This window comes from Mirounga angustirostris, unplaced genomic scaffold, assembly GCF_029215605.1.
Source record: "Mirounga angustirostris isolate CCGP_5_RB_7025 unplaced genomic scaffold, mMirAng1.0.hap1 SCAF_16, whole genome shotgun sequence".
In the NCBI taxonomy this organism is placed as follows: Eukaryota; Metazoa; Chordata; class Mammalia; order Carnivora; family Phocidae; genus Mirounga; species Mirounga angustirostris.
The window spans coordinates 18,750,565-19,007,856 of record NW_026991724.1 but is presented as its reverse complement, the minus strand read 5'-3'; the positions used below and the strand labels follow the sequence as shown (position 1 = coordinate 19,007,856).

Sequence of the window (257,292 nt, the reverse complement as noted above, 5' to 3'; positions counted from 1 at the left end):
TATCTCCTTGGATGCCAAATAATATGAAAGCAAAAAAAATTTTTTTTAATTCAATAAAAGAATTAGAGAAAAGGAAATCTTATGGGAAGTAGAGCCAAAAGGCAAAGAAATGGGAAATGAGAGAAAAGAAAATTAGAATAGTCCAAAAGAATAATAGAATAATAAGACTTCCATAAAGTTAAAACCAAGAAAATGGAGGGAAGAAACCATAAAATAATAATTCAATAACATTTTCCAGAACCAAACATGAGTTTTGGACAGTGCCCAGGACAGTGAATGAACAGGGACTTGCACGCAGGCCCATGGGACTGGCAAAGAGAAGATTCTCAAGGTTACAGAGAGGAACACAGCAGGTTTCACTTTTATAAAGGATCAGGAATCAGAAAGGCATCAGACTTTTCTACAGCAACTTTGGGAGCTACAAGGAAATGAAGCAAACCCTTCCACATCCTGAGGAAAAATGATCCTCACCTCGAAATCTGGTTCTGTCTGGAGTATCAATCAGGTATGAGAGTTGATGTCTCTTTCAGACATGTAGAGATTCCCTTTGTCCTTTTCTCAGGCGGCTGCTGGAGGACTCACCAAAACAAGGATTTAAACCAAGGAAACAAAAGACACGGGATCCAGGAAAGGGTGGATGCAGCGTAGAGAGAGGTGGTGAAAATCCAAGGGTGAGGGGACAGAGGCCCCAGTGCAGCAGGGCTAGGAGTCACCCAGCCCAGACTGGAGCAGCCAGAGGCTCTGAGACTTCTTCAAGACGAAATTAATGTGTTGAATATACAGAAAGAGAAATACATAGTTTTGGGAAAGTTTTGACATAAGTTAGGGATAAATGCCTAGAGAACTAAGCAAAAATTCATATATATTTATTAACTACAGGGAAAATAAAATGATTCATAGACAATAAGTATGGTAAATCTCAAGGCTCAGCTGTCAGTAATATTTGCATAATGATAATAATGTAAACAATGAATGCTGATCTAACCAGAAGTAACTATAGCAGAAAGGATAGAGGGACAGGATGTGTGCAGGTGTGATAGGGAGAAGGGGAGGGTATGCAAGAGATCTAAATACTCATCATCTATCATGAGAGATCAGTAGATGCTTAAAACTGAAAAATCAAGAGGTAGCAGTATACGCATGTTAATTAAATATATAAAGATAAGTACAAAACATTCAGTTAAAAGTTTCAAAGTGTTGCCTCTGGGGAACAGGAAATTTAAGGAGGGTTATAGGCCTTGTAGAAGTATCTGATACTCTCAACTATGTGCACATATAACTTTAACAAAAATAAAAGCTAATGGGGCGCCTGGGTGGTTCAGTCGTTAAGCGTCTGCCTTCGGCTCAGGTCATGATCCCAGAGTCCTGGGATCGAGCCCCGCATCGGGCTCTCTGCTCAGCAGGAGGCCTGCTTCTCCCTCTCCCACTCCCCCTGCTTGTGTTCCCTCTCTCGCTGTGTCTCTCTGTCAAATAAATAAAATCTTTTAAAAAAATTGCTAAGGGGGGCTCCCGGCTGGCTTAGTCAGTGGAGCGCATGACTCTTGATCTTGGGGTCATGAGTTTGAGCCCCATGTTGGGTATAGAGATTACTTAAAAAAAAATTTTTTTTTTTAAATTTTAAGTATCTAAGAGCTAAGTTAAATACAATTTTTAAAAAAGGAACTTGAGAGTCCGTGGTGAGCAAGGCAGATACAGGCCCTGTCAGCATGGACGTGGAGAGCAAGTATTGAAACCTGTAAGCATGTGCTCTGGGAATTTCCAGCCAAGGATTTAATTGAGTCTCTGGATCAGAATTTCGGCTGAGATTTGAAAAGTGAACAGCAGTTAGCTAAGCAAAGAGATGATAAGGGTTGATGGAAGTGTGTTCCAGGCAGAAGGAGCGAGATGTGCAAAAGCCCAGAGACAGGAAAAGCAGGGCACTGTGAAGAGGCTCAATTGCAGAATTTAAGGGGAGGAGGATGGCAGACAAGACCTGAAGCTGGAAGGAGGATGGCAGACAAGACCTGAAGCTGGAAGGAGGATGGCAGACAAGACCTGAAGCTGGAAGGAGGATGGCAGACAAGACCTGAAGCTGGAAGCAAGCCTCCGGCCGGTCCCTCCAAAACTCTTGTGGGCCGTGTGACAGGGTGGACTCTGAACAGTGTTAAGCAGGAGAGTGGCCCCGGGGAGGCCTGACTTTAAGAACTCTGACTTCATTGAGGGAGAAGGATTGAGCGGAAGCGAGATTAGAGGCTTCCTCCGGTACTTATTAACTGTTCCCTGTTCCTGGACACTAGCCTAGGTTTATTTTTAGTTCTAGGGACAGACTCAAAATTTTTACTTCTGGTTTTTAACAGCAGTTAAACAGACTTCCAAAGGCTGTTGTTAGGCATCCCACATGGTAATGGTAGGTACAACCTGGTATTACGGTGCCTTCCTCAGTTTTAAATTGTAATGTATCACAAGTCTGTGGCTGTAGCTGTGCTCCAGGTGTCCGTGAGTGCTGAGATCAAACTGAGGATGACCCAGGGTAGAAAAGTGGGTCGCCTTCCGATAGGTGCCTTGGTTTCAGGGTCTGGTCCACATATCCAGGGCTGACTCAAGGCAACCCGACTCAGAAGAGCCTGATGGACAAACCAGATGTTACTTTATTAATTGCTGCCAGTGGATAGACTCTACCAACAATCCTAATGCTAATTCGTATCTCAATCCCTGAACTCGTCCTGAAAGAGTTTCTTGGAGCCATAGCACCCTTAAATAGGGGCTATTCCCCAGGATACCCCGGCTCACCTGATCAGGCCTGGCCTGGCCCAAGTTCCTCAACCTCTCACTTAGCCCTGAGCTTAGTTCCCTCCAAGGGCAACCATCTCCAAGTCTGCGGGCCTCCTCACTCTAGCCCCACACCACAAACACAATGATTCCATGGACTCATGGAAAGTTCTAACCTCAAGAGCATTGGTCCTCCAAGGACTTTAGATTCTTAATTCCATGAAGGACTGGGAGCAAAACACCTTCTTGAATGGTGTGGTCCCAGGTGGTCTTTACCTGGAGGCAGTGCCTGGCGTTGTTGAGGCAAAAGGGGGTTCACATCCTGAGGCCGCTCCCTAGCGCATCTCTGTGGGTGCTGAAAGTGGGGGTAGCTTTTCCTGTAACTTCAATTAAGCAACAGATCTAATCTACTTTTAATAAGCTCAGTAATTAGCAGGATCCCTAGAGACTTCTTCAAACAAAAATATAGACGGTGGTGAGGAACTAGAACATTTCAAGTATGAAGTATATAGTGGGAAGATGAATTAAGTTTAGCATTAAAAATGATCGGTGTTAATATCAAAATGAACCAAATGCCCAAGAAAATCTGATGTTTAATGTCACAAGACTAACAAGTTTGAAACGATTTCACTTGTAAATGGCCTTTCAAGGAAAAGTCCCCATACAAATTCCTTATGTCTGAAGGATTAGACTCAAAGATGTAAAAATAAACAACCCATTTTTGTGTTTGAAAGAAGCAGATGCCCCTGTCCTCCATGGGGGGACTGACCGAACCCCTCCAGCCCCGTTCCCACACGCCTGGAGGGAGGGGCTGGGCCTGGGCGAATTCCAGGAGGGAGCAGTTCGGGGGTTGGAGTTAACTGCTGCTTCTGAAAAAACTTGTTCTCTTCAGCCAGAAAAATGCTCTCCAAGTCTTCTCTAAAAATAGTACTTGCTGGGATTTTCCAGTTTGACATTCCTTCAGTTCCTATGACCAAGGACAACTCGAGCCAATCCATCTGCACCCCTTCCCAGAGACGCCAGTGGAACCCCACCCTCCGTGGGAGGCCAGTTTGAAGGTCCTGCTGCCACCAAACTTTGTGGGCACTCGACGATTCAGATTCAGGCAAAGATTCGCCCGCTCAGCAGCTGCCTTGCTTCTCCCTGGCGGCCCTCCACCTTCTCTTCTCGTGGCAGAGAAGAGGGAATGATTTTCTAGGGAAAGTAGAAGGTGTGACCATAAGGAAATGTGGGTGCTGGGGTGCCTGGGTGGCTCAGTCGTTAAGCGTCTGCCTTCGGCTCAGGTCATGATCCCGGGGTCCTGGAATCTAGCCCCCCATCGGGCTCTCTGCTCGGCGGGAAGCCTGCTTCTCCCTCTCCCACCCCCACCCCCCGCTTGTGTTCCCTCTCTCGCTGTCTCTCTGTGTGAAATAAATAAATAAAATCTTAAAAAAAAAAATGTGGGTGCTGCCTTCACTTACCTCCAGTCCCCGTGGCCATGCCAGGCCGGATGCTGACTACATTAGCCTGGGAAACTCAGGGAGCTGCTGCGGTAGCCAGGGGGCGACATACATAAACCCACCCTTTGCCGATGGCCCACTTCCATGTGCCAGCCACCGGGCCACACGCTGCAGCCTCAAGGCTCTAATAGCAGAACTGTAGGCGTACTCATTGTGTGGCCAGAGTGCGCATGCTTGCTTCTGTCTGCCTAGCATCCATCCCCCTGCTTCTAATGACAGCACCCCACCTTGTTATGGACTGCTCCTTTTCAACTCCGATTTGCACCTCTCACCTCCCAGGTGATGCCCACCCAGGAAGGGTCTGCCCCTGACCCAAGAATGACCCGTCCTGGTCCCCTTCTACCCTAGATTGGCTAGGGGGGGATTGGGACATGAGTTGAGCCAATGAGAATCCTACCCTGGGCTTTTTCTCTCTAGAACGCAGGGGTATACAGACTTCAGTGTGCATGGGCATCATTCAAGGGGTGGATTTTCAGGACCTCCTCCAAGAGTCGGATGCTTAGGCCTAAGGTGGGGCCAGGAATCTCCTGCTGCAAATATCTGTAGCACTTCCAGACCGGTACAACTGCCTGGGGGAGGAGAGGCAGGGAAAGCTTCAAGGAGCTAACCCGCGTCTTGAAGGCTACATAGGAATTCACTCAGCAGCCTGTGATCCCGCCAACTGTTCTGCCTTCTTGAAGCAGTTTCCTTGCCTGGTATATATGGCCCAGGCTCTCCTGATTTTTCTCCTACCTCTCTGGTTGCTCCTTTCAGTCCGCTTTATAGGTTCGGTCCCTGGAGTTCAGTATTTCTCGGGGTACTAGCTTCATCACCCTTCTTAACTCCACACCATTCTCCTGAGCTCCAGCTACTTACATCCACTTGCCCATTAGACGTTACCCTTGGGTGTCCTGAATTCCATGAGGCTAAACGTAATTCATAATCCCACCTGCTGGCGCCCCAACCTTGCAACCCTGCCCATTCCTTTATGAGGCCAATAGGAGAAGGAGGAGAAGGCATTTTTTTTAAAGATTTTATTTCTTTATTTGAGAGAGAGAGAAAGAGAGAGAGCACATGAGACGGGGGAGGGTCAGAGGGAGAAGCAGGCTCCCCGCCGAGCAGGGAGCCCGATGCGGGACTCGATCCTGGGACTCCAGGATCATGACCTGAGCCGAAGGCAGTCGCTTAACCAACTGAGCCACCCAGGCGCCCAGGAGAAGGCATTTTTAAAGTACATTCCATGTGCCCGACACTGCTCTACTCGGTTTTCATATATTACCTCATTTAATCTTCAAAATAGACCAGTGAAGAGGGCTAACTCCTAGGTCTCCTGTAGGGCTCAAGCTAGATGTCACCTCACCCAGGAACACCTTCCTGAGTCCCCAGGCTGGATCAGCTGCTCCTTCCCTGGGTTTCCCAGCCTCTGGCATCAAAGTATCTACCCATCCATCTGCAGCCCTTCCAGACCATGATCTCTGTTGTGTCCTCTGGGTCTGGCCCAGGGCCAGACATGGGGTAAGCACGCAAGGAACCATTTGTGGAACATAAGACCATATTCACTGGCTACGTCACCCCAGACAAGATGTTAACATCTGTGGGCCTCAGTTTCCTCGCCTGTAAATTGAAAAGGGTTTAGAATCATGTCTGAGACAAAGCAGACACTCAGCAAATGTTCACTCATTGTTGTCATTATTCTGAACAAGCAGTGCAAGACATTCTGGAAAGAGGAGATAGCCTAAGCAAAGGCCTGACAGAAAGGCCTGAGGGGTTCAGAAAGAGGTGAGCAGTCTCAGTGTGTGTTCAGACGGGGAGGGTTAAAGGGTCTGTGAGGGACAGAGGCAGGGACGGATAGGCAGAGAAGGTTGGGAACACATTCTGAAGGCCCCTGCACTCAGGAGAGCCATCAGAGTTGCAGTGGGCTCTTTAAGCAGGGGACTGACATGATCAGATTGGGGTGAAAACAAAAAGTAGAGATAAATAATTCAAAGTCTTATCGTCTCTATCAAATGGGTAGCAGACTCTGTTACCTTAAATAATGTATAGAGCCCTTTATTTATTTTTATTTATTTATTTATTTGACAGAGAGACAGTGAGAGAGGGAACACAAGCAGGGGGAGTGGGAGAGGGAGAAGCAGGCCTCCCGCAGAGCAGGGAGCCTGATGCGGGGCTCGATCCCAGGACCCTGGGATCATGACCTGAGCCGAAGGCAGATGCTTAACAACTGAGCCACCCAGGCGTCCCTGAAAGTTTTAATTAAATGTATTTACTTGGGGTTGCCTGGGTGGCTCAGTTGGTTTGGCATCTTACTCTTGATTTCGGCTCAGGTCATGATCTTGGGGTCATGGGATCAAGCCCTGCATCAGGCTCCACGCTCAGCGAGGAGTCTACTGGAGAGTCTCTCTCTCCCTCTGCCCCTCCCCCTGTTCACGTGCATTCTCTCTCAAATAAATAAATAAATAAATCTTTTCAAAAAGTGTATACTTGGGGGCACCTGGGTGGCTGAGTCATTAAGCGTCTGCCTTCAGCTCAGGTCATGATCCCAGGGTCCTGGAATCGAGCCCCGCATTGGGCTCCCTGCTCAGCGGGAAGCCTGCTTCTCCCTCTCCCACTCCCCCTGCTTGTGTTCCCTCTCTCGCTGTGTCTCTGTCAAAAAAATAAAATCTTTTTTAAAAAATGTATACTTGGAAACAATCTCAAAATTACAAAAAAAAAAAAACCTCCAAAAAACCAAAAACCTGTAAGTACAGTACAAAGAACTTTTTTCCCCCTTGACTATTTGAAAATAAGTTGCCAACCTAATATCCCATCACACCCAAATACCTTAGTAGTGCGTATGTCCTACAAACAGGGACATTGTCCTCCTTTACCAGAATACAACCATCAAAGCCAGGAAATTATTGATAGGTTACTACCATGTAATCCTTGGATCCCATTCAAATTTTGCCAAATGTCCCTATGTCTTCGTAGCAAAGTGATCCCATTAAGGATCAAGTGTTGCCTTAGCTGTCCTCTCTCTTTAGTCTCCTTCAGACTAGAACAGTTCCTCAGACTTGTCTTGACTTTCACGACATTCACACTTTTGAAGATTACAGCCAATATTTTGTAGGAATGTCCTGTAATTTGGGTTTCTCTGATGTTTCCTCAGGATTAGATTCAGGTCATACATTTTTGGCAGAAACACCCTAGAAGCGATGTTGTGTTCTTCTCAGTACGGCCTATCAGGAGGCATATGATTCCTGCTTGTCCTATTATTGTTCACTTTGATCAGTAGATGAGGCTTGTCTACCAGCCTGCTCCATTGTAAGTTACTCTTTTTACCCCTTGTAATGAACAAACCTGAGTCACACTGAGCACAAAAATAAGTATTAATCATATGGATAACCCATTGAATAAATCATATAAATTGAAATGAGGAATGAGAATTGGAATGCTGTTTCTGCTTAAACTTCCAATTTATTTATATCAAATATAGACTTATGATTTCCTATGTTTTTAATGGGTTATAATCCTTTTAGAATCTTTTTTTCCCCCTCAAATTGTGTCTGATTTGATTTTGGGCTCCTGTGGGGTTTTTTTGTTTTTGTTTTTCCATGTCTCCCTATTCTTTGAGCCCTTTCTTACTTTCTGGCACACATCTCCCAAGCTCACTTACACTTTCTCTGTCCCAGCCCTAGAATCAGCCATTTCTCCAAGGAGCCCCAATTTATTTTATTGGAGAACAGTATTTAGAAACCAAAATCTAGGCATGAGCTGCACTCACTCAGGCTGATGCTGCTCCTAGGCCCTCTTGGTGCAAAGAGCTAGGGAATATACATATGTATATAAACACACACATATACATGCATATATATATATTTATATCTGTGTGTATTGAAAACCATGAGTTCACACTAATATCTCTAACTCCATTATTCTAGTTTTCTTTTTTTTAAAGATTTTATTTATTAGAGAGAGAGAGAGAGAGAAAACATGAGCGGGGGGAGGGGCAGAAGGAGAGGGACAAGCAGACTCCCCACTGAGCAGGGAGCTCAACGGGGAACTCAATCCCAGGACCCTGAGATCATGACCTGAGCCAAAGTCAGATGCTTAGCCAACTGAGCCACCAGGCACCCCTCTCATTTTCTCTTTCCAGTATTTGTTACTCCCTTCTCTGGTGGTGAGAAATCTGGCTATTATCTTTCATACATTAATTTACAAGATCAATGCCCCTGTATGTAACCACTTTCCAAATCTCCATCACCCCAGGCCCTGCACAGATGCTCTCCTACCACATGACCCCACATTGGGCCCCTCCTCTCACGTGGAGACTCACTTCATCCGACTCAGGTCCTGACACTCCATGTGGATGCCCTCCTTCCCCACTCTGGACTGATAACCTGGAGTTAGGCCAGCCCTCCCATGGGTTTGCCGTTTTCACCCCACTTGGGCTCTGATGCCCTATGCCCCTCTCCTCCTGAAGATGTCATCTTCACCCCCTTGAGAAGAGTGAGGAGGGTTTTTTAATGCCAGGCCATTCCCCCATCCCCACCCATAGGGACATTCTCTTCACTCTGCTCAGTTTCCAGAACCTGGCTTTGGGTCACCATAGCTTCTCACCCCAGCCCCAGCCACCTACTGTGCTCTGCCCACCTCAAAGCTTTAGGGCCAAATCAGTGGGGAAGAGGAAAAGCATCAATGATTTGAGGTTTTATTTTGAGCAGAGAAGCTGACTGGTGTTAACTCACTGCTTGCCTTGTCTGTTGCTCCCAGAAGACTATTAGTCCTGGAGAGGCCGAGCCTACCTTGTTTACCTCCTCCTCATCAGTATCTCAAGCGTCACCCACTCATGCCCACTGTTCCTTGGAAGATGGCAATGGTTGCTGAGGAGAGGCAGGGGGAGGCCCCAAGAGGCCACATACCCCAAGCACGTATTTGAAAGCCCACACATGCAGATGGCGGGGAGCGGCCTTGCCCAAGAATCAGGCAGTTGCCCAGGTGATGGAATTTATAGTGTGCTGAAAGCTTGTTTGCCCTAAAATAGCTCTCTTGCTCACTGTCTAAACTAGCAATTTCTTTCTTTGTATTTAAGGCCTGGTGTTTAGCACTGCTCCTGGGGGCTGGGAGACAGTGTACAGATTAGGTACAGGAAGGCAGCCAAGCAGGAGCAATGACACCTGGATTCTCAGTTCCCTTCTGTAGGACAGTGACAAGTAACTTCCCTCCCTGGCCTTCCTCCCCAACCTTGAAAGTGGTGATTTCAAGCTCTAAGGTCTCTCTCTCACACCAATAGTTCACGGCTGGTTCTGTTTCAGGACCATCTGCACACTTGGCAATGCACGTGGCATTCACCTCAACGCATCCAGCCTCCCTATGAGGTAGGAGATGGATTCTCCTCACCACTTTCCAGATGAGGATGCTAAGATTCAGAGAGGTCACGTGACTCACTTGTCCACAATTCTACAACTCTTAAGCTCTGGAGCCAGGACTCAAAACCCAAGCCTACCTGACAGCCCATGTGTCAGGGCTGGGGCTGTGGGCTATGTTTTTCCTTTTATGTCAGAGCAGTTCCGGTTCAGCTCCATGCCAGAAATACTTACGGTTCCAAGCGTGGGCGAGAACCATCTGGCAGAGGGGCTGGTTTGAGGCTGTGTTTGGTGATGCCTCCCTTGAGGACTCGGAGCAAGAAGTGAGGTGTTTGCTGGATTGCCCTTTGTGCCCGTGACCATGCCACCCCTGGGAGTCGCAGAGACCTGCTCCCAGGGGTGTCCCTATAATGGCAAACCCACCAATTTACAAATGGCTGATTTCCCTGGGGGCAGGGAAGGTGAGAAGTAAAAATAGGTGGGGCAGGAGAGAGGAAACTGAGAGGCCACACAGAAATATCACCAGAGTCCAAATTCGAACAGTCATAAAGATAGGGATCCTTACCCAGCCTTAGTAACCCCGCACATGAACGTTCACAAAGAACATTCTGCAGAACCTAGAGGATGTCCATAGTCACAGCTAGCTGGGAGAGCCCACACTTGAGCCCTTCTGAAAAGTCACACCTACCCAGTCACCCATGAAACAAATCAAAACAAAATACGTTTAACCCTGAGTCTTCCAATCCCACTCCACCACCTATAATGATACGCGCAGAACACACGGTGGGAACCTAGATTTAGGTGTTTATAGATGGGAAGGGGGACATCAAGAGCAAGGCTGCCCAGTGTGGGGCAGAGGCTGCACCGGGACCAGGGGCATGCTCGTGCAGTTACAGCAGTGCAAAGCAAACATCCCTGCTGTTTGTTCCCTCCTGTGCTGCTATGTATGAGACATGTCCTCGAAGATGGGTTTTCAGGGTGCAAACCACCTGAACGCTAATTGGAACCTCTGAAATACTTTCTCAACATGCACATTTTATTTGTATACAAAGTCTAAACAACCACAGCCTTTAGTTTCCTATATACTCCAGGGTTTAATGCCCGCATTTGTTAGCTGATTCTGAGTAGGTCAAAAACGGATTCACAGTAAAATGGCGCCAAACATTTTAAGTATCAAGGACAGATGTAACATGCCACAGACTGCTGACAGATGTACCAAGCACCCCCGCTCTTTAAAATAAGTTACTGCCTTAAAAAAAGGACTTTTAAGCAGTTGAATTCTTCCCCAAATAAAAATTAAGATGCTTATAATCTGAAGTTCACATCTTGCTTGCCTTTTCTAGAACTTTAAAATAGTTCTTTGAAGAAGCTGATTGGGTGAGGTGGGTTTGGAGAGGAGGTAGGGTGGGTAAGATGGAGGAACCTGATGATCGTTTCTGAATGTTAATGAAGTTCTATGCAAGAAATAGGTTCAATTAAATGTTCTAGAAAAACATATATGAAGCTATCTCGGCGGTCTTGTGATTCATCTTGGTTGATGAAAACAAGATGGAAAACAAAGTTAAGTGTTAACAGTACTGGAAAAATTTTAACTTTACCCACATTGGAATTCCTTTCCTTTTTTTTTTTTTAAAGATCTTATTTACGGGGCGCCTGGGTGGCTCAGTCGTTAAGCGTCTGCCTTTGGCTCAGGTCACGATCCCAGGATCCTGGGATCGAGCCCCGCATCGGGCTCCCTGCTCAGCGGGAAGCCTGCTTCTCCCTCTCCCACTCCCCCTGCTTGTGTTCCCTCTCTTGCTATGTCTGTGTCAAATAAATAAAATCTTTAAAAAAAAAAAGATCTTATTTACTTATTTAGAAAGCGAGTGCACGAGCGGGTGGAGGGGCAGAAGGACAGGGGGCTCAGTCTCACGACCCTGAGACCATGACCTGAGTCGAAATCAATAGTCGGCCGGCCGCTTAACTGACTGAGCCACCTGCGCGCCCCAACACATTGGAATTTCTTAGGATCGGAAACACTAGAAAAGTTAGGCAACTCTGTCTAAAATGCTGCCCAAGGTTGCAAAAGAGACCTCATGACCTCAACCCTCCCACACAGAGCCCTGGTCCCCGCTGATCTGTTGCCCACCCTAGATCCCCACTGCTGCCCTCTCAAACCTCTCCTTTCCCTTCAAGCTCCAAGATTCCCTCAGACTCAGAGCCCAGGGAAAGTTCTGGGCTGCAGCTCAGCTACGGTCTGGCTCTTTGTACCAGCAGGGTGCACTGTCCACCCACGGTGGGCGTTTTGGCTTCTTCCTCCTGCTTTCAACCACGCTGCTACAGCTGTGTTGTTTCTGTCTCCTAGTCAGCACACACCACCTGTGCCTCAATTAGCAGAGCACTGGGATGGCACTTCGCATCCCTGTGGCTATCTGCAGGCCTTGCAGGGTGAGAACTACAGTACTAAACAGCAAGCACTGTCCTTGCCTCCAGAATCCAGGGTCAGGTATGGCATCCCATGGGAATTGCACCAGGCAGGTGCCCACCGGTTATCCGTCCCTTCAACCTCTATTTCCTTTATAGATGAGATACTAAACTACAAAATGTGAGATGCCACAAATGGAAGGTGTAGATTCTACACAGGTACAGATGGGGTTGCTGGAACAATGTTTAAATTACAGTTTCCGAGAGGTATGTTCAGGGCCAACAATCACACTGAAGACCAACCACATGCCAGGCACAGGTATGCATCCTGTACTGTTCACAATGACTGGAAAGAAATTTGATCCTTCCTTTATAGAGGAAGGAGGCCTAAAGGTGTGAAGTTCCCCAATTTGGGCTGCTTTCTTGTTCTGCTTTTTTTTTTAAACATTTTATTTATTTATTTTAAGATTTTATTTATTTGACAGAGAGATAGAGAGCACAGATAGGCAGAGTGGCAGGCAGAGGGAGAGGGAGAAGCAGGCTCTCCGCAGAGCAGCGAGCCCGATGCGGGGCTCGATCCCATGACCCTGGGATCATGACCTGAGCCAAAACCGAGTCGGACACTCAACCGACCGAGCCACCCAGGCACCCCTCTCGTTTTGCTTCTTCATCAGTTCCGTATCTGTCTGAACTGTACTTGCCTGATTCACAAGTGGTGAGACTTCTGTAAGGTCAGAGGAAGGACGCATGCCGGTCCCATCAGGCCAGCTGCCTCCCTCTGTGTGCTGCCACTGATCCAAGGTGAGAGAAGGAATCCAGAGCGGGCGGTAGTGTGTGTGAGGGCCACCAGGCAGGCTGGCCTTGCATGCACACTCAGGGATATCTACACTCGTCAAAGTCTGTATCTTAGGGCCCGACAAGAGCCTTTACCACAGGTGACCCCCCAAACTCTTCATGCCCTAAGAGGCAGAGGTCCTTCCAAGATAGCAGAGTGGCAGGCCCCTCAACCCACCTTTCTCAGCAAAGAAACTGTGATTACAGCCCCTTCTCCCTCTGTATAGGTATACTCTATACTTTCTCTTTGGGTGCATTCTCTGCCAGTTTTCCCACCTAACAAGAACGACTTCTCCATCCAGGACAGAAATGGAAAAAGGTTAAAGAGCAATATACATGCGCTTAGCACCACAGATGAAAACACTTTCAATAGGTACATTTCCCTCACCCGCTACACAGGAGTACAATACACACCAGCAGAGCACCACAATTAGCTCAAACTCCAAAGCTGGATGTCTTGGGTTCAACTTCTCACTCTGACCTTACTAGCTGTTCAGCCTTGTTTCCTCTCCTGGAAACTAAGATGGGGATGATGGCAGCACCTGCCACACCGAGCTGTTATGAAGATTCAGTCAGTGTATACAAAACCTCTAGAGGAGTCACTGGCATATAGTGATCTCTAGTAGCTTTGCCATTACAATGCTACTGCTAGCCCCCATGAAATAAAATAAGCCCCCAAGGACGTCTTTATTTACCAAACTTCCTAAACTCAATTTCAAGGCAAAAGAGAATGGGTTAATAATTTCTACAACTGACAGGTGTTCAGAATGATGTAACCTTTAAAAAAAATGATGTAACCTTTATGGAAGGGATTCTGATAACATCTAACAAAAACTACAGAGGTACATTTACCTTTGACTGAGCAGTCCCTCCCCACTGTTAGGAATTTACCCTGAAGATACATCCCCACAGATAAAAACAACATATGCACAGTTATTAATTGTAGCATTATGTACAAATAAGACCAGAAATGTCCTAAATGTCCACCTATGAGACTGGGTGAATAAGCTATGATACATGTGCATAATTGGCTACTATGCAGCTATAAACAAGAATAAAGACTTGAAGACAGAAGACTGAACTCATAAAAAACTTTTAGGCGACGTTAAGTGAAAAAAGTATATATTGTATGTCCACTGAAAGAACCTAGATCCAACAGCATCCAGTAACATTAACCATGCCTACAGTCTAGACTAAAATAAATACTGATTCCCACTAAAAAGAACCAGGACTCCTTGGGGAAAAAAAAACTAATTCCAGGTCAGAGGCAAGGGAAATGCAAGGTGAGCCTGAAACATCTTTTTGCGCCAGAAATAAAAGAAATGCTCCAAGACCAATGGGGGCATATCAAAAGGACACAGCTGATGTATCTGAGTCTAGTAACCATATATATAAAGAACTCCTACAATGCAACAATAAGACAAATACCTTAATTTAAAAATGGGCAAAGGATTTGAATAGACAGTTCTCCTAAGATATACAAATGGCCAATAAGTACATGAAAAAACGCTTGACATCATTAGTCACTGACATACTACTTTATGCTCATTAGGATGGCTACAATTAAAACAAAACAAACAAAAAACTCCCAGAAAACAAGTGTCAGCCAAGATGTGGAGAAATCAGAACCCTCATATATTGCTAGTGGGAATGTAAAAAGCTAAAATGGTTTAATTGCTGTAGAAAACAATCTGGTGGTTTTTCAGTTAAAACAGAATTGTGATATGACCCAGCACATACTCTTAGGTACGTGTCTACAGAACATGTTTACACACAAACTTACATATGAATGTTCCTAGCAGCATAATTCATAATAACCAACAACTGAAAACAACCCAAATGCGTATCAACTGATAAGGGGATCAAATGAAATGTAGTTTTATCCTTGCAATGGGGTGGGCATTATTCAGCCACACAACGAGATGAGGTACTGGTACATGCTACAACATCGATGAACCTAGAAAACATTATATTCAATAATTGGGGGGGAGGGCAGAATTTGGACTAATAGGTATGAGGTTTCTTTTTAGGGTGATGGAAATGATCTGGAATTTGACAGAGGTAGAGGGTACATAACATAGTGAGTGTACTGAAAACCCTTGGACATTTTAAAGTGGCAAATCTTATGTTGTGGATTATAGCTCAATAAAAAGAAAAAGGGACACAGCTGGATGAAGGGGCTACCACTCATCAAATATGGGGCAATTTGAGCATCAAAAAGAATGAGTTACTAGATTATAACACTCTGAATTAAAAAATTCACAGTGAAAACAATGACCCAAAAAGGGAGAGGGAAGAACTCCTCTTTATAAATGAATGCCAGCTAATGCAGGAGGAATGATGGGATAAGAAAAATGACCATTTAAGACTCCTAATGAGATAACTGATTTAGGCAAGGGTCATCAGTGGGTGCTCACAACCGATGTGTAAAAGGTGGCCGAAGACGAAGATACTCAATGGTACCACGCACAGTTTATTGGATAGATCTGGGGGACACCACCTTAACCAAAGAATCAAACCCAACATCACCAATACAGGGACAACCCGATGTGATGCACTAGAACATAGACAACCTCACTTATGTATCCCTGCAGAAAACATTTAACCTGAAATAAATCATGAACAAACAATAAGACAAACCCAGAATGTGGGATTTTCTATAAGACAACTGGCCTGGACTTAAATATATTTAGGGGTAAAATGCCCTGATGTTTAAAACTTACTTAAATGACTTAGGGAAGGAAAAGTGTATGCATACATGCGTCTATGTGTGCACGCGAGAGAGAGAGAGAGAGAAATGGAGGGAAAGAGAAAGCAAATGTGGCAAAATGTTAAAAACTGGTGAATCTATGTTAAAAAAAAGTACAAGGGTATTCAATATACTTTCAAATTTTCTGTAGGTTTACAATTTTTCAAAATAAGTTGGGAGAAAATGTGTATAATCAGCTTTAAAGAACAAAAATTTAACGTGCTTATTAGTTAAATGTAATGAACAGAAACAATGTATCTCTAATACAACAAATGTGATTTTCTTCAACATATTTTACTGTTCCCCATTTAAACAGGTAAAAAACGTTACGGTATAGTTGCTCTGAAATTCCTCTACGAAGCCTGAAGGCTTCTGAATTAAGTAAAAGTTAGCCCAATTCAGTTGATAAAAAGTTTATCTAAGAGGCAAGAAAATATGTTGGATAACTCACAAACCCCACTGTACTGCACCCGCAGCTTAGAACTCTACATACTTCAAAATATGGCTTCAAGATGTTTCTTCTTTAACAGAATTTGTTAATTTTTCGTGAGAGAGGTAAACATTTTTTGCTACACAGACCATATGATTAGCAGACAATTCAACTTTTATCTCCAGTGAGATGATTTATCATAAAGAAAGTCACCAAAAGTTGTAAGCAGTCTGGATTCGCGTTTATTGAAGCCAGTAATTAGAGACATCTTCTTTTCCAGCACTAGAAAGCAAGGTTCCACATGACTGCATAACTGCATCCGGTTAGAGCCACACCCCTGGACTAAGGCTGGTGGGGGAATAATCTGCAGTCCTAATTTTAAATTAAAAACACCAATGAACTTAGTATAGAGACGACAGTGAACTTTCACTTACAGCATCAACATTGTTAAAGGTCATCATGATGTACAGAGCAGTCACTTTCAACTTTGTTAAACCAATAAAACACGACAACGTCTTCAGTTTAAATAGTGATTTTAAAATGCCAATCAAAAAAAAAAAGTGCAAACAAAATTAAATAATGATAGCAGCATACCCGTTGCATTTTTAGGAAAGACCAATTCATGGCCCTTATCATGGCCACATCTTCAAGGTTGGGCTTATTTCTTTGATTTTTCCACTTTAAAGACAAACAGCAGATGTAACCACTACAATATATATAAATAGTCTTAAATTGTCTTTAACAGTCTACCTTACAAGTGTATTCTGCAAATAAAATGAATTTTATTTTAAAAAGTAAAGGCTGTTTACTGTTCGGCCTTTGGTTCCACTGCTTGAAAACCCCGAAATAACAAAAAATATCTCCCCTCCTCCCCCCCCCCCAAAATAACCCTGCAGCTCCCCAAAGTTGGTAGACTTTGGCAACCACTGAGCACGTGACATTACGTGCTCCAGTGTCTTCTGCTACTAGGAGCATCCACTTGTCATGAGAAACTAAAAGTGATCTTCAAGAAACCTTCCCTCACAAGACAGGTGTCTTAGCATTTTAGCAGTTTTAGTACATTTTATATTGACACAAAAGTGCTTATCGTATTTAAATGACAAAAAATTTTTAAAAAGTAAAATTCTGCATTAAAATTTGAAATCACACTGTATCCCCTGTAGGCATGTCCCTTTCCAATAATTCTTTCTGGTTTCTGAGGTCACTCATTTTGCCCCTACCCCCACCCCAGCTGCTATAGAGAGAGGGATTAAGTGACCCCACCATCAGTGTGGTCACAGTTGTTGGGCACCTATTGGTCACTACACCACAGCTATCCTTATACAGTCAGTTTACTGTCACTATCTGGACAATCTAGTAATTGGAAGCCACAATACATTTAAAAACAAAAACTGAATTTAAAAAGGGGTGAAAAAGTGTATTTTTAACAATAAAACTGGCACAAGGAACATGTTTTTGTTTGTCGGAAAGGCAACTAAGTACTCAGCTTTCTCCTTAACAGTGTTCAGACCTTTACAAAAGAGCAATTCAAGACAGTCTTAAGAGTCTTGTCTTATTATATAACACAGGTTATTAAGTTATGCCCAGTACTATGTTAGTGGTCAGTCAAATGTGGTATGTAAAAGTAATGACATTAGGGAAGTTATGCTCAGACACAGTACAACAAACATTCATATAAAAAAAGTAAACTCCACATAAGTGAACTGAGGTTTTTTTCCCCTTGGTTTGACAACAAATGTTTTATACATTAAATTAATGGTAGTGTTTGCATTCAAATGTTCTGTGTCACGTATAAAATTAAAAGTGCCATTTCAAATCCACAGAAGTCATTTCCAGAACGGTGGTATGACATGACGACATGTATGCATTTGCCCTAAATGGAAACACTGAAACTCTTATTTCCATAAGAAAAAAACGCTACATTTTATGAAAAACACAAACAAGAAAAAAATGTATCATTTCCATTTTCAATATAAAACATTCACACTTATTTGCCCATCTGATAGCACTGATCAGACCAGAGAGCTAGGACAAGATCCTTTTGCATCAATGGAACTCTGTGAAGGTTTCCACAGACCATAAGGCAGGGATTGGTGCAAGCCAATTCATCAGAGTGCAATTACATTACAAACCTCCCTCAAACTTTCTGTAGCATATTGCATTATGGTAAAATGAGAGGTTGTTACCCATTCTCTATTAGTAGGCCAGCCTGTGGTAGTATAAAAAAATTTAATTTAAAAAACAAAGCAGGAGCTATTTAGAAAACAATTCAAAGGAAACTAATTTTGTAACTGCTGACTTGAATCACACCCCACAGTGACCGTCTGCCCCGATGCACATCTGTGGAGCCCAGCATGGCCCACGGGGACATGGCCTGGGCCACACATGTGACTCTGAGGCAGCTGCCATCTTCCCCACCATTGTCAGCTCCACCTGACTCAGGCACCCCCACACTCTACATATCTGTCATAAGTTAAAGATGCATTCAGAACAAGTCTAATTCCCATTTTCTCAGTGTTTAGCTTGGAAATGCTTTTGATTTTAAGTCTTAAAAATAATTATTCGACTTTCTACTGACCACACAGTATTTACTCACACTGCTCATCTCCGCCTTCCTCATCTCCTTCGACGTTCAGCTTCCCCACCATCACTTCTCTCATTCTTCCTTTCAGTCTTCTCTTTCCTGGACTTGCTGCTACTTAATCTGCTTCCCAAGAACAAGTGAATTCGCCAAAACGCAACTGGTCAGACTAACCACCCTCTGATCAATGATTTCCTGGTCTCATTTGCTCCACCCTGAAAGAAAGCAGGCCCTCTTTCTCCCATCTACCTTCCCTTCCACAAGAAGCCCAGCTGCACTTGCTTCCCACGAGAGAGCCGCATGCCTGAGAGTCCAAGGGTTATCCTTAACAAAGGGGTCTGACACATAACCTTCCTAAATGTGCATTTCATACTCGGACAAGTCAATGAAGTATTTTTTAAGTTCATCTCCCCTGCCCCAAAAAACTGATAGCATGTGCCATATCAGAAAAATCCTTGTCTTAGCAGATCAATATACATAGTTATTTGGTCATTTTACATGTGTACTTTTTAAGGAGGATCAGGCTTCATTTTCTGTTGAAGAGTTTGTTACCATGGAGTCTGGTTTTCGAGTCATTCTATCCAGTTCTTCCTGAACATTTGTCAACACAGTCTTTTGTCCTTTAAAAAAAAAAAAGCAGCAGTGTTAAGAAAAATTATTTTTCTAAAAGGAATATTTGAATTTACAGACTACTGTAATCATCTCTGGTGATATAAACCTCAGTAAGAATGCAAGCAAGTCTTTTTTCATTGCAATTATTATAAGGAGATACCCTAATTCAACCCTTCTTAATTCCAAACATCATAGGTCTGTGTTCCCCTGAATACATAACTGCCCCCCTGTGTGGGCATGCCTTTGTGCCAAATATAAGAGCCTTTCTGAAAACACTCTCACCACCCAACTCCAACCCCAGGCACTGTCATCGTCGCCTTCTTAGAGGTGGTATGTGAGTTTCTGGTATACCATAAACTACTTTCTGTGCCTCAGACAGGTGTTTGTTTTGTTTTTAATTACAACACTAACTCACATGGGTAGTCTGGAAACACCATGTTTCAATAAGAATATAATGCTAGGGCTAGACATTTCAATACTGTACAAAGTCAGTGCTCATATTCTTTTGTTATCAAATGCTGAGGCCTGGAAATGACCCTTATCTCCTATCAGGGGATATCAACCCGAAGCTTTGGCCACGGGACCCGATTTAGAGTCTCCAAGAACTCAGGAGCCCCTAAAGGCTTGGCTGACCTGAGGATGGAGTGATCTCCTGCGGACCTCCTTTCATCTGAAAACACCAATTAGGGAAAATACTCTATTAACATTCCTTATAATCAGTGGAAAAGTAAAAGCAAAACCCTTTTTAAAATGGCCTCAAACTTCCTGGCAAAATGGGTAATTCCCAAGGAGCTTGGCTCTTTTGTTTCAGAGGCCTCCAAGACATAGACTGGCCCTACTGCCCACATGGAAGGAAAGGAGGGTGGGCTGCCACAGAGAGGAGTGTGACAAGTGGGGAGCTTCATGGAGGAGGAAAGGACAACCCTCCAGTGAGACAGGGAGGGTTCACAGGCTCCAGCTCATGGCAAGACTAGAGACAGTGAACAAAAATCTTTATAAAGCATCATAGAATATTAAATATAATAAATAAAATGCCACCCATGAACAGTTCCACACCAGGGTCACATGTACAGTTTAGAATACACCTCAATTTACCCAACAGTCAGTTCCTGACAACCCCATGTACATAAATTCCACCTTAAATGTGCCAAGGAAACCTGCATGCTAATAAAGTAATCCTACTGTAAAGTGTACTGCTCGGTTTAAGGTGGGGATGTGCTTACTCGCTTGGCTGTTCAGAACACGGAGGATCTGCACGTCAGGTGAAGGCAGACACTCCTGTCCATTCCCCCACCTCCAGCACTGCTCAACTGCAAGGATCAGAGGTCTCCAAGGGCCCTTCAGTACCTGATTTCTTGGCTGTGCTCTGCACACCACCAGCACCAGGACTTCCGGGAGAACCCGTTTTTTTACTCAGCAGGCTGTTGAAGAAGCTGGCCAACACACCTTCACTTGCTGCATTATCTAAGGAAACATTAAGAAAAATAGCATCACACCACTGGACGACTCAACACCACCACAAAACTAGCTTTCAGCTTGGAATTATCCATTTGTGGCTATCATCTTCCCCAGACACTGAGCACATTCATTTACTATGATTCCTTCTATAAGGCCACTGCCAAGGCTAATTACGTGTTAGCATGATTTATTAAGTGCAAACCTGTTTACATTTTCCATCTGTTTGGGGACATAGCTCACCCAGGCGCCCTAAGATTTTTTATTTTTAAGTAATATCCATACCCAACATGGGACTCAAACTCACAACCTTGAGATCAAGAGTCACATGCTCCACCTAATGAGCCAGACAGGCACCCCTCAAAATACACTTTTAAAGTGTCATCTTGGGAAGCCTAGGTGGCTCAGTCAGTTAAGTGTCCACCTTCGGCTCAGATCATGATCCCAGAGTCCTGGGATCGAGCCCCGTGTCAGGTTCCCTGCTCAGTGGGAAGTCTGCTTCTCTCTCTCTCTCCCTCGGCCCCTCCCCCTGCTCATGCTCATGCTGTCTCAAGTAAATAAATAAAATCTTTACAAAACAAAAAAGTGACTTATGTTGTCTTCCTCTCTGAAGGAACCTGCACAGCCTAACTGGTATCTTACACAGAGCTAAATGCAAAGGCCACTGATTCCAACAAAGGGACAGGCCTTGGTCTCTGCCAATTGTAAGCCCCCTCCCTTTGAGGGAAAGGGGAAAGCAGCCCCTTCTTGGGGGAAGAGAACAGCCCAGCTGCCATGAGTCTCACCTTCCAAACCTAGCCACCCAGGCCTTTCAGGGTTCAGGCCTAAGATTAAAGACTCTCCATAGAAATAGGATACATACTTTTGATGTTTGGGTCCGGCTTCTTTACTGATGTGCCTGGGGAGGCGCTTGGCACACTGGCTGGCCCACCCCGGCCCTGAGTTCTTGGAGAGCCAGAGGGTCCTCTCGCAGGGGATTCCTAAGTCCAAAACCAGCCCAAGTCACACATAGGCATAAAAATAACAGGAAATACATATTCCAAAAATGAAGACATTCTCTGCAGGATGTTTTTCACAGTCTAGGGAGAAGGATGGTAGGACTGGGAGTTTGTTCCAGCTCAGTCTCTTTCTAGACCTTAGTTTCTCCTTAGAGAAATCAAGATAATAAAGCCTGCTCACTCTATTTCCCTGAGCTATATTCCTTCATCAGACATTTCCTGAGTCCCTATTATGTTCCTGGCCCTGGGCCTTCAGGGAAACCAAACTCCCTGGAAAATACAAAAACCCACACAAATATAAGCTCTTAGAAATAATGGCATCAAGAATGAAGACACCTACAACACTGGGCCTTGACACCCCATTTAGTTTAAGGTACTCACGGAGGCTCTCGTGGGCGTGGCTGGCTGCTTGGCAAGGAGTGACTGCAAAGAGAGGGACACACTGGCTATTAACCAAGGTCTGCAGAAACACTTACTGCCCAGTGTTCCACTAGAGGGCGCCATGAACAACAACCAAGTCATAGATTTTATATTATGCATGCAAAAAGTTTAAATTCAGCAATTTGGTATATGGTGAAAAAAATAATCCAAGTAACCAGTTTTGGAGCTAAGGTAGCAAGGAGAGCACATAAGGGAGGACAGGTTGGCAAAAGAACCATCAACACCCCAGCCTGCTGAGCTGCCTGCACCATCAGGCAGACCCATGACATGGCTAAGAGACATGTCTAACAACAGTCCTAGTGAAACAGAAAGGTGAGAGTGGGTTTCCATTCTGAACTGTCAGCTTGGGGAAGTTACTCTCCTCACCTACAAAATGGATACATCAGCTCACCTGCATTCATGCACAGGAGGCTGTGTGGGGCTATGTAAAATAATGGAAGTGAGGTCAAGGCACTTGGTAAACTGTCAACACAGGAGGTATTTATTTGAGGAAACCTAATTTCCAGAGAAAAAGGTTACTTAAAATGATAATAAACCCCTCATTGCTGAGAATCTGCAAGCAGGTAGGGGATCACCTGAGACAGATGGCCTAACCCCTACTCTGTACCAATGCCAGAAATGGGAGGGAACAAGGAGACCTGGTTACAACCCCTTTGACACTGAAAGCTCTTTGTGATGTCCTCAACCTCACCCCACGGGACTGGCATTTCATGCATGAGAAGGCCTCTGCTCTGGTCTCACTGGTTTGTCTTACCTGCTGCTTCATTAGGAACACCTGCTCATCCTCTGCTGCCAACTCTTTGTCATGGACCAGCTGTGAAGTGAAATGACATACTCGTTTGCGGTCACAGGCCAAGAACACCAGAACTACTATCAAAATTCTCAATGAAAGAAGAATCTTGGGCTCGGGTCTCAACATGGACCTGGGGAGAGTACCTGCTGCAACTGCACAATTACGTTTTTTCTAGCCTGGAACCAACTCTGTCCCGAGACCAGCCTTGGCATGTGGCCAACTGACATTTTTTAAGTCTGGCAGGTTCTAAATGCCTCCCAGATCAGGGCCTGCAGATCAGAGGTGCACAGGGATCTCCTAGGTTATCCAGAGGTGTGGTGGCACTGTCAGGACTTAGTGGGAAACTTCAACCCAACTCCATGTGGGCATTCCATCACTCATGCCCCACCATCTGGAGCCATTTACTTAACACGAGACTTGAGATGAACATTTTTTTAAAGGCCCTTGGATTACGTTTTTTTCCCCTTAAAGTGGTTCAGTATGTAAAACAGATTTCTTTATATATTTCTTTTCTCATAAAAACAAACAGACAAATAAACCCCCAACAAAACACAAACCCTATAACTCAAACTGACTGACTTGGTTACCTTTCTCACAGGTGGCTTCACAATAAAATCTTCATATGCATCTTCTGGCTTCACAGTTGTGAAATTTTCATATAAAATCGCTATTTTCTTTTCATTGTCCCAACCTGCAGGTCTAAAAGCAAGGAAATAGGGATTGATGTGCTTCTCCTGGGACTGCCTCACAGCACACTTTAGAGCACATTCCGGGTTAAGAGGGGTCCTAGGTGAGCGCCTTTCTCACAAGATCTGGTCTGTAGTTGCTGGGGCTGGCTTCTAGCTTGTGGCAGACAAGCCAAAGTTTAGTGCTGGCAAAACCCATCAGCTTGACAGCGCAGATCCTGCTCCAGACTAAGCTCATGGGGCCCAAGATCTAAGGAACCAGAATGAGATCTTACTGACTACACATGCTAACCCACAGAAGTGTTCAGAGCTTTCACACAACACCATCCAGAAAAGCAAGGACACAATGGGGCCTTATTCCGAGAGAGCGGAGGTTGCAGAGAAGAGCACAGAGGAGAGCTCAGGACGAGACTGTTTGTCTTGGGCTTCAGTGTAGAGGAAATTTCTCTGAGAACTCTTCTGAAAACAGTTTTCTTATGGACTGCTTTATTAATGTTACTGGTGTGGGAAGATGTGGAGCAAAGGAGGGCATCAGGACCTACACTCTCCTGGGCCCCAAACCAAAGGGACACAAGGAGTCCTTGAGGCTCCTACATGGGTGCTGCCCTGATTGTTATCACTAATGGCACCCAAGTTCCATTAAGTTGAGCTACAGTAGCCTACATTCCCACCAGACTCTCCTAAAAGAGCAACTGTAAAATGCCCTACACAACACACTTTTGAATTCTACAAGCTGTAAAAAATGCCAACTGATTGTTCTCGCAGGCCTCCCTTTCCCCACATAACCACTGCTTCACAGCTCTATGACCCAGACAGCCTTCTTAGCCAGGGTGCTCTACCCAAATGGTTTTGCTACCTTCACCAGCTCCCAAATAGCTAAAATACCAACAGGATCAAAGATGCAAAGGGACAGGGTATGATCAAAATACCATCAGGACCCAGGCAGCCTTCAGAAGCTGTGAGATGCTTTTCTCCAGAACAGCCCCGATCCCCAGACCATCTTCCTCAGCTTCCTGTTCCTCAGGATCCCAAGTGATTTGGGCACTCACATACCACTCACTGAGCTTGTGTCTCTGGTGCCTGCCTGATCGCTCTGGACAATTCTCTAAAAATCGATCTAAGGCTCTAGCTTTGCCATTTGTAAGCAGCCTGAATGAGGCTCTCCCTGAATGCTCAGGAAGCAACCCTGTTCAGTCCCCAGAGCTCTTGGCTTTCATATCTTCAGCCTTCTCAGAAACTGTCCCTCCTGCCCCTCCATTCCTTCTGGTCTGCTTAGCACACAAACACTTAGCCTTCTGCCATCACCCCTCTGCCCTCCCTGCCACAATGCCTCCACTACTCCATTACTGCCCCACCCCTGCCCTCCCAGTGCTGTGTGCAGGGACCACATCTTGTTCATTTCTGCATCCTTAGCATAGAACCTGGACACCTAGAAGTGCTCAGCAGTTGCTGAAGACACTGTAATTTCCGTGAATATCTACGCCTACAAACACTAGCACAAGTCCTCGGAGGCCACACAGCTTCAACATTCATTCATGCATCCAAAACACTCATCATTCTCCAGGGACAGAAAGACACAAACTGGAGGAAACAGGTATCTAAATCTCTGCCCAAGAACATCAGCCCCAGTGGCTCCTAAAATATGAAATGCCAAATATACAGTAAGTATTCAGGATAGCTAAAGCTCATGCTGATAGGTACACCAACGAAGGTGCCTGCAATCTTCCCTGCCAATGAGCAGAGAAATCAAATGCTTCAGAAGAAGATTATCAGGGTCCCCAAAGCCCAATTCCCTACACTTCAACTCCCTCCTCCAGCCAGTATTCTATCAGAGCTGACAATAAGTGGCAAAAATGGCTGGCTTAAGTTTTGGCACCTTGCTCTCAATGAAGAAAGGCAGCACACCTGACCTCACTCCACCTACTTCCCTTAGACTAGAGGCAGAATGACAAGTAATCTGGAGAGGAGCTGTGAGGTCCAGCCCAAGCACTTCGCCCCATGGCAGCAGAAAACTGGCTGTGTATAAAAGAGACAGAAGGCACCTTACTTGGAAGGATAAAATGTGAAAAGCAAATGTACTATAAAAAGAAGCATTAAAAAAAAAAAAGCATTTGAAATAACCTATAAGGAACTCACATAAAAACTGCATCCTTTTCCACAACTAAGGCAGGTGTGATAAAGTGGAAGCCATACGTTTTATGAACAATGTACTTATACAACAAGTCGAGGTTTTTCTCCTCCTTCACTGATGTGTAAATCAAGGCTGCTCCATCTAATCAATCCGCTTAAGGAAAACAAATTCACTGCAGGAGGAGATAAAAACAAACACATACAAGCATAATCCTCAAAGTACTACTCACAGGTGAATCAGTTTTTGCTCAATACATGATCAACAGAAAGCGTTAAAACTTTTAAAACTAAAACGGTAATCGTAACAGATGAACCACGTCGAAAGCATAAAGCATGTCAATGCTGGCAGACCATGCACTTCATTTTTTAACACGTAGACTGCTACCTTTTGACCCATCAGGTTGGTTCCTAAGCAGTCAAGTTAATGGCTCTGAGGTTAGCCCAGAAAAACATCCTTGGCATAACCAAGGTACACAGATTTGTTCCTGGACAGATGGTTCACAAGGGATCCAGTTTATCATTAAGCCCATCTTTTGTAAGAGATGGATACCGAACATGTATCAGCACCCTCACTGAGCTGGACAAGATAAAAGGCCCAGAGGAAGTGGCAGGAACCTATCCCTCACCCCCATATCCCAGAATATAGAACCAAAGCACCAACTACTATTGTATTTTTACAGAAATAAGATTCAAAAGACTGCTGACACAGTATCTCTCTCGTGGACAGCACAAAACACACATGGGAAAAACCCTGTGGCATCTAAAACAATACCGTGTTGGGTAATTAACCCTTTCTGCAAAAAAGCAAAGTTTAAAAAGATTTCCAAAATATGATAAAAGTAGTTTGGTATTAAGACTATCCATATCAGCTTTCTTCTTAATATGAAAGCCTTATCAAATGTACAGCATTAAAAATAAAAAGTGATGAAAGACAGACACAAATTAGTAAGTCTCAAATTCCAATACAGTAAAATACAAAACTCGTGAAAAGATGTATACAATTTCTCCATGGCAGAAGATTGTTCTGGATTCAGGAAGTACTTTAGCTTTTTGAAGATGCCCCAAATGGAGAGAAGCCTGGATCAGCACAGAGAGGGGAGCCTGCGCTCCTATGCCCTGACACAGCATCCCAAGGATACACTGGAGGCAGAACCTCCGTAGGTGTGACTGGATGAAGTCAAAGTGCTCGTCCCTGTAATCATGCTCCTTCTCCAGGACACTCACTGCATCACACTGCAGGGAAGACAGAAAGAGAAAGGAGTCATCTTTTTGCTTCTCTCCCTGCTGAGGATGGGAACAGCATCTTCTTTAGAAATAAGGTATCATAGTTCCAAAGAAGAAAGCCAAAGCCAAAGGTCTAAGCATTAATCAGACAAGAGTCAGAAACAACTGGAGAGTTTTCTTTCATCCTGGGCCACAGTTTCCAGAGCTGTAAAGTGGGGATAGAACAGTCTGATCACCTCACAGTTGTTCTCAGAATCAAACACAGTCACATCAGGAAGCAGGCCCATGGGACATGGCTGTGCACTGCACACTCCATAGGACTCCTGTCTCACAGAATATAATGCGAATGGCACACTCTGTGGTTGAGAATAAAGTACTTTTGAAACCCAAAATGTTGTGTGTGTTTTAAGTCTATTTATTTATTTAAGTAATCTCTACACATAATGTGGGGCTCAAACTCACGACCCGAGATCAAGAGTCTCAGGCTCTTCCGACTGAGCTGGCCAGGCGTCCAAAAACCCAAAATGTTTTTAAAGCTTTTTTTTCTTTTGCAAGAGAACAACTTTATTTCTCTCTGACTGAACTTAATTTTCATTCTCGCATCATCATCCTATAGGGTAGAACAAACTGAAACTTTGAGTTCCCTTCCTTCTTTTCCTACTGAGTGTTATGTTCCTTTCTGAAAATCATCTCAAATCCAACAGATTTTAAGAGACTAAAACCCTGAAGAATTCTGCTCTTCTATATTATTTTTTATAATCAGCTTGGGCTAGATCAACTGGTTCACAGAGCCTTAAGAAAACTGCTTTTAGTTCTAAGTTTGAATCACTCAACAAAGTTGACAGTGCTTCCTGGACTATGAACAAACTGAGTGATGTCATGTTTCCAGCAGCAACATTAAATGACAATATTCTCTAGCCTGACCTACTCAATATACCTTAGTGAATCCCGAATTAGTACAACTCTCTTGTAGGAAGACACACAAGCAAAGCCCCTTAGCTTCTTTCAGATGGTGACTGTACACTGGCCAAACCCAGCCAGATTTACAATTCCCTGGCTCATACCTTTGTGCACACCACCAACACTGGGATTCCCAGGTTATGAGTCAGCATATTGTCACCAAGAGGCAAGGCAACATTTTCTTCATCAGGACCTGAGGTCAAAGGTCCTCTTCTCTGTGGGGAACCTTGACAACCTTCTTCAGGCTCAACATAGTCTTGAAACTCTTTCACAACTACAGGTGAAAAAAGGAAAAGAAAATCACAAATAAATAAAAAATACACATGCCAGTTTTAGGAAACCAAAAAAGGCAGTAATAAGCATAAAACATAAAGAGTCATAACAAACTTCCCAACTCTGCTCTACTGCAATATTAGGGATTTGGAGGTAGTGATGCAAAATGCCAATTCTGACACATTCAGTCTGAGCACTATAAATTCAGAGCAGCAAAGACATACCCCTGGACATCTTTAACCAATTTTTTTTTTTTTAAAGATTTTATTTATTTATTTGAGAGAGAGAATGAGAGAGAGAGAGCATGAGAGGGGGGAGGGTCAGAGGGAGAAGCAGACTCCCTGCCGAGCAGGGAGCCCGATGCGGGACTCGATCCTGGGACTCCAGGATCATGACCTGAGCCGAAGGCAGTCGCTTAACCAACTGAGCCACCCAGGCACCCCCTCCCCCGGACATCTTTAATTATATACAACTCTTAAATAGGTTTTAATTTTTTTACTTACCTATTTCTTTAAGATTTTATTTTTAAGTAATCTCTACACCCAATGTGGGGCTTGAACTCATAACCCTGAGATCAAAAGTTGCATGCTCTACCAACTGAACCAGCCACAAGTTTTTAAAAAAGAGTAAGTGTTGCGGCGCCTCAGTGGCTCAGTCGTTAAGCATCTGCCTTCAGCTCAGGTCATGATCGTGGGGTCCTGGGATCAAGCCCCGCATCAGGCTCCCTGCTTGGTGGGAAGCCTGCTTCTCCCTCTCCCACTCCCCCTGCTTGTGTTCCCCCTCTCACTGTCTCTGTCAAATAAATAAATAAAATCTAAAAAAAATAAAATAAAATAAATAAAAAAGATTAAGTTTTTTTTTTAAAGATTTTATTTGACAGAGAGAGACACAGAGAGAGAGGGAACACAAGCAGGGGGAGTGGGAGAGGGAGAAGCAGGCTTTCTGCTGAGCAGGGAGCCCGATGTGGGGCTTGATCCCAAGACTCTGGGATCATGACCTGAGCCGAAGGCAGACACTTAACGACTGAGCCACCCAGGTGCCCCAGATTAAATTTTTTTAAAAAAAGTTTTAAAAAAATTATAAGATTTTAATACTTTCTAATGTGAAAAAAGCTGCATTTCTTACATATCTAATATTTTAAAAAATGAGACTAGTAAAATAATCTGAATTCCACAAGAACATGCTGTTTCCATACAGCTGACATGTCTGTACTAAGGAGCGAGGCTGGGCTTGGCCAGCCCATCCACATCTCTTCATGATCCTCACTCTTGTGGACGGTCTCATCTTTAGGAGATCCCGAGTCACTGTGCAGTGCTGACCGACCTGTTCCTGCCTAACACACGATGGAGTCAGTGGTATAATGTCCACTTCTTGGCACACACAGTCACTACTTCAGGTCAAGAGTGCAATCCCACAGGAGGGCCTTCAAGCTGAGAATAGTCCATGGCCCTGGTTAAGCTAAGTGAACACAAAGCTCACGGATCCATACCTTTTCATGGGTACTTCAAGGCTTACATGTCAGGCCAGAAAACAAGGATATGATAATTAAAGCTACTTTGAGCTAGAGCAGCAAACACGCAGCTCTATACCCTTCTACACCCATTAGGACAAAAGGACCAAAATGCCTTTTAGTCTCATCCACAACATGCTCATTAAGAAAATACAAATAAATGGATTAAAGAGAACCTAGAGAGAGGTGCACATACTCCTCTTCATCCACAGACAGATTTCAAATATTTTTTTTAAGGGGGGGAGGGGCAAAGGGACAGGGAGAGGAAAAGAACTTTTTTTTTTAAGATTTTATTTGTCAGAGAGAGAGAGAGAGACAGCGAGCACGCATGAGCACAAGCAGAGGGAGCAGCAGGCTCCCTGCTGATCAAGGAGCCCAATGTGGGATTCAATTCCAGGACCCTGGGATCATATCCTGAGCCGAAGGCAGACGCTTAGCCGATTGAGCCACCCAGGTGTCCCACAATTTCTCTTTATTAAGCTCATTCATATAATTTCATTGTCAATATAAACACTCGAGATCTTCACTGCATTAAAAAAAAAAACAACCTAAAAAACAGAAATGGTTTCTGATGAACTTAGCATGGCTGTTGAAGGATTTTCAAGAAATCAAAGGTTCTCAAATTTTCTCCTTGAAAGCATTTTAACAAATCTTCAAATCAATGGAAAACACAAAGGCTTAAGTGTGGGTAATACCTATCACTGTCCAACATCACATGAGGCACTCAACCAGGAATTCCAAGACAGTGAGCATGGCAGAGCCTGGAGCAAGTTACAGGTAAGCTAAGTGGCTATGGGAAGTGAGGCAGGGGTGCGCCAACTCCCAACGGTGAGCTCCAGGGAACTCCATCACCCAGCGCACTGCATGTATTCTACATATGCCAGGATGTAAAAATAGTTGAGAAGCCTAGGGTTAGACTAGTCACTCTCTAAAGGAATGACTTAACTATAGCTATCGAGCAACTGTAGGAAACACACGTGTTTTTAATAACTCAGCATTTTAGAAAATAAGTTGGAAGGCAGAATTAAGTGTTCATAACATAGAGATTGGTGAAAAAGGAGGATAAACACATAATGACTGTGTAATTCAGATAATAAAATTTGCATTTCCCTTAGGGGGCACACATACCACAGTATTAACAATTTCTCTCCAATGGTGGGATGGCCAATATTTCACAGTCCACCTGGGGGGTCCCCCTTTAGTATCTCATGGGAGTGGGTAAGGGAAGGAGATCAGAGTACTCTACCCTAGCTGCTGCCTCTCTCTCATCTTTTCCCTCCTACCTCATTGATCACCCACTGATTCCACAGTCCTGAAAAGATTTCACAGACAGCACCTAATCTTTTTTCTCTATTTGATAAGCAAGGGAAGCCCCAGACATAAAGCAGGAATGACTAACCTACACAAGTACCACCTTCTAGTAGCTCTGGGGTTGCTCTGCCTTCCCCGGTCACTGCCAGCCAAACAGCTGCCACAGATTCAGGACCCCTGGGGAATCACATCCTGAAAGAGTGGCCCGCTGTGGAATAGCATTCCAAACTCAGCAGACTGGAGACCGGCGTTGGATTGGAACTAGGCTGGGTGACAGCCCTTCGCTCATTCAATACAATACCTAGAGTCCAACTTATCTGCAAAGTGGGAGTCTGATGAGCAAGAAGATGGATGACTGCTTTATGAAAATGTAACCTACAGCCAGTACTAACAAAGGCATTCCTTCAACAGGCAACACAAAGGCACGACTACCATCCAAACATCTCGGAGGAAGGGCGGTGAAAACAACAGAGGCCTTCAAGGAAGGTTAACCAGAGTCATGAGGCACAGACGTGGTTCCAGCAATCGCTAGTTGCCCTCCTGTGTCCTCTCTCCTCTACTTCCTTAGAACCAAACCCAACCCTGATACATGGAACACATGGCCATACAGAACTACATTTCCCAGCCTCCTTAGGAAGACAATAGGCACGCACCCTTCAGCCCCTCTTTTCTCTTCCTCCATGTGCTGCCTGGAACACGGATGTGAAGGCTACAGCTCTAGTTGTCCAGAGGAAGAGAACCACACCCTAGAGATGACAAAGCAATAAGCAGAAGGACCCAGGGTCTTTTGAGTCTGCCTTCCCAGAGCTGCTTTCCAGGCTTGAACTGCTTACCTCTAGATTTCATTCATAGGACAGAATCAACTTGTCTTTTTTAAACCACTGTTATTTTGGGTTTTGTGTCACAAGCAGCTGAATCTAATCCTAAGTGACAGACATCAATGACTAAGCACATAATCAATTCAATAGTTCATGGGAACACAAGCATCCAGGAGCAGGCATCTTATCTGCTGTGTGCATCTCCGATGCCTAGAACAGACCCAGTCCAAGAAAGACACTTTCCCTATCTGGGAAAGAAAAATATCCTTGGCTTGATCTTTCTTTTTTTTCTGTTTTAAAAATCTTCACAAGGTTATAACACTAAGAAAAAAGATTCAGAGACTGAAATCTCCAGGGCGTTAACCCACTAATCTGGGTAAGCCTGGGGTTACCAGTGAATGGGCAGTGAAAGACAAACAGCTCTTCAGCCTCAGACCTATTCTAAGAAGTTGTCTTTAAGTTCTCTATTCCAGGGGAAAAAGAGGCATTATCTAGAAAGGTCAGTGGTTGAAGACAGACGAGCTGAGCTGCATAACAACCACTGTAGCATACATGCGGGTGACCCGGGAAACACACATGTATGCAGCAAACCAAATAATTAGATGTTAAACTCCCTGTTTTAGCTAATGTGGGACAGGAGCAAGAGGAATTTATGATAGGCAGACACACAGTGAGAGATACAATTTAGAAAGCACATCAAAATTTCTGAACCCTTCTGCCAGTAAGTGTGAAGATCCCATGTGCCATGCCCTAGAAGCCCTCATTAATTCACTAAAGGGAATGATGTCATCCTGTGGCAAAAAGCCAGGCTGAGCCCAGCCTGCCCTGGCCAAGACTGCGGCCGCTGCCCACGCCACAGCCCCAGCCCCTGCCCCTCCCATTTCCCTGGCAAGTGGACAGAAGCTGATGTAAGTGCACAGAAGCAAGGGAAAGGAAAAATAAGCTTCTGAATCACAATAAGGAAAAACAAAACAAAACAAACTTTGTTTAATTTGAAAGTTCTCTGTTGTCAAAAGGGCTTGGGTGTCCTTAGTCTCAAAATAGCCTCTCATTTTAATGACAAAAAATGACCTTCCTATTTCTAACTAAAATCATGCTTGCTGGATCCCAAAATGAACTAAGGTAGCAGCTCAAAGATTTCTCTTTTGTACGGCTTCCTTTAAACCTCTCAGTAAGAGAGTCCATGGGGCCTCAATGGAATCTCAGGGCAATGGACTCAAGCTGCAGATCCCACAGTAGGCCTCCACACCCACTGATGCTAACTCAATAGCCAGAATAACAGAAAAGTGGAAAGACCCACAGAACTGATCCAAATTTGAGGGGTGAGGAAAGAACCCACATCTTAAAAGAGAACCAATGAAGATAATAAGGAATATGGATTCGTTTACTTTCTTCAACTGTGATGCTTGAGAATAAGAATGCTTTAAATACTTTTTGACTACTGAATTTACAAGAGCAACTCTGAAATAAACTGTACAAACAAAACTACATATTCCATAAGGGAAGCTTTGTAACCTCCTGACACTATGAAAAGGAAGGTGGCTTGAACCATCCAAAGACACTAGTGAATTTTCCAATTAAGAAAATCCTATTTTACTTACACTTCCGTTCCAGCTCCCTCATTTCTTCTGGTGGAATTTTCATTTTATCAATGTGCTCACGTAAAACACTAGCCCATTTCTGTAGAGATTCCATCACGGTCCAAGGCCTAGACATGTCTGCAACAAAAATGACCAGGGTCTCCGGCAAGGATTCAGCAGACACTGCAAACTTCAGCAAGCCTTTGTGGTATAGGTCTCCATCCAGAATCCACACATTGCAGCGTGTGTGATCTAAAAAAAGCAGTAAAGCTAAGTTACTACCTGACAATAACCATCAGCACAGCTGGAAAAAAGCCACATCAAGAAGAACTTGAGGAGTGCCTGGGTGGCTCAGTCAGTTAAGCATCTGCCTTCGGCTCAGGTCATGATCTCGGGGTCCTGGAATCGAGTGCGTCAGGCTCCCTGCTTAGTGGGGTCTGCTTTTGCCTCTCCCTCCACCCTCCTCCCACTCCGCCACTCATGTGCATTGTCAAATAAATAAAATCTTAAAAAAAAAAAAAAAAAAGAACTTGAAGGTAACCACCGTAGAATTCCAGACAAAACACACAAAGAAATCCTCTTTGGAAAAGAGCCCAAGTGTTCAGTGAGCAGTAACCCTTGGTCAAGGTGCCTAGTGAACTATCTACACTTTAAAAATTTGTAATTACCATAATATATTATATCCACATCTAAAGAGATGCCAGCAACGTCTGAGGAATAAAGAGTGAAGGACATTTTAGCTTTCAATAGGAATCAAATGATACATATAAAAGCTAAAATGTTCACTGGTCAACTGCCCTATAGTCTGTGTAGTCCATTCTCCTCAGCTACCAACAATCCATGGGGCAACAAGCTGTGCCGAAGAGCCTGTGGTTAAACAAGCTCTTCTTGTCAGACACACTAAGCAGGGAGTTCACGTAACTACAAACGGTGCCAAAGACACAGGACCTTTGTGTTTAAATGCCAAGATAAAATCATTACATATAAAAATTGAGGTATAAGAATTACTGGATGCCTGGTGATATTAAGGAATTAGTTATTTTTGGTATAATAAGAATATAGTTATGTTTTAAAAAATCCTTATCTTTTAGGGGCGCCTGGGTGTCTCAGTCAGTTAAGCATCTGCCTTCGGCTCAGGTCATGATCCCAGGGTCCCTGCTTGTGCTCTCACACTCTCTCAAATGAATAAATAAAAAAATCTTTAAAAAAAACCCCAAAAACCTTATCTTTTAAACATACATATGGAAATATTTGCAAATGAAATGATATGTCTGAAATTTGCTTCACCATAATCCAGTGTGGAGTGAAAGAAGTGAGAATATAGTTGAAATAAAATTGCTAAAGAACTGTTTAAGGTAACTCTTTGAGGCAAATAACACACACTGGGGTTCATGATCCTAAGTCTATGTTGTACCTATTTTTAAAGGTCTTCCATAATAAAAGGTTAAACATACACACAAATGTGCAACTACTGACATTTAATGAAGCACATGGTTCCAAAATCGTACCTGGATGATCAAACCATAGAAGGTAATTCTCCACGGGCGCCTGGGTGGCTCAGTCTGTTGGGCGACTGCCTTCGGCTCAGGTCACGATCCTGGAGTCCCGGGATCGAGTCCCGCATCGGGCTCCCTGCTCAGCAGGGAGTCTGCTTCTCCCTCTGACCCTCCCCTATCTCGTGCTCTCTCTCTCTCTGTTACTCTCTCTCTCAAATAAATAAATAAAATCTTAAAAAAAAAAAAAGATAATTCTCCACAATAAGCTATTTTAAAAAGTTTTTAGGTATCATTTTTGAGAAATACTTTTCTTATAAAAGTGCCTTGAGGGAGAACTCCTACAATCCTAAGTATCATTTCACTAACTTCTTTCCCAACAAATTCCAAAATACACTTTTAAAAACCTATCTTCTGTTAGCTATGCTTTTTTGTGTAATTGATTCATTAAAACATATACTGTTAAAAATTTTATACTCACGACTTTATTTCAACAGTATAATAAAAGGTATCTCCACCTAACTAAACTTTCAAAGTTCTAATACACTTTATTTATTTTTTAAAGATTCTGTTTATTTATTTGACTGACAGAGATAACGAGAGCAGGAACACAAGCAGGGGGAGCGGGAGAGGAAGAAGCAGGCTTCCCACCGAGCAGGGAGCCTGATGTGGGGCTCGATCCCAGGACCCTGGGATCATGACCTGAGCCGAAGGCAGACGCTTAAAGACTGAGCCACCCAGGCACCCCTCTAATACATTTTAGACAGTGATTTTCGTTTGGGTTCTGTGGATGTCTTGAAAGATACTGCCCCGTACCTGAAGCCCACTGATTTTAATGCCTTCCCCTCACTAGGCATGGTTCCTTTCTTCAGCTTCTCTTCCCACTGCCCACTACATATAATCAGCCATGCGCATGGAGAGCACACACACCACATGTGATGTTAAACGGATGCCCACAACCCTGGAGGCAGTGGTTCTTTGACGTGTCATGCCCCACCACAAACCAGGGACAAGCCAGAGACCATTTTCTCTACCTGTGTGAGTGTCTGCAAAATGTATTATTTATAACCCACTCACATCACACAATAAAAAAGACTACTGATGAAAGATGTATAACTAATCACTGGTAAGGCAACTCCTCCATCAAAAAAGACCTGCGGGCGCCTGGGTGGCTCAGTTGGTTAAGCGACTGCCTTCGGCTCAGGTCATGATCCTGGAGTCCCTGGATCGAGTCCCGCATCGGGCTCCCTGCTCGGCAGGGAGCCTGCTTCTCCCTCTGACCCTTCCCCCTCTCATGTGCTCTCTGTCTCTCTCATTCTCTCTGTCTCAAATAAATAAATAAAATCTTTAAAAAAAAAAAAACAACAAAAAAAAAGACCTGCAAGTAGGTGGCCTAAAAATGCAGAGACCAGGAAATTTTTAAGGCAACCTTAAGGAATCTGAAATAAATGTTAACACATTCTTCAATTCAAAGGCAAGTGAATATGGTTAATATGATGCTTTGGCATGATATATGCTTATGCCATCTTGACACAAGAAGCTACACAGGTTCACAGAATGTTTACACCAGGTTTTGTACTTTCAAAAGGGTACTGGAGCTACCACTGTGTCTCAAGTAGTCGGCCACCTCTCATTCCATCAACCTACAAAATAGGTATTGTTACTCAATTCTACAAATAAGGAAATGGAGGTGTGGAGGGCTTAGGTCAGTCACAACTAGTGATTATAGAAGCAGGACTCTGAACCAGTTCCGGTGGCTCCGAAATCCAAGTGCTTTCCACAATAACCATGCTGCCCAACAAAAACAGGATGCAAAAGACTCAGACAATATGAAGCCCTCTAAGCCTGGCCCAGTGGCCCCTCAGTCCCAGACTTACCCACACTGATGCTGGTGGGCCCAGCTGAGCACCTGAATGCCTGTCTTTCTTACTAAGAAGAGCCCTCAGCACCAGGCCTACCTCCTACCTTTCTTTCACAACTTTCAGGCAATGTTTGGCATGGCAAAGGAAGCTAGGAGAGGAAGAGCAGGAATCAGGCCTCTGGGGTTCTAAAATGACCATTCAGTTAACATTAATAGAATGCAGGTCTCCAAGATTTAATAAGAGATCCTTATCCATGACCTCTATTAAATGACTTTTGGAGATCAAAGAATTATATTGCTGGAAAGGACCTGGGTCCATCTTCTTCATTTTAGCACTAAGGAAATGGGGAACCAGAGGTGGTGGGATCTGCTCCTTTATATAATCACCCTTATACTATGATCCTTACTGTTTAAATGGGTAAAGGCAAATATAAAGTAATCTAACACAGGTATTTCACCCTTAGATGAAATAACCTTCTTACAAATGAAAAGACCTAGGCACCAATGATTATTTGTTTTAGAGCCATTCATAAAACTTCAAAGTTTATAAAAGAGGTATTACTGAGTAGTGGTAACAAAAAACAATTACTCCAATCCAACTCATCATTATACTTTTAAGAAAGAATTTTTAAGTAATATCTAATCTTTATAACAGTGCTTATCATGTACTTTTCTTTTCTTATCATGTACTTTTCATATTCCCAACTACCCTGTAGGTAGAAACTATTACTATCCATATTCTAGAGATAAGGAATTAAGAAAGAACATCATCACCTCCAAGCCTCTATTTCCTCCACTGAAAGAAACACAGGCAATCAGCATTTCTACATTGTCACAAAAAGACTCAAAAAACTCTACTGTGAATATCTATTGAGCTGTTATTCTCTGAATCATACGAATTTCAGATTCTCCACTAGGACATGGCAGAGTAACAATGTGCCCAAATCAATCTGCCAAGCATTTCTCTCATAGAAAGGTCCAAAGCCTTTATGTATTTATTTTTTCCAAAGCTTTTAAGAACATCTTTCTTACTACCTTTACGTGCATTTGAAACTTTACCTTTTAATTAGGGGCTACCCAGAGCAATAGCTAACAGTCCCAATTCCTCATTTTTATTAACATACTCTAAAAGGGAAAAGTGGGTTGGGGCGCCTGGCTGGCTCAGTTGGAAGAGCATGCGACTCTTGATCTCAGGGTCATGAATTTGAGCTCCATGATGGGTATAGCGATTACTTAAAGAAATAAACTTAAAAAAAAAAAAAAAAGTGGTAAAGTCCTGCAAAGATATACATTTCATCTGTTGCCCTGTGACTAACTCTCTTAGAACTAAACCGAAAAGTGAGAATGCCTAGACACACTGCAGGAGCCACAACCACTGAGTCTGAGACATGCATATACCCCTTACCACGGATCAACATTTCACTTACCGTCTCGGTCCTCATCATGGACGCTGAGGTAGAGATACTCTAGGCCTCTTCCTTTTTTGCCATGCTCAGCTCCTTGAAGTTTAGTCATGAGGGTTGTTTTCCCAGAGCCATCCTCACCTACAAACGATATACAAAAGAAGGCAAAGTGTGCTGTTTATTCTAGGCAAGGACGGGGAGTATTGACACTTACACAAGTGACAACTAAGAATTTCATGCAAAGCCTGCTGCTGAGATCTGACCTGCGTTCATCATAAACAAAGTAGGCTTTGGGGTGCCTGGGTGGCTCAGTCGGTTAAGCGGCTGCCTTCGGCTCAGGTCATGATCCCAGGGTCCTGGGATCGAGCCCCGCATCGGGCTCCATGCTCAGCGGGGAGCCTGCTTCTCCCTCTACCTCTGCCTGCCTCTCTGCCTACTTGTTCTCTCTCTCTCTCTCTGTCAAATAAATAAATAAAATCTTTAAAAAAAAAAACAACAAAGTAGGCTTTGCTGTAAGAGTGGGTGGGGGGATGGTGATAAAGGTGGCAAATTCCAAGATCTAAAATGATATTCTACTGCAGTCATCCTTATTTCACAAGGGACAGAATAAGGCAGGTCCACAGGCCCTACCTACAATTTGTAAGACATGCATCTGGAGAAGTAAAAGTAAAAGGTGGAGTCAGTTTCTCACAAAATAAACTTTTACTACAAGAAAAGCAAGAAATCTTCAAAATATAATTAACCTTAAAGCCAGGAACTGGGAACTAAAAAAAAGTCTGATCCTGCCTCATAATCATGAAGAATAGAAACTATTATTCACTTTTGATTTTAGTACCTCTCTTTCATAAGCATCCTGGAGGCTAGGAAACTGATGAAAATAATTACAGACCTGAGCAAAACTCTTAAGTACAGTCTCAGTAATTATCAAGCTCCTCCTCATCCCCCTCCCACCAACTAACAACCACCCCCACCCCCGAAAAAGAAACCTTACACATTAAGACAAACCACCACCCAGAAACATTACTAGGCACCCCTGGCATTTAATAATATGGAATTACAGGACATGAGAATTGAGAGGCATTCCACAGATCAAAGGCCTCTTCTCCATCCCCAGTGCCACTACTGCATTCAGATACTCCACACAGAGATACTGCATTCAGATACTCCACACAGAGATACTCCCTTCTGGGCCATGGTGAACATTTGTCAGCCTGACTTCAATATCTGCTCATTTTTGTCACCTACAACTCTGCTGCCAGAATTCCCTTTCTAAAACACAGATCTGGTGACCTTGATGCCCCACTTAATGAGGATCTCTAACGGTCCTCTATTCCTCTATTACCTTCTGTAGTGATTATCACCTAAAGACCATAAACTTTCCTCAAAAACACTGGCAAAATTACCCTAACAGCTATTGCCAGGAGGATTAGGGGATGGAGGGGAAACAAAAGGCCTTGAAACTGAGGGGCCTCCAGGAAAAAGCAACAACTCTTCAGTCCTCCACAATCTGCCCCAACTTACTTCATCCGTCACCTTCCACAAGAAGCTTCTGGCAGCTTCCAACCCCCCACACCCTCCTGTCACCTCTGTGTTCCTACAAACACTAACCCGCTGTACCCTTTCATGTTGACACTTATCCTTCAAAACACCGGACACCAAAAGTACCCTCCCGCAAAACATCAAGCAATGTGATGCTCCCACAGTCATCTTGCCATGCCAACATGGTGTAGCACAATTACCAACCTATCAGTCTCTCATTAGCCTGAGATTCTTGTGCAAAGTCTGAAAGACATCTGTGCTGTCTCTGTGCCCAGCCTACAGGAACCGCTCAACAAACGGGTTCTCTGAATGAATGAACCTGATCAAACTCCCTCACTTGCAGAAGGAACTGAGACCAGACACACTAAGGGACCTGACCCAGCAGTGAGGGCTGGAATAATGCAGTAAAGTCCCCAGGGAGGACTCCAAGACCTACTGTCCTTTGCAGGGTCTCCCCGACTGTGCACTACTTATGAAGATGAAGGAATGGCCCCGGTGCCATTTCTAGCCCTGACCCCAAGTCATCTCGTTCCCGCACCTCCTTCACCTAACCTACTCATATTCTCACCCTCCCTCACCCCATCCGCAATTTGGTGAACTTCGAGGCTATGAGCGCAGGGAATCAGGGACATTTAAAATAAGGTTGATGTTGCGGCCAAATGACTAAGGAATGTGCCGACAACTCCATGCCAGCATCACTGGACTCTCCAAAAGAGATGTCCCAACCTCAGGCACGGTGGACTTGGCCATCCTCCGGCTGTCCAGCCAGGATCTCCAGCCCTCCCGGGAGAGGCAGGCTGCGGGCAGGCGGCAGGGGAGGGAGAGGCTGGGACCTGTGAGAGGGGCGCCCGTCTCGCCCACCCCAGCTCCCCGGGCAACGCCCCGCCTCCGGCGCTCACCGAAGACCAGGATGTTCTTGCCGGACGGCAGCTTGGACCTGGCGCGGGTGGACACCTCGCTCAGGATCGAGGACCTATGGGGACAACAGCGAAGCGGTCAGCCCCGGGGCTAGCCTCACCCGACTGGACCTACCCTGCCCGCGACGGCCCGTCAGACCATCAGACGGTCCAGTCCAGTCCGGCCGGCTCCCCGCCCGGCCGCGCCCTCCTGGGCTCAGCCGGCTCGGCCCGGCCGCCTCGCTGTCTTACCATAGGCTCTGGCCTTCTTCCTCCTCACCGGTGAGGTCGCCGGCAGCCGCCACGGCGGGCCCGTTGGGACCCAGCAGCAGCTTCTTCTCCACCCCCACCGGCGCCATCTTGCCAACTGCAGCCACAAAGAGGGCCCTCCCCCGGGCCCGCCGAGGACCCGCGAGGACCCTGGTCGGGCCGCCCGCCGCCCGCCGCCCCCCACGCCACACCGCACGCCGCCCGCCCTGTAGGGTCCACGCCGCCCGCCGCGCTCCGCCGGGCCCACGATGTCCGCGAGCTCCCACAGGGTCGTGAGGCCGCCGCGGTGGTGGAAGGTGGGCGGCGGTCAGGCGGCCGCCGGGGCAGCCATGCGCAGAGAGGCGACGGCGGCTGGAGGGGGAACCGCCCGGCCGGAGAGCGCGCGGGCGGCCTCTGCCGGCCAAGGGGCGCAGCGGCACCCGGCCTGGGGTCCTCGCCCCGCTCCGCGCTCGCGGTGCGCCGTCGGGGGCCAGGAAGCCAAGTGGGCTGGCGCGAACAGTTCAGGCTTTGGAGTGAGACCAGTGCACGACAGCGCCATTTATCTGGCGCTTACCTGTGCCACAGTCACACATTATCTCACTGAATGTATCTAACCCTTTCGCAGACGAGGAACCTGAAGCTTGGAAAGCTTAATAAACCTTCCCGAGGACCCCAGTGCCAGAAGATAGCATCCCAGTACTTAAATCTTATTCACTGAGTTTAAACTGTTGTATCATGAACTCTGCCCAGTTCTCACCAAGCCCCGCACTGAAAGATCGACCTTAAACTAGACCCTCAAATCCTCATAAATAGCCCGCTTTTCTACTCCTCTTTCCTTGACCCTATTAAAACTGCAAGGTAGTGATCTTTGCCGCAGTAAACAATACACTCGAGTTTATTAACGTTTTTTTTTTTTAAAGATTTTATTTATTTTTTTGACAGAGAGAGACATAGCAAGAGCAGGAACACAAGCAGGGGGAGTGGGAGAGGGAGAAGCAGGCCTCCCGCAGAGCAGGGACCCCGATGTGGGACTCGATCCCAGGACCCTGGGATCATGACCTGAGCTGAAGGCAGACGCTTAACGACTGAGCCACCCAGGCGTCCCTATTAACGGGTTTTTAAAAAATGTTATTTCCAGGGAGCCAGCATTTCACACCACAAATAGGCAGCTTTACTTTCCTGTCTTGGGGTGGGGGGTTGAAGGAACGAAAAAGATGTGAAGGATAAAGGTCAAGAAGCCACAAGGGGAAATAAAGTAATGGGAAAAAAACAAGTCCATTTCACCCATCCAGCTTAACTTTAGGTGTGGCCTCTGAGGGATCTTGCTATCCTCAAACAGCTCACTTTATAAGGCATTTCTAAATATCACAAGGAAGTGGGATATGGCGGAAAAGCAACCACCTACATGAGTTTCAAATGAGCAGAATTCTGATCCGGCTCTGCCAAATGTTGGCAGCAAGAGTTACAGGATCCAACAAATGGGCATAGCATCTGCCAACCTGAATGTAAGGTTCAAACAAGACAATGAGAGTGAAAACCCATTAAGAGTTACACCCTTGGGCGCCTGGGTGGCTCAGTTGGTTAAGCGACTGCTTTCGGCTCGGGTCATGATCCTGGAGTCCTGCATCGGGCTCCCTGCTCGGCGGGGAGCCTGCTTCTCCCTCTGACCCTCACCCCTCTCATGTGCTCTCTCTCTCTCATTCTCTCTGTCTCAAATAAATGAATAAAATCTTAAAAAAAAAAAAAAAAAGTTACACCCTTGGAAGTCTGAAAGTGTTACAAGTCATAAATCTGAATTTTCACAGGACAGAAGATGGAGTTTAAAACTACAGGCCAGTGAACTTATCAGCCCTAGGTAAAATTCTCTAATGTGACCATTGGAAAAGGAAAAGATAGGACTAGATTTACAGTCTTTTTCTTTTTTGCAGGAATACCAGGCAGGAGGATGTTGCAGACACAGCAACTGCAGTTTTCAACAGGGCATCTGGCAATTCACATCATAGATAAGAAAGTGAAAAATGTAAGCTGAATGATAGCATTGAGGCAAGTTAAAGACCAGGCCCAGAGGGGACCAATGAGCAGGGACAACCAGAGGCTGCTAGGAGCCTGCCCCACCTCTCACCCTGGCCCAGCCAACTCAAGTTGCCATCAGCTGTGGATGACCTGAAGCAGGAAGGGATGCCTAATATACTGGATGACAAACTGCGTGCAGATTAAATCTAGCAAGATGGGGCGCCTGGGTGGCTCAGTCTTTAACCATCTGCCTTCGGCTCAGGTCATGATCCCCGGGTCCTGCGATCGAGCCCCACACTGGGCTCCCTGCTCTGTGGGAAACCTGCTTCTCCCTCTCCCACTCCCCCTGCTTGTGTTCCCTCTCTGTCTTTCTCTGTCAAATAAATAAAATCTTTTTAAAAATAAATAAGTAGGGCGCCTGGGTGGCTCAGTTGGTTAAGCGACTGCCTTCGGCTCAGGTCATGATCCCAGGGTCCTGGGATCGAGCCCCGCATCGGGCTCCCCGCTCCGCGTAAGCCTGCTTCTCCCTCTCCTACTCCCCCTGCTTGTGTTCCTTCTCTCGCTATGTCTCTCTCTGTCAAATAAATAAATAAAATCTTTTAAATAAATAAATAAATGTAGCAAGATGAAATTTTAAGAGACTGCTGAGTTCTGTAGTGGGGTTAAAAATAAAAGCCTAAGAACAAAATAGAAATTAATTAAAATTATAATCTGTAAATCATAAACTATATTAACTACAGTCTGAGAGTTGATCATGTATAATACCAAGAACTATCTCAGGTGAGGTCCATAAAACCTCATTGGACCCCTCAAAGCTGATCCCTTACTCTGGCAGTCAGGCCACATTTCTTTCTGGCCACAGTTTATAAAGACAAAGAAGTGGGGGCACCTGGGTGGCTCAGTCGTTAACTGTCTGCCTTCAGCTCAGGTCGTGATCTCAGGGTCCTGGGATCGAGCCCCGCATCGGGCTCCCTGCTCCGCGGGAAGCCTGCTTCTGCCTCTCCCATTCCCCCTGCTTGTGTTCCCTCTCTGTCAAATAAATAAAATCTTAAAAAAAAAAAAAGACAAAAGAAGTGTTCAGTGACTAAGTTCATAAGAGACATGACACTGTTCTGCTGAAGTAACTGGGGCTTATCAGCATGAAAGATAAAGCATGTAGAGGGAAAAGAGGAAAATGATGGATATTGATCTTTGCCTTTCAAGGACTGGCATAGTGGAAAAGAAATTCAACTTTTGTGATTCTACAAAAGGTGCTCGAGGAAAGCACATTTCATTTTAATGTAAGGAAGGAATGACCATCAATTATTACCCTAAGTAGTAAACTCCATGTTTCTGAGGATTTTTGTAAAATTAAGGAGAGCCACCAATGGCCAGGTACAGCAGTTCATGCCTCTGGCAGCAAACTATAACTGAGGTCAGTTCCAACTCCAAAGGTCTGTCATTATTAAAGTCATTTTTTATTCCCAGTTGATTTGGCCAGGTCTGAATTCCTAAAGCCATACAGTTCTCGGTCATTATTCTTCAGCTTTCCTTTTGATATGTCATTTATTTTATTACCAAATATTTCCATTTGAAGGAAAAAAAGTAGCTCATGTTAACCAAAAGTTAGTCAAGGGTTAGGACAAAATTTCAATATTTCAGAAGGCAATAGAGTATTGGTTCTTTTCTTTTCATTATTTTTTTTTTAGGGGGGGAGGGGCAGAAGGAGAGAGAGAATCTTAAGCAGGCTCCATGCTCAGCATGGAGCCCATGCGGGGCTCAATCTCACAAACCCTGAGATCATGACCTGAGCTGAAACCAAGAGTCAGACACTCAACCAACTGAGCCACTCAGGTGCCCCAATACTGGTTAATTTAAATATTGCCTCAATAACTGATACAAATCAGTGTCTAAGCTATAGTATGTCATATTCTTGGGGATGCTTCACTTAAGCAGTGTTTGATTTTTCTGTTACATACATAATTCCCAGTCAATAAAAGAACTATTGGGGTGCCCGGGTGGCTCAGTTGTTAAGCGTCTGCCTTCGGCTCAGGTCATGATCCCAGGGTCCTGGGATTGAGCCCTGTGTCGGGCTCCCTGCTCAGTGAAGAGTCTGCTTCTCCCTCTCCCACTCCACCTGTTTGTGTTCCCCCTCTCAGTTTCTCTCTCTGTCAAATAAATAAAATCTTTTTAAAAATTAAAAAAAAAATAAAAGAACTATTACCTGAGACCCACTTGAAGTGGAAAAATATGCTTAAGTTGTATTTGAACAATATTAAGAAACAACTTCGATTATCTAAACTGGTAAGGCTGAAACAACAGACAAAATGTTTTCCCTTTTGACCTAAAATAACTTGCATAAATCTTGAGAAGTACAAATCGAAATAACCGAACAGACTATTTAAATAATCTCCATAGTGCTTAGGAAATACTGACAGATAATAGACTAGATTCATTCACACTTTAAATGCTTTAAGGAATTTTCCTAATTGTAAATTATTCTTTCCTTTAAAGGAAATTTTGGATTTAAATAGAAAATTTTCTGCATATTGGCTCTCTGGAATTTTCACTATGGATCAGAAAATTAAAAATTTAATAAAAACTCTGAGTTTATCAAAGTAGAAATAGTCATGATGTGAAAAGGTCAAAGAATACAAACTTACAGGAAATAACTTCTGGGACTGAAGAAATCTACAATGACATGAGGCAGTGAGCCAACGGCTACCTAAGTATACAGGTGAGGTTTCAGGCCCTGATACTTAATCACCTTGCCACAGCAATAGCATTTTAAGTATAATAAAGGCTGCAACAGCATCCTTTGGGGATCATGATAGAAATATAAAAAGAATAAGAAAAATAGAAAATTGAGATCAAATAGTTTGGTTTTCCACTAGAAGAAAACTAACTTAAAAATGAACAAAAAAATGTTCTCAGTTTTTAAAAAGCAAAACAAATAAACATACACCAAAAAGAAGTGAACCTAACCATAGAATTTGGGAGTATTCAAAGGAATTACATAATCAGCCTTTAGAAGAGGAACATTTTCGTTAACAAAATGTCAAACATTGATTTAATGTGTGGGAACTTCACGTGAACAGCTTGGGAAACTATTCTAAGTTCTGGGGAAGAACTTTCACTGGGTAAGAATATACTAAAATCCAAATGTCTCACATGGTATCCATTACAATATAATGTCAAATAATGTTTAAAGGCTGATCATTTTTTTTCTCTGACCTGTGTTCCTTGAGCTTAAGGAAAAATAAAAGCATATTCCTAAATGAATGTTTGACCTTATAAAGGAATTTTGTCTTACTAATCTACACATTAAAAATGTATTGTTTTAGAAATTACTTTAATAATTCGATGAGACAAAGCGTCACAAAAAGTATGTAATTAGAACAGTATTCCTGTTTTTAGATTCCCTGCTTCATGAGCGTTTAGAAGAGTATTTTAAATTGTGTTTTCTCAAGGCATTGTATTTTAAGAGTTCAAACTAAAAACTGACAGGTATTCCGATCAAGGAGCTGCACACTTGGGACGTTTGGTCAGCTTGTGGTATTTGTGAGCAAGGTCCACAGCCTTCCGTCCTTGCTGAAAGGGGAAAGACCACAAAATTAAATTCCAATGATTTCCCATTTTCTTAACTCCATTGAAAAGGTAATTTACTTCTTCTTCAGTAAAGTTTTTACGAATTCTTCTTTTTTCTGTAATTAAGAATAATTGTAGAATATATTAGTACTTGCTGAAAAAAGGGATCTTCTTGAGACCCAAATAAGTGCTTAACTTATTCTAAGGATATGAACTATATAGTGAGAAAGCTTCATGCCTGCACTACTCATCATAGAGAAATCCATGTCAATTTAAAAACTGAGTGCCTACTATGAAGCTAGGCCTTATCACTCTGAATTCTTCAATAACTGTAACTTAATCCTATTGTAATAATACTTGCAACACCTTTCAATCAAGAAACACAAGAATTTATAAACATTTGACTGTTAATTCTCTCAACATTCCTGTGAGGACAATTAACAAACAGCTTACCTATCTTACAGATACAGTCTTCCCAAAGGGCTCCATTACTTCATAGAATAAAAAAGAATATCAACACTTGTTACTTTAATTAACAGGCTTGATAAATATTTTTAAAGAATAAGGGTCTTTTGAAATTCATTTTTAAAAAACACATTCACTACCTATATGGGTGTTCAGCTTGATTAAAACTCAAAAAACAGGCTGCACAAAGGGGGAAAGAAGTTTTCAACTATCTGGCTTTTAGGGATACTTTCTACAAAAGAAAGAATAAACAGTTGGTGTTAAAAACATAAATATCTTCTGGTGATGATTACTAGGAAATAGTTTTCTTTTAAACTTTTTCATTCATTGCTAATTCATGTTATCATTGTAGATAGATGCTGATATGGAGGGCTTTTTTTGTATTCACACTTAAGGCTACTATTTACTTTAGGAGGACTTGAAATAGTTGTGCTGGGAAAACCTTAGAAAATCTTGCCCTTGCAGGTCAAGACTGTTAGCCATTTGTCTAGCTCTCCTAAGACAGGAGCCATAGTTCAGATCTTTTAAAACAGAAATAAAAATCCTATCAGAAGGCTGAGAAATCAATAAAAATAATGTCTGATTATTACTTAATGGTATTACTTAGAATGCAAGATCCATGAAGGTAAGAATTTTTGTCTGTTTTGGTCACTATCATATCCCAAGGCCTAAAACAGTACCTGACACATAGGAGAGGATCAATAAATACTTGTTGGAAGAAAAAACTTATTGGTAAAAAGTGTTTCAAAACTTATCAATGGGGGGGCGCCTGGGTGGCTCAGTTGGTTAAGCGACTGCCTTTGGCTCAGGTCATGATCCTGGAGTTCCGGGATCGAGTCCCGCATCGGGCTCCCTGCTCGGCAGGGAGTCTGCTTCTCCCTCTGACCCTCCTCCCTCTCATGCTCTCTGTCTCTCATTCTCTCTCTCGCAAATAAATAAAAAATTAAAAAAAAATTAAAAAAAAAAACCTTATTAATGGGGGCGCTTGGGTGGCTCAGCCAGTTAAGCATCTGCCTTTGGCTCAGCATGATCCCAGGGTCCTGGGATAGAGCCCCACATCTCCCGCTCCCTCTGCTGCTCCCCCTGCTTGTGCTTTCTCTCTTTCTCTCAAATAAATAAATAAAATCTTTAAAAACAAAAAACAAAAAAAACTTATCAAAGACGTTACTCTTCACTTTTGGGTCTCCTGGAAAACTACTGTTATCCAAGAAATACATGATTTCAACTTCACTTGCTAAATGATTTGAACTCATAATCAGGACAGGACAGGTTATTATAACGTTCAGGACACAGGCATCTGGAAGTTGTTCACAGCCAATTCCCACTTTTCTAATGAAGCCGCCATCTCACGGACTCCTACATCTGTGCCCAATTCCTCAAAGTTTACTGCAGCTGAATACAGGGCAGCCTAGAAGGAGGAAGCAGCTCTACCCCACAGGGCTCCCTTCTGTGACTTCTTTAGTGCTCTTCTTAATATTGATCGGGTATTAGGAAAGAATAGGGGAAACAAGGCAAGAAGGCTCAATTCTAGAAACCCTTATTTTTCAAACCCTCTCAAGATACCAGTCCATTCTGAACGAGAGCCAAGGCTCTTTAAATGCTGAGATGCTGCAATGGTCTCTTCTCAAAAGAATGGTTTCAAATTTGAATGTAACCTACAGCCAAACAAATGGTCATAAATGTCTTTCAAAAAGAAAGGGAAATCAAGGGGGGAAAATGGCAACATATCCAAAATTCCTAGCCTGCTTGTGAAAGAGGTTTGTAAGACCAATCTACTCCACACCTCCTCAAGATGTCTTTATAAATTCTAAAAAAAAGCAGGCCAAATTATTAACTATTTGTTTTTAGCTAAAGGAATTCTAACCTACAAAAAAGATGTATGTATTTATGAGCTGGACATCACTTAATAGTATTTAGGATCCCTCTGTATAATCAATGTATAACCATAATTATGTACATTTCATGAGGCTGTGCAAATGAGTTTACTATGTAAAATGATTATAGGATATTTTTAGTTGTTATATATTTGCTTTTAAGTCATGTTGTTGAAAAAAATCCATTATTAACTTGATGCCAACTCCTTGTCAAAAGCAAGTTTTCCAAGTGCAACATGTTTCTATGGAAAAGTTACCATTAAAAAAAAAAACAATAAAAAAAATAAATAAATTAAAAAAAAAAAGTTACCATTCTCTAACAGTTTCTACAGGAAATATTTCAAAAAAGTGGGCTGCCCTATAGGAGTACTGTACATAATTTTATTTTGCATGCAGAACTTTTAACTTAGAAAAAGATCCAGATATAAAAAGTTAATTCAAGGGGCACCTGGCTGGCTCAGTCAGTAGAGCATGTGACTCTTGATCTCGGGGTTTTGAGTTCAAGCCCCACATTGGATGTAGAGACTACTTAAAAAAAAAAAAAATCTTTTTTTTTTTTTTTTTAAGATTTTATTTGTCAGAGAGAGAGAGTGCACAAGCAGGGGGAGAAGCAGGGAGAGGGAGAAGCAGGCTCCCCGCTGAGCAGGGAGCCTGATGTGGGGCTTGATCCCAGACCTGAGATCATGACCCGAGCTGAAGGCAGACGGTCAACCAACTGAGCCACCCAGGTAACCTCCTCCCCAAAATCTTAAAAAAGTAAATTTGAAACTTCTTTTAAGGCTTTGGAAGTGAAAATGGCCAATTAAAAGTATATGGCAAAATGTTTCCATATGTATCAAGTCTAAATATCTTTGCAATAAATAACAGAATAACTCTATAGATACTACTAAATTCCAGGTTATTTTGACAAGTAAGGTTATTCAACTGCTTATTCTTACTCTTCAGGCATTAATTCCATATGAAGAGAATACAGTGATAACGTTCTTTAAGTCTCTGTAATAAATTTGGAATGGTTATAAACCTGAAATGTTAACCCGTAGTTAAATAAAAATTCTCATAAATTAACTCATCACTTAAGAAGTATTTTGATTTTTAAGCAGGGTTCTATGTGTCTCTTCAATTCTGATGGTGTGAAGTGCTGTAGTTATGAACCTAAACCCTTTGCAAAATCTCTCTGAGGCACTTATACATAGGAGAATAATTTTGTTCTTAAAATAGAAATGTGATCGAGAGGATAGAACAGGGGCTTCTGAAGAAAGACAGGCTTGCATTTGAATGTAAGCTCTGCCATTTGCCAACTCATTGTACCTTAAAGTGGGAATAAAATAAAACCTACCTTATAATAATATTATTATAAGAATTAAAGGAAATGTCTGTAGTACACCTAACATACAGGAAGTGCTTAATAAATGTTAGTTTCCTCCTGCTTCTTCCCCAGCTGGCAAGCAATGGGTGAGAAAGCAACATGAGAAGGAAAGTGAGAAGCCTCTTTTCTTAGGACCTATGGCCTTCATCAAAGCCAAGGATTATCATTTAAGAACCATTAATGATGAGACTGAGAACAATCCTTCAGCTGTCCTCTTTTTCTCAGAACTATATGCAATTTAGGTTTATTTAAAAATTAAATATATTAACTTATTTCTCCAGAGGTAGAAGATTCACCACTGAGTTGTCGTCTTCTACGTGGGGTCAGCAGAATTTCTGAAAAATACAGAAAACATTTAGGATACTTAGAGTATCAATCTGAGTAAGAGCACATCAATTCCATTAATATGGTATTTCCTCCCCCCCCCCCCCCCCCCCCCGCTCTAATGGGAATTCTTAGATGGATTAGGAAGAATTTTTAAACTACCAGAGACTAAATCTGTTCCCTGGGTACATCTTAAAACACTGGTTGCTCAGAGACATTTTCTTTTCAACATTTTGCCCTCTAGCTTTTTAATATATTTAATGTTCTAGATCACAGTTCAGAAGGCATAGTCATAATTACAGTTTCAAAGCTGCGGAATTAATTACTTTTGTTACAGATACGTGATTTCCTTAGTTCACTTTTATATCTGTCTTCAGCTTCCACAATGACTTTATGACGATCACATTGGTATGGGCAAGAGTGCAAGAGCTTGCTAAAATTTCGGCTATTCAGAGATTTTCCTACTGCTATGCAACCTAAAAGAAAACAAATTAAAGTGATATATAGATGTTACAAAATATCTAATAACAAAAATCTGTGAAAGCAAATATCTTTATGATGGTAACTGAAATCAGGAACTTAATTATAAATATGTCAAGAAGCTCAGTCATAGGAGAGATTAAAGACAACAGATACAATACAGTGAAATAAGTGTTACAATAGAGGTGTGAACAGTTAGGTTGATATATAAACAGACCACCTAGCTTGGTTCTGAGTAGGAGTCACTATTAGGAAAGCTATCCAAAACAAGTGACCCTTATGCCTGGTTGTCTTTTTCCCCCCAGTGTTTTATTATGGAAAATTTTAAACACACAAGAGTAAGGGAAAAAGAACTTCCACATATCCATCATTCACCTTCAGTAATTATTAAGTCATGCTCAGTCATATTTTGCCTACAACCCACTTACTCTGCTCTGCCCCCCATGTATACACTGGATTATGGAGGCTGGAATTGGCATTAAAGTATCATTTCATCTGTAAATACTTCATATGCAACCCTAACAGAAAAGGGCTTCTTTTTCAAACACACAAAACCATTATCAAGCCTAAAAAAATTATGCCTAATATAATCTAATATCCAGTGTTCAAATTTCCCCATCATTTCAAAACTTTCTTTTTACAGTTAATTTGTTTAAACCATGATCCAAAGAAGTTCCATCATTACATTCAGTTGAAATGTCTCTTGAGTTTCTTTTAATCTATCAATTCTCCTCTCTTCCTCCTTGTCATTTACTTGATGTAAACACTGGGTCATTTGTACTATGGAGCTACTCAAAGGCTAGGTTTTCTTGATTTTATCCTAGTTAGATGCTTTAAAATGTTCCTGTGTGTCCAATAAACTAGTAATTAGATCTGGATGATTGATAAGATTCAGATTCAATTTTTTTTAAGATTTATCTTATTTTTAAAGATTTTATTTGAGAGAGAGCAAGTAAGTGAAGGAATACGAGTGGGGGGAGGGGCAGAGGGAGAGGGACAAGCAGACTCCCTGCTGAGCAGGGAGCCAGATGCGGGGCTCGATCCCAAGACCCTGAGATCATGACCTGAACCAAAGGCAGACACTTAACTGAAGGCAGACGCTTAACCGACTGAACCACTCAAGCACCCTTATTTTATTTTAGAGAGAGAGAGAAAGAAAGAGAGGGAGCAGGGGGAGGGGCCAGGGGAGAATTTCCAAGCAGACTCCCTGCCAAGCACGGAGCCTGACATGGGGCTTGATCCCATGACCCTGAAATCATGACCCAAGCAGAAACCAAGAGTTGGATGCTCAACCAACTGAGCCACCCAGGTGCTCAGATTCAATTGTTTTTAGTAGAATTCCTCACAGGCAGGATTGAGAACTTCTTTCTGCATCATATTAAGAGGTACAGAAAGTCTTTTTTTAATGTTAAGATTGATCAGTAGGTTCAGATGACGTTAGCCACTTCCATCCATTATAAAGTTCCCCAACTACCAGTCACCTAATGTTATTAGTGGCCCACTCCTAAAGGACTAGAAGTTAGCCAGGAAGAAAGCTGGCTGAGATAAGGACATTTCAAGTACAATGAACATGTGCAAAAGCCTAAAAAAGTGAAAAGGCACAGCATGGTCAGAGAATTATAGGTACTTTGGTGTGGCTAGAGAGAAATGTGGGAGGAAAGCTGAAGCTAGTGAAGGTTGCAGGGGGCCAGATAAGAATGTCTTTTTTTTTTTTTTTAAGATTTTATTTATTTATTTGACAGAGAGAGAGCACAAGTAGGCAGAGTGACAGGCAGATGGAGAGGGAGAAACAGGCTCCCCGCCAAGCAGGGAGCCGGATGCGGGGCTCGATCCCAAGACCGCAGGACCATGACCCGAGCCGAAAGCAGCCGCCCAACGGACTGAGCCACCCAGGCGCCCCAAGATAAGAATGTCTTGAAAGCCATACTAAGTATTAACTATCTTCAAGTCAGTGGGGAGGAACTAAAGGATATTTATTAAGCAAGGAAATGATTTTCATTTGTCTCATAGAAAGCTTAGGCGAAGGTAAGAGGATCAGTTGAGGGGTTACTTCAATAGTCCAGAATATAAATGAGGGGATTCTGAAACAGGACATTTAGAGGGAGAATGTTAAGATTTCTGAGGTAAAAACTGGTGAATGATGAGCTGCTGGGGTAAGGGAAAAGCTTAGGATAATTCTTAAGTAATCTGATAGTTGATTGAATGACAAAGTTTGGAATAAGCATGGCAACTTTCTGGAAGACTTAAAGAGAACAAATATGCAATAAAATTTAACAAGTGGAAGCAGAACAAAATTCCACAAAAAGCCAGGCAGAGAGTTTGAGTCACTGAGTTACAGAGAAGCACTGAGGGTTCTTTTAGCTTGATGACATGATAAAAAGCACATGTTAGAGAAGTTAACAGCAACATGAACATTATAGTTGGGGGTTGGTGAGACTTCAAACTGCAAGACTGTTAGAAAGTTGGTTTAACTGAGCATGAAGCAAAAAGCGCCTCTGTGGGAATGAAAGAACCAAATTTGACAGACTAGAAATAGGAGATGTAAAGAGAAAAAATGGTTATAGATAATTGAAATCTGGAAGGCCAGAAGAATAGTAACAACACTAACAGAAATGGAGTGGGAAAAAAAAAAAAAGAAATGGAGTGGCTGGAGGGAAGGCAATTTAACAAGGAGGAAGATGCTGTTTTAAATACATCAAGCTTCAAGTAAAAACACGATACTTAAGTGAGTATGTCCTGGATACAGCTGGAAATGGAGGAATGAGGCTATAACCAGTTCAAAGTAGAAGCCAAGTATAGAGATAACAAATTTGAAATCATCAGTAAAATGATAGCTGATGCCACAGAAGTAAATGTTGCCACCGTGTTGAGAAAGTCCTACAGATTATGTCTGGGGGAAATATCTGTAGAAATTTGGCAAGAAGAGAAAGATAAAGTAATAAAGGTGATAAAATGGAGTGGTTTTTAGAGTTCTTGAAGTAAGGATTGAGATCGATTCATCTTTGATACCCACGCCTGCCATAGAAGAAACACTCCCTGAGTATCTGTGAAATAAATGAATCATCATTGAAGAAAGGAACTAGGAGAGAACCATCTCAAACAAAGTAAGGGATGAAAGGAAGTTAACAGTAATAGAGCATCCACTCTGCCCTCTGAAATGCGTCAGACCAGAGGTTCCCAAACTTTCCCACTTCATGGCATCCTTAAGTTCTTGGTGATTTTTTATGGCACCCCTGGGCCAAAAGAAATACTGATTTGCCTGTTAAGTCCAAAACAACTTAATAAATATTTATGTTCTAATAACTTAGTAGCCACTTGAAAAAATACACCTAAATTGAAATAACACGGGCACCTGGGCGGCCGAGTTGATTGGGCCTCTGACTCTTGATTTCAGCTCAGGTCAGGATCTTAGGGTCGTGGGATCGAGCCCCGCGTTGGGCTCCACACGTAGCACAGAGTGTGCATGTCCCTCTCCCTCTGCTCCTCCCCCTCTCGTACGTGCGCTCTCTCTCCCTCTCTCAAATAAATAAGTAAATAAAATTAGGGGCGCCTGGGTAGCTCAATCGGTTAAGCATCTGCCTTCAGCTCAGGTCATGATCCCAGGGTCCTGGGATCCAGTCCCATTTCGGGTTCCCTGCTCAGCAGTGAGTCTGCTTGCCCCTCTTCCTTTGCCCCTCTCCCCACTCATGCTTGCTCGTGCTCTCTCTCAAATAAATAAAATCTTTTTAAAAAAAATTTTTTTAAAAGAAAATAATATTTAGATTCCATTCTTATTAATCACAATTATTTCTAATGGGATATGTGCACCTACTAGGTACAGCACAACTCCTCAAACCTTGGAATCTGACATTGCCACCCTCATTTCCTGTTCCATACTATTTTCATGTGGTGCTTGCTTTTTTTTTTTTAAAGATTTTATTTATTTATTTGAGAGAGAGAGAATGAGAGAGAGCAAGCACATGAGAGGGGGGAGGGTCAGAGGGAGAAGCAGACTCCCTGCCGAGCAGGGAGCCCGATGCGGGACTCGATCCAGGGACTCCAGGATCACGACCTGAGCCACCCAGGCGCCCCTGGTGCTTGCTTTTTATCACAACCACTGAAAGCCCAGCTCCACAAAGACGACATCATCACAAGGAATGTAGTGCAATCTAACGCTGAAACTGTAAACGACTTTGAGCTAGTAGTGCCTGTGGTATCCAAAAGATGTTGACTATTTTGTGTTTCACTTAAAATTTAAAGTATTGTGTAGTGCCTTGTGAGTTCAATGCACACCTCCAGGGAGCCTGGGTGGACGATCTGGGAAATTTGTCTTTAAACTACTGAGAGGAGGGCGCCTGGGTGGCTCAATTGGTTAAGCGACTGCCTTCGGCTCAGGTCATGATCCTGGAGTCCCGGGATCGAGTCCCGCATCGGGCTCCCTGCTCGGCAGGGAGTCTGCTTCTCCCTCTGACCCTCCCCCCTCTCATGCTCTATCTCATTCTCTCTCTCAAATAAATAAATAAAATCTTTAAAAAATAAAAAATAAAAAAATAAACTACTGAGAGGAGAGGATTTCAAGGAAGGGCAGTCAGCAGCACAGAGATACTAGAGAGGATAAAAATTTTTTAAAAAGTCTTCGGTTTTGGCAGGAAAAAAAGAGACTTCAGGAAATCTTTAACATTTAGGTTTAGTAGAATGGCAATAAAAGAAGCCAGAGTGCAGGGAGTTAAGAAGGGCATTCATACCATGAAAGAGAAAGGAGAAAGAGCAGGCTGTCTGGTAATAAATGATGAAAGAAAGAGGGGATGAATACTTGAAGAGACAGCAAATCACATCAAGTATTTAATACTTTTTCCCTCTTTTTAAAATTTTTATTTACTTAAGTAATCTCTAAACACAACGTGGGGCTCAAACACACAACCCTGAGATCAAGAGCCGCATGCTCCTCCAAATGAGTCAGCCAGGAGCCCTTAGATTTTTCTTTTTTAGATGAAGAGAAATGAACATAGTTTAAGGTGGGCCAAAAGGGGTTAATGAATAGAAAGGTAATGAAAAGAAAGATTTCACAAGTATTAAAGTGAGGAGGAAAAAAGAGATGGGATTCAGATGATGTAGCTAATTTTAGAGTAATAGAGACAAACTCTACATTCAAGACTAAAGAATAGTGTTATTTCAAGCCTACTATAGAATAGCCTCAATTTTGTCCATAGAGCAGAGAGTGACACTAAAAGAGGAAATATCAGGGTATGGAGGAGAAGGGGCTGGGTTAAGCATTGTGGGTTAAGCATTGTGGCACATTTACAGGAGACTTGCAGAAAAAATAAAATAATGGGGCGTGGAACACTAGAAACATTTACACATTAAATATAGACATAAAAATAGATACTGTTTAATATTTAATGTCTTATGTTTAGAGCATTATCCAGAATACATACCTATTGGCTCTCTGAAAATATAAAAAATGTTTACCTTACTCAGAAAAGTTAAACTTGTAGATGGTATTGTTGACAAAAATAGAATAATAAAGTAATAAAGTATTAGATGTGGTGATTCATATAAATAAATATTGGAAGCACAGGCTAATGCAGATAGGTATTGATTTGAGTGTTTTATGATATTCCAGATTGTTATTTTTCCAAAGGAAATGAAGTTTAAATCACACAGGCAGAACTACTACAAATCCTAGTTAACTAATTTCATACAAAGTTTTAATTGCAAAACAAATGTAATTAAAGAATATTTACCTGAGCATCTATACTTTAACATTTTGGAATGATTGTCAGTTGCTAGAAAACTGATGACTTCTTTATTTATTATATCTGAACATAATGTAAATGGATCTGGAAAAAAAAAACTGCAACACGTAAGATTCTTCTGATTGATGAAAATGCCCTGACATTTACACGATATATTAATTCTCAAGATTTTCATAAACTTTAGCACAGTACAACATATCCAGTCACCCTAGTAGATAAACAGAAAGGTTCTGGTTATCAGTAAAAGGTGACTGAGGCACTTACACCACCAGAAAGAGAGTCAAAGGTGTGGCTCATATGTTAAGAGGGCAAATATACCAATGTACATTTTTAGCTATATTATCCACCTAAATATGTTTTCTTAAAAAATCAAAGAAGAAATATTTTTAATCATACCTGTTACTGGTAACTGCTGCTTTCTATTTTTGACAACGGGAATTGGATGTTTAAAAATATGGTCACTAAAAGAAAATAGACACCAGATATTTAAAAGTAAACATAGTGGGGGCGCCTGGGTGGCTTAGTTGGTTAAGCGACTGCCTTCGGCTCAGGTCATGATCCTGGAGTCCCGGGATTGAGTCCCGCATCGGGCTCCCTGCTCGGCAGGGAGTCTGCTTCTCCCTCTGACCCTCCTCCCTCTCATGCTCTCTGTATCTCATTCTGTCTCAAATAAATAAATAAAACCTTTAAAAAAATAAAAAAATAAAAAATAAAAATAAACATAGTGTTTGGTGTGTAGACAAATGTTTCTGTAGGCAGTGGTGCAATTCTGGGTGTTTGGCAGGCAGGAGGAGATGGAACCAGGGTCTACCAAAGTCTATCAAATTCTGCCCAAGTAGTGTTTGTAATGGTTATAGCCTCCTTTCCAAAAATGGAGTTAAATAAGACTCCAGGGGCGCCTGGGTGGCTTAGTCGGTTGAGCATTTGCCTTGGGCTCAGATCATGATCCCAGAGTCCAGGGATCGAACTCCACGTCTAACTCCCTCTGCCCTTCACCCTGATCATTCTCGTTCTCTTTCTCTCAAATAAGTAAATAAAATCTTTAAAAAAAACCCAAAAACCTACAAGACTCCAAAGGGCAATAATACTGATGCCAGCAGAAACATGGGGGAAAAGTTATAAAAGAGGAAAACATGGGACACCTGCCTGGCTCGGTTGGTAGAGCATGAGACTCTTGATCTCAGGGTCATGGATTCGAGCCCCACACTGGGTATAGAGATTACTGAAATAAATAAATAAACTTAAAAAAAGAAAAAGGAAAACAGGAAGGAATGAGGCGGAAAAAAAAAGGAGAGAACAGAATCAGAGAGCAAGAAGGCTGGCCCAAGAACGTATCTCAATGCTTTCCAATTCCATATCCCTGAGAAATCAAGTTAAATTGACATCAAGAATGGTTTTGCAAAGGAAAAAAGGGGTGATGATGATGTAATCCATCTCCCTAATATCCTGTTCACCCTGCAACCTTCCCAGAATATAGCAGCATACTCTTCATTTTCCCTCCTGGCACAGTAACCATCAGAGGAGAGAACACAAGTAAGGGTTTAAGAAACACTACAATCCCAGGTCTGGCCCCACAAGCTACCTGAGGGAGAAAGGACATCAACTGGAGGTGAGGTGCAAGGAACAAGTGAAAAGGCAAGCCTAAGCCAGATTTTCATCACACACTATTCCCTTTTATCAAATTAAATTTAAAAACTGGTTTTTGCTACATTGCTAATGGATTATCAATGTACACACTGTTACTTCAGGTATAGCGTTTCAGGTTAACTTTTCTGAGTATCTTCTAAAATTCAAATCTGATGTCACTCAATTTAAAATCCTCAATGGCTCCCATGCCCTATGAGGGAAAACCAAAAATCCTGAGTATGACATGCAAGGCCTTAGATGAACTGGCCTATACCTCCCCAACCAAACTCCCTTCTCAACATTTCCATTTAGGCTCCTCCCAAGACCATGTTTTTTGTTTTGTTTTGGTTTTGTTTTTTTAAAGATTTTATTTATTTATTTGACAGAGAGAGAGAGAGACAGCGTGAGGGGGAACACAAGTAGGGGGGGGTGGGAGAGGGAGAAGCAGGCTTCCAACTGAGCAGGGAACCTGATGCAGGGCTCAATCCCAGGACCCCAAGCTCATGACCTGAGCCGAAGGCAGTCGCTTAACCAACTGAGCCACCCAGGCGCCCCAAGACCATGTTTTATCATTTCTATATCCCAGGGCTTAACAGTGTGGCACATAGTACTGCACAAAAAATACTTGAATAAATACATAAAAGTTAGAAACAATTATTAAACTATACCTTGATTGAGAAACAGAATTCTTTTTTTCAAAAGTTGTTCCTTCATATAAGTTTTGATTATAGCTTGAAATGGCTTTACATAAAGTCTTACTTTGCCCACTCTCCCTATAACAAGCATTAACTGGATTTGCACTCTTTAACAGGGTTTTCATTTGGTGATCATTTGTACATGCTGAAGACAGAACTCCATGGGACTGATAACTCTGAAGTTTTCTCGACTGCCTTTTATCTTTATCTTCTGCCGTAGGACCTCTGCCAATACTATCTGCATGGAGGTGTTTCAATGTATTTTGAATATTTATGTTCATAGATGAAACATTATCCTTATCTTTTTCTCTTTGTATTTTTTCCTATAATATAAAAATGACAAGTAAATAATCTCAAGATAATCCATTTGCTTTATAGTCCAATTTACACTCCCTTTAAATAATGTAGGAAAAGTTCATGATTAGCCAAAGAATATACATAATAAAAGGGACAGTTTACATTAGAAGAAAAGGGAATATATTTAATAGATAATCTGGGGACAACTGGATAGTCACCTGGGGAAAAAAATAAATTGGATCCCTATCTCAGAATTTACACAAAAATAAAGTCAAAATGAGCTAAATATTGTCATGTAAAAAATGCAATGTTATGTTTTAAAAGAAAACATAGTATTTTAACACTGTTAAGAGGAAGAAGACCTTTCCAAATATCACAAAGAATCAATAAATCATAAAAGAAAAAAACCAAAAATACTTTTTCAAGGTTTTGCTACAGACCAGAACAATGTGGGTGGGTAGGGGAGGAACTCAGAAGAAAAAAAGGTCAGAAGTCAAATGATAATCAACCCATATAGAAAGAATATGTATAAGTCATATCTTTTTTTTTTTTTAAGATTTTATTTATTTATTTGAGAGAGAGAATGAGATAGAGAGAGCATGAGAGGGAGGAGGGTCAGAGGGAGAAGCAGACTCCCTGCTGAGCAGGGAGCCTGATGTGGGACTCGATCCCAGGACTCCAGGATCATGACCTGAGCCGAAGGCAGTCGCTTAACCAACTGAGCCACCCAGGCGCCCCATGTAAGTCATATCTTGAGGTATGATTTTTTCTTTTTTTTTTTTTTAAAGATTTTATTTATTTATTTGAGAGAGAGAGAATGAGAGACAGAGAGCATGAGAGGGAGGAGGGTCAGAGGGAGAAGCAGACTCCCTGCCGAGCAGGGAGCCAGATGCGGGACTCGATCCCGGGACTCCAGGATCATGACCTGAGCCGAAGGCAGTCGCTTAACCAACTGAGCCACCCAGGCGCCCGAGGTATGATTTTTTTCTATTAACATTTATAAAAAGCTACTACAATGAAATATGAACAAGATTAACAATAGTGTAGAAAAACAGGAAAAGGAGATGAACAGTTAACAGGAAAGAAAATATAAATAGCTCTTAAACATATGAAAAAACGCCCCATCCCATTTGCAATAAGAGAAATGCACAATAAAACCACACTGAGACAGCATTCATCTAGGACACTGGCAAAGATCAAAAGGATACAGGGAAACATTCTCATACAAGTGGGAGTATAAATTGTACAACCTCTGTGGAGAAATAATTTGACAGTATCTTTCATAATAAAACCTGTGCATATCTTCAAAAAAATCCTATAGGTATACTTGTGTAAAGGTAAGCATATCTTACTTTTATGTGCAAGTACTCAGGTGAGTGCAAAATGTTAATGTTATTACAAACACTGTTTGTAATAGCTAAAAGTTGGAAATAACCTAAATGTTCATAAGAAAGAGAGCTATCATATCCACCAATAGACTACCGCAACCGCAAATAAAGAATAAAGCAGGTGCCTGGCAGGCTCAGTTGGTAGAACATGCAACTCTTGATCCCACATCGTGAGTTTAAGCCCCACGTTGGGCTTGGAGCCTATTTAAAAAAAAATTTTTTTTTTTTTAGGGGCTCCTGGGTGGCTCAGTTGGTTGGGCATCCGACTCTTGATTTCAGCTCTGGTGGTTATCTCAGGGTCCTGAGATTGAGCCCTGGGTAGGCCCCACTTAGCAGGGAATCTGTTTGGGATTCTCTCCCTCTCTTTCTGCCCCTCCCCCCAACACTTTCTCTTTCTCTAAAATAATAAAAATTTTTAAAGATTTTCTTTATTTATTTGAGATAGAGCAAGAATGAGAGAGAAAGAGAGAGCGGGCACAGGTATGCACACAAGTGGGGGTGGAGGGGCAGGGGCACACAAGAGTGGGGGTGAAGAGGCAGAAGGAGAGGGAGAAGCCGGTTCTCCACTGAGCAGGGAGCCCGATGCAGGACTCGATTCCAGGACCCTGGGATCATGACCTGAGTCAAAGGCAGATGCTTAACAGACTGAGCCACCCAGGCGCCACTAAAAATTTTTTTTAAATAAAGAGAGGTAAGTAAATAAGCAAACAAACAAACAATGAGGGCTTCCGGTAAAGATGATGAATTTAACACCTTAATTTTTAGTCCTGAGTCCAGTGGAGTAAACCAACTGAAGAACAGTTTTCAAAAAGGCATAAACCCACAAGAAGGAGAAATGAAAGAAGAAATAAAGGTAACCCAAGTTTGGAAATTGGAAAGCAGGTAGGTGAATGATAACCTACTTAGCAGTCTTAATAAAGCTGAATCCAAAGCTGACAATGGGAAAAGCTAAGAAACTACCTAGGATGGGCTGCCAAACTCTCAAAAGACTGAGGAATTGGAGGTGCTGGAACCTCTAGAAGATGGGGCTTAAAAATAGGAAAACTGGATGAAAGTCTGTTTAAGAAATAGTTGGATTACAGGGGTGCCTGGGTGACTCAGTCAGTTGAGTATCCAACTCTTGATCTCAGCTCAGGTCTTGATCTCAGGGTTGTGAGTTCAGACCCAACATTGGGCTCCAGGATGAGCATGGAGCCTACTTAAAAAAAAAAAAAAAGAAAAAATAGTAGTCGCATTATTAGATCTCGACCCCCCTATTTAGGCACACTTAACAGGCAGTTGACTGACACCAGAAGGTCCTCTCCTTCCCCAAGGTTGAAAGTTCAATCTCTGGAAGGGATAGAACAGTTTCTATACTGGAGGACACCAAACAAGGCTGAAGGCAGAACACTATTTAAGAAACAAATCTAAGCAAATATTCACATACTGAATACTAAGACCCACAAGCTTTCTTCTCCCATTTTGATTCCAGAAAACTGGTTGACAATCTCTAGGCAGGAGATTAGACGTTGGAGGTTCTCCCCAAAAACGACTCATCTAACTGATCCTATGAGAATCCATAAGCAACAAATTTTCAGAAAGACTTTCAGTATCTGACTCTTAAATATGAGTAGCAACCAAAGACCACCAGAAATATGAAGAAAGCTAGAGACCAAGGAAGAAAGGGGGGGGGGGGGAAGGAGAGAGACAGAAAGCAAGCAAGTAAGCAAATAGGCAAGCAAACTCAGAGGAAAAAGATGGAGTAGGAAGAAAAAAAATTTTTTTTAAGATTTATTTGAGAGAGGAAGGGAGAGAGTGAGAGACAGAGTGTGCCCATAAGCAAGGGGAGGGGCAGAGGGAGAGGGAGACAAGCAGTCTCCCCGCTCAGCATGGAGCCTAATGTGGGGCTTGATTCTAGGACCCTAAGATCATGACCTAGCCCAAATCAAGAGTTGGATGCTCAACCGAATGAGCCACCCAGGTGCCCCAGAAGAAAAAAAAAATTTTAATGAAAATTATCACTGAGGGGCACCTGGGTGGCTCAGTTGGTTAAGTGGCCTTCTCTTGGTTTTGATTCAGGTCATGATCTCAGGATCTTGGGATCGAGCCCTGCATCATCGGGCTCTGGGCTCAGTGGGGAGACTGCTTCTCTGCCTCTCTTTCCCTCTCCCTCTGCTCATACTCTCTCCTTCAAATAAATAGGTAAAAATTAAAAAAAAAAAAGAAAATTATCATTGATATATTTAAGAGAAGAATGCCAATGATGTCTTAAGTCCATGAAATAAGAGTAAGATTTAAATGGAGTAAAAAAGAGGCTTTGGTAACTACAAATATGAAAGCAGAAGTGAAAAACATATTTGTTTAAAAAGTAAATATGAGGTGCCTGGGTGGCTCAGTTGTTAAGCATCTGCCTTTGGCTCAGGTCATGACCCCAGGGTCCCGGGATCAAGCCCCGCCATCGGGCTCCCTGCTTAGCGGGGAGTCTGCTTCTCCCTCTCACACTCCCCTGCTTGTGTTCCCTCTCTCGCTGTGTCTCTCTCTGTCAAATAAATAAATAAAATCTTTAAAAAAAATAAAATAAAAAGTAAATATGAGAACACTTCCTAAAATGTAGAAAAAAGAGGATGACATGGACTCCAGGAAACAGGGAATCAAACTAGGAAGGATAAAAAGAGCATTATGAGATGATAGTAAAGGAGTATCCCAGGGTAACAGTTGTATACTTGGCCTACAGGGTGTATTAGTTATTAATTTATTGCTCCTCAACTCCCAACCCAACCTTCTTTGCCCTACATTGTAAAACTGAAACTAGGCTCAATGGACTGCTATTCTATGACTAGCAATGATGTTAGTCTCTGTTATTAGCAAGTGCTGGAAGGACAATACAAGACTGCAAGAGAAAGAAGGGACTTTTTCTCCTTTTGGTGTTCTGTTGTTTGAGTGGTGGCAAATGGAAGTAGATAACTGAGAGAGGTTCGTAATTTCTTTAAGGTATAACTGTCCAGTGATTCCACTCCTAGGTATTTACCCAAGAGAAATGAAAATGTAAATTTCACACAAAGAAGTACAAACCAATGTTCACAGCAACATTATTCATAGTGGCCAAGATCTAGAAGCAATCCAAATATCCATCAACTGGTGAATAAACAAGTTGCAGTACATTCATACTGTGGAATATTCAGTCCACAATAAAAAGGAGCAAATATTAATAAAACAACATTGACGAATCTCAAATACATTACACATTAAGTAAAAGAAGTCAAACACAAAAGATTATATAATATATAATTCCACTTATGTGAAATTATAGAAAAAGAAAACTAGTGACAGAAAACATATCAATGACTGCCTGGGCCTGAAGATGGGGACTGGGACTGTCTACAAAAGGACACAAGGAAACATTTTAGGGTGAATGAACTGTTCTATCTTAATTGTCATGATAGTTATGCAGCAGTATAAAATTATCATAACTCAAACCGTATATTTAAAATGTGTGATTATCACTGTATGTAAATAATCTTACTAAAAAATATTTCAGAAAAATGATTGTTTAAAGCAAAAATAATATTACTGAACAGTTTGTAACAATGTAGCAGTAAAATAATACATGGCAACAACAGCACAAAGAACAAATGGAAATGTATAATACACATGAGTGGAATATTATTAGTTGAATATAGACCATGATCAGTTAAAGATGTATAGTATAAACCCTAAAGCAACCACTTAAAAAAACAGGAATGTTTAGCCAATAATCTAAGGTGAGCTACAATTTTTAAAATAATATAAATGAAGAAAGGAGAGTAGAAAAAAAGGAACAAAGAACAAATGGTACAAGTAGGAAAAAAGTAGCAATATGGTAGACTTAAACCCAAACATACCAATACTTACATTAAACATAAATGAAGAAGTGATCACATCAATTAAAAACTAGAAACTGTCACACAGGATAAAAAAAGACCAAACTATATGCTGTCTACAAGAAACCCATGCTAACTATAAAGACACAGATTACAAGTAAAGAATATTTCCATCAGGGGGCGCTTGGGTGGCTCAGTCGTTAAGCATCTGCCTTCAGCTCAGGTCATGATCCCAGGGTCCTGGGATCAAGCCCCGCATCAGGCTCCCTGCTCAGCAGCGAGTCTACTTCTCCTTCTCCCACTCCCCCCTGCTTGTGTTCCCTCTCTTGCTGTGTCTCTCTGTCAAATAAATAAATAAAATCTGTAAAAAAAAAAAAAGAGTATGTCCATCAAGGAATGGATAAACAAAATGTGATATATATCCACTCAATGGAAAATTATTTGGTCATAAAAAGGAATGAAGTGCTGATACATGCTAAAACATGGATGAGTGTTGAAAATACGCTAAGTGAAAGAAGCCCGTCACAAAAGATCACATATTACATAATTCCATTCATATGAAATGTCCAGAATAGGCAAATCTATAGATATACAAAGAAGATTGTGCATGGCTGGGAATGGGGGATGCAGGGAAATAGCTAAAGGGTACAGAATTTCTTTCTGAGGTGATGAAAATATTCTAAAATTGACTATAGTTGCACATAACTGTAAATACACTAAACACTACTGAATTGCATACTTAAAATGGGCAAATTGTATGGTATATGAAATATATCAATAAAATATCAATAAAGCTTTTTTAAAAGGAATGAAATACTGATATAAACATGCATAAGCCTTGCAAACATTATGCTAAATGAAAGAAGCTAGTCACAAAAGCCCACATATTATATGATTCTTTATATAAGAAGTCTAGAATAGGCAAATATATAGAGACAGAAAATAGTTTAGTGCTTGCCTAGGCTGGGGAGGTGGGGAGAATGGATGGGGGAAATAGGAAGGCTGACTGCTAAAATGTATGGGATTTCTTTGGGGGATGATAAAAATATTCTAAGATTGATTGTGGTAATGGTTGCACAATTCTGTGAGTATACTAAAAACCAATGAAACGTCTTTAAACAGGTCAATTGAATCAAATGTGATTTACATCTCAATAAAGCTGTTACATACACACACACACGTAGCAGGATGTTTATTCTAGAGTTGTCTACACCGGTGACAGAATGAATATAATCTGAATGTCCCTCAACAAAAGACTAGTTAAATAAATTTATGATCATCTATAATAATGAATATTAGTCATTTAAAAGAATGAAATTACTATACTATTATACTAAGTTGAGCACTATGCTTTTATTTTTATAAATGCATGCACAGGGGTGCCTCGGTGGCTCAGTCAGTTGAGCATCCAACTCTTGACCTCAGTTCAGGTCTTGATCTCAGGGTCATGAGTTCAAGCCCTGTGTTGGGCTCCACAGTGGGCTTGGAGCCTACTTAAAAAATAAAAGTAAAAATGCATGCACATACAAAGACACAAAGCGTACATTCACAGAAAAAATAGTGAAATGTGCATATACACATACATATACATATATGTAAAGAGAGGGATTATTATTTCTCCATCCTTTTTCTTTTTTCTTTCTTTTTTTTTTTTTGATTTTATTTATTTGACAGAGAGAGATACAGTGAGAGAGGGAACACAAGCAGGGGGAGTGGGAGAGGGAGAAGCAGGCTCCCCGTCGAGCAGGGAGCCCGATGCGGGGCTCGATCCCAGGACCCCAACCCGAGCCAAAGGCAGATGCTTAACGACTGAGCCACCCAGGCAACCCTCCATCCTTTTTCTAATTCTTATTATGCAAACGTTAGATCTCTATCTTCCATGTCTCTTATTTTTTCAGTCATCATTTCCACCTTTTAAAAATCTTTTTTTCCCTATGTTCTAAGATGGTTACTCAAGTATCAACTGAATTTTAAATTTGAAACCATTAAAATCTGGGGCACCTGGGTGGCTCAGTCGGTTAAGCATAAGACTTGATTTTAATTCAGGTCATGATCTCCTGGGTAAAGGATTGAGCCCTGTGTCAGGCTCCAAGCTCAGTTGGGAGTCTGCTTGAGATTCTCCCTCTCCCTCTGCCCCTCCCCCCACTCACAAGCTCACTCTCTTTCTCTCACTAGAATAAATCTTTTTAAAAAAACATTGAAATATAAAAAATAGCTTAGCAAGAAAAATCTTTTACCCTCCAACCTCTACTGTAGAAAAATACTTGAAAAAAGTTCTATATTCCTTGAAACAAAAAGGCCAACCTCATTTCTTTCTCTTTCAAGCTGTTCTATTCTGTGTAGAATTTCCTTTGCTTTCTTCCAGTACTCTTCAAGGCTCTTCTCTTTCATATTTACGTCTTTCAATTGTTCTTCATTTTCATCAAAAGAGTATTCTCCTAGACTTAGAGATAATTTCTCAGCTTTGTAATATGGGAAAAATAATGAATTTATCCATTACTAGAACTGTTTTTTTTTACACTTTAAATATAATTTTAACACTTTAAATAAGGACTACTTCATACCCCACACCCTCTTCTCTAAATTTTGCCCATGCAGACTATCTTATTTGTCTAGGTGGTACTGAAAATAAATGGAAAGCAAGTACTTGGCAGAAGCCCAAGCCCCAGTCATAAGTTAGACTTTACTCTATCAGAGGAGTATAGGAGAAAGAACATCATGAAAATACATTATGCCAGGCACATAAACATCCCCAAGTATGTGGATACCAGTTTTAGGTTTTTTTTTTTTTTTTTTAAAGTTTTCATAATGCAGTTCTTTCCTTTAATCTTTTAAGTTTACTTTTTACATATTTCAGCAGCAACTCTTCTTCCACAAAGACCAATTCAATGGCCATCATTTCTTCCATACATGCTCCCTCCTATCATAGGGTCTTTGTGCCTCACCATTGCTTATGGCTGACCTAGTTAACACTATACATTCAGATCTCAGCTCAAGAATCACTTCCTCCGACAAATAATACATTATATGTTAAAAAAAAAAAAAGTAGCAAGGGAAAAATGAAGGGGGGGAATCGGAGGGGGAGACAAACCATGACAGACTATAGACTCTGAGAAACAAACTGAGGGTTCTAGAGGGGAAGGGGTGGGGGGATGGGTTAGCCTGGTGATGGGTATTAAACAGGGCACGTATTGAATGGAGCACTGGGTGTTATATGCAAACAATGAATCATGGAACACTACATCAAAAAATAAATAAATAGAGAGAGAAAAAAAAAAAGAATGTCTAATGGAAAAAAGAAAAAAAAAAAAAAAAAAGAATCACTTCCTCCGAAGCCTTTTCCGCTCCAAGTCTAGGTCACAGTCTTTTGTTATATGCTAAGATCTATGCTCCATCCATTCCTAACCCTTCAGTTAACATATAACAATTCATTCATTTTTGAGATTATTCAAGGACTATTTATCTAGTTAAACAAAGCTCTAGGGTGCAGACTGTATCCCTAAAACTAGCACAGTGCCTGCAAATAATAGGCACTCGAACATTTTTTTAAATAAATAAACAAGCGGCACCTGGGTGGCTCAGTCGTTAAGTGTCTGCCTTCGGCTCGGGTCGTGATCCCGGGGTCCTGGGATCGAGCCCCGCATTGGGCTCCCTGCTCCCGGGAAGCCTGCTTCTCCCTCTCTCACTCCCCCTGCTTGTGTTCCCTCTCTCACTGTGTCTCTCTCTAGCAAATAAATAAAATCTTTAAAAAATAAAATAAATAAATAAACAAATGCACTTTATATTATAATTTAACCATAAGTCACCTGTAGGCCTCAAATTTAAGTCCTACAACTAAACTGTCCACATTGCATAAAATAAGTGAATTATCTATATTGCTGCTCTCTTCCAGATAGGTTGAAATGCTGAAATACTCTTGTTGTCATGTCCAAATTATATACTCTGCTTCTCAAATTAAGAAGCACCTGGGAACCTAAAGGGCTTGGCTCATCAAAGCAGATATAAATTCCCCTTCATAAACTTTGGTATTTTTTTAAGTAACAAGAAACTTACTAATTTTTTTGCAATTGTGAAGCACAAAAGTGGCAGCTTTGTTTAGTTCCTCATTCTGCGATTCGGTTAAGGCTTGTATCATGAGTGGAAGCCCATTGTTTTTAAAAAGATCATACTGATTTTCCTCTGGAAAACATACCAAAATGAAAGTAGAAAATAGTTATAGTTATTTTTTCATAAAATATCTGCATAAGGTCATAATTCTTCTTTGTGATCATTATGATCACAGTTTAAATCTTTAGAATAAAAAATAGTTTCAGAAGTATTTTCCATTTAGGAAATAATCTTCTGACATAAAATACCTGTCTCATAAGTGATGATCTCTGAAATATAGCCACAGAGTAGTCATACCTCATTAAGAGTAAAAAAACAGCCCTCACCTAGTTTAAAAAAAGGTATCATTGAAAATAAAAAAAGTATAGTTGTCAGATTAAACCTCAATAAAAAATAAAAATAAAAAATTTAAACGGTAGAATAAATCCAGAGCACCTGGGTGACTCAGTTAAGCGTCCAACCCTTGATTTGGGATCAGGTCATGATCTCAGGGTTGTGAAATGGAGCCCCACAGCATGGAGCCTGCTTAAGATTCTCTCTCTCCCTCTCCCTTTCCTCTCCCTCTAAAAAAAAAAAAAAAAAAAAAATGGAGATAGGAGAAGAGGAACACAAGGAGGAATCTAGTCCAATTACATTGGTGAAAGATGTTGAGGGGCTGAGGGCCTAAACTGGAACTGGGCAGAAAGGGATAAGGAGGGCTATGGATGAAGGAGGATGAGGAGCAAAATGACTGGTTTGGGGCCTGAATGACTTAAAGAAAGGCAGTACTTTCAAGCCTCTCATATGAAAATAAGGAAAAAACCAAAAGTGGATTTCCACTCCACTATTTTAATAAGCATAAATAATTCAATACTAGGGGCGCCTGTGTGGCTCAGTCGTTAAGCATCTGCCTTTGGCTCAGGTCATGATCCCAGGGTCCTGGTATCGAGCTCCGCATTGGGCTCCCTGCTCCACGGGAAGCCTGCTTCTCCCTATCCCACTCCCCCACTTGTGTTCCCTCTCTCGCTGTGTTTCTCTCTGTCAAATAAATAAATAAAACCTTTAAAAAAATAAATTCAATACTAACCACAATCCTCTGTGCAATGACCAAGAGTAAGTATAATGCTAAATTTTTCTCCTGAATCCAGACCTTCATGAAGCAGTAATGTCAGAAGTTTTGAAACAATCTGATACTTGGATAGTATTATTCCAAAAGTAGCTATTAGTATAAAATAGGGGGAAAAAAGTATAAATTTAAAACTTGAAACTATACATATGCTATTTGTCAGATCTTATCCTGGGAGAACAATACCATATCAATATAATAGCTAATATTCATATCTCATACATATGTTTATGTATGTGTGAATATAAATAAATGTATTGTAATAAGATAATGGCTTATAGAGCCCTCATTAATCCCTGGTTATGGCTGGGTGAGTCAGACTTCATACTTATCAGAAAAAGGCATACCTTAATTCTTCATATAATTTTTAAAAATCTATAAATTGGGTTTTCCATTGCTTATGTTTCCAAGATGTCCCTTCATTTCTCATCTAAAGTTTTTCATTTAATACTGCTTTTTCAGTGAAACAAAGGTTTAGAAATGACAGAATCTTATCTTGTTCTATCAGTAGACTTAAAGTCAGAAGACCTCGATTTGAACCCTGAGGGAAGTCATAATCTCCACATGAAAACAAGGAGTTGGACCAGATAATTTTTAAGATCCCCTCCTGCTTGTGAGACACTGAAAGTCCAATCTATGTTTGTGTTCAATCTATCATTTCAACACTCACCATGCTGAATTCAAATAAAACTCAACTGTAGAAAAATTACTAAGCATGTTCACTCACGATTATCAGCAATACACGCATCCACTGTCTTTGTCACCACCACTGCAAGCTTAGCACTGGAAAGAGTCTTGTGTGAATCTGATTCCAGTTGCACCAGAACTTGAGACAATACATCCAGTCCACCCACAGATATAAAGTATTTCTGAACATATGCTTAAGGAATAAAGCAGCAAAACTATTAATACCTCAAACAAGAAAAGTGTATGGTTCCATTCAATTAATTTGCACTAAATATGACATTCACATGACTTTTTCAAACACTAAAAATCCCAAAATTAAAGAATGAAAAATCCAATCTTTACCTGTGCATACATATAATCATAAAATGGGTCATTTGCTTAGGTAAGAAACAAACTTTTACATAGAACAACTACATATACAGTACAGTGTTTCCTGTTAGATATGTTTTTTGTTTCATTTAGCAAGAACTGGTATATTTTGCAAGAATGACATTAGTAAACTCGAAGTCTTTCAATAGAGCTATGAAGAATAGATTCATTCATTTAGCTTGGTATTGCAATTAGCAAGCTGCCTATTTTCTGAATTCCAACATAACTCATTCCTTAGATTGCTTGAATCTACAAAGGGCAAAGTAATTATTCCAAAGGAACACATATTTTCTCCATCTTATTTAAGCCTAAATCTTTTACTTCTTAGAACATAAAATTATAACATATTACTGAGAGACATAACAACTATTCCAAAAAATACTCAGTGAAAAATACATTTTTTTTAAAAAGTCTGAAGTGTCTTGTTCCACTGTTGAAAAGGATTCTGATGGGAAAGTATCCCATGGGTCTGTGCATTCTATAGTCTTCACAGCCCCTATATAAGCAGTGGGTTTATAACAAATGGATATAATTCTGCCACAAATCTTCTTTCCAGTCTACCCTAGCATCACAAATTGAACCAAGATTATTTTTTTTAAGATTTATTTATTTGAGAGAGAGTGAGAGAAAGAGCACAAGTGGGATGAGGGATAGAGGGAGAAGCAGGCTCTCCACCTAGTAGGGGGCCTGATGCAGGACTTGATCCAGGGACTCCAGGATCATGACCTGAGCCAAAGGCAGGCACTTAACCAACTGAGCCACCCAGGTCCCCTGAGCAAAGATGATTTAAATGAAAAAATTACTTTTTATACTGTTTGATAAAACACAAAGATCTTAATCTAAAGAAAAAAAAAAAACATCAAGTTCAGGGACACCTGGGTGGCGTGGTAGGTTAAGCCTCTGACTACTGGTTTCAGCTCAGGTCATGATCTCAGGGCTGTAAGAGCAAGCCCTGTGTCAGGCTCCAGGCTCAGTGCAGAGTCTGCTTGGGATTCTCTCTCCTCCCCCTTTGCCCCTCCTGCTCATATTCTTTCTCTCTCTCAAGTAAATAAATATTTAAAAAATATGTACTGGGGCGCCTGGGTGGCTTAGTCGTTAAGCATCTGCCTTTGGCTCAGGTCATGATCCCAGGGTCCTGGGATCGAGCCCTGCATTGGGCTCCCTGCTCTGTCAAAAGCCTGCTTCTCCCTCTCCCGCTCCCCCTGCTTGTATTCCCTCTCTAGCTGTCTCTCTCTGTGTGTCAAATAAATAAATAAAATCTTTAAAAATAAATAAATAAAAAATATGTATTTAAAAAAATATCAGTTTCAGAATTTTCTACATCTGGGAAAGGAGGTGTTAGGAAATGTTACTGAAGGATAAGCAAGCATTTTCAATATTATGGAGACTCCAAAACAGGTTTCTTTTCTGCGAAGTATTTTCATTAAAAAACAAAACAAAACAAAAACCTCTTGAAAAAGAAATATCTTGGGCGCCTGGGTGGCTCAGTTGGTTAAGCGACTGCCTTCGGCTCAGGTCATGATCCTGGAATCACAGGATCGAGTCCCGCATCGGGCTCCCTGCTCGGCAGGGAGTCTGCTTCTCCCTCTGACCCTCCCCCCTCTCCTGCTCTCTCTCTCTCATTCTCTCTCTCAAATAAATAAACAAAATCTTTAAAGAAAAAAAGAAATATCTTTAAATGTTTAGATAAAAATGGCACTGTGTTACCACATTTTCTAGTAATAGCCTATGTAATAAAAATTCAGGCTTATAAGCATAAGAACATCCTAGTCTACACTTGTACACTGAGTATTTCAAATTTTATCTAATCTCTTATTTCATACGAGTTTGCTAAGAGTAATGAGGTCCTAAAATTATTACTATTTCAAGTTGACTTTTAGAGAAAAAGGAAATGTCAAAGCATCATGGAAAGAGAATACAATTTTGGAATTATAGAGATATGTTCCTTTGCACGTGAAACATGACTATTTGCTTTAAATACATGAATATAGGTACACACCAACAATGTGTGAGAAAGTTCTAGTTGCTCCATGTCCTCATCAATGTTTAATATTACTAGCCTTTCTGCTTTTAGGCATGGTGTGAGTGTGTAGTGGTATCCCTGGGGTTTTAGTTTGGATTTCTCTGATGACCAATGATTTTGAGTAGCTTTTCAAAAACTTTCTCATTACTTATTTACAATTTAATACTTGTATCTTCTTTGGTGAAGTATTTGTCCAAATCTTGCCCATTTTTTTAATCATTAGGTTGTTTTTTGTCCTACCAATTTGTAGGAGTTCTCTATATATTTTGGGTACAAGTTCTTTGTCAGATGTACATTTCACAAATATTTTCTTCCAGTCTATGGTTTTCCTTTTCATTTTAACATGGTCTTTTGAAGAGTTAAAGCTTTCAATTTCACTGAAGTCCAATTTCTCATTTTTTCCTTAGTAGCTCATACTTTTTGTGTCCTAAGAAATCTTTGTCTTCTCCCAAATTATGAAGATTTGCTCCTATGTTTTTGTCTAGAATTTTACAGTTTTAGTTCTTACACTTAGGTCTGTGGATCACTTCAGGTTAATTTTTACAAACAGTATAAAATTAGGGTTGAGATTCATATTATATGTACAGATATCCACTCTTTCCAGAAGCATTTGTTGAAAAGACAAATTCCCACATGGAATTGTTATGGCACTATTTTAGAAAACCAGCGACTATATATGTGTGGGTCTATTTCTGGATTCTCTATTTTGTTCCATTGATCTAGTATGTCTACACTTAAACTAATGCCACACTTTCTTGATTACTGTATGATAAGTATTGAAATCAAGTAATATAAATCCCATAATTTTGACCTTTTTCAAAACAGTTTTGACTATCCTCGCCCCTTTGCATTTCCATGTAAATTTAGAATCAGCCTGTCAATTTCTACAGCAATGCCTGCTGGTATTTTGATGGGAATGCCTTGAATCAAGAGATGAATTTGCAAAGTGACATTCTAATACTACTGAGTCTTACAATCCATGAGTGTAATATATCTCCCATTTATTTAGGTTTTCTTTACCTCAGCAATGTTTCATAGTTTTCAGCATATAGACATTGCACATATTTCATTAAATATATCCCTAAGTAGTTTTTTGATATGATTATAAACGATAGTTTAAGTTCCCGATTGCTTGTTGCTACTACATAGAAATACAGTTGATTTCTGTATATGACCCTGTATCCTGCAACCTTGCTAAAATCATTTATTCATTCTTGTAGCTTTATTGTAGATTCTTCAATCACGTCACGTATTAATAAATACTGTATTTTCTTTTCCTTTTCAATCTCTATGCCTTTTATTTTCTTGTCTTATTTCACCGACCTGAACACCCAGTAAAATGTTAAAGCATTGAGAGTGGCCATCCTTATTTTTTTCCAATCTTGGGGTTGGTGGAGAGCACATTAAGTCTTTCATCATTGACTATGTTAACTGTGTTTTGTAGAGGCCCTCTATCACACTGAGAAGTTCTATCTATTCCTAGTTTACCAAAAGCTTTTGTCACAAATGTATGTTGAACTACGCGAAAAGCTTTCCTTGCATCCTTTCAGACTGTATAGTTTTTCTTTTCTGTCATAACCTGTGAATATGGTGAATTTTCCAATGTTCAACCAATCTTGCATTCCTAGGATAAATGTCACTTGGTCATAATATATTATCCTTTCTGTATATTGCTGGATTTGATTTGTTAATATTTTTTAAAATTTTAATTATAACTTTTTAAAAATTTCTTTAAGTAAGCTCTGAACCCAACATGGGGCTTGAACTCATGACCCCAAGATCAAGAGCCACATGCTCTACAGACTGAGCCAGCCAGGAACCCCTGATTTGTTAATGTTTTGCTAAGGATGTTTGCATCTATATTCATAAAGGATATTGACGTACAGTTTTCTTGTAAAGTCTTTTTCAAGTTTTAGTATGGGAATAATGCTGATCTAAAATGTATGGGCAAAGGGGCGCCTGGCTGGCTCAGTCAGTAGAGCATGGAACTCTTGTTCTTGAGTCGTGAGTTCAAGCCCCATGTTGGGCATGAAGATTACTTAAATAAAATAATAAAATAAAATAAAATAAAATAAAATAAAAACATCAAAATGTGTTGGGAAGTGTTTCTTCCACTTCCATTTCCTGGCAATTTATGTAGAATTTATTTTCCTTAAATGTTTGTCATAATTCACCAGTGAAGCCATCAGGGCCTGGAAATTCCTGTTTTAGGTTTTCAACTACAAATTCAATTTCTTTAATATATATAATAATATTCAGGTTATCTATTTCTTCTGAGTGAGCTTTGGTGGTTGGTGCCTTTCAAAGAATTTATCCAATTCATGTAAGTTGTCAAATCTAGTGGCATAAAGTTGTTTTGATTATTCCTTTGATTATAAAGTTGTTTGATTAAAAGGAAAATATCCTTTTAATATCTGTTCGGATCTAGAGTGATGTCACTTCTTATTCCTGATATTAGTAATTTGGGCCCTCTCTTTTTATTTTGTGGTTAGTCTGGCTAAAGGATCCACCATTTCATTGATCTTTTTAAAGAACTAGCTCTGGTTTCATTGATTTTTCCCTATTCTGTTATTTTTCTATTGCATTGATTTCTTACCTTCTCTTTATTATTTCCTTCTTTCCTCTGAGTTTAACTTGATTTATTTTCTAGTTTCTTAGGTGGAAACTAATATAATTGATTGAGAGCTTTCTTCTTTCCTTATACAAACTGTAGTGCTATAAATTTCCCTCCAAACACTGCTTTCAGAATGTTTTTGCAGCAACCCAGCTTTTATTTTTTATTCATTCATTTATTTATTTTTAGCAACCCAGTTTTTTAATGTTGTGCTTTCATTATCATTCAGTTAAAAACATTTCTAATTTCTTCATGACTTACTCTTTTTAAAAAAAAAAGATTTTATTTATCTGACAGAGAGATACAGCGAGAAAGGGAACACAAGCAGGGGGAGTGGGAGAGGGAGAAGCAGGCTTCCCGCGGTACAGGGAGCCCGATGTGGGGCTCAATCCCAGGACCCTGGGATCATGACCTGAGCCGAAGGCAGACGTTTAACGACTGAGCCACCCAGGCGCCCTGTGACTTACTCTTTTACTCATGGGTTTGTAGGGGTTTTTTTTAGTCTCTTTTTTAGCACTGAGTAATTTTCAGATATTTGGGACTTTTCTAGATGTTTTATTTTTATTCATTTCTAATTTAATTACGTGTGATCAGAGAATATACTGTGTGGGGCTTTAGTTTTGCTATCTAGTTGCTCTGTTTCATGAGGGTCTCTGGGGAGATTCAAAACTATGCTGTTACCTCCATCTTTCTTACTATCTTCCTAACGATGTCTACTTTCAAGATTTTCCTATCTGTAATAGTCTAAATGCAACCAAAACAACCCAACTTACTGTAATAAAATTATTTCATTAATTCAATTAACTCCATAATTAACTCAGTAGATTTTTGTTATGTTTTGAACTATGTTTCTTCAAGTAAAACTAGAGAATAATGAATACTTACTGTTATTTGCAAGAGTGAGTCCAATAAATGAGCAAACAGGGCGAATTATCTCAGGTTTGATACAATTTATTAGCCAGTCATTGGCATGTGGAAAAAGTGAACAGCAAAGCATTTGATTTTCATCTGAAAGGAGACAAAGTCAATCATGTTTTAATATATTTGGAAAATATCAGTTCATTTGTTTTTATTTTATTTTTATATTTAAATATTTGAGATATTACCATTTTGAGGATTGTTGACACAGACGCACAAAGTACTACACACTGAAGACCATAACTGATAGCTCTGGAATGCATCTTTATCCGACAAATTCAACTCGTATTTTGAAAGAACAGTCCTATTTGGTTAAAAAAAAAAAGGAAGAAGCAAATTAAAACAAATGTGTTAAAGTCTTAAGTAATGAATAACAACAAAAGATTTGTATTTTCTTACCTGAACAACTGTGTCAGAACTGTAATACAACCTGTTTCTCTTACAAGTGTTTGTCCAGTCCCTTAAAAAAACAGACATATAATACACAAATAGGACTTCTGTTTATAAGTAATTTTGCAGAAATGAAAAACATTTAACTAGTATTTTTAATAAATAACTTGTAATCACTTTAAAGTATTGCAATAGATAAAAATCTGTAATCGGGGTTATACACTACCTATGCCCAGAAAAAGACAGCATTCAAATTTCCTCCAAAACTGAAATAAATTTTAGCTAAGAGCTACATGAAATTTAAGGTCATTGTTAGCTGATATAATAAACACTGTAACTAAATGGCTAATTCAGTGGAAAATCAACCAAACTAATCATCAAATGCCTCTTTTGCTTTTAAAGCTGCTCCTTTTCAATGTTATTTAAATAACACAAATCACTTTACTATTTTTTATAATTAATAAATATCAAACAATTAAATATATGTGATTCTCTTTTCTTTAAAGCCAGTAGTTCTCAGAAGTTAGTAAGATTTTTTAAAAAGACACTGATATAGGGGTGCCTGGGTGGCTCAGTCGGTTAAGTGTCCGACTCTTGATCTCAGCTCAGGTCTTGATCTCAGGGTTGTGAGTTCAAGCCCTGCATTGGGCTCCACGCTAGATGTAGAGCCTACTTAAAAAAAAAAAGACACTAATATAAAGACTAGAATAAAAAGAACAAAGACTATTTCAATTTATAATTTTTTTAAATGTTTCTACACCACGAAAGAATGTACTTACTATTATTTGAAACTAGAACCAAAATAACATAGACAGACATTCTTTTCAAATTTGTGTTTGAATCATCATTAGATAAGAACCAAGTTAAGTCTTCAAATAATTCTGAAGTGCACAAAGACTGCTGACAGTAAACTGAAAAATAAAAATATAATTGCAATTTCTATGCATTAGCCTAAGTCTTAAAATATGCTGAACAAAATATAAAGTTGCCAAACAGATGGTTCTCAACCAGATCTCATTTCATTGACATTTATTAGTCATGCAACAAAATTTCTGAAAAATTGCTATGTGCTTACTCAATTAGCAGACTGAAAAAGCAGTACCTTAATCAGAAGTACTTGACTGAGGCTCTAAAACATGTACAAAATCTCCTAGAACTTCTAATAAAAACCTAACTAGGGACGCCTGGGTGGCTCAGTCGGTTAAGCATCTGCCTTCGGCTCAGGTCATGATCCCAGGATACTGGGATCGAGTCCCACATTGGGATCCTTGCTCAGTGGGGAGCCTGCTTCTCCCTCTGCCTGCCGCTCCCCCTGCTTGTGCTTGATCGCTCTCTTTCTCGCTCTCTCTCTCTCTGGCAAATAAATAAATAAAATCTTTAAAAAACAAAACCCCAAACCTAACTAAACAAAAAAATATGAAAAAAATTTTAAGAGGATGAGTAAGTAACAAAAGATAGCAAGAGAAAAAAAAATTTTTTTTTAAAGATTTTATTTATTTATTTGACAGAGAGAGAGATAGCAAGAGAGGGAACACAAGCAGGGGGAGTAGGAGAGGGAGAAGCAGGCTTCCTGCTCAGCAGGAAGCCCGATGCGGGGCTCGATCCCAGGACCCTGGGATCATGACCTGAGCCGAAGGCAGACGCTTAACGACTGAGCCACCCAGGCGCCCCAAGAGAAAAATTTTAAAAAATTCAGAAACCTGTTTTAGATAGACAAATGATACTTGTGCTATTTTTTAAAAACTTTCTAGAAATAAAAATATTTTTCCAAAAAGCAAAAATGATACCTGACAGTAGGGTTGTGTGTGTGTGTATGTGTGCATGTGTGTGTGTGTGTGTGTGATAATAATACAATAAACAGAATTTTTTAAAAATAATTTAAGAGGGCATGTGGCTGGCTCAGTCAGAAGAGCATGTGACTCTTGATCTTAGGGGTGATGAGTTTGAGCCCTACATTGGGTGTACAGATTACTAAAAAAAAAATAAACTTAAAAAATAAAATTTTTAAAAATAATAATTTGAACACAGAGATATAATTTGTATTTTATCCAGTATTTAGAACCAGCTATTAGACTTTCTCTCAAGCAAAGGACAGTGTCTGATTTATCCCAATGACTAGCACACAGCTTGGTTCCTACCAAATGATGAAGAAATATTTATGGATGAAAATTTAAGCGGCATCTGGGTGGCTCAATTGGCTAAGCTATTTGACTTTTGATCTCAGCTCAGGTCTTGATCTCAGGGTCAAGTTCAAGCCCCGCATTAAAAAAAAATGAAACTTTAAGAATAGAAAGTTGTTTGACAAACCAGTACTTGAGATTCAACTTCATTTTGGGTATAATACAGGAAAATGTTTTTACCAACATGAATTTCTATACCCAGAGTATATTTATCTATATACAAGATGCTGTAGGTTATCTTTGTTTTTTGACTCAACTACCTAGTTATATAGAGAATGAACGTAATAGAAAAACCAGAGATAGACCCACCACATATGCAAATTCATGAAGCCCTAATAGCATCTCAAATCAACATGAAAAAGATCTTTTTAATAAGAAGTGTTAGAATAGCTGGATTGCCACATAAAAAAGATGAAACTGGAGCATATATCATGCCATACCCCAGGATATTCAAAAGGAATTCAAAAAGGAAAATGTAAACGTAAAAAATAAAACCATACTAGGACCAAAAGTCAATGTGGGTGGATTCCCCTAGAACCTTAAGAGTATGGAAAACTTTCCTATGACTCAAAATCCAGAAGCAAAAAGGGGAAAGAATGTTGAATTTTATTTTTGTAAAAATAAACTTTTGCATGACAAAAAAAAGATAAGCAAAGAAGACAAAGTGAAACAAATGTTTCCGACTAACAGCAAGAAAAATTGTGAAAGATTTTGAAATGATTACTGAATGTCCCATCTAGCACACCCTTCTACATTATCTGTGTCTTTCACTGTCTTTGGGCTATTTTACATCTTTGTAAATTGTAGAAAATTGACAGTAATCCAAGTCATCCTTTAAAAAATATTTATTTATTTATTTTGAGAGAGAGAGTGCATGCACATGAGCACATGAGCAGGAGGGGCGGAGGAAGAGGGAGAGAGAATCTCACACAGAGCCCCACGCAGGGCTCAGTCTCACAACCCTGAGATCACAACCTGAGCCGAAACCAAGAGTCAGACGCTTAACCAACTGCACCACCCAGGTGCCCTAGGTTACTCTTGATCATAGAAATACAAAACATTTTGGCTAGTAGAACGCAACTGATTATTGCCCTGCAGATACTGACCAGTTATATGCCTACGTACAAATCTATTTTAGCATTCCGTAACGCCTATGTTGTTTTTTTGTCATTGCCTTTGAAACAGTTGTCTTATTTTACTGGTTCCTTCATTAGTTAACAAGTGGCATGCATGAATTTAAACAAATAAAATAACTGGATAAAACTATTCAGACATGTAAAAAAGGAACTTAATTCTAAAATTACTTTTTAGTAGTTTGTTAAAATATAGCATAATGCTTGAAGGATAATGAAAAAAAGTTTTCATATATTACCATTTTGTTCTGCAACAGCTCCTAATGTGTATAAGGCTGCTTCTTTTACCATGCTATGTTCACTTGACTTTGCAAGATTTTTTACAAACATCAAACCACCAATTTCCCTAAAATAAACACCTGCATTACCTATAGGGTGTACAGAAAAACAAAACAAATGATATTATGAATCTTTTAAGGAGAAAATAAATCACATGAACTTTGTAACAAAGCATACAGAGTAACTGAGTCAAAGAGAAAGAACTATGCATATTTCATATATCACAATACTAAAGAACTAGAATCACAGATAAAAATTCAGTATCATGTCTTACTATTTTGTTGACAAACTGAATGAATAGTGACCAAAGCTTCCTTTTGTGAGAAAGGGTTGTCCATTTGATACTTCAGGCACTCCAATAATAAGTTCAGGTCAGTCTTCATTTCTGAAGAACAAAAATTTCTTTTTCTTTTAAACCAAATGTTTCTTTTCAAAAACTAACCATTTAAATTTCACTTTCTAAATGTATCTTTGTAATGTTTGTTTTTAAAATAATAGTATATATTCCTTTTATAATCTATAAACAGTAAAGACATATAAAAGATGTTCCTTAAATAAAAGAACTTGAAATGAAATTCTTATAACCATTAGATTTTCCCCTTGCATGAAATAGAATACAAAATTCAAATATTATTTTCTTTAAATACATCTACACTGGTTTAAACATCTGCCATTTAGAAATGAACTGAATGAAAATGAAAATACAACACATTAGAACTTGTGGGATGCTACCAAAACAGTATTTGGGAGGAAATTTACAATACTAAATGCTTATATTATAAAAAAAGAAAGGTCTTGGGGCGCCTGGGTGGCTCAGTCGGTTAAGCATCTGCCTTCCGCTCAGATCATGATCCCAGGGTCCTGGGATGGAGTCCCAAATCAGGCTCCCTGCTCAGTGGAGAGCCTGCTTCTTCCTCTCCCTCTGCCGTTCCCCCCTGCTTGTGTTTTCTCTCTGTCAAATAAATAAATAAAATCTTAAAAAAAAAAAAAGAAGAAAGGTCTCGAATTAATGACCTTAGCTTCCATCTTAAGAAACTATAAAAACAGTAAATTAAACCCAAAGTAAGTAGAAGGAAGGAAATAAAGATCAAAGCTAAAAATCAATGAGATTGAAAGCAGAAAAAAGAACTGGTTCTTTGAGAAGATCAGTAAAACTGATAAATCTCTAGATAAACTGATGAGGGAAAAGGAGCAAAGACACAAATTACCAATACCAGAATGAGAGATGGCATCATCATAGATTCTATTTATATTCAAAAGATAAATAATAGTTATGCATAACTTCTTATCTATGGATTCAATGACTTAGGTGAAATGGACAAATTGCTTGAAAGACACAAATTCGGGGCACCTGGCTGGCTCAGTCAGTAAAGTATGCAACTCTTGATCTTGGGATTGTAAATTCGAGCCCCACATTGGGCATAGAGATTACTTAAAAAAATAAAATCATTAAGAAAGACACAAACTGGGCACCTGGGTGGCTCAGTTGGTTAAGCCTCTACCTTTGGCTCAGGTCATGATCCTAGGGTCCTGGGACAGAGCCCCATATGGATCTCCCTGCTTAGCGGGGTGTCTGCTTTTCCTTCTGCCCCTGCTTTTCCCTCTTCCTGCTGATGTGCAGGCACGCTCTCTCTCTTTCTCTCTCAAATAAATAAAATCTTAAAAAAAAAAAGAAAGAAAGACACAAATTATCTAAACTCACCCAAGAAGAAATCAGATAACCTAAATATTCCTGTATCTATGAAAGAAATTGAAATCACACTTTAAAAACCTTTTGTAAAGAAAACTCTAGGTTCAAATAGCTTCATTTGTAAACTCTTCCAAATGCTTAAGGAAGAATTAATACCAATTCTACACAAACTTTTCTAAAAGTTTGGAGAGAAGGAATACTTCCAAACTTATTCTATGAGGCCAGCATTACCCTAATACCAAAACCAAAGCCATTAGAAAGGAAAAAAAGACAACTACAGACCAATATCCCACATGAACATACATGTAAAAAGTCTAAATAATTTTAGCAAACTGAATCTAAAAACATATTAAAGTAGCAATACATCATGACCAAGTGGGTTTATCCTAAAATTCAGGGTTGGCTTAAGATATGAAAAATCAATTGATGTAATATGACAAACTAACGTGGAAAATCATATGGTTATCTCAATAGATGCAGAAAAAGCATTTGATAAAATTCAACATTCATTTCTGATAAAAAAAAAAAAAAAGCTCAGCAAACTTGGACTAGAAGAAAACCTCCTCAATTTAAAAAAGTATATCTACAAAAAAAAGCCCTACAGTAAACATAATACTTAACAGAGAAAGACTGAATTCTTTCTCCCTGAGATCAGGAACAAGACAGAGATGTTTAACATTGTACTGGGGAGTCTAGGCAATGTCATTCTATTTAACATTCCATTTAACATTGTACTGGAGAGCTTAGCCAGTGCCATCAGGTGAGAAAAAAAAACATTCAGGGGCGCCTGGGTGGCTCAGTTGGTTAAGCGACTGCCTTCGGCTCAGGTCATGATCCTGGAGTCCCTGGATCGAGTCCCGCATCAGGCTCCCCCCTCGGCAGGGAGCCTGCTTCTGCCTCTGACCCTCCCCCCTCTCATGTGCTCTCTCTTTCTCATTCTCTCTGTCTCAAATAAATAAATAAAATCTTTAAAAAAAAAAAAAGACATTCAAATTAGGAAGGAAGTAATAAAACTATCTACCTTCATGTATAACATGATCTTCTATACAGATAATCTGGTGGAATCTACAAAAGAGCTACTGAGTATAGTAAGGTTTCAGTATATCCATTTAACATACAGAAATTAATTACATTTCTATATATACCAGCAATAAGTAACTGAAAATTGAAATTGAAAAATAATGCCGTTTATGGGGAGCCTGCGTGGCTCAGTCAGTTGAGCATCCAACTCTTGATCTCAGCTCAGGTCATGACCTCATCAGTCATGAGTTAGACCTCTGCCTTGGGCATGGAGCCAACTTTATTTTTTTATTATTTTTTTAAGATTTTATGTATTATTTTTTTGACAGGGAGAGACACAGAGAGAGAGGAAACACAAGTAAGGGGAGTGGGAGAGGGAGAAGCAGGCTCTGCGGAGCAGGGCGACCGATGCGTGGCTCAATCCCAGGAACCTGGGATCATGACCTGAGCCGAAGGCAGATGCTTAACAACTGAGCCACCCAGGTGCCCCTGGAGCCAACTTAAAAAAAAAACAAACAAACAATGCTGCTTATAATAGTATCAAAAATATTAAATACTTAGGGATAAATCTGACAAAAGATGTGAACAACATGTCTACTAAAACTTAAAAAATACTGTGGAGACATATTAAAGAAGATTGAAATAAAGGGAGTAAAACACCTTTTTCATGGGTTGGAGGACTAAATATTGTTAAAATGTCGACTTCCTCAACTTGATCTATAAATTCAATGTAACCCCAACAGGCTTATTTTTTTACAATGGCAATGCAGAGAAGGATAGTCTTTCCAACAAATGGTAGTGTAACAACTAGATACCCACGTTCAAAAACATAACAAACCAAACTCGAATCAAACCATATACAAAAATTAACTCAAAAGGGATTGCAGACATAATGTAAAATTGGAACTATAAAACTTTTAAGAGGTAACACAGGAAAAAATCTTTGCAACCTTGGTTTAGGTGAAAATTTTTTAGACACAATGCAAATAGCACAATCTGTAGAAAAATAAGGAATAAACTGTATTTCATCAAGATTTAAAACTTCATTTTCTTTTTTTTTTTAAGATTTTATTTATTTATTTGAGAGAGAGCAAGCACAAGCAAGGGGAGGGGCAGAGGGAGAGGGAGAAGCAGGTTCTCCCCTGAGCAGGAAGCCTGACACAGGGCTTGATCCCAGGACCCTGAGATCATGACCTAAGCCAAAGGCAGATGCTTAACCGACTGAACCAACCAAGCACCCCTCAGCAGTTTCATAAATTGTTAAACATACACCTACCATTTGATCCAGCCATTCCACTCCTAAGAATTTATCTACAAGAAAAGCAGGTATGGTCCATACAAAGACTTATACACAAATGTTCATGGCAGCATTATATGTAATAGCCAAAAACTGAAAACAACTGAAATGTCCATCAACAGATGAATGGATAAATAAATTGTGGTATGACCATACACTATGGCTAAGTATAACAACAAAAAGGAGTTAACTATTGATATATGCAACAACATGGAGGAATCTCAAAATAATTAAACTGAAAGAAACCACAAAAAAAGAATATATACTGTATTATTCCATGTATTGGAAAAAAAATGTAAACTATAATAACAGAAGGCAGATCAGTGGTTGCTTGGGGGAAAGGGGTCCAGGAAGGGACAAAAAGAAGTATTATAAGGGTGCATGAGGATATATTCCCTATCCTGATTGTGCTGTTTGCATATATACACATGTGTGTGTCAAAACTTACGAAAATATAAACTTGAAATATTTATTTGCAACTAAAAATGAAAGACAATCATTTCCCTATAAAATTTTCACTACGACCTTTTAACAATTTCATCTCTTGGTTTTAAATAAAATTGTATGCAGATTTTGACATAATGTTTGAATTAAATTTAAAGTTCTCAAAGATATAGGATGAAGAAAGAACATAAAAACATAGAGGAACACATTAAAAGAAACTTAGATCTATTATCAATCAATATTTAGTTCTCCTCTTAAAAGAAATTCAACTGACAATTTGGTTCAATAAAATTACTCATGATTCAATCTGTTAGTAAAAAACCATAGTACAAAGGTTATTACTAAATTATCTTAAAGCAATAGCAAACATTTATTGATCATTTTCTACATTAATAGAGACCGTAAGAAGGTTAGTTTGACTGTATGGATAGCAATAACAACAAGCCAAAGAGGATTTTTGATGGGGCATGCTGATTTTCAATTCTAGGCACAACTGCAGAAAACAAGAAACTTCTTTAAGTATTCTTCTATTCCCTCCTGTACACCCTTCTCCTACTTTGATATTTTCTATTATAATCCCTCCCTTCCCAAAGCACCTAATAACATCTATAACTCAGTTTTATCTTCTCCAGCCTATGCAACCTAGTTCCTTCAGTCATTCCTGAAGAAAATAAAACAAAAACTCAAGTATATACAATATAGAAGCACAATTTATAAAAGAAAATTGGATAAATTGGACCTAAAATTTGAAATTTTTTGAGCTTCAAAAGATATCAAGAATGTGAAAAGACAACTCACAGAAGGGAAGAATAGATCTACAAATCAGATATCTGATAAGGGGCTTGTGTTCAGAAAATAAAAAGAACTCTTAAGACTCAGTAATAAAAAGATAACCCAAGTAAAAAGCATATAGACATTTCTCCAAGAAAGATACACAAATGGTCAGTTAGTATATGAAAAGACGCTCAACATCATTAGTCATTAAGAAAATAGAAACCCAAACCACATTAAATACCACTTCACAGGGGCGCCTGTTGGTTAAGCAACTGCCTTCAGCTCAGGTCATGATCCTGAAGTCCTGGGATCCAGTCAGCATCAGGCTCCCCACTCAGCAGGGAGTCTGCTTCTCCCTCTGACCCTCCCCCCGCTCTCATTCTCTCTCTCTCAAATAAATAAATAAAATCTTAAATAAAAATAGTTAAAAAAAACACCACTTCAAATCCACTAGTATGGCTATAATCAAAAAGACAGATTTGTGTTTACCAAGAATTTGAAGAAAATGGAACCCTTATACATTGCTGTAGGAACGTAAAATGGTACAGCCACTTTGGCAAAAAGTCTAGCAATTCCTCAAAAGGTTAAATATAAATTTACCAGACTCAATAATTCTACTACTAGATATATACCCAAGAGAAATGAAAACATGTCACACAAAAACTTGTACATGAATGTTCACAGCAACATTACTCATAACTGCCAAACAGTGGAAACCCAAATCTCCATCACCTCTTGAATGCATAAACAAAATAAGATATATCCATTCAATGGAATATTATTCGGCAACAAAAAGGAATGAAGATACTGATAAAACTTGAATAATCCTTGATAATACTATGCTAAGTGAAAGAAACCAGCCACAAAAGCCCACATATTGTATGATTCAATTTATATGTCCAGAATAGGCAAGTCTAGAGACAGAAAATAGATTAGCAGTTTCCTACAGTTGGGGGCGGGTGGTGGAGGTGTGACTGCTAAAGAGTACAGGGTTGGGGGGAAATCGGAGGAGTAAATGAACCATGAGAGACGATGGACTCTGAAAAACAAACTGAGGGTTCTAGAGGGGAGGGGGGTGGGAGGATGGGTTAGCCTGGTGATGGGTATTGAGGAGGGCACATTCTGCATGGAGCACTGGATGTTATGCACAAACAATGAATCATGGAACACTGCATCTAAAACTAATGATGTAATGTATGGGGATTAACATGACAATAAAAAAAACTAAAAAAAAAATAAAACTCACACAAAAAAAAGAGTACAGGGTTGCTTTGGGGGTGATAAAAAGGCACTAAAATTGTTTGTGATGATTGTACAACACTGTGAATATATTAAAAACAACTAAATTGTATACTTTAAATGGTTGAATTGTGTGGTATGTCAATTATATTTTAATAAAGCTATTCTATATACAAAAATCAAATTACTGGGGGCGCCTGGGTGGCTCAGTTGTTAAGTGTCTGCCTTTGGCTCAGGTCGTGATCCCAGGGTCCTGGGATCGAGCCCTGCATCGGGCTCCCTGCTTGGCGGGAAGCCTGCTTCTTCCTCTCCCACTCCCCCTGCTTGTGTTCCCTCTCTCACTGTGTCTCTCTCTGTCAAATAAATAAAGTCTTAAAAAAAAAAAATCAAATTACTGGTATGCTTTGCAGTTGTCCAAATGACCAAAGTGACCCCAATCTCAGTTCTTTTGGGTGACTGATATGGATACTAGGAAAGAGACAGTCTCTCTTTTCTAAATCTCAAACTGCATGTAAATCTGGCTATTCATTTCCAAGGCCAAACTTTGGAAACCTGTCATTAGTCAGAACAGATCCATCAGTAATATTTTCAAATCTATCATCTTACTTTTGGAATATTATCCCTAATCCTTTCAACTGTCTTACTTTCTTATTCTTATATTTACTCCTTGACACCTAAGATCTCTATAATCCCTTTACTCCTCCTGCACTGAGGATGTGAGGGCGATCTGACTGCGACATCTGTCACCCCATTGATCGCCAGGGTTGATTCGGCTGATCTGGCTGGCTAGGCGGGTGTCCCCTTCCTCCCTCACCGCTCCATGTGCGTCGCTCCCAAAGCTGCGCACTCGGTCGAAGAGGACGACCTTCCCCGATAGAGGAGGACCGTTCTTCGGTCAAGGGTATACGAGTAGCTGCGCTCCCCTGCTAGAACCTCCAAACAAGCTCACTCCTCCTGCACTGAGGCTTCTAGTTTCATTTCCTTCCCTATTCATCCTAGATCCCATGATTCATCACCTCAACCATTATCTTGCTAAGATTACTTTGACCCCCGTCCTTCTACTAAACATGTCCTATAATCCTAACCATGACTCAAAAACATTTTCCTTTCTCTGCTCTTTCAGCCCAAATTTGGGCATTGCTAAAAGAAAAAAAAAATCAAGCAATTATGCCATTACAAATATTTGGTATGCATTCCAAGTTATAACCCCCAAATTTATTCAGCAATCCCATCCACGGTCAGCTCTATCTCTCACACCCTTCTGCTTCCTCTGCCATTTTCCACAATGGCTATTCCAAATCTTCAGCTATCTTTAAACCTCCAACCCCTGTCCCACATCTCCTTCTCTTCCACTTTGTTTTATTTTATTTTTTAATGATTTTATTTATTTGAGAGAGTGAGAGAGAGAGAAAGAGCACGAGCAGGGAGGAGAGATGGGGGGCGGGGCACAGCAAGAGAGGGAACACAAGCAGGGGGAGTGGGGGAGGGAGAAGCAGGCTCCCAGCTAAGCAGGGAGTTCGATGCAGGACTCGATCCCAGAACCCTGAGATCACGACCGGAGCCGAAGGCAGACACTTAACCAACTGAGCCACCCAGGGGCCCCTCTTCCACTTTGTTTTAATTGGGTTTCCCCAGAAGTAGACCAAGAGACAAGGATTTGAGTGTTAAGTACTTTTTTGAGAAAGTGACACAGGACAGGAAGGCAGACAGAAGAAAGTTATTATTAAGGTAACTGGAGCTTCACTCCACAAGGGAACTCTGGGAGCCAGGGTGGAGCCACATGTCTCAGAGATATCCCCACCAAAGGGTGAAGAGTATTTGTCCATCAATTCCAGTCAGTCATTTGTTCAGGGCTGCTCCCAGGGAAAGGGCCATTAATTATCTGGCATCTCTGGCTTGCCTTGCTCTCTGGGCAAAAGCAGGTTACAAATGCCAAGATAAATCCTCAAAGACACAGATGTTAGGCCTCACAGAATTCCCCACTTTCCACAACACAGGATTCCTACAAAATATTTACAGCCACACTCATTCTTATCTCTTCCTCTACAATATCAGAACAGGTATCTAGCGCCCTTCTTCTTCGTGGTTAATCCATTCACCTGTGTTGTGGGACCCTAGAGTGACTACAACTAGTATACTTTGGTGGGGTTTTTTCCTGCCCAGAATGATTTCCCTCCTTTTTGTGCTTTTTTTGGAGAACTCTTCCTCACAACTCTGAGTTTCCCAGTGGTATGAACTGATAGATTTCCTTTCTTGCTTGTACTAGTTTGACTTGATTTCTCTCACATGCAACTCAAATGGCACCATTACAGGCCCATGACTTCCTTAAAAATCTATTCATTTAACAAATATTTATTGCCTGTCTACTATGCATCCACTCTGTACCAGATGGGGATTCTGATTCCAAGGAACTCAAAATCTGGTGATGGAGACCGAGAAAAATATGAATAATTCCCATAGTGTAAAAAAGGTTCTGAGAGGAGCATCTACAATTATCCCTCCTCTCTTTTCAGTTCTCTTCAACCTCTACCTCTTCAGAATCTCCATTCCCTTTTCATATATTCTCTTGTCTCTACTCCCTTACAAGGCTCCCTTAACATTACAGTCTCCCTCTACCTATTGCCATATATCTTCAGTCAAGCTTTTAAGAAGAGTTAGGGGGGCGCCTGGGTGGCTCAGTCGTTAAGCGTCTGCCTTCGGCTCAGGTCATGATCCCAGGGTCCTGGGATGGAGCCCCGGATCGGGCTCCCTGCTCAGCGGGAAGCCTGCTTCTCCCTCTTCCACTCCCCCTGCTTGTATTCCCTCCCTCGCTGTGTCTCTCTCTGTCAAATAAATAAATAAAATCTTTAAAAAAAAAGAAGAGTTAGGTATTCATACTGTCTCCAGATCCTTATTTCCCACCCAAAAGTCAATATACTGCAACCTGGCTGAAATGTATCAAATTTACTGTTAATAAAACAAATGATCTCCTAAATAGAAAATCGAGTGGATAATTCAGTCATCTGTGGACATTTGACACTGATGAGCTCAAGCAATCTTTCTCATGAAGTATTCTCCAAAGGCTGTTTTCCAAAATTCCACATTCCTAAACTTCCATTCACCTTTCTGAAATATTTTTCTCAGTCTTTGAGAGCCCTCTTCCTCAGCCAAAACCTTACGTGGTGTGCATTAAGGAACACTATTTCCCATCCTTTTTTTTTTTTTAATATTTCCTCTCTAATGAATCTCCTCCATGCCCATGGATATAATTTCTATCTTTCTAAGGACAACTCTGAAATCTGTACCTCCATGTATACTTTGGTGGTGGTTCTCTCAGGTTCCCACTGTTCTTGTATATACCTCTATTAAATCAGCTATTATACAGTATTCTAATTATCAGCATGCCTTTACCCATTAGAATGTCAGTGTCCTGAAGTCAGTGTGACAGGCAGGGTAGATGCACAATAAATACGTATGTAAATTGCTGAGTAATTCTCTCATTTCCTGGATCCTGTCAGATAATCTGCAGTATATCCCACTAATAAATTATAAAATTAATACCAGATAAATAATCCATTAATTTCTCACCTTGTATCTTCTTTGTGTCCTCACTTTCCATACTCGTCTGTATTCTTTTTCCTTATATTTCATCTATAAGATAAAGGTATTCTCTCAATTTAAATCAATGTTTGAGAATTCCAGAATTATAAATGCAAAGGGGCAGGGAAAAATAGTTTTCCTGAAGCCAGAGAGCAGGGACTGAATCTACAACTTATTGAATATGTGATAAAGGTTATATTTAAGTTCTCTGAGGCTGTTTCCTTATCTGCAAAATAGGAAATTCCTACTTTATAAAGTTGTTACAAGAATTAAATTTAAAAACATACATAAACGCACGTGGCATTCTTAAGTACTACAGGCATTCAACACATTTTATTAAATAAACATAAAAATGGTTGGTTAACTGAATCTAACTGATCCTCTTCTGGTACTCCTTCCTTATTTTCTCTCCTGTAAATTTTCATCCCATCATTTCTGATTGGTCACCCCTCCATGAATCAGAAATTTAAAACACACACACACACACACACACACTTAAGAACTCCATTTCTCTACACAAGCTAAGTTTAATATTAAAATATTTTTCTAACAACCCATTTTTTTCAACATAGTATTCTTTTAAGCTAAAAATCTTTGTTTATGTATCACTTGTTAGAAGAATTTTTAAAATAACCAGCAACCCTGATATGGCATCTCATATGCTAAACTGATTTTTTAGAAAAATCTCTGAGAGTCCGATTAACTTCTTAGAGTCATCAGGACTCACAGAACTCTAGAATTCTTATTTACTCCAACACTATAAGGTTAAAGGGAGATAGCTACTTATCCTTTCTATTTTTTTCTCATTCTCAGAATGGAAATAAAATTCCCAAACAAAAAAATAATAAATGTGAGAATCTTTTATAAGGTAATATATAAATATACACCAGTTTTGCCATTTTTTTAACCTAGATATTCCATAATGATGTAATGTATGGTGATTAACATAACATTTTTAAAAAAAACTAAATAAAAAAAAGAATGGTTAGGTACATTATGGTACATTCACAGGATACTGTTAACAAGAATACTGATGTTTGCTTCAAATGTTTAATAACAAGGCAAAATGCTTATGCTACAATTAATCTAAAAGAACAAAACTCAAACTTTTATCTACAGCATGATCCCAATTTTGTAGAGGCAAACATAAAATAAAACTACATAGAAAACAACAACATTAACACTTGTCTTTAGCTGGTGGTTCTATGGTGTCTTATCCCACTTTTTTCTATTTTTCACAATTTTTATAATAATAAAAGCTTCTAACATTCAAGTCCTATCATAGGCAAGGTTGTGTTCTGTAAACCTTATAAATATTATCTTTTTAGTTTTTACAACAATCCTAAGAGGGAGCTATTGGAATGAATTCTGATGAGGAGAGGGTAAATAATTTGCCCAAGTTCAAACAGAGAGTATGTGCCAGAGCTGGAATGGGCACTAAGAAAATCTGAGGCCATCCCCTACACTCTTATCCTCTATTGTACTGTCTCCCATATGTAAACATGCATTACCTTTCAACAAATGGGTTAGGATTTGGAAAAGGAAGACTAAATAAAAAAAAAACTTATAAAAATGGACTACTATATCATATGTGGAAATTTTTGCTTTGTAAAGGAATTTAAGGACTATTTCCTTAGTTTTAATTAGTCAGAATTAATTATTCTGCTTTAAATATGATTTTATTTAAAGGGGGCACCTGGGTGGCTCAGTTGGTTAAGCGACTGCCCTCGGCTCAGGTCATGATACTGGAGTCCCGGGATCGAGTCCCACATCGGGCTCCCTGCTCGGCGGGGAGTCTGCTTCTCCCTCTGACCCTCCTCCCTCTCATGCTCTCTGTCTCTCATTCTCTCTCTCAAATAAATAAATAAAATGTTTGAAAAAATAAATAAATAAATATGATTTTATTTAAAAAGGAATATAACTTTAAAATCTAAACATCTTGAAACTGAAACTGACAAAATACACTACCTTCTATTCCCCCTTTGTCTTTCCTATACTTTTTTCAATTAAATGGTCACTTTGCACACAAAAAAATAGAGTTTTCCAACTACATTGTAGCATTAATACAAGTCATCTATTTACTAGCAAAATGCTTTAGAAACATCCACAGCAAAGGACAGGCTATAACTTTCAAGGAATTGATATTTATATAATTATATTTTAAATTATATAGTCTCTTCCCCAACACAAAAGTATCTGTTCAATAAAGCAGACAGTGTTTTCAGTAATTTAGTGAAGATGCAAATTGTAATGAACAAGATTTCAAAATTGCTGTGTTCTCACAGGAGGGAGAAATGATTTTTCCAGGTAACAGGAAGAAACCATCCCACTTACAGGTTTAATTTAATCTACTCTCCAAAACAGTGCTGTTAAATTCAAATTTAAGCAAGAAAACTAGCTGAAAATTACTCTTTCCCTTGGCCTAGAAACTGTTAACATGAAAAGCTTTTTTGAAATGTAAATATTACCCCCAAAATATCAGAACGATAAATGGCATCTTCCTGTATAAGGCTGGCAGGCTGAAAATCCCACCATTAATTGCCATCACTAAGTTCTTGACAGCGGATACCCAGCTTGGACTCATACATTGTGGAAATTTTCCTTACAGTAGGAGAAGCGAGGGAGAAAGGGCCAATATGCAAATAAACTAGCTTTTACAATAGTTAAAATAGATTGAGAACAGGTGCAGAAAAGCGAGGGTACCACGAGTGAGTTCACACTACATTTACATTCCCAGACTCAGGAGATCGGAGCAGCTGTTCCACATTAATCCTCATCACCTCTTCCCAGTTTGCACAGGCGGGCGATGCCCGATCTTTCCAAGGAGGGAAGTCTATCTACCTCCACCCTGTTTCCCTCATTAACACCAAGACCTGGCTCACCTAAAGAGCCCGGAGATCTCCTTTTGAAGAGCAGAGGTCTTCCCCAGACCCTCTCTTCTTCGTAGGCCAGGGCTCTCCAACTCCTGCCAAGGACGGGATGCTGGTTAAAGGCGCGAGTCCCGGCCTTTCATGGGGGATTCACCTGCAGCGGGTGCGCCCCTCAAGGGCTGCGGCCCACGCGGCCCGGCCCACGGTCTGAGAAAGGGCCTCACCACTGGTTCCCACCCCTCCCATAACCCGAATCACCCGGCGAGAGGCCCGAGGATTCTCAAGTACAATCAGGGTCGGAACCTGCCGGGCTCCAGACGCCCGACTACATGGTACGTGACAATTCTCTTTCTGCCACCAGCTGCTGTGGGGACTGCAGCCGGGGTCTGCTGCCTCCTCAGGGAAGCCCGTTCCTGCCGGCTCAATCCACCCCCTCACGTCAGGGGGTTGGAAGGGGAAGAGCCGGGCGTCCCGCATCCCAGCCGCTGTGACGGCGGACCCGGGCCTACCAGCGGCAGCCCACCTTCCACAGGAGGCCAGAGCTCGGTTTCCGGGCGGGAGCCGGGCAGGATCCGAACGCGCGGGGAGCAGAGGCCGTGACCTTCACCCTCAAGTCGCAGCGCGCTGGGGTTCCGCCCCTTCTCCCTCGCCGCCAGCCTACAACGACGCCGTACTCGGTTTCCCGCCCAACGGGTCGGGCCCACTTCCGTAGGGCGGGACTTCCGGCTGCGCCCACCCGGTCTCTCTCCGCTGACCGCAGCTCCCGTCACCAATGCGGGTTCCGGGTATGAAGCGGGTGGATGCAGTGTCATTGAGTGGTGGAAAGTCACAAATTGAACGGGAAATCCTCTGATCTCATCGCCCCCAGATTTTAGGGCTTTCTTTGCGCAGAGAGGGGCGTTGGCAGCAAGGAGTCAGGAGAGCAGGCTCTGGGACGATGAAGCTGGTTCTGGGACTGTGGCTGCAGGGCACAACATGGGTTAAGAGGCCATACGAGCACCAAGCCTGGCCTTATTCCTCTCTCCCAAGCTTCCTGTCCTTTCTAATAAAACTATACAGTGAAATATTTGTCTTTTCAAATCGTGATGGTCCTAAGACGTCCATAGCTAAAATCTATGCATGGCTTAAATTCATTGCTTAAGAGGGTAAGAAAAAAACCTATTTTAAACTGTTTTTAATGAAACACAAGAGATTTTTTTTTTTTTTAAGATTTTATTTTTAAGTAATCTCTATATGCAAGGTGGGCCTTGAACCTACAATCCACAGATCAAGAGTCGCATGCTGTAAGGACTGAGCCAGCCAGGCACCCCACAAGGGATTTTTATAAGTAACTTTGAATTAGCAAACCAGAAATAATGAACTCAATTAAAAATGGATAGCTTTTGGGGAATCTGGGTGGCTCAGATGGTTAAGCTCTGCCTTCTGCTCGGGTCATGATCCCAGGGTCCTGGGATCGAGCCCCATGTCTGGCTCCTGGCTCAGCGGGGAGCCTGCTTCTCCCTTTGCCTCTCCCCCTGCTCATGCTCTCTCTGTATCTCTGTGTCTCAAATGAATAAATAAAATCTTAAAATAAAATAAATTAAAATTCTAAAAAAAAAATGGATAGCTTTTATTCTCAGAAAAACGACTGCTTCTTTCCCCCACAAAGAACAAGACTACATTATTACAAATGAGAAAAATGTTTATTAAGGAAACAATTTAACAGTTCTCCCTAGAATTTTACAAACTAGAGCACAACCTGAAGGCAATTACAGTTTAAATCATTAACACACTACATAGGATGCTTATTCTACAACTGGAAAGTTGCTGAAGTTTGTGACATGCCACTATAAATGTAAGTATTATTAAAAATTACAAATTGTTTGGTGATTATTTTGATAACCTCCTGAGCAGCAGCTCCTGCAAGGAAAAAGGAGAAAAGCAAATCTTTGAAAAAGGTAAATTTCAAGTTATATAAAAATATCCAATTCTGTAAAGAAAACCTTTCATTTCCAAAAGCAAAAGCGTTTAAAAATAAGCCAAAACAGGCATAGCTTACTGAAGCACATCAAAATCAAGGACTGCAATTTTTTTATAACTATATTATTACAGGAACAAATTTTGTCCTATACATTCACACTTTGGGATATTATGCCACAATTTAAAAGAATGAAGTGTTATGGTGGTTTCGAATGCTGATGGTATTTTAAGTCAAGTCAAAACAGTAGTATGGTTGATAGCGCTTTTTAAAAAATACAAATAGGGGCGCCTGGGTGGCACAGTCGTTAAGTGTCTGCCTTCGGCTCAGGTCATGATCCCAGAGTGCTGGGATCGAGTCCGCATCGGGCTCCCTGCTCGGCGGGGAGTTCTGCTTCTCCCTCTCCCACTCCCCCTGCTTGTGTTCCCTCTCTCGCTGTGTCTCTCTCTGTCAAATAAAATCTTTAAAAAAAATAAAATAAATAAATAAAAAATACAAATAGAAAAAAATTCTCGAAGATGATCCTTATGTTACATTTACCCTGTGCCTACTTTACTTTAATAAAATGGAATAAAGGTGTATTTGTTCTAAATACATTTGTAATTTGGAAACAATCTATATTAAATACCGCCAGGCTGCTATACTCAGTAACAGTCTTATACAGTAAGAAGTTTTGAGTAACTAATCAAAGCAAACAATAGAAAAAACAAAACTACAGAGGAAAAAAAAATTCTTCATCTATTATAATATGAAGCTTCATCTTTTTTTTTTTTTTCTTTCTTTAATGGACAGAAAGAGAGAGACAGCGAGAGAAGGAACACAAGCAGGGGAAGTGGGAGAGGGAGAAGCAGGCTCCCCGCTGAGCAGGGAGCCTGATGCGGGGCTCGATCCCAGGACCCTGGGATCATGACCCGAGCTGAAGGCAGTCGCCTAACCGACTGAGCCACCCAGGCACCCCTGAAGCTTCATCTTTCACAAACATTCATTGATTCAATAAAATATGAGACTCTATTACGTACCAGAAACTCTTCTAGGCACTAGGGATAAAGAACAAAAGACAAATCCTTGCCCTCATGGATCTTACTTTTTAGTAGAAAGGGAGAGATAATTTACAAGTAAGTAAAATTTACCGTAAGTCAAATGACTCTAAGTGCTAAGGAGAAAAAGCAAGAAAGGGGGATATATATGAGTGCAAGAGGAGTGACTCAGTTTTAAAGTGGGGAGTCAGGAATGGCCTCATATAACATTTTAACAAAGAGAAGGTAACATTTTAACAAAGACCTGAAAGAAGTGAAATATAACTGTTGTGCAGAATATAGAACACGTTATGGACTAAATGTCCTCAAAATTCATGTTAAATCCTTAATACCTAATGTGATAGTATTTGGAGATGAAGATGGTATGGGGGTCTTTGGGAGGTAAACAGGGTCATGGGGTAGGGCCCTCATGATGGGTTTAGTGCCCACATAAGACATCAGAGAGCTTGTGTCCCATCTGTCCTCCCTGAACAAAGACAAGGTTATATAATGGCACACAGCAAGATGGTAGCCACCTACAAGCCACAAACAGGCCTCACCAGAAACCAACTGCCCTGGCCCTGACCTTGGACTTCTAGCCTCCAGGGAGTTTTTATGAAAGAGATGCTAACTTTCATTTGGGCCTTGAAGAACAGGTAGATTTTAGACATGCAAGAAATAGGGAGATTTATGGCAAATGGGCCCTGAGGGTTAAGGATTGTAGGAGCAGGAAATCATAGGGCATGTCTCCAGGAAAAGGAAATAACTTGAAAAAACCAAGGCCAGAAAGGTAGAGTGGAACCAGAACACGGTGTGTTTTTAATGTCAAATCAAGGACTCTGGACTTGTTTTCTGAAGATCATTGTAGTGTGTATGTGTTACTGCCAGGGCAGAGGGTTAGTTAAGTGAGAGACGTGATCAGAGCTACGCTTTAGGAAGATCAATGACACTTCACTTTAAGATGGACAGTAGTGGGAGATGAAAAGCAGAGACCAGTAAAATAATCTAAATAACACAATATCCTGCCTCACTGACTCCCCTAGTTAAAACAGCTCAGAAAACCAAACTTCTTAACTGTACTGTGTTACCACAGATGCCAGTCTTCTCATCTATGGAACTCACCCCCTAAGAACGCAGCAATGGTGTGTGGCTCAGCAGCTCCGTATCGGCAACTACAGAAAGAGAGGGAGACGTGAACTTAGATTAGCCTTATGACAAGACAGGTATTATCTTTCCCATGCCCTAAAAATACTCACAATTCATGGACATAGTCATCTTTAACCATTACAGATAATCCATTTTCCTGAAGGAAGCCAGTGAGACAAGACTTCAGCTTTCCTATATCTTCTTCAACTTGGTAGTTAGATACCCCTAAAAATACATATGTCAGTTAATTTTCATTAAAATGAATAATGAAATTCTAAACCAATGGCTATCTACTTTTCTAAATCCAGTTTTAGGTGTTCTAGTCAAAATAGTAAGGAATGAAACTGAAGTAAGAACAAAAATAAGGGTAAGTACAAGACCAATATTTACAACTATCACAAAGCTGTAACAATCAAAGAAACCATCTGAAACCTATTAAAATTTCAAGTTTGGTAAGTCTGCTTTGTTTACTGTTCTATACCCAGTATCTAGAAAAGTATCTGACACATAGTTGGTGCTCAATAATTATCTGACAGAAGAATTAAATGAATAAGAAAGTAATGTTCCATTTATACTCTGTATAAAAAATTATGGTGCTCGGGGTGCCTTGGTAGCTCAGTCGTTAAGCGTCCAACTCTTGATTTTGGCTCAGGTCATGATCTCAGGTCAAGGTCTTGGTCTTGAGATCAAGCTCCACATCAGGCTCTGCGATGGGCATGGAGCCTGCTTAAGATTCTCTTTCCCTCTCCCTCTGCCCCTCCCGCCCTAAAAAAAAATTATGGTGCTTAAAAAAATTATGGTGTTTATTATCCATTTGCAGAAGACTAAATGACACTGAAGACATAAAGCTATAATAGGCAACATTTATTGAACATTAATAAATGCTGGACAGTGTTCTAAGTACCATATATATTAATTGATTTAATCCTCACAAAAACCCTATGAAGTAGGTATTATTATTATCCCCATTTATAGGTGAGAAAACTGAGGCAGACAGATTAAGGTATTTGCCTGAGTTACTTAGCTCCTAAGTAGCAAAACTGGGATATAGGCCTGGGCAGTTCTTAATGATTATACTATGTCTCCAAAGGCAAAGCTATTATTATTACTACCGGAAGGAAAAATACAATTGCTGTAATATTCAAGAATTACTAAAACAAATAATATTTTTTAGCCCTTCTAGTTTAAAAACCATCACTACTCTTCCTCATAATAATAATACCAAGCCTTTATTGAATACTTACAAGGTGCCATGCAGTGTGTTAAGTGATTTTCATACATCACCTACGTAACCCTTACAATCCAAGAGTAGACACTATTATCGCTGTTCCATAAATGAGAAAACTGAGACTTGGAAATACTGACCCACCCAAGATCAAGAGATAGTAAGTGACAGAGCTTAGATCTGAACCTAGGTTCAACTCCAAAGCCTGTGCTCTCTGTGGTAGCTAGTCTCCCAAGATGGCTCCCCAATGAATACTCCTTTGTGCCCTCACGAAGTCCCCTCCCGCTCTTAATCTAAGCTGGCTCTGTGAAGCCAATAGAACATGATGTAAGTGATGTTGTGTGACTTCTGAGGCTAATTCATAAAAAGCCTTGTATGTTCCACCTGGGTCTTTTGGAATGTTAACTTTGGGAAAGCCAGCCACCATGTAAGAAGTCTGCCCTAGGAATACAATGCTAAAAGGAAGCCCCAGTTAGCCATGGAGAGAGATGCCTAACCAGCCCTCAAGCAGTTCCAGCTGTTCCAACTAAAGTGCCAGTCACATGAGTGAAAATGTCTTCTTGGATGTCAAGCCTTCAGATGACCCCAGCCCCAGGCGTCATGCAACTCCGAGAGTGATAACTGCCTAACTGAGCCCAGCCAATCCACAAATTACAAGATAATAATTTACTGTTTTAAACTAGTAAGGTTTAGGATGGTTTGTTATGCAATAAATCAAAAATACAAGCTATCAAACAATACACATAAAGTAATACATATTTGGTGTTTATTCCTTTTCTTTCTGCTGGTAAGCTTGCTCGTTAAGACTGTAACTCAGTGGGCATACTACATCAGTTGGGGCAACAGGTTTTCTGATACTTCTAGAATGTGCTGCTATGCCGTAATACTGCACAATTAAAATTATCATCTTAATAAAAATATTCTGGTCAACTGAAGATCTTTTGAGATTATACCAATTCTCCAATTAACTACATTTACAGACAACAAAAAATAGATTCTGAGCAAAGAAATCCCTACACCTTCAGAGTTTGGAATTCAAGTCACTAGGCATACTTCTTATGGCTTTCCTGTTCCACTAAATTAAACTCAGTGTGAGTCTTAGAAGTAAACTATGGAAACTGACAGGAAAAAAAACATTTTATTCTAGGGGCACCCAGGTAGCTCAGTCGGTTAAGTGTCCGACTCTTGATTTCAGCTCAGGTCATGATCTCAGGGTTGTGAGATTGAGCCCCGAGTAGGGCTCTTGCTGGGCGTGCAGCCTGCTTAAGATTCTCTCTTTCTCTTTCCCTTTGCCCCTCCCCCCCAACTCCTCAAAAAAAGAAAAAGTTTTATTCTATAGGCATTCAACCAACATTCTCCTGTAATAGTTTAGAATCAAACATTATTTGCAAATACTTACACTTAAAAAACAAATGGTATTTCCTCCCTGAGATGAAGTAGGTATAAACTGTTTACAATGTAAAATTCAAGCACCACTGCTGTAAACACCCCAAGAACACCCAAGAAACTTTAAGATTTAATTCAATTTAAGTATTTACTCAAGACTTTATTGTATATGATAATGAGATTGCTAGTCTCACCTGGATATCGACCATGTTGTTTATGAAACCTATCAACAGCCCGTAACATTAAATATAATACTATCTCATTATCTGGATTGTCCATGCTGGAAACTGAAAGAGAAAAACAATTCAGTGTAATTTGGATAATTCATTACATAAAAACAATGTAGAACTGAATTTACTATATACTCCAGTTTCAGGATACACGGCAATTCTATCACAAAATTTAAATATTTTGTGACAATAAAATAGAAAATGATAAATAATAGTAAAATAAAGGGAGAGGGAGATATGTTAAGATGAAACTCAATGTTCTTAAGGACTATTAGTTAGTCACATAATCTCTAATGACATAGTAACGTTCTGACTTTAGCTCTTCTTCATATCACATAACTTACTCAGTAACCTAAAGATGATTTCATGTATATATTAAGTTTTTATTTTGCAGTTATGACTATTTGGAAGTATGACTACTTCTTGGTTTATAGAATAAAATTTACAGTACAATGTTTACATTATCCTATAAATTATCATCATATACTCACTACTATTAAACACAAAATATTTATTTATACCTCTAAAATTGATTAAAACTAATAACCTAGCATCAAAGGATTATTATACTTACTTATTTCCTCCTTGTTAATTGTATCCAAGCCATATTCTTCAGCTAAGGATCGACATCTTACCACTCGAAGAAATGCAGAATTGGTGCCTGAATACAGGAAAGACATTATGGAAGTAAACGGTTGAGATGTGAATATTCCAAATCACAAGTCACTCTAAGAACAGGAAATTTTGGGGGCGCCTGGGTGGCTCAGTCGTTGGGCATCTGCCTTCGGCTCAGGTCATGATCCCAGGGTCCTGGGATCGAGCCCCGCATCGGGCTCCCTGCTCAGCGGGAAGCCGGCTTCTCCCTCTCCCACTTCCCCTGCTTGTGTTCCCTCTCTCGCTGTGTCTCTCTCTGTCAAATAAATAAATAAAATCTTTAAAAAAAAAAAAAAGAACAGGAAATTTTGTATATACTCTTTACAGACATGGAAATGTGAAGAAACGCCTCTTTGGCTCTCATGGTTAGCAGAGAAGGCACTAGAACACAAATCATCTGAAATTCATATCCTTGGCAGTACAACTAGCTCAGCACTGAGTAAGTAGGTGATGGCACCTCTCTGAGCTTGCTTTCATTTGTAAAATGGGGATATTACCTTTGAAAGTTGTTCTGTGGATGAAATGTGCAAGTGTATCAAGTGCATACCTCCCACAATACCTGATAGGACTCAGTGAATAGTCATTTTTATCATTATTACGGATAAGTAGTCCTAAAGGAGAGCATTATATATATTGTGCGCTTTACATATGTAAAACTTTCTTAAAAGAAACCCTTTGTATTATGGAAATTTTCAAACATACCCCAAAGTAGAGAGAAGAGAATTAACTTTCAAGTACCCAACATCCAGCTTCTAATCTGGTATCATATGAGCTAGTAGAGCAAACACAAATTCAAAAACAAGGTGCAAGATTGGTAGTGAAACAAAACAGTAAAACTAAGCCTCAACAAGCACTATGGAAGAGTCATTAAAGGAAGAACATGGATAAATACATTTTAAAGCTGGGGAACGTACAAAATATAGACTTTTGCAGAAGCTTAAGGCAGTAGCTACAGGGAAAAATTCTCAGACAGCATGTAAAACAAATTTTATTATTCTTAAACTAATTTTTTTTTTTTTTTAGATTTTATTTCTTTATTTGAGACAGAGCACAGAGGGAGAGGGAGAAGCAGACTCCCTCTTAAGTATTTATTCAAGACTTTGAATAAATTAAGCAGGGAGCCCGATGGACACAGGGCCTAATCCCAGGACCCCAGGATCACGACCTGGACCAAAGGCAGATGCTTAACCAACTGAGCCACTGAGACACCCCTCTTAAACTAATTCTTTTTTTTTTAAAGATTTTATTTATTTGACAGAGAGAGACATAGTGAGAGCAGGAACACAAGCAGGGGGAGTGGGAGAGGGAGAAGCAGGCCTCCTGCGGAGCAGGGAGCCCGATATGGGACTCGATCCCAGGACCCTGGGATCATGACCCGAGCCGAAGGCAGATGCTCAACGACTGAGCCACCCAGGCGCCCCCTCTTAAACTAATTCTTAAATACAAGAAAATGCTTTGGGCCTCCTAAGGAGTTATCAAGATCCCAAGAGCCAACCCACTCTGAAACTGGTTGGCAAAATTCTTAATTCCATCAGTCATTTAACACAGATCAAAGTGAGTATTTAAACCAATATTGTCAATGTACATGTGACTCGAGATTTCACATCCAAAGTCTTCACATAAAACTTTCCCAAACTATTTAAAAGTAATAAGCTGAAAATAATTCTGTATTGACAATTTTCAACTGACCTTCATGTCTTTTCAGCACTGCCATAGACAGATAAGCTTTATCACTGACCGTCTTAAAACACCCTCTCCCTTTATTATGAGGGGAAAAAAACACCAACTCTTAGTAATTCTTATCTATACCACTGAGACCATGGAAAATTTTTAATGTTAGCCATTTAAAATTCCTGAAAACATTTCGATCAAGCGAAGTAAAGAAATTAATTCAAGGGGACTTACAGAGTAATTTTAATTCTTTCTCTGAAATGGACTCTGGTGCCTGTAAAGACAGAAATGCAGGTTTTGCTCCAGTATATAAGAGGAGATGAACACAGACTGCAGCACAAAGCCAATCACTGGGAGATGGAGAGGCTTTCCCCAAGCACTGGAAGAGCACTGTAAAAACACCTTGTTTCCTTAGTGAAGGCCTTTCTCATTAGCCAGGTCAGAGATCCCTCTAAAGAAGCCTAGAACCAGGCCACACCCTCTATCTCTAAACCTTTTTGGCCACTGGAGTTATGCAATCAGGCCAAATGGAGCCCTACTGTCCGTGAAAGGCACAGTACGCTCGGCTCAGCAGCTTACCTGGCCGATAGACTGCAACAATTTGGCAACATGATTACCCACAGCAGCAGCATCTTTCTTTGCTTTTTCACGGTAACTGGAAAAGAACAACAAACAGCTGTTTTCAACAATTTTTAAAGTTAGCAAAATTTAAATATCACCATGAAGCAAATTTCTTTCCTTTTCATGAAAAAATACTGGTCTGGTAACATACAAATGTAAAAATGCCATGGAAATGCTAGCAGCAGCAGCTGTTAGTGGCTGGGAATCTCCCCAGTGTTGGTGATGGACTCTTGGAATGTACTAATGCCTGAGCTCCCTCTATAATTAACAGCAATTTAAAAACTACCCTCCTAGAGGGATCCACGATCCATGCTTCTGGGAGGACCTGACTACGTATGTTACTGAAGAACATGATTTATCTCCTGGAAGTTAAATCCAAGGAAAGTCAAATACTTCAAAACTGTCTATCTCCAGGGACGCCTGGGTGGCTCAGTCAGTTAAGCATCGTCTGCCTTCGGCTCAGGTCATGATCCCAGGGTCCTGGGATCAAGCCCCATATCAGGATCCCTGCTCAGTGGGGAGCACACTTCTCCCTCTCCCTCTGCTGCTCCCCCCTTGTGCGCATGCTCTATTTCAAATAAATAAATAAAATCTTTAGAAAGAAAAAAATTCATGTAGAAAAAACAAATTCATGTAAAACCTATAAGGTCTATTTACACTTTCATTCTCTGAAGATGATCAGTGTTAAGCTGACTACCTTGATTGTGAGGTCATACTTCCGTCTATCCTCAGCTGACTTTCCCCAAGTTTTAAATAACTGAACTTTTAGACTAGGACAACAAAGGTGTGTTAGACAGTGGCTGAGGTGAAAAATACAATGTCTAGAGAACAGAGATCTTCTGTGTGACATCATTTGGTCCTTGAGGAACCCAAACCAGTGGCCCTGGATTCATCAGCAACATGCCTAAACTACATAAGGGTAATATCCACTGAGATCCATACTTATGACAGTCTACCTGGGTTCAGGCTAGTGACACTTAAGAGAGCTGGTGTCCATCTACAGTCACAAACTCTTTAAATTATGAAACATTTTGATAAAATATTCATCAAACTAAAGACTTCGAAGTTTTAAGTTATAGATAAAAGTTCCTATAGGGCCATAGTTAAGAGTATAGAGCTGGGGGGCATCTGACTCTTCTTGGTTTCAGCTCAGATCATGATCTCAGGGTCGTGGGATCAAGCCCTGCATTGAGCCCTACCTCAGCCTCTGTGCTCAGCAGGGCATCTGTTTCAGGTTCTCTCTCTTCCTCACCCTCTGCCCCTACCCTTCATGCTCGCTCTCTCTCTCTCTCTCTCTCCCTAAAAAAAAAAAGAGTATAGAGCTGGGTTTCATGGGTTCGAATCCTGACTCTATTTCCCAGCTATCTGACTCTGAATAAATTACCTTTTCTATGTTTCAGTTTCCTCATCTGTAAAACTGGGAAAATAATAGTATCTCTCTCATGGGGTTGTTGTAAATATTAAATTAGTTAATACATAGAGCAGTTCATAGCACAGAGTTAAATGGTCAAATATTAGGTTTTTATCATGAAAGATGAAAGAAAAAATCTGCCCCCTAGTCAGTAGATGGGAACTCTCTGTACTTTCTGCTCAATTTTCCTATAAACCTAAAACTATTCTAAAAATAAGATCTATTTTAAAAAGTCTGCCCGTAAGTTTTTTTAGCTTATTTTTAAAAACTGTAACAGACTTGCATTTGATTTCTGATAGAGTGGTAAAATATGTTCATCTGTACTATAAACAAGTTAATTTACTGGTAACAGAGTTTGAAAACAGTGACTTACACATTTTGCAGCTTTATATATTTGCTTGAATCTGCGATCATATCAGGAATTGTGCCTCGAACAGGTAAATTTCCCTGACCCTCTTTGGCCACAAATTCCTTTAAGGCACGAGCTAAAATCCAAAATGATGGAGTCTAAAAGAGTAAGAAAAAAATTAGTATTAAATGGCATCTGAATTTGACCCAAAGGTTAAGATGGCACTATTTACTTTTGGTTGTTACCTGTTTGGTGATATTTATGCAGTGATCATCATTAAATATATCTTCAATACTGCTTGGGATCTAACAAAGGAACACAAAACATTTACTTATACTAAGAATGTGCCCATCTGTATTTCCACTCTTTCCCCAAACAAATTCTTTTAATTCCTACATTGTAATCAAATACAAACTTCTGATGTGCTTAGACTTTTTTTGTAAAGATTTTATTTATTTGAGAGAAAGAGAGAGAGAGAGTGGGAGCACGTGTGCACACAAGTGATGAGGGGGAAAGAGGGAGAGGGAGAAGCAGACTCCCTGTTGAGCAGGGAGCCCCACTCAGGGCTCAATCGGGGACTCTGGGGTCATGACCTGAGCCGAAGGTAAATGCTTAATTGACTGACCCACCCAGCCGCCACCATGCTTATTAGACTTTCATTGAGAATCAGTACCAGACAGAGATTTGATGAGGAAAGAGAGAATGGAAGGAAGTCCCCTCCTGCCCACTGGTGTCAGCATTAAAGACTGACCAGTTCTCTTCCATCATACATGGATTAAAAAGGGAGCCAAAGTCTTTTGATATAGTTACATCTGAAGATATAACAAAGATTTCAGACATTACTAGCAAGCTAGATTTGTAGTCCATGTGTTTCCAGCTTGTCAAAAATGTGAAACCCTTACACCCTAAATCAGGAACTACTGGAAGAGACAACAACTCTGGCAAAAACTAGATAGTTAAATTAAGTACTTTTAAGGCTGGCAAAAATCATCATACATTAATAACAACTATTGAAATTATAGGCTTTGATTCTACAGCTGTGTGGAAAGAAGAAATTTCTTATTGGTAACTTCCTAACTGGTCTCTCTGTTTCTGCTCCCAGTCCCCTACAGTCTATTCTTCTCACAAGAACCAGAATGATTTTTTAGATATATAAGTAACGTCACTCCACGCCCTGCTCAAAATGCTTGAATGGCCCCCTCCCGATCCTAGAACTCCTCATCCTCATCATGTCCTACCCCTCTGTTCTGTGCAAATTTTGTTCATAGCACCTAGTGCATGTATCTGTCTGCTTGGTTCACCATACAGAACCTAACTATGAGAACCTTGGGTTTTTTTTAATTGGGGTAAATTTTACATTCAGTGAAATGAATCTTAAACGTACAGTTTGATGCATTTTGATTACTCTGCGTGTCCTTTTAACCATCACCTCAATTAAGACAAAGAAAATTATCATCACCCCAGAAAACTGATTGATAAAGCACACACTTTAATTACTCAGCAATATTACCTCATTGTCTCCAAAAAGTTTGTAATGACAGCTTAAGTGCTTTCCTAATGTGAAAGACAGCATTTTTTGCCATTTTAAATTATAAGAAAATTCTTAACTTAAAATACCAGTTGTGTTATTCCAAATTTCCCAAAAACCTCACTGGCGAGACCTTAACAACAAAACAAAGGGCATCTAAACAGAGTTATCCTCCAAATAATGTTTTACAATGTCATTAAGAACGTCTTCCATTATATCCAAACAACTACTGTCAAAAGCAGACGCAGGGTAAGATTTAACTTTCAGGCAACACTATTTTGGGCCAGCAAAATATCACCTTCATTATATATTTCCTACACCCAAACTGTTACTATTCACAAATCATGTACTTCAAATAATGTATATAAATCACTGTATCACTAGTATATGCTGAAGCACCGATAACCATTTTAACAAGGACAATACAGTCTTATTAAAACAAGATTCAATCCATATTATAGATATTAATTTCTAACAACTTTACAATTTAGGAAATATTAACTTAAATCTAAAATAAGGGCACCTGGTGGCTCAGTCAATTAAGCCCCTGACTTGTGATTTCAGCTTAGGTCATGATCTCAGGGTGGTGGGATGGAGCCCAGCATCTGGCTCTGCACTCAGCTGGGAGTCTGCTTGGGATTCTCTCCCTCTCCCTCTGCCCCCACCAAATCATGCACACATGCACACATGTTCTCTCGCTTACTCTTTCTCTAAAATAAATAAATAAATGGTTTTTTAAAAAAAAAGAAAAATATAAAATCAACTATTTCAGATGAGGACTTCAGAAAACACCTTTCTTGTATGAATTCCTCAGCAACACTTTTAATACCTGAGTTGTGTTTAGTGCTGTGTTCACATTTTTAATAGCTTCTTCAAAATTCTCTTCATCTTCCGGAGCCCCGTTTTCATTCTTTAGAATTCCTAGTAAAATAGAAATTGGTTAGCAAAAAATAGCCCTTTTCTTCTCACCCCTTTGCTCTCCCTAACATTATGGAAATAACCTCATCAGATCTTAAAAGGGAGGACTGGATACTGAAACTTAAGAAGAAAGAGGCTTATCATTAGTCATTTTTTTATTAATATTAGCAGCTAACCTTTGTTAAGCTTTTACTTTGTATCAGACACTACTAAGTGTACTTCACATTTTACTGTATGAATGAATCCTCACAACAACCCACGAGGTAGTTATCAGCAGCACCCAGTTCCTCATTCACAGATGAGGAAACTATCAGTAGTTATTTAAAAAACTATATGATGAGTGGCTCCTAAACCTCCCCTGAGAAAAAATAAAATACAAGCTCATGATGGCACTGTCTGACAAAGCCACTGACAGAAATCCAACAAACAGCTTCAAGCAATTTGCTTTTCAAACTTTATACAACATTCAATTGTATCCCATCATATTACCTTGTCTAATCAAATCTCTGAAGTCTTCTTTTTCTTTATACGTTTTAGGTATTCGTCCATTTGTCTAAATTGGTTAGAAATTTTTAAATTCTAGTTATAAAAAATCAAAACATGGAAACTGAGAGTCCCAAGTTTCCCCCATTCTCACATCCACATGAGATTTCATCAGCAAATACCTCAGTGAAATCAGAGACTGACTTGAAAGAAAACAAAAACTGTGAGCCATTTCTCTACATTCATTCCCCACTGCCAGTTTCAGAATGACATTTACTGATATTTCATTTTGTTAATAAAAATATCAGTATCAAAAGAGGTACTGCCAGATTTAAACAGAAAAGCACCCACCTCCTCTATAACCATATAAAGAAAAGAATTAATCTCCCACTTTCCTCCACTGAAATCCTTTATAATAAATTGAAAATACAGTCATATATGAAATTTGTGTTTTTAAAAAAGGACGTACTTCACTATACCACTGTGCTAAATATTTAGCTACGATCACAATCCATGGAGTATGGCTATGGTCCTAAAAACGAAAGAAAAACCAAAGAAAATGTCAGTATTAGTTAACATTAATTAGTTTACATTTAGTTTTTATCACATCATCTCATTTTCAACAAATCCAACAGTAATTATGATCATCTCCCACTATATGTAGTATAGTGAATGGAGGAAAATGAACTGCATTAATGAAAATGGCTTTACAGGGGCGCCTGGGTGGCTCAGTTGGTTGAGCGATTGCCTTCAGCTCAGGTCATGATCCTGGAGTCCTGGGATCAAGTCCCACATCGGGTTCCCTGCTCGGCAGGGGGTCTGCTTCTCCCTCTGACCCTCTTCCCTCTCATGCTCTCTGTCTCTCATTCTCTCTCAAATAAATAAATAAAATCTTTAAAAAAAAAAAATGGCTTTACAAACTTTTTTTAGAAGCAATATCCAATTTAGTCCTAATATGGCAGGTTTGTACTAAGACTGTCCCCATTTTACCGTCAATAAAAGAGTCTCAGAGATTGCCACCTGAAGAGAAAGCTCAAATCTCTTGATTTCAGATACCAATCCTAGACTGAGAAAACTCTGTTTTCTGGTCAAATACCTGCATTTTAATTAATACATGGGTAGGAAAAAAACCACATACTCCCTAAGTTACATAGTCTATTATAAATATCATTATTTCTATAATGAAATATGGAGTTGCTTTGGTAACTCTTCAAACACTAAAAATAACTTTCAAGAGGAATTAATTTCAACAAACACCCACCCCAAATTCACACTATTTTAAAAAGTACATCTAATTGTTTACAAAAGGGTTATGAAGAAGGCTGCTGGGATGTTATTACCCAATTTCTTTTTTTTTTTTTTTTAAAGATTTTATTTATTTATTTGACAGAGAGAGGCAGTGAGAGAGGGAACACAAGCAGGGGGAGTGGGAGAGGGAGAAGCAGGCTTCCGGCGGAGCAGGGAGCCCGATGCGGGGCTCGATCCCAGGACCCTGAGATCATGACCTGAGCCGAAGGCAGACGCTTAACGACTGAGCCACCCAGGCGCCCCTATTACCCAATTTCTTGACGTGGGTGTTGATCACACAGATATGTTCAGTTAATGAACTGCTCTTCAAAAAAAAAAGCTTTTCAAATTTTGGTGGAAAACAAATTTATTTCAAACAAATTAAGTACAATGTTGTTACTATGTAATCTGGATGACAAGAATATGGATGTTTATAATATTTTCTCACTATGGTGTAATTCAAAAACCTTAAGTTAAAAAAAAATCTTTTAATCCATCTGTAAATGGAAGGTCATACATACTACCAACCTTTTTTTCCATATGATCCAAATCATAAGACTGAAAATGTTCTCTCAGTTCAGGAAATGGCTTATCCAGTCGTAGATCCTCTAATGCATTATCTGGATGAGATTCTATTACTGTGAAACAAATAATCCCAAAACATAGACTTCTTTAGCGATACTTCTGGAATACACTACATTATAGGGACTTAAGAAATCTATAATTTCTGAGAGAGTGGGACATCCGGCTTGCAAGCAGGCAGATTCGTTTTGCATGTGATAAAAGAGCGACTTAAAAATGGGTGATGTTGAGAAAGGGCAAGAAGATTTTTGTTCAGAAGTGTGCCCAGTGCCATACCGTGGAAAAGGGAGGCAAGCACAAGATTGGCCCAAATCTTCATGGTTTATTTGGTCGAAAGACATGTCAGTCCCCTGGATTTTCTTACACGGATAACAACAAGAACAAAGACATCGCCTGGGGAGAGGAGACATTGATGGAGTATTTGGAGAATCCCAAGAAGTACATCCATGAACAAAAATGATCTTCACTGGCATTAAGACAGGAGAAAGAGCAGACTTGACAGCTTATCTCAAAAAGGGCTACTAAGGAGTAATAGTTGGCCACTGCCTTATTACAAAACAAAAATGTCTCATGACTTTTTCTTATGTGTACCATATTTAAATTGATCTCATACACGAGAATTCGGATCATGAATGGCTGATAGAATATTTCTTTTGGACAGTCCCGATTTAAATAAGATGGGCTCGTGGTTAAATGAATAGGATCAGCTTTTTGAACTTTGATAGTAATTCTGGTTCAGCAAGTGCTGTCACTGTTTTCCCCTTCCAGAGATTCAATTACAATTGATTAGTAATGGTCAGCTTTTCACAGAGATGGTAAATGCCATCTCTAAACTTATAGAATATTAGTTTTATATTTAGACTGATATAACTGGTTATATTAATACATATGTAAATACTGAGGAAATCCCTTCACTGTCTCAGAACAGCAAGACTCAGCTGTGTTCCAAGTTGTGTTTGTTAGCCTGTTAAAGGCAAGGGCTGAAGATAAGCTGGCAGTGTCCACTTTATCTTTTTGGTCTTAACTATGCCAATGCGGTTAAAATTCCCTGCATCTAAAATGTTGCCTTTTGCTTAATGAAAGGCATTTTAGTGTGGTTTATGTACAATATTAAATAAAGAATACTTAACACTTCTCACATTTTATAGATGATCTGTAAGGTCACATGCTTTTAAAATTCTGTGTGACAAGATATAGCAGCAGATTTGGCTTGTGGATTCTTCACTAAGTCAGACTAAGTTATAATTCAGGATTGTCTTCTAAACAGCTATTCAAAGACACAACTGTGAATTACCATATATGTATGATTGGTAATGGTGCTTTTGCCAACTCGTTAGAAGGGTGAAAAATGAAAAGATATATCATCAGCACAAGTCTGTAAATTATGTGATAAGGCTTAAGATAATTAAAAACAAAATCACAGATCATGAAAAAAAGAAATCTATACTTTCTAAATGGGCATAGGACCTACAGGTTTTTTTTCTGTTTCTTTTTTTTTTTCTCCCAAGGAACTGATTTTATTTAAATTTTTTTTTAATTTTTTTTTTTTAAGATTTTATTTATTTATTTGAGAGAGAGAATGAGATAGAGAGAGAGCGTGGGGGGGGAGGGTCAGAAGGAGAAGCAGACTCCCTGCTGAGCAGGGAGCCCGATGCAGGACTCGATCCTGGGACTCCAGGATCATGACCTGAGCCGAAGGCAGTCGCTTAACCAACTGAGCCACCCAGGCGCCCCTGATTTTATTTTTTAATTTTTTAAAGTAAGCTCCACGCCCTATGTGGGGCTCGAACTCACAACCCCAAGATCAAGAGTCACATGCTCCACCAACTGAGCCCGACAGGCACCCCTTTTCTGTTCATGATTGAGATAAATTTATATACACATATATATTTACATTTTTCTAAATGCACAAATCATAAGTGGACTATAGTTTTAGTAAGAGTAAACTCAAAATTCCTCTAGAGCTGAATTTTCTTGCTATTATAATTTTAAAAGACCAAAACTGATAAAATATGTGTTCAGATAGTACTTAACAATCTACCTTTCCCCTCCTGTGGTCTTCAATAGACATCATCACCATCTACCTAGACCTCTTCCCTAGAAACCTGATGGTTATCCTTTACTTTTTTTTTTTTTTAAGATTTTATTTTTAAGTAATCTCTGCACCCAAAGTGGGACTCGAACTTTCAACTCCAAGATCAAGAGTTGCATGCTCTTCTGACTGAGCCAGCCAGGTGTCCCTATCCTTGATTTCTTTCTTCCTTGGCCCAACATCAGTCATTACACAGCCTAATATCACAGTTCTCCATATGGCGGGAGTACAGGAATGTGTAATTTCGGTGAGTGTTTAGAGCTAGGCCTAGTTCTGTCACTTGCTAGCTGTGTGACTTTAGGCAAATAACTTAATCTCTGTGCCTCAGCATCCTCATCTGCAAAAAGCAGATATAACAGTATCTACCTTATAAGGATTTTGGAAAGATTACATGAAATAATCCACATTACAGCAGGCACACAGCCAGCAACGTTAATTATTATTTACCCCTTTATTATTATTATTTATTATTATTATTTACCCCCTCTTCCCTATCCTTGTAATATCTGCCTTAGGTCAGGGGCTCGGTCTCTGTCTCTCTCACCTAGTTACGCCACTGGAAATTTCCTAACAGCAACCCCTGCCTCCAATCTTTGCTCCTTCAAACCCATTCATTCTCCACCCCACTTCAGGGTATACATTTGAAATAAAATTTTCTCCCTGTCACTCTCCCACTTACAACTCTTAAAGGGCCTACTACCACCTGCCGAGAGCTGATGCCCAGAAGCCACCCCCTAACTGCCCAGGCAGATACTACTCCCCCGTGATACTACCAACACCAATGGCTATCACTACGCCAGCAGAGTTCCCTGGCTCAGAGCCATGCAGGAATACTGAATGAAAACTGGATGATGATTTAAGCTTAAAAATTTCTAAGTAGGGGCACGCCTGGTGGCACAGCCAGTTCAGCGTCCGACACTTGGCTCTGGCTCAGGTCATGATCTCGGGGTCATGAGACTGAGCCTCACGTGCGGCTCCCACTCAGTGTGGAGTCTACTTGAGATTCTCTCTTTCCCTCTGCCCCTCCTGCACGTGCTCACTCTCTCTCTCTCAAATACATAAATAAAATCTTTTTTTTTTTAATTTGTAAGTAAAGGTCTAATATCATCCTTGAGCTAATGCAAGCTTACCTATATATGACTTCAGTCTCCTATAACACTGTTTCCTTGGAGCAGTAGTTAGGTAAATGCCTTGCTTATTGTGTAGAACTGTACCTGAACTGGGGGAGCCTAATGCCTCTATGAGAATGGAATGAAAGATTGGTAGAGAAAAGCTGGTACGACGTCCATGTGTCACTGTGACCCACATACCGTGGCTCTCACCTGTAGCAGCCCTACACGCCCTATGTGGGTTGAGAGGCAAAAAAAGCTAGGGACTTGTTTTGCTCCTGGGCCTCCTAATAAGATGAAGAAGCTGTACTTGTTGTATCTCCTGCTTTGTACCCTTCTATAACACTAAGTAAAGGAAATATTAAAGACTATTGATTCTGATTGCCACTCTGAACCTGTAACCAGAGTTGTGCTGTTAAAATTTACTTTGTAATTTATTTATTTATTTATTTATTTAAAGATTTTATTTATTTATTTGACAGAGAGAGACACAGCATGAGAGGGAATACAAGTAGGGGGAGTGGGAGAGGGAGAAGCAGGCTTCTCTCCGAGCAGGGAGCCCAATGTGGGGCTCGATCCCAGGACCTGGAATCATGACCTGAGCCGAAGGCAGACCCTTAACGATTGAGCCACCCAGGCGCCCCTAAAATTTACTTTGTAATTTAATACTGACTTTCTATGGGGCACCTGGATGGCTCAGTCGGCTAAGTGTCTGCCTTCGGCTCAGGTCATGATCCCACGGTCCTGGGATCGAGCCCTGCATCAGGATTCCTGTCAGTGGAGAACCTGCTTCTCCCTCTCCCTCTGTTGCTCCCCCCTGCTTGTGCTCTCTCTCTGTCTGTCTCTGGAATAAATAAATTAAAAAATAAATAAATAAATAAAAATAAAAAACAAAATTGATTTTCTAAATTGTCAGGTTTCTAAAAGTGTAGCTAAAGCAACCAATGGCAAGCCCCATAGGTGCAACAGACTTACCTGGATGTTCTTTTATAATGATCCTCATATAACCAACTAGTCCATATGTCCTACAGATCAAAAGAGGTATTTGTGAATTCCAAAGGACATCCGCTAAACGTAGTAATGTACTGTAAAGGAAAGCACAATAAATAAGAACATAAGCAAATGGATATAGGCCAAACATGAAAACACTCTAAAATAAAGCAACTTTCTTACTAAGTAATAAATGCAAAGATATATCTATTATATTTACACAAGCAGATCATGGATACACTGAAAAGCAATTCCACAAGACTGCAGCCTCACAGAAAGTGTATCTCTTGGACTAGAGGAACATGAAAGCCTCCTCTTTTGTATTAGGGAGAATGTTATTGAAAGACACTTCTACTTCTTACACGTTTCCATAATGATAAAGAAAATATCTATAAAACCCTTATCTACACCCCCAAGCACACTCTATAATTCTAACTAGGTTTTTTTTTTCACTAAAAAATAACCGATGTTTAATTTAACTGCTCTAAATATAGTAGGAAAAGTTTCACATCTCAGTATTTTTCTCTTCCCCATCTTTTTGATGTTGGAGACTTATAAGCACTTCCATTAAAGGTTTCTGTGGAGTTTAAGAACTTTAAGAACTACAGGGGTGCTGGGTAGCTCAGTCAATTAAGCATCCGACTCTTGATTTCGGCTCAGATCATGATCTCAGGGTCGTGAGACAGAGACCCACACCAGGCTCCGTGCTCAGCGGGGAGTCTTCTTGAGATTCTCTCTCCCTCTCCCTCTTGCCCCCCCTCACCTGCTCTCTCTCTCTCAAATAAATAAGTCTTTAAAAAAAAAAAAAAAAAAAAGAGGGGCACCCGTATGGCTCAGTCAGTTAAGCAGCAGCCTTCAGCTCAGGCCACCATCTTGGGGTCCTGGGATTGAGCCCTGCATGAGGCTCCCTGCTCAGCAGCGAGTCTGCTTCTCCCTCTGCCCCTCCCCCCGACTCTAAACTCTCTGTCTCGGTCTCTTTCTCTCTCTCAAATAAATAAATAAAATCCTTAGGGGTGTCTGGGTGGCTCAATCGTTAAGCGTCTGCCTTTGGCTCAGGTCATGATCCCAGGGTCCTGGGATCGAGCCCCGCATCGGGCTCCCTGCTTGGAGGGAAGCCTGCTTCTTCCTCTCCCACTCCCCCTGCTTATGTTCCTGCTCTCGCTCTCTCTCTGTCAAATAAATAAATAAACTCTTTAAAAAAAATTTAAATAAAATAAAATCTTTAAAATAAATATATTAATTTAAAAATTTTTTTAAATAAAGAATTTTAAGAACTATAGTCTTTGCAGAGAAAACAAAACTATGCAAATCTAATAAGAGACTAAAATAAAAATGAATTAACATAAAAATTTACCTTTCAGGAAGCTGAGTTGCAACCACAATGGTAAACCTACAGAAAAACGAAGGATCATTGTCTAGAAGGTTTTCTGGACTCTAAATAGGACACAGGAAAAAAATTAAACAATTTTATAATCATGTTAAACATGGCAGAAACAGTTAAGCTATTTTAGAACAAATGAGGCAACATGTTAGACTCCAGTGTTAAAGTAATTCAACTCTTAAATATACAAAGATTCAAAATTCTAAATGCTAGGGCACCTGGCTGGCTCAGTCAGTATAACAGGTGACTCTTGATCTCGGGGTCACCAGTTCGAGCCCCATGCTGGGCGTAGAGATTACTAAAATAAACTCAAAATTCCAAACTCTTAGGGCTCTGAATTATTAAAAAATTACATTTCCACATATATATATATACCATATATACCTCTTCCACAAAACTCCCGGAGACATCGTTATTTAATTCTTGTAAGAATTCCATGGCAGCCTGAGCTCGGTTCTTTAAAAAAAAAGAGCATTTGACTTGAATTAGAAAAAATTTGGTTAAAATATAACCACTCAATTTACAGATCAAGCAAACATATTATAAAACTTCCCAAATTTCATGCATAGCTATGACAATTCTGCTTTTCATAGTATTTAAGCTGAGGTTCAATCACAATATTTCTTTAAATACTACTTAAAGACTATATTATTTGTACCCAACTTTTCTGAGCAGGCAAATGACCAGAAAACCTTGGGTAGCAGGCAGAGATATTCTGGACCAAGTTTAGACTCACTCTAACCTCCCACATTTATAATCCTGTATGAGAGGTCAAAGAAACAGTCATTTCCATTCAGAACACTGTATTAAGTTGACTATTATGGCTTTGTAAGAATTTTAATACGGAACATACAAAAATAAAAGATAGGCTGGCTAACTCTTAAAAATCTTGTTAACCAGAATATTCCATCCTCCTTATGTTAATCTCAAGGTTTAGCTTTAATACAGGATACAGCATAAAAACATAGACAGTACGTTTAAGTTCTTAAACCACCAAGCATATAAAGATTTGCGAGATTTAAAAAAAATAAAGCTAATTTAACTTTTTTCTCAGAGAAATAAAAGCTCTTTGAACGTCAAAGCTTTCCAAGCAATCAAAATACAGTGGCATCATTAGATGCTCAAACACAGCTATATTCTATAATAAACCGATGGTTTACCTTGCCGATGCTGCTTCTTTGAAGGAAAAAACTAGAACAGAATTAAAAAAAAAAATTAAGGGCTTCTTTGACTATAAAGGGAAGGTTATTTGTAACACCAGGTATATTTCATTCATAGTATAAATACTAACTATATTTTAATAATAGATTATTAAATTTATTTAATAACAGCGTTCCTGGAGGAAGATAACAGGATGAAATTTGTAATCAAAGACCAGGCTAATAAATCAATGTTCCCAAAGTGTGTACCACAGAACACAAATTTCATAAGATGCTCTGAGAGAATAAAAGTTCCCTGGCTTGGGCGCCTGGGTGGCTCAGTTGGTTAAGCGACTGCCTTTGGCTCAGGTCATGATCCTGGAGTCCTGGGCTCGAGTCCCACATCAGGCTCCCTGCTCAGCAGGGAGTCTGCTTCTCCCTCTGACCCTCCTCCCTCTCATGCTCTCTGTCTCTCATTCTCTCTCTTGCAAATAAATAAAATCTTAAAAAAAAATTTAAAAATAAATAAATAAATAAAAGTTCCCTGGCTTTACAAAGTTTGGGAAACACCATATGTTATATTTCCCTCTTGGAAATTCATAATAAATATATCACATGATATTAAGAAGGTCTTATCTTAGAGAAATGTTTAACTTCATTTGGCCCATTTCCAAACTCATTTGACCATGGAATCCATTTGCCCATTTAGCAGCTATTAACATTCCGTAGAGCCAGTGTTCCACAGACCACACTTGAGAAGTGCTATATTGAACTGCTTGCTTTTGCAGGTTAACTAAAACAGACTTATTCAGGTTTCCTCCCACATACCCTTGTCATGTCTCAAGGCCCAGATTTGAGGCTGGGCACCATTTTGTAGCATAAAATCAGTGGCTCCATAATCAAAAGAAACCTTATTCTTATCACACACTGCTCTACCAACCAAGTAAGCAAAGATAATAGGACTTTTTCTTTATAGATAGATACCAATAGAAGGGTGCTGTTGTAGATACACTACCACCCAAAGAAAAGATATCAAAGCTCAATATGAACTAAATTCTGACTTTTCTTGAATGTACTCACTGTTGTCATATACTAACAAATACAATGAGAGATTCCAGCCTCCAAGTCTGGAGAAGAACTTGAAATCCAAATCTGGCAATGCTTTGGAAAACTATATTATGATAATCTTTAAAAAATAATATACAGGCCATCTTTAAAACAGCATTTTTATAGAGACAGTGGAGTATACAGAGAGATATACCTGGACTAAGCTCAGAAGAAACACAAATAAAAGGTAATTTTTATTATTCTTGTAATCCAAAAATACAATTTTTTTTTCAAAAATACAATTATTTTAAATTATGTACTAACCCCTAGGGATCAATGCAAGGACTTAGGAATTGTCTAGATTTCACAAATCAAGGAATAAGGACTACTCCTTTGCACTAATAGCAACAATGAAGACAGTAATGATGGGTACCTTTTATTAATGGTCTATCTGCTGGACACGTATAATGACTTACTTCATCCTCACCATAATCCTAAACACAGGGATTATTTCCACCTGAGAGTCAAGTCACCTTGGCTGAGGAGGTGGAGCTGGGATTTAGGCCTTACTCTCCTGTGACAGTGCACTGCTTTCCCTAATATGCATGTGTTTGAAAAGAATAGAACATACTTATTTCCAGCATCCTCTCCGCTGACCTGATTTCCATCGATAATTGTAAATGAACCAATACCTGGAAGACAAAACAGAGTCAGTCAAGGACACATAATTTCTAGTTCAAAACTGTATGGAGTAAATTTACTACCACAAAACTACCTTACCTGGTAGTACCAAGTTTTTAAGAATTTCGGTTCCTGTGGCTGTTGCATTTATTAGGCAAACATGAGCAGATTCTAAAGCCTCTTGCCCATGATCACCCCACAACCTACAAAACAAGACACAAATTCAACACTTCTAAAACTTCCACACAAATCCAACTTTCTTATTTGGATGGTGATCTTTGATCTTCAAAGTGTTCTTGCACAGAATGGCTGATGTGATAACCACAGTAAACACGTGAGACAGGAAGAGCATCAGGTGTTACGGGGACTATAGCTGAGTAACCTAAGATTCAGACAGGCTGATGCTTTGCATGATTAGAAGGGGGTCAAATCTGTACTAAAAACTTGGGTCTTCCAGCTCCTTGTCCATTACTCTTTTCAAGCCAGATAACTTATAGAACAGATATATTAGATATATTCATTAACATTAAAGAACTGCCTTAGACTTAAAACCCATTTGATCCTCTATTTCATTTCTCCTTAAATTACACAGAGCCAGTATATTTAAGATCTTGACATAGAATTTATCACTGTGACATCTCCAAGAGTGATAAAAGCTTTACCAAGAAAACTGAATTACTGTCATATGGAAAGCCTCATGTTGACTTCTATAGGAGTGCTTTAAAATATAAAACCCAATGCTCATTTTAATAGCATGATTAATAAATGCATACATTATCAAACACAAAGATATAATAAGGATCAGAAATATACGTTATAACCTGATTCACACTGGCATATCATTAACAGGGCAAGGTGCATGATCACACATGCATCATGGCATCTGGCCCAGTCTGGTTACCTTCACCCAGAAAGCCTTTTATCCTTCCTTGTCAGTATGGGAAGTATGAAAATCATTAGAAAAATGCCACAGTCTGGAGGACTGACAGGCTTTAATGTGCTTTCCCGGTCACCTGATCAAAAACAGATGCCCTGTTATTGCGTAGCCAGTATGTCCTCCAGAGCATATCACAACTGTAACTATTTCATTTGGTTTTTTATTTGAGGAACATCCATCTCTCCATTCCACTCTAAACTCCATGAGGGCCCAGATAACTCCCTATGTGCACCCCTGGAGCCGCAAATGCCTGGCACGCTGCCTTGCCCAGAGGAAGTGATCACTGAACAGCTGTCAAATGAATGGAGGAATAGCCTAGAAGAACCAGACAGACGGGAAACATCTGTTTTTTTTTTTTTTTTTTGAAAGTAGGGCACACACAAGACAAGATAGATTTGGTTGATGGATGCTTGGGTACTCAGATAGTGAGCCTAAGAGAATACTGGTGCATTTCTAGGTAAGGCATTTCAAGAAAGAGGCCAGACAAGAAATCAATCCTCTTTGCTCCCATGCTGGCCTAACTATGGAGAGCACGGCCTGGTTGACTCCTGCCCGGCTGTACAACTTTGCTTCTAGCAGCCTCCCTCTGACATTCCAAAACCGATAACCAATTCTCACTATGCAAAGTAAAATTTGGTCCTTAACTGGATGGGACTCAGCAAAAATTCTCAAATTCAAAAATTTCAATAACCTAAAATATCTTCTCAGCTCTTTCTTGTATGGTTATATCTGAATTCAAAACACAAGCAATGCTAAGAATTTACAAAAGAACACAAGTTGGTTACAAGGGCTCTGTCACTTTGCTTCCTTTCCCAGAAGCTTGGGAGCAGAGTGATGTGACTGAGAACAAGCTCTGAAAAAGCCAGAAGGGCCTATGTTTACATCCTGGCTCAAATACATGGGAGACTCTGGACAAGTTATCTAAGTTTCTCCAAGACTCCATTTCCCCATCTATAAAGCCAAGAGAATGTCAGCCTTCAATGCTGCTCTCAGAATTAAGTGCCTGAAGCCCCTAATACAGAACTAAGCTGTAGGTGCATATGGGAGTTCCAGGGGACATATAGGGACATACTGTAACTTCTCCCGGCTTGGGGGGGGGGGGGGGCGGTTTCCAGAAAGGATGAGGGCCAAGCATTTGTGTTACTTCCACTGCCTTAACACATAGACGATGCTTAATAAATAAGGAATGGGGTGTGTAAGGAGAAAAGGCAAGATAGAGGAATTAGCCAAGGACCTGCCTAATGGCTTAGACCTGCAGTGTCCACTAAGGTAGCCATTAACCACATTTGGCTACTGAACACTAAAAATGAGGCTAGCTGGTCGGAACTGGGATGTGCCTACAAGTGTAAAATGCCAGATTTCGAAGACGGCATGAAAAAAGAGGTAAAAAAAAAAAAATCCCTAATAAATGTTTATATTGATTAAGTGTTAAAATGGTAATATTTTGGATATATTGGGTTAAAGAAACTGTATAAAAATTAATTTCACCTGTTTCTTTTTAATGTGGCTACTAAAAATGTAATTACATATGCGGCTCACACAGGACAGGCATTATATTCCTCCTGGACAGCGCTGGCTCAGGACAATCCCTAACACTCGGCGCTGCTCGGGGCGGCCGGGATGGGGTACACGCGATCCCCCAATTCTGCTAAATGAGGAGTAAGCGCCCAGCGGGGCGGGGCCGGCTGCCGCCCTGGTGACCCGCCCGACACTGGGGCGGCGAACCTCGAACTGCACACCGCGTGGCGGGCGGGCGGGCGCACCCCTCGGAGAAGGAGAGTTCCGACCCTCAAGGGTCACCCCGGGGCCCCAGGCCGGGGAGCCCCGGGAACCGGCTCCCCAAGCCCAAGACTGCCCGGCCCGGCCCAGCCGGAGGCCTGGAAGAGGCCCGACCGCGCCGCCCGCTCGCTTAGGCCCGGCCGGGACGCAAAGGAGCCCGCCGGCCGGCCCGCCCAACTCGGTGAGCCCTGGCTCACCTCAGCTGCCGGTCGTACTTCTGCTCCTTGAGCAGCTTCCCCGGTTGCGCCATGGCCGCACCCGCCGCGCGAACAGCCGAGCCCCGGCAGAGCACCACCACCACCTCCACCAGCACGCAGGCGCACTGAGCGCCCCTTCGCCGCCTCTGCCGCCCGCGCGCCGCCCGCAGGGGGCGCCACCACCTCACTGCGCACGCGTCGCCAGTCCGCCTGGGAGTACGCGACCACAGCCCCTAGCCGGAACCCGGACAGAGGCGGGTCTTTACCCTGTACTGCTTCCCTGCTAGTCCGCCAGTCTGTGTCTTGGTACGTGCGGTAATCGTGGGGCACTCGGGCCCTGGAATCCGGCAGATTTGGTTTTTAACCACTTACTATTTATGATATCTGCTCTTTACCTCTCAAATCCTCTGTTTGTTCATCTGTGCAGTGGGGATAAATGGGTCTCCAGCACCGGCTCCTATTAGCCTTAAATGAGATCTTGAATACACACAGAGCCAGACTCACAAAAAATCCTGTGTGGATAATAACTTTCATTATTATGGTCATTACTGTTCACTTATTTCTTCCATCCTCTCATGCAACAAGCCCACGCGAGGTCCTGTTTCAAACCACAAAGTTAGCTGCTCCCAGCTGCAGATAAAAAGACAAATATGTCCGCGGCCCTGTTCTTGAGAAGTTCACAGTCTCCAGAGGGGAGAGGGACAGTAAGTAAGGACAATGTGGCCCTCCTATTAATAGAGGGAACCTGGGGTCCCGAAAGGTGCACAAAAGAACTCTACCCACTCCCCTTCTTCCCTCTCCAGGAATGTTTCACATCGTGTGGGCAAGGAAGCATGTTTTTTTTTTTTTTTTTTTGCAGAGAAAGTATGGTCTTTTATTTTTTTTATTTTTATTTTTTATTGTTATGTTAATCACCATACATTACATCATTAGTTTTTGATGGAAGCATGTTTTAAGCAGAGGGAACAGCAGGTGTCATTCCTGGGAGGCAGAGAAGGCATGTTAGGATGGAGGGTCTAAAGGAAGTTTGGTGTGGTGGGGAGTTAGGTGAAGGGTAGGACATGGTCAAGCTAGGTTGTGAGGCCCTTGAATATAAAAGCAAGAAGGAATGTAAAGCCCTCTACTTTCTGAAAAGAGCCACTTTTCTTTTTTTTTCTTTTTTTTAAGATTTTATTTATTTATTTGACAGAGAAAGACACAGTGAGAGAGGGAACACAAACGGGGAGTGGGAGAGGGAGAAGCAGACTCCCTGCCGAGCAGGGAGCCCGATGCGGGACTCGATCCCGGGACTCCAGGATCATGACCTGAGCCGAAGGCAGTCGCTCAACCAACTGAGCCACCCAGGCGCCAAAAGAGCCACTTTTCAAGAAGAGGATGGCTGCCCTGTGGGGATGGGTGCCAAGGAAGAGTTACCCCAAGAGAAAGGGGGAGAGGAAACTAGAAGCCAGAAGAGCAGCAGGGAGGGAGATGAAGATTCTTTCCCTTCTATCTCCCAGAGCCTACAGGCACCTTCAGGTTAATAATTGCCTGAAATAAGATGAAAATGAGCACAGACCCCTGCCTCTAACACACCCTGGGATCGGATGGAGGAGAGACAGTTTGATGGTAATGATGCAGTGGGATGATGGATGCAATTCCCCTGGATGCTGTCCCCAGGATCAGGGTGGGGCACACCCTCTTATGACTTCCCTGGTCCCTACCCAGCACCCATAGAATACAACTGATGGGAAACAAAGGCATGAGGCTTTCCCAGCACGTCGTGTGCTTATGCTGTCACATTTCCTTCTCCAGTTGGACAGGTGAAATATAAGGGATAATAAAATACACCCAAGGAATGTGGGAAGGTCAAAAGACAACAGGTAAGAGTTCACTGCTTAGCTTCTGATGCTCTTCATGGACTGCATGAAAGGAAACATCCCCAAATTTGGTGGGGGAAGTCATAATGCCTATGAAGAAATGTATGAATTTGACAAAGGTTTGTGTTGGGAGTGTCTGTAAAAAGATACGGCACAGTATTAGATTCCTAGAACTGCTGTAACAAAGTACCACAAACTGGGTGGCTTAAAACTATAGATACGTAGGGGCACCTGGCTGGCTCAGTCGGTAGAGCATGTGACTCTTGATCTTGCGGTTGTGAGTTCGAGCCCCACATTGGGTGTAGAGATTATTTAAAAATAAAATCTGTAAAAAAAAAAAGATTCTTACATTAAAAAAAAAACCCTACAGAAATGTATTGTCTCACAGTAAAACTTCAAGTCTGAAATCAAAGTGTGGGCATTATGTTTGTTCCCTCTGCAGCCTGAAGGGAAGAATCCTTCTTGGCCTTTCTAGCTTCTGGTGGTTGGCTGGCAATGCTCGGCTTACAGCTGCAACACTTCAATCTCCGCTTCCATGGTCACATGGTACCCTCCTCTCATGTCTCCGTCTGGATCTCTCCTCATAAAGACACCAGTCACATTGGATCAGGGCTCACCCTAAGGACCTCATCCTAACTTGATCTCATCTGCAAAAACCCTATTTCTAAATACTGTCACATTCACAGTACTAGAGGTTAGGACTCAGCAACTTTGGGAGGAGGGGAGGACCCAATTCAACCCGTAATAGCATGTAAAGGTGCCTGTGCTGGATCTGTGGAGGTTGATCAGACCCAAACCTTGCCACCTGAGAACTGAGGGCCCACTGATGACCTATTCCTATTGTGGAGGTCAGAGAATAAAACTAGGAATCAAACTGGGAAACCATGGCCTCATTCAGTGAAGCCATTGGTTTTCAAAGGGCGGTCCTGGACCAGCATCATCATCATCACCTTGGAACTTGTTAGAAATGCAAATTCTGAGGCCCCATCCCAGACGGGCTGAATCAGAAGCTCTGGGGGTGAGGCCCAGGGAATCGTTTTAACAAGCCCTCCAGGTGATTCTGATGCACACTCAAGTTTAATAACCACTGACCCCAGGGGTCCTGGCTCAGTCAGTTAAGCATCTGCCTTGGGCTCAGGTCATGATCCCAGGGTCCTGGGATTGAGCCCCACATCGGGGCTCTCAGCAGAGAGCCTGCTTCTCCCTCTCCCTCTGCTGTTCCTCCTGCTTGTGCGTTTTCTGTCAAATTTAAAAAAAAAAAATCTAAAAACAAAAAAAACACTGACCTAGACCAACCCCCCACTGAACAAGACAAGTGGGAAAACTGAGCCCTATAACCACAGTATTACCCCCACTTACTGAGCACTTACCATCTTCCAGGCAGGCCCTTGCCATGCATCACCTCATTTTGTGCTCACCCAATGCAACAGATACTGTTGCTCACCCCATTTCATAGACAAGAGAGCAGAGGCTTGGAGAGCCTTACATTAAAAGTGAGTACAATTCCAAAGCCTCAAAGCTATTACAAGATGGTACGAGGATTAGAAACAAACACCCCAACAGATCTGGCCAGACCCCAGCTCAGATCTATTATTTTACCCATCCTGGTTGGTCTTGGCTGGGGGAGACTGGATCCTTGGGCTCCCAGGCAGTTTGGGGCTAGCTCTGCCCTTGAAGAGCTTACAATATGTGGGAAACCAGCCAGAAAGAATGAGTCACACCCCAGGACACCCTCCCTGGCCTCCACCACTATCTCTCCCTTCCTGTCCTTGCCTATCTTAGCCCTTTTCATCCTGGTGCTCTTTGGCCAATTTCTTGTCTTTCTCACTTACCCCTCCCCTGAGGCAGGTGTGGCTCTATAATGTTCACAGTGGTATCACCCATGCCTGGCCCAGAATGTGGCATTAGTAAGTCTTCAATAAATGCATATTGAACAAAAGAATAAATTTTGAAAACTACTTCCACCATACTTTCTCATTTTCAAATGCCTTACTGGCAATACATATATCATTGGATTTGGTAATTCCACATTTAGTAATTTGTCCCAAGGAAATTATCAGACACACATGCACAGATGTATAAATAAGAATGTTCGCTGTAGTGCTATTTACCATAGTGAAAACTGTAAATAATCTATATATTAGAGCATTGTGCAGTTATTGAGTGCGAAGTTCTCCAAGGCTGATGGTGCAGAGAAATGCTTACCATAGGGCATTAGGTGAAAAAGCTGGTCACAAAGCTATACATATGATTCTGATTGTTTTTTCAGCACTACTAATACATATCTAAAAAGCCTGGTAGATGGTCACTAAAATGTTAACAGTTTTGGTTCTTAGGTAATAATATGTTCAGTGGTTTTAATTTTCTTCTCTGTGTTTTTCTGAATCTTCCAAGTTTTCTACAATGAATAAGGTGTCACTCTTATAATTGCAAAAGGAGCATTTGGGATTCTAAATGTGCCCAACAAGCTAAGGAAAAGGGGAAGGAATAGAGGTTCTAGGGTCTAAGGAGTACATCCTTGACACCAGGAGTCTCACAGATATCATGTTACCTGACCATCCTATTAGCCTCCTAGACTCTCATTCCCATTTTATAGATGAGAAGACAGGTTCAGAGAGGTAAAGTAACTTGCCCCAGGTCCCACAGCCAGGTATGCTGGGAGCCATATCAGGGCTCATTCCATCCCACTGTTTGTACACATATACATACATACATGGAGTGGAAATTTAAAAAAAAAAAAACAAAAAGCTCCAGTTTTGCTTTTAGAGTCTCCAGGCCACAGGGCTTCTGGGCCTGGCCTGTGGGTCCTATGCATAACATACAGTGACAGAGTCATATACAGTACATAGGACTCTACTTGTTGGAACAGCATTGGACATCTGTTGTCTCAACCAATACTCACAGGTTCCCCATGAGCTGGGCGGGGAGGGACAATCTCCTCATTACCTTGTAGAGCAAAGGCATTGTACCTTTGAGAGAGGAAGTGAGATCTGGTCAAGGTCACTTGATGAATGAGATATGGCTGTGTAAGCTGCTTCTGCCCTCCTCCCCCTTCTCCCCCCCCATTTATCATAGCCCTCATACCACCCACCCCCTGCCCATGCTCCTCCTCCCTTATAAACAACAGTGAAATCCAGGAGCCACTAATGCCAGTGAGACCAAAGAGTAAATTTCTGGGCAGTGAAATCAATTCATTTTTAAAGACAGCACATAATTGAGACAGGAGGCACCTGAATGGGGGTATTGTCTTTCCCAAGTTGACCGGAATGGACTGCTGGGGTAACGGGGGCTTCACCTGAAATGGGCAGAAACGGGCAGAGTGCATCGGCTCCTCTCACCTGCCTGAGTGCCCAGCACTCCAGAACCCGGAGAAAATTGCTGGGTACAGGAAGGAAAGAATTAGATCAACTTGTATGTGGTTGTTAAAGAGGTAATAGTTTCTTCCAGAAGGTACAAAGGAGTAAGCCTTAGTGTCCCTCCCCCCCCCCATTCTGCACCTTCCCCACCCTTCCTGTCTCCCAGTCTCCTTCTGGGAGGCAAACACTCTCCCAAGCCTCTCTTAAGTCCTTCCAGAGAAAGTCTTGCATATATGCAAATGACAATCAAATTTAAAATCCACTTCCTCCCCCTCTCCGTGCTTTTAGACATGTTGAATAAGGGACTCAGCAGCACTGGATTTTTGTCTTTGCTCTGTTACTTGCTATTTTCCCTAACAACTTCTCTAAGCTTTACTTTCCTCATTTGTAAAAAGGGGCAAAAATCCACCTAGGGTTGGTGTGCAGATGAAATTGGATGCAAAACTATATGAATAATTCTAACTTTTTAATTAAATGCTCTAAATAAATATGGAATAGGCCTGGGTCACTCTGAAGAGGTGACTCAATGAAGTAGCTACACTTGGACCCCTCCCCAGAGCTGAGAGTGTTACAACTCCCCCAGGAGAAGTGTGGCTGCTTCCTCTGGGACTGAGCAAGCTTTTGTCTTCTTGGTCTGAGGATGACAGTTCTGGCTTAGACCTGGGGCCCTGACAACGTTGCATTCTCTGTCACACGCTGATTTTGGAGGCCCCATCCCCTGAATCTCTATCATGAGTCTCCTGCTGCCGCCTGACAGTCGTATTTCTAGTAAGGGTGGCTTCCAGCTCCTGGGTCAGAGAAAGGCATCTAGGCAGGGCTGGGAAGTCATTGACTGACCTTGACCCAGCCAACCAGTTGTTGATTAATCTCCACAACTCTAACTTGCGGAACTGAGGTTCAGGGCCTAGAAGAGGGAAACTGAGATAACCACAGAGATGTAGGGGAGTCAGGCAGACAAATGGCTGATTCCTTCACAAGGTCAGCCAAGAGCAGGGCCTGAAATAGTCTCCTCTGGTCAAGGTCAAATGGCCCTTCACCTCCTGTTGGGTACAGGTCCCTGGCTGGGATCATTTGTCGGTCCTTCCATCCACCCATCTATTTGTCTTCCCAAAACTGCCTGCTGAGGCCTAGTCAGAGACAAGGCCTATCCTTGGCACAAGGCCACATCCTAAGATGAATCAGATTGGGCGGCCTAAAGCCAGTGGGTGGAAGATAGAGGACGCCCGGGCAAGGAGGGCACAACAAAGACCAAGGCTTGCAGGGGGGCAAGTGTTGGGCCAAGGCAGGCAGTGAGGTCGAGTACAGGGTGGAGGGCCTGAGTTCCCAGCAGGTGTGCCAAAGGTCATGAAGAGTCAAGGAGAGGAAGGACAAACAGCAGGCTGTAGAGGGGCAGGCAAAGAGTCCTGCAGGGAAGGAGGAAGCAGTGGAGAGAAGAAGAGGGTGGGAGGCAGGGTCTCAGGCTTGGTTCTGTGAGGGAGCTCTTGACCATCTGTCCTCATGCCCGCTGGTTGATGCTACTTCCTCCCCCACTCCCCCTTTGGGGTCAGGGGTCTGGATTGCCAGTCCTGTCCCCTCTCCTACCCCAGACTCCTAGATCCCCATTACTATGGGACCCCTGCCCCCAGCACCAAAGAGAAGTGGTAAAGAGCACAGTGTCTAGAGTGAGACCATCTGGGTGGGAATCCCTTGCATGCTGCACAGATCATTTTACCTCTCTAGGCTTCAGCCCTCTCTCTGTGAAAGAGGCTACTTGGAAGTACCACCAAATGTTAGGGTAGCTAAGAGAGTTAGATGGCAGGAATGACCCACAGCTTGGCCCAGCACCTGCCACAGTGTCTGGTTCCAGTTCTGGACACCTGATGGCCAATGCACTTTGCAGTTTAGAGGGGACTCTCCAATCCCAGAGGACTCAGGACCCAGAGTCCAGGTCCCCGGTAACGGGATTTGCGGCTCAGGGACAAGCCCCGGGATGGGATGGGATGTGGAGAAACCAGGGCAGTCCTCAGCACAGTACAGTTCGGAGCCTGTACACGTGAAAAGTGGGGAGAGTCCTCTAGCCAGGGCGGGGGAGGGGAGATGGGGAGTAGGGAGAGGGCTTTAGGTCCCCAGACCCCCCACCTGGACTCAACTCTGGGGTTCAACTGGCCTGCGGGCTGGCGCGGGCGGGGCACCGCTGGCCTCTTTAGCCCTGCTGGGGGTTGGGGGGGCGGGTCCCCCAGGAACTGCTCCTCCCGCGCGCCGCAGCTTTAAGAGGCTGCTCGGCGGTAGCGAGCGGGCCGGAGCCGCAGCCGGAGCCAGCGGAACTGAGCGGAACAGGCAGGTGCACGGCTGCGGGGACAGCAGCGGCATGACCGGCCACCACGGCTGGGGCTACGGCCAGACCGACGGTAGGTACAGACCCCGCCAGCCCCTACCCTCCGATCTAACCCCCGACCTTCGAGCCCAGTCGGATTTCCTGGACCCGCAAGCCCCCCCCCCCTCCGGCCGGACCGGGACCCCGCTCTGGTCCAGCGCCCATAACCCAGGCCACCTGCCCGGCCCGAGCCCCGGCTCCCCGGCTCCTGGCCCAAAGTCCGCGCTGCGACCCGGCCCGCCCCGCCGCCAGCGAGCCACCCCGCGGCTGAGCACGCGTCCTGCCACCTCCTCCGCGCAGCCCCTGACTGCCGTTCTCATCCAGACCTGGACCCCGAACTCACTCACCCGCGGCGGGCACAGGGGATGGAGGTGGCCCTGGGCAGCTGGGGATGGGCGGGGCGGGGCACTGTGCGCGGGTGTCTGTGCGGGGAGCGCGCACGGCGTGTGTGCGGGGACCTCCCGGCAGCCGGGCTCTGCTGGACAAGGGCGCGGTGTCCCCGGGAGAGTTTCCCCGCGGAAGTGTCGGAGCTTTTGTGTCGGCAGGTATGTGAAGGAAGGGGGAATTTGGGGGTGCACGCGTGTGTCTGGGTGTCTACATAGAGTAGGGTGTCTGAGCACGTCCTGGTGTGAAGCGTGGGAGCGCATGGCCCACATCAACCTCCTGTCTGGGAAAATAGCTCCCTGATCCTGCCTCAGTTTCCTTAGGATGCAAAGGAAGGGAGAAGAGGCAGAGGTGAGAGCCAGATGGCTTGAATGTGGGTCTGGGGCAGGTCAGTTACATTTTGGGCTATTTTTTACCAAGCTGGGGTGGGGGTGTGGGGTAAGGGCTCCCCCCTCCATCCGGTGAACAATGAAGACCCAAGATCCACGCTGCCAGAAGGAAACCCCAGGCAGGGTAGGTGGATGTGCAGAGACAGGGAGTGTTGGTGAGAGGAACACTCCTCATCTCCCCTTTTCTGGGAATCACTCTTTGAGGGAGGGTGGAGGTCCTGGGCTAGTCTCGGGGTTAGGAGGTTACAGTGGGCCAGAGGGAGCTGGGGAGGTGCTGTGATGTGTCTGGTTCCCTCTGGGACATAGGGACATAGGAGCATACTTTGGAGGGGAGACTGCCAGATCTGGGCATGGAAAAGCTAGAGACATTCAGAAAAGGGCAACAGAGACCAGCAGAGTTGGAGAGAGAGGCAGAGAAGGGGCAGGTTGAGAGAACCCATAGAAGATCATCTTCCCTCTAGCACCTGCTCTGAACTAGGTTCTGGGTGCTCTCTCCAGAAGTGGAGTCCCCTGACTGTTAGTCCTGCCCACCAGCTCTGAGCATACAGTATCCTATATGGCCTGCCCCATGGGCTTGCCACCCTCAGGCCACTGCCCCTCACCCAGCCAGACCTGGGTCATTCAGTCTAGGGGCAATGAGGGAGGGAAGGACAGAAGATAGAGGTGCGGGCATGCAGCATGCTCGCAGGACTTCAAAAATAACCCAGTGGGTCTGGGCCACGATTCTGAGTCATCCACTGGGGACACAGCTCTGTCGGCACCTGCTGCTGTTTTCTCGGGAAAACTTAAGAAGCCAAAAACGGGGAGAAGCACCAGCCGGCAATAGCTCTAAAAATAGGTTGTATCTCAGGATGTTCCCCAGGGAGATGCCGAGCCTCTCGGCTGCAGATGGAGCCTCTGGGAGGCAGGTGGTGGGCGCTCGTGGGTGTGCACGCAGGTGTGTGTGTGTGTGTGTGTGTATGTGCTTGCACGAGCATGTGTTTTGCTGTAGTCTTTTATTGCAGACCTGGGTTTACAACAGTGGGTGTTTGTGGGTGATGGTGCATGTGCGTGTGTCAGGTATGGTCGGCAGGACTGTGTGTGTGTTTGTACTCATGTATGTTGCTGGGCCTGGCCACTCTGGGCCCAACGAACCCAGGTCACTGTACACATATGTGTGCAGACATGAAATTCTCTACGGATCTGTAGGTAGATGCCAGGGGAGGGCAGTTGGGGCTGCCCATGCACATGCTGTATGTTTATATCTGTACCCAAGTTTGTGTGTGTGTGTGTGTGTGTCCACGCGCACATGCATGAATGGGCCTCAGTTCTTTCATCTATGAAATGGGGATCATGCTGGTTTCTACTTCACAGTTTGGTTGTGAGGAGCAAGCGCATATCACAGAGCCCAAGCTAGGTTGACTTTAGCTTTTGTTATTGTAATCACAAACACCAACACAAACGTGCTCAAGGTGTGGGAAGAGGCTAGATACCTGGTAAGGTCAGGTCAGGGACTTCAGAGGCCTGGGGTTCACTGTGAGCATGCACTGGGAGTTGGGGAGGAGTCCCTGCCTAGAGCCGCCTCTGGGCTTGTGGCTATATTGTGCTCCCTTCCATGAATTACCTCTCTGGGCCTCCTATCACCTCTGGGAGGAGAGTTTTAGTGAGGCCATTTTGCAGAAAGGAAATGGAGGCAGAGAGGGAAGTGGCTGAGCTGGGACTGGACAGCTCCGAAGCAGAGGCTGACATCTGAAGGGATATCGGAAGACGGTCCCCCACGGGCGTCCTCGGCCTGCAGCCCAGAGATCCCAGCTAGCCCGAGCCCTTGCCCTCTCCCCACCTGCAGGCCCCTCACAGTGGCACAAGCTGTATCCCATTGCCCAGGGAGACCGCCAGTCACCAATCAATATTGTGTCCAGCCAGGCTGTGTACTCGCCCAGCCTGAAGCCACTGGAGCTTTCCTATGAGGCCTGCATATCCCTCAGCATCGCCAACAATGGCCACTCTGTCCAGGTGGATTTCAATGACAGCGATGACCGAACTGGTAAGTGGCCCTTGCCAGAGGCTGGCCCCCCTCCCACTGGGGTCCTCACCCTGCATAGGGGCAGGCTCAGGAAGGGCAGGTTGCTGTGGTGGGGAAGGAAGGCTCTACCTCTCATCAGCTCTGAAGCCTTGTGCTGAGCCTCAGTCTCCTTATGCATACAATGGGAGCAAAAAGACCCTCTTTTCCTCTCTGGGTTCATAGGGAGGAACAATGAAAAACGGAAGTGATGTTTGCAGTGCTGACATACAGCAGATCCTCAAGAAATGTGAATTCCCTTCCTTCTCTTCCATTTACTGCTTTAGGTCAGGTTTGTTTTCACTCCAGGCCCTGTCACTGACCTGCTGTGTGGCCTAAGGCCAAACCCTCCTCCCTGTGTGATCTGGCCAAGCCCAGAGACAGAAGGGAGCTAGAGTGTTCTGTGTGCCAGGTCCCTTGCTAAGGTCTTAGGAGGCTCTTTTATTCCTCTCAAGAACTCCCCTCTAAGATGGGCAAGCAGAGACTCAATGAGCGGGGAAGCCCAAATCAGCCTGGTCCAACCCCAAAGGTCTTGTCTCCAGCCCATCCTCAACCTCAAGATTCCAACCAGTTGGGCCAGAGGAGGCCAGCAGGAACTTATGACATCTGTTACCCTGGGTTGAGAGTGTAGGTTCTTTCATAATAAATTCCTAGGCAGAAGCCTCAGGAGTGCTCCTCAGTGAAGAGATTTTATCCTTATGAACAGGCCTATGAAGGGTGGAGTGGAGCAAGGAGGGAAACTGCTAGAGTTTCTTGTGTAAGGAAGTAATTGGTACGCTGCCCCTCTCCACCTCCCCCCCACACACACATACAATGAAAGCACACAAGGGAACTTAACGTTTCAAGCAGAAAATCAAAAAGCAGAGAAGAGGAGGGAAGCCAGAGAAGAGTGATCTTAGTTGCTTAGCCCTGAGTTCCCTGGTAGGCTAGGAAAAAAGGGAAAGAGGACCAGCTATAGTTCTTATTGCCGAAGGGAAGAAATCCAGCAGACCCTCAGAAGAGAGACAACCCTTCCTGGTACAGAATTTTTAATAAAGCCTCTCACCAGAGCTTAGGGGAGGGACATGAGGTCTTGATGACCCTAAATGACAGTTTTTAAAGGAACAGCTTTCATGTGACTGTACCTTCTAACAGCCTTCAGAGGGCATTGAGGCTTCACCTCAGTAGCTTAGTGAAGGCCATTGTTGTCGGGAAGTGGGGAGGGAGTCCAAGGGAGCATGCCTCTGGATCGCTGATCCAGTGGCTTACTTTGAGGCCTGGCTGGGGCTCCGTCTCCTACCAGAATGCCCAGGCTTGAGGAGGCAGGGAGTCAGTGGAAAGAGATTGAGCTTGGGAGTGAGACAGTTGGGGCTCTGCCACTCACCAGCTGTGTGACTTTGGGCAGGACACCTGCTTTTCTGAGCCTCAGCCATACATCTCTCCAATGGGGGTGATAATATGTTCCTCTCAAGAACACTGTGGGGTTGGTGCCAGCAGAGTGCTAAATACATGGTGAATGCAGAGTGAGTGATAGTATAATCTATAGTCAGGACAGAGGGAGAGGGCTAAAGGAGCTAAGTTCAAGGGGTTAGGTAGGGAGTTTATTCCCTGAGAGACCACACTGCAGCATCCTCAGGGGGGCATGAGGGGCATGCTCAGACGGGTGGGCCCCCAGAGGTCATATCAGGGAGCTCAGCCTGCAGGCCCTCTTGCTCCTGCCTCCCCAGGATGGGACAGCCTGATCGGGCCCCTGCCATGGCCACCCTCCCAGACTCCCTTTGTCAACCCTCTAGGAATGCTATGGACAGATCCTGCTTCTTGGATAAGGCCAGGTAGCAAGGAAGGGCCTTTGGACTGTTGGGTCATCCTCCTCCTCACAGGACCCACAAGGGGCAAGGCCCTGCCCTGGTCACCCATTCTGGACGGGCCTCAGAGTGGAACTCTGAGGCTAGGGCCGTCACCTGATCCAAGGGCTCACATTCAGGCCTCACTGGGGCTCCCTCCACTGCCAGATCCCTTTCACCTGGAAATTCAATCAGTCCCAGGAGGCCTTGTGCATGGCCCCAGCTCACCAGGTATCAGGGTGAGAAAGTCACAAAACCAGCACAAGTAGGGACCTCCCAAGAGGCCACGGGAGATGGCCTGGGCCTGGCCATCAGAGTGTGGACCCTCAGGAGCTGGTCTCTGGACAACACCAGGTCCTGAGAACGCTCACGGTTCTAGGGAGACAATGTGATCTGGCAAGTAGGGGCTTGGGCTCTGGACTTATGAAGGATATACAGGCTTATATCCTAGCTCAGTGCCTTGCTGTGTGACCTTGGCCAAATGCCTTGCCCTTTCTGTGCCTCATTTTCCTCCATTATAAGATAGAGATAACAAAAGGTTCTGTCCCTCATGACTTCTATAAGGCTTCTAGAAGGACTAAACAAAAGAATCCTTCTAATCTAGCCCTGGGTCAGGGATCCAGACACGAGAGGCCTCTTGTTAGCGGTAATGGGGGCCTGGGAGACAAGGTCCCAGCTTCCATGCAAAAGTGGGCGGGAGGGGTGCCTGGGTGGCTCAGTCGGTTAAGCGTCTGCCTTCCACTCAGATCATGATCCCAGCGTCCTGGGATCGAGTCCCGCATCGGGCTCTGTGCTCAGCGGGGAGTCTGCTTCTCCCTCTCCCACTGCCTGCCTGTCTGCCTACTTGTGCTCTGTCTCTCCCTCTGTCAAATAAATAAATAAAATCTTAAAAAAAAAAAAAAGTGGGCAGGAATGGGGAGGATGGCCAAGTGGACTGGTGTATTCTGTCACTATCTCTGCCACCTGCAGGGCCCAGGGGACTGGGTGAGGATGGACCCAAGCCTAGTTAGCCCAACGAATTTTCCAAATGAAAACTTTCTCCCGCCCCTGGACACTGGCCTGGGCCTGGCACCACCACCTGCTGGGAGGTGTGGGATCTCTCACATCAGTGACTACACACCCCACTTCTTCCTGCAGTGGTGACTGGGGGGCCCCTGGATGGGCCGTATCGGCTCAAGCAGCTCCATTTCCACTGGGGCAAGAAGCACAGTGTGGGCTCAGAGCACACGGTAGATGGCAAGTCATTCCCCAGCGAGGTAAGGGCCCTCTACTGGAATCCCTGTACTGTTTGGGGAAGGACAGGAGAGTCAGGGACTTGATGGGTGCTTGGTGTGGGGCTCTGGAGAGGGTGAGGAGGGGCACCCAGGGGGTTTGGGAGAGACACCTTCCACCTGCCCCCAGCACAGGGTCTTCCAACTGAACTCTGCCCACGGATATCCTGGTCTGTATATCCAGAGGGAGTTTTCTGAAGGACAAGTACAGTCCCACCACATGCTTGCTAACAACCCTTTAAGGACTGAGCCTGGCATTCAAGGCCCCGCACGTAGTGGCGTTGCCTGGCCTCATCTTTTCCTGACCTCTCCCCACATTGGCCGGCATATGATGAATCTCCTGTCCACACCCAGCTCTTTCAAACCTCCAGGCTTTTTGCCTATGCTATTCTCTCTGCCTGGGGTACTTTTCACCAGGGTTCCATCTGATAAGCCCCTGTTTACTCTTCAGACTCAGCTGCAGGCACCGTGTCCTCCAAGATGTGTCACTCAGAGGGCCATTATCTATCTCACAGCTCACTGAGTGCAAGGCCTGAACCAGATTCCTCTTTAGGTCACCTGGGGCTCAGGAAAGGGTTGGGCCCAGAGCAGTGTGGATGTTATCTGTGACCACTGGGGGCTCCACTGGGGGCTCTACGGCCCCTCCCAGAGGCCTGGGAGGTTTAACAGCCTTACCCCTCTTGCAGAGGGGCCAGGAGTCCAGTGGGAGTGAGGGAAGCCTGGCTCTGAGCTCCCATGGCCCCTCGGAGGCGCTAAGCACTGGCCTTGCCCCTATAGCTGCACCTTGTTCATTGGAACGCCAAGAAGTACAGCACCTTTGGGGAGGCAGCCTCAGCACCTGATGGCCTGGCTGTGGTCGGTGTCTTCTTGGAGGTAAGGGGTGGTTACTGGGGCCAAGAGGGGCACGGGAAGCCTGGCGCTGCCCCCTCGTTCCAAACATGGTGGGTGCTGGGCTCACTCTACCCTTTCCCTGACAGACAGGGGATGAGCACCCCAGCATGAACCGTCTGACAGATGCGCTCTATATGGTTCGGTTTAAGGTGAGACTGGGGGTCCATACCCCTGACCCCGGGCAGCCTGGTGGGAGGGAGGAAGAGGCTGGAGCAGAGGGCGGGCCCAACCACTGCTCCAATCTGACAGCAAACCCCTGCTGAGATGAAGGGTACAGGCAAGCAGCCACAGTGCCCAGCAAATAACTCCTCTTCCCCAGCGTCAGTGGCCTCCCGGAGTGCCCAGCACATCACCCGGGTGGGTATGGGACCCGGGTGGGATGCTTGTTGAGTCAGTGGCCATCCTACAGGCAGCTAAGGGCAGTTGGAGGACGTGGCAGAGACAGAACATGGAGACCAGAGGGCTCTAGGAGCAGCAGGGTTTACATACCGGCAAACAGGTGGACAGGGCCCAGACCCGGGGGGAGACGGCATCTGGTATCACAGACCTATGCCCACATTTGCATCAGTGGGCCAAGGAAAAGCCTAAATCCTGCCGACAGCAGAGAGTGGGGAGGATGCTGGTCTGGTCCTAGTGGCAGGTCTATGCCGATTCCTGGGTTTGCCTGCCCTGCCCCAGGGAACCAAAGCCCAGTTCAGCTGCTTCAACCCGAAGTGCCTCCTGCCTGCCAGCCGGCACTACTGGACCTATCCGGGCTCCCTGACGACACCCCCACTGAGTGAGAGCGTCACCTGGATTGTGCTCCGGGAACCTATCAGCATCTCCGAGAGGCAGGTGAGTTCTCCCAGAGTCCCGGGTGAGATGGGAGGATATGGCACTCAGGGCCCATCCCAGGGAGTGCCACCCTCCCAACCGGCAAAGCTACAGCTTATGGTCCCACCATCAAGGCTCCCATCTTTTGCTAATAAACATTTAGATTCCTTTTTTTGTTTTGTTTTGTTTTAAAGTAGGCTCCATGCCCAACATGGGCTTTGAACTCATGACCCTGAGATCAAGAGTTGGATGCTCTACGGACTGAGCCAGCCAGGCGCTGCCCACCCCCCACTTTTTTTTTTTAACATTTAGATTCTTGGTTGGGAGTTCGCTTGATTGTTAGTCATTGGGACATAACCACAGGCTAAGAGGGGAGATCCCTGGATCCTAGGATGATCCCTACCGTGTTAGAATCTGAATCCTGCATTTGTTGATAAGTCTTAGCTAGATGGATTTGGAAGTGGAGCTAGGTGGAGCAGGGGCCAGGTTTAGAGGCCCCTTAGTGGGTGGATAACTGAGGTCAGGATCCCAAAGAGAGAACAAGTGGGGAGGAGTGGGGACAGGACCTAGGAGTAAGAGGAGGGAGAGGTGGAGCCAATTGGCCAGGTATGCCAGATGATGTGTCTGGGATCAGAGAGGACCACAGCACCCCCATTCTGCCCTGAGTATCTCTTCCGCCTTCTCAAGATGGAGAAGTTCCGGAGCCTGCTTTTCACCTCAGAGGATGATGAGAGGATCCACATGGTGAACAACTTCCGGCCGCCACAGCCACTGAAGGGCCGTGTGGTCAAGGCCTCCTTCCGGGCCTGAGCCGCCTGCCTGCCCAGCCGGCCACTAGAGCACCATTTTCCCAAGGGCTTCCATGTCAGCAGACACCAAACCATCCGAGGCTCCCTGCCTGGGGGGTGCTGTGGACCACCCCCTTCAGCTGGCTTGCTCCTTGGCCACCCTGGAGGATTCTTGATGGGACCCTCAAGTCAGGGGACACCCTTCAGCTGGGGACAGGAAGGACAGGAGCTGAGCATGGTCCAAGCCTAAGGCTGCCTCTGCTCTCCAAGACCCAAAGGCCCCTGGGAATCTCCTCCCGTCTTGCCCCACTGGCAGCAGCAGCAGCCCCACCCTGAGCTCACACTGTGATGGACGAGACCCAGCTCTCTGGGGCAGGCACCTGGCATTGCCAGGAAGACTCAAGCAATAATTAGAGGGGGGCAGGGCTGCCCTCTCGGCGTTACCTCTTTTGCAGGCCTCTGCCATGCACGCACCTCACTGCCGGGCCATTAAAATCAGCACCCAGCCTGCTGGAGATGACATGGCCTTTTCCCTCCAGCCACCTGCTGCCCTGGGCAGACACTGGCTACAGCTTCTGGAGTATCTTCCCTCATCCCCACCCAGCCACCAAAGCCACCTACATGACAATCCATCCATGCAAAGATTAATAAACTCATTTATTCATGGAACAAATACCCACCGAGTGCCTGTGCTGTATCAAGGACTGTTCTAGGCACTGGAGGAACTGACGGTGATGAGTCAAGCAGAGTATGTGGGGAGGGACAAGGGTACTGAGCGGGTGAGGGTTACAGAGAGAGCAGGGCAGGGGCCATGGGAGCAGAGAAAAGGGGGAGGGCCTACCTCATCTGGTGAAGAAAATTAAATTCCAGCCAGTATTCCAAGGCAGAGAGAAGGGACCAAAAAGTTTGAAGCCAAGGGGAAGCAGGTGTGCAAGCCTAAAGGCGAGAGAGAGCCCAGAGTGTGGAGCTGAAAAGGACCAGGGATGCTGGAGCCCTGGGGGAGAGGCTGGGACTCTCCCGAGGCTAATGGGGAGTCACGAAGAGTCTGGGGTAGAGGCGGGGCAGAGCCCCATGTGCAATGGAGGAAGATCCCTGGGGGGTGGGGATGAGCAGGCAGGAGTGGCAGCAGGGAGGAGGCAGGGGCCAGTGGCCCGGAAAAAGGGGACAGGATGGTAGAGGTAAGGAGCAGCGGGGCTGGATGAGATAAGTTTAGGAGGTGCAGCCCAAAGATAGGGTTTGGCTATCAGGGAAGGAAAGAGGATCCAAGTACCTGGGCCTCCACCCGGACTGGGGAGCCTGGGCAGGAGCTGACCAGGGTGGACGCAGCACTCACAGGGCCTGGGAGGGGAGTGCTAGGAATTAGTGGGATGTTGCGGTCTTAGCCAGGGGAGAGGTAAAGGGTTGGGCTGCTTTGGCGTATCTTAATTCAAGGTGATAGTGAGGTCTAGGGGCTAGAGGGGAGGGGTACACAGGAAAGAGGGGGCCCAGGATGTCCAGAGGAGGAAAAGCAGGGAACCTTAAGCAGGAGCTGCTGAGAAGTGGGAGAAAAGCCACAGAATAGGGTCCAAAACACCAGGGGAAAGGGACCCACTGGGGGCTGCTGAGGAGTCTGAGGCAGGGCTGGGGCCAGGATGAGGCATGCATGCTCAGGCCCGACCCTGCATTTATAGGAGCCTGAGAGTGGGTGCCTCCTTAAGTTTGCACCCTAAGTGCCTCCTTGCCTCGCCTCAGTCCAGCCCAAATCTGGAAGGCTCCCTAAGGAAAGCACACAGGTGGGTTTAGAGACCCCGCTCACTGTAACCCAGATAGAGGGGCAGGGGCAGGCAGCAGACAGCCAGGGGGCTAAGGCCTGAGGGGAGGTGACAACTGGGACAGCAAATTTCAAGCAGAGAGATACATTCCTGAGGGGTGCTGGGTCAGGGCCTTTGCAGAGATGGGAGGTGGCCTGTCTGAACACCCTTAGGAGGGAGGCTGAGCTGCAGAGACTAGGGGGGCTGGCGGTGCCTCTCTCTGCTCACTTCACCATGGCTCCTGTCATTGTCACTATTTCCAGAAGGGCACTCCTGGGTTATGCAGTACTTCTGGACTTTGGATGAAGCCATAAGGAGAGGGAAGAATTGGGTCTGAGACTTTTAGCTTCGAGCCAAGGATGCGGGGAAGGGAGAGGCTTGTTCAGTTGGCCCCTCTCACTCCCATGCTCAGGACCAATCTGTCTCCCGAGCGGGCTGAGGTTGGGGGACAGAAGGGACAGGGCCCCTCGATGGGAGGCCAGGCACAGCTTTGCCCCTGCAGGCGCCCCTGGCCTGATATAAAGGGCCATTTTCTGCCTCAGTGTTTCGGGAGACCTTAGGAAGGGTGGTGTCTCGAGGACAGTTTTGCTCAGCTTGAAGGCAGGCAGCGGCAGAGAAGTAATGCTAGGAAAGCTGCCTCTGAAGGCAGGCCAAGGGCCAGGGGCAGATGTCTGACTCTCTCCTTAGGATCCAAGAACTGTCTTCACCTCCATTTTACAGACGAGGATGATGAGGCTGGAGGAGGGTAAGTGGGCAAGTGGTAGAGTAGGATTGGAACCTGGATCTGTCCCGTAACTCTCCTGCTCTATGCCAGAGAAAATGGGCCCAAGGGAGGGAGGGATGGGTATGGTGGTGGCCACGTGGAGTTGGAACAACAGGCTGATGCCACTGGCCATGCCAGGGACCTTGGCCAGCCCCTCCCAGGGATGCTGGCATGACAGGCTTGGCGCCACCGAGGACTTGAGAAATGGGAGCTGGTGTTACAGTAATTATCCCAAGGCTGCCAAGAATCCTCACCCATTAAATCCTTCCCCTTAATTCGTTTTTTTAATTTAAAACTATTTTAAAATCAAAAGTGGCCTCCTTGTAATCACAGCCCAAGATTTGACCCTTTTACATCCAAATGGGATGCCCCCGTAGGATCCCAAATGCCTCCAGCAAACCTGGCCTCAAGGGACCCAGGACTGTGTCCTGAATCCTTACCCAGGGCAAGACTGGCCCCGGGCACATCTGGAGCACTCAAGACAAGATGGGCTCTGTTTGCTCCCAAGATCCCAGAGAGCTCTCCCTGGCAGCCGGGGTGGCCCTCGAAAACATCTGGGCTGGTGGCCCAGGCCAGTGGCCACAGCATGCCGAATCTGTGCCCAGGCTAGGGGCATCGCCTTCCCTCCAAACCTGGAGGAGCCAGGCCCTGGGTCTCAGAGCATCTCTTCTCTGCGCCTCCGGAGATGGGGTGGCTGTAAAGACCCGGCCCCCTGGAATTGTCTGCAGAGGACTTGCTCCCAACCTTGTAGCTACCTCCACAGCTGCTCCTGCTGCAGAGGCCTGAGGGGTCCCCATAGGGCTAGGCAGGGACACCCATCGGCCAGAGTGCTCGTCTCTGAGGACAGTGGCCTGTGGCCTGAGCAAAGGTTGGGGATACAGACAGAAATGGGTCTGAGGTGAAGGTTGCAAGGTAAGCTGACGGCCCCACTGTCAGAGCTGATGTCTGGGAGGGCGCCTCACTGATGTCCAAGCTGAGGTCCTGGAGCAGGACGGAGGCTTTGACTGCTGCTAGGGCTGGCCTGAGGATGGGGTCACACAACAGCATCTGCCCAGCCGGGACATCTTGGGAGCCCCCCGTGTCCATGGGTCACAACATCCACTCTGAACTCACTCTCAAAGGCAGAATAAACTGCTGGTTGGTCACAATTCTGAGGGGCGTGGGGAATGTGATTCTGGAGCATGGAAGGTTCTGGTATTTGTCCTGCAGCCAGAGGCAGGGCCTGGGGCACACATCCCTTTTGGAACCTTTTCTGCTCACAAACTTAGGGCAGATGCACCAGCGCCTTCCTACCTGGGCGTTGCACCACATGTCACTCAAGTCCTCGGAAGCTTGTCTTCTCCTCTGTAAAACGGAAATGATAGAATGTGAGTCTCACATATGTAATTCAAAATCTTCTAGTAGCTCTATTTTAAAAGATAAAAAGCGGGGGAGGTGCCCAGCTGGCTCAGCTGGTAGGGCATATGACTCTTGATCTCGGGGTTGTGAGTTCAAGCCCCACGTTGGGTGTAGAGATTTAAGTAAATAAATAAACTTAAAAAAAAGAAAGTGAAGAAATATTAATAAATAGACAAATAGTAAAAAGAAATGTGATTTAATTTGAATAATGTATTTTATTTAACTTAACTATGTCCAAAGTAATTATCATTTCAACATGTCATCCATGTAAAAAAATTAACGACATATTTTACATTGTATTTTGTGCTCAGTTTTTCAAATCCACTGTGCATTTTACACTTACAGCATATCTTGATTCAGAGTAGCTACATCTCAAGTGCCTAAGAGCACATGTGGCCAGTGCCTACCATATTGGAGAGCACAGCCCAAAACGGATGTTTCCTTTTGCAGGGCCATCTGCTAGCAAGGTGTCCAAATAGGCCCCCTGGCTGGGCCGGTAGCCAGGCAAGGTGGTGGCAGGAACGAGTCAGATCTGCTCCAAGCCTCTGTCCTCCACAAGGGCAGTTTCAGAACATTTGATGCCAAATTGGCTCCGTCAGGGCCTTCCACCTCCAGGAAACCTCCAACCTGGCTGGCCCTGCCCCAGGTCACTCTGCAGGACCTTTGCTGTTCCTCCGGGAGAGAGGCCAAGACCCTCAGCAAGGAGCTGACTGCAAGAGACGATCAAGAGTGGGGTAAGGTGGTCGTGTCCCCGAGAAGGGTCCTGACTTGGTTGAGGAGACTTGATTAGTCTGAGAGGCTTCTTAGAAGAGGGGTCCAAAGCCAAAGTACTTGGCATCCCAGCAGAAGCACAGAAGCCTCAGCAGCAGTGACCATTTACCAGACCGAGAGGAAGGCCTGGGTATCACCCAGCATGTGTCAACAAAGACGGGGGGTGTGGCTGGGGACACAGGGCTCCCCAGGCTCTGGAGGCCTCCAATGCCAGGGAGAAGTTTACCTTTATATCCAGGTGGCGTGAGGAGCTGCTGGAGGTCTGGAGCAAGAGCTGGGGGCCTTCCGGATTGGAGGAAGAGGACTCTCTCAAGGCTCAGAAAGCACTAGGCATCATTTGGCCTGACTCCACCTTCCAACCCAGGCTCAAGTGCAAATTCTGGCAGGTACAATTCATCAGGCCCTCCTGCTGCCCCTCCTTGGCCTGGCGGAATGGACTCACACCTGGGCCCTGGCGGCTCTTGGCTTGGCAGTCTGTGAGTCTAATCTAAATCCCTTCAGCTGCAATTCAGTTTTTGTCTTCAGAGGCATGGGAGGGCGAGCAGGTGGCTCTTTAGTCCCACTCAGTTGCTCTCTTGGGACAGGCACTGTGGGCAAAAGCATGGGGGCTATAGGGTCACCTGGGCTCCCAGGGGTCCGTCAGGTTTTCAGGAAGGAGCTCTTCCTCCTCGTCTCTCAGCTCCTGCTGGGAGTGGCGAGTCCTTGGTTGCTCTGGGCACGGGTATCTCCAGAGGGCACACGGTCCTGTCTCTCCAGTTACCCAGGGCTCCCCAGGGAGCTGGGAAGCAGGTCCTTGCTGCCACTGCTACTGTCCCAAGTGTTCAGGAGTAGAGTTTAGAGGGTGTGACTTTTTCAGCCCGAGGAAGCTATAATAGGGATCAATAAGCTGCCCAGGGAATCCTAGAGTAGCCACACCAAAAGAACTCCTGTTCTGACCCCCCTATACAGACAGGACAAGTGAGGCCCAAAGAGGGAACAGAGTCTGCCAAAGTGAGTCAGTGGGAGAGCTAGGATTTATCACTCCTGGTCCAGTGCTCTTCACTCCTCAGGAGAGCCTTACATAGCAGAAAGGCCTGTACACAGAATGACTCTGGGCTTGCCTGTCACGGAGCCCAGAGCTTGCCTGTCATTTGAGCTTCAGTGCTCAGTTGACATGGTCCCCTGATGAAATGCAGGTACCCCTGGGAGGCAGTAACACCTTCTGGGGGAATGATTTTTATCAACTCCTTTTCGGTCTGTCCTGTGAGCTCTTCGCTGCATCTCGGTTCCACATCCATACAGTGTGTTAGTGGGAGGGCCAAGGGGTCTAAGGGGGTACTTGAGGAAGGAGAGAAAGCAGATTTCCCAGAAGTAGAGCCAAGCTGTGGCCGAGCTGGGGGCCAGGCGACAGCTCTGGATCTCAGGACGTGGGTCACCCCCTGGGCCCCTAAGCTACAAGGGGCCAAGGTGCTGGACCCAAACCGGCAGGGACAGATGAACGGAAGGGTCTCTCAAGCCCCCCAGACCTTTGCCCAACAGTGTGACAGGAGATTACCTGGGCTGAATTTCCAGCCAGCCCAGGTCCTCGGGGCTTAGAGCTGGATTGCAATTGATGTACAGGAAATAAAGATATTCTGTGTGTTCCACAGATCCAAGGCCCGTGAACTATGACCCATACAACAATGGCGTCTGAACTTTAGAAGTCGGTGCTTGGAAATGATTTCTCTCCTGGGAAAGCAGAGCTCTAATGGTTTAATTTCAGGCAGAGGCAGGTGAGCTGAAAAGATATTTGGGGGGCAGCCAAGCCTTTGAAGCCTTGGCCCCAGCACTAAATCTAGAAGCCTGTGGTTTCTGGGGGCAGTAGAGGGGACCTGGAGGGGAGCTCCTCCCTCCTGTTGCAGCGTGGGTCTACTAGGGTCTACAGAGCTGCTCACATGGGCCCTATGACCCCAGGCTGGGGTAGGGGAGCCCTGCATCAACCGGTGGTAGCTCTAGCAACTCCTGGGGGCTCGAATCAGGGCAGCAGCAGCAGCTCTACAGTCTTTGGGGCGCCTGCCTCAATCTCAGTGCCCCCCTGAGGTCAGAGGTCATGCTGAGGAAAGAAAGTCAGGTGTCTGGCAGCAGGCAAGAGCTTGACCAACCGCAGCCAACTTTCCTAAGCCCTTCTGCAAGTTGAGACCCCTAGAGATGGATCCTCAGTGCCTGTGGCCCACAAGACTTGGCCGTGTCAGGAAATGTCAGGTTTCGGATTATTCTTTTTTTGCCCCTGTTCACACTGACACCCAGGAAAACTGGGGTTGCAGCCATGGGAACAGAGATACGAATGGCCAATGTTTTGGGTGCTGCTGGCAGACCCAGAATCCCTTACCCCGAAACCTTTTTAGTTTAGCATAATTTCAGACTTTAGAAAAGTTAAAAAAATAATATAATGAATATACTGTAGACTGGTCACCAGACCCCCCCCCCATTTTATCACAGTATAAGAATCAAATAAGCATGAAATTAACATTATGTTACTATTATCTCATCAACATACCTTATTCATATTTTGTCAATTGTCCCAATAACGTCTTTTGTAACAGCAACGACAGAAACCCTCAGATCATGTCCCAGATCATGTACTGCATTCAGTTGTCCAGTGCCCTTAGTGTCCTCTTCTCTGGACGTTTTCTCCATCTGTCTTTGCCTTTCGTGACACTGAAATGGTCAGAGAGTATGGGCCAGTTAGTAGTAGGATGTCCCTCAGTTGGGTTTGTCAGATGTTTCCTCAAGGAGACTCGGGTTATTCGTTTTTCATAGTCTGAACACACCTATAGAACCAGCATCCAGATCAGCAAAAGTATGTTTCCAGCACCCCCAAAACCCCATGTCTTCATCAAGTTCCTACCTCCCCAAAGTAATCACCATCTTGACTTCTAATAGTATAAATTACATTTGTCTGGTTTTGAACTTCAAATAAATGAAATCATTCATTTCAGAAGTCTTCCTAGTTTCTGGCTTTTTGGCTCATATTATGTTTGTGAGATTCCCAGAGCCAACTTTTTTTTCAGAGCCTAGTTTTTATAATAATAAATGCAATACCTCCCATTATGAGCCTTCAACGAAAATCAAAGAAAATACAATTTATCTACACACCTGATTTCAAAAAATCACTTAAATGCCTTAGTTGTAATATAAAGGACAGCCCTTTATATTACATATTTATATATACAAATAACATAATTTTCAATAAAATAATATGTGTATCAGACTGTAAATGCTAGCTCACAAGGATGTGATGAGGTCTTTTGAGGCTTGTACCCATATACAGAAGCCTCGTAACATGGCAGCTACAAACTCATTCCAGGCAGAGGAACATGAGTATTGTTGCCATCGTGGTGTGATTTTCCTAGATAGTGAACAACTCCTGTACTTTTTAGAACAGACATGAAAACATCCCATCTACTCACTGAATTTGAAAGACGCATTTATCCACTGTACAATATTTTATAAGTCATCATATTTTAACTCATAGGAGGTGAAATTTTGTCTCTCAAGATTATGAGCAGCACAATGCATAAATTAGGCATAATTGGTAAAATTCCAAGCAACATCAAGTATAATAATTCGCTATATATTAAAACTATACAAGCATTACTCTGTGTTTCCAAATAAAATGGAACCAGACTGTATGGAGTGAATAAGTCAGAGGGATAAAACATAGAGTATAGGGAATATGGTACTGTAATAGTGTAATATGATGACAGATGGTTCTACACTGTGGTAAGCATAGCATAATGTATAGATTTGTCCAACATGCTGTACACTTGAAGCTAATGTAACATTGCATATCAACTATACTTTAATTAAAAAAATAATTGGAAAAAAGGAACAAGGTTGTAGGCTCCAATGAAGATAAACCAATTCTTCACCTGTCTGAACATCCAGATGAGATATTGGAAGGTAGGGCAGGACTCAGACAATTCTCTGTTGGGTGAAACTGCCCTGTAGGACCTCCAGGACCTCTGACAACCCCGAATGCCAGGAGTCTCCCTAACCATGTGACAAGTGCCCCCCAGATGCCCTAAATGCTCTCCGAGGTGGTACCACAAGTCTAGGGGACAAAAGAGGACTCCATCTGGAGGTCAAAGAACCACAGGGAGAGGCATGTGAGTAGGGCAGAGGGGAGAGGGTTGGGCATGGCCTGAAGGAGGTGGGGGCCTAGGTGAGAGCACTAATGGGGGGGTTCTAAGGTGGGGCCTCTCCATAGCCAGCTCCTGAGGGAGTAGGCTGGTCTCTAGGGATGGAGGGTTGCAGACCCCGTGTGAACCTTGCTGTCTACCACCCAGCTCCTCCCTCAGAGGATGCCACCAGGACCTACACTTTCCTGGGCCCTGCATGCATAACCTCTCAACCACTCTGGGCCCCTCAGGGACTGCACCTCCTAAGACATAGGGGGCCCCATCAGCTGCAGCACCTATGGGGGCCTCCATGAGCTGAAAACCTACCTAAGCTACACACTGAAAGGATTATAGGGCCCTCCCATAGGTAATTAAATATAAAAACAGCACAAGATGTTACTAAAGTGATAAGTAACTATAAAGAAGATAAACATAATTCTGCTTTCTCTCCTCACACTTTTATTTCAATAAAATATTAACTAACAAATTATTTTAAGGCACCTTCCTTTGGACCTCCTCTGAGACCATGCTCCATGTGCCTGTGGGGTGACCCACAAGTAAACACAGTCCATGAATTGACTTTTTTTCATGAATTGATTCATTTAATTAGCTCATTTCATGAATTGACCCAAGACCTTCTGAAGTGGGTACCATTCTTATTCCCATTTTGCAGATGAGATGCTGAGGATCAGATTGATTAAGACACTTGCCCCAGGTCACAAGGTTGGAGCCAAGGCTGTACCACCACTCTCTAGGCCCCTTGAAAGGCATTAGCCTCCCCACTGATGACAGTGTCAGTTCCTGGTATGAGCCTTGTGGAGGGATGTGTATGCATGCGTACAGACACAGACAGACAGACAGACACACACACACACACACACACACACTCCCTCCACCAGGTCTGGGAAGTGAGAGATGCTCAGGCGCTTCCCGCAGTGTGTTTACGCCCCCTTGTGGCCATGTGTGAGGCTGTAGCTTGGTCTCTGGTCCATCCTAGTCAATATCCACCAGCAGGGGCCCAGCCTAGCTAGCTAGGCTGGGAAAGAAACTTGCCCTGGGGGGGGTTACTACTTGTTAACCTATTTAAAATATTTTTGCTGCTGTTTGTGCTCCGGCTTTGCTGAGCACCCTAAGCTCTTGCTTCCTCTGCTGTCCAAGGGGCTCCAGTCCTGGGTGCAGCAGGCTACTGGTCAGTGCCACTGCACCACTGGGCTATTGGGAAAAGGGCATGTGGAGGCCTGAGGCAATGGCCCCACTGCTCACCAAAGGTATGGAGGAGGGCATTCCAGGCAGGGAAACAGCAGGGGCTTTGCCCTGGAGGTAGGTACATGGAATAGAAGGTAAGCATGGAAAAAAAAAAGCTGAATTAAATTTGACCCAGTCTCCAGCATAGCCTGGGGATGGGGTTGCCCTGATTAAAGTGATGGGTCCTAGTTCTTCAGACAGAAATAGCTCCAGAGTCAAGGAAAGGAGGACATCTCTGCTTCAACACCCCCACATACTCCTCTCTGCCCCCATTCCAAAGTCACTATACAGCTAGGAGGAGGGATATGACCCCACAACATACACGGGAATGACTGACCCCGTTCAGCACAGGGGGATACAGAGAATCTAAATTTGACTGATGTCCCTTGCCCAAGTCATATATCCAGTCGATGACAGCGCTGGGGTTCTTATGTCTGCCTGACCCACAGCCCAGCCTCTGAAACCACCACATTACATGGGGTGCCTTGTGCTAGAGGAGGCTCTTGTCTTTTGGAAAGGCAGGTATAAAAAATGCTCAAAAACTTCATAAATGAGCCCCGAGGCCACAGTGCCACCCTGTCCTTAGGCAGGGAAGAAAAAATACCCAGTTCATGGATTCTGAGCCTTCTACAAAAAGTAGGGTGTTGAAGTGGAGGTTTTGATTATTGCTATTGGCTGATTAAAGTATATTTGCTTTTCCATGAGTGTGTTTGCAATGCACTAGCCCACCATGCCCACTAAGAGACCAGGCTCAGAAAAGACACATACATTGTTAGCACCCTTAGAGATGAAGGCCCAATTTAAATTAGTCTTTACCTAAAGATGCCTAAATAAGGGGCGCTGCCTGGTACAGTCGGTAGAGCATGTGACTCGATCTCGGGGTTGTGAGTTCAAGCCCCACATTGGTCCTAGACCTTACTTTAAAAAAAAAAAAAAAAAGGTTGGCTAAATAAAGAGGAAGTATGGTGAGAGAGTAACTTTCTTCCTTCAGGGGAACTCTTCCTCTGGCTTCAGAGAAGCTCAAACTGGCCCCTTAGGCTATTAAATGTGGATAAAACACTTCTAGAAGAGTGGCTTGGCTGTGAGTCCAAAGAGCAGGGCTTGGACCCTTCTTAGCCGCAAGCGTAAAGTGGGACCCCTGGGAACCTGGGGAAGTCAGTTCAGGTCTCTGGACTTTATTTTGCACTTCAAAGAATGGATATGTGGGCATCTCACAAAGTACATGGGTTCTGCCAGATGTGACTAGATTTTATAGCAAAAAGGAGGTTCATGGTGAAATACTTGGAATTGCTGCAATAAAGTTGGATGATTTCCTTTTGCTGCATGATTTCTCAGTGCCTTGACTAAGTCATTGTTCATTGTGAATCTGTTCCAGGGGTGGGTAGACATGGGACTCTTTTCTCTCAGAACTTTTTTTCTGGGATGGTGCTCCATGGAGCACGCTTTCAGAAAGCATGGGTGAGATGCTTTCTCCTGTTCTCCTGATGCATTTCGTGATGCAACCCCTGACCCAAGGTTGCAGCCCTGGCCATAAAATTCAAGCCCAAGACCTTTGTCCTTGCTTTTCTCTCTTCATGGAATGCTCTCTCCCAGATAGGCCAGGCTCACTCTCTAACTTCCTTCAGATCTCTCTCCAAAGCCTATCTTATCAGAGAGCCTTCCCTGGTTTCCCTATATAAAATAGCCCTCTGGTCCCTGCCCCTCCTTTGCCCCAAGACAGCCCACTGGGCCTTCTCCTCTCCCACTCCTATACGTTAGTGTGTAGGACAGACATTATTGGGGATTTTCCTGATTATTAAATATGTGCTGCATGTTAAAAAAGAAAAAAGAAGTGTATAAAGAAACAAATGGAAAAGGAAAGAATGTGAAAGTTTCATGACCCAGAGATAAGCATTGTTAACTGTTGGGCACGTGTCCTGATGCTCAACTTTTTCTCTGCACGCAAAGAGGCATGCACAAAGGGGAAAAAAGGAGGAGGAAAAAATGCATAAATTAAGGTTACTATCTGCCTCCAGTGAAGGGCAATCTTTAGCTTTGGCTGTATGAGCTAGATTAACTTTGAGGCTTCCTGATAACCTGGCAAGCTGTTTTGTTTCAGAGCAGGTTTGAGAAGAGGGCTGAGACAAGACTTGTATTTTTTTTTTTTACATTCCCAAGCCTTTGTCTCTAGCATCCCCAAGACTTGCTAAATATGTCCTTGAGTTTGCTGCTCTGCAGGGATTGTTAACCATTCCCTCTGAAGGAGAGGGGGCCCTGTGGGTCGGGGTGTGTATGTGTGTGCGTGTGTGTGCGTGCGCATGCATGCACACACGTATCCAAATGTGTGGTCAGTTTGGGAGAAAATGGCGCCAAGAAAAGCCACCTGCTTGGGCAAAGGTGGTGAAGCTGAATTACTTGATTTGGGATGGCACCAGTCTGGGAGACAATTGTCTGAGAGCACAGATGTGCTCAGATGGGTAGGAAGGGTTCTCTGGGTTTATTCAGTTGTGTTGAGGAGCGCTGATGCCTCAGGACCACTGCATGGATAAGCACATCTGCACGCTGGCAAAGAAGAAAGATACCTGAGGTTTTTACAAACTCTCCCAGATAGCAGGCCTAGATGTTATAGTTTTGGCAGTCGCAAAAAAGCCTGACTGTACCATCTCAGTTCCCCCTGACACAACATCATCCTCAGATCCAGCTTTCCTAACGTTCCATAGAAGCTCTTATCTGTGTAGCTAGGAAATCAGGGAATTTTGCCAGAATCATTCAAGGGATGTAACTCCCTACCCGGGTTAGGCTGTTTTTTTAAAATACAATTTTGTGGCTCCTTCTCCTTCTTCTCCTCCCCCTCCTCCTCCTTCTTCTTTTTCCTTATTATACAAGATGAGCCAGATGGAGTGATAGATATATCTGTTTACTGTACAAAATTCGTAATGTTTACCTTCATCTCTTTTTTTTAAAGATTTTATTTATTTATTTATTTGATAGAGAGCACGTATGCAAACGTGGGGAAGAGGAGAGGGGGAGAGAAAGGGGGAGGGAGAGGGAGGAGAGGGAAAGAATCTCAAGCCGACTCCACATTGAGCACTGAGTGCAGAGCCCAAGGTGTGGCTTGATCTCACTACCCTGAGATCACGACCTGAGCCGAAACTAAGAGTCACACGCTTAACCGACTGAGCCACTGAGGTGCCCCTACCTTTGACCGTCTCTTTAGGATAAATTAAAAAAGGAGAATAAGTGGATCAAAGATCTGTCCATTGGGTAGCCTCAGTTTACACTCCCAGCTGCCTAGATGGCAATGCCTACTCACCAATATGAAGTACTAATAATGTTTTAATGTTTGTCAGGTTGATTGACAAAAACCAGTATCTCATTTTAATTCATTTGCTTGGTTTTGACTGAGGCTGAGTATTTTTACATTTCCTCAGAAAATGACAGCTGATCTGCTGCTTTTCCTTTCCCAAGGAAAGATAAGTCCTTTTCCTTCATTTTTCTACTTGTAAGACCTTGAATCAAAGAAGCCCTGGGAGACTGGCTGGAGTTCTTGGGCTGGCCATTATAAGTCAGTGACTGAGCGAGCTATAGCCCTTAGACGAAAGTTCTGGTGCACACAGAATTATCAAGGGTACATTTTTTACTTTGGAATTGTTGTGTGTGTGGTAACTTAGAAAAACGTTGTGGTTTCAGACTTCGCAGAGGGACAGAATTTTTCTCAGGAAAGTGTGGTGGGGACAGCCAGCTGTATGTCTCCAGCAGTCACCTCGGGCACCCATAAATGCCTGCAGATGGAGTAATTAAGCTGTGTCACCCTTTGTCACCCCAAATGAATTACCTATATGAATAATAAAAATAAAATTGCACCCATTTCTTTGGAATGCCTTAGAGTTATTTTTAGTTCAGTCTGAAAAAGCCTTCTCCATATCCAGGAAGAGAGATACTGCAAATTCTGACTTACTGGTAAAACTTCCAGAAAGGGCCAAAGGTGAGTGGCAGTATAAATGTCATACCAGGAGCAAGTCCGACAGGAGCAGTTTGATGGCAGGCACGTCCTTGGGTCCAGGTGGGCTGGCCAGACTCTCCAGGTAAGCCGGCATGTCTTCCTTCCCGAAGACCACATCCTCAGGGCTCTCTAAGTGGCCTTTCTGGTCATCTCCTGGTTTTCTCTGCCTCCAGGGAAGCACTGCACTTGCCTTACCACAGTTAGTAGAAGAGTGAGTAAAGCCATTAGTAAGCAAGCGGGGGATACCTGGAATCCCACAAGGCGAGGGACTGAGGGATTATCTGGTGTCTTGGGTCTCAGCCTTTCTCAGCCTACTGGTCACTAACCATTTCTGGTAACTGTCAGTGACCGGACCAGTGTAATTGTTTTTTGAAGGCCCAATGCTCCCTGGGGAACCAATGAAGATTTTAGAGCAGGAATTTGAGTTTTAGAAGGGTCACTGCCTATTCTGTAGAGGAAGAGCTGCTAGGCTGGCAGTTGAAGTCAGGGAGACCAGATGAGAGGATTGGAATAGGGCAGTGAAGTCGCCGGAGACAAATGCATGCATTGGAGAGATACTTGGGGGATAAAATGAACGGGATTAGATAACTGACGGGGGTGGGGGGAGGGTAGCAGTCAAGACTCCCAAGCTTCCAAAAAAAAAAAAAAAGACTCCCAGGCTTCTGGTTTAGGCTACCTGGGAAGATGGCGGGCCCATTACTGGGTTAGGGTAGGAGAGAAAGAGCAGGTTTGGCAGGAAGCTGAGTCCCCGGAAAGATGTGTTAGAGGCGTACGTAGGGCCTCCAGAGGGAGGCGGCCAAGTGGTTGAATATAAGGCTGTGACGCCTGGGAGAGGAGTCTGGACGGGCCGGCAAAGCAATGGAGGGGAAGCCGTGAGGTATATTAAACAACAGCAACGAACTGAAGGGGCTGCTCGGTTTGGGGTGTGAAGAGTGTGGGCGGTCACGTGGTGGGGTTGCCAGCCACTTGAATGCCCGGTGGAGTAGCCTGCGGGGCGCTCGGCCCACCCACCACTAGAGCCCAGGAGACTGGTGGGGACGGGTGGGGAGGAACCGGATTTGGTCCCTCCCGCCCTGCCCGCCCTCTCGTCCTCCTTAGCCATTGGGCAATTCCTCTGTCCGTCAAAGGCCCGCCTCCGCAGGTAAACCAATAAGGGCCGGCGAGAGGATGCTTCCTTCTCCATCTGGATCTGCACAAGGGGCCGCTTCAAGGAGGTGAGGCGGGAGGAGTGGCAGCCGCGGCACCGTGCGCAGGCGTGGGACTGACGGGACGGACGGGGTGGCGGTGGCGCAAGCTGGTGAGAGGGGAGCGAAGGTCCGAGGTAGGGAAGGGGCGATCGTGGGTTGGGGACTCCTCCACCCGCAGGGTGTCCCCTGTGCCTTGGTCCTCCCCGGCCCGCAGGATCGGATCAGGTGATGAGGTGGAGAGCCGGGGTGAGGTGAGGTGAGGTGAGGGGGCGGGCCCGCAGCCACAGTCACCCCATCGCGCGCACGCGCCACGTGGGCTCGCGGACTTGCCAAGGACCCTTGGCTTCGGACGCGGGCACCCGCACGAGCTGCTTCAGCCCCTGGAGCACCCACTGTGAGTTAGGCGCCTCGACTGAATTTGCCTGTTTTTCAGGCTGGGAAGCTGGGGCTCAGGGACGTGGCCGCGCCGGGGCTTGAGGGAGATCGGGCTTGCTGGACTCCGGAGACCGAACTCTTATCTATGAGGCTATGGGTCAGAGACTTGAACTTGGGACCTGTTTGTTTTTTCGAGGGACACGAAACTGGATCCTGGCTGCGGCTGCGGCGGACCGACTTGCGTCGGACACTGTTGCCTGGTTTCTCAGCAGGGCCCCAGAGGGGTGGGAGGTGCCAGGCGCCCTCTGTAGTCCTTGACCTACCGCCCGGGCCCAAGTTCGGTGGGAGGTGGGACGGGGGGGGGTGGGGAGGAGGACGATCCTCAGTTCTGAGAGCTCCCAGTGCCCCAACAGACAACCTTGGCAGAGGGCAGGTCTCCTGAACGAAATCCGAAAACATGTGGGAAACGCTCCTCTTAGGTCACCCAAGAAAACAGAAAATAGAGCAGGTTTTGTTTTTTTTTCCTAAGAAAAAATGCCACCAGAGTCTGTTGAAGGTGCTAGGAAACTGTTCCCTTCATGTCCTTGTAGAAGCAGATGTGAATCTTTTGGAAATCAGTTTGGCAGTATGAGTCTACACCCTTTGACCTACTGATTCCTCCTTTGGGAAATAAGTAGGTTAAAACCTAAGTAGGGAAAATGTTGGTGTGCAAGGCAGTGCAGTTTGGTGTTTCATAAAATGTTAGCCAGTGGAAACGACCTCTGAATCTACATTAGAGGACAGTTAAGTAAATTGAGATTGTTTATGCCAAAATGGGGTATTGCACATGCATGAAATGTATTATCATGAATAAAATGCTCTTAAAAAGAAAACCACGGTGTAAGTTGTGGTTTCAACTATATAAAAATGTATACAGAATGACTAGAGGAGTCACCTAATGATAAAAGTAATAACTACCTTTTTGGAGCAGAAGGGTCAAATTTCATTAAATCCTCACAAAACCTCATGAGGCTGGTATTCTCATCCCACTGTCAGACAGCTGAAGCGCAGGCAAGTGAAGCAGTGTGTCTGATGTCAGACAGCTAGGGTCATACCTGGTGTGCTCTTGGGCCTTTGGAAGTGCTATGTCCAGCCAGTAGTTGAGGGCCTGTTGTGTACCTCGTATGGGGCCGGGCACTGGGAAAGCCACTGGTGAGTAAGGGAGCCTAGGTTTCTGATTTCATGGAGCTTACAGAACAGTGGAAAAGCAGATACTTCAATAAAAATTTAAACAGTCTGCTAGAGAAAGTGAACATGGGAGCTAGACCGTGGGCTCTGGCAAGGGAAAGGATTTGGGAAGGAAAAGAAAAAGGGGGGCCCCTGGGTCAGCTGTGAGGAATGAGTAAGCCCTGTGGGGAAGCCTTCAGTGGCTAAGAGTGGAGAACGTATAAAAACCCTGTTTTCTCCATTTTCTGGAATATTATTTATGTGTTGTAATGGGAGGTAGGGAGACTAAGTATTTTGAATTTAGTCAACTCTTTTGAAATTTATCTTAAATCGCTTTTGTTCAGAATGGTAGCACATGTTTTCAGAAGTCGTTGTTTTTAAGAAATTGAATTTGAGCTTTCTTCAACGCTTTAATTTTCAGGTCTAAAGAAAGCCCCTTTTGCTGAAGGAACACATTTGCTGGTGTAGTTTCATAATGTCAAGTACTTTGCCCTTCTGGATCTTAAAAAACTCTGCAAGGAACAGCATTGCCACGTTCCAGGGGGGCAGACGTTTCTATTCAAGGTGTGCCTCCAATAGAAATAAAGCAAGATGGAGACTCTTTTCCCAGGTACCAGGCTCCGGAAAAATCAGTGTCCCGTGCAGTGACGTCGCTCTGCAGAAAGCCTACAGACACACATCAACAGAGGAAGATGACTTTCAGTTGCAGCTCAGCCCTCAGCAGGTAAATGAAGTGCTGCGAGCCGGCGAGTCAGCCCACAAGACTCTTGACCTCGTCAGTGGGGTCCCAAATTCAGTGCTGCGGTTTGAGAGCAACCAGCTGGCTGCCAATTCCCCAGTGGAAGACCGGCGAGGTATCGCCTCCTGCCTGCAGACCAACGGGCTAATGTTTGGCATCTTTGACGGACACGGTGGCCATGCGTGTGCTCAGGCAGTGAGTGAGAGGCTCTTCTACTACGTGGCTGTGTCACTGATGTCCCAGCAGACCCTGGAACAGATGGAGGGCGCCATGGAAAGCATGAAGCCCCTGCTGCCTATCCTGCATTGGCTCAAGCACCCAGGGGACAGTATCTACAAGGATGTCACGTCAGTGCACCTCGATCACCTCCGCGTCTACTGGCAGGAGCTGCTTGACCTGCACATGGAAATGGGACTCAACATTAAGGAAGCGTTAATGCACTCCTTCCAGAGACTGGATTCTGACATCTCGCTGGAAGTCCAGGCCCCCCTGGAAGATGAGATGACAAGGAACCTTTCACTCCAGGTCGCCTTCTCTGGGGCAACAGCTTGCATGGCCCACGTGGATGGAGTTCACTTGCATGTGGCAAACGCTGGTGACTGTCGGGCCATCCTTGGGGTCCAGGAAGACAATGGCATGTGGTCTTGTCTGCCCCTCACTTGCGACCACAATGCCTGGAACCCGGCTGAGCTGTCACGGCTGAAGAGGGAGCACCCTGAATCAGAGGACAGGACGGTCATCGTGGACCACAGGCTGCTGGGCGTCCTCATGCCCTGCAGGGCCTTTGGGGACGTCCAGCTGAAGTGGAGTAAAGAGCTGCAGCACGGCGTCCTGGGGCGGGGCTTTGACACCGAGGCCCTCAGCATTTACCGGTTCACCCCCCCCCACTACTATACTCCGCCCTACCTGACTGCCGAGCCTGAGGTCACCTACCACCGGCTGAGGCCCCAGGATAAGTTCCTCGTGCTGGCCTCGGACGGCCTGTGGGACGTGCTGGGCAACGAGGACGTGGTGAGGCTGGTGGTGGAGCACCTGGCCGAAGTGGGTCGGCACAAGCCAGACCTGGCCCGGAGACCTGCCCACCTGGGGCTCATGCAGAGCCTGCTGCTGCAGAGGAAGGCCCAGGGGCTCCACGCAGCCGACCAGAACGCAGCCACGCGTCTCATCAGACACGCCATAGGAACCAATGAGTACGGGGAGATGGAGCCGGAGCGGCTAACAGCGATGCTGACGTTGCCAGAGGACCTGGCGAGGATGTACAGGGATGACATCACTGTCACGGTGGTGTATTTTAACGCAGACTCGATAGATGCATATTACAAGGGGGGTTGAGAGGCTCGCGTATGGCCAAGGCCAACTTAAATGCTTTGCTAAGACATTTTTCGCGTAGTCTTAAGCTGGCTCTTCAGACAGTAAGCCCAGCAGATGTAGCTTGCTTAATCACAGACTGACATGAGGAAAAAAACAGCGTTGGTTTAAAAACAGTGGAATGATTTCATGTCCCCATGTGTTTGGTCACCTTTTCTACGTAGAGAGGGCAGAGCATTGAAAGCATATGGACTGGGGCCCAGAGCCAAAGTCCTTTTATAAAGACACTGTTGTTAGACTGTCAGCCTGAGCCTTCAAAGGGTAAATTTAATTATCGTTCTAGGAATATGAACAACTTCAGGATTTTCTGAGGAGGTGCCGCAAAATCGGCAGACTTGGCAGTTTTTCCTGATTCACAATCATGGATGTCTAGACTATGAAGAGAGGTTTTATTTTTTATTTTTAAATTACTAAGACCTAGGTTTACAAAACATATTCTAGAATACTTTTCTATGCAATATTCTAACTTTTTTGTGTGATTATACTTGTGAAAACACTTTGTGATGCTGCATCCTCGTTGCATTTTAGTTTGTTCTAAAACTGAGCCCTCAAACTTGCAAATAGGCCTGCTGTAAGCATGCTTGGAATGACTCATCTTGATTTTCAGCTGAGGGGGCGGGGGTGGCTAGGCCTCTGGACCAGCTGAATTCACTTGTGCAGCTTGTGATCCCTTCTGCTGTGTCCCACCCCTTAAACCTTGAGCCATACTCGGAGGTAACTTCTGTCTCAGCCTTGATTCCTGGCCTTCCCTGCATTAATAAAATACCCTGCGGAGCTTAGCCTCTGCGCGGGTTATTTAGAGCACTTAGCCTTTCTGATTATACCTCTCAAACGTTCTTCTGTGAATTCCACCTAATCCTCCTACCCGTGCTTTGCTGCTGCTGACTGCGCAGTACTGTCTGGGAGGAAGGCTCCCTCTTCAGAGAGTTGCAGGGAAGGAGAAAATGTGATTACGTAGGGTCATAGTTGTGACAGGTGAGTGGGCAGGACTGGCTGATGCAGTGGATTGTGGTCTTAAGTAAGACTCAGCCTGAACCTGGACGGGTGAAAACACGAAGGACTGAGAAGTCGCTAACCAGGACTGCCTGCATCCGGAGAGGCAGTGGGGAAGAGGGAGGAGTGAGATTTGTCAGACGGGACACTTGCCTCGAGACTGTGGGCTGAACCGCCGGGCTACTCCTCAGGGACCAGACCATATTTAGTATAGGAGTTGGCAAAAACAAAAATGTGACCCGTAATGGCTTCTGTGGGCAGAACAGTCTTTGTCTTGATATCAAATTAAACCACGTGCCTCCTTTCTTGGGGAACAAATTTCATGTTCTCGTGAATTGCGGTGGCATTTAAACAACAGGAAATGTGTCCCTAAACAGAAACACAAATATAATCCCACAAAGCTGACAGTTACATCTTCCTGCACTACGTTGGTTGATCCTCTCCTCATCTCCACCTTGTGCCATCCACTGAAAGAAAAGAGAGTTTGACTTTTCATGTCCCAGTGACATTCATTCACATGTTGGGGGACTTCTAGCTGGGGGACATTCCCCTGTCCGTTTTCCAGTGTAACTGTTCAGTGATAGGGGTTCGTCTCTACTCAGTGCTTCAGCCTCGGTCCTTTTATTCTGAAACCATTAGTGTTCCTTTTGATCTCCTAGACTGAGAAATGAAACGTGAATCACCACTATTGTGCTTGCATGAAGGTTTGTTGCTGGAGCTGAAGACTGCTCGTCTGACATGCTTTGTTCTTAATGCCGGCTAAACCCTGGTGCACCTCGGAGCATTACAGACTGTCTGAATCCTGTTTGGGAGCCTGCCGTGGGTCATAAAATGCATCTGATTCAGTAACTCGGGGGACAGCTGAGAGGATACAGACTTCCCGCCTGCTTCTCCAAGCATATCTGTGTTCTCTCCCTGCCTAATATATTGCCTGCTTTCGAATTGGTATATCGAGATGGAAGAGAGGCCGGTTTATTGTCTGCCTTTTTCCACTGTGAACTCTCTCAGCTCTTTCCCTGAATGCTCCAAGGAGAGTGTCCTGGTTAAGCCCCAGCATGTCTGTCTCCCGGACCACCCTTCTGGTGTCATTGGCCTTTCTGAGACACACGGGCTATTGCTTGAGGACACTGGGATTTGAGAGGGGGTTGGTGGCACTTGTCAGTCTTCCAAAGCATGTATCATTTCTTTATGTAAAGCTTTCAATTTTGAGACATCTAAAACTAACTAAAAAATAACATTGACCATTTAATATTTTGGATGTAACTTGAATAAAGTATGCCTTGTTTCTTTAAACTGCGTATTAGTTTAGGTAAGAAACTTTGGTAATATTGGCATAATTTAGATATTGTTTTATATATAAATAATATAGCATTGCTGATTCTGGGGATTGGTCAAAATAGAGAGGATGGTATAGTTCTAAATTCAAATTAGTATGCTAGGTCGAGTTACTTAGATTCAGTTTTCTGAAGGATTATTTGTAACATTAAAGCTAATTTGTTATTTTTTTAAAAAGCTGATTTGTTACAATGAAAATGTGAACTTTGAGGTACATTAATATATAATCATAGTTTTCCCAGAAGTGTGATTGGCCTAAAAGATCGTTCGTATTGGACACACTGGGTAAAAGTTAGGTTAGACGCAATTGAGCTGGCACCTTTTGTACGTAAGTGAAATATAAACAGTTTGAACTTGAGTCAGCGAAAGAAGAGAATAATGAATTGTATGGAACAAGAAAATGTGTTCAGAAGGAGTCTGGCTTGACTCTTTTGTCCATCAGTTCCTGGTAACCTATCTTCATTTGACAGCTCTTGGGAGGCCTCTACTTCCCAGATTAAACCAGAGGATCCTGGAACTGAGCCATCCTAGTTTCATCTTAAAGTGGTGCATTTGTCTCTGAACATGACTCCTTCCCCTGGCAGAAAAAACCCCGGTGTAGCTTTGGAGCTGGGATATAAAGGCTGGTGGTACTGTCCTCATGCGAACTGCCTCGTGTATCACCGAGAGGGAACACGGGTGGCTGAGCAGGCTGAGGCTCTGTCCCTTATGCCTGGGGCACCTGATGTGTAACTTGCTTCCTGGAAAATAATTCTTATCAAGCATTGACTTGGAAAAATGATTAACCCTGTTCTTTAATATTTACTGACATTTGTATTTTAAGCTGGATAGCAATGTTCTTATTTGACATTGATTTTCTCTTAGAGATATTTAAATGAAATTTGTAAATAAAAGAGGCAAGATGAAATTTGGTTTCTTTTGGTTTGAATAGTAATTTCTTTCGGGCCTTAGGGTACTAGATTAGACCAGGCTTTGATTCACCACCTTTATCTGGCCATGGAACATTTTAGTCTGTTCAAGGTCTCCCCTCCCCCACCCCCAAAGAAGTTTCCTCTGCAAATTTTTGATGGCCGCTGACCACACAGAAAGTCCTCATTTAGTGTTAACCGTGTGTGCGGGGACCTGAAATGAAGGAAAAGGAAGTGAAGGCTTTTGTTGTAAGGGACTCCACACGCTCCATGCCAAGGCCTGCTGAGCTTGTGTTAAATGCAGGGCCAGCTTTGGGGAAAAGTTCCAGGCAGCTATCTCCAGTGTTGAAGACCCCCCTCCATCCCACCCCCACTCCCTGAGCTCTGTCTCCCTACCTCTGGAGAGAGAAAGCTCCTAAGGACTGCCCCTGTGGGTGCTTCTTAAAATGCAATCCAACTATTGAGTCGTTAACACTTTAGTGTGGTCTAGGGTGGTTCATCTGGGCTTGAAGAGGAGCAGATTTGGGGGAGGGAAAGGTAGAAAAGGGAATGTCTGTGGTCTGATGAAGATAACAAGAGGAGCAATTTCCCTCTTTAATATCATAAAACTAAAGAACTTGCCCCTGACACCGTGGTAGGGCTGGGATTTGAACCAAGTCCACAGTCCATCCACTTGTCCCAGTACTGGCCCCTTCAGAAAGGGAACATAATGCATGAAACTCACTGCACAGTTTTGGCCCAGGGTGGGTGGGGATGGGATGGAGAAGTAGGTGGTGCTGAAAAGGAGCTAGATATACTTAACACATGTGTTCCAATATTCCATCATTTTGGAACACGATAAAAATACAAGGGAAACGGAGAATTAAATTTTCAAGATTGAGCTCTTCGGACTCCTTCCAAGGGAAGAAATAAATTTATGCTGTTTCCTTCATATCTAGAGTTTTTGTTTTTATTTGACTTGATGCTACTAAATGCCCTGAAGTGAGGGCGCCTGGGTGGCTCAGTTGGTTAAGCGACTGCCTTTGGCTCAGGTCATGATCCTGGAGTCCCTGGATCGAGTCCCGCATCGGGCTCCCTGCTCAGCAGGGAGTCTGCTTCTCCCTCTGACCCTCCTCCCTCTCATGCTCTCTGTTTCTCATTCTCTCTGTCTCAAATAAATAATAAATAAAATAAATAAATAAATAAATAAACAAATGCATGCCCTGAAGTGGTTCCCAGGCTGGTGGCCCTCTGAATCGTGGGTGGCCGGTGCTCCACGCAGCTCCCTCTGGCACAGGTGAATCCTTACCAGACTTCTCGGGGTCAGAGTGTCTATGTTCCACTAGCCCCTGACCTGATCTGTTCCGTATGGGAAACTGCCCAGCCGGCTGGGAGGAGCAAGGGGGCAATAAGTAGGCCAGCACACATTCCTTTCCCTCACGTCTGGAAAAGTGGTCTGGGGAGGGACTTTGCCGAACCTGCTCTGTCCCACGTCTTAACTCTTCCTGCCTTTCCAGCATTCTGGAAAGGCCTAACTGGCCCAACCTCGTCCTCCCTACAGGAGATGAACAAAAAGAATGTCTGTCACCAACCGCTCTCTGTCCAGTCCACCCTGCACAAACCTCGTGTGCCCCAGGTCCAGGCGCCGGGGATGGCCCCTCCCAGTGGGAGGCTGAGAGGCGTGACACTGGGCAAAGTGGCGACGGGGATGGGCCACACAGAGCAGGGAAAGGAGCAAGAGGAGTGAAGCACAGGGGTGGGTCCGGTCCAGTGGGTCTTTATGGAAGTAGGGATGAGAGTGCAGTGAGGGCTGAGAGGGGAGGTAGCCAAATGTGGCTGGGTGGGCAAGGGGATCCCTTCGGGTGGTCTCTGCGGATAGGAAAGTGAGCGCCGCCAGGCAGGGAGCGCAGAAAGGGCTGTGGGCGTGGCTTGCTCCTCAGCAGCATGGAGGTGGGGGGCAGCCCCGCAGATCCCACCCCCATCTCTTCACTTCCCTGGCAGGTTGCAACCAGGTGCTTTGGGGCATTTGTCCTTGTTTTTCTCCTCCCCACTCCACCGCTGTAACATCAGGCCTGGCCCCCTGCCCTGCTGATTGTAGAATGAATGAGGAAGGAGGTGGGGATGGACAGAGGGATGGATGATTTAGGGAGGAGCAGAGGAAGAGGGATCAGCCAAAGAGAGGTCAGAGGAGTAGTAGGAAAACCGTGAGCAGTGGTGTGAAGAGGTGTGAGGAAAGGGGGCGAGGAGTGTCTGGTACCAGAAAACCCATGGGTGTGGAGAGATGGAAATGCACAAGTGATTTAAAAAGCATCGCTAAGGAGAGGTGAGAGATTCTCCCGTGGGACTCAGGACACAGGATGGGCCTGGATGGTGAGGTGGAGGTGAAGGGCTGGCTCTGTGAGAAGAGGTTGGCTGAGCGGCTGGGAAGACCCTTCCTCTGAGATAAAGTGGCGCAGCGGGTAGGGGGATGGGAATGTCACGGAGCCCACAGTTCCTTGGTTGTGGGAGGGAAGAGTATCCATGGGTTCACTTGGGGCTCCAGGGGCTTTGCTGACTCCAAACTGGGCTTTGGCATGGAGGGACGGAGGAGTCGGGTCTTTCCTGAGCTCTGCATGGTGGTTGGTCACTCAGTCCTGAGGATGGCACCACCGGAACACCAATGGGGAGCCCTCGGCTGGCACCACCCGTGCAGGCTGTGGGATTCTGCCCAGAAGCACTGTGAGACAGGAGGCTGCCTCTAGATGTCACCATCTGGCCGTATTGGTGCCGGCCACAGCTGGAGCGACTGGGAGGACAGTATTCCAGAGATGAGACCCTGAGGCACAGCCCTGCCGGAGCAGGGGCTCCCTGGGACTGCAGCCTGGGACACCCTTCAGGGAGCCTCACCAGACCCGGAATGAGTGTAGGGTGGGAGAAGGACCCTGTCCTGCGATCACTTAGCCCTGTTTGAGGGAACAGGGCTGCTGAAACCCCAAGACTGCAGAGCCAGGTGGTGGGCTATAGGTGGTGGGGGATCGCTTGCCACCTTTTCCAATCTCCCCCAGTGTGGGTGCTCCCCTCGGTGGACTGCCCCACACCTCTGAACCCTTCCCACCTCCTCTTCCTGCTCCCTGCAGCCGGGCCCCACAGACAGCCGCCCAGCTCTGGAGTCTGTTCCTCCTGCCCCATCCCCTGTCCCAGCCCCACGAGTGGTCCAAACCACCTTTACCCCCACCCTCACCCCCAAACAACTGCTGCCCCCTCCAGTCACCTCCACCCAGCACACAGCAGCCAGAGTGATCCTGGTTGGACTTGAATATTATGTATCACTCATCTGCTCCAAACCTTCCAGGCTCCCCCTCACCCTTGGGAGAAAGCTCAGAATCCTCCCCCCCCAGCTTCCTCCAACAGGTATGACACAGGAAGAAAGAAGTGAGAGAAGAGAAGGAGGTCTTTCCTCCACAAGCTGAGGTCACCTCTTCCATTAGTCAGGGTGCCTCCCTGGTCACCTCTGGGAGGGAGCCTGGAACCCTCCACCTTTTGATCCTTGTTGTGATTTGAAGGATGATCACAGATTCTTTGCCACTCCTCCCATCAAGCTGTGGGGTCTAATTCTCCTCCTCTTGAATCTGGGCTCAACTTAGCAACTGTGACACTGGGGATTGACATTCGTGTGCAGCAAGGTCTTGATAAGTGGTCAATCTGACTGACGGTTGTGATGGTTAATTTTCTGTTAACCTGACTGGGCTAAGGGATGCCCAGAAAGCTGGTAAAATATTATTTCTGGGTGTGTCTGTGAGGCTGTTTCCGGAAGAGATTAGCATTGGAAACAGTACACTGAGCACAGAAGTGGGTGGGCATTAGCCCAGGACTGGAATAGAGCAAAGAGACCAGGGAAGGGAAAAATGTGCGGTCCGTTGAGCTGGGACATTCATCTTCTGCTCTGGGACATCTGGTGCTCCTGGTTCTCGGGCCTATGGACTCTGACTGGAACTTATACCATTGGCTCCGGTGGTTCTTAGGCCTTCAGCTTTGCACTGGACCCACACCGCTGCCTTTCTTGGCCTCCAGCTTGCAGAGAGCAGAGCATGGGACTTCTCAGCCTCTATAAGCACATGAACCAATCCTTCATAGTAAATCTCACAACCATATGAAGTGAGTATCATGAACCCATTTTACAGATGGTGAAACTGAGCCCGGAAAAGTGAACTGATGTGCTCAAGATCTCAAAACTAGTAAATGTGGAGCTGAGTTTTGAACCCTGGTATCTGACTTCAAAACTTCCTCTTCGCTTTCATGTGATCTGTTGAATCATGCGATTCTGTTGAATTCACGTGATTAAAAAAAGCAAACAAACATGCCCTCTCTGCTCCCTTAAATTAAAGCCTGGCAGGAAGGAGGGAGCTGTGTGTCTGTGGAAGCATTCTAGCAGAAGCTGGAGGGACATTTGGCAAGATGTGACTTGGACGGACTGTGAGGGGTCCCGCCCTGAGGCTGGGCCTCTGCTTCTGCCTGCAGTGGGGCTGTGTGCCTGCGACAGAGGACACTCTGTGTATGGCATTTACTTGTGTCTCCAGTCAGCCTGGCCTGTGGGGATGGGAGGGCAAGAGCAGGTGGAAACTGGGGGAGGAGTTGCTTGCCTCAAGCAGGTAGGAGGGAGCAGAAGATCACAGCCTGCCCTGCTTCTCCTGACCTCGGGGCCCTGGACTGGTCTCTGATCCCCCTCCCTGCCCTAGGCTTGTCACCTCTGGCTTGGGGGAGAGCCCAGAACTATTCAGCCATACAGTGAAACCTGCTCTCCTGCCCAGCACCTGTCCGAATGTATCAGAGAGAGCGGACCAGGCAACTGCAGAAAGGGGGCTGAACAAATATGGCCATGGCCCTGGTGCTGGTAAGAAAGAGAAAGTGGACACCGCTGACATGGCCTTGCTCAATATACTGGACAAAGAGATTCTGGTGCAAAGTCGGGTGGACTTTAAAGAGACAGTGAAAAGAAGTGATGGTGGAAGATCGTTATTATTAGACGGGAAATTGCTAAATGGAAATACTGTAAGTGGGGGGTGGGGTGGGAAATCACATTATGAAACAGAATGTACAGTGTGACCCTAAGTTGAAATCCTTCCCTCCCCCCACCCCCAGCCCTCACACATGCCCCTCCAGCAGCTCCCTCGTGACTTAGCCCACGGGCCAGGGGCTGGCAGTGGAGGAGGGGACTGTGACTATATTGGGAAGGGGATGAGATCACCCAGAGGCTGGCTGATTTAGAACCGGGTAACTTTTTCCACCCGTTTGGCTCTCAGAGGCTTCTGCACTGGCTCATAAACTTTGGCGCCAGCCTGCAGGGTGGAAGGGAGCCCTGTTCCCCTCCCCAGGGGAGGAGATGGTGGCTGAAGCTGGATAGGGGACAGGTGCTAGGCTGAAGTTGAGATAAAATGACAGAGTGGGCCTGGGGGTGCCCAGGGCCCTGCTGGGACCCTACAAAAGCTTTGCTCTCAGCAGAGCTCAATGTCTTATCACCACCGGGGAACTTTATGGGCAGAAAGTACATTTTGTGGGTGCAGGAATATCCCAGAGGGTGGCTACATTGTGGCAAAGTGAGCCAGGTCCCCCTGGGCCCAGCTGTGATACCCTGCATGTTATGTCTTGAGATTCCTATTTGCCAGCCTGGCCCTCCCCACCAAGAGGACCCCACCCTGGCCAAATGCAGGGAAAACCCTGGTGGGGGTAGCTGAGAAGAAAGAGGTCTGGGCTGGGGAAGCAACTGGGTTCCAATTCCAGCTCAACAAATAACTGGGTTCAGTTCAATTCCCACCCTTGACTACAGTGCCCATCGGACTCCCTCAAACCTGTGCTCCAGCCTCACGGAAATGTCACAGTATGTTACAGCATGTCCCAGTCCTCTGAGATTTTCCTGGCAGTTGTCCCAGCCTGGCTAGCCTTCCCTACTCCGGCTGCCTTTGTCAACTCCCACCCCCTGAGCCAGGTCAAGGGCCATCTCTCCCCTAGTCAGCGGCCCCCAGGCCGGCTCGTCCATGTCCATCGGGGCTGACCCTGAAGGCAGGGACTGGCTCCAGGGAAAATGCTAGGACACGTTGGATGAAGGAAGGGGAGAGCCCCTGGAAGGGATGAGGGGTCGGGGGAGGACCCTTGAGTGGGACCTTGGGGCCTCAGGCAAATAGCAGAAGATTATGGTTTGAGGCACCCTGACCTGGGCTTTGTGGGCGAGGAGTGGGAGTTGGACAGAACCAGAATAAGCCAGAGCATCCCCTCCTTACCCTGAGCCCTGGGCAGCAGGGCTGGGAATGGAATTCTCCAGTTGGATGGAGTTTTTCCTGGAAAATCCCCACAAGCCCTTCCAGAAACGTGCTTTTGTGCCTGACTCTGACTCCTTCAGATTGGTGGGTAAGAGGCCCGTTAGCCAGTGGGCTATGCAGACAAGGCCCTTGCCTTCTCTGGACCCCTGGGCTTGCGCTCTGGGACAGCTGAAATGGAGATGCCCACATCAATTTAGCACCATCTGTCAGCTTCACAGAATTCTCTCAACTATCTGAGAGGCAGAGATCAAGGTCCTTATCATTTGAGAAGGACGCTGATGCTCGGAGATGCTAAGTGGCTTGTCCAAGATCCCCTGGCCTAGTCAGGATTCGAAGCCCACCTCTTGAGGGTTGGCCTGCATATGGCTCCAGTCCCCACACCCCTTTCAGGATTCCTGAAAGGGCAGGGTGAGCCCTCAGGCCAAGGATGCCACTTCCAGCTCGGTCCCGTTTCAGCAAGCCTGGCCTGGCTCTGTGCCTGCCACTCTCAGAATAACCCTGGCAGTTCTGGGCACGGATCACTGGCCATCACCTGGGACCTATTTCTGTGCTTCGGGTAACGAGGAAGTCTCACCTTGTGCAGTAACCACTTGGGGCAAGGGTGGAACATGTGACCCCCAGTCCCAGCTGACCTTGCTGCCCTGCTGAGAAATGACCCCAGAAGGGAAGTGGAAGCCTGCTTAGCCACTCTCCCTTTCTCTCCCTTCCCAGCCACTTCCCAGAATCTGGCTTTCTACCCCATCTCCTCTTCCCTTCTTCTTGGCAGCCCACCCCATCACTGCCCCCCCCCCCCACAAACTATGATCAGAAGGCCGAGAGCATCTTCATTTCTCCTCGTGACCCATTGCCAAATCTTCTGCATCTGAACAGCTAGAAAATTCTTCCTCACTTCTAACTGTGGAAACAAGCCCATTTCCTTAGGTTCCAACTGGAGGGTTCTAGAACCCAGGTGCAGGAGCCATCTGGGGATCCAGTATCTAGAACTAGACTTTCCGTGTCTGGGGCCCTGAAACCCTATGAGGGCAGGGGTTGATGGCATTTGAGATGACAGAGGCTGTGGACATACCACAGACATTCTGAAACGGTCTCAGGGGTCCAGAATGCAGAGAGGAACACCCCAACCGAGTCAGAGGGGTTCCTTTCTGCAGAAACCAGTTGTGTGGAGGGAGGAGTATTATTACCCGAACTCAGAAACATAAATACATTTTAAATAAAAAGACTGGAAGGAAACCTGATAAAAAATGTTACTGTAACAGCAAAACCAAGAATGACTGTAGCTGTAATGACAACATAAATAATAGTAGCTATTCTCATTTTCTGAGGGCCAGGGATGTGCCAACCCCTACGCTAAGTAAGGGCTTTGCTCTTATTATCTAAGTTAATCCCCACAATGTGCTCTTCTCTTGGCCGCGGTAGCCAGTGGCCTTCGGGGTGAGCTCTATAAATGAGGTTGGTTTTTGCCAGGTCTGCAGCTTCCCTGGAGGTGGACGGACAAGCCCTCAGCCCAATACACAGGGCATGCTGTGCTCCCCCCGTAGGCAATGCTGGGTGTCAGAGGGCGGGGCTGGCCCCCAGGGGCGGCCTTCCAGGAACCAGCCAGGCCCACTGAACTGACCCCAGCCCCCACTTGGCCCTACTCCTACAGGCGTTGGGGCTTGAAATAGTGGCCGTTTGAGAGCTGACAATCAAAGGGCTGCTAAAAAAAGTCCCCTCAGTCTGGGCTCTGTCGCACACGGCTCTTAGGGCCTATTTTGGGGGAGAGGGTGCCGACGTGCCAATGGAAAATCCATGAGGCGGGAGTCTCCAGGGTGGAGAACCTGTGTGCCTCTCTCTCCCCATCCTGGCGGCCCACCCTAGCGTCCGTGCGCGCACACACATCCGCAGCCCTCGGCCCGAATTCCTACCGACTGGACTTTGTCATTCTTACAAGAGCTTAGGAAAGGGATGAGGAAACTGAATCTCAGAGAGGGGAAGCAACTTGCACAAAGTCACACAGCCTAGACGTGGGCAGGACCGTGGCCAACTGGGCTTCTGCGGCTCACGATACAGTGCTCTCCCCCTAGAGGCAGCCCCCGCCTACGGGCCTCACCGGGGAACCCAACACATTGTCTTCCGGGGCATCAGAAACTCCAGGGTCATGTATTATGGTTGGGACTGGGTAGGAAGCTGAGGATGACCTGCGGGTCATAGGAAGTCCCACTGGAAGTCCCACTTCTGATGGGACCTTGCCTGGCTGTGGGAGAGACAGATGCCGCAAGCCTTGTCCCAAGTGAGCCCATCCCCCCATCCAGTCCATGTGACCATCTCATTGCCCCCTACCCAGGCCCCCAAAGCCTGGCAGCCCCTGCCAAGTTTCCAGAGAATGTGTCAGATAAGGGACTGGTGCTTATGACTCCCTCCCACCCAGCCACTATCTTTGACCCTGCGGCCACCGCTAAGTAGGTAAGAATAGCAACAGCCCCTGCGACTGGGCATGCACACGGGGACAACACAGCGACATCTTCAGGCAAGTACCAGGCCCCCTGCGCTGGCAGTTCCGCCCCATCCGGCTCCCGCACCATCCTGGGCCTGAAGTCCCACAGCATCTTAGGAGATAGCACCAGGCCTGGTCCTCTGCCTCTGCTGCCTCAGTGGATGGGCTCTGGAAGGTAGCACGCCACCTTGTTGAGGCCTGTCCTGAAGCCTGCCCTCCACCGAGGAGCCGTGTGACCTGGAGCTGCTCACTTGTCCCTTTCTGGGTCCAGAAGCAGGACGAGGTGGCACAGCGGCCCCCTAAAGCCTGGCAAACATCCAGCAAGGCCTCTCCTGGGGCTGGAGCCCCTCATTGTCCTGGTAACCACAGCCGGGCCTGCCTATCAAATACTCCCGCGAACTCTGCCCCTTTGACTTCCCAAACAGCGGGGATGTGGACAGGGTAAGGCTGTGGGAGTCCCTGGGATATGATCACAAGGTAGGGCGGCATGTTGCGACTGAGTGGCTCCCTGTGACACTCCTGTGGGTGCTCCACTCTGTCGCACGAGCGTGTGAGGGTGGCGGCATCACTCAGAGGAAGAGGCTGTTGCCATAGGACCCAGGGTGAGCGTCACCGTGACACCCAGAGTGGGGAGATGGAGGGAGCTTTGTGTCCAAGTTCCTGAGTCACTGCGATACCTGGGGGGGAAGCAACCCTCTCCCGCCCCCACCACCACGTCAGTGGCCCCTGAAGCTCCCACAGCCTGACTCACTGCGTGGCTCAGACCCGGCCCCGGCCCCCAGCTTCCTCAGCCCTCTGCTCCCAGCCCCCTTGCCCTCCTCATCTTCCCTTCGAGCTACCTCCTGTCAGCTTCACTCCCCACCAAACGCCACTGATCCAAGTGGTCTTGGGGAGAGGGATGCTAGGGATGCTAGGGCAGGGGAGGAAGGGAGGGGCTGGGGTGAGTTCCTGGCACACTCACACACTGTGACTCCCTGCAGACCAGACTTTAATATGAACTTACACACCCACAAACACACACATACACACAACACACACACACACATGCATGTGTGTGCGCCTGATGGAGTGACAGGGTGGCCAAGGGGTCTACAAGCTCAGTCTCTCAACACTAGCCCTGCCAGGTAGGCCCCCATAACCCTTGAAATCCTTTGGGTCCTCCCACATCTCTTAGGTCCTCTCATTAGAAACACGTGATCCCACAGCAGCAGGACCTCTGGAGGTGTGATCAGAGGAAGAACCTCCCTGAGGCCCAAGCTAGAGTCCTGGGGTGGGTACAGGTAGGTACGGTTGAGATGGAGGTCCCCAGACTGTTTCTTTGTGAGTGAGGGCCAGACCGACCTCTGGGCCTCTCCCTTCGAGAGCCCTAATCTCTGGGGCTGGAAAAAGTTTAAAAATATCCTCATGTTTACATTCTTTCCAAGCCCGCCTCCCAATCCTCAGTGCTGGGTCCCTTTGATCTGGCCCAGTGCCTCTGAAAGGGGCCTGGGAGGGGGGAGCATGAGCTCCCCACTGGGGCAGACCCTGTGACTCCCTGAAGCTCCAGACCAGTCTGAACCCTGTGAGACCCCTCAACAACCCCCCAGAGAGAGCTTTAGAGCTGGCAAGGAGCCAAGGCCAGAGGGGGTGTCTTGCCCAGGGTCACCCAACAGGGCCATGTGGGGGCTAGAGTTGGGGCTCCCCTTCATACTCCCTCCCGAACACCTGGGCCTCATGGGGCCCAGGGGAATGTGGGAGTAGGTGGCTATAGGCGTCTGCAGTGGGTACCCCAACAGTCTGTGCACCCGGGAAAGCCACGTGTACTCAACTCCCGCTGTGTGCCCAGAGCTGTGCTAAACACATTTTGTGGGGATCATCTCATGTAGTCCTCTCAACAACTTCACTGTAGTGAGGCCCATTTTATTAACAAGTAAACCAAGGCTCAGAGAGGTGAAGTGATTCACCTGGGAACACACCGCAAAGATGAGGCAGAGCGTGGATCCACACTGAGCCACCAGTTATTCCTCACCTTGCCTTAGCAGCTAGGCCCTGCCTGCAGAATGAAGCCTGCCTCCTCAGTGAAATCTCTACTAGCACTCACTGAGCCATGGCCAGGTCCACAAACCAGTGCTGTCTCTGTGTTTCTCTCCCTCTGGGACCCAGGAGGAGCCATGCCCCCTCTCTGACCCTCACTTTCCTCTATAGAATAGGCTGTGGATCATGGAGAGGCTTATGTCCACAGACTCAGGGAAAGTGAGCCTGTGTCCCTGGGGATTATGTACCTTAGGGTCAGCGCCAGAACTGACACCATCGGAGGGTGGCCTGGGGCCTGGGGCCTGGAGGCCAAAGAAAAAAAGCCCTCAAACTGGGGCAGGTGCCTTAATTTGCCCTGTCAACATCCACTCTTTCCTTTGTTGGTACCCCACCGATCTGCTTACCAACCCATCCACCTATCCACCCATTTACCCATTTACAATCCACCAACCTGCCCTCCCATCCACTCATTCACTCATTCACCCACCTACCCATCTACCTATCCATCCATCCAGAATAAAGACCCAGAGAGTGGGGTGATGACCAGGGTCCCAGCTCAGGTGCTACATCCCACCGGCTGGCTGGACTTGGGAAGGTCCCTTCACCTCTTTGTGATTCACTTTCCCAATTTTACAAGAAGGAGCTGGCCTGACGATCTAAGGCCCTTCTCAGGGATCTCATGGGAGCCGAGGCCGCTGAAGGCTGTGGACACTTGGGGAGAAGTAATTCTAACCTTGGCCAGACAGTCCCACCTTGTCTGCTTCCAAGACTCCCAGCTGCAGCCCTTAATCTCTCTGAACTTCAAGAAACTCACTGGCAAACGGGGCCAGTAATCCTGCCCTCACAGTTTGGTGGGAAGATTAGATGAGATGCCACCTTTGAAGAGCTTTGCACCCTGGAGATTTCTAAGTGGATGCAGGCTGAGTAGAGGATCTTGGGAGAGGGACAGGAAGCTCTGCTTGGACTGCAGTAGTCCACAGAACCTCACGTTGTGTGTGTGTGTGTGTGTGTGTGTGTGTGTGTGTGTGTGCTGGGCCCAGGATGGCGGGACTGGCCTCAGAGTTCAGCCCGGGGCTGGGGATCCTCTGTGAGTCTCTCAGACTCTTCAGGCCAGCCAGGATGCCCACCCCATCTCTCTTGGTTGAGCTTGGCCCCCATCCCACAGAATCTGCCAGGAGCGGAGAGATTATCTCCTAAAAATAGGGCCTGGGCCGCACAGAGGTTGTTTTTCTCCCTTCCCCGTGATTTACCATCATCAGTTCAAAGTGCCTGGGACAGCAAGTCCCACCCTGGCTCCCTAGAGACGGTTGGGATGGGTGCATGGAGGATCAGCATGCGTCTGGGGTCAGTCAAGGGTCAGGGATTGGAGGTCGGCCTGGAGGTGTGGTCAGGGCTCAGCAGGGCACCAGGGCCATGGCTTAATCTTGGGTCAGGGGAAGGGGTTCACTCGGGGCAGGGGCAGCTCCAGGGTGAGCCATGGGGGTTCCTGTCTGTCTGAGTGATTCCCTTTCTCTGACTTTCTGTAGACCCCACCCCCCATGCACTCACCATCCTGTATATGAAACCCGGAAGTGTGCTAGGGCCTATGCTAGGGCAAGGGGACCCATCCCCAACCTCACCTGTCCTGTTCCAGCCCTATTAGACCCTCACGATTCCTGTGCAGACCCCTCTTAAGACTATGGGACCTCTGCTCAGCCATGTGCAGGTGACTCACAGATAGAGCAGTGGTGCGCACGTAAGCACAGGACATAGACTCACAGGTGCCCTCCCCTAGCAAAAATGTCCTGGAAATGAGAATGCACTCGAAAGGACACCCTCCTCAACCGTCACCTAGTCAGAGTGGACCCACCCAGGGTCTGCAGCCGTGGTCTCCAAATGCCCATAGAAATGACCCACCCTGCTCCAACCTCAAGTTCTCACCAAGAACCGACGTGATGCCCCCATGTCCCTCCTTCGTAGGGGACCCAGGCTTGTCCCTCAAGCCCCTAGGCCCTTTCTGCACAGCAGGAGATGGGAAAGGAATGAAGGAGGACATGGGTAATGCACACACGCACAGGACTCTGAGATGCAGGCACAGCCCACGCCCTGCTCTCCGAGGCTTTATTGGTGGACAAACGTGGCCCATTTGGAGTATTCCCACGGGCAGCCCATGAAGTCAGTGTTCAGGCTCTACAGACTTGTCTGGTGATGTTGACTCCACCCGAGGGCAGGTGAAGGGGCTCCTACTCTGTCCTAGCTCCCGGCGATCGGCAGTGCTGGGCCCTCTCCCAGGGGACTCAGATGGAGTTAGAGGCCAAGCTCCCAGCTGGGGCTGCCTGGACCATTCAAACCGCCGCCTTCAGGGGCATGCTGTCCACTGGCTGATTTAGGTCCTTCTTTCTCGCCAGGGTCAAGTGAGTGAAGATGAGGATGAGGAAGATGCCTGAGGGGCCCAAGAGGGATGGATCAGCTCTCAGAAGGAACCATGGGACTTGTCCACCACCCTGCTATTGGTATTGATTTAATAAGGAAACAAGGTTTCCTAGACAGCATCCGCAACGCCGGGTGAGTATGACTGTGGTCCTGGGGCCAGAAGAAGCCTGACTGTTTGGCCTGCAGCTGTCCAGAACACCCCAGCCTCCAAAGCCCCCTTCTCTGGGGAACGGTTCAATGCTAGTCATCTGGGAAACAGTGAGCTGTTCCCATGGACTCTGACAAAAAGGCACATGGTAGCATTGTGCTAGAACTAACAACAACAACAAAAAACAGCCAGGGAAAAATCTAGAGGGCCAAAGAAATCAAGGGGATAAAGAGGGAGGCTTGGACTAAAGGGATTAGGCTGGAAAGACCTGGGCTCTGCCACATTCTGGCTGTGTGACCTTAGACAAGTCACTTAACCTCTCTGAGCCTCAGGGACCTCATCTGGAAAATAGGGAGATGCCACAGTCTACCTCACAAGGTTGTGGGGGGGATTCAATGTGACAGTCCTATATTACACAGTCAACGTATAATAATGTAACAGTAAATACTGTCATCAGTGATGATGATGACGAGTAGGATAGTACGAAGCAGGAGCATGATGACTAGGAGAGTTGTGGGGTTCCTTCTCCAGCCCTGGGGAACACCGTGGGATAGGGCACTGTGCACCTGGAGACTAGCACTCCAACCATCCTTCACCCTCCCCCACTCAAGAGCCCAACATCCATTACCTATCGCCATCAAGGTGCCCACGAGGATGCCCACTGCCGACAGCTTCGTGGGCATGCCCTTCATGCGGCCCACCTTGCGCATGCACTGCCCCTCCACGTTGCAGCGACACACAATCACTGGGGGGACAGGGGGCAGGGGAGGAAGGTGCAGGCGGTGGGGGAGGGCTCTCGAGCCGCTGGGAGGCTCCAGCGCAGCCGGCTAATACACACGTTGGGGCAGACGTGTGTATTTACGTGCGTGCGGCACTCCTCTCTGTGCGTGCCTCTGGGCGCAGGCATCTGTGTGCCTGGCCACGCATACGCAGGCACGCACGCGCATCTGTAGCCCCCGTGACCCTGCGGGCGCGTGTCCCCACCCCTCCCCCTGCACGGCAGCGGCTCCCTGGGGAACTGCAGGCACACAGTGCCCTGGCCTCACCTCGGATCCGGAGCTGCCACGTCCGGGCATTGTGGCTGACGACTACGGGCACTGCGTGCTCACGTGGCTCCACCCAGTGCAGGGCCAGGGTGAGGTAGGCATGGGAACCTGTGGGACCGTGAGCAATGACCAGAGCCCCAGCCTGGACAGACCCGAGGCCCAGCCCCATCTCACTTCCGAGAGCCCCACTGCCTCCCGCCTTGGCCACAGTGTCCCGCATTTCCCCACCACACACCGTTGAGAGCCTGGAGGTGCCAATCCCGCTGTACCGTAGGGTGGGGGCCCAGGGCAAAGCTGTAGGGGCCAGGCCCCCCGGCCAGGCCAGGGTCCTCGCCGGGTCCACTGATAACCACGCCATGGTCCTGGCGGGGTGTGCAGAGGTGTCGGGCGGGTACGGGGTGCAGGGTGGGGGCCCAGGCAGCCGGGGCCTTCAGAAAGTGGATCACGAGGGTTGCAGAAGTGCTCAGTGCCGGCTCATCTGCAGAGGAAGTGCTGAGCTAGCCCCAGGTGGAGATCTCACCCTGCTGAGTCTCTGCCACACCTGCTCTACTCCACCCCTCCTCCCCATCCCCAGCAGCATCCTCGCACCTGTCTCTTGCTCACAGTGCACTTGCCCCCTTCACTATTCAAGCGGCTGCCAGACCTTTCTGTGCCTTTCCGGATGCCGGGCTTGCCCTCACTGCCCCACCCCCTCCCCACCTACTGGTATCAGGGCCCGACAATGTGGAGATGCCCTGATTTGGGGGCGCTCACTTCTGCTGGGTCTGTCGTGCACCACAGGACAGTCCAGCCCAGAGCTGAGACCCGCCTCCCTGCCATACCCACCCCAGGGCCAGCCTTTCATCCGGTCAATGTGCCATTCAGAGTCCTCCATACCTGGCTTCAGTGTCCCACTCAGGCTCCCGTCCTGCCTCGCCTGCCATAAACACAGCCCCAGTACTCCTTCCACCTGCCTGGCCCCGCAGCCTCTGCTCCTAGCCTATGTCTGAAGCCAACACCTGAGAGGCCCTCCAGGGCCAAGGGGCAGGGCTGGAGGATTTTAAGTGTCCAGTGAGGAGCGTGGTCTGAGAGGGGAAGCAGACGCCAGGCGTCCCAGAGACCGACATTGGCCCCGGCCCTCGGATCCACTCTGGGGCAGAGTGGATGCCAGGAAGGACCCTGGGAAGGAAGCTCAGCCCTGCCCATCTCTCTGTCTGCCCGAGGCTTACTCTCCCTCCCAGAGGCCCCACCTTTATACTGGGCCTCCACGAGCACTGTGCCCGGCCATACCTTCATACTGGGCCTCCACGAGCACTGTGTACATGTCCCCAGGCTGGGCGCCTTGCAGGGGCCGGGCTGTGTGCACCTCCCCAGAGACCTCCTTGATGCAGAGCCAGCCCTCTGAGTCATTGACCAGGGAGAACCTGAGGCCCAAAGAAGATGGGGAGAGGGGGCAGGGAGGCACTGGGACCATATATGGGGTCTTACTCAGAGACCCCCCCAGGGCCATGTGACCTGCTCAAGTTCCACATCCTCTCTGTCACTCGGGGTGGCCAGTTTCTCTCCCCAGCTTTAGGGACTTGTTGAGGGACAGGGCTTGAATCACGGATACTGTGGGGGGTGGGGAGATATCAGAGCCCGGGGGGCCTGACTCAACTCCACTAGTCTCAGGTCACCCCATAAAGGGACAGGATTGGGCCAGGGAAGAGCCCTTGTGCTGCACTCTGGGTGAGGGATGGGGGAGGGCCCATTAGGACAGCATGGGAGGCAGCATCTGAACTTGCATGGAGTCCTAACTCTCCTCTCCATGCCCTATCCAACTCATCTAGCTCTGACTCGCCCGCAAGTCACAACCTTGGCATTGGCCATGGTTTGAGGAACATTCCAGAACATAGATAATGTGAGTCCCCTCTGAGGCCCTGGGGGTCATCCCTGGGGAGCAGAGGAGGTCCAGTGCAGCTAAGGGCTGGGCGTCTGGCTCACCTGAGGGGACTGCTTCCAGGGTCTGAGGGTTGGACGGTCAGCAGGAGGGAGCCAGCTGGGGTGCTGACTGGAATGCTGGCCTCATAGTGCTCCTGGTCCAACTTGGGGGGTGGCACCAGCTTTTCCACCAGCACAGTCACTGTGGCTGTGGCTCCAGGGCCTGGGCCTGGCCCCACCAATTCTGTCACGCTCCGAACCACTACCACCAACTTGTGGCGTGAAGCTGCCTCATAGCTGAGGTTCTAGAACCAATGGGGTCTGGGTCACTGTTTGGACCAGGGGGTGGCACCCTGGTGCGTGCACGTGGGTATATATGTGCCCCTTCCCAGCCCCTTACCTTGAGGAGTCGGAGTTGGACATGACTAGAGTCTGGTTCCCAATCGAGGCCGAAGGTCCCCTCCACATCCCCCGCCTCAATGGCAAAGTCCATGAGGCGGAAGGCAGGCTCAAGGTCAGCATCGGTGGCCATGAGCGTGGCTACCAGAGTCCCTGGCTCTGCATTCTCAGGGAGGCTTACAGGCTCAATCTGGAGAGATGGGGACAGGCCATGAGCCGCTCATCAGTGCCTCCCAAGATCTCCTCCCCTGTTCCTGCTTACCTGGGAGACGGTGAACTCGGGGGCATGGTCATTGACGTCTGTGATTGTGACAGCAACCTCACATGTGCTGCTGAGGCCTGAGGCAGGACAGGGCGTGTTGGAGAGACCAGGAAAGGACCAGAGAGGGAGAGAGCCCGGGTCACCACCGGGCACTTACCGCCCTCAGCTCCTCCTCGGTCAGCAGCCATCACCTGAAGCAGGATGTTCTGGCCAGCTCGGAGGGGGGCATCCCCCAGTGTCACACTGCCTGAGGTGAAGTCCAGCTCGAAGGCTCTTCCGTCTGCTCCCTCCTCAGGCTCAGGGCTCAACAGCTGATACACAATGTGGGAATTGGGAGAACCAGGGGCATCCATGTCCTCTGCCAACAGCCTAGTCACCTTGGTGCCTGTGAAGACAGCACCCACCTGGGTGGGACCATAGGCCAGTCTGGAGGCCTCCCTGCACCCATTCCTCTTTTGTGCCGGACCGAACCTGAGCTTGTGTGGAGGAGGGGCCCATCTCAGATAAGAGCAAAATGGGATGGGTCATAAGGACTTCAACCCTCCCGCATCCCCTAACAAGGCCCATAGCCCACCTGGGGGGCTGAGCTCAGGAATGCTGACTGGGGAGTCACGTAGGAGGCAGACAGGCGCGTTGTCGTTCTCATCCATCACTACCACATGCAGCTCCAGAGGTTCTGTGTAGTCCTCACCGCGGGTATTCCGAGCCTGCACCTGAAGCAGGTACTGAAGTGGGCAGTGGGGGGCTTCAGATGAAGGCCAAGGGCAGTTCCAGCCTGGCCCAGGTCTGAGTTCCCTTCTGGTGGCCAGTTCCAGCTCTTCTGGGTGCTCTTCCACTGCCTCAGTGCCTGTGGGGGATGCGACACCCCCAGAAGCCAACCAGACCGTGACCAGGCACCCCTCAGCCTGCCCTCCTGGCTTCCCCGTCACCTCACCTCAGCCTGGGCTTCTCGGTCCAGCTCCTGGGTCACGTAGAGTTTCCCCTCTGCATCCACATCAAAGGGTCCAGGGGGTTGGCTCTCCAGGTGATAATGTATATTTCCCCCACTCCAGCGTACCTGGCAGTGGGACACAGAATGAGGGCACCCTGGGATGAGGGCCAGGAGTAGCCCATGTCAGCTCTTCTGCCTCAACTCTTCCTGGGTGGGGAGCCTGGGTCCCTGCTGCTGTGGGACCTCAGGCAAGTTGCTCTCCTCCCTGGGTCCCAGGTAGGGTCCTTTGGTTTGGGACACTTGTTGATGTAGCAAGTCCCTGGTGGCTCTGGTCCAAGTCTGGTCCCTGGCCAAAGTGCCTGAATGACCAGGTTGTGTTATTCTCTGCCCTCTTGGGCCGGGCCTGCCCCCAGGGCATTCCTCGAGGAGGTCTGAGACATTCCAAGCCCAGGTGACAATCCCCATGGCAGCAGGGAGGTGGCAGCTGTTCTCCCTAGGGAAGCCTGGGGCAGGGGCAGGTCAGGGCCCAAGCCACGCTGGCCAGAGGAGAGCAGGTGAGGGGCTATGGGCCTGGTCCCAGGGCCTTGGACACTGTACTCCATGATGGGAACTGATGGGGACAGTAGAGGGAGGGACATAAGTAGGGGAGGAGCAGGGGTCAGGTTGGGCCTCAGACCCCCCCCCCCCCCCAAATCTTGAGACTCAGTCCCAGCTGTACCAGCCACGGGACTACTTTAACCACTGACAGCCACTCACTTACCTGGGCCATGTGGTGTGGGTATGGAACTTGGAGATTCTCTGCCAGGTGGACAGGATCTAGGGGCACCCAGGTGTTCTCTACTATGGAGACATCTACAGTGGCTGTGGCCTGGTGGCCTGAAGCCTGGTCACCCATGTCCTTGACCTGTACCAATAGCTGGTAGGATCCTTCTTCAGCCTGGTCTAGGCTGGTGCTTCCTAGAAGGGGCAGGGTGGTCAGCTGGCAGGAGTCCAGGGCATCCTTCTCAGCGAGGTAACAAACACAAAGCCAAGCATATGGCAGGTGGTTAGGATGCCCTCTGGGCCCAAGGGCAAGAAGTGCTTTTAGCACCAGAGTGAGGCCCAAGCAGGACTTGAAAGTTTGCAAAGTCATTTCTATAGCTATCCACACAATGAATGGCTGATGGACTGGATGACTAGGATGAGGGGAGGGGTCCATGGGTGGATGGGGAGATGAGTAGATGACCAGCTGGATGAATGGATGGTTGACTAGGTAAATGGATGGGGAGTTGGGTGTGTGGATGGGTTAGTTTGGGTAGGTATTTGAATAGATGGGCTGCGTATGGGGTTGGGTGGTAGATGGGTGAATGGGTGACTGGCTGGTAGGTGTATGGTTAGCTTTGCTTTCCATCTCCATCCTGTGCCTCTGGTCTGAACTCCCAGGTCCAGCTCTCCCTTACAATCAGTCCAAAGGTGTCCCGGCAACATCCTAGGCTACAACCCCTCAGGACTCTCCTATCCTTGACCCTTAGGCTTGGGTGTCCAGAGTGTAGGGCTGAGGCTATTCCGTTCATACCATTTTTTCTCTCCATGAATGGTTCAAGCCTTTTGCCTTGCCGCTCTCCACCTAGAATACTCTTTCTTCTTCATCTCTCAAGCTTCAACCTATCCTACTATTACAGCTCACATGCCGCCTTCCCCACCTTTCCCTGACCCTCCCCCCTCATCACACCCAGCTTAGGCTCACCCTCAGGGCTGAGGGCCAGAGCCCCCAGCCGAGGCTCCAGCTGGAACATGTCTGGGGAAGGCTGGGCTGGGGCCTGGTTCAGGATGTAGAATCGGAGATCTGAGTTGGCTGTGCCTGGCTCATCCTCATCCAAAGCCTCAAGGAATAGGAAGGGGATGCCTGGCGTGTGTGGAGAGGGCAAACCTTAAGGGGTGCAGGGGGTGGGGAGAATTTCCCATGCCTCCCCCATCTCTCCCTGGTACTTCCTTCCATATCCGTCATCATATCGGGACGCTGGAGGTGAGCCACAGATTAGAAAGGAGGACAGGGAGTACTGAGGGGACTCAGTACTCAGTTTGCAGGGGAGCAAACTGAGGCCAAGAGTGGATGGGACTGGAGGACTCTCAGTGGGGTGGGGGAAACGAGATGGGACAGAAGTGGGAGGGGGCAGCTTGGACCCTGGCCGCCCTGTCCTTATGCTGATGGTCAGCCATCCCTTTACTCTCTGTTCTCTCCTCAGGGCCCACCTGACCTGTCGCTCGCTGGTGGCCCTGAGCACTCACCGGGCCTGGTGCCCTGGCTCAGCTGAACTCTGTAGATGGACTGAGAGAAGTGGGGCACCTGGTCATTCTCATCCTTCACATGCACAAGCACAGGCCGCGGGCCCCACAAGACACGTCCATCCTCAGTCTCCAGGGCGACCTGGCAGGGAAGGCCCGTCAGCACCCTGGCCCACCTTCACCATTCTCCCCGACATTGGGCCCAGTCATACCTGTAGCCGGTACTCCGCTTGTTCTTCTCGGTCCAGGGCCCTGGTCACCAGCAAGAAGCCAGACTCTGGATCCACAGCAAAGGGGCCCTCAGCTGCCACGCTTCGGGTCCCCGACAGCACAATCTCGCCCTCAGTCTCCTCAGGGGGCAGTGGCAGCTGTGAGGGAGAGCAGAGGTAAAGGCAGTGGGAGCTACCCCTGGGGGATGCCCCTTCACCCAATGGCCCCATTTTATATGTGGGGAAACTGAGGCTCAGAGAGGGCTAGCACTTGCCTGAAGTCACACAGCCAATAAATCACAGGACCAACATTCAAAGCCAGCAATCTTTCCCCTGTACTTGATGCTCCCCAGTACTCCCCGCCCTCCTTTCTAAGCCCAAAACCCCACCACCAATAGTTTATTAAAACTCTACTTTCTTCTGGAATTGAAATTTTGTTAGTCACTCACACTGTATCACATACTGTCCAGGAAGCAGGCTTGAAAGAAAGGCAGAGCAAGAAAGAGAGAGAAATGCGGGAGGTGGGGGAAGTGGGACCTGCGGGGAGGGCAGCCCACCCACCTCTTAGGCTCACCTTGATCAGGTACAAGGGGAAATTTCCACCATAGTTTTCTGGGACTTCCACATACAGTTCTGCAGGCTGGACCTCGGGGAAAACCTGGGGGGAGGACTCTCACCTTGTCTCCAGGCTTTGCCTTCCTGTCATGGGTGCCCGACCAGGATGGGGAATTTCTGCCCCTTCCATGGGCCTGGCCATACCTTAGCCCATCCACCCTCTGGCCTTCAACCTCCTGATCCCACAGGAGGTCTATAGCCAGCTCTGCACACCCTCCCACAGCTAGTCCCTTCCATGGTCAGTGCGGCTGGTCCAGGTAGAATGGGAGAGAAGGGCGCCAACCCCCAAGGCCACGATCCGAAGGGGACGAGTGGGGCCCAGCTCACCTGGGCTACAGAGAGGCAAAACAGCAACAGCCAGACAGGCACCATGGTCAGGACAGGCCTGAGGGACGTGGCAGGAAAGATCCAGCCAGATCAGCGGGCAAGGGCTCCCTCCCACTACTCTCCTCCTAGAGAGTATCCCTCCCTTCATCCCCACTCAGCCCAAGCCATGGCTTCCCCAGGCCCCACAGGGGGCAACTGTGCCTTCTTCAGTGGGACCTCTGCTACCTGTCACTATGGGAAAGGCAGTCAGACCTCCTCCTGTCCCCTGTCCTTCTATACTCTCAGAGCTGCCCCTCCCCATCTCACCCACTTGGACATTGCCCTCCACCCACTCCCATCCTTGTCCCCTACCTCGGTCTATTCCATACCAGTAGCCAGAGGGACCTCACAACAGACTGGCCTCCTCTTCCTCCCCTTAGAGGAGCCTGTGACTCCCCACCTCCTGCAGGGTTGAAGGGCATCCAGCTCCTCAACCAGGCCCACCCAGGCCCCTAGGCCCAGCCAGCCTGCCTCTGGTTCTTGCTGCCACAAGGATCTCCATGGGAGTTTCACCTCCACACCTCTGGCTCCTTGCTGACATAGCCTCCCCAGCTTGTACAGAGATCCCAAAGTGGTAATTGCCCAGCAGCCCCAAATATCACAAAAGTCTGAAGCTGGAAAGACCCTGATAACCCTAAGGGTCACTTCCTGCAGCCGCCTCATGTTGTAGGCAAAGCCTGAAGGGCAAGGCCTGACCAAGGTCACACAGGACTTGACCATAGGACAATTCCTCCTGGAGCAGAGGACCCATGGTTCAGGGTCTTGGGCCCTGTTTTTCCACCCACTGCCATCCTTCAGACACAGAGTCCCCTCGGGGCAGGAACCCTGCCCTCCTCTTGGGATTTGCCAGCCCTCAGCATGGAGCTGGGCATGCAGAGCATGGACAACCACTCTAGCCACTCCTGGGAATTCTTCCCTGAACAAGGGCTGGACAGGCCAATGTTTTTCCTTCCCCTACCACCAACCCCAGCCTCAGCCCTGCTCACCCCTCCACTCCAGGGCCCTCACCCTCCGGTGCCTAAGGCGGGCTCCCTTGGTCCAGCTGCCTGGAGAGAGGGCTCTTTCTCCAGGGAGCGCTGGCCAGGCCGGGATGGGTGGGGTGGGGTAGGGCAGGGCGGACACTTGAGCAGGTAGGCGGTCCAGCCATGCTTGCTCAGGAGTGGAAAACACCACTGGGCCTACGGCAGCAGGCCTGGCCCTGCCCAGCCCCCCAAGTTACTCATTGACTTTGGAAAGCTGGGGGCTGCTCAGCATCCGTGACTGCCAGCCCCGGGAGGTGGGGAGATCATTGGCCTGGCACTTCTCCCATTCCTATACAGCCCAGTGGGGACTTCTTGGGCCTCTGGGCTTGGACATTACTTCTTTTTCTGTGGTTCCAGACTTTATCCCACTTCTCCCCCATGCACCAGCATCTGCAGCTCTACCTTGGTCCACTCTGTTCCTTTTGTCTGGAATGCCCTTCCCTCCCTTCATCTGTCTGGTGAGCACCTACTCAGACTTCAGTACTCAGCTCAAATATTCCTTTCTCCAGAAAACCTTCCCTGGGCTCCCAGGCTTGTTCAGGATTCTTTTCTGGGAATACCCTCTATGCCATGCCATGTGCTATACCTCTATCAAGGCAGAAAAGACACCAGATTGTCATTGTCTATCTCTCCCATCAGACTGGGACCCCTCCAGGGCAGGTCTCAGGGACCCAGTCACGACCTTGCCCTCACTTGGCCCTGACAGCTTCTCACTGGATCAAAAACAAGGAGCTAGAGGTTGCACATGAAGGATACATGAGCATGACCTGAACTGGGTATTTGTGGCTCCAGACCACCCACCAGTGGGACCAGTAGGTGGGGTCACAGAAGCCCGTGAGATCCCCTGAGGCTCCCAGAGGGCTCACACTGGCTGCTGACACGGAAAGGGCTGGGACAACGGACTGTCCCGTGCCTCTGAGAGGGAAGAGCAGATTGAGCCAGCTCAGGTGACCTTGAGGGAATCACAGGGCTTGCCAGAGACCCCTCCCCCACCGAAGGCAGCCAAGTGGAGCCAGGAGAAGCTTCTGGGGCCTGGGAGTCCACGACCAGGGGTGTGTGGGGGAAGGGTCAGGGATCCTGTTGCCAGTCCATCCTTGTCCTCCGAGTTTCCCATGGTCTTCCCTGAGTCCTTCTCACCGCATATTTGGAGGATGGGCGGGGACGCCTCACCCGCCTCCAGCCTTGTCTGCCACAAGCCCAGCGCCTGCCTCAGGGTCACTCAGGCACCCCATGCACCCCAGCCTGGAGCAGGGCACTGTGGGGTTGTTGAAGGGATCTCCCATGTGTTGAGCTCCTACTATGCACCCAGCACTGCTCTAAGCACATGCCTTCAGTATTCCCCCAACTCCACTTGGAAGGGGCACTGTCCCCATGTCGCATACTAGGGCACAGAGATGCTGGGTGGCTTGCCCAGGGTCACACAGCCAATAAGTAGCGGGGCCAGGAAGGCCTGGATTCTTCTTCAGGCCTCAGGATGTCCACCTGCTCTGAGAAAACCATGCCTTCCACATGCCTCTAAGTATGTTGCAGGGTGGGAGTGGGGAGCGGCCGCAGCTTTGAGCAGTTAACACTGCCCTGGGGGGCATGTGGGTGAGTCAAGACAGGTCCTGCTCATTCAGAAGTGGCCCTGACACCTTCTGCCATTGAACAACTGCAATCAGTGTTCTAACCAGGTTGCAAGAGCTCCTAGGGGCCTGTGGAATAAAGGAATTGAACCAATGAAGGAGATGTACAGACCCTTGCCCAGAACTCAGAAACTGTCCCAGGCCTCGCCACAGGCTGCTTTCAGGCTCTGGAGACCAGCAGACTTATATACCAGTCCCTACTCAGCCACTTCTACCTGTGTGACCTCAACTTCTTCGGTTCCCCATCTGCCATTGCCAAACGGAGATAGATACTCTTTCCCCAAACACCGTAGGGCAAGTGCCAGCAGTCACCTGTGTCTGGTGTCGGTGGCGGGGAGACAGGCACAGCCCCAGCCATCAGCAAACATACACACATTCCCACACAAATACAAAGCCTCTCCTTCTAGGCACGGAGGGCTCCGGGAGGGGCTCCCGCCAAGACCATGTCAGCCAATGCTGAGCACGGGAGGCTCTGGCCCGGCCCCTCCCAGAGGAGACAACAGCGAGGCCCTTGCTCCGTGGCCCAGCCCCAGACACTGGCCTCCTCCTTTCCCAGCCAGGGAGTCTCAGAAATCTTCCACAGCTACCCCACCTCAGCAACTTTCCAGCCCCTCGGGAGGAGGCAGGATGGAGACAGCAGCCCAGAAGTCAGACCCAGTGTTTTTGTTTGGCCATGAGATCTGGGGCAGGCCATGGTCCCTCAGACAGACTCAGTTTTCCTTACATACAGTGGGGTGGCTGAACCCTTAATCAGCTGGGCAATGCGAGGCCCCAGTGCAAGAGAAAGATCTGGGAGGGGCTTTTGTCTCCTCCTGCTGCTTGGCTGTCCAATCAGGCCACGACCCACACCTGCCCCTCTGGTCCATCTGGCTAGATCGGAGCCCAAATATTAGGACAGTCAAGGCTGCACACTAGGGTAGGGCAGTGAGGCCCCATCCCTCCACCTCAGGAACCCTTCCTGCTCTCACAGCCCCCTATTGGGAGGAAACACAAAGTCAACAGCCCTGATCTATCAGGAAATAGTCTTTATTACAAAAATTTGCATGTAAACAAATAACCACTGCACTGAACAGCCTCCCTCCAGAGCATGCACAGCCCAAGTGTGGAGAAAGTTAGAGTCCTGTCCCCACACACAGGCCTGCCCCACGGGCTGGGCTCGGGCCACTACTGGGGACACACCCTGGCCTGTACATGCATCGCCGAGGGCCCAGCCCTTGATGGCCGCTGGGAGCTGCCCGGGCAGCACTGTCTATCTGTCCATGACCATGAGGTGGGGTGTGCCCTGAGGCACCCAGGGCAGGTGGCTGGGCCAGCCCACCAATCTGCCCATTTGTATGCACAACGCAGTATGTGCCTGTGGAGTCTAGAGCACAGAGAGATCGTGGCAGGACTTGGACTTGGCACGAAAGGCCATCTTGCGGCTGTTGCGTGCTACAATGCGGCCCAAGAAACGCTTTGCCTTCTTGCCAAGACTCTCTCGCCGCCGGGTACCCGCTTGTCGACGTGCGTTGGCCTCTTTGCTGTCCCTGCGCAGGCGTATCTGGCGCACAACACCCTCGAACAAGGCCTGGACATTGTGGTGCAACGCCGCGGAGGTCTCGATAAACTTGCAGTCGAAGACCACAGCACAGGCCCGGCCCTCTGGTGGGGACAGGCACATGGCAGTGAAATAAAGGGGGGGGGGGAGGAGCCCACTCAGACTCTAGCCACCCCGTAGCAGCTACCACTCAGGAATCTGGGGACCAGGGGAGGAGCTCTGGGGGGTCCCCAGAAACACTGACCCCAGCTCCTGTACAGAGGATCCAAGGCATTGCTGGGTCACCCAACTGGCAGAATGTGCCCACCTTTAAGGAGCTCACAAAGGCTTACAAGAGGAAACTCATTTATTGAAATAATTTGAAGCCTGATATTTAAATGGAAATGCTGAAGCAGTCAACACAAGAGAAGGAGAGCTTTGTTGGGCACCTTAGTATTTCATGGTTTGAAGTTATAATGAATAACCAGTGAAATTGGGAGGAGGATGTCACTAAGTCACTGCTAGGTTTCTCTGAGGGACTCCATTCTGGGGGCCACAGAAGAGAATGCTGAGCTGAAGAGGAGCAGATCCTCCCCAGGGTCAAGCCCACGCCGAGACCGGCCCCGGCCCTGAATCCACACTCTGACCTCCTAGCCCAGTTCCCTGCACTCTCCTCACTCCTCATCTGTCAGGCCAGGGCCAAAGGGTACAGGAGAGGAGGGTCCTGAGGTGGCCCAGCTCAGTGCCCAGCAGCTTCTTCCTCCCCAGAGCATCTGGTCCTTCCCCCAGGCCTCTCAGCCCGCTGCGAGTCCCGTGGGAGGGCAGCAGCTTTCCCCCCTCTCCCCCTCAAGTTTTCTTCCTGAACATTTTTAGCCATTTATGATCCCCAGGGACTTGAGTTGAGCCAAGACTGAATGGACCACAGCCCAGCCAGGATGTCCCTCCCTTTCCGACCCACTCCCTGCTCACCATCCAAGGAGACCTCTCGAGAGCGCACCAGGTCGCTCTTGTTGCCCACTAGGATAATGGGCACGTCGTCCATCTGCCGTGCCCGCCGCAGCTGGACCCGCAGCTCTGAGGCTTTCTCGAAGCTTCCCTTATCTGTCACTGAGTACACGATGACGTACGCATCCCCCATAGCCATGCAGTGACCAGGTAGCCAGTGGCTGCTATCCTGGGGAACACATACACATGCATATCTACCAACAGTTCTCATGCCCGGGCTACAAGGCTGCCCCTCTAAGCAGGCCGCTATACCCAGGTCACCCCTCCCACCCTGGCCTGGGTCTCAGCCTGCAGCCTACCTGCTCCCAAATGTCATAGACCATGAGTGATGCCTCTTCTCCATCCACCACGATGGACCGATCATATGTGTGCCCTAGGCAGGAGACTAGTAGTCAGGTGATCTGCTGGCTGCCAAAAGCCACCCTCCCACACCATGTGCCAGGTTTCCTGTTTTGGCCACACCCTCCATCTCCACCCTAGAGCCCCCCTAACCTTTCCCTCCACTGATGGCCACTATGTGACAACAGAAATGACAGGGCCGAGAAGCGGGCCGTAGAGGGTGTGGTGTGTCTGACCCTCACCTAGACACCGCTTCCCCAAGCTGACAATGTCCTGGGTTGCCACTCCTGCGTTCCCCGCCCTCCTGTTGCGTGGGCCCCAGGGTAGCTCTGACCACAGTAGCCTGAGTTAGAATAGTGACTGTCACATTCTTTGGGAGCCTTAGTCACCTAGGGCTCTTCTCCTAGAAACTCCCTCTGGCTGTGTTCCTGCCAGCCCTGTCAGGGAGGGATGTCCTATCCCCATCCTACAGGTATGGTCTGGGCCTTCTACTCTGGGCATTTCTTCCCCTACCAAGGGCTGGAGATCCCTTCTCCCTCAGTTTCCCCATCTGTGAAATGGGTAGGTAGAGGCATGATTCTGAAAGTGCCTTCAGAATCCCATGGTGTGTGCCGCTTTTAATCCAGGTCCCCAGCCCTATAGCCCTCAGTCCTGCCCTGGCATCTCCCCTCCCTTGAATAGTCGCAGCCCCTCACCTGCGGCCTCTGCTTCAGGCCCATCCTCGACACCACCGAAGATGCGCGCCAGAGCGCTCTTGCCCACACCAGGCGCCCCCAGCAGCAGCACCTTGTAAACGCTGTCGTCTGAGTCGCTGCCCCCTGAGCTGAGCGACTCGGAGGAGCCCTCGGGCCAGTCGAGCGTCGCACCCTGGGCCCCGGTCCCGGCCCCGGCCGCTGCCAGAGCGCCCGGAGTCAGCGCCGCCTGCAGGTCGCGCTCGTCCACCGGCATGCTTCGGCGGTGCAGCGGGGGCGCCGGGCCCCACGGTGTGCTGCCCCGACGGCGCTCGCGCTCCCGGGCCCCGCCGCGGCTCCCGCCCGCTCCGCTGCCGCCGCCATTCAGAGTCATGGCGCCCGACGCCGTCTGGGGCACGGGAGTGGGGACGGCAGGGTCAGCCGCCGTGCAGACCGTGTGGGAGGCTGGACCCCCGGCGCGCCTGCCCGACGCCGGGGTCAGGCTCGACGCTCGGGCCGAGGACCTGCCGCAGTCCCCTCCCGGCCGCGGAGGTCCTGGCGCCCTGACTCGTGAGCCACCCTCCCGACTCGTCCATCCGCACCCCGGACGGACGCTGCGACCACCCGCACCCCGGGCCGCCAGGACACTCACCCAACCGCACACGGACACGGTCCGAAGTAGGTTCCAGGCCCGGATACAGTCCACTCGCAGACCCTGGCTCGGACGCCCGACGCTGCCGCAGCCGCCGCCTCCTCAGTCCGCTCTGGGTCCCGGCTCCAGAGCTGCCTATTTAAGCGCCTGCCCGCCCCCGCCCCCGCCCCCGCGCTCGCCCACGTCCCCGCTGCCGCGGGGGCTGACGTGTCGGTCCGCCTCCCCCTCGGGGGAATCCCCCGCCCCCCTCCCAGGACCTCGCACCCACCCACCGAGACCCCGCCCCACCCGACTGGGCAGACAAAGCCCGCGTCTGAGCGCGTGCGGTGGGAGGCAGGGAAGGAGGGACCAGGACGGGGCGGGGGGGACTAGGTTGAATGGTGTGGGGGAGGGTTTGGAGTTGGGGGTACCATCCTGGGTGGGGTCAAGGGGGAAAGCCGGACTAGCCAACTGTGCCAGCTCCTCTCTGGGGAAGAATTACTTCTGGCCCTTTACCAGTGAATTCTCCCTTTGCTCTCCCCCAGCCCTGGCCTGTTGCCCAAGCAAGCCGAGGGATACAGGCTGGACAGACTTCACCCTTCTCTGTTCAGGACACCCACTCCCCACAGGCCCATATATGAGCTAGAACTGAAGGGTCCTAAATCTGGGCTTCTGGCCTTGGTGCCAAGTCCTCCCTATTCCCCTCCCTGCCCTGGGGAGTTGAAGGTTCTACCTGATGAGGCTGTCCTTCAGGGTGAGGGTTAGTGTCACCATGGGAGCCTCTGGGGACACGTGGAGAGCTTTCTGGGGGAGGGGGTGAAGGAAGGGAGGTGTTCTGGCAGTGTATTGCAGGTAGGGGTGCATGCTTGGTTTTGGGGGAGGGAATATAGGCCCAGAGAAGGGAAAGGATGAACTCAGCACCGCCTCACCTCCCAGCACCCTCCAGACAGCTGCCAGCAACTCTGCTAAAAATACCTGGTCCTGGCCCTTCCTGGCCCTCCCTGGCCCTTCTGCTCCTGGCCTTTCCGCTCCCGATCATTCTGCTCCTAGGCTGGAGGTTGCTCAAAGCTGGGGAAATCTTGGCAGACAGGTGTCAGATGGCACAAGAGTGGCTAGGGGTGGGACTGGACCAGAGTCAGGGCCGGATCCAGCTGCTCTAAGAGTCTTCAACGTCTCTCTCCTTCCCTTTCGCCCCAGATGGGCCTGTAGTTCAGGGCATATGCAGTGCCTGGAAGTTCAGACTCCCATCTAGGAGGGGCATAGGAGGGGCCCCAGTTTGGGTCAGGGCTGGGGCTGGTGGATGGGATGAGCCACCATTTGGTGCCCCCGCTGCCCAGAGCTCACCCACTCCTTAGAACTAGGGTGGATGCCAAGGCAAGAGGGGAGGAGATAAAATGGGGGAGCTTGGTTTCTAGACCTGTCTCTGCCTCCAGGCTCCTGGGTCTTGCCTCCTCTCCCAGCCTCAGGGTGCCCAGCTATAAAATGACCTGTTCCCTCCTTCGTTCATGTCTAAGATGTGTGAGGATTGGGGGCAGGCAGGCTATGAGGTACTTTGTGACAGGGATCTGCTATCAGACTCTGACGTTTGATTGTGATGAGTGTGGCGAGGGTGGGGGCGCCCATTCAGGGCGCAGGTGACATCACCGATGGAGATCCTGGTGGGCTGTTGTAGGTTGCCATGGAGACCTGGGTGGGGTTTTCTGGCGCTCTATCAGTTTCCTTGGCAACAGCTGAGAGGGCCTTGGAGTGAGGAGGGCCTGGCTAGGTAAGTATGAGGGGGTTCATGCAGGACCCTCTGGTCTTGAGGTCCTCAAAGTAGGCAGCAGCTAGACTGAGGGGTGTTCTGGCCGCTTGTGTCCTTCCCATGGCCCCGGGGTCTTGGGGGCCTGGGGAACCCCAGACTGGCTCCAGCTTACTGGATGAGATCCAGTGGCCAAGAGGGAGTTGTGGGTGGAGCCTCCTGCCAGGACACGCGTCTCAAGAGCCAGCAAACCACTTCCCATCAGGAATCCTGGCCTGGGCTGTTTGTGAGCCCTCCTACCCACCTCAGATATGATCTTACCCCTGAAAATAAACCCCGAATGTCCAGCAGAAGGTAGGTATGTGGTGTAGCTGTGACCCTTCCCAGCAGGAGCCATGCAAAAAATTAGGGCTGGGTTTCCCCTCCAGTAATCTGAACTCTTGACTTCAGCAATGTTTCTTCATTGCCAAGTAAACTGCATCCACATTGGGCCAGTCAGGCCCCAGGCATTCCCCAACAGGCCAGATGCACTCACCACAAGTGGGGTATGGTCAGGGGCCCCAGGAGCCAAGACCAGGACATGACCTTGAGACATCCCCACTCCCACTACTGGTCCTCCCAGCTCTTGGGCTGAGCTTGGTTACCCAGAAGGAGCAAACTGAGTCTGGAACACACCTAGGACAGCCCAGCCTTCAAATCCCAGCTCTGCCACTTGCTAGCTGTTTCACCTCTGCCCATTTATCTTGGGTAAGCCTCAGTTTCCTCCTGTGTAGAACAGGGATAATGTCTGCATGGGAGTTGTTATAAGATATAAAAAACATGAAATGCAGAGGTAAATGGTTGGCACAGCCCTGGCATATAGTCATATCTCAGTAAGAACACTTTTACCATCCCTGTTTGGACGGGACAGGTTGAGTGAATCTGTGGCCCCCTCCTGCTTCTTCTTTCCTGCTTCTGTTCCATTCTCTCCAAAACAGTGGTCTGCCCAGGAGAGGGGCATTGCAGATACCCTTCCCCTCCCCTCCATACCCACCTTCCCTCTGTGGGACCCCACACCTTTCCCTCTCCCTCCAGTAGCAAAAGGTTGCAAAGGGAACTTGGCTGGGTTTCAGTATTCCCAGCTCTCCTCACACAACAGCCCCTATGCCCCAGTTCCTTTGTTCTAAGGCTCATTTCATTCAAGGGCACCTGGCTGGCTCAGTCAGTAAAGCATGTGACTCTTGATCTTGGAGTCTTGAGTTTGAGCCCCACACTGGGCGTGGAGCCTACTTAACAAACAAAGTAAAAAATAAAAATAAATAAATAAGGCTCAATTCATTCATTCATCTCACTGACCTGTACTTAGTACCTACTGTGTGTCAGGCCCTTGTGCTGTGGGCATGATAATAAGCACAAACTGACATAGCTGGGCATGTTCATACATGTAATCTAATCCCTGGGCCAATCTCTCCAGCTATGATTTGTTGTTCCAGTTTTGTAGACATAGTAACCAAAGCCTGAGAAGTCACAGGCCAGAAATAGCAGAGCCAGACACACCTGACAGAGGGCTTCAGAGACCTCAAACCTCACCCCGATCTCATACCCATGTACAAACAGCTGGAGTTCCAGAAAGTTCCCTGGGCACTAGCCCAGGATTCACAGATGGTGTCCCTGCAGGCAGCCAGAGGCCACGCACAGATGAGTCAAGACTGACAAGGGGACTATCTGATATGCCAGCTGTGACAGGAGCAGCTTGATGTCCCTTGCCCACCATGGCCTGGCTGCCAGGAGGGCTAGCTGAATGACTCAGTGACACCTACCTCCCCCATGACCTCCCACCCCCAGCTGAACACAGACACCACAGACACCTTAGACAGATTGGGGTTGGCAGGGCAGATGTACATACATGGTGAAGCCCACAGCTGGATACAGGTGGTTGGGAATGCTCCTTGGGCCCAAGGGGCTCTGGTTGGTCACCTTGCCTTTCTGGAAAGGTTGGAGAGGGGGTACAGTGCCTGGAAGATCACCTGAAATGGGTGCAGATCTATTTTAAATCTCCACAGAGCAGTCCCAAGTGATCGTCACAGCTATGCCCACATTACACATGAAGAAACTGGGGAATGTGGGCTGATGACTTCATCTCTCTAAGCGTGGGCAGCCAGATCTTGGTCACTAGGTGGCAAAGCCCCTCCTTCCTGGAATTGGGGGCTGGCGGCTGTGGGGGGACAGTGGGGGCGTAGGCCCTTCCATCCAGGCAACAGCGCCCCCTGCCAGCTGAGGAGTACGTGCCAAACTGCTCAGGTTCCTCTTTACTCCCTGGCTGGAGGTCTTGGGGAGTGAGTTATTTATTTCAGAAGCCCATTTCCTCATCTGTGAAATAGGGATAATAAAGGGTAGCAACTGCAACGCAGGGCTGGGTGGAGGATTGACCTTCAGCTAGTGCCCACTCTCGGGACAGGCTCAATGTTGTCAGCAACCCTCAACAGATCTGCAAAGAGTCTCTGGAAGTCTCTGCCCACAATCACACCTGAGCCTTCGCAGGGAAGAAGTGGCTAGGGCAAGGCTTCTTAATATTCCTATTTATCCTCAGAGAAAGAAACTGAGGCCGGGAATCATGGCATTATAGTTTCTAACTGGCTGATCCCAGATCCAAACCCCATGGTCCATGCTGGTGACCGACTGTGCTCTGGGCACAGGGTTGGGGGAGGCAGAGGGCCCAGACCTCAGCACCTGAAGTGACACACATCTTTGGGGATGCTGGTGAAGAGGGCGCTTCAGGGTCCTTTGAACAGAGAAATTGGCTGTCACTGCCCTGACCAGGGGACCAGACCAGGCATCACCAACAGTGAGACAAGCAGGCATCGCACAGCTACTGGTGGATGCTAAAGGATACATACGGAATTCTTGGGCCAGGTTCTCATTAATAAACTCAAACCTGAACTCAATCAACTTCTAGTTTATAGGAAGCGTAGCAGACAAAGAAGCACGGATTGCAGGACTTCAGGACAACTCATCTGAGTTGAATTTCAAAAAAGTCAATGTCAAAAAAGATCAAAAGATGAGGAGTGGGGTGACAGTTCTAGAAGAGGCTAAAGAGAGATACCAATACAATACATAAAGTATCACTGGAGCCTGATTTTTTTTTTTTTTTTTTTAAGTAGGCTCCACACCGGCCATGGAGCCCAACGCAGGGCTCAAGCTTGAGACCCTGAGAGCAAGACCTGAGCTGAGATCGAGTCAAATGCTTTTTTTTTTTTTAGGTTTTATTTATTTGACAGAGACACAGCGAGAGAGGGAACACAAGCAGGGGGAGCGGGAGAGGGAGAAGCAGGCTTCCCATGGAGCAGGGAGCCCGATGCGGGGCTCGAGCCCAGGACCCTGGGATCACGACCTGAGCCGAAGGCAGGCGCTTAACGACTGAGCCACCCAGGCGCCCCAAGAGTCGAATGCTTAACTAAGACACGCCGGTGCCCCAAAGCCTGATTTAAAGGAAAGAAAAAAAAAAACAACAACAACTATGAATGATATTTTGGGGAAATTTATAAACGATTGGATATTAGATGATGTTAGAGAATTTTTCATTTTTTGGCCAGGTAAGAGTACTATGGTTATACAGGTTTACTCTTAGGAGACCAGGATGAAGTACTTAGGAAGTGAAGGCTCATGTGTCTACAGTTTACTCTCAAATACATTTATATTATACATACACACATAAATCAGACCAATGTTGCAACATGTTAACAACTGTTGAATATAGATGATGGATATACAGGTGTGTTCACTACTCTCAATTTTTTTGTATACTTGCAACTTTTCCTGATGAAACCATTGGAAGAAATTTTAAAAATGCACTGCATCTCATCATCCCAGCCTGTATAGGAACTTGTACTCACGATTACCATCTCCTCCCAAACCCCGGGATCACCCAAGATGAAAGATTCTGAGACACACTGGGAAATGAATATAAATTAAGGGTTTATTACAAAATGCAAAATGTTAGTTTCTCATTGTCAGTGATTCAAGAAAACAAGGCCATGAGCCCTGGGTGTGACTGGGGGCAAGAAGCCAGGCTCAGGAGCGGGCTGACAGGCACTGGTTCACAACCTCCAGCAGGTGGGTATTCTCTAGGGCGGCTGCTACCCGTTCCTTATCTGCAAGCTGCTTGTTCACTGGATGGGAAAGTAACGGAGAAGGATCAAAGCCAGGCTCCGGCCAGCCTGCCAACCAGCCCCACTTCTAACCCTTGTATATATACATACACACTTGCACCAACCTCCTGTCACCTCCTTCCCAGGACCCCAAGCCTCGACCAAGCTACCCAAACCACCTGCTGCCCCTTGTACTATTAAGTCTGACACACCCTGGTCCTGTGTACTTAGAGGGAGAGGGCAGGATTGGAAGAACATGGTAAGCATAGGACACTTAAGCCAGCTTCACTCTAGGCTGCCACCTCCACTGAGGACTCACCCACCCAGCCCTCCTCCTTCCATCTTGCCCTACAAACCACCATGGCAAGGGGGAAGCCTCAGGGCCAATGCCTCAACATCAGCCCATGCTTACCTGCATGCTCCGAGGCATGGGTCCCCGGTGTAATGTGCACATCCATCTGGGAGGGAGATAGGTGGGGTGTGAGGACTTATCACCTATCTACCCCCTCGTCCCCTTCCCCCCACTCATCACCTTCCACTGATCCTCCTAATCATGACTGTGGACTCTGGACCTCCCATTATGCCCCAAACCCACCCACAGCCACTCCATCTCTACCCAAAGAACTGACTGCTACTGTTGACTTAAAGGCCTGCCTCTGCCCCATCCATGCTCCAAATCTATCTACAGCTTCCTACTCCCCTTCCTGCCACACTCACTACTTTTCTGCACTTTCCAGCACAGGCCTTTATATTTGTTGTCCCATTCAATTGGAAAGGCTCCGCCCAGTTTCATCACCACTACGTGGGATCCTTGCAGGCCTCACTCAGATGTCCACATTCATGCTCTCCATGTCTTCCTCAGAAGCAGAAGCTCACCCCTGTCCTACCCCTGGGGCTCAGTTCCAATTTACCTTAAAACGCTGGGGAAGGGATCGAAGAAGCTTGACTTTGATGGATAGGCCAATAAGGGTGGCCATGCTGCAGTGTGGAATGGTGGGTGTGAAGGCCACGGCCACCGTGCTCTCAGGATCGCTCACCTAGTTGAAGAATGAGATCTCAGAAGAAGGCACTCCCTTCCTCTTAGTATGTTGCTTCAGCCAAATTGTCTAACCTCTAGGGGCCTGTTTCCTCATCCACGAAATGGGCACAGCAATCCCCCCCTTCCGAGGATCCCCTGACGACTCCGTGAGCTGACAGAACGCCAGTCTCCTGGTGCAGATGAACTTTTCTGACTCTTCCGAACCATCTGCCCCCCACGGACGCTGGCAGTGACTCACCTGAACCCGGACTTGCTCTACTACGTTCAATTCTTCCAGTGTCAGTGGATGCTCCGGGTCATTAATGGAGCGAATCAGATGTGGCAAGTGAAGGAAAAGGGACTCTGCCTTAGCCCACTCAGAACCCTCCGCCGGGAATGCCCGGCCCTGATACAGCGCCACTAACTACTGGACATCATCACTTCAGCCCCCTCCCAGGCCCCCGCGAACCCGCCCGCGTGCGGCAGCGGTGGATATCGAAGATCTCGCGCGCGTCGATGCTGTCTGGAACCTGCTCGTCCTCCTCGCCCGCAGTCACCGGTCGCTCCCCAGAGCGCTCGTAGATGAGGGGGTTAGCGTTCTCCAGGAGGCCGCTCCCCACAGCGCCGCCGCCGCCCACCATCCCGAAACCGCGCCGGCCGCTGTAGGCGCGCACTTCCGCTCCCGCAGGAGCACTTCCGGGGAACGGGCAGGGGGCGGGGCGGGGCGTGGCGACGGGGTCGCTTGTGGGACATGCTGCACCGCCCTACTCGACCTGGGCTTTGAGGGGGAGCGGTGGCCTCGGTGCCGTCTGTACGTTAACCCGGAAAAATGCAGACCACCCCGGCGAATACACAGAGAGGGCACTCGAGCGGCACGGGGCCGTTGGAGCCCGTAAGTTAGGTGCTGGACGGCAGAGGCCACGGCTGGCTCTTAGGGACACTAAAGACCGGCCAGGCGTATCTTCGGGCACCACTTCCTCCAGGAAGTCGGCCCTCAGGCTGGGCAGGTCCCCGCGTACCAAGCGTCCTCTGTCCTGGCACCGTTTACTGCTTTTCGGAGCCACCCGGTGACGCACCTGCCTCGCCCTTTCCACCTGGGCCCCAGAGTGCCCTGCCGAGTCCCTAGCACACGGACCCGCAAGCGCTCCTTAAATGTTTGTCAAATAGATAAATGACCGATCTTTGCGGGAGGTGGGGAGAGGGGAAGCCATAGGATTGGGTTGCCGTTGTCCTTAAGATAATGCCACAGACGGGCGCCTGGGTGGCTCAGTTGGCTAAGCGACTGCCTTCGGCTCAGGTCATGATCCTGGAGTCCCTGGATCGAGTCCCACATCGGGCTCCCTGCTCAGCAGGGAGTGTGCTTCTCCCTCTGACCCTCCCCCCTCTCATGTGCTCTCTCTCAAATAAATAAATAAATAAAAACCTTAAAAAAAAAGAATGCCACAGTCATGGGTGCATTTCAAAAGGCAGGCTGTGGCTGAATAGGGAGGAGGCCCGCGGAGACCCTCAGATTAAGGAAAATAAGGCATGAGGAACCTTGAGGTGGACCCAGAAACTGAGTCCTGAAAGCAAGGAAGAGCTCTCAGGATGGGCAGTCCCACCTCCCTACCTTTGCTCATACGGTTCCCTTCACCCTGAACAAAGATCGTTCCCATTTCTACATCTGGGGGAATCCTGATCGTGCACCTCCTCACGGAAGCTCTCCCGGGTTCCACAATCACAGCTTATTGCTCCCTCTCTCTAGCCCCAAACACCCTTATCAGGCCTGTGACCATGAGGACAGTGAACACAGTGACTCCAGTTTTGAGGAGAGGGTTGTTGGTATTGTGGAGGGGCTGCAGAAGCCTCGCCGCCCCTTCTGAGGAAGCCCAAGGGGGTCTGGGCAGAGGGGAAGTGGCCATGCAGTGCCCGCCTGTCACTGGTTTTTGCTGTTCAGTCCGCCCCCCGCGCCTCCCCCGCGCTTTCCCTGCCCAGCTAGCCCCGCCTACTCCTAGACCAGTCCAAACTCCAGACCTGGTTGAGACATTCTCTGAACCGCCGCTGGATGGGCACCAGGGCAGTCTTTGGGTGAAAACAGCAGTGTGCTGCGAATAGACCATGCTACTGGACCGACTTCGCGTGCGGCTGAACGCCGTGGTCTGTGGGCTCCTGCTTTTCCTCGTCCTGGGCCAGGGTGAGGCTCTTTCGAGGGGCGGCAAGGACTGGGATGGGATTTGCCAGATTCTGCAGAGACAGGACCTGAGACTGCAGGAGGGAAGGCCCCAGGGAGGTGGATTAGGGTGGAGAACCACAGTATGGGGAAACTTGCACCAGACCCAATGCTTCGAAACCCCTGGCTGGGCCCCCTGAGGTGCAGAGAGAGTCGTGGCTGACCGAGGTCACACAGTACGGAGGGGCAAGCGAGGCCAGGAGCTCTGAGGGGCACCTGGCGAGGCAGGCGGGAGTGGGGTCATGATTCAGGACGTTTCCTTCTTAGTGTTTGTGGTAGAGCTAGCGCTGCCTGCGAAAAATAATAATTAACTTCCTGCCACGGTTTGGCTCTGAGTGTTGCGCCCTTGGCCAGAGGGGCGTCCCAGCACCTGCCAAGTGCCCCTCCAAAGGGGCCCAAGTCAAGATTACTGGCTCTTGAGGAATCTGCGCAAGCCCACACCCCTGCATCCTAAAGCCTGTCTGTTGGAGAGATTGTCATATCCTTCTATTCACCTCATGCATCCATCTGGGGTGAGGTCACCTTTTGTTCTCCAGAGCAAAGGTGATTGCACTTCGGGCCAACTTCCATTTCTCCTGGCTGTTACCAGTAGCGTAGGCTATTCTGGAACCATGCATGGGGCCTCCGCAGCTCCTTTGCCCCCTCTTAACTGTGTGATCCTCTCACCCCAAATGGCCCTACCTGTGAGACCCAGCTATCCTCCCCTTTCCCAGTCCGATCTGCCCTGGAGGCATCAACATTAATCCGTTTCACATGGCCCACCCCAAGAGGCTTCCGCCCTTCCCAGCTGCTCACCAGGCTCTCAGAGGTCACTGAGAGCCTCCAGCAGGACAATTTGCTAGGCCTTGCTGATACCTCCCTTTAAAAAATGTTAATGTTTCAGATTGGACCTACATTCAAAAAGAAAAAATGGACAAGCCGTAAGAGGGCACAGGTGATAATGTCTGACCCTCTCCTGTTCCATCCCATCCTGGCTCCTTCACAGGGACCATTAGGATCCCCAGGGCCTTCTACACACTGCTCAGGAATTTACTCCTGAGGATGCACACGGGATGCACACATCCTTGGTTTTCACCTAAATGATCACAAACTCCCTCCTTTTCTGGCACACAGCTTTTTCACTTCCTGACACAGGGGGTGACCTCCCCACAGCTGTACATGCTAGAGCTTCCTCATACCGTTTCCTGCAAGGGTTTCTCTTCAAAGAGGAAGCATCCTTGATGTAACTGGCCTCTGATCAGGGACATTTCAACAGGTTGTGTCCTTTGCCATAACAATTTTCAGGCATTGGAGGCCAGTGGCCATAGTGAATTACATGGACAGATGTCCCACCTGTGTAGACAGCATGTTACTGGGGGGAGGGGTGGGCCTTTGACTTGGGAAGACATTGCTTAGTTGCCCTCGGTGGAACCTGTGAGTGGCTGCTGACCCCGGCCTTATCCACACGCTCTGGCATCAGGCTCATGTGCATCAGTGTTGATCCAGTAGGTGATCTGAGCAGGGAATAGGCAGGCGAGCTGGGAAGGGAAAGGTGGGTCTGGCAGGGGAGTGGGACTGAACAGGCAAAAACCAGTAACAGGCAGGCACTGCATGGCCACTTCCCCTCTGCCCAGACCTCCTTGGGCTTCCTCAGAAGGGGCGGCGAGGCTTCTGCAGCCCCTCCACAATACCAACAACCCTCTCCTCAAAACTGGAGTCACTGTGTTCACTGTCCTCATGGTCACAGGCCTGATAAGGGTGTTCAGGGCTGGAGAACAGGAGCAATAAGCTGTGATTGGGGAACCCGGGAGAGCTTCCGTGAGGAGGTGCACGATCAGGATTCCCCCAGATGTAGAAATGGGAACGACCTTTGTTCAGGGTGAAGGGAACCGTATGAGCAAAGGTAGGGAGGTGGGACTGCCCATCCTGAGAGCTCTTCCTTGCTTTCAGGACTCAGTTTCTGGGTCCACCTCAAGGTCCCTCATGCCCTGTTGTCTCTGATCTGTAGGTAGTATAGATCCCTGAGGCTGTTTTTTGGTTTTGTTTGTTACTTTTTATTATGAACCGGGCTCAGTTAGGCCAAATTCTGCAGAAGCAGAACCTGAACCTGTGGAAGGAAAGCTCCAGGCAGGCAGGAGCTGGTGGAGATGACACCAGGGGAACTGGGAGCCGGACTGCTTACCTCCCTGCACCCTGAGGGGTAGAGAGGGTCGGCGCTGCCCGCAGCCACACAGCACCAAAGGGTTTCCGGTCTGTGGTAGAACACTATAACACACCCACTGAATCCATGACATACCTTCAATGATTATCAAGACCTGAGCAACCTGGTGTCTAGACTACCACCTCTCCCTTGCACCATTATTTGAAGCAAATCCCAGACATTATATCATCTGTAGATATTTCTATGTCCTATTAAGAGAAAAGGAATATATATATACATATAACAATATCATGATTTCTTAATGCAATCAAGTATCTAGCCAAATGTTCTTATTTCATATTATCTCATAGATGATACTAACAGGGTTGTTTTTTTTTTAATAATCAGGATTCAAATAAGGTCCATACTTTGAAAATTGGTAGATGTGTTGCTTATAACAGCTTTGCAATATAATCCACATAGCATACCATTCACCTGTTTAAAGTATACAATTCAATGGTTTTTAGTATATTCAAAAGTTCAGCACATCAATTCCTCCTTCCCCCCACCTTGAGCCCTAGGCAACCACCAATCTGCTTTATGTCTCTATGGATATGCCAGTTCTGGGCATTTCATATAAATGAAATCATCCCATATGTGATCCTTTGTGACGGACTTCTTTCATTGAAGATAAGGTTTTTAAGGTTCATCCATGTCGACATGTTCAGTACTTTTTTCTCTGTATGCTGAATGATGTTCCATTGTACAGGTGAGATACATTTTATCAGTTGATGGACATTTGGATTGTTTCCACTTTTTGGCTATTATAAATAATCCTGCTATGAGCATTCACGTGCAGGTTTTTGCGTGGATAGATGTTTTCAGTTCTCTTGGGCTTATACCTAGAAGTAGAATTGCTGGGTTGTATGATAACTATGTTTAACTTTTTGAAAAACTGCCAGATTGCTTTCCAAAACACCTGCACCACTTTACCTTCTCACCAGCAAGGTGTGAAGGTTCCAGTTTTTCTACATCCTTACCAATGTGTGTTATTATCAGCCTTTTTTATGTGAATCTCTTTGAGTCTTCGGTCTTCCTCTGCCTCTCTTTTATTTTCCTTGTAATTTTGTTTTTATATCGAAGAAACCAGTTTAGTTGTTCTGGAGAGGATCCCAGAGTTTGGGCTTTGCTGATTACATCCGTATGGTGTCTTTTAACTGTTTCCCTGCCCCCAGTATGCCTGTATGCTTGTGTTCATTTATTTGTATTCTAGAGGCTGGATCAGATTTCAATTTCAGGTTCTGCTTTGTTATGTTTCGGGGCAAGACTATTTCATGTGGGGCTATGGACTTCCATCAGAAAACATACATCATCTGACTTTTTGTGACAAAGTAAGTTGTTAACATCACAGTCAGATTTCAGCGAGCCTTTCTCTTAGCAGGAGTGAAGTGAACATTTCTTCCTTGGCGTATGAGCCATTTTTTGGTATTCCTTACTCTGAACGTATTCCCTCACCATTTCACAGTTATTCACCATATATGCACAACTGGCACACTTCTTTTTCATTTGTAGAAATTCTTTGTGTGTTAAGAATCTCACCTGGGCTCCTTGTGTTAGGCGACCCTCAGTCGCTTCCTCCCCGCCGATCCCCATAGTAGGGCGGGCGGTACTTCTTACCGTCTAGTTACAGTGGTACCTCATTTTCGTAGCTCTCCTCACCATATCATCACTCTTGGTTTGAAAGATGCTTTCTTTATGTCATTTCTTGCCACTTAGAGCATGAGATCCCTAGGGACAGGAGCCTTGCATGTCCTATTCCCACAGTTCTCCTACTGCCTCATGTGATCCACACAGTCAGCAGAAAGGATACTCTCACCCCTTCAAGCTTATGTGACCATTTGTTTGAAGCTCCCAGGGCTCAACGATGGTGCTGGGTCCCAGGAAGCCTCGCTGAGTGTGGTGGAAAAGGCTGGGGCCAGATCCAGTGAAGAGAGTTGGGGGAGTGGGCGGGAGTGGGTTGGGGTGCTGTGGACACACAGGGTTAAAGGCAGGAAATTTGTAAAGCAAGTGTTTGTAGATCAGAGTCCCTTCAGCTGGGGACCGGAAGCAGCCGGCAACTTCAATAGCCTGGGAGGGCAGCTGATGGATAGACTCAACCCTGATGTCCATTTCTCTGCTCACAGGCCAGGACTCTGCCAGCCCCATCCGGACCACACACACCGGGCAGGTGCGGGGGAGCCTCGTCCATGTGAAAGATACTGATGTGGGAGTCCACACCTTCCTGGGAATTCCCTTTGCCAAGCCGCCTCTAGGGCCCCTGCGATTTGCACCCCCCGAGCCTCCTGAACCTTGGAGTGGAGTAAAGGATGGGACCTCCCACCCAGCCATGTAAGCAGGGAGTCCAAGGAACTCCAGTGGAGGGTGGAGGGTACTCCAAGTTCTAGGCCAGGCTGCAGTTGTCATTTCGTCTAAACCCCCACGGCCAGTCTCCCCTCTGAGTTTAGTGGATCCCCACATGCATTTTTCCCATAAGCATGCAGACACTTGGAAGGGTAAAGTAACTTGCCCAGGCTCTGGGCTTGACACTTAAAGCAGAGATACACATCTGCCTCACTTCTAGCCATGTCAGGTGTTCTCTGCCCCCAGGGGAGGCTTGGGTTGGCTCCATGAACCCCGTAATAGCCCTTGACTCCAGCAGCAGGTACTATAGATCCCTGAGGAGTGGAGGACCCCCTCTGTGTGCAGTTACTGGTCCAGTGACAGGGCCAGCTGCCATGGGCCAAAGGGCATGTATATGTTCTTGCAACTGGAAACTCTGTGGGAGAGATGAGGTTCCCTGAGAGCCTGAGAGCCTGACTGGAGCTGAGGGCTGTCCCACTGCCCTTCTCATGAGAAGTTAATATCCATTCATTCGGGCAGCCCACGGATGTGGGCTACTCCCCTGTTCCACGCCTGTCTGGGTACAGGAATACAGAGCTGAATGTCAACACTTGCAACTCACGGCTCTCACAGAGACCCCCAAGAGTCAAGATTTCCTAGCCTCAGGAGGGTTGATATCCAAGACCTTCATAACCTTGAGGCCTCCCTGGAAGACGGGGCTCCCTCCCAGCTTCCCCAGAGCCTGCGGCCTGTGACTTGGTGTGGAGGGGCTTTGGGGAAGGACCGTGTGTGAGCAAGGTCTCGGGGGAAGTGGGACTGAAGGTGGCGGGGAACCAATCTGGGCCCAGGATCTGGTTTTGACCATGGTACGGCCCCGCTAGGTGTCTGCAGAACATCACTATCATGAATGCAATGGCTTTGAAACTGCTGAGTATGACCCTGCCTGTCACCTCCATGTCCGAGGACTGCCTGTACCTCAGCGTCTACACGCCTGCCTACGCCCGGGAAGGTTCCAGTCTGCCGGTGAGTGCCAGGCCCTGCCGGCTGCGGTGTGGGAGCACATTTCTTCTGCAAGAAGATTAGAAGGGCCAGGATCAGCCGGGGCCCCTCTGCAGTGTGGACCCTATTAAGAAGCCTCTCACTGTTGGGGCCAAGAGAGTGTTCTTACCCAGCATGAGTGGCTGACCCTCGGGCATGGGGTCATAGAACCCTGGCTGCTCCCGGAGGTCAGAAGCTGTGGCCCTGGGACGGACCCAAGACTCACCCAACCCACTCATGCCCAGGAGACCCACTCAGGTGCTGTATCTGTTGGACCAATGAGAATGGAGAAACTTAACTACCGTGCATGTGCGATGACACCCCTTTTCTTTTCACCTCAGAGAGAGTTCCAGGAGAAATGGAGCCAGGCTTTGGTACATAGGGTGGGACCCAAAGTATGAGAAGCCCAGTTTTCCTGATAGAAATTGGGTCACCTTCAGCCCAGGTCATGAAGACACCACCCACTCCTGCCTATCTATCTATGTGGTTAGGCACACAGAGCCAAAGTGGTGGAGAGTCGGGTGCCTGAGTGGCTCAGTCGTTGGCCGTCTGCCTTTGGCTCAGGTCACGATCCCAGAGTCCTGGATCGAGCCCCGCATTGGGCTCCCTGCTCGGCAGGAAGCCTTCTTCTCCCTCCCTCACTCCCCCTGCTTGTGTTCGCTCTCTCGCTGTGTCTCTCTCTATCAAATAAATAAATAAAATCTTTAATTAAAAAAAAAAAAGTGGTGGAGAGTCCAGGTAGCAGCCCCAGTGGGGTTTGGGCTCGGTGGGAGCCACATGGTGTCTGTGCCTCAATTTCCCCAGGTGTTGGTGTGGATCCACGGTGGTGGTCTTGTGATGGGCATGGCTTCCATGTATGATGGCTCTGTGCTGGCGGCCTTTGAGGATGTGGTGGTAGTCACTATCCAGTACCGCCTGGGTATGCTGGGCTTCTTCAGGTGAGACTGGGGCTAGGCAGGGCAATGCCGGCTGAATGAAGCCAGGACAGCCCCATCATCCCTGTCCTTGCCACCTCTCAGCACTGGAGACAAGCATGCACCTGGAAATTGGGGCTACCTGGATCAAGTGGCCGCGCTACGCTGGGTCCAGCAAAATATTGCCTATTTTGGAGGAGACCCTGGCCTTGTCACCATTTTTGGCCAGTCCGCGGGTGGCACAAGCGTGTCCTCCCATGTCGTGTCCCCCATGTCCCAAGGACTCTTCCATCGTGCCATCATGGAGAGCGGTGTGGCCCTGTTGCCTGGCCTCATTGTCAGCTCATCCAATGCAGTCTCCACGGTGAGTACCCCGAACTGTGGGAAGCCAGACTGCTGCCTCATCTCTTACCTCTCAGCCTCCATTACTCTGTTAAGTGGGGATAACAAGGGGCCCCGTCATGGGCAGGACTGTCCAGGCAGGTGGGCCAGCCCCTCTGGCTGAGACCTCCGAATCCACACCTAATACCTTGAGATTTGGGGTACACCTGCCCCCGGCTGGGACGTTGGGCAAATCCTTCTCCCCTGTTTGGAAGGATGAGCCAGCCCCTGCCTGGTCTCTTTACAGATGGTGGCCAACCTGTCTGCCTGTGGCCAGGTTGACTCAGAGGCCCTTGTGGGCTGCCTGCGGGGTAAAACTGAAGAGGAGATTCTGGCCATCAGCCAGGTTGGGCTGAATGGACGTGTGTATGGAAGAAGGGGACGAGTAGGGGTGGGGAGCCTGTGCTTTACATTCTCTGGGCAAGTTACTCCATCTCCACACCTTGGTGTCCTCACAGCCCTGGGTGGAAAGTTGAGGCCAGGCCATGCTAAGCCAATGGCAGGACCTCTTGGGGGAGGGGGTGTGAGCATCCTGGATGAGCTGGGAGCGGGTGAATGGGACTCAGAGCGCATCAGGAAATGTCTGGGACCTCACTTCGTGGGCCCTCTCAGCCCTTCACGATCACCCCTGGCGTAGTGGATGGGACCTTCCTGCCCGGGCACCCCCAGGAGCTTCTGGCCTCCGCTGACTTTCAACCTGTCCCCAGCATCATTGGAGTCAACAACGATGAGTACAGCTGGCTCATCCCCTCGGTGAGGCCCAGCCCCAAGCTCCAGGTGCCGGGGGCCCCCGGGGGTGGTGGGGCCAGGGCTCAGGGCATCAGAGCTCTAGGCCCATCCTACCCTCAACTGGAGATTCTCCCACTACCCAGACCATGAAAATCTCTGACACCCAGAAGGAAATGGACAGAGAGACGGTGAAGGCTATCCTGCAGCAAGTGTCGACAACGTTGGTGAGGCTTCTGGGGTCCTGCCCCAATGGAGGGGGACTCTTCTCCTGTCCAGAGGCAAGGGAAAACCCAGCCCCAAGATATCTTGTCCATGCAGTATCTCCCATGAGCAAAGGCTGGGGTCACCCCAGAGCTCAGCCCCTTCCTCCCATTCCCTATACCGCCCCAGAATCCATCTCCCCAAACCTGACCCTGCTGCCTCCCTGCTGCTGCCAGCCTGCCTAACCTGACTATTTCTGATCCCCCTGGGGTAGATGTTGCCTCCTGAGTCTGTTGACCTGTGGATGGAGGAGTACATGGGGGACAGTGGGGACCCACAGACCCTCCGAGTCCAGTTCTCTGAGATGATGGGGGACTGGATCTTCGTGATCCCTACACTCCAAGTAGCCAATTTTCAGCGTGAGTAAATCTATAAGGCCAGAGCAGTGAGGGGGCAGCTCAGAGCTATAGGTCCCTCGTGAGGTCTATTGGTGTCCAGGTCCCAACCCATGTCTATATATTGGGTCCTTAGGTGCCAAGCACTTGATGTCCCTCATCTCAGTAAATCCTCAAAGCTAGTCTAAGAGACGGACATTTTCCCCATTTTACAGATGAGGACCTTCAGTGACTTGCCCAAAACCACACAGCTAGGAAGTTCCGAGGTCATGATTTGAACCCAGGTCCTTCCCCCTCCTCTTACTCCAGCCAGGGGCTCCCTCACCCATTGTTCAGATTCCAACCAGCTTTGGACCTAGCTATCTTGTCACCACGGGTGATGCAGGAGAGCCCCAGGTAAGGGACCACCATGTCATGGCCTGTCCACCCCACCCCCTAGGCTTACACGCCCCGGTCTACTTCTACGAGTTCCAGCATCGGCCCAGCTTCCTCAAGGACATCAGGCCGCCCCATGTGAGGGCAGACCATGGTGATGAGGTATTCTTTGTCTTCGGAACCCTCTCTTGGAGAGGCTACGGTGAGTGTTCCTGGGAGAGGTCCCTCAGAGACTCCTCGTTCCCAGAATGGGGGACGGGGCCTTGCCTGGGTCCCTCCGTGAGGGTGACAGATGAGCAAACCAAGGCTCAGAGAGAGGATGGGACCAGGTGCCCAAGATCTTACAGTTAGAGAGGCTGAGCTAGAATTGGACTCCAAGACTCTTCAGAATGGGGCCTGTGCTCCCCCCACTCCCCCCCCCCGAACCGTGGATGCCTGGCATGGGTGCAGAGGAGGGTGTTTCGCAGGCATATTTGTTTCTTAAATCACTTTCCGGTGTCAGGAGGAAGGAGAGAGCCTTCTCGGTTAGGAATGAGCCTTGTTGGGGCGAGGAGAGGGCCTGGCGCCCCAGGGCTGGGACAGGGAGTGGGCAGAGAGCCAGGCCAGGGAGGGCAGAAGAGGGCCCAAGGAAAAGTTGCACGTGGGCTGGCGAGTGTGGTGGGGGCTGACCTGTGTGCTGAACTGGGGTTGGCCTTCCCCTGGACCCTTTTCCTCTTGCTCTCTGTAGTTGAAGTCACGGAGGAAGAAAAGCTGTTGAGCAGGAAGATGATGAAATACTGGGCTAACTTTGCTCGAAATGGGTGAGATGTCACACCCCACCCCAACCTCCAGGGCTGGGGGGGGCTTGAACCCATTCACGGGCCCCCCTTTTCTGTTGTGACCTCATTAGCGTACATGTATCCTTAATTGCATGGTGGCTCCTTCCCCAGCTCCAGGTCCCACACAGACAGGGAGGGGCCTTGTGGGTGCTGGGTGCTCCATCTCCAGGTGACCTGGAAGAGGGGGACAGTGCTATGTTACCCACAGAGCCTCCCTCTGACGGGAAGGGAAGAAGCAGTCCAGGTTGCCCTGCCTCCTGGTGACACTCTAGTGGGAGGTAGTTTCTTTCCTAAATCTAGAAGCATCCCCCTGTCATTCCCCAAGGCCACCTGGCCTGTTTGGCACCTCGCCTGACCCCAGTTGGGGTGCCAGGTCTGGGCTCAGCAGGGCTCCGAGTGACTCTCCCCCTGCCCTGCTGGGTGGGCATGTCTACAGGGACCCCAACGGCGAGGGTCTGCCCCACTGGCCCGTGTTCGACCAGGAAGAGCAGTACCTGCAGCTGAACACGCAGCCTGCAGTGGGCCGGGCCCTGAAGGCCCAGAGGCTTCAGTTCTGGACGAAGACCCTACCCCAGAAGACACGGGAGCTAATGGAGGCGGAGGGGAAGCACACAGAGCTGTAGCTTCCTGTGTCTGGGGCTGAAGGGCCGGGGAGGGGGGGCTCGAGTGCAGGTGGGGGTCTGCCGGATATACCCACACACATGCACTGAGGAGCCAGGGGCTTTTCCTTCCTTCCCTTAGCCATTCATTCGTTCTGCCAGCCAGCCAGCCAGCCAGCCAGCCAGCATTTACTAAGAACCTACCGCATCTTGTTAGTTGCCAAGCCCCCATAGGTCCTCTCATGTTAGACGCACTCAGTGAATCCCCCCATTGGCAAACCCCAATGGAAATTCACACCGCACCGAGCCTCAGGCCCCGTCCCCTCTTCCTCCCCTCTCCCCCACCCCCACCCTCCCTCCCCTCTCCCTTTGAAGGAGGGTGCTTTGGGAAGTGTTACCCACACCTGGCTCTCAGCAAGCCCCACGTGCTCCCATATTTGTACAGAGCCAGTAGAAAATCTGGATGCCAGGAACCCAGGAGCTCCGAGATCTTGGCCATCGAGGCCACCAACTACTGAGGATGTAGAAGTCCCCGTCCCCACCCATTGTCTCCTAGACGAAATGTCATCTACCACTTACATTTAAACACCCACCCAGTCACTTACCTGTGTCACACAAGGTGGCCGACTCCATTTTTTGTAAGAAGACTGAGCTTGTCCATGGGCCCCTGGAGCCTGGGCGAGCTGTTCAGTGGCCAGGAGAGCCAGATGGGTCCCTCAGCCACCCACCTCCTGAAGTCTGCCTTTATTTTCAGTGGTTCTGTGACACAGCTGGGGGAGGGGGAGGGCAAACTTTACACAATTGCTGCACATCAATACAGATGTTTATCTGTGAGATGTTCCCTGGAAGTAGGATTGGGAGACCAGAAAGTCCAGGAGAAGAGACTCTTTTCTCCTTGGTTCCAAATGTCTCTCCATCCAAGGAGATCTCTTTCCTTTTGGAATACTCCTTGTCAACCATTCCCCCACCCTCTGCTGACCTTCCCCCAACTCACCGTGGGCATCCACATGATCAGTTTTCCTGCTTACCCCATTGCCTCCCCTAAACTTTTCCTTCCCTCACCTTATCCGACCCCCCCCCCCCGCAAAGGAAACCCTCTCTTACACAGTATTTGATCTCAGTGTGCAGAGATACCAAATTGTGTTCACAGCCTGTTTGCTCTATCAAAGCACTTTTTCTCTAAGAGGCTACAGCCTCCTTCTTCTCATAGACCTAGGAGTCCTGCTGTGCCCCTGCCTCTGACCAACTTGCCCTCTCCAGGCACTAGATTTTCCAGGAGGAAAGCCCCCTTCCTTCCCTCCACTGCCTGTAAGCCTAACCACAGAGCCTCCGGAAGTGGGGTCTGAAGGATGGAGACTGGCCACCAGATGGCAGACAAGAGTAACCTTAAGCCTGGGCCGTCTTGAACTAGGGAGAGGGGAGGGGCTTTCCTTTTAGGGGACACTGGTGCATAATGCTTCTCCTGCATCCTGAAAGCATTTATTGAGCACCCACTGCATGCATGCCTCTGTATGTTTTTCAGTCCTTCAGATGCACAATATACTTTCCAAAAGTGGGTTCCCAGTATTAGTTTTTTAGTCATCTTATTTTTTAAACAGTTTTATTGTGGAATAATTTACATACAATTAAATTCCTTTAGGTGTACGGTTTCACAAAGTTGGCTAAATATATGAGACATACAACCACCATCACATCAAGTTTTAGAATGTTTCTCTTTTTTTAAGATATTATTTATTTGTCAGAGTGAGCACAAGCCGGGGGAGCGGCAGGCAGAGGGAGAAGCAGGCTTCCTGCCAAACAGGGAGCCCGATGCAGGACTCCATCCCAGGACCCTGGGACCATGACCTGAGCCGAAGGCAGACGCTCAACTGACTGAGTCATCCAGGCATCCCTCAAGTTTTAGAATGTTTCTAAACTCCAAAGAGTTCCTTCGTGCCCCTTTGCAGTCAATCACTGCCCCGACCCTGGTCCCACACAGCCACCAAACTGCTTTCTATTGCTATAGTTTGCCTTTTCTAGAATGTCATAGAAATGGAATCATTTATTACTGGTTTCTGTCATTTACCATAATGTTTCTGAGATTCAACCAGTGGTTTCCTTTTGTTGCAAAGTAGTATGTCATATATGGTATGCTACATTTTTTTCCATTCACCAATTAATGGACATTTGAGTGATTTCTATTTTTTGGCTTTATTAAAGTTGCTGTGAACATTTTGAGACAGGTCTTTGTGTGGACATATGTTTTCATTTCTTTTTTTAAAAAGATTTTATTTCTTTGAGAGAGCACACACGAGCAGGGGGGAGGGGCAGGGGGAGACGGAGAAGCAGGATCCCCACTGAGCAAGGAGCCCGAGATGCAATGCGATGCGGGGGCTCGACCCCAGGACCCCAGGACCCCAGGATCATGACCTGAGCCTAAGGCAGATGCTTAACCGACTGAGCCACCCACTCACCCAGTGTTTTCACTTCTTTGGGGGAAATAGCTGAGAGTGGAATTGCTGGGTTATATGGCAAGTGCATGTTTAACTTTTAAAGAAAATGCCAACCTGTCTTCCAAAGTGACTGTACCATGTTTGTGCCCCACCAGCCACCTATGAGGGTTCTGATTGCTCCATAGCCTTGTCAACACTTGGTCTTAGTCTTCTACCGTTGATTAATTGTAGTGGGTGTGTAGTGATATCTTACTGTGCTTGGTTCCCCGTTTCAGTGTCTTTCTCTCTGTCTCTCTGTCCCTGTCTCTCTCCCGTCCTTGCTCGTGCTCTCCTGCATGTACCTATGGATCAAGCTGCAGGGAGAGGGATGGACCCCACCTGGAAGCCTGCCAGAGACAATCCGGGAGGGAAGTTTGATCCTGGGTCCCTCCAGCTCTGAGTGCCAGCTGGAACCCCAGGAGAGAATCTGGCATCTTGTCTAGGCATGACCCTCACCCAGCTCCTCACTGAGCCAGCACTTCTGTTCGAATCAGTAAATATTTGCCAGTCCCCCGCACTCCCCACACATCCCCCCCACCATCCCAACTCCCTGCCAGCCGTGCTCCCGACACCAAGGCCCAGAGGTGAGTCCTGCCTTTATTTGGGGTAGAGGCTGTCCCAGAGAGACAGACACCCTGACAGACGCCTGGCCTGAGGTAAGAACAGACGTCCAGTGGCTCTGGTTCCGTGTCTTGTGTTTTCACACATGTAACCTCAGACCCCGTGAGGTGCTTCCTAGAATCATCACTGTTTCCCAGACGACAAAACCAGACCCAGGGCTCTGGGTACAAAGTCACACAGCCAGTGCTCGGCAGGGCCGGGATTTGAACGCAGGAGGTCTGGCCCTTAAATCACGTCATTCTGGGATGCAGAGTAGGATTTGAGTTGTGAATAAGAAGCTTCCTGCTCCTCTTCCTCCACTCTCTCTACCTGCAGACCTCAGATCCTCCCGCCAGGAGCCCGAGGGCCTCTTGAGGGCAGTGCCCTGCTTCTGCCTTGTTACTTGAGGAGCCTCAAGAGAGGGGGCGGACATGAGAAAATCACGCCCAAAACACACCCTGGGCATCCTCAGTCCTGGGGCCCTGTGGCAGGGCCACCTAGGCCCAAGGCCCTGAGGCTTTACAAGGGTATCAGCAAGCCACAATGGAAAAGAGCTTGCCGGTCCTTCAAGACATTAAACACAGAATTACCAGGTGACCACAAGCCATTCCTAAGTGTATGTAGCCAAGAGAAATGAAAACATAGGAACTCACAGAAACTTGTACATGGGTATCTGTAGCAGTATTACTCAGAATAATCAAAAGGTAGAAACCACCCAAATGCCCATCATTGAATGAATGGAAAAACAAATTGTGATATAGCCATACAGTGAAATATTATTATTCGACCATAAAATGGGACCAAAGGACTGATATGTGCTACAACTTGATTGAACCTCAGAAACATTACGTGAAGTGAAGGAAGCCAGCCACAAAGGGTCACATATTGCCTGGTTATTATTATGTGCTATATCCTGAGTAGGTAAAATCCTGGGAGGCAGAAAGCAGACGAATGGTTATCAGGTTATCAGGGGGTGGGGTCGCGTAGCAATGGGAGCGATTATTGAACAGGTATGGGATATTTTGCTGAGGCAATGAAAGAGTTTTCTAACTAGAGAGATGTGGTAATTGCACAAAATTGCAAATACACTTAAGTGCCACCGATTTATATACTTTAAAATAGTTAATTGCATGTTATATAAATTTAATCTCAATTTAAAAACAACAACAACAAAGAGGATCACCTTCAGTTCCCTCCATCCAACATCCTCAGGCACCCCCTTGGCCAGCAGGACTGGACACCAGCTCTGCCCCGAGCCATGGGCTCCCTCGGAATTTCAGCCCAGTCACTGGCCACCACTCCCTCAGATCAGTGGCGTGTGTCTCTTGTAATGAGCGCACAGGGTCTGGTGGAGCTCACTGAACCAGGAGAGCTGGAATTTGAGCCCAGGGCTGCAGAGCTCCAAAGCCCAGACTCTTACCCTTCCCCCCTGCCTGCCCGCCCCTTCCCGCCCCCCTCACGAAATATCGCATCACCCACGCCCCTGCACTCTCTGAGCCCTCCTTCCCCCACCTGGGTACTGGGTCTTAGGGCTGGCCACCAGCCAGATGCGTAAGGCCACTGAGGTTTTTATAACATAACCCTTTAGAGATTGGTTGTGCCAAAGGGCAGGGCCTTCTTATACCTTCCACCACTTCCCCCAGTTAGTTGTGAGGAGCATGGGGACAGTGTTAAGAAGTGGGTCCAGGGTCCAGCTGTGGGTGCCCTGTCTGCTCCTGGCATTCCCTGCTTCAGCCACTGGTAAGACATGCCAGCTTAGCCTGCAGAGGGGGGAGCTTCAGGGTTGCTGGGAGGACTTGGGTGGAAGGCGCAAGAGGGAGGCAGGGACCGGGAGGGGTGGACAGCCTGCTCGGGGAAGAAGCCCTCAGTTCCAAGAAATGCCAGGGGTTGTGTGCATCCTCTCTGGGCTGGGTCTCAGCCACTGTGGTCATGTGTGGTCTCCAGAGCAGGCCTGCCAGAGGACATGATTGTCCTTATGTTTTCAGGGCACCCAGGATTTGATTAATCAGCAAGACACAGACACAGAAGGGAGGGTCACGAAAGGTTTCCTTCCAGGTCCTAGAAACAAGCGGCATGCAGGGAAGCATGGGTCAGTCAGGAGGCAGAGCAGGGGAGGGGAAACCGTGGGCAAGAACCTTTATTGTTTGCAGAAAAAAGCGGCCAGGGGGCTAAGCAGGTTCTGGATTGGCTAATTCCAATGTTCTCAGTGGGCTCTGGGGCATGGGGCGGTCCCTCATTATCTGGTATCTGGCCCTGGGGTGATTAGGGCAGGTGGTTAGTGGTGGGGAATCTGAGAAGCCCAGAGAAGGTGGCTGGGGGCACAGGCTCTGGATTGGTTGGTTCGCATCTGAAAGACACCTTTCAGTGAGTTGTTTACTATCTCTAAGGACTGGCCAGCCCTGGAACCCGCAGTCCCTCCAGAGTCTGCAAGATGTCAAAATAAAGAAAACGAAAAGACATGGTTATTACACTTAATTTAGCAGATGAGAAATCTGAGGGTGAATGGCTAGCCCAAGGCCCAAAGCCCCACGACAGGTCTGTGGGTCCCAGGAGAACCTAGTTCACCCTCAGGGGATTGGTTTGGCCCAGAGGAGAGTGGCAGACCTGCGAGGGGGGAGGAGAAAGGGGGGGGTCATCATAGGGCCCACCCCCCGGGCTTGCTGGGAAGGTTAGTCACGGTGCTGTGTGCAAAGTGCTCAGAACAGGGCTCACAGAGTAGGTGCCCCAAGAACCACTGTGTAGTGAGTCCATTTGCCCGGCCCCCCCCATCACCTGTGGAGGCTGCAAACTCATTCGCTGGCCCTCTGTCCTGCCCGCAGGGCCTGAGGTCACACAGCCTGAAGTGGACACCCCCTGGGCCGCGTGCGAGGCCGGCAGGTGGCCATGAGGGGCACAGACCGCCTTGTGAATGTCTTCCTGGGCCTCCCGTTCGCGCAGGCACCTCTGGGGCCTGGCCGATTCTCAGCTGCGCCCAGCGCAGTCCTGGGAGGGTGTGGGGGATACCAGCAATGCCCCTGCGATGTGAGTAGCCCCTTGGAGGTGGACAAGCTGGTAGGTTGCAGGGATCTAGATGGCGGGGCTGATGGGCTGACCCCCTGGCCCTTGGGCGCATCCCCGGCCACAGGTGTCTGCAGGATCTGGAGAGAATGGACAACAGCAGATCTGTGTTGAATGGAAAGCACCTGTTTCAGAGGACTGCCTGATCCTCAACAGCTGCAGCCCCGCTGAGGCCCCTGCAGGGGCCAGGCGGCCGGTGTGCAGCTTTGAGGGCCCTGTCTGCACATCCGGCTCTGCCTGGCCTGTCCCCTCCCCAGCCCCGTTCTCATACTGCCTCAGGGGCCCCAAGAATACCCTGGGTTGATGGGAGGGCAGCTGGTGTCCCAGGAGCTGGGGGTCACTGCCCCATGGCCTCTCTGCAGGTCATGCTGTGGATCCATGGAGGCACTCTGGTGGCGGGTGCTGCCACCTGCCAAGACGGGTCAGCCCTCGCTGCCTACGGAGATGTGGTAGTGGTCACCGTCCAGTACCGCCTGGGGTTCCTTGGCTTCCTCAGGTGAGGTGGCCAGCCTGGGGTAGGGCTTTGCTGGCACTGGGAGAGGCCAGCTTGTGAGGGCAATTGGGGAACTAGGGTAGGGGTCCAGAGCTTGAATGCAGATTTCTCAGGCAAGCAGGGTGGCTGGAGAGCAAAGGACCCTTCCCCAATGCCGTCCGGGGCAGAGAAGGAGGCTCCCCATCGCTCCCCTCTGGGGAAGGGGCTCTCCCGAAGCCAGAAGCATACAGAGAACTTGGTCCTTTGGACAGGAACTGTTGACTGGTGGTCTGGGGCCTGGATCCCAGCAAGGGGCGGGGGCAAGGAGCACTAAGCTCTGGCTGGCCCCCCAGCTAGGCACCCCACACCACGTGCTGGGCAGGGGGCTATGAAGCATGCCTCATAGCCAGGCCAGACCTGGGGAAAGGGGAAGGGTCTGCCGGCCCGGCGGCTGGTTCGGAGCAAATAGGCAAAGGCTGAGAAAGAGCCCCGCCGCCTCCGCTAACCACTGCCTCCCCCAACCACTGCCTCCCCCCTGCCCCCTAGCACTGGGGATGAGCATGCGGCTGGCAACTGGGGCTTCCTAGATGCGGTGGCTGCTTTGAACTGCGTGCAGGGGAACATCTCCCCCTTTGGAGGTGACCTCAACTCTGTCACCATCTTAGGTGCTTCGGCTGGCGCCTGCATCGTCTCTGCCCTGGTGAGTCTCCACAGGCTGGCAAGAGTATCTCCCGTGGCCCCAGACCACCCAGCATTTCTGCCCTCCCCTGACAGCCCCCTGTCCTCAACACGGCACCCAGGTCCTGCCCCCGCTGGCTGCAGGGCTCTTCTACAGGGCCATAGCTCAGAGTGGGAGCGTCACCATGCCAACGTTAATGGATCCTAACCCGAGGGTCCTGGCTCTGGTCGGCATTTCTTTGCCTCTCTCACCCCACGTGTGCCGGCCACAGCCACCCTTTGCTTGCCCTGAAGTCCCAGAGGGTGTCACCAGTAGGGAGCTGACTCCCCAGCCTGGCTCAGGTCTCGGCAGCCTCTGTCGTCCCCTCCCCGCCACACTGGCCGTGCTGGAATCCCTCCTCTCTGAACCCTGTCTCATTTCCTTAACTCACTCTGTGAAACTTGACTGAGCCTGCTGGCTCTGGGAATATGGTTAACTAGATAATGACACTGTTCTCAGAGGGGTAAAGGGGACTCCACTACCCGCACAAATAATGATGGTATGATGTAATGGGGGACACACGGGGTGCCTGGGGACCACCCAAGCTGTGGGCAAAGAAGCCTTCTCAGGGTTGGCGGCAGGTCTCTGGCCAGTCCCGAGTCCCCATCTCTGACATCACTGCCCCGTCTTTCCCACAGATACACCCATTGTGTGTGGGAGGCAGAGGGCTGGAAGGTGGGGGTGGATGAGTGAGGGAGAGGCCAGGCTCTTGTCTGTCCCCAGAGCTTCGCAGACTCCCTGGGCTGCAGCTCTGCCTCTTCGGCTGAGATGTTTCAGTGCCTTCGGCAGATGGCAAAGAGCAAATCCTTAACATGAAGTTGGTATGCCTACCTCTCGGGGGGCGGTGGCAGGCAATGGCGCAGAGGGGTCCGTCCAGCTCCTGTGGGAGCAGAGAAGCAATCAGCAGTCTGGGGTGAGCGTTGGGGCAGCCACCCCTGAGGGGAAGGGATGGAGGGCCCAAGCAGGCCTGGGAGCATGAATGCAGGGCCAGCTCTTCTAGGAAAGAGGTCTGCTTGGAAGTATCCATTGCCTGGTCTCCCTATTGCTCCTGGTCCTCCAACCCTGGTGACCTCTATCCCCTCTAAGGCTCAGCCACCCAGGCACGCAGCCGGGGGACCCCCGCATGCCATCTTTTAAGGCATGGGCCTGACTGGGAAGACCCGTGCCTTGCTTTCTCCTGCAGAACACTACGGCTTCCTACACTGTTGATGGCACCTTCTTTCCCAAGAGCCCCATGGAACTCTGGAGGGACAGGCACTTCTACTCTGTGCCCTTCCTCGTGGGTGTCAACAATCACGAGTTTGGCTGGCTCATCCCCAGGGTGAGTGTCCTCTGGCTCTTGTGCTTTTAAGGCCCTGCCCTAGCCAATCCTCTGCCACCCCAACATCATCACCGCAACCTATGAGCTGACACTCCCATTTGATAGGTGAGAAGGTAAAGCTCAGAGAAGTTTATGGGACTTGCTTAAGGTTACCCAGCTTAATTTTCCCAAAGCAAAAGCTTGGAGACCAAGCTTTTGCACAAAGTAGCCTTCTGGGCAGTTACTGATTCACAGCATATTCTCGCCTTGGTGTCTGGTTTATACATCAAACTCTATGAGACTGGTTAGTATGACTCTGTGCCTAAACATCATGGCCCAAGTGCCTTCCAGTCCCTTGCAGGTGCACAGAACTCCCCACACAAAGCGTTAACATCATGCTTTCCTTCTGAGCATCTTTCCTATCATTCTCCTTCTTCTACCCATCTTCACGGTGATTGACTTAAAAAAAATTTTTTTTTTAAAGATTTTATTTATTTATTTGACAGAGAGAGACACAGCAAGAGAGAGAACACAAGCAGGGGGAGTGGGAGAGGGAGAAGCCGGCTTCCCGCAGAGCAGGGAGCCCGATGCGGGGCTCGATCCCAGGACTCTGAGATTATGACCTGAGCCGAAGGCACTTAACGACTGAGCCACCCAGGCGCCCCACGGTGATTGACTTTAATGACTGCAAAACCTTCCACAAAGGGAGGGTCCCATCATAATATTCCTTGATTTCCACACTTGGGTACTTTCTAGTTTTTACGACCGAAGCTAATAGGGCAGTGAACCTCTGCACATTCATAGATTTTGTCCTTTGATTTCTTCCTTTGGAATAGCTCTCCAGGAAGGACATTTGGGTTTTTGTTGGATGACAGGCTCATGCAATCTTGACATTCAAGGAAAAAGCTTGTAGAAGTTTCCAGGCCAGGTGTGTGTATGCAGTATGTGTGTGTGTGTGCGGGGGGGAGGTGTGTGTAATGGCAGAAGAACGTTAAGGGGAAACAGTGGCAGGCAGCCTTGGCCCCACACTGTCAACTGAGAGCCATGAATCGAACGGTGAGGAAGAGCCAACCTGGCTGGCTCCCAAGACCCAGGCAAGCCTGCCTGGTGCAGAATGCTGTGCCTGGGACTTTGTAGCCAAGGATGTTTCTCAGGAATTGGGTGGCTCAGGGGGCTGCTCACCTCCTCGCTGGTGCAGGCATTCTCTTTACTCCCCCTGTCATCCATATGGGCACAACCATACATTGCTCAGCCGACTAGATGTTTACTAAATGTCCATGGTGGAAGCATTAGCTATGGAAAGTAATCCATACATCTTATGGAGACCTCTCCACCTCTTACACATTGCCGCTCGCTTAGCACTTTGTGAAATTGCTGTGCCGATTTAAACTGCGGCCAGCAACTTGAGTCTACAGGTTTTATTACAACTTTACCGGCATTTGCAGACCATAATTTTTAAAATATCAACTTTATTGAGATGTAATTTACAAACCATAAAATTTACCCTTTTAAAAAGCGTGTAATTCAGTGGGTTTCAGTATATCCACAAAGTTGTGCAACCATCACCACTATCTTATTCCAGAACATTTGCATCACCCTAAAATGCAGCCCGTACCTGTTAGCAGTCACTTCCCATCCCGCCTCCCCCCAGCCCCTGGCGACCACTAATGTACTTTCTGTCAGATCTGTGGATTTGCCTGTTCTAGACATTTCAAGCGATCTCTACACCCAAAGTGGGGCTCAGACTCACAACCCCGAGATCAAGAGTCACATGCTCCACCAGCTGAGCCAGCCAGGTACCTCCTAGACATTTCAAATAAGTAGAATCCTACAATGTGTGGGGTTCTTTTGTCTGACCTCTTTCATCCAATAGGATGTTTCCAAGGCTCATCTATGTTGGAGCATATATCAGTACTTCCTTCTTTTTTATGACTGAATAGTGCCTTGTATAGATAACAATACAATTTGTTTATCCATTCATCAGTTCAGAGATATTTGGGTTGTTTCTACCTCTTTGGATATTATGGGTAATCCTACTCTGAACATTCATGTACAAGTGTATGTTTTAACTTCTCTTGGTTATATACCTAGGAGTGGAATTGCTGGGTCCTATAGTAACTCTGTTTAATTATTTGAGGAACTGCCTGTTTTCCAAAGTGGCTGCACCATTTCACATTCCCACCAGCAATGTATGAGGATTTCAATTACTCCACATCCTCGCCAACAGTCATTAGCTCTCATTTTGATTATAGTCATCCTAGTGGGTGTGAAGTGGTATCTCATTGTGGTTTTGATTTGCATTTCCCTAATGACTTGAGCATCTTTTTATGTGATTATTGGCCATTTTTATATCTTCTTTGGAGAAATGTCTTTCAAAGTCTTTTGCCCGTTTTAAAATTGCATTGTCTTTTTATGGTTGAATTGTAAGAGTTTTTCATTTATTGTAGATACAAATCCCTTATCAGATATATGATTTGCAAATCTTTTTTGCCATTCCGTGGGTTGTCTTTTCACTTTGTTATGGTATCCTTTACAACACAAAAAACTTTCATTTTGGGGTGCCTAGGTGGCTCTCAGGACATGATCCAGGAGTCCCAGGATCTAGTCCCGCATCAGGCTCCCTATTCATCAGGGAGTCTGCTTCTCCCTCTGACCCTCCCCTCTCTCGTGCTCTCTCTCTCTCTCTCAAATAAATAAATAAAATCTTTTAAAAAAACCACTTTCATTTTGATGACGTCTGATTTATTTTCTCTTTTGTTGCTTGTGCTTTTGGCGTAATATCTAAGAAGGGATTGCTTAATCCAAAGTCACCCAGATTTACCTCTATGTTTTTCCCAAAGAATTTTATAGTTTTAGCTCTTATATTTAGGTCTGATTCATTTGAAGTTAATTCTGTATATGGTTTAAGTTAGGGATTCTTTTGCATGTGGTTATCCAGCTGTTCCTGAATCATTTGTTTAAAAAACCTTTCTTTCCTTATTGAATTGTTTTGGTGCCCTTACTGAAAATCATTGACCATAAATGTAAGGGTTTATTTCTGGACTCTCACTTCTATTCCATTAATTTATATGTCTATCCTTATGCCAATACCACACTATCCTGATTACTACAGTTTTGTAGTAAGTTTTGAAATGGGGAAGTATAAGTCCTTCAACTTTGTTCTTCTTTTTCAAGATTGCTGCATTACTTTGCTAGGGTTGTCATAACAAAGGACTACAAGGTGGGGGTGCTTAAACAATAGAAATCAATTGCCTCACAATTTTAGAGGCTAGAAATCTGAAATCAAGGTGTTAGCTGGACTGGTTCCTTCTGAGTACTGTAAGAGAGAATCCATGCCTCTTCTCTAGTTTCTGGTAGCTTCAGGCATTCCTTGGCTTATGGATGGCATTCTCCCTCAGTCTTTACATTGTCTTCCTTCTGTACCATCCATCTCTGTGTCCGAATTGTCCCTTTTTACAAGGACACTAGTCATATTGGACTAGGGCCCACCCTAATGATTACCTTTGTAATCATCTTAACTTGACTACCTCTCTAAAGGCCCTATCTCTAAATAAAGTCACATTCTGCAGTCCTGGGGGTCATGACTGTACATACCCTTTTGTGGAGATACAAATCAGTCCGTAACAATTGTTCTGGTTATTCTGGGCCCCTTGAATTTCCATATGAATTCTGATCAGCTTGTCCATTTCTGCCAAAAAAAAAAAAAAAAGTGGCTGAGATTTGGATAGGGATCACGCTGAATCTATAGATAAGTTTAGGAAGTATCGCCATCTTAACAAGATGAAGTCTTTCAACCCACGAACATAGGAGGTCTCTCCATTTACATAGGTCCTCTTTAATTTCCCTCAATTATGTTTTTGAGTTTTCAATGTACAAATCTTGCACTTTGTTAATGAAGTGGATCCTTAAGTATTTTGTTTTTGATGCTATTGTAAATGAAATTGTTTTCTGCACATGATCTTCAGATGTTCGTTGCTGGTGTGTAGAAACACAACTGATTTTGGTCTATTGTTCTTGTTGACCATCATTTTTAAGACATTTGCACCTTTAGCTACTCTGGCCTTTAGCTTAGTCCTTTATTTTTTAGTGCAATTAACATCCCCCTTTAGGTATACACTCGTTGAGTTCACTCATCTGTGGGTTTTCTCTTCCTGTTTTCACAAAGATTAACAAAGAGCCTTGTAGCCATGAAACTAACTTCAATAGCTAATGTTTCCACAGTGTTTACTGAATGTCAGGGTCCTTGTATTTGCTACTTCGGTCTTCATAATCCTATGAGGCAGGTTATTGTCATTTCTGTTTCACAGATTAAGAAACTGAGACACAGAGAATTTAAGTAATAGGCCCAGGTCATGCACCTAGAAAGTGGCAGAGCTGGGATTCGAACCCAGAGACTATGCCCTTAAAACTGTAACATATAAAGACAACTTTTCATTTTATCTTATTTTTTTAAAAAAGATTTTATTTATTTGACAGAGAGAGACACAGCGAGAGAGGGAACACAAGCAGGGGGAGTGGGAGAGGGAGAAGCAGGGTTCCCGCCGAGCAGGGAGCCCAATGTGGGACTCGATCCCAGGACCCTGGGATCATGACCTGAGCTGAAGGCAGACGCTTAACCGACTAAGCCACCGAGGCGCTCCGACAAAATTTCATTTTAAAGACAGCATTTTGGGGCGCCTGGGTGGCTCAGTCGTTAAGCGACTGTCTTTGGCTCAGGTCATGATCCCAGGGTCCTGGGATCGAGCCCCGCATCGGGCTCCCTGCTCGGCAGGAAGCCTGCTTCTCCCTCTCCCACTCCCCCTGCTTGTGTTCCGTCTCTCGCTGTGTCTCTCTCTGTCAAATAAATAAATAAAAGCTTTAAAAAAAAACAAACAAAAACCGAGCCCTTTGAAAAAAAATAATAATAAAATAAAGACAGCATTTTAACTTCCCCTGTGGGCCCTCCTACAGCACCTGGTCACACTTGGCTCCGTTCACTGGGCCGTGAACATTTGTCTGCTCATGATTGCGAGTGGGGGGTGGCGATGATAAGGCTGTTACAAGAGGACCTTGATGTCCCCGCAGGGCTAGGGTTTCCTGGATAAGGTGCAACAGATGAGCACAGAGAATATATTGGCCATGGTGAAACCCTACTTGGCCAGTATGGTGAGTCAAAAGGGAGGAAGAGGTAGTCCGGTGGGTATCCTATCCAGAATAGTAGGGCACCCTCCTCTTCCTCTTACCCTCCATCCCCCACAGCTACCCCCACACTGCCAAACCCCTTGGTTCAACTGCTGACTTTTAGTTCCACCCAGAAATCCTCTTGCACATGAGTCAGTGTGGTTCCCAAAGGAAGATCATCATTGTCATCATAGACTGCCCCCTAATGAGCCCATACTATGTGCCAGAGACTGTGCTGAGCCCTAGGACAGGCATTCATCTCCTTCAATCCTCATTATAACCCTGTGAAATAGAAATTTTCATCATCTCCATTTTACAGATGAGGAAACCAAGGTTCCAGGTCTCATGATAAGTAAAGGGCAGAGACAGAACTTCTGCCAGGTCTGTCTGATCCCAGAGCTTTAGCTGTTAAGATCATCCTGTCAGATGTGGAGCCAGTTGGACCCGAAGTCCAAACCCCAACCCTGGTCACTTGTCCACAGTTAGCCGTTGAGCCCATTTCTTCATCTGTAAATGATGGGTGCTGTATTTGAAAAGTCTACTGGGAGTTAGTATTCAGAGGGTGCTCAATCTATGCATATTTCCCTCCCTACTTTGGAACCCCTAGAGCCCTCCCCATTCATACAACCTCATTACTGTTCTCTGGAGCTCTCGGGGAGCCCCCATGATTTGTTCTTTCACTAACTTCCTGGTTAACTTCAACCGGGCAATCCCTCAAGACCAGAATCCTTAGCTAGGAACTTCATGTAGGCTGCCAAACAACCCTGCCAGGCAGGAACTAATTTTCATGGAGGCTCAGCAACCTAGCTGAGATCACACAGCCAAGCAGCAATCGCAGAGCTGGCATTCTGGCTCCAGATCTGACCTGATCCTGCCCAGACACTATCTAGAACCCCCAAGGGAGGGAGGAGTTCTGGGCACATGAGTCTTGGGATATAAAAGAGGCCATGCTGGTGGGTGTGGGGCTTCTTGGGAGGGTCTCCTGGGGCTTCCAGAACCTGAGTGGGCCTGAGTCTGGCCTCCTGCCCCAGGATGTGCCCCCTGAGGTGATGCCCAGCATCATAGATGAATACCTAGGCAGCAGTTCCAACACAGAAATCAAACGCAATGCCTTCCAGGACATTCTGGCTGACATCACCATTATCTTACCCTCCTTGAATTTCTCTAGAAACCTCCGAGGTGAATCTATCCCTGGTCACCTGCCCCACCCTTTCCATTTTGGACCAGGAGCTGGGTTATCACAGGCGACATGACCCACACCCTGCCACTGCCTCCACACCCCCCTTCCTTTCTGGGATGCAGATGGGACTCTGGCAGGTCACTCTGTGGGCGAGTAAACCAAGGCTCAGAGAGGTGCAGTGACTCATCAGAGGTCACCCAGCAGGGCTCATCACCAATTCTCAGGGATTCATTTGAATCATGAGTGATTTTTCCCACGTTCAGCACTTCTCCTGGGAGAAAAGTCTTGCTTCCTCCAAGCCTGGTGGCTAGTCCCTGACATAGCCCTCAAACAACTCCAAGCTCCTTTCTTTGTGACCTTGAGCAAGATGCCTATCCCCTCTGTACCTCAGTTTCCTCATTTGTAAAATGGCGACAGTAACAGACTCTAATTCGTCTGTTGTCAGGAGGGTGAAATGAGCGGTGACGCAGAAAGCACGTGGAATGGTGTGCGGCAGCCGGCGGGTGCTCAGGAAGCGCTTGCTGATAATGACATTGTCATCATCAGTATTATTACTGGGACTGGAGTTACTATGAGCCGGGCCTGTGATCAGGCTGACGGTACCTAACCCTGAAGCAGCCCTCTCTCCACAGATTCTGGAGTCCCCGTCTTTTTCTATGAGTTCCAGCATCAACCCAGTTCTTTCTCGAGATCAAGCCTGAGTGGGTGAGGGCTGACCATGGGGCTGAGATAGCCTTCATGTTTGGGGGTCCTTTCCTCACGGACGAGAGCTCCCTGCCGGGTGAGGACACAGAGACAGGTGATCCTTGGGCTGCAGGCTCCAACGGGCTAAGCTGGGGCTTGTAGGCACACACGTCTCGTCAGTGCAGGGAACCCTTGGGTTCTCTCCAGGACCCACCTGACTCTGATCCAGGTCTGTTCCTTCCCTGGCCTTTCTAGAAGCTACAGAGGAGGAGAAGCAGCTGAGTCTCACCATGGTGGCTCAGAGGACCAAGTTTGCCCGGACAGGGTGAGTGACAAGCCAGCACACGTGGCTTTGGGCCTCGATGACTCAGATCTTCCCCCCAGGGGACAACGCGGGAGGCCTTAGCCTTCATTCATTCCTCCCACCCAGGGACCCCAATGGGGAGAGGCTGCCTCCGTGGCCCCCCTTCAACCAGTTGGAGCGATAACTGGAAATCGGCCTGACACCACAAATTGGCCAGAAGCTGAGAGAAGCCCAAATGCAGTTCTGGGCAGAGAGGCTTCTGGCCAAGATCGGCCAGTGGCGGCAGATGCGGAAGGGCAGGAAGGCCCAGGAGGAGCCCTAGGGCGGGGACAGAGTCCCAGCAAAGCAGCTTCTTTCTCCCGCTGCTAAGAAACTTTGACTTAAACCAAGCTGATATATAGACATGTCCCTTAAGGAACCAGCCCCTCTATGAGTGGCACTGTGCTCTGTTGAACCCCACTCTGCGTCTCCCACACAAGGGTTGGGCAGGACCTGGAGTCAGGGATGTTTGATGAGTGAGTAAAAGACAGAGAGCCAGGGAACCATGGCTGCTGGACACGAACCCAGGCTCTTCAGCCACCAAACCTATGCTCGGTCTGGCACAGATGTCCTCCTTAGCCAGGAGGGTGGATGGACAAGGCAGTCCTGGAGTAGAGGGGAGTCCTGAGACCTCAGGGGATCCAGCCTAGAACAGATCTTAGCCTCCCAAGCAGTAATCACCCCCAAAGCCTGACTCAGGCTGAGGGAGATCGCTTTCTCCATGCTGCCCACACCTGTCTCCTGCACAAGACAAAACAGAATCCAGCTAGGCCGGAGCCCTGACTCTTAGGATATGAGATGTGAGTTTCCCAGCCCTAGTGCTTCAACATTTTACGGGCTGGCTGGGCTCCTCCCTCCCCTCCCAGCTTGGGGAGACCAACTTCTAGGGGAGCTCAGCACAGCCCCCACAGTACCTACCAGGACACAGGAAAACAGTTGGGGGAGGGTGTCTGGACTAGTGCATCAGTCAGGCTTTTGTCACAGAGAAAAGAAGAGGCCTACCCACTCAGGCTACAACAGGTGAAAAGGAACCAGAGGTTTTTTGGGGGGGGGGGGCAAACATTTCTTTTTTTGAGGATCATTGCCCCATTCCCTCAAAACATCTGGATTCTAATCCATATCACAAGGACTTTCCCTGCCCCCACTCTCTCATCCTACAGGTCCAATCCCACAAATACCCTTCCTCAGTCAGACTAAGTTCCTGGCTGCTAAGAGTTACATGAAAAGCACTTGCAGTTGGGACCAGTGCTGTTCAGGGAAGTCCATTCTGGGCAGGAAGGAAAGACATAAAGCCAAATGGGCCCTGAGTCATGCCACTCCCCTGCTCAAAAGTTCCCTGTGATTCCTTGCCACCCTTAGGGCAAGTCCATGTTCTTCACCTGGCACTGAAGGCCTCCCGTTCCCTTCCCCTTCTCTCCACAGGGAAGTTTGTCCCCACAAGTGAGTGGAGAGCCTGACAAATAAACAAGCCCCAGTCACCGCGTGCCACTGGGGACTCAGAGGACTGTAGGTACACAGAGGCATGGGCCAGCCCTGACCTGGTGGACATGGGAAGGAAGGAAGGACATCTAAGCTGAGACCTGAAGGACAAGCAGAGATTACTCCAGGGTGCTGGCCAGAGCAGTGGACTTGAGGGATGGGGAGCAGCGGGAAAGGGTGTTCCTGGCAGAGGGAACAGCAGACACAAAGGCCTGGAGGTTGAAATGTACTGAGGAAACAGTTCTAAAGAATGGAGAGGTCAGCAAAGACCAGACTCTGAGGGGCCTTGTGGGCTGCAAAGGGGGTGTGTGCTTGAGGGTAATGGAGGGCCTTGGAAAGGTTTTAACCAGCAGGTGACATGAACTGGTTGGGGGGGGGCGGTGAGAGTGGGGACAGGGAGAGTAGGGAGGGGACCAGTGTGGGTTTCCAGCTAGGTGGAAAGGCACTGGTTGGCTCTAGATTTAGAGTAGACAGACAGACCTGCTGAGTGATGGACAGAGAGGTGAGGGGAAGGAAGACCCCCAGGGGCTGCCTGCAGGCGAGCAAGCCCAGGCTGGGAATCAAGGGCCCAGATCCGACCGTGCTGGATGTACAGAGGCCTCTCCCTCCAGGCCTGAGGGCGCACCATACCTGGGAGGCATGGGGCGGGGGGAACCATCACCAGCTTTGGTGCCACCATCGCCAGAGGGCTCTGGAGGGTGGGCCTCAGACCCTGTCCCGCTGCCATCTTTCCCTCCCTCTCATCCCCCAACCCCAGCTGCTAGAGTTCTTTCCGCACAGGGAGGGAGGGGGATGGCCTGGCCCCACCCCAGTCGCTCAGCGGGAGCATTCATACAAGGTGGGTATGCTGCTGGGATTTCAGTCCTCCTGCCTTTTTAGTCTGTCTTCCCTGGGCCAGTGATTGTGGAACACCCCTCCCCGGCCTGCCAGGTCATCCGTGACTGACTGATGGCCCTGCCCTGAGGATCCAGCAGCTACACAGAGCTGAGGGGAGCAAGCCAGGGGGAACCCACAAACTCAGACAGGCCAGGTCCTGCAGCGAAGGGACTGGTGGGCCCAGGGAGCCTCCCTGGGCGGGGTCACAGGAAGGACCATGTGAGCAGCGTGTGTGTGCCCCAGGGGTGACTGTGGGGTCAGATGCACACATCTGGACCCAGCCACCTGGACAAGGTACCAGCAGCTGCTCCAGTAGACACAGACATGCGTGTGTATACCCAGTGCCAAACTTAGTTACTCACCCACGTGGCCAGTCCCACACACTCATATTCACACACCCTAATAGGGTTCCAGTTCAGTTCTGCAATTTACTAAATGTGTATCTTTGTGTAAATTATTTAGCTTCGTTGTTTCTTAATTTTTCCATCTATGCAATGGGGGCAGTGATCATGTCCCCTTTCATAGATCTGCCGTGAGCACTGAGTGATAATTAGCTGTCGAGTGCCTGACACACAGCAAGTGCTCAGTAACTGCTCTCTGGCCTAGATACGGACACAGCTTTCACAATCATACTGTCCTTTGAATCAGATGGCCCCCTTGACTACAGTTTCGACCAGGATCAGGGCACAAGGCAACCAGCTAGCCAGGCATCACAAGGACACTTGCTAAGCTTGCCTCTGTGTCAGGCTTACTCACATCCATCATCTCCCTCAGGCGTCTGGACAGTCCTCTGGGGTCCTGAATGGTCCTTCAGGGCCCTGAGTGGATCTCCATTCTACAGATGAGGACACTGAGAATCAGAGGGGAGGGTGCCTTGCCTGAGGCCACACACACAGAGATGACAGAGCCGGACTCATAGCTAAATCCACTGGCCTCCGAGATGTCCTTCCCCCTCCAGAATGTGCCCTCATGTCTAGAACGCACTTTGCTGGAATTGAGAGATCTCAGAGGCTGATGTAGGTGGAGGGACTGGGGTTCTAACGGGCGGCAAGGCCAGCAAGGGATGGCCAGAGGGAGGGGGTCTTGCAGGGTAACAGCTTCAGACTGTGGTAAGAGAGATGACAGGGTCCAGTGCTGCTCTTGGTTGGATGCCACACAAACTCCCTCCATCCTCGGGCCTGCACTCGGATGCTATGGCTGGTCCGTGTGCACAGCCTCCCCCTGACCAGACTCCAGGGCCTCACCTGCTGCTGGGTCTTCAGGTATAGGGAAGCTGGCAGGGTAAAGGGCTTGAGGTGTCGAGCCTACCCCCACCATGGAGGGTCAGCGTCCAGGCCATCTTTCTCCCTGGTCTCCAGGCCCCATCACACCCCAACACCATTCAGAGCCCCAAGCAAGTGAAGACTCTGAGCCAGGCCATTGCTCCCCTTGGATGAGAGAAGCAGTGAGGGGGAATTGGGCCCCCAGGTCTCTAAGGAGACCAGACAGCCGTCCAAGCAGACCTAGAAGCACCACAGGGGTCCCAGAGCAGCAAAGTTGACTGGGTGGGTGGGTGGGCAGAGTCCTATCACCCCTGCCTGGCCCCGGCCTCCTGAGAGGAGGCCTTGTCTGCCACACCTGTGTGACAGACAAGGTATGAGGCAGAGCCAGGGTGAGCCCCCAGGAGCCCAGTCTCTGTTAGGACCACCCCCTGGGGTGGGTGCTGCCTAAAGTCACCACCCCAAGGGCTGGGAGGAATCTGCCCAGTGTGACTGAGCAAACCCGTCAGGCTTTCTGTGACCCTCGACCCAAAACTGGAGGGAGGCTCCTGGCCCTTCCCAGCCTCCCAGAGCTTCACCCACGAATCAGTCCTAAGGACCCATTCCTGTAGGGCCGCACCCTGGCCCCCATGTGGCCAGCTGGAGGCACACCTGGGTCTCAGGCTGGGCCTGGGAAGTGGCACTGGAAATGCCATGGCCAGAGTTCTGGGAAAGGGACAGCACTGCAGGCAGCAGCAAGAGGGCCTGAAGGTATCCTAGGACCTTTGAAGTCAGGGGTGGGACTGCACTATGTTAGGGCCACCTGAAAAATACAGGTGGGCAGTGGGAATTCCTCAATTGTCTCCTAATTGGACCAGACATCCAGTGACAGCAGGCTCAGGTCAGAGCTTCCCACCCTGCACCCCCAGTCCTGGGCCACCTCCAAGGCATGAGGTGAGCTCACCTGCAGGCAGCCAGGGTAATCCTTGGGAGCCAGTCTCTGGGCTGAGTCTCTCCATGACTTCAGGCAGGTCCTTCCCTCACAGGGATTTTAGTTCCCTGTCTATGCACGAAGCCTGGGCAGGTTGGTCTCATGCAAGAAACTGCAGGAATCTGGCTGTATCCTATAGGGGTGTAGCATATCAGAAAGGCACCCAGAAGGGGATGAGCTGACTTTTGGAGGATAGCCAGGAGTTCACCTGGTTGACAATGCAGGGAAGGGCATTCCACCCAGAGGGAACAGCATGAACAAAGGTCCCATCCTTTTTCTCCTGCTCTTTCCTACTGGCAGTAAGCCACCTTCCTTTGTGGGAGTGCAAGTCACACTTCCTGTGAGGCCTGGGCCAAGTCATTTCTCCATTCTGGGTCTCAGTTTCCTTACATATACAATAGGAACAATGATAATGATGGCAGCAGCAACAATAAAGATGCTTGGAAAGAGTCTTGGCTGCCCCAGAGCGGACATTCTGATATATAGGACTGGATGAGTCCTCTCCTGAGTCACCCAGCATGCTCTGTGTTTGAGGGAATACCAAGGCCCCATTTGGTCCACTATTGGGCTTCAGATATATGCAGACACGTCTGGCAAGTGGGGTGGGGTGTCCTTAGAGGCCAGATCGCAGGGTGAGGCCAAGGTCCTGGAGAGAGAAGGAGCCTGTGCTCAAAGCCAGCTCAGCGGCTGGGCCTGGGTGAAGGCGGAGAGCATGATTCTGGCCTGGCCTCCCACCCACAGGGGGCAGATAGAACACCCCGGGAGGGGCTCAGCCAGTGCGCCTGGGCCAAGGCTGCATGCACAGCTGGCTCCTCAATAAAGCATAGCCTCAGCTCAGCTGTGGACTTGATGATAACCCCTGGAGGCCCCTCCACGCCCTGGGAGCTCCCAAACATACTTCCCGGTGACTTGGATGTGACTCTCCGTCCCCAGAGATGCTCCCTGAGCATCCATTGGGTGACAGACCTTTTAGACCCTCCGTTCCCTTTCTTCCTCTGGAGCCAGCACTGCTTCATCATATGGTGACCGAAGGTTACATTTGAAGCAAGTGATATTTTCTGATTCGCAGCCTTTTTCCCCAAAATAGAATCAGCTTTTTCTTGGGTCCGAGTGGTTTCAGCAGCCCACTCCTACCTCCAGAGACCCTCCAGAGATGGTCTGTAGCTCTGTACATTGCTGAGGTTCCTGCTCTGTCAGGAGTCACTCCTTCCACAAAACCCCCCCCCCCGACCCAGCCAAATCTTTCCTTTATTTTTCTTTTTTTAGTAAACTTCTATGTTGAAACATAATGTATGTACCAAAAAGTACACAAATCCTAATTATAAAGTTTGATTAATTTTCATAAAATGAATATTCACATACACACCAGTATGTAACCAGCACGTGGATTAAGAAACAGAATATTATTAGCCGCTGGAACGAGTTCCCCTGTGCTCTTTCCGGGACTCCCCTCCAAAGGTGATGGCTATACGATTCTCAATGGCAGACGGTAGTTTTGCGTGCTAAATGGAATCACACAGCCTATGATTCCATGAAATGGAATAAAAATGGAATTATACAGTAGATGCTCTTTTGTGTCAGGCTACTTTCACTCCACATTAGGTCCGTGAGATGCATCCAAGGATCATTCAATCTCATTGTAACAGGATTTCATCGTGTGAATACACCACGGCATGTTTCCTGTTCTCTTAACAGGCCTTTGGGTAGTCTCCAGTCGGGGCTTTTATGAATGGTGTTGATAGGAACTTTCTTTTTTTTTTTTTTTTTTTAAGATTTTATTTATTTATTTGAGAGAGGGAATGAGATAGAGAGAGAGAGCATGAGAGGGGGGAGGGTCAGAGGGAGAAGCAGACTCCCTGCCGAGCAGGGAGCCCGATGCGGGACTCGATCCTGGGACTCCAGGATCATGACCTGAGCCGAAGGCAGTCGCTTAACCAACTGAGCCACCCAGGCACCCTGATAGGAACTTTCTAACACGCCTTCTGGTGAGCATACAGACATGTTCATTCAGTATATATCTACCACGTGGAATTAGTGGAGGGATTTGGAATTGCTGAGTCATGGTGTTGTAGCTTTGAACTCGAGTGGATTATGCCAAGCAGTTTTCAAAGAGGTTGTACCAATTTACACTCCCACCAGCAACGCATAAGAGTTCTGGTCGATCCAAATCCTTGCCAAAATGTCGGGATTGTCGGTCTGTTTCACATCAGCTTTCCCTTTTTCTTAGATTGCTTTCTTGAGATTGTATTCACATACCATACAATTCACCTACTTGAAGTGTACAGTGAAATGATTTTTCATATCTAATCTATTTTCTGTCTTTATTAGCTTCTCTGTTCTGGACATTTCATATTCATGGAATCTTATTAGACATAGTCTTCTGTGATTGGCTTCTTTCACTTAGCATAAGCATGGTGTCACATGTATGAGTACTTCATTCTGTGTGGCCAAATAGTATTCCATTTTATGGATATATCACATTTTGTTTCCTGTTCATTAGCTGATTCATCATTTGGGTTGATTCTACCTGGTAGCTATTAGGAATAATGTTGCTCTAAATGTTTGTGTACAAGTTTTTGTGTGGACATGTTTTTATTTCTCTTGAAGACACACACACACACACACACACACACACACACACCTAGGAGTAAAATTGCTAAGTTATACGGTAACTCTTATGTTTAATCATTGGAGGAACTGCCAGACTGTATTCCAAAGTGGCTGCACATTTTACATTCCTCCCAGAAGTCTATGAGGATTTAGATTTTTCCATGTCCTTGACAACATCTACTATCTGACTTTTGTATTCCAGTCACCCCAGTGGGTGTGAAGTGGGATCTACTTTGGTTTTGATTTGCATTTCCCTGATGGCTAATGATGTTGAACATCTTTCCATATGTTTATTGGCCTTTTAAACATATTCCTTGGAAAAATATCTCTTCATATCCTTTGCCCAATTTTAATTGAGTTGTGTTTTTTTGTTGTTAAGTTGTAAGAGTCCTTTATATATTCTGAATCCAAGTCCCTTAACGGCTATATGATTTGCAAATATTTTCTCCTATTCCATAGCTTGTCTTCATTTTCTTTGTTCTTTTGTATGTGGCGGCCCAATTGTCCCAACACCATGTTGTGGACAAGACCATTCTCCCCACCACTGAATGGTCTTGGCACCCTTGGCAGTCTTGTCGAAACTCAGCCATGCATAGATACATGGGTCTATTTATACATATATACACGGGACTCTCAATTCTGTTCCATTAATTTTTATGGTTAATTTATGTCAGTATATACTACCCTCTCTTGCTTACCATTTCTTTGTAATAAGTTTTGAAATAGGAAATTATGAGTCTTCCTGTTTTATTCTTATTCATGATTCACCCAGTCCAGCTTCCTTGCAATTCCATATGAAATTTAGAATCCACTTGTCGATTTCTACCAAGAAGTCAGCCGAGATTCTTACAGGGATGGCACTGAATCTGCAGATCAATCTGGGGAGTGTTACTTTACCAGCTTAACAATATGAAGTCCTTTCATGCACAAACACAGGGTGTTTTCCCATTCGTTTGGATCTACTTTAATTTCTTTTTTAAAATAAATTTATTTTTTTTACAGTGGGCTCTAGGCCCAACATGGGGCTTGAACTCACGATCCCAAGGGCAAGAGTTGCATGCTCTACTGACCGAGGCAGCCAGGCACCCCGATCTGTTTTAATTTCTTACAACAATGTTTTGTAGTTTTCAGAGTGTAAGTTTTGGACTTCTTTTGTTTGGGAGCCTCCAGGCCATGAAGGCACCCCAGAAGTTATCAAGTCCAGAGCTGAACTGAGTCTGTGTTTTCTTGGGCAGCGCCTGTAGATGCAGAGGTAACCAGGCACATTGGCCACGCCCCTCTTGGCGGCAGAGGGGGGGCGGGGTCCTAGCTGTATCCACCATCCATGGCTCGGTGTTGGCTACACTCTCCTACCCTCACCCCTGGCACTGGCCTCTAGGCTCCCTCAGGGCTAGTCATCTATGAATCCTTGCTTGCCAGAATGTCCCAGAGATTCCTTAAGGGTGCGATCCTGGCAGACACACACTCTCCTTGGGTCTGCAGCTGCTACCTTTGATGCTGTTTGGAATAGAGAAGTGTACCTCCCCCCATGTTTGATATACCCTGATGAGAGTCATCCCTGACCAGCCTGGGCGCAGGATCTCAGCTCAGTGAGAGGATTCTTCCACCCTCGCAGGTACCCTTTACTGCCCCTGTGGGTGGGAGGTCACATCAGAACCCCGGTGGGTCCAGAACCAGGCCCTCTACCTTCACCCCAGGCCCAACTGCTAGGCCAGCTCCAAGCAAGTCTCCTCTCGCCAGGACTGTGACTTCACCCTGTCATCAGTGTGAAGGCCTCTAAGAACACTCCACCTCACTTGTTAGACATGTCTCTTTATGTGTAAAGCCCAATAGTGGACCAGATGGGGCTTCGGTCTTCCCCCCACAAAAAACAGAATGCTGGGTGACTCAGAACAGGAGCCACCTTGTGCTACATATCAGAATCACAGATTCTTAACCCTAAGACAGCGTTGCACCAAGGCCACCTGGCTGACCCAGCTCCCCATTCGACATTCCCTGTGCCCCATGTGAACATTGGATGGAGCCCACGTGAGTCCTAGCCCACACTCCTCCCCATATGGATGGACCAGGTGAAAGGCTGTTTCTTACTCAGGGAGAAGTGACAGGAGTAGAGCCAGGTGTTGGCAGGACCAGACCTTAAGGCCCACCCAGAACTGGCCAAGATGTGGGGCACCTGGGCGTCTTAGTCAGCTAAGCCCCTTTTACTCAGGTCATGATCTTGGGGTCCTGGGATGCCCCACATCAGGCTCCCTGCTGAACAGGGAGTCTGCATCTCCCTCTCCTTTTGTCCCTCCCCCAACCCTGCTTGTGCTCTCTCTCTCTCTCAAATAAATAAATAAATAAAATTTTTTAAAAAGAGAAAAGAACTGGCCAAGTTGCTGCACAGCTGAGTGGAGTAGTCTCTATGTGCCTGGCCCCCAGGCCTGGCAGGTAGACTCACAGTCTTGTCTGCCTTCTCTACCACTCCCTTCCCTTGTCCTCCATCCCCCGGCTTGGCCCTTGCTTTGAGTGACACATGCTTACTGCATTAAGGTAAACCAAACTTGTCAGATCCTAGGCAGAAGAAACAAGCAGCTCTGTCACCTCCTCTAAATGGGGCTCCATATTCCTATTGATGTGGCCACACACAACCTGCAGGGGAGGCTGGTAGAGGTGATGAGGAGGGGAATGTGGTCCAGAAAGAAGATTGTGGTCCAGACCAGACAGAACTATTGATAACCCCCACTTCCTTGGTCCTGCCTTCCGTGTCCTCCCATCCCTAGTCTCTTGAACCCCACACTGATGGTGAACTCTCCACTGTTTTTTGTTTGGTTGTTTTTTTTTAAGTAGGCTCCACACCCAGCATGGAGCCCAACATGGGACTTGAACTCACGACTCCGGATCAACACCCGAGATGAGATTAAGAGTTAGTCGCCCAACTGACTGAGCGCCCCCTCCATTAATGTTGATAAAGAAAATACGGAAAAGTTAAAGAAAAAAAAAATCAAGGTAACTAATGCCTGCAACTCAGAGGCAACCACTGACACCATTTTGACATTAATCCTTCCTGTTACTTCAGACATCTTTGGAGTGTTTTGGTGTTCACTCTCCATGACTAATATATAATTTCAAATTCTGCCCTTTTCAAGTTCTTGAACGACATCAGCTTTTTCCCAAGTACTGATGACAACAGCTAACATAATGGGTTTCCCCGGTTTTAAGTGTCTTCCCTACATGAGCCCATCTAACCCTCACTACAACTGTATGAGTTAAGTACTATTATTATGTTGATTTCACAGATGGCGTAACTGAGGTTCAGAGAAGGTAAGTGATTTTCCCACGGTCACACAGCTTATGAATGGCAGTGCTGGAATTCAAACCCAGCAGCCTTGCTCAGAGCCACCACATTAAGCCATCTGCTGCTACAGAGTCTTACAGAACATGCCATTACTGACCGTGTAATATATATTATATAATGTAGATATAACATCCCTTCCTCACCCATCCCTTCTGGTCATGTTGGGCGGGGGAGACTGTTGCCAACAAGGCTACAGGATACTTACCACATAAACAATTTTTTAAAAGATTTTGCTGTTATTTATTTGAGAGAGAAAGAACACGAACAGGGGGAGTGGCAGGCAGAGGGAGAGGGAGAAGAAGACTCCCCACTGAGCAAGGAGCCCGAGGCAGGGCTCGATCCCAGGAGCCTGGGATCATAACCTGAGCTGAAGGCAGATGCTTAACCAACTGAACCCCCCGAGGCACCCCTTAACTCCTGGTTTTAATTAACATTTTATGCCTACTCAAAAAGTGGAATATTTTCATAAGTGCTTACCTATTGTCTCTGGATAACAAGGCTGCGATGAAGACCACTCCAAGGGGCACCTGGGTGGCTCAGTCATTAAGCGTCTGCCTTTGGCTCGTGTCATGATCCCAGGATCCTGGGATCGAGCCCCACATCGGGCTCCCTGCTCAGCGGGAAGCCTTCTTCTCCCTCTCCCACTCCCCCTGCTTGTGTTTCCTCTCTCGCTGTGTCTCTCTCTGTCAAATAAATAAACAAAATCTTAAAAAAAAAAGTGAAGTATCTTTAAAAAAAAAAGACCACTCCAAGGCAGCTCTTGTTCAGGGGTATAGAGCACTCTGCTGCATGCTTAGGTGCCCCCAGAGACTGGAGTGAGGAGAGCAAAACAACACTGCTTAGAGCAAAACTCTGAGGAGAGCCTCACTGTGTGACCTTAAGCAAGTTCTATAACCCCTTTGAGCTTCCATTGCCACATATGTATGGTGCAATAATAATAACAATTACCCTCTACATGTTTTAGGAGGACAAGGTGAGATAGTCCATGTAAAGTGTTTGGCACAGCGCCAGAGGATCAGTAACTCATGGTTGTTGGCTAGTTGATCATGAGTGGACCCAGGCTTCAGGGCAAACCCAGATAATGTGGCAGACCTCTGCCTCCGTGCTCTGTCCTATGAGACGTCAGGCTAGTCATTGCCCCTCTCTGGGCCCATAGGCCTCCCCCAGCTCTCCCCAGGGCCAATGAGAAGCTCACATGGCAGGACCATGTGAAAAGGCTTTGTAAACTGCAAAGAACAGCACACATAGGAGATTTGAGATGACCCTTTGCCCGCACTGTCCTGCCTACGTGCTTGCGGGCTCACCATTACAACCACCCCTCTGTGCTCAGATATTGCTTTCGTCAGCCCTGCAGAGACCTGGGGACATGCACAGAGAGGTACTTTTGGCCACCTGCAGCTGGAGTGTGTCCTCTATCACACCAACTCCAACTGCTATTCCCAAAACCAGGAGGTGTTTGTAAATCACTTTCCTGATGCAACCCTGAGATTCTCATTCAGAGGGTGGGCCTAGGAACCTGGGTTTTAACAATGATTTCCCCCACATGATTCTGATACACAGCCAAGTTCAGTAATACTTGGATCATATTTGCTTTCTGTCATTTGCAGAGTGAACCCTAGGGGACCAGGGCACAGAACAATTCAGTTTTGATAAAGGAGGGGAAGAAATGACAAGGGTGCTTCAGGAAAGGGCAACAGATGTGAGGCCTAAGTGACGCTTGGCAACACGAGTGGGGCAGGATGAGAGCCCAGAAGAGGAGGAAGTGCCATAGGCAGAGGGTAAATTCAACTTGGTCTAGTTCATATTCAGTCCAAGAGCTGGCTAAGGTGTAGATCTTCTTGTAGTGTGTCTGTGTGCCTATGTGTAACATGTAAATCAATGTATGCTACATATGGATACACTGTAACCTTTATATAACTGTTCATACATACATGTATGTATGCATATGGGTGTGCATTTAGCTCTTGCATTTCTGCATGCTTCACCGTAGATAAGCTGAGCTCGTATGTACCTATGTATGTGTAGATTTGTATGTACATGTGAGTATTAATTTGAGCAGATATATGAATGAGAATGCCTATATGTGTGTGATTTCTTCCCAGAAGTATGCCAGGTAAATGTTAGCAATAAGAAAGAGATATGGTAATATCAATATCAGACAAGCAGAATCAAAATGATACAATGATATTGACATTAAATGATGCATTAAATGACAGAAAATATTTTATATAACAGACATGAACCTTTACGCACCTACCAACATAGCGTTGAAATCTTAAATCTTAAATAATGATAGAGAAACATACTGAGAGAAACACAGAAAAAGTGGGCAAGTACGCAATTGTGAAAAGCTGCAAGCTGCAACTGGTGCCATGGCAGATGGGCCAGAGTTCTTTCAGGGCCAGAGTGACCCTTCTCCTCTCTTCCTAGGTACCCTGCACACCAAAGAACCTCTAGTGGTTACCAAATATGGGACCCTCCAAGGAAAATAGATGCACATGGGAAGACACCCATCAGTGTCTTCCTAGCAGTTTCCTTCTCCAGACCTCCTGTGGGTGCCTGCAGGATCACTGCCCCAGGGCCCCCAGAATCCTGGGAAGGATTCAGAAATGCCACCACCTATGTCCCTGCATAAGAGCCAAAGGACTACTGTCTGGGAGGTGGGCAAACCCTAAGGAGGGCGGTGGACCAATGCCTGCCTCTGGGTCAGGGTTTGAACAACTCACTAAAAAGAGTCCACTGTGTGGCCGTAAGTGGGCCAGGGGCCCATTCTGGGCCTCAGTTTACAAACCTATATAATGAAGTAATTGGCCCGGATGGTGTTTAAGGCACTGATACTTCTGTTCTTGGCTCTCTCATGGGAGAGCTCCAGGTAAGGAGGAGGTGCTCACTGATGTGCCCCTGGCACCTTCTGGGGAGCTGAGTTGTCCTAAAAGTATGTGAGGAGCAGTTCATTTGTTCTTTCTCTCTCTCTCTCTCTCTCCCCCTCTCTCTTTCTCACTCACACACACACACACACACACACACACAGCCCATACTCAGTGAACCCTGAGCTCTTCCCTCTCACTTGGGACTTGAGCCCAAGGACAAGCCCACATGGCACATCCAACCTTTCACTGCAGAAGGAGCTCCAAGATGGGGAGGTCACAGGCTCAGGTTCAGTTTTAATGTCCCAGAATCTTTTTTTTTTAAAGATTTTATTTATTTATTAGAGAGACAGATAGCGAGAGCAGGAACACAAGCAGGGGGAGTGGGAGAGGGAGAAGCAGGGTTCCCGCCGAGCAGGGAGCCCGATGTGGGACTCGATCCCAGGACTCTGGGATCATGACCTGAGCTGAAGGCAGACGCTTAACGACTGAGCCACCCAGGCGCCCTAATGTCCCAGAATCTTAATGCAATCTCTAGCAAGGCTCAAACCCTGAGTCACGTGAGCATGTTGAGGTTATGACTGCCTTTTGAAGCCTTGGGCTTGGGAATTTACCCAGAACAAATGTATTAATTATTTATTCAGACCATTGAGTAACCCACTGTCCAGAGTATTCTGTGGCAATCATTAACAATTAGTTGGATAAAGCACTGGGTTTAGAAAAATGTCTACTGTAAGAACCTGGGTGTCAGTTGATATTAAGAAACTACAACCGGGCGCCTGGGTGGCTCAGTCGGTTAAGTGACTGCCTTTGGCTCAGGTCACGATCCCAGGGTCCTGGGATCGAGTCCCACATCCGGCTCCCTGCTCTGCGGGGAGCCTGCTTCTCCCTCTCCCACTCCCCTTACTTGTGTTCCCTCTCTCGCTGTGTCTCTCTCTGTCAAATAAATAAATAAAATCTTTAAAAAAAAAAAAAAAGAAAGAAAGAAACTACAACCACCAGAGTGCCTGAGTGGCTCAGTGGGTTGAGACTCTGACTCTTGATTTCGGCTCAGGTCAAGATCTCAGGGTTGTGAGATCAAGCCCTGCACTGGACTCCATGCTGGGCTCTGCGCTAGGTGTGAAACCTGCTTGAGATTTTCTCTGTCTCCCTCTGCCCCTCCCCCATCCCACACAAGCACAGGTGTCCTTTCGCTCTGTAGAAAAAAAGGGGGGAGGGGTGCCTGGGTGGCTTAGTCGGTTGAGTGACCAACTCTTGGTTTCAGCTCAGGTCATGATCTCAGGATCATGAGATCAGGCACGCCAAGGGCTCTGCACTCAATGTGGATTCTGCTTGAGATTCTCTCTCCCTCTCCCTCTGCTCCTTCCACTGCTCATGCACATTCTCTCTCTCTCTCTCTCAAATAAATCAATCTTAAAAAAAAAAAGAATGTTAAAAAAACTATAACCACCACCCTGGGTGTCTATTTGTTGAGAACAGGGCATCCACTGTTAGAACATGAATGGCTGTTACTAGAGTGCTGGGGTGTTAGTCATTAGAACAATGACTACCACTGAGAGAAGCCCAGACATTCTGAACACTCTGTGATTGTTATTTGGAATCCCATGGATCAGGTGACAGAACATGGGATAGCCATTACTAGAGCCCCAAGGATCAGGGGTTTAGAGATTGGGGTATCCACTGCACCGAAGTCTGGGTGTCAGTTGTTGGAACACTGGCCATGAACTGTCAGACAACAGCTGTTTGCAACACAGAGTGTTAGGTATAGGAATTTGTGGATGGCTTAGAACAGACTACGGGATGGTAGTTAAGAGGGGAAGAAGACCAGTGACTAGTTTGGATAATGACTAGTTTGGGGCCAGAGCAGCAAGGGAACAAGCAGAGAATGGAGCAGAATAGGCAGAGGGTCTCCTGTAGCCAGTCAGATGGACCCAGCCCCAACTATTGAGAACAGCCACTCTCAGGGCTCGGCCAGCAGGGAGAAAAGGTGAGGTGGCCCAAGAGCCAAGCTCCACAAATGTCCACATGGGTGCCAGGACTCAGATAAATCCTCATCCATCCCTGCCCCTTGGGAGTACATGGTTCAACTCCAACCCAGTACTATAGTCAACATGGATAGAGCTTTGGGGAAGCACAGAGGGGAACTGCCCAGCAGAGGGGGCACCACTTGAGCTGAGCCTTAAACATGAGCAGGAGTTTGCCAGGCAGAGGAGAAAGCATTTGGCAGAGGGGACAGAAGCAAAGGGAATTAGAGGTGGGAGGCTAGGGTCCATGTGTATCTGCAGGAAAGGGTGGCCAGAAGAAGGCTAGATGGAGAGGGCCTGGGGCAGTGCAGGTGAATCTGGACCTAATCCTGAACACAGGGGGCCCAGGAAGGTTTTAAGGTGGGGAGTGAAAAGGTCAGGTTTTTGTTTTCTATCAGTCCTCTGTGGAGGATGAGTTGGAAGGGATATAAAGAGGCTGGGGCAGTGTCCTGGCCAGATGTGGTAATGGCCGTTGCAGGGCAGCAGCTCTGGAATAGAGGAGGAGGCCTATTTAAGAGCTGTTTGGGAGGCAGATCAGAGACTGAGGGAGGGGAGGGGATATGAAAGACAAGGAGGTGCCCAGGGTACCCAGGTTTCTGGCTTGACAGCACCAACAGCCTCTCCAACAGGAGCAGGGAACCTCTCCCCACAAAGACTCATGGGGCCAGGCTCAAGGCAGAGGGGTGGATCTTGGGGAAGCCAAGCTGCCTCCCACCCCTGGACCCTAACGCTAGTGGAAGCCACTCGGACACAGGCAGATAGACACACACACACACACACACACACACTGCCTAAATAATTGCTTTTGGTTCTATTCCCTCAAATGCGGAACCTGGGTTTTCAACCATTCTCAGCTCTATGGCCACCACATTGGCCACACTCTATGGCCCAAACTCGTATCGTGGCCGCAGGGGGCTTCAGGAGGCCTGGGCCATATCGCCTCCATGTATCCCAACACGCGCAAACAATCCAAGTGGCTGAGCTTCAGCGAGGACGGTCTGTACCTGACCGTGTACCGCCAGCGCGCGCCTGAGGACGCTCTGCTGCGGCTGAGTATTCATCTTCCTGCGCGCCGCCCGGCTCAGCCACTGCACCGCCCCGCTCAGGCCTCGGCTTTCCACGCCCGGGTGATGGTCTGGTTCCCAGGAGGCGCCTTCCTCGTGGGCTCCGCTTCCACGTACGATGCCTCTGAACTGGCCGCCCGCGAGAAAGTGGTGCTTGTGCTGCGGCAGCATAGGCTCGGCATAGGCTCGGCATAGGCTGGCCGTCCTGAGGTAGGCGGGGCCGGGGACCGGCGCGGGGGACGAGGGACCCGGCCTCCTCCGGACTTGGGCTCAGGGCGGAGGAGGTGCGGTCCGGGTGGTAGGCGAGGGGAGGGGGCTGTGGGGGCTTGGCTGCAAGAGGTGCGTGCAGGGGCTGCGCCTAACTTCCGCGGATGCTCCATACTGCGATGGAGAGGGACCTAACTCTAGGGTAAGAGGTGTGGTCCCAAGACCAGGTGTCTCAGGGACGCGGCGAGGAGAGGCAGGGCCAGGCGGAACCAGGCAGGATTCCCTGAGCAACCAGACGGTCGGGGCTCGGGACCCTGATTATAAGCCCCGCTCTCCGAACGCGGGCGACACGCAGACCCGCAGGAACTGGGCGCTGCTGGACCAGGTGGTGGCTCAGTGCTGGGTACAAAAAAACCATCGCAGCCTTCGGTGGAGACCCAGGCTGCGTAACCCTGTTTGGCCAGTCTTCGTGGGCCATGTCTATCTCGGGACTGGTGAGTGCAGTCCCCGGGCAGACCCAGCACAGACTCAGGTCCGCAATCCATGAGTGCATCCTCCACTGCACAGATGCATGTGCAGATGTGCGTGTACAGGACCATGCAGGTCCACAGACCTGCCCTCACCCCGGCCAAGGGTACCACTCTGGCCAGGGGTAGCGCTGATGAGAAAACCAAGCCAGTCCAAGAGAGAGGACAATGCTGAGAGTGGGGATACTCAGCATTGTCACCCAGCACCTCCTGCCTCCCTACCTCCCCCAAAAGCTCTATCCCCTGAACAGAGTGCACCATCTGTCCTGTGGGCAAGGCTGGGGCCCAGACCAGGCCTGGGAGTCAGGGGCCTGGGTTGGAGACTGGGGAGCAACCACTGACCTGGAGTGTGCCTGGAGTGGGGGTGTAAGGTCAGGTACCCTCTGAGGGCCACGTTGCGGAGGTGAGCTGAGACCACATCACACAGGGCTTTACCCGCCACAGTAATAATACTGAAACGCTTGAACACTTTCTGTGTGCTGGACATTCTTCTAAACCGTTTCTGTGTATTCATTCAATTCCCTCAACAATCCAGAAAGGGAAGTCTCCTCTTTCTACAGTTCTACAAAAAGAGAAGTTTTCTCCATTCTGCAGATGAAGAAATTGAGGCCCAGAAAAGCTAAACAGCTTTATTCAAAATACCCTGGGAAAGATTTGAAGCAGGGAAGTGACAGCCAGATGTGCATTTAGAGAGATGGCTCAGTGTACTGAACTGGGTTAGAAAGAAATAGGAGCAGAGGCCTGGAGGCCAACTGGGAGGGAAGGTGGGGTATATCCCAGAGGAGATGATGAGGGCTGGCTCTGAAACAGAGGCAGGAAGAATGGAAAGTGGAAGGTTGCTGCAGAAGGATGCATGAGGCCAGATGGACAGGTGCAGTCTCATCCGAAAGGCCTCGGGGCAGCTGGGTTGATGGGTGGGCAGAGGTGATAGGAAAGGCTCCTAGGGCTGGGTGGATAGTGGGGGGTGAGGGATGCCACCTCTCCATTGACCGACCCTAAGGAGCTAGGCAGTTCCTAATCTAGAATGTTCCCGAAAATGAAAGCCTTTTGGTATGGAAGCAATAGTGGAAGGAGCAGGGTGGGATGTTAGCCCCCCACGTTCTGTTCCAAATGTCATATCATATTCCGACCCCCGGCCATTCCACAGTTGAGGAGAAGGCGCTGAGCCTCCAGATGATGAAATACAGGGCCAACTTTGCCCATACAGGGTGAGTCTAGTCCCCCAACACATCTGGGCATCTGACCCACTGGCCAGCTGCTTCTGGTATTTGTCCCTGCGTGTCCCAAAGGAAATGCACAATCAGCCCAAGCAGACTGCCCCTTCTTCCTCACCTTTCCCCAGTCACCAGGTCCTAAATATCCCTAGGATGTGTTTCTCTCTGTCCCATGACCACACTCTTCATTCACTCATGCATTCATAATGCTCTGTTTTTTACCCAGCCCTATACTGGGAGCTGGGATTCAAGAATCTTGCAGACATGACCCGCATCCTCTAGCGGCTTGTTAATGTTATAACAAAAACATTAAGTTGCTGTACTGGGGAGGGGGGAGCAGAAGGTACTTTGAGAGCACAGAGAAGGTGTCTGACTGAGCCTGGATGGGCAGGAGTGGCTTCCTGGCAGAGGTGACACATGGGCTGAGCTTTGGCTAGCCTTGTGACTAGTCTCTCATCTCCACATTCTCTCTCCTTACCATCCATCTCCCTTATGACACTCAAGGGATCTTTGTGAAATATCATCAGACCAAGCCACTCACCTGTTTAGAACTCTTCATGGCTTCCCTCTACTCCCAGACTAAAGTCCCAAGCCCTTAGCCTCTTGGCATGAAAATCTTCAAAATCTTTACTGTGTCATCCTCTTTCCACATCCATTCTCTTCACACACCCCATGTTTTTCTGTAACCTTACACTTGCTTCCTCCAAAAGCCCTGGTCTTTCATACCTCCAACCCTTTGCACATACTGTTCCCTCTGCCTGGAAGGCCCTTGCCACCACATAGTCTTCTAATTTTTCTTAAAGGTCTATGTCTATATATCATCTCTGTAAAGACTTCTTAGACCCCAACTCCCAAAGGGAAGGTGAATCAGGGAAGGGTAAGAGAAGAAGGCAGGGTGAAGACAAGCGTGAACAATCCTCTTTCCTTCTTCCTTCTGGGCAGAAACCCCAATGTTGGGAAGCTGACCTACTGGCCACAATACAACAAGGAAGAGAAGTACCTGTGGATGGATTTCACCGTGAGGGTGGGTGTGAAGCTCAAGGAGGAGAAGATGGCCTTTCGGATGAGACTGCACCAGCATGGAGGACCTGAGAAGCAGAGGCATTTTTGAGGGTGGTTATGCAGGTAGGGAGCCTAAGGGATTGTCCCACCACCTAAGTCTTGGGGAGACTGACCATGGACACATCTGAGACAAGCGTCCTGCCTTCTACAATGTAAGACCTGCAGAGGCTCCCTCCTATCTCCAGGCCAGAGCTAGAGCCTTAGCCTGTTGTTTGGGGCCCTGCACTACCCTGTTCGGCCTGACATACCATGATGCCCCCTGTCTCATGATGCCATCAGGTTAGGCCAGGTCCTTTTCCTGCTACGCTGTGCCCAGCCCTAGGGCAAACCCTACTCTTCCTTCTCCAAATCCTCCCACCCTTCAAGGTCAACTTGAAGCCCCTTCTTTTGGGAGCCACCCAGACTGCCACTGCCCCTGGCATTGCACCCAGCTTGTCATTTACCATTCATCCTGCTCAGCCTTGTGCCTGTTCACATCACACTGGCCTGAGGCCTTGGGCAGGTTACTTATTACATGTAGTGAAGCTTTGATAGCTTAGGATCTTCTCGCCCTCCCCTACTCACCTCCCCCCAAGGTCCCTCCAAAGCCTGGACCAAGGAATGGTCCTCCGTAAAAACATGTTGACTTGACCTGAATTTCTCCATCTGTAAAATGGTTGAGAAATCAAATGGCATCTTGATTTGAGCCCTCAGAGGAAGGGTGCACTGCTGCCTGTTCTTCCTTGGGCTGAGCCTGCTTTGCTACACTCAGGGGCTGTGGCAATTTGCCTGGGTTGCAAAACACCTGGCTTTTTCTTCACTGTCTCAAGTGTACCCCTCAAGGACACCCATACCCCATGCTCACTTGTCCATGGGTTTAGGTCTTGGTGCTGCATCCAGACTCCTCACTCTGGCCTCTCCTACAACTCGACCTGGGCATACCCCAACCTGTACCACAAGTTTTTTTGGTTTAGTTTAGGTTTTTGTTGGTAAAATATATATAACATATAGTTTACCATTTTAGTCATATTTAAATGCCCAGTTCAATGGTATTAAGTACATTCATGTTGTTATGTAACCACTGCCACTATCCATCTCCAGAATTTTTTCATCATCCCAAACTGAAAACCCTATATCTATTAAACACTAACTCCCTATTTCCTCTCATCCCCAAACCCTGATACTCACTATTCTACTTTCTATCCTGTGAATTTGACTATCCCAGGTACGTCATAGAAGTGCAATCATACAGTATTTGTCCTTCTGTGTCTGGCTTATTTTGCTTAGCATACTGTCTTCAGAATGCATCCATGTTGTAGCATGGATCAGAATTTCATACCTTTTTAAGACTGAATAAATAATAAATAAATAATACACACCATATTTTGTTTATCCATTTATCTGTTGATGGACCTTTGGTTTGTCTCCACCTTCTGGCTATTGTGAATAATGCTATTATAAACAATAGTGTAGCGTCCCACAGTTTTATGCCCCAAACTACCATGTTGCTAGTCTCTATTCCTAGGGCTTCCTGAGTCCCTGAGACAACTAGAAACTGCAGAGGGGGGGGGGGGGGCAGAGGCCCCCAATCTTCCATGCCCCAGTATCTAAGCCCCAAAAGCAAAGGGACGGTTGGAAGAGGAGGACAAAACCCCTTTCAAGCAAATATTTATCTTCACAACAACCGTGTCATGGATTTTATTATCTGTATTACAGATAAGGAAACAGACACAAGACATAAAAGGCCTTGCTCCAGGTCATGACCTAGTAGTGGCAGAGTGGGAATTTGACACAGGCCTGTCTGACTCACCCTGCCACTTCCATCCAGACTTGGAGCAATCCCTGAGGGAGGATGGTCCCCAGAGGAGGTGTGGCAGCTCTCCTCTCAGGGGAGGCATAGGCAGCAGAACATCCCTGCCCACCTCTAACCAGGGGACAGTCAACCAAACAACCAATCAGTGGGACCCTGAGTCAGAGCTAGGAGCTCAGCCGCCTGGAGGGTGGTCCTGGGCAACCTGTGCAGAGCCCCACAGGGACTAGCCGGGCTTGAGTGCGGACAGGATACCCTGACCTGGAGGTCCAGAGGTCTGACTGCAGGTTGGTCCAGGCCTGCTTCTGAGGGTCCCTCAGTTCCCTCCTCAGGCTCTCTCACATGTCTGGGGAAGGAACCTTCTCCAAAGAGCCACTTGCCCAGAGGCTGTTATCTCCCAGATCGGAGGGTGTGCGGCTGAGGAGGGACTAGGGTTCAGTCGGCTCAGCCAGGCTGCCCCAGATGCCAGGCTCATAAAGGACTCCCAGGGATACCTAGGACCTTCTCTCGGAATTGGAGCCTGGAGGAATTCCCGTGGTCAGCCAGGATGGTGGGCTGGCCCCCTGCCCCCACAGCCCCTGCCCCACACCCACCCTGTCCTCTCAGGAAGACTCCCCTCTTGTTGTGCGCTGCTGCCCCCCGCCCCCACCACTGGGCGGGGAAGGCTACCTACTGGCTTGCGCCCACCTCGGCTTCCCAGCTGCACCCGAGTCTCCGACGGCCACCCAGAGTTGTTCCTAAAGTCCCTGCCAGGCCCCATCCCGCGGGGAGCAGTTCTCAGATCTTGGAGAAGGCCCCAGGGCACTTGAGAGGCTTTTCCCTGGGTTGACGCGGCGTGCCGGGGCCGCCGCGAGGACGAAGGCGCACGGACGCAAAGCCAACGTAGAACAGCGCGCACACGCGGCTCCCGCCAGCGCCCGGCTCCGGAGCGGCGCCCGTTCCTCCCCTCCGACACCCCGCCCGCCCCCGCCCCGCGAAGCAGCAAATACGGCGAGGGCGGCGGAGGGAGGGCCAATTAGTGCGGGAGACGCGGCGCGTCCGCGGTGCCCGCGCTGACCGCAGCCCCCGCAGCGCCGCCGCCGCCGCCGCTCTCCGGGCCCGGGCAGACAGCGCCGGCGGCCTGGGAGCCCCGGGGGACCCGCCGTCCCGCCTCCCGCTAGCGGCGGTGATGGATCCAGTCGCCTGGCGCGGGGCCAGAGCCCGGGCGGACGCGAGGGCGCCAGGAGCTGAAAGTCGCCGCCGTGGGGGCGTGAGTACGGGGCGGGGGGGGGGGGGATTGAAGGCGGGGGGATGGGGGACGGGGAGGTGGGGGGGATGGGAGGCAGGGGTGGGCAGCGGAACGGGGCCTCCCTCCCGGGGAGGACTCCTGCGCCCCTGACGGCCCGTGCCCATTGCGCCAGCCAGCAGTCGGCGGGCGGCAGGCGGCGCGGTGGGACGGAGCGGCCCCGGTCTCCGGCAGGCGACGCAGGCGTTCGGGGCAGGGGTGGGCTCTGCCCAAGGCCCTTGCGGTCTCGTGGTTCTCCTGGCTTCAGGCTCTCCAGGGCCCCGCTTGGGCTGGCCGCGCCCAGAGCAGTTCCCTGCTGGTGGCCGTGGAAGCCCATGCTGGCTAGTGCCCCCGTGGCCGGGAGGTGGGCAGGAGTTTGGGTGGGCAGCACAGGGCCACAGGCGCTCATCACCGATGGATGAGTCATGGACTTCCTCCCCAGGGTCCCGTGCCGTGACTAGCCACCTGTGGACTCTAGGAGACCCAAAAGGGATCAATCCTGCCTTCCAAGAGCCCACAGGCTGCCTGGGGGGATGCTCCAGGGGCTTGGCCGGGATCCCAAGCTTATGGAAGCTCTGAGGTCCAGGGAGGCATCAGGTGAAGGAGAGGGGCTGGAAGAGGAGCAGTAGGGTCAGGTGCCACCACTTCAAGGCTTCACCTTCCCCAACTGACCCCTTCCCAGCCCAAGCTGGACACACTGGAGCCCTGTAGTGAGGGACAAGGGAAGCCTATGCCCAAGACACCCTAGATGAGGCTCAAGTTTCTAGAAGGGAAGATGCGGTGGGGGAGGGTTCAGGAGAAAGTTTCACAATTCTTCTGTGGGACTGCCCCATCAGTGCCACAGGGGCCTGGGTTAAAGGTGCTGAGGCTCCTGACCAGTGCTGGATGCAGTGGCATCGGGTTCAGAGTGGCCTTTTCTCTGTGCCCTCTGCCCCCAGCCCTCTCACATCTGGCCTTGGTAGGGAGGGGCTGGTGACCTGCTGTGGGCCCTGAAGGGCCCCACTTCCTGTGAGGGAGAGGACATCACTTTTCTAAAGGAGTCAGAACTCCCCTTTCCATATACCAAATTCATTAACTGTGTGGAGAGAGAAAGCACCTGTGAGAAACTGGCGTATGGGGACTGAGTGAGGAAGGGACGCAAGTGACAAAGACGCCACCTTGAGTCCTTCATGAAATGAGGTGCAAGTATATTAAAGCATGAGGAAGAACAGAGCCAGATAAAAGAGACAGGGAAAAAATCCACCCAGAAAGTCAAGGGCGTGGAGGGAAGAAACAGAAGCAGGTGGACACACACGCAGACAGGCAAATGGACAGAGAGCCAGGGCAGTGCTGAGGCTGTTCAGGCTGCGAAAGAGAAGTACCTGGGTACTCAGACGGTGGCAGTAGGCAGGGATCTGTTTCTCATCCCAGTTGCCTGGCCACTGAGACCTTGGGTGGATGACAGAAAGGGTCAGCGGGAAAGGCTGTGGGAGCACAGTGGAGATGCTGACGTAACTTGGGTGACGTGGTGAGTCAGAGAAGTCTTCTGGAGGAGCATCTGAAAGGACCAGTAGGAAAGAGTGGAGGGTATGGAGGCAGTGGGGGGAGGGGGGAAGCTGTGTCAGCTAGAGGGCACAGCAGGAGCAAAGGCTTGGAGATAGGAATTAGCCTGTTCCATCCCAGCAGCTCTGTGTCAGTGTGGCCCATATGGGAGGGCTAAGAGGGGAAACGGGCCCAGAGCTGGGGCACCAGGTTTGTAAGCTTGGGAGAGGGCATGGACTCTACCCTGAGGCACTGGGGAGCCATGGGAGGGAAATGTTCTGGTCAGATTCACCTTCCAGAAGGATCTTTGAGATTACAGAATCCAGAGCAACCAAAGGAGGAGAGTAGAATTGGAGGAACCAGGGGAGGGCAATGCAGAACTAGACAATGAGTCCTTCATAGAAGACAGCGAGAAAGTTCATAAAGCAGATGGACAGGACTTGGTGACAGATGAGGGAAGGGGAGGTAGAAGTTGAGAGAGACTCCTAGATGTCCTGTTGTTCCAAGGAGCTTTAGACAAAAGCAGGAGGCCAGCTCTGACCACTCCCCCTCTCCCCCACCGGAGGGCTCCTGGGGGCACTCTGGCTGAGAGCTCTCCCACCCAGCCCAGCCTGGGAACTCATCACCCCCTCCTAGGGCCTGGGGGACCCCAGCCCCTACCCACCAGATCCAGGAAAAACCCCAAGGGGATGTCCTGTCCAGGGTGGGGACATAGGTAGGGCCCAGTGTTGCTGGGGAAGACCCTTCTCTCCTCTCCACCATGGAAAGCTGGTCAGGACAGGACTCTGGCCTCCTACTCTCTAAAATCACAATGATAACTTCATGGCCACAAGGAGCTGGGTTTGGGCCCATTGGTCTGTGGGGCAAATGGGAAGGAGAGGAAGACCCATTTGAAGCCTGAAAGAACTCAAGATCAGATGGTCTCACAGAGCAGAGTTCAGCATACCTATTTTCGGATGAATATTCTTATCTGGGCCTGTTCTGTGTGTGTCCTCAGGCAAGCCCCTGCCTCTCTGGGCCTGCTTCTCCTCATCTGTGCATCTGGGAACAATCCCAGTGGGACCCTACTCCAGCCCCAGTCTCCTCCAGCTGTGGTCCAGGACTTATCCATTCCCAGCTTTTAGCCACAGGTGCTGGTGGAATAGCATGCCAGTGACCTCACCAAGGAGCCACTGCATTATGGATCTACTGTTAAGGAGCAAGAACCCTTTTGAGGGGGAACCTGAAGGTGGAAGAAAAGCCGTTCCGGAAATTAGCATCAGTGGCAGAAAAATTCATTAAAAGCTGGTGGAGACACCTGTGGCGGATTTATGTCTCTTAACTAAGGAGCAGCTCTTCTGGCCTGGAGGAAGGACTGTGGCTTCCAGGTCCTTTCAGAGACCCCGGGCCCAAGACTCTAAAACTCTGGCTCTGTTGCTGGGCCTCTCAGCATCTGCCAGAACACCACCGTCAGTTTGCTACTCCCGAAACATGGAACTCTGCTGTGCTAGGAAAGGCCACTGATGGGCAGGGATCTTGAGTTTTAATACAACTGTTCCTCTGCTGTGTGACCTCAGACATTCAGTTGGCCTCTCTGATCCTCCCTGCCAGGAGAAATCCTAACTGCCTAGCTTCCAGGCGACCAATCCACCTACAATACTCAGCACATCTGGGAAAAGAATAATTTTCTCAAAGAAGGAGGATACCCAAACAGCTCTTGGTAGTGGGAATCTAATGTGAAAAGCCGGGAAACAGCCAGGAACCCATTGTCCCAGGCGGCACAGGCCTCCCTCCCACAGTGTCCAGGTAGGGCAGACAGACGAGCTATTGCAGCACTAACCTCCAGGGGGCACCACTTACCTGGTTTACCATGTGAATGAGAGCCTGGCTGGGACCGGAGCTCCAGCCCTGCCTCCTCTGGGCTTGCCACCTACACACAACCCTTACACCACACATGCCTCTGACTGGGGGATTGCTTGGTCACCACCTAACCAAAGCAGCCACATTGGGCAGTCTTTGCAGCCCAATGCACTCCCGCCAGCCCATCCTGGGCTGCCTTCAGCTCCCAGAGCTGGTCCAGCCAAGTCATTCAATGCTAAAAGAAGCAAGATCCTTTGAGAGAGCTATGGACATAGCAGCCCCCAGGGCCTCAGGGAATCCCTTCCGGGGTCACACCTGTCATTCTGTCATTGCCTCTCGCCTGCCTCAGCTACAAAAGGAGGCAAGCCACAGGCAGCTACCCTCTGCTGTAGGAGAGCATGTGTTCCTTTTCAGGGCCCTTCTCAGCTCATTTTATGGTATTTTAACTAGACCTTGTATGAACTCAAACTGTTATCCCAGGCTTCCCTTGACTGCCAACATTTATAGTTGGATTTGTATCAAAGCATAGAGTTGTAAACATCCTAGAATTTCAGAGCCAGAAGGGACCTTTAAGATTGTCATAGCCACCATTCTTTCAGAGCTTGTAACCTTGTACCAGGCACTAACCCAGGTACCGTCTGGTGTTTTTGCCTGCCCAGTACATCCATTCTTGCAATATTACCCTCTCGACAGCAATTCAATGTCCACAGTTCAGGGATGAGCAGGTAACCCAAACTATTAAAGCCTATTAAAGTCAACCCAGGATTTTTGTGGGAATATCAGGAAAGAGCAGTTCTCACCATTGGAGGGTAAGTCAGCATGTGAATAAAACTAAAACAGAAAAACAGAACCAAGAGACCGAGAGAGACAGAGACATAGACAGATTCCTGTGCCAGTGCTTGAACACGTGGATCCAGCCATGCCTGAAGTCACTTATACACCTAGAGTTATCAGCTAAATGAGCTAATACATTCCCTTTTTGGTGTGAGCCAATTTTTAAAAAGATTTATTTATTTATTTTAGAGGGGAGGGACAGAGGGAAAGGGAGAGAAAAACCCAAGCAGACTTCATGCTAAGTGAGGAACCTGACGTGGGGCTCAGTCCCACAACGTGGAGATCACAACCTGAGCCAAAACCAAGAGTCAGATGCTTAACCAACTGCGCCACCCAGGCACCCCCGTGTAAGGCAATTTTAATTGGGTTTCTGTCCCCAAAACAGTCCTGACAGATACAAGTAGATGACTTTGTCCTCAATTTACAGATTAAAAAACTAAGTAACCAGCTCTGGGATCTTAGACAAGTCATGAAACTCTCTGACATCAGCTTACTCTAACAAAGAATAAAGAGACTGAATTTTTTCAACTTCGGGACACCTCTGCTCTTCTGGGATCTCTCTCTGTGCTGTACGCTCTTAGATAGTCACTTACTCTGAGTCCCGATTTTCTGAGCTGCAAAATAGGACAGTAATTTCTTCTCTCGTTACTTTGAAGGAGTTTGGGAAAGTCCAATGAGAGTGTTTGGAAATTTACTTTTACTAAAGCAAATGTTATATAGTGTCCATATTTTACAAGTGAGGCATCTCAACTCATACCAGACAACCACTGTTGTCCCCAAATGGCTCATGTCTCTTCCAAAACAAAATTTTAAAGGCTTTTAAAAATAAAATTTAACAGGGGCGCTTGGGTGGCTTAGTCAGTGGAATATGTGACTCTTGATCTCAGAGTTATAAGTTTGAGCCCCACATTGGGTGTAGAGATTGCTTAAAGATAAAATCTTTAGGGAGCCTGGGTGTCTCAGTTGGTTAAGCATCTGCCTTCGGCTTAGGTCATGATCCCAGGGTCCTGGGATCAAGCCCCGCATCGGGCTCCCTGTTCAATGGGGAGTCTGCTTCTCCCTCTACCCCTCCCCCCCGCTCGTGCTCTCGCTCTCTCTCTCAATAAATAAATAAAATCTTTTTTAGGGTGCCTGGGTGGCTCAGTTGGTTAAGCGACTGCCTTCGGCTCAGGTCATGATCCTGGAGTCCCGGGATCGAGTCCCGCATCGGGCTCCCTACTCGGCAGGGAGTCTGCTTCTCCCTCTGACCCTCCTCCCTCTCATGCTCTCTGTATCTCATTCTCTCTGTCTCAAATAAATAAATAAAATATTTAAAAAAAATCTTTTTAAAAAATAAAATCTTTAAATAAATAAATAAAACTTAACAAGACCGTAAAACACATTTATAAAGTGACCTCCCCACAGCGCCTCATTGGCCAGACTCTCTAAGTCAGGTCAGACCCAAGCATACCAAGGGAGATGGCACTGGGTGAAGCTCTCTTGGGAATAACTAGTTGGCACTGTTACAGGTCAAGTGCTCTAGAAAGTTTTGCTTGCAAGATGTTTATTTTTTTATTTTTATTTTTTAAAAATGTTTATTTATTCATGAGAGTCAGAGAGAGAGAGAGAGGCAGAGGCAGAGGGAGAAGCAGGCTCCCCGCCTAGCAGGGAGCCCGATGCGGGACTGGATCCCAGGACCCCGGGATCATGACCTGAGCCGAAGGCAGACGCTTAACCATCTGAGCCACCCAGGCGCCCTGCAAGATGTTTATTAAAGAGTGCTCTTGGGGGGGTGCCTGAGTGGCTCAGTCGGTTAAGCGGCTGCCTTAGGCTCAGGTCATGATCCCAGGGTACTGGGATCGAGTCTCATGTCGGGCTCCCTGCTCAGCGAGGAACCTGCTTCTCCCTCTCCCTCTGTCTCCTGGCATGTGCTCTCACTCTCTCTGTCAAATAAATAAATAAAATATTTTTTAAAAATTAAAAAAAAAAAGGAGTGTCCTTGGGATCAAAACATGTTGCTGGGAGAGGAAAAAAGCAGAATTGGGTAGAGGAAGAAGTCAAGCTATACTGTAGCCCAGCAACAGTTTCAGGTGACTCTAGGGAGCCCTAGAGCTAATATGACCCATCAGCATTGCTCTGCTGGGCCTTTACACACCCCTCCCCCATCACTGGATATAAGCTGCCCAGAAAGAAAGAATGACTTGCAGGTAGCTCTCTGTAGCTCAGGGAATCCCAGAAAGGGCTGAGAGCAATCCCAGCTGCTCAGTCCTTCACTGAAGAGGGATCTAGGTGGCTCATCTCTGTGTCCATCTCAATCACCAACACTACCTAAGCTGCAAGGCTTCCTGGGAGCTCCCCTGGGGCAGGAGGAGCAAGCTTCCCTAGCATCAGGTGGGCTGGGGAAGCTATCAACGGTGCCTTTTTTTTTTTTTTAAAGATTTTATTTATTTATTCATGAGAGACAGAGAGAGAGAGAGGCAGAGGGAGAAGCAGGCTCCCAAGGAGCAGGGAGCCTGATGCGGGACTCGATCCCAGGACCCTGGGATCATGACCTGAGCCAAAGGCAGACACTTAACCCACTGAGCCACCCTGGCGTCCCAGACCCCACATTTAATGAAAGAGTATGAATTTGCCTGGCTGAGAAAGGGGGAAAAAAACAAGCTACACTGAGGAAGTTAACCAGGACTAGAACAGTCTGAAGCCAAATTCATTGCCCATTCACTCAGAATTATCATCTAGAAGAAGAGAATTATTGTCTGCTTTATTTGTCCCTCTTGTGTTCCTAGAGGGAAGGAGGACTGGTGAGGAGGCTATGGGCTAGTGATTCTGTCTGCCTATTTGCAAGACGATATTACAGCATGATGGGAAACCCTGCCTGCTAGGATGGTTTAGAGCTTGGAAAATTTGGGGAAGAATCCAAGAACAGGACATGGTGTCGAGGCATCATCAGCACGGAGACAAAAGGAGAGAAGGTAAGAGAGGATGCATTTGGATTCAAGAGTCGATAATGAGCCAGAAGTGAATGTTGAATTATTCAACCTCCTTTATTGATCCATTGATCTCTATCTGCAGGTCTTGGTTTATTCTTGGTTGGCATTTCCTGTGTCTGAGACATTGAGAAGAGAAATGGGGGGAGGAAGGGTTTTTAAGACTCAAGAAGAAAGAAGAGTCAGTGCCAAAGAGAAATTTGGCAGCAGATACCAGGAACCTTAAAATTCCCATACCTTTTGACACGGTGGTTCTACTTCTGGAAATTGACCCTAAAAACACTATCCAAAACTTTTAAGAAAAACCAGTAAGCACCATGATGTTCACAGAAGCCTATTTTAAAACAGCAAATAATAGGAAACAACCTGAATAAATGCCCAACAATAGGAGATCAGCCAGGATGTCATTAGGAGTTTTATAGGATTACATGAGAAAATATTTATGCCATAATGTTAGGTGATAACAGAGCATTCAAAACTGTTCCTATAGAACATCATAACTATGTGAAGAAATGTAGATGGAGAGAGGCTAAAGAACATATACTTAAATGTAGCAATGATTGTTCTGAGGTGGTGAGACTCTCTTCCTGTATTTCCTAAATTTTCTACAGAAATATGTGCAAGTTTTAAATAAATTTAAAAAATGCAAGTGTGGGGTGAGAGACACTCATATGAAGGCTGCACATTAGTAAAATGAACATAAATTAGTGGGAGCCAAATCCTCACAGGGTGCTGCCATGTCCTACATGGGCTGACCCCAATGCATCGACGCATTGTATGGACCCAAATGATAGAGTGAGGGACCCAGTGGGGTAGTCAGTCTATGGAGGACAATCAAAGGCTCCTGAACTTGTGTTTAAAGAAAAAGTGTGAGTTTTCACAGCAGAGAAAGGGGAGGAAGTCATGCTAGACTGAAGGTACAGTAAGAGCAAAGGCTCTGAAGCATGTGGGAAGGTAATCAGGTCGGAATGGCTGGATTGCAGCATGCCAATGGGGATAAATGATGGGAGATGGGATTGGAATGGAAAGGAAGTCATGAATGCTGGGCTGAGGGCCCTAGACTTCCTGCCATAGGCAAATCAGAGGCTTGGGGGAGGGGTTTGGGGGGAGGGGCAGTGCAGTTAGAGCTCACCACTGCCATTCTCTAGTCCCCTAGACTCGTCTGTTTCCCATCACCAGCCAGAAACTTGGAGAGCAGGGGAGGAGAAGAGGAGCAGTCCCAAATAACCCTCGAAGACTGGTCAGCCAGGCCTCCTGACCCCAGTCTGGCCCTCTTCCCAGATTCAAGGCTCGGTCGCCATCCCCAGGCACCCAGACAAAACCCCTCCGCCTCCCATGACAAAGAGGCTCATTTGGAGCCTGGGCAAGATTTGCAAACGTCAAACTTGTAATTACAAGGATGAAATCATCTGGTTCCTTTTAAGCAAACGGGTTTATTGATCCCAACACTGAAGAAATGCTATTCTAGGGAAACTTGCTCCTCTCGGTTTTCCTCTCCCTCTGGGATGGCTGAGCTGGTGGGGGAGGGTGGTAGGGGAGCTAAGAAGGGGGAGAACCTCCTGGGAGGGGAAATTCTTAAGGGCCTAGGGGTGAATTTTATGGTGTAGATAAATTATATCTCAAAAAAGAATTCTTTAGGGCCCAGGAAACAGCTTAATTTGGCAGATGACACCCTCATTCTGGACTTAGGCCCATCTCCATCCCCAAGCTAGAAGCTAGGTAGAGCTGGGGCTTTAGGAGCTGTGCCAGCCATTAATTTCCCTTCTCTCCCACCACCATCAAGTCTCATTTGTGGCTCCAGATCCTATTTCAGCTTCAAGATGGCACAATATTTCCTCAGTAACTGGAGGGAAACTGTTTCCTTAGAAAAAAAAAACACACTAGAGGCTCAGGGGCCTGGGAAGACCTCACCCTCTCTATGAGGAGAGGCAGGTGTGGGGAGCGGCTGACACCAGACCTGGATAAAGCCATCCTTTCTGCCGGACTTAAGGAGGCAGGATGTCTAGGCCTTGACCTTCCAAGCCAAGGAAGGACAAACAGCTGGGCTCAGGGGACAGGAATGCACAACCGTCAAGGTCAAGAAACACATCCTGCCACAAGGCCCACAATAGGATCCCTTCATTCAGCCCGTTGGGGACCCTTTGGGAGCATGATCGGGTGCTCCAGGAGGAATGACCCCAGTTGCAACTGTCCAACAGTTTGCAGTTCAGCTAGAGAGACGAGCAGCACTTTTGGCAGCTCTACCAGCGGATGTCTTAGGGTGGAACAGTTAAGAGCAGAGCCCTGGGATTGCCAGCCCTTCCGAGCCTCAGTTCCTTCATCTGTAGAATAGGGTCAATCATACCAAAATGCAGGGTTATGGTGAAGAGTGAATGAAGATGATCTAAACCAATGCCATTTTGTTATCTCTAATGAGTCAAGGTCTTGTCACCGTCCTATGTTCACTTATTTGTTGTTTCAGAGTCTCTATTTCCTCATCTGTCCGATTAGGACAAGAAAACTTGTCTTAGAAAGTGGTTCTCTGAATTAACTGAGATAAGGGACATAAAAGCACCCAACTCACAGCTTCACAGTTGAGCCGAACAATTGAGAGTTCTCATCCCCTGCTCAGTGTTACTGTGCATTCTCTGCGCACCCATTCAAGATCAGTCAGGGAGTCCTGTAGGAGCAGCTGCCCACCCAGGAAGATAAGAAAGAAGAGGCCCTGGGCTGGCTGAATACTTAGGAAAGGAAGGCTCCAAATGGCAGGGCTTCAGAGAGAATTGGCCAGGTTTTTGGAGTGGGAAGGGTGTTTCTAGGCAAAGAACAGATACCCACAGGCTTCCATCTATGGACCGACCCTGCTAGAGCTGGCTCTTTGCAAACCCCTCCATAGGGTGGTGCCTGGACCAATCCATACCCAGCCAGACAGAAACACAGGGTTAAATACACCTGACAAGTGTGAACTTTTCCTTTATTAATTTCTTTTCATCTCATTTTTAAAGTAAGTGAAAAAACTTTCACAACAACAACAAAAAAGGCATACAGAGGTCAGCCGAGGAGATGGCCTCCTCCAGCCTGCGGCCGGTTTCCCAGTCGTCCTGGCTGGTTGGACGCCAGACAATGCCCAGTGGGTTATCCTGTGGCCTGGAGTTGCCAAAGGCTGTCTGTGGTGCTGCTGTTCTGGATTTGCCTGGCAGGCTTTCTCATCCCTTTCCCTCAGGACATCATTCCCCGCCCCCATGAGGCTGACAATTCATGTGCTCTGCCCTGCTCTGTACTCCCACCCCTCCGCCAAGATCGGCTGCAGGTCCATGAACCCTACCCGGACCCGCTGGAGTAAGAGTGCTGCCGTGTGGATCATTCTTTAAAGACAGAAATGGAAAATTTTATACTAATGCCTGTCTAAACAGAATATGGTGGTGCCAAATGGTGTGACATGGGATATACTCTCTTCCTACCATGGAGGCGACCGTCAGGAACTCTGCTCCCCTGACCAGTGGCCTTCAGATGGTCCTGTTGACTGTCTGAAGGCCACATCGTTCTCCTCTCATTTAGACAATGGCTGCATTGTCCTAGTGTCCAAAGGTCTTGGCTGGACTGGGGAAGACTTAAAGTAGACACAGCAGATGGATGAAAGTTTCTGTTCCTTGTGAGGGACTTAGTTCTGCCTTGGTGCCTTGGGGTGAATGCTGCCTCACCCACCTCTCAACATAAGTTGCAGATGTTTTAAGGCTGGTTTTGCCTGCGCTTTGCCTGTGCTGATTTGGAGTTTCCCTCTCCAGTTTCATCAGAACCCTTAGGCAGCAAAATAAAGATGGTATCCTTTGCCAGATGTAGCTGATAGAAACTGCTCAATGGACCCACAATGCACTCTCATTCCCCCCTTTTGGAGAAACTGCTCTTCCCCTCTTTCAATCCATCAGGTTCTATCTGAGGCTGCCTATCCCAGGCCCCCCAACCCCTGGTGGGAGAGCATGTGACATAAGCTGGCCCATGTCATCATATCAGCCTGGACATGGTGATTTGATAGAGGGAAGAGTATGTGATCCAGACTGGGCCAATCAAAGTCCTTCCCAGAAATTTTATGACTTAGAGATGGAGAAGTGGCTGCTCCCATCCTTTGCCAGGAAATGGCTGCCAATGAAGAAAGCTTGAGAAAGTTAAGCAGTGAGAAGAAATGGAGAAATGGAAAAGAAAAGGAGACTATCCCTCCTTCTGTTTCATTTATTTACTTACAATAAAACAGGCCCCTTTCTACCTTTAAGTTTGCTTGAATTGGGTTTCTGTCACTTGCAATTGAAAGAGACCTGGGCGGCGGGGAGGGGCGCCTGGGTGGCTCAGTTGATTAAGCAACTGCCTTCGGCTCAGGTCATGATGCCAGGGTCCTGGGATCCAGCCGGCATCAGGCTCCCAGCTCAGCGGGGAGTCTGCTTCTCCCTCTGACCCTCTCCCCTCTCATGCTCTCTCTCACTCTCTCTCTCTCAAATAAATAAATAAAATCTTAAAAAAGAGAGAGAGAGACCTGAGGGAAGATTCTGAGATAGATGGAGGCCCAATGGTAGTGTTTGCTGACATCCGTATCTATACCCTTTCTATTTGTGCACACTCATATATTCACACAGGTTTCATATGGACTGGGAAAGAATGCCCTTGGAGACAGTTGATTGTTTGCTATTCAGAAAGTGTGTTTGTTAAAACCACCAGCCTACAGGTTTGACTTCGCTAAAAACTCCCTCCCTGACCTTGGGCAATTGATTCATCTCTGGACCTCAGGACGACCAACCATCCCAGTTTGCCAACCAATGGTTTCCTAGGACATGGGACCTTCACTGTAATAGTCTCTGGAAGACTGGACAGTTGGTCACCCTAGCTCCGTTCCATATCTGCAAAACTGAGATTGAACTAGGCAGGGGTAGGAAATTCTGCCAAACCCTGCATTCAGGCCGACATTGTATCCTCACAATCCTTTGCAATATAGCCAGCTACTGTCAGAGTTGGCACCTATTTGCCAACCTTGCACTGAGTTTTTGACTCGCTGCAATTTTAAGGGTCAGAATTTATTGAGGATCATTTGAGTCAACCTCTGCCATAAATCCCATGTCAAACTCTCTCCAGCTTGGGCCAAATGACTTCCCTAAAACTTGTGGATCTTTTTTACAGTTTGATTGCACATTTGGGTAAATATATGGACTGGCATTAGGTTTACATATAATTCAGCTTTTCTTCTTTAGAGACTTAAACTTATTGAGTGCTCATTACCGTGAGAGCTTGTGTCTGCGTTTTGCAAATAGGC

The 257,292-nt window shown here is 46.9% G+C and overlaps 10 protein-coding genes, 2 long non-coding RNA genes and 1 pseudogene across 25 annotated transcripts; 6 read left to right on the top strand and 7 right to left on the bottom strand.

Moving 5' to 3' along the window:
- Positions 1-16,203: 16,203 nt before the first annotated feature.
- Positions 16,204-41,117, bottom strand: DYNC1LI2 (dynein cytoplasmic 1 light intermediate chain 2). 2 transcript variants are annotated; one of them, XR_010408249.1, is made up of 14 exons: positions 40,801-41,117; positions 40,552-40,625; positions 38,138-38,254; positions 33,378-33,608; positions 27,969-28,138; positions 26,820-26,913; positions 25,687-25,822; positions 23,452-23,563; positions 22,826-22,885; positions 22,012-22,053; positions 21,495-21,612; positions 20,525-20,641; positions 18,581-19,185; positions 16,204-16,356 (listed from the first exon to the last, which is right to left on the bottom strand). XR_010408249.1 is itself a non-coding variant. In XM_045890986.3 (13 exons), exons 1-13 carry the CDS (start codon positions 40,905-40,907, stop codon positions 19,085-19,087), a joined length of 1,479 nt encoding a protein of 492 aa, XP_045746942.1. In that variant the 5' UTR covers positions 40,908-41,117; the 3' UTR covers positions 16,204-19,084. The 2 variants fall into 2 exon arrangements, 1 of the variants encoding a protein (XP_045746942.1); XM_045890986.3 differs by having other exon boundaries at positions 16,204-19,185.
- A 797-nt stretch (positions 41,118-41,914) lies between these two features.
- Positions 41,915-94,702, bottom strand: TERB1 (telomere repeat binding bouquet formation protein 1). Its single transcript, XM_064580928.1, has 18 exons — positions 93,708-94,702; positions 90,303-90,365; positions 80,546-80,656; positions 80,232-80,360; positions 77,459-77,590; positions 76,689-76,749; positions 76,478-76,593; positions 76,257-76,379; positions 70,406-70,558; positions 69,640-69,771; positions 68,520-68,645; positions 66,771-66,928; positions 58,916-59,265; positions 57,018-57,082; positions 56,610-56,705; positions 50,733-50,882; positions 50,352-50,417; positions 41,915-46,493 (listed from the first exon to the last, which is right to left on the bottom strand). The coding sequence occupies exons 2-18, from the start codon at positions 90,331-90,333 to the stop codon at positions 46,306-46,308; spliced, it is 2,187 nt and encodes a 728-aa protein (XP_064436998.1). The 5' UTR covers positions 90,334-90,365; positions 93,708-94,702; the 3' UTR covers positions 41,915-46,305.
- A 142-nt stretch (positions 94,703-94,844) lies between these two features.
- NAE1 (NEDD8 activating enzyme E1 subunit 1) lies at positions 94,845-144,470 on the bottom strand. 8 transcript variants are annotated; one of them, XM_064580923.1, is made up of 23 exons: positions 144,200-144,470; positions 141,911-142,271; positions 141,257-141,623; positions 140,809-140,859; positions 118,187-118,290; positions 118,038-118,098; positions 116,381-116,411; positions 115,605-115,676; positions 115,194-115,273; positions 113,825-113,934; positions 109,595-109,704; positions 108,249-108,311; positions 107,786-107,849; positions 107,208-107,299; positions 105,096-105,155; positions 104,875-105,008; positions 103,049-103,124; positions 102,704-102,743; positions 100,719-100,805; positions 100,109-100,201; positions 97,414-97,528; positions 97,280-97,329; positions 94,845-95,083 (listed from the first exon to the last, which is right to left on the bottom strand). In XM_064580923.1, the coding sequence occupies exons 8-23, from the start codon at positions 115,656-115,658 to the stop codon at positions 94,974-94,976; spliced, it is 1,338 nt and encodes a 445-aa protein (XP_064436993.1). In that variant the 5' UTR covers positions 115,659-115,676; positions 116,381-116,411; positions 118,038-118,098; positions 118,187-118,290; positions 140,809-140,859; positions 141,257-141,623; positions 141,911-142,271; positions 144,200-144,470; the 3' UTR covers positions 94,845-94,973. The 8 variants fall into 8 exon arrangements, with proteins under 8 accessions (XP_064436993.1, XP_064436995.1, XP_064436996.1 ...); XM_064580925.1 differs by lacking the exon at positions 141,911-142,271; XM_064580926.1 differs by lacking the exons at positions 141,257-141,623; positions 141,911-142,271.
- LOC123855952 (cytochrome c-like) lies at positions 109,865-110,173 on the top strand (annotated as a pseudogene).
- CA7 (carbonic anhydrase 7) lies at positions 131,064-139,438 on the top strand (the record flags this gene model as incomplete). Its single annotated transcript, XM_045890982.2, has 6 exons — positions 131,064-131,361; positions 134,337-134,455; positions 135,248-135,343; positions 135,448-135,510; positions 136,040-136,195; positions 136,862-139,438. Coding segments are annotated over 6 exons (855 nt in total), but the record flags the coding sequence as incomplete, so codon positions are not given.
- A 6,996-nt stretch (positions 144,471-151,466) lies between the features above and the next one.
- Positions 151,467-159,160, top strand: PDP2 (pyruvate dehydrogenase phosphatase catalytic subunit 2). 5 transcript variants are annotated; one of them, XM_045890981.2, is made up of 2 exons: positions 151,467-152,264; positions 154,240-159,160. In XM_045890981.2, exon 2 carries the CDS (start codon positions 154,294-154,296, stop codon positions 155,887-155,889), a length of 1,596 nt encoding a protein of 531 aa, XP_045746937.1. In that variant the 5' UTR covers positions 151,467-152,264; positions 154,240-154,293; the 3' UTR covers positions 155,890-159,160. The 5 variants fall into 5 exon arrangements, with proteins under 5 accessions (XP_045746937.1, XP_045746934.1, XP_045746933.1 ...); XM_045890978.2 differs by having other exon boundaries at positions 151,467-152,347; XM_045890977.2 differs by having other exon boundaries at positions 151,467-152,371.
- Positions 157,471-192,177, bottom strand: CDH16 (cadherin 16). Its single transcript, XM_064581571.1, has 19 exons — positions 192,171-192,177; positions 187,302-187,402; positions 180,065-180,148; positions 179,494-179,649; positions 179,285-179,423; positions 178,743-178,901; positions 177,777-177,973; positions 177,020-177,142; positions 176,660-176,810; positions 176,243-176,470; positions 176,086-176,162; positions 175,825-176,013; positions 175,488-175,729; positions 174,795-174,928; positions 173,761-174,003; positions 173,526-173,633; positions 173,108-173,224; positions 171,840-172,341; positions 157,471-157,578 (listed from the first exon to the last, which is right to left on the bottom strand). The coding sequence occupies exons 1-18, from the start codon at positions 192,175-192,177 to the stop codon at positions 172,244-172,246; spliced, it is 2,553 nt and encodes an 850-aa protein (XP_064437641.1). The 3' UTR covers positions 157,471-157,578; positions 171,840-172,243.
- Positions 184,129-187,439, bottom strand: RRAD (RRAD, Ras related glycolysis inhibitor and calcium channel regulator). Of its 2 annotated transcripts, XM_045890975.3 has the most exons (5): positions 187,302-187,439; positions 186,674-187,058; positions 185,939-186,012; positions 185,604-185,808; positions 184,129-184,759 (listed from the first exon to the last, which is right to left on the bottom strand). In XM_045890975.3, the coding sequence occupies exons 2-5, from the start codon at positions 187,041-187,043 to the stop codon at positions 184,482-184,484; spliced, it is 927 nt and encodes a 308-aa protein (XP_045746931.1). In that variant the 5' UTR covers positions 187,044-187,058; positions 187,302-187,439; the 3' UTR covers positions 184,129-184,481. The 2 variants fall into 2 exon arrangements, with proteins under 2 accessions (XP_045746931.1, XP_045746932.1); XM_045890976.3 differs by lacking the exon at positions 187,302-187,439 and having other exon boundaries at positions 186,674-187,088.
- Positions 192,178-192,958: 781 nt separating the features above from the next.
- Positions 192,959-194,861, bottom strand: CIAO2B (cytosolic iron-sulfur assembly component 2B). The gene is made up of 5 exons (XM_045890973.3): positions 194,663-194,861; positions 194,426-194,505; positions 194,060-194,185; positions 193,561-193,606; positions 192,959-193,169 (listed from the first exon to the last, which is right to left on the bottom strand). Exons 1-5 carry the CDS (start codon positions 194,805-194,807, stop codon positions 193,072-193,074), a joined length of 495 nt encoding a protein of 164 aa, XP_045746929.1. The 5' UTR covers positions 194,808-194,861; the 3' UTR covers positions 192,959-193,071.
- Positions 194,862-196,031: 1,170 nt separating this feature from the next.
- CES2 (carboxylesterase 2) lies at positions 196,032-208,547 on the top strand. Its single transcript, XM_045890970.3, has 12 exons — positions 196,032-196,339; positions 200,678-200,882; positions 201,755-201,896; positions 202,716-202,849; positions 202,931-203,189; positions 203,454-203,552; positions 203,819-203,959; positions 204,079-204,159; positions 204,411-204,555; positions 204,971-205,108; positions 205,634-205,706; positions 206,161-208,547. The coding sequence occupies exons 1-12, from the start codon at positions 196,264-196,266 to the stop codon at positions 206,345-206,347; spliced, it is 1,680 nt and encodes a 559-aa protein (XP_045746926.1). The 5' UTR covers positions 196,032-196,263; the 3' UTR covers positions 206,348-208,547.
- Positions 208,548-211,052: 2,505 nt separating this feature from the next.
- Positions 211,053-222,591, top strand: CES3 (carboxylesterase 3). Its single transcript, XM_045892117.2, is given in 17 exon segments — positions 211,053-211,134; positions 212,214-212,243; positions 212,246-212,360; positions 212,362-212,415; positions 212,519-212,574; positions 212,577-212,647; positions 212,814-212,947; positions 213,470-213,623; positions 213,724-213,828; positions 214,365-214,466; positions 214,825-214,962; positions 220,006-220,086; positions 221,133-221,280; positions 221,914-221,964; positions 221,967-222,062; positions 222,221-222,290; positions 222,396-222,591. Coding segments are annotated over 17 exon segments (1,683 nt in total).
- Positions 222,592-232,473: 9,882 nt separating this feature from the next.
- On the bottom strand, positions 232,474-244,417 carry LOC129046292 (uncharacterized). The gene is made up of 3 exons (XR_010408106.1): positions 244,281-244,417; positions 241,743-241,830; positions 232,474-233,522 (listed from the first exon to the last, which is right to left on the bottom strand). It is a non-coding gene; the product is annotated as an uncharacterized LOC129046292 (long non-coding RNA).
- Positions 244,418-244,593: 176 nt separating this feature from the next.
- LOC123855382 (uncharacterized) lies at positions 244,594-256,470 on the top strand. Its single transcript, XR_006793506.3, has 4 exons — positions 244,594-244,842; positions 247,376-248,163; positions 251,817-252,002; positions 253,166-256,470. It is a non-coding gene; the product is annotated as an uncharacterized LOC123855382 (long non-coding RNA).
- Positions 256,471-257,292: the final 822 nt, after the last annotated feature.

What these genes read in the sequence shown, in the direction of transcription:
- PDP2 (XM_045890981.2), top strand. Translation starts at nt 154,294, where the DNA reads ATGTCAAGTACTTTGCCCTTCTGGATCTTAAAAAACTCTGCAAGGAAC.
- CES2 (XM_045890970.3), top strand. Translation starts at nt 196,264, where the DNA reads ATGCTACTGGACCGACTTCGCGTGCGGCTGAACGCCGTGGTCTGTGGG. An exon ending in CATCCAATGCAGTCTCCACG is followed by an intron (nt 203,190 to 203,453) that starts GTGAGTACCCCG and finishes GTCTCTTTACAG; the next exon opens with ATGGTGGCCAACCTGTCTGC. An exon ending in AGATTCTGGCCATCAGCCAG is followed by an intron (nt 203,553 to 203,818) that starts GTTGGGCTGAAT and finishes GGGCCCTCTCAG; the next exon opens with CCCTTCACGATCACCCCTGG.
- NAE1 (XM_045890984.3), bottom strand. Translation starts at nt 121,053, where the DNA reads ATGGCGCAACCGGGGAAGCTGCTCAAGGAGCAGAAGTACGACCGGCAG. An exon ending in TGGATCATATGGAAAAAAAG is followed by an intron (nt 108,312 to 109,594) that starts GTTGGTAGTATG and finishes TTTCGTTTTTAG; the next exon opens with GACCATAGCCATACTCCATG. An exon ending in AATTAACAAGGAGGAAATAA is followed by an intron (nt 100,202 to 100,718) that starts GTAAGTATAATA and finishes TTTCTCTTTCAG; the next exon opens with TTTCCAGCATGGACAATCCA.
- CDH16 (XM_064581571.1), bottom strand. An exon ending in TCCTGAGCTCAGCCCCCCAG is followed by an intron (nt 176,471 to 176,659) that starts GTGGGCTATGGG and finishes CTGTCTTCACAG; the next exon opens with GCACCAAGGTGACTAGGCTG. An exon ending in CCGAGTTCACCGTCTCCCAG is followed by an intron (nt 176,014 to 176,085) that starts GTAAGCAGGAAC and finishes CCATCTCTCCAG; the next exon opens with ATTGAGCCTGTAAGCCTCCC.
- TERB1 (XM_064580928.1), bottom strand. Translation starts at nt 90,333, where the DNA reads ATGGAAAGTGAGGACACAAAGAAGATACAAG. An exon ending in TGCGTGTATTGCTGATAATC is followed by an intron (nt 69,772 to 70,405) that starts GTGAGTGAACAT and finishes TTATACTAATAG; the next exon opens with CTACTTTTGGAATAATACTA. An exon ending in TTCTACCTCTGGAGAAATAA is followed by an intron (nt 46,494 to 50,351) that starts GTTAATATATTT and finishes TCTTAATTACAG; the next exon opens with AAAAAAGAAGAATTCGTAAA.
- CIAO2B (XM_045890973.3), bottom strand. Translation starts at nt 194,807, where the DNA reads ATGGTGGGCGGCGGCGGCGCTGTGGGGAGCGGCCTCCTGGAGAACGCT. An exon ending in CGACGCGCGCGAGATCTTCG is followed by an intron (nt 194,506 to 194,662) that starts ATATCCACCGCT and finishes TTCACTTGCCAC; the next exon opens with ATCTGATTCGCTCCATTAAT. An exon ending in CCATGCCTCGGAGCATGCAG is followed by an intron (nt 193,170 to 193,560) that starts GTAAGCATGGGC and finishes TTTCCCATCCAG; the next exon opens with TGAACAAGCAGCTTGCAGAT.
- RRAD (XM_045890975.3), bottom strand. Translation starts at nt 187,043, where the DNA reads ATGACTCTGAATGGCGGCGGCAGCGGAGCGGGCGGGAGCCGCGGCGGG. An exon ending in GCCTGAAGCAGAGGCCGCAG is followed by an intron (nt 186,013 to 186,673) that starts GTGAGGGGCTGC and finishes TCTCCTGCCTAG; the next exon opens with GGCACACATATGATCGGTCC. An exon ending in TCGAGAGGTCTCCTTGGATG is followed by an intron (nt 184,760 to 185,603) that starts GTGAGCAGGGAG and finishes TGTCCCCACCAG; the next exon opens with AGGGCCGGGCCTGTGCTGTG.
- DYNC1LI2 (XM_045890986.3), bottom strand. Translation starts at nt 40,907, where the DNA reads ATGGCGCCGGTGGGGGTGGAGAAGAAGCTGCTGCTGGGTCCCAACGGG. An exon ending in GAAAAGGATGCAGTTTTTAT is followed by an intron (nt 23,564 to 25,686) that starts GTGAGTTCCTTA and finishes CCTTGCTTTTAG; the next exon opens with ACCTGCAGGTTGGGACAATG. An exon ending in GAGCACAGCCAAGAAATCAG is followed by an intron (nt 19,186 to 20,524) that starts GTACTGAAGGGC and finishes TTTTTTTTAAAG; the next exon opens with GACAAAAGACTGTGTTGACA.